The sequence below is a fragment of the Ovis aries genome, chromosome 18, assembly GCF_016772045.2.
Source record: "Ovis aries strain OAR_USU_Benz2616 breed Rambouillet chromosome 18, ARS-UI_Ramb_v3.0, whole genome shotgun sequence".
NCBI lineage: Eukaryota > Metazoa > Chordata > Mammalia > Artiodactyla > Bovidae > Ovis > Ovis aries.
This window is the reverse complement of record NC_056071.1, coordinates 66,183,763-66,466,353: the sequence shown is the minus strand read 5'-3', so window position 1 is coordinate 66,466,353 and position 282,591 is coordinate 66,183,763. Positions and strand designations below refer to the sequence as shown.

At 56.6% G+C, this 282,591-nt stretch overlaps 4 protein-coding genes and 1 long non-coding RNA gene across 12 annotated transcripts; 2 read left to right on the top strand and 3 right to left on the bottom strand.

Annotated features, from left to right (window-relative positions):
• The first annotated feature begins 35,290 nt into the window (after positions 1-35,290).
• Positions 35,291-36,454, top strand: LOC132658145 (uncharacterized). Its single transcript, XR_009597306.1, has 2 exons — positions 35,291-35,590; positions 36,235-36,454. It is a non-coding gene; the product is annotated as an uncharacterized LOC132658145 (long non-coding RNA).
• Positions 36,455-40,059: 3,605 nt separating this feature from the next.
• On the bottom strand, positions 40,060-78,274 carry KIF26A (kinesin family member 26A). The gene is made up of 16 exons (XM_042235601.1): positions 78,097-78,274; positions 77,488-77,733; positions 65,935-66,369; positions 59,445-59,611; positions 53,473-53,662; positions 49,584-49,796; positions 48,482-48,575; positions 48,000-48,262; positions 47,634-47,793; positions 47,375-47,516; positions 46,921-47,083; positions 43,527-46,368; positions 42,105-42,310; positions 41,993-42,013; positions 41,480-41,630; positions 40,060-41,325 (listed from the first exon to the last, which is right to left on the bottom strand). The coding sequence occupies exons 1-16, from the start codon at positions 78,136-78,138 to the stop codon at positions 41,144-41,146; spliced, it is 5,517 nt and encodes a 1,838-aa protein (XP_042091535.1). The 5' UTR covers positions 78,139-78,274; the 3' UTR covers positions 40,060-41,143.
• Positions 78,275-99,824: 21,550 nt separating this feature from the next.
• ASPG (asparaginase) lies at positions 99,825-122,452 on the bottom strand. Of its 6 annotated transcripts, none has more exons than XM_042235595.2 (16): positions 122,344-122,452; positions 117,037-117,145; positions 116,404-116,515; positions 114,453-114,578; positions 113,554-113,637; positions 112,853-112,979; positions 108,222-108,334; positions 107,039-107,221; positions 106,839-106,952; positions 106,231-106,347; positions 105,472-105,567; positions 105,153-105,316; positions 102,713-102,799; positions 101,011-101,110; positions 100,601-100,681; positions 99,825-100,175 (listed from the first exon to the last, which is right to left on the bottom strand). In XM_042235595.2, exons 1-16 carry the CDS (start codon positions 122,423-122,425, stop codon positions 99,855-99,857), a joined length of 2,016 nt encoding a protein of 671 aa, XP_042091529.1. In that variant the 5' UTR covers positions 122,426-122,452; the 3' UTR covers positions 99,825-99,854. The 6 variants fall into 6 exon arrangements, with proteins under 6 accessions (XP_042091529.1, XP_027813085.2, XP_042091534.1 ...); XM_027957284.3 differs by having other exon boundaries at positions 99,825-100,138; XM_042235600.2 differs by having other exon boundaries at positions 99,825-100,095.
• A 30,624-nt stretch (positions 122,453-153,076) lies between these two features.
• TDRD9 (tudor domain containing 9) lies at positions 153,077-265,647 on the bottom strand. 3 transcript variants are annotated; one of them, XM_042235592.2, is made up of 36 exons: positions 265,284-265,647; positions 248,048-248,163; positions 240,255-240,352; positions 238,555-238,776; positions 237,922-238,044; positions 233,261-233,341; positions 229,913-230,077; positions 218,818-218,921; positions 215,670-215,734; positions 212,773-212,827; positions 212,537-212,621; positions 211,115-211,172; positions 208,868-208,972; positions 206,574-206,671; positions 205,948-206,079; positions 204,974-205,139; positions 204,821-204,884; positions 204,684-204,747; positions 204,271-204,315; positions 201,683-201,736; positions 199,489-199,605; positions 198,231-198,338; positions 194,960-195,060; positions 193,157-193,330; positions 191,756-191,867; positions 190,466-190,678; positions 190,121-190,210; positions 189,414-189,674; positions 188,121-188,276; positions 187,128-187,198; positions 185,646-185,755; positions 185,057-185,153; positions 170,272-170,410; positions 166,138-166,256; positions 158,250-158,322; positions 153,077-153,718 (listed from the first exon to the last, which is right to left on the bottom strand). In XM_042235592.2, the coding sequence occupies exons 1-36, from the start codon at positions 265,589-265,591 to the stop codon at positions 153,617-153,619; spliced, it is 4,251 nt and encodes a 1,416-aa protein (XP_042091526.1). In that variant the 5' UTR covers positions 265,592-265,647; the 3' UTR covers positions 153,077-153,616. The 3 variants fall into 3 exon arrangements, with proteins under 3 accessions (XP_042091526.1, XP_042091527.1, XP_042091528.1); XM_042235593.2 differs by lacking the exon at positions 166,138-166,256 and having other exon boundaries at positions 153,608-153,718; XM_042235594.2 differs by lacking the exons at positions 153,077-153,718; positions 158,250-158,322; positions 166,138-166,256; positions 170,272-170,410 and adding an exon at positions 179,503-179,943.
• RD3L (RD3 like) lies at positions 254,450-256,695 on the top strand. Its single transcript, XM_027957460.3, has 3 exons — positions 254,450-254,924; positions 255,302-255,607; positions 255,977-256,695. Exons 2-3 carry the CDS (start codon positions 255,309-255,311, stop codon positions 256,272-256,274), a joined length of 597 nt encoding a protein of 198 aa, XP_027813261.1. The 5' UTR covers positions 254,450-254,924; positions 255,302-255,308; the 3' UTR covers positions 256,275-256,695.
• Positions 265,648-282,591: the final 16,944 nt, after the last annotated feature.

Genomic DNA, 282,591 nt, shown 5'->3' with positions numbered 1-282,591 from the left:
AAGGAGCCGGGGACCCGCTCACCAGCCAGCCCTTTCCTCATGGCAGGGTCGTGCCCGCGCCAGGCCCTCCAGGGGGCCATCTCATCAGATCACTGACCCCAGCAGCCAGGGCGGCCTGCCTGGGTCTGGCCTAAGGAACCCAAGCTAACAGCCCCTTCCCTGGCTCCTGAAGGAGCCGGGGACCCCCATCCCCTATCCCCGCGTCTCTGAACAAAAACATCATGCCCACCAGGGTTCCTGCCACTAAATCAAACACTAATACGCTCCCCCTAATTTCTCTAAGACAATATTAGCCACACAAAATGCAACGTAAATGTTAATAAGACACGGCTGTCTGGAAGCCGAGGGCCAGGCGGCCGGGGAAATGGTAATTTATCGCGTGTTTGCCGAGGCAGGCCAGGCGCACACACCAGGGACAAGTTGTTTCTTCAACTTAACGGGCTTCCTCTTAAAGGCACAGTGGCCTCTCCCTGGAAAAGCAGGCTCCTGGCGGGTGATGGGATCTGGGTGCCAGGCAGTCCTCTGCAGCTGGAGAGACGCATTCACGTGGAGGCTCAGCAGGCGGGTGAAACCTCAGCAGCAGGGCTGAGAGCAAACGTGGCTCGGGGAGTTTCCTTGTGGGCGCCCAGTTAATTATTGTGGGCACTCAGCCCATCCTTGTGGGCGGCCACCTTGTTATTTCAGCTAATAGCTCAGGATCCTAGAGGCAGACGAACCCCCTGTGTCACCCACGACAAGAGCAGCCACGAAGTGTGCAGGGCTTCACTGTGATCATGCCGCTCACCACCAATGCCTGGTGTCATGGGCCTTAGTAACCCAATCTGCAGATGAGAAAACTGAGGCTCCAGGGAGCATAAGCCACTCCCCAGGATGCAGGTCAAAGGTAGGATCTGAAGCAAGCCTGCCTGCCAGCCATATCGCCCATGGAGCCCAGGGCCCAGGAGGAAACACGGCTAGGGCAGGCAGCCAGACCCCCACCCTTAGTCCTGCTTGGTCTGGGAAGGTTGGGAGCCTCTCCCAAGGTCACGCAGCAAGGTCAAGCCACTCAAGCCCAGTGTCCTCTCCTCAACCCTAGGCAGGGGTGGAGATAGGGGGTTGAGGAAGGGTGAGTTCAGGCCGGCATCCGCTTTGCCATCTGCAGGGGCCCCCCACTTCCTGGAGCCCCCCTCCATTGTACGTCAACAGCTCTGTGGGGCCCAGCCCACCTCTGGTGTCCCCCCCGCCATGGTGCCCCTTGGCAGAGGGCTGCCCGGGACTCCTGGGCCCAGGGAGCCCACCTGGACCTGCTCCTTTCACCTGCCTGGCTCAAATCCTCAGCATCTCCAGGTGAAACCCGCATCCGGCAGGCCAGGGCCGAGTCATCCAAAGACCAGGGTGCCCACAAAAGAGGTGCCGCTGCCACCCACAGCTCTGGCTCCCCCAGCCATGGGGACCTCAGTGTCCTCTTTGGCCCAGGAGTCCACACACCACTGGTCAGAGCCACCTGTCCCCTGCCAGGGAAGCAGGGCTGGAGCCCCAGCCAGACCGTCTGAGGCCGTGGACTGAGCCTGTCCGGACTAAGTGGACTAAGCAGAGACTAAGCTCCTTCCCAGACCCTGGAGAACCCAGGCCAGATCTGGGGACCCCTGACTCGAGGCCGGCTGTCACAGCGTGGCCGGGTGGGTCTGAGACAGGGCAGTGCTCACCCACGAGATGGGGCTAAGAAGCCCACCTTGCCAGCCAGGCGGGCTCAGTTGAGGGAGCATGTGCCAGGCAAGTGGCCATGTCTGTGGCCAGAGCCAGGGCCAGCCTGACTGTCTTCAGAGCCCCTCCTGAGCATCTCGCCCCCTGGGGTCACCTCGGGCCACATGCTCTGGTAACCAGCAAGGTCACTTCGTCCAAAGTGACATCCAGCCTCTGGACCACAGCCCTCAGCCCAGATCTCCCTTCACCAAGCTCCTGGACCAAATCAGATCTAACTCCCACCAAGCTGCCTGCTGGGGTGAAGGAACAGCCAGGGAAGCCGAGGATCCATAAATCTTTTTGGAGGGATTCCCCAGATACCAGACGCCAGAGTCTCCTGGAAGATAAGAGTTCACAGAAAGAGGCTGAGACCCAAAGACAGGGGGCTCGTCCACCAGACAACACACACACACGTACACACATGTAGACACACATATATGCACACACACACAAACACATGCACACACATACGTGCAAAAACATAACAGAAACACATATACACGTGTGTACACATATGCTACACGCATGCACACACATACATACAAAAATACAAACCCATATACACACAGGTATAGCCAGACACACACGGACACACACACGCACACACACGCAAACACGTGCACATGTCTATTTGTATTCAGATGCACAGACATGTGCGTGCACACGTGCAAAAACACAACACATGCAACACGCATACACATGAGTGCACACACATGCATACGTGTGCACACATGTACGCATGCACACGCATGCACACGCATGCACACACACATGCACACAGAACCGTGCAGACACACATGCTTGCGCATGGAAGCACAGGCACGTGCACACATAGAACACACGTGCATGCACACGTGAGTGAGAGAAGTCGCTCAGTCATGTCCAACTCATATAAATACACACGCACATATAAACACGTGTGTGTTCATACATACAAACACACATACACACAGATAAACACATACACACACGTGCACACACATGCACACACAAAGTTGTCACCGCGGGGAGTTGGGGGTTTGTGTCTTGCTCTGACTACAGAGCGGCTATAAAGTGGCTCTTGGGGAGTCCTTCACTCATCAGAGGAGGAAGGGCCCGCGGGGTGGGGGCAGTGGCCGCCCGGGAAGTAAGGTGAGGTGCCAGGGCGGGGCTGCGGCCCAGAGCACAGGCAGCCCCCTCCAGTCAACGGAAATCCAGCTGGTTTAATGAAAACGTTAACCTCGATTTCACCCGACATCCCCCCTGTACCGCCGAGGCCTGAGGACAGGGAGCACTGCCCCCGCGGCCAGAGGACGCCCACAGCCCCTAGCTCACACAGGCACATCTGCGGCCGGCGGGGGGCGCCCCTGGAAGCCACCACAGGCCCTGCCTGTGCCCCCCGCCCCAGTCCCCCAAGCTCCCTAGCTTTCCAGGGGGGCTGCACCCCAGCTTAGCCCAGAGGCTGCCCAAAGTGGGGTGGGCTGGGCAGAGGCTGGGGGCAGGTCTGTAACCCGCTCGCTGAGGACAGCGGGAAGGGCTTTTTCCAATTACCTCAAACACGGGAGTCTGGTTTCCGTGTCAGAGAACACACATTTCATCATTTTTATCTCCTCCATCAGGACTCAGAGCCAGGGCTTCGCGGGCCTGGAGGCGGCTCTGTGTTCAGTAATCAGAGCCAGGCCCCCAGCCACCCGGCTGGCCCGACCAGGCGGGCCTGCAGAGCGCCTTGGCCCCGTCTGCAGGTGGGAGCACTGAGGCACGGAGCACTGTGTAGCCTGGCCTCTGCCACGTGGGCCCCGAGGAGAGCCCAGGACCCCGCTGTATCAGCCCTCGACTGGAACTGGCTTCAAAGGGCGGCGAACTCCCGGGCCGACAATCTCCCAGGCCGACGAACTCCCAGGCCGACATCCTGTCCTTGCCAGTCCCTCTGGAGGACCGCCCACAGAGAGGCCTCACCCTGTCCTCCCTGGGGAGGAGCCTGTGGCCCAGAGAGGGATGCGGAGCCCCAGCGGGCTCCCCCACCGCGTGGCCCAGGCCCCTGCCACAGAGGGTCCCACGCAGAGGCTCCCGCTGGCCTGAGCCGATGAGTGTGAAGTGGACTTCGTGTCACCAGCCCGGAGGCAGCGCCCGAGAAGGCCCGGAGGCTCAGGGCCACCGCCTGTGAGGGGACTCTCCCTCCCGAGGAATGGACCAGGCCTGTCCAGTCCACCTGGCCCCAAAGCCAAACACCACACGGGGCTGCGGCCACCGCCCCCTCCCGCTGCCCCCCCGGGGGCCGTAAACCCACAGCTAGGACCCTCCCTGAGCCGGGGCTTCCGTGTACTGGAGAAGCAGCAGCCGTCCACGCACACGGGTCTCCACGTCCCCGCCCGCCCGGGGGCTGAGTTATTTACAGCCGTGGAAACCAGGCCCAGGGACAGGTGTCAGCTACAGATTGCCCGCCCCTGGCCACTCGCCTTGTCACCCCCATTTATCCAGGCCTACAGGCCTGTCTTTGGCTCCTGTCCCCAGGCTGCCTTCTTTACCGACAGCCCAGGGTCTCCAGCCCCCGCCTCCAACTCGGGGATGTGGGCTGGGCCGGCCTCTCTCGCAGAGGCTGCAGTTCTGGGGGCATGGAGGGGCAGCGCCGTGATGCCCTTGCTGAGGGTGGTGCAGACAGTCGCCCAGTGGGTGACACCTGCAGGGGAACAGGTGAGCGGGGGCTGCTGGGCAGCTGCTGAGCCACGTGAAGTGGTCCTCCCTGCTGACTCTCTCCAAGAGACGCGCCCCATCCCTGCCCCGCCCCCACAGAGCCCCACACCAAGAGGAGGCCCTGCCCCGGCTTCCATCTGGAGCCCACCCAGACATCAGCAGGCCCCTAACCGTGAGGCCACCAGGCGCTTTGTTAAAATTCATCACCATGCTCCAGGCCCCCCACCACCCCCCGGCCACCACGGCGAAGAGATGACCTGTGAGCTCGGACACCTGCCAAGACCTCTGGCGCTGTCACGTTAGAAAGGGACGCGGGAGGCTCTGCCACCGACAGCGTCCCGCGGCCTGTCATTAAATATTGATGAAAGGAGAGAGGGGACAGCTATGCAAATCAGGCATTGATCTTCCCAGGCAGGACTGAGATAATGAGGGGACCGAGGCGGGCCGGGGTGCTGGGAGGAGACCCCCAGTGCCAGCCTGCCATGGACGGGGTCTTGGGCCCAGCAGGCCCAGGGGTCCCGGCACCAAAGGAAGGGATGGGGTGGGGAGGGACACAGACAGACCCCACCGTCCAGCCTCTGCTCCCGAGCTCAGAGACGCCGCTGCTTCCCCAAGCCAGCCCCCCAGGAGGGGCCTCAGCCCCACGGGTGAGAGGCCATCTCCCATCCTTGGATCTGCATTCCAGCTTTGCTGCCTAACGGTTTTTTTGATTTTTTTTTTAAATAGGAGCATCTGACTTTAAGACAATCCATATAGTAAACGTCTAAAAATAAGTGGCGACATGTATATTCTTGCAAATCTCCTTTGCAAAACACCTCAAAGAACTGAATTACATATCTACTTTAAAACCAGTGACGCTTATGTTTTCAAGAAGGATCAAAGTGTCTTCCTTCTGATTGACGAGGCGGCCCCAGCAGCATTCCCCTCTTCTTCCCCAGCGAAGGCTAGAACCTCCGAGCTGGGAAGGTGGGGACAGGTGGGGCTGGCACCCAATCGGGGAGGCGGCTGAGAGCCGCCCCTCCCCCGATTTCTGGAGCGAGGAGATTCTCCAGGAACTCCATTTGGCACGCGGCCTCGAGGCCACAAGGGGCACCCTGGTTTCCTTTGATTCACAGGTAGCCCCACACCTGGGCCAGCTGGCCCTTCCCCAGTTCTTCGATAGGCTAAGACAGGGCCAGTCTGCAAGCCCACGTCTGCTGGACCCCAGCCCCTCCCCGACGCCCCCACCCCACGAGGACCCGCAACCAGGCGCTGTGCCTTCTGGGTCCACCCCTCATTCCTGGGAGATTCTGATGCAAAACAGTTCTTTCCTAAGTGGTCTTTTTAAGAAGCGGCTGCTCAGCTAGCCGGAACCCTCTGTTTCCCAGAAACAGGGCTCCTGGTGGGAGTCTCCTGGCCCAGCACTGTCCGCTCAGCATCCCCTCCCGGGCTGTGGTGGCCGTGCTGGGCCTGGGAGGTGAGTCAGGGCAGGCCGCCATCGCGGGTCTTCAGCCAGCTCTTCCCAGCACCTCCCCTGCTACAGCCAGAGCCCCCACCCCCGGCGTTGCCTCTTAGTAGTTTTTGATCCACTGACTCACCTGCTCCTACAGGGATGAGGGTCCAGGCCAGCAGACCCCTCCACCCACCGGGCCCCCACCCTCTTCACATCTGGCCTGGCCTCTGCTCCCCCTCCTCCCTGCCCCCCACCACCGCTCAGGGTCAAAGTCGCCAGCTGCAGCCTCAGTCCCCACCGTGAGCGCGTGACCACTCCCGTGGGTCTCCTCCACCCGCCACAGCATCCTCCCCATCCCCAGCTCCAGGACTTTCTCCCACCTGCCTGGAAGCAAGAGAGGAAAAGCTTTCCTGCCCTGCCAAAACCGACGAGGGAGGGGGTTTAGTTGCTGGGAGGACTGAATTGCTAGGGTCTCCCTGGCCCCTCCGTTCCCGACAGAAGGGACAGCTGGAGCTATCAGTGACCCCCCCACCCCTGGCCCCACAGCCTGACGCTTCGCACAATTGAAAATCAAAATCCAATTGTCGGTCCTGCCGCTCACAGCGGGGGCTCGGGGCCTCCATGCCTGCGGATAGGAAGGGGTCACTCTGCAGACAGCCCTTTTCCCCAGTGGCCAGATGCGACAAGTGCCCTGGAGGGGGGCCCACACTCCTCCTCTCCACCCTCCCAGGCTGCTGCAGGCAGGGCTGTCCCCGGCTGACGGCAGCCCTCTCCCAAGTCATTACTGACCCAGCAGGTCCTAAAACCCAGTCTCAGGCCCTTCAGGCCCTTCTGCTGCCCAGCAGGCTCTGTTGCTGCGTGGGTTTGGCGGGGAGAAGGCTTTTAGGAAAGGGACTAGGATCCCTCAGGCCCCCACGAGCCCCGCCCCATACCTCACCCCTCTCCTCCACCTGCAGGAGGGGTCAGCTGCCCACTGGCCTTGCCAGCCACTACGTCCAGCTCATTCCAAGGTGTTAAGAGGCAGCTCATTCTAAGGTGTTAAGAGGCAGCGCTAACAGGACTGGGTGTGAAGGGCTGAAAAGCAAGGACGTTAACCCTCTCCACCCCTCCGGTGCCAGACACCAGCCCCCACAGCCGTTGTCCCGTTCACAGCAAAGCTCACTGTTAGGAATAATTAACACAAAATAAATTGACCGCAGCCAAAACTCTCCTGGAAAATGCTATGCTTGGACAAAGCTTGGCAGAAGTGCTGTCGACCCCCTGGGACTCCAGGTTGGAGCAGCCAGGCAGGGAAGGCGTGACCTCAGATCCGACGTGCGATGAAGGACGTGCCCAGAAAACCACCAAGGACAGAGGCTTCGGGGAATGGAGACGTTTACCAGGAAAACCAGAACCGTGAATCAACGCTCCTGCAGGGAACATCAATCAGGTAATTCGGTTGTCTCTGAGGTTGAATGTAGCCCCAAAGACGGGCGATCCCAACCTCCAAACTGAGATGTGACCTAATTTGGTAAGAGTCTTTGCCAATGTGGTTACGTCAAGGATCTTGAGATGGGGAGGCGGCCCTGGATTTTCTGGCAGGGGGGCCGGGGGGATCCCTAAATGCAGCACGTGTGTTTTGTCTGAGGGACGAGGCGGGAGATTTGCTCACACCCAGAGGAGGCCCCATGAAAGTAGCAGCAGAGACTGGAAGGAGCTCGGTCCAGCCAACACCTTGGTTTCAGCCTGGCCTGGCTCTGTGCTCAGGCTGGGCTGAGCTCTCACCTGAAAGCCCCTGGGAAGGCCCTCAGCCAGGCCCTTTCTTCCGGTCTGGGCAGAATTCAGTTCCTGGAGGCCTAGGACACAGAAGACCCTGCTCCTGCACTGGCTATTGGCCAGAGGCTGGGAGGGGCGCTCAGCAAGCAGAGGTCACTTGTCCCGTGGTCCTGACCACCTTGAGTGGCAGGGATGTGTGGACTTCTGCTTCCTGCCCCTGACCCATCTCTGCCACCCACCAGGGAGAACACTCTGCCTTTAAAGGCCACGTGACTCGGTAGATGCCCTCCCCACCGCACCCCCCACCCCAGAGAATGTCCCTGTGTTGAGGCCAGCGGATTCACAAGCCCCCAGGGCCACGTCACAGAGGGTGGGGCCACGGGGCTGTCCTGGAAACCCTGCGCTGTTGAAAACATGCGTAGAAATAAGGCCGAATAACTCAGGGTCAGATGTCGTCAGGCTAGAACCACGGGACCTCGGGACCCGTCCCAGCCTGCCTGGCGCACAGCCAGGCCGCCCGCCCGGGGCTGCGCCTCTGGCCCCCGCCCTGCCTCCCACTGTCCCCAGCCAGCCCCACTTGGGTCCACCCCAGGCCCGAGCTGACCGTCCGGTCCTTGGAGGGGCTGGGGTCCCGAGGGCCTGGCTTTGTCTCAGCCTTGTTGTGCAGGCCGCAGGCCTCAGGGCCTGTGCAGGCTGGTGGAGCATCCGCCCCATCCCATCCGGGGCTTGTGCTCAGGACACTACGGGGTGTGAGGGGGGACCCTGCACACGCCAGTCAATCCCTGGGTGTAGACGCTCATCCCAGCCACGAGCCCTCGAGCCCTTGGCCCTCAGAGCTCCTGCGACCCTCCCCCTCAGGGCTTCTCCAGCCCCACCCCCCTGTGTTGACTTGCTCCCCCCATATCTTGTCCCCTCTTATCTGCTGGTGACCCCAGAACCCTTCAAATGCACCACTCACCCTGAGTCTCCAGGCAGGCTTCTGGGGAAACTTCAACCCAGCGCTGAGAGCTTGGGTTCTGAGGGCGTGGCCCCCTTTGCTGATGGCACAGACCCGAAATCCCCCACCGGGACAGCCAAGCTGGTCGCTTGCAGGAGCAGTGACTGACCCCACCTGGGGGCCCGGCCTCTTACCCACCCGTCCCATGTTCTCGCCAAGGCCGCTCCTCCCTGGGCCCTGGCCCCGCCCGGAGAGTCAGGGGCTGACTCACGAGTGCGGCCCCCATAGAAGCGGCTCGTGGACGGCTCGGGCCCTGCTGCCCAGCAGGTGCGAGGCCCCGGCTGACCGGAGCATGGGCCGGGGGCTCAGGGCGTCCCCGCAACCCCGACCCCGCTCAACCTGGCGCCCCTGCGCCCTCCAGACAGATGGGCTGGGCTGATCTGCGAGGCGGGAGCGCGGGATTTATGTACTGAAGAGTCTGCTTCTGAAGCTGACGGCCGTTGAGGAGCAATCTCGCCCCAATAAATTCTGCCTTCAGCACCGGGCCCTCCTCTCTGCTGAGCTGTCACATCCTGAGCAACTCCCGGGAATCAGAAGTCCATCACGTGAGTGGGAGGCAGGCTCCTGCCTGGGGCGGTGGGCTTGGTGGGGGGTGGGGGTGGCACACAGGTGCCCCTGGCTCAGACGGGACCAGGGCCATGCAGTCAGCTCCTCGGGTGACGTCCGAGAGGCCCCAGGTCTCTTCACGTGGAGGAAGGAAAACTGTCTGAGTCCACAGACCCCTAACCCCTCCAGGCCGCACCCAGCTCCCCAGACCTGCACCTGCCAGCGTGGGGCTGGCCGCCGCCTTGGACACCCGGCTCTGACCCGTAGCCCAGACCTGCCCCTGCAGGGACTCCCCAGCCCTTTGGCGCTTGCAGGCCCCAGTGTGCCCTGCCCGGCTCCCCCCTCCTGCCCCGAATGGCTGGCCCTCTTGACCCCTCCTCAGCCCGTCCCCCATCACCCGCCACCTGCCCACTCACCCCTCCAATCCCGGGATTTCAGACTCCTCACCCTTCGAGACCAGGGCCCCCTCCACTGTTCCTCAAGCTCCAAATGCCGCTGCCCCGCCCTCCAGGCCAGGCTGGGCCCACCCCGAGTATCCTGAGGTCCTGCTGGATCCCAGGGCAAACTGATAGAGCGGAGAGGCCCTGACTTGGATCACGCACGTGGCAACTTACTCCTTGGTCTGACGTTTAGCTTGGCACCGCTGTAATTAACATGCATTTGGGAAGCGTTTACTTGTATCAGTTAGGCCTTGTTAGGTTTCTATGGAGACTAATCAGCTGTAACAGGAGGATCGGGGTCCCTGTCCTCCTTGGTGGCCGTGGACGGACAGGAGCTTGCAGACAGAGCTGGCTGCCACCAGCCGCTCCATTCCAGCCACCGACAGTCCAGCTAACAGACTCTCCACCCAGCTGGGCACAATGCCTGACACCTCTCCTGGGGCTGTCAAACCCCCTCGAGGGCATCAGGGGCCCCCCTGCCCCCCAGAGGGGATGGGACCAGGCTGGAAAGGGGCCAGGCCTCAGAGCCCCCTGCTCCAGCCTGGCAGGATGCCCCAGGCTCCCCCAGAATAGTTCTGCTGTGTACAGCCTCCCACCCTGCTCCCCGCAGAGAGGCGGGGTCACCACACGCTGGCCAGCCGCCGCATCAGACAGGCAGGCAGACGGAGGGGGAACGGCTGCAGAGGCAGGCTCTCCAGAGGAGCAAAGGGGAGCCTTTGGCGTCAGTGTCCTGGGGGTTCGGCACCCCTGCGGTGCCCTGTCAGGGACCTCACAAGAGCAGCCCCTGCCACACGGCCATGTGACCCCCACACACACTTTATAAGGGGCTCAGAGGCCACACAGGGAGGCGGGGACACAAGCAGAGAGGCCACTGGCGCCCAGAGGGGCCGACTCGGGGTGGTCACCCTTTTTGCCAATGAGGGAACTGGGGCAGAGCCCGGAGGAGGGAGGGCCTGTGTGGGATCCTGGCCGGTGAGTCTCTGAGCCCCCGTGTATCCAGGCCCAAGGGTCTGCTGGTCGGGGGAGGCAGGAGGGAAGACGGAGCCCTCTGGCCCACCGGTCTGAGGGCGAGAGCGGGTGCTGCCCAGGAGCCCCCAGAGCACGCCTGCGACACAGCTGCCCAGGCCCTGCCTCTCTCCTCCAGGCTGACCCCCGTCCAAGGGCCCCCCAGGGAGACGCCCACGGGGGGAAGCCCAGGAAGCACCCTCACCCTGCCCCAGGGTCGGCCCGGCTGCCTCCCCCTGGGGGCGGGTGGGGCCAAGCTCTCAGCGCCCCCCAGCACCCCCCAACAAGGAGGAGCAAAGCCCGCCCATCTCCGCATCGCCTGCACCTGCTGGTCTGGGGGGCTCGGCTGGCTGGGCGGACGCTATCCGTGGCCCTCATCACCGACGGCCCTCGTCCGCCAGACCGTCCCCTCCACGGGGCCAGGACGGGCCTGCCCGGTCAAGGCCTCTTCACCAGGGCCCAGAAGCGTGTCTGCACTGGCCTGCTGAAGGTTCACACTTGCATGGAAGGGGAAACTGAGGCCAGGAGCGAGGAGCCAGGCTTCAAGGCCACGGGCAGAGGGTCAGCGAGCCGGATGGAGGCCGTGGGGAGCATGCTGTGATGAGACAGCCCTGGGCGGCTGACACGGCCCTGCCTGCAGTCACCCCGTCCAGTCCCAGGACTGTTCCAGCCCAGCTGGGTGTCTGTCCTGACAACACCGCCCACGCCAGGCTCTGCCGCCTGAGAAGTGACCTGGAGGCCACAGCAATGGGGGCCTTGCTGTCATTTTGATCCAGGGCCCAGAGCTCGGGCTGTCCCACACCTGTCCCCAGCTCCCCGCAGGCCCACACTCTGAGACGGGCAAGGCCATCATCCACGCCAGGTGGGACCCCAGGACCCAGCTCTGCGGGCCCGGAGCAGAGAAATGGCCTGGCTGCGGCCTGCATGACCAGACCTGCCCACAGGCTGACCCGCCTCCCCAGTCCCTGCAGCCCCACCCCCTGACCCCTGACGCTCAGGAGCCCGGGGTGCAGCGGTGGGGGTGAGGGCATCTCTCCCTGCCCTGGCCCCTGGCCTAGCAGCAGCACCCCACCAGCCGGCCCTAAACATTCATATGCACCTCCCTCCTCCTCGCAGTGTGGACAGGGCATCCGTCTCCACCTGCCTCAGGCCCCAGCCCTGCTGGACAGCCGTGAGAGGGTCCACCCGCTGTCCTGAGGATGGGCAAGTGGCAGGACAAGACACAGAGAGGATCACTGGGGAGGGACTGGGTTCCGTGGGGCCCACACAGCCTGTCAGGCCCTGCCCGGAGACACCCCCCGGGAGAGGTGGTCCCCATGCCCGGGGGCTAGCCTTCCCCTATGAAGGGGACATCACCCCTGGGGACCCCTCGCTGCCCCACAGTGCCCTGGCCCGGCTCTCTGCCCCACACTCAGCCCAGGCACCACTGCCCTCCCAGGGGAGACCACCTCCCGGGCCCCACGATGCGCTGGGGTCTTCTCCGGTGTCCCCTCCAGACTGCAGCACTCTGGACCACAACAGCCTAACCGTGTGACCCCGCAGGCTAGGCCTGAGCTGAGCGGGATTGTGTTGGAAGGGATAAAGGTGGGAAGATGGATGGGAGTAGGGAGTAGGTGCTTGAGGCTCAGTGAGTGGGTCACCAGACACATGGAAGGAGGGTGAGCTGTGGACGGATGGATGAGGGAAGGAAGGATGGATGGAAAGAAGGAAGGTAGGACCCCCAGCAGGAGGGAAGAAGGGAGGACAGACTGGCCTCGACAGGCAGCCCGCCCCCACGCCCCGCCAGCCTCCTCGCTGTTCCGGCCCCCTGAGATGAGCGGCACAGCGACCCCACAGTGCCCTTCCATACTGAATGTCCCCTGAGGCCAGCTTCGTGTTCCTTCCCTTCTGTCCGCAGCCCCCTGGGCTGGGCCGAAGGGGACCAGGGGGCCGCCACCCACACTGGGTAGTGGGAATCCAGAGGACCCCAGACCGCTGCGCTTTCTGTAGCCGCCGCTTCCTCGAATGCCCGTAAACAGGAGCGCTCAGTTGGTGGGCCAGCAGGCACGGGGGCCGGTGGGTCGGGGCTGGAGGTGGGAGGGGCTGGGCAAGGGACAGAGAGCCCAAGGGCTCCCCCAGGGGGCAGTGGGACAGCCCAGGGTGGGGTGCAGGTCCGCCGCAGGCGCCTCCCCAGGCTCTCCCAGCTCAGGGGGGCCTCTCCAGAGCTCTTCCTGACCCCCGCTCTCTCCTCCCGCCAGCATCACCTGAGCCTGCGTCGTGTGCCCCTGGAGCCTTCCTGGCCTCACAGCCCCCAGGGTCCAGCCATGAGATGCACCGCAGGGCGCCTGTCAGCAGGGGGACAGTGTGGAATGTCCTGGAGGGGAGGGGACCCTGGGCACCGCTTGACTGTTGTCTGCCTGTGTGTGCTCACTCGGCACACACACACACAAGCACGTTCCATTAAGAGATTAGCCAGACCCGATGCCCCCTAGAAGCCCCAGGCTGGTTGGACCAACACAATAGCAGCAGAGCACCGAGCAACCTGCCTCCGTGGGGAGGGGGGAGGGGGCCCACCCAGCACCCCCAGGCCGGCGCCAGGCCCTGGAGGAGGCAAAGGAGACCCCTGACAGTTAGCACCGGGGGCCAGAGACAGCGGGGGCTTCCCGTAAATCCCACACCTGCCCGGCTGCTGCGGCCACCGCGCCCGCTCCCCACCTGCCCGGGCCAGCTGTGCCCCGACCCAGCACGGCGGCGGGTATGCGGGCATGCAGGGCAGGCGGGGCAGGCAGGTGTCTCTCCTCGGGGGTCCCGGGGAGGCTGCGTCCTCCCAGCCCTTCTGCCCAGAGCTCCCAGAGAGCAAGCTAGATGCCCCCGCGACGGCCGGAGAGCGGGGCTGAGTGGGACTCCGCAGCAGGGGCCAGGCTAGAGATTGAGCCTGGTTGGGGCTCCTCCTGGGAGACACCGAGCCGGCACCTCCGGGTGGAAGGGGGCGGCGGGCGCCGGGGAGAGCCGCGCACGCTGCAGCTGGGCCATGGGGGCCTCTGTCCAGTGAGACCACCACCCACCCAGTGAGCGGCCCCAGGCCCCTTCCCTCACAGCACCCCAGCCCCCCACCTCTCTCAACATCCAGGTCCAGGGAGCTCACGGTGCCCAGCTGCCCAGGAAAAGGGGCTCAGCCTCCTGTTTCTCTGAAGGCACCCCACCCCAGAAACACCATGTGTTTGGGTTGCAAGGGCAGGGCGCAGGGCCCTACGGCCAGAGCGGGCCTTCCTCCACGCCTGCCCGGCTGCCCTGGTCCCTGACTTCCCACCCTTGGTGACCATCTACACAGCGAGAGGGTGGGGGTTAGTGAGCCCAGACCTGCCCCTGAGGTCTGCCGGGGAGGGGGCCTAGCAGGGCTCAAAGAGCCCCTCCTGCCTTTAGCATCTGTAGCCACAGCCTCGGCCGGCCCCACTGGGCCACTCATATCCCCAGACTCCGTCGGAGAAAGCCCGGGCCTGGCACATCAGGCTGTGGTCCTTCGGGCCCCCAGCTCAGCAGAGGCGCCAACCCAGGGAAGGGCGGCTTCAGGCCAGGCTGCCTGGCTGCTGGGGATCCCCATCCCCAGGACAGACCACCAGGACAGGCCCTGGCCCTGGACCCCACACCAGGACAGACCACCAGCTCAGGCCCCAGGCCTGGGCCTCCACCAGGACAGACCACCAGCTCAGGCCCCGGCCCTGGACCCCCACACCAGGACAGACCACCAGCTCAGGCCCCAGGCCTGGGCCCCCATCAGGACAGACCACCAGGACAGGCCCCGGCCCTGGACCCCACACCAGGACAGACCACCAGCTCAGGCCCCGGGCCTGGACCCTCACCAGGACAGACCACCAGGACAGGCCTCAGGCCTGGACCTCCACCCCTAGACAGACCACCAGCTCAGGCCCGGGCCTTGGACCCCACACCAGGACAGACCACCAGCTCAGGCCCAGGCCCTGGACCCCACACCAGGACAGACCACCAGCTCAGGCCCAGGCCCTGGACCCCACACCAGGACAGACCACCAGCTCAGGCCCAGGCCCTGGACCCCACACCAGGACAGACCACCAGCTCAGGCCCAGGCCCTGGACCCCACACCAGGACAGACCACCAGCTCAGGCCCAGGCCCTGGACCCCACACCAGGACAGACCACCAGCTCAGGCCCCAGGCCTGGGCCCACACCAGGACAGACCACCAGCTCAGGCCCCGGCCTGGCCAGGATGCCTCTGCGCTCTGGTGGCTCCGCAGTGGGGCTCAGGCTGACTGCAGCCGGGGTTGCGGGCAAGGAGTCTGGGGGGCTCCTCCAAGGGCAGAGGGCCAGGACTGCACTGCACCCGCCACTGCCTTCCCGAGGGGGCTGTAATTGGAGTCTCAGGAGCAGACGGGCCCCACTGCCGGGACAAAGGGCCCACCGGCTGATCCCCCAGCAAAGACCAGGCTGAGCTGGGCCCCTAATCCTCGTCCTGTCCCTGGAGGGTGCCCAGGTGCCCGGGCCCGGCCAGGCCCCTACTAAGAGGCTCTAATTGGAGACCCAGCATGGGCCGGCCCCTGGGGGAACTCACCCAGAGCAGGTGGAGGGTGAGGGCCAGGGCCTCCAGTCCCCCACTGTGAAGCTGGAGCGTCTGTCATGGGCCCAGGGCTGGGGGTGAGGGTTGTGTATCCAGTCCCTGGCAGCCTCATCCATGTCCCGGAATTGGGGAGCAATTAGCACCCCATGGGGCCTCTTGACAAAGGGGGATGGGGACAGATTCATGCTCTGCCTGGTTCCCTAGGGCAGATGGGGCCTCTGGCGGCTCAGCAGGTGTCCTGGGCACCGGGCATCCACACCCTCCCCGTCCGTGGGGAGACCCAGGCCCCTGGGCACCAGGCGTCCACACCCTCCCCGTCCGTGGGGAGACCCAGGCCCCTGGGCACCGGGGGTCCACCCTGTCCCCGTCCGTGGGGAGACCGAGGCCCCTTCCTGAGCTGCAGTGTGTCTGACCCCGACACTGGAATGTGGGTTCAGCACAAGACCCCACTAGAATCCTGGTGCCAGACTCCACCTGGGAAGCCAGGAGAAGAAGGGGCGCCAGAAGAGCGCCCCGGCCCCTGCTCTGCCCCCAGGCTCCCCACAGCCTGTCCCTCAGCCTCATCCTCTGTCCAGGGGCCCTGCCATGCCTCCTGGCCACCTCCACCCCACACTGTGACCCCCAAGCCCTTCCTCCTGGAGGCTGAAGTTCACATTTTCAAAGGTGATCTGAGCCACCCCCAAATCTCTATCCCCACCGGGGTCCTGCTGAGGCCTCCCGCCTGGATGCACTGCTGCCCCGCTGGAGGGTGCGGCCGCCTCCCCAGTCCTGGGGACACACACCGCACCTCCTCCTCACAGCGCCACGCTACAGTCCCCAGCAGGACCACCCTCCCAGGTCAACAGAGAGCCTAACTTTTCACAGGCACACAGGCGCGTGCACACACACACACAGCCACACTCCCAGATGGAGTGCCCTGCCCACCGGCGTGCCCTAGAGACAGAGGCTGCACGGGTGCTCAGGGCCAGCCCTGACCCCATCCCTCAGTGTGACCTGCGTGAGTCCCCTCCCTCGAGCGTCTCCGCGCAGGGTGGAGGCTGACGGCTGGACACCCGCGGGTGCCCACCACCTCGGCCAACAGTTCATGGGCCGTATCACCGGCGCTGCTTTGAATAAGGGAGTTACCCCAGAGGTCCCTGGAAGCCTGGTGCAGACAGGGGTCAGGGGGGAGGGGGCGGGAAGAGCGTGAGGCCCCTGCCTCTGTTCCCCAGTCATCGTGCCCACCGCTAACCCCAGACAGAGGCGGCACACTCCCGGCCACACGCGTAACCATCCTGCATCAGTGCTGACGCCGACTTGACAGGTTAGACCTCTCAGTGTGATCTGTCTCCAACAGTCAGCACAAGGGGGAAGCCCCACCTGGTTTTGAGTATTTAAACCTCCACATAAAAAACGTAGACCCCAGGAGTGCAAGCGCGTTAAGGAACCTAATATTATCTTTAAGGGAGCGGGCAGCCCCCGCCCCCCCTCCCCAATGCAAATGTCCCGTTTTTATCTGTGGCTGACAGGCATGTCGCAAATAGGATTAGAAAGCCATTTTGTGAAATGGAAACGAACAGGATTTAATGGAAAAACCAAAAGATGGTCCAAGACCCATTTTTCCTTAATGGTCTTTCTGGCCAGGAGGCTCCCCTAAATCACCTGCCAGGCTGACCCCCAGGACACCTGCCCCCCCCCCCCACCCCAGGAGACCAAAAGGCAGGCAGAGCTATGGGACCCTGTAAGAAGGGGCATGGTGAGAGGAAAACCACCACAGGACAGATCCGCCAGCAAAATTCACTTAACGGCTTTGCTGGGGCTTGATTACCGTGAACAACTTAATCCTCGCCCTGGAAGTCCACCCTGGGCTCCTCTGGGGACCATCCTCCAAGCCCCAGGCCCAGGAATGACGCAGCTGGGCATGCTGATCTGCAGGCCAACCACACATCCGCAGGGGCTTCTGACACGGGGGCCACCTGGCCCGCCCAGCCCTTGGCCTGTTGCCATGGCACCCCACGGCCGATCACAGTTGACCGACGGTGCTCAGCCCGCTCGCCCCTCACCCCCTTCCTCCTGAAGGAGACAGGGAGTTCCAGACTTTCTGTGCAGCTGCACAGGGAGCCAGGGCCCCCGCCCACCCTCAGCCCAACCCCAGACCCCGCCCACAGGCCTGCTGCCCCTGGCCATCTGCCTCCGCAGGGACGGAGGTTAGAGCCCAAGGCGGGCTGGGGTGTGTCGCGTGCTTCAGGGGCTACTTGCCGGATCCGGCCAAACCAAGCGCCGTAGGCTGGAACGTGTGCCCAGAGCTGCGTGCTGAAGTTGTGACACTCACAGCCCGGAAGGGCTCAGGCTGAGACGCAAACGTCTGTTGTTTCAGCCCCCGGCCGCGTCCTCTGTTCTATGCAGCAGTCAAGCAAACTCCAGGCAGGGGAAGGGAGAGGAGGGATAATGGGAAACGGGGCCGGGCGGCCACGGCACTAGGGAGCCACGGATGGTGTGTGAGCAGGGCAGGGCCGCAATCAGAGCCGTGCAGACGAAACAGCCGTCTGTCTGCCCCTATCATACCCACAGCCCGTGGGCATCCGGGTCTGCCCAGATACGTGGCCCAAGGCCATCGTCTGGGAGCAAGTGGCCACCCCGCAGAACGCCCCCCTCCTGCCCACAGCCAGAGGGGCAGGACCAGGTGAGCCCCACTCTGGGCTGCCTCGGGGGGTGGGGTCAGGAAGCTTCTAAGCCCAAGGGGCCTTTTTACACCTGAAATAAAGCCCTCCTCAAAGTACTCGTCTCCCCCCAACAGATACTCAGAGGGAGGCAGGGGGTGGGCAAGTTGGGGCTTGCCCCCCACCCCAGGCCACCTTCTCTCTCAGGGAGACAGGACGTTTTCACCCATAGGATGAGGCGGGCCCTGCTGAACCCCAACCCGGAGTACTGAGGTTCCCCAAATGATTGAGTTAACAAGGAAGGGTCCAAGAGGCAGAGCACACCCCGCCCTGGCTCCTGCCGGCAACCTTGCCCAGACGCTCCCCAAGCACAAATGTTCCGTTGGATGCCCAGGCTCCACTGAAGGCCTCTAAGTCTCTTGGTTCGAAATTAGGACTGTTTGTGACTGTGCCCACTGCTCAGCTTAAACCCAGCCACTCTTGCGTCCCGTGCTTGCAGCGACCTTGAACGTCCTAGGAGCTCAGATACCCCTCCCCCCACCCCCACTCGGCTGACGAGCAGAGGCGCCGGCCACCGCAAGCTCCCGTCAGCTGTCCCCAACATGTCACCAAGCCCATCACCACTCGGGTGAAGCTGTGGGTCTGAGGGCCGACCTGGGAGCTGAGTTGGTCAGGCTGCCTATGCCCAGGCCTGCCCAGGATAAGTGAGATGTTACTGGGCATGAGAAAAGAAATCCTCTTTTTAAAATCAAATATTTAGATATAATCCCTTAAATTTCTTTTCATTTGTTTCATCTGTTTCAAAACAGCTCAAGCTGGGGCTTCCCTGGTGGTGCAGTGGTTGAGAATCCACCTTTCAATGCGGGGAAACAGGTTCGATTCCTGGTTGGACAAGTATTGATAAGGTCCCACATGCTGCGGGGTAACTCCACGGTTGACCCGGGGTCTGTCCCGGGGTGACTCCACAGCACCACTACAGAGCCCACAAGTGACGACTAAGATGCCACGGGCTGCGGCCAAGACCTGATGCAGCCGAAAACAAATAGACTTATTAAAAAAAAAACAACAACAACAGCTCAAGGTCATGGTAGGAAATCCAAACACACAGAAGAGGCAGCCGTGCAGTCCCAGGAGAAAACTGACATCCCAGGATGCTTACCCAGCATCTCCCCTCCCCCGTGGTCTTTGCACCCCCGGGAACCAGAGTTTGGGGCAGACAGAGACCCTCTCCTGGCGTCTTGCTCCTGGCCCCTTCCATCACTGTTCTGCATGTGAACAGCCCCGAGACCGCACCTCAAACAAAGGCAGGAAGAGGGGCTCCCCGGCAGCTCCGCGGTAAAGAATCTGCCTGCCAACGCAGGTTCGAGGTCTGGGAGGATCCCACGTGCAAGAGCAATTAGGCCCGTGAGCTACAGCTATTGAAGAGCCTGCAAGGGAAGCCACCGTGAGAGGAGCACACACGCCGCAACCAGAAAAAAGCTCACACAGCAACGAAGACCCGGCACAGCCAGAAATAAAGATAAATGAGATTCCAAAAACCAGAGCACAGAGGCAGGACTAGAGCTCCCTGCATCCGCCGTCCAGGCAGAGGCCGGCCCGGGTCTGTCCCGGGTAACTCCACACGTGACCCCAAGTCTGTCCCGGGTAACTCCACGGGTCACCCCGGGTCTGTCCCGGGTAACTCCACGGGTTAGCCACGGGTGACCCCGGGTCTGTCCCAGGTAACTCTACACGTGACCCCGGGTCTGTCCCGGGTAACTCCACGGGTTAGCCACGGGTGACCCCAGGTCTGTCCCGGGTAACTCCACAGGTCACCCCGGGTCTGTCCCTGGTAACTCTACATGTGACCCCAGGTCTGTCCCGGGTAACTCCACGGGTCACCCCGGGTCTGTCCCTGGTAACTCCACAGGCACCCGCAAAGGTGAGGCCGCAAGCAGGCAGTACCCCCTGCCCTGGGTGTGGGCGCTGAAGCCAGAGGTCCCAGAGACTGCCCACCTGGCAGGGAGGCTGGTGATACAAAGGACGGCAGCAGGGGGCGCCTCAGCGCTCCCACCGTGCTGGGCCGCCAGGCCGGGCCACACACATGGCCCGCACACCCCCAAAGCCCCCTGCACCCCTCCCCTCGGGTCGGCGTGACTGGTGGCTGGCATGTCCCAGCTCAGAGCTGAGTCCATCGAGGAATGAAGGCCGGCTGAGCCATCAGGGGTGCAGAGAACCAGGAGCCCCCAGCCCACCCCCACCCCCGGGCTCCACTCCAGCCCCCACCCCGCTGATCTGGAGAAGTGTGGCTCCAGAGGCCCGGTGTTTACGTAATTAGCGTTTCGCACACATTTCTCAGCCCGAGAGGCTTATGGTGTGCCACCTGCTGCCTACCGCACCCCGGGAAGCCCGCCCACTCCCCAGCCCCTCGGCAGCCGGAGCCCCCGCCCTGGCCCACCCTGCACCGGGGCGCTTCCCTCTCTCACCAGCAGCTTCCAAGGCTGGAAGGCCCCAGGCGCTAAGCTCCACCGTGAGTTCAGAGTCCAGGGTTCTCCGTGCCCGTGAGCTCGAGGTGGGCCCCAGGCAAAATCCAGAGACTGGAAAACCTGGGCCCCCCCCCCTCGGGAGCCTCCCTGTCCAAGCCAGCTTCTCTCACCCCGTCACTCGATCGGTCCCTCAGCCCGCAGCAGCAACAGGGCCCCCCAAGGGTGCGCCTCGTTTCTGAGGGCTCTGGGGTGAGCCCCAGCCTCCCCTCGGCCCCTGCCCCCCAGGGCCTACTCGTCAGGCCATCCCTGCCAGGGCCACGCTGGGGCCAGCAGGTGTGAGGGGGCCTGCCTGTGTGCAGAGGCGCAGAGGGGAGCCCCCCAGGAAAGATGGCAGCGAAAGAGCCCTGCCAACTGCAGCTCATTATCCCTGTGATTAGTGCTAACAGCTTTCCTGGGCAGCCTCTGCAGGGCCGGTTCCAGGAGCAATTAACTGTAATTATCCTCAATCCCCCAATTCCTCTCCCCCAGCCCCTCCCCAGCCCGCAGAGGAGACACGTCAGCGGTGCGTGAGGCCCCCCAGGTTGCAGCCCATGTTCTGCAGGGGCCCTCAGACCCCACTCAGCCATGGGTGGGAAAAGGGGGAGGGAAGAGGGTTCCAGAAAGGCTAGGCTGGCTCCCCCTGGCCAGCCCCACCCGCCACCCCCCTAAGGGTGCCAGCCCCCCAACGCCGCCCCTGCTCCTTGCCCACCAGCCCTTCCTGTGTCTCAGCGCCCTTCCACACCATCGCAGGCCTCAGATGAAGGGAGGGAGGAGGAGGCCTGGCCCCATCTCAGGAACCAGAGTCTGAGGTTGGGGGACAACTCCGGGGGGGGGGTGGAGCCGGGCACTGGACAGGGTGGCCTCACACCTGACCGGGGCTGACCGAGAGGTGGGTCTCTGCCTCCCGCCACCCTGGCACAGCCCTGGCCATGATGGTGGAGGGCCTCAGGAGGGCAGAGGGCATCACAAAGGGAGGCCCCTAGTGACCCCAGCTTCCCACCCTGGACAGTGGGTAAACAGTGACCCTCCACTGGCCCCGGGGCCCAGGCCAAGGGCAGGGCAGGCTGAGGGCTGCTATGGGACATGCTGCAACAGAGGGGTGTCCAGGGGACACGTGCAAGGGGCAGCTGGACACCTGGTCTGGAACTCAATCAGCAGGGCCGCTGGCAGTGCGGGTGTGGACACACGGCCCAGGTGAGGCTGCTGCGCCCCGAGGACCTGGACGCAGGGTGTGGGGGTCTGCGCGGCGGGGGGCAGGGCTGGGGGGGGCGGAGGGCAGCAGGGACAGCGAGGGGACAGTCTGGGGCCAGGGAAGGGGACAGTCTTGTTGTCCGGGGCCGAGGTGTGAGGAAGGGACAGTCGGGTTGGGGCGGGAGGGATAGTCCAGGGCTGGGTGTTAGGGGCCATGGATGCCGCTTCTCAGGAAGCCTGGGGCCCGTCTGCATGTCCTCCGCCGGGCAGAGCATCCATGGCTTGGACAGACCCCACCACACATGCTGCTTCCCTTCAGATGGCGGGGCAGAGGGCCGGGACACAGGAGATGCTGGGGGTGGGACACAGCCGATGGACAGGGGCAGCCAGGCCCCTAGGGACAAGCTGGGGCCTCCCTTCCATCTCCTCTGCTTCTGCGGCTGAGGAGGCTAGAGGCTGGAAGAAGCCAGGTGGACCCAGACACCTAGGGCGGTCACAAGGAGGCTGGCAAGAGCTGAGTGGTGTCCCCCCCAAGTTCGCTGAGTGTCCTAACTGAGCCCCAGCTCCTCAGAACAAGACTGCAAGAGGAGGCGGGCCTTGGAAAGGGGTGATTTGGCGGAAACAAGGTCCTGTGGGCCAGCCCCAAAACAACATTACTGGTTATAAGGGGCAAGGCTGACGCACAGGGGGATACCAGGGGCTTGGGGCACAGAGGAGAGGCCTTGTGAGGACACGGGGTGGGGAGACGGCCGTCTGCAGGCTGCAAGAGAGGCCTGGGAAAACCAGGCCTGCCGGCACCCTGACCTCAGACTTCCGGCCTGCAGGACTGCGGGAGAATGACCGTCTGACATCTGAGCTGCCTAGGCTGGGTGCGTGGCTCCCTGGGGGGTGGGGGGGACACGGGGAAGGTGGACACAGATGTTTCACACCGAGAAACAAGGCTGAAGCCAAGTCCCGGCAGAGGACAGCCAGGTGACGGTGCTCAGCCCCTCTCTGGGTTCTCCTCCGGGACCCCAGCCCCAGCCCCTGAATGCCCCGTCCCTTCCCTCACCTCCTGAAACCCACCCAGGTCCAGCCCTCCTCCGCGGAGCCTCCTGGGGCCCTCACTCTCGCCACTCTGGGTCCTGTCCACCCCACAGCCCCAGGCCCCTTGGGGAGCAGGGAGCCACCCCCAGACGCCTCCTACCCCAACCCCGCTCAGATGGGCCTCCAAGAGCTGGGGGACCTAATGCCCTCCCTTCCCTGGCCCACCCCAAAGCAGCCTTTTGCCAAACACAGTCAATAAATTATTCAGTTTGCAAAATGCCATTATGTGTGAGTTTACTTAATTGAATAGAATAATTTATGGTAAAACCCGGGGAAAGGAAGATCGATGAGGCACGGTACAGAAGAATGATTGAGTTTCAGGGAAGGCAATTTGATTTTTATCCCTCATTATAATAATGTTAAGGGGAAAACATCAACTTGGGTCAGAATCAATATTTGCCGAGTGGCCGGACCATGAATTTTAACTGGAGGTGGCGAGGAGGTGGGCAGGCGCGTCAATAATTAACGCCTGGTCCGCCGCCACAAATAACGGTGGGGTTCAGGCGCCGACACCTGCCGCCCGCGGACGCGCGGGTGATCATAAAAGATAATTTAGGAACAAGTCTGTCCACGATACGTGTGTAACACCCCCGACATGATTCAGGACGCAGCTCCTCGCCGGCTTCACAGCAAATCACCCGAACAGACAGATGGCACCAAGTTTCGCCTCCTCCTCCTCGGCGCCCCGCCTCGGTCATCACAGGGCCGGCAGCCAGGGCCCGGCCACGATCGCACGAACGCCCTGCAGCCCTGGTGTCCAGGATGGGCACATCTCCCGCCAGGAACCTCGGCGCCCTCCCCGGGAGAGTAGAAACGGGGGTCCTTGGGGGGTCGGCACAAATCCTGGCGCTGCTTCTCCCCGACTGGAAAGAGGCTCCTGATCGGACGTCTCCAGTGCAGACAACCTGCCCCATCCAAGTCCACAAGGCCTGCATGCACACACCTGCCGCCCACAGCCCCTGCAGGCAACTTTGGGCTTCAGGCCCTCGGGTCCAGGGAGCAGCAGAGGGTTCTGAACCCCCAGGAGTGGCTCCCTGAGCCACGCAGCCCCCAGGTTTCCTGAATCCTGGCTCTGGAGCCCCCTGAAACCCCAGGGGCCCTTCTGGGCCCCCCCACTCCCATACACACCCATGCAGTCAGTTCCAAGAAGCTCTAAGTGCCCTGAGCTCCTCGGTCACTGTCCCTAGTTTATAGATGAGAAAATGGAACCTCGTGAGTTCACGAGACTTGCCTGAGGCCACACGCCCGGGTGGCACAGCCCCACCTCTGCAGACTGTCTGGACACTTCTAGAGGCAGGGCTGGACAGCAGGGTCAGGGTGAGACAGACCCAGCAGCAGGTCCTGGAGGCCAGGCAGGGAGCCCAGGGCACAGGCACCGCCTTGGGCCCCTGCGGGGACCAGGGACATTGGCTCTGAATGGGAAGTGGCATCCGGCTATTTGCCTTTATGGGCAGAGGGTGGCACCAAGGCCTGGGCCCACCGTGTGACCTTAATCACAGCCCTCCCCTCTCTGGCCCGACTTCCGCTTTCTCAGGGGCCTCTCTGACCCTCTGTGTCCCCTGGGCTGGGTGGCAGGGAAGTGGGAAGCGGGCCATGACATACCCTCACAGGAACCCACGGAGTCAGTGCCTAGGGGACCCTTGCCCACCCACCTCCCCACAGAGGACCCTCCCCTGCCGGTGGTTGGCCAGAGCTCAGCCCCAGCTCCCTCAGGACCCACGTCGCCTGAACACCTTCAGAACTGCACAGACCCCACAGACACACCTCCCACAGGGGCTTCAGCAGGCTGAGGGGTCTCCAAGGACGGGGTGGTATCCAGCTCCTGCCTGTGCCCTCCTACCAGCGCTGAGGCCAGCACCAAGGAGCCCTAAATGCTGTTGGATAAGTGAATGGGGGGGGGGGCTTGGGAGGGCAGATGGGTGGACAGGTGGACAGAAGAAGGAATGGATGGATGGATGGATAATGGATAGATGGATGGGTGACGGGCGGGTGGGTGGATGATGGGTGGGTGGATGGATGATGGATGATGGACGGGTGGATGATGGGTGGATGGATGGATGACAGACGGGTGGGTGGATGATGGGTGGATGGATGGGTGATGGGCGGGTGGGTGGATGATGGGTGGATGGATGGGTGACGGGCGGGTGGGTGGATGATGGGTGGGTGGATGGATGATGGATGATGGACGGGTGGATGATGGGTGGATGGATGGATGATGGACGGGTGGGTGGATGGGTGATGGGCGGGTGGGTGGATGGATAATGGGTGGATGGGTGACGGACGGGTGGGTGGATGATGGGTGGATGGATGGGTGATGGGCGGGTGGGTGGATGATGGGTATGGATGGATGGGTATGGATACATGGATGATAGACGGATAAGTGGACTGTGGATGGATGGAAGGGTGATGGGTGGGCAAATGGGTGGCTGAATAGATAGGTGAGGATATGGCAAAGAGTAGGGAGCTGGACACACGGCTGGGTGCCAGGGAACTGGAGGACAAGGAACAGAGAGGTCAGAGTGTCCGTGAGTGCTGGACAGAACGAGAGGAAGAGAGGGTCGCTGGGTAGACGGGTAGGTGGGCACACGGGGAGCATGGTCCGTGGAGTCCTGGTGCTCAGTAGATGTTTATCAAATGAGCAAAAGTGGGCAGCAACTCCACCCCTCTCACCACACTGGAACGACAGAAGAGCCCATCGAAGGCTCTGGCCTTCGATCTTCCCCCAGTGGTGGAGGGCGAAGTTGGAGCAGACCTCAGGGCCAGCTCCCCAGGCTCCGCCACATCAGTGGATGGCTTGGCCCCCGGCCCAGCCCTGCCTCTCAGTCTACTGCCGCCCCTCCTGCGGCTCGGGTCTCAGCTGGTGCCGTGAGCTCCTGGGGGCCGCTGGAGGCAGAGACCCTGCACCCTCTGCTCACCCCCTGGGGACCCTGCTGCAGGCAAGAAGGCCGGGTAGACCCCTGGAGCCATCAGACGGCTGCCCCTTGGAGGGCACGGCTACACCCCTGACTGACAGGCACCCTGATGTCTCATCACAGCCTCGAGGCTCAGTCAGACGTCCCGCTCCTCACAGTGAGCCTGGCGGGGCGCCTGTCAGCGCGGGGGCAGGCCGAGGCGGCCGAGGGCGGGCAGGGCAGGCCACCCGTCTGGGGGCTGGGCTGATGTCTGTCACCACAAAGGCTGGGAGATTGAGACAGCCGGAAATGGTCTGCAGGGAAATTGGATGGCGCTTTGGGCATGAGCCACTTCGGTTTCAAAAAGGGAATGCAAGACAGTAGACCAGAAGCCCAGTGCCGTGAGCCTCTGCGGCCCCTGCCACCCGCCCACCCCTCCCCACCCGACCCCACCAAAGCCAGCCCCCCACCATGTCTGGGCCCCTCCCCTTAGCAAGGCCTGTCTCTGGTTTATCCCCACCAGCCTCCCCACGAGCCACGCTGGGAGCCTCCAAATACCTTCCAGGTGACTCGGTAAAGAACCCACCTGTAGTGCAGGAGACGTGGATTCCGTCACTAGCTTGGGACGATCCCCTGGAGAAGGGAATGGCAACCCACTCCAGTATTCTCACCTGGAGACTCCCATGGACAGAGGAGCCCGGTGGGCCCAGAGGGTAGCAAAGAGTTGGACACGACTGAGTGACAAGCACCCTGGGAAGCAGCTCCTCCCACCCGCCCTCACCTGTGCTGACAAATAGCCAACAACTGGCTCGCCAAGAAAACAGCTCGCCCAACACAGGCACACAGCTTCTCACCAATCTTACCTCTGTAAAGGACGGGTGTGTGCAATTTAAAGACAACAGGAAAGGACACCCCACCCTGCCCTCTGATTCCCACCGGGCCTCTGGACGACTCCCCACTCCTCGAGTTTCCAGGGCCAGCCCCGTGGCTGCCACAGTTCCACCAACAAGGCCACACCCCACACCAGACTCTCGCGACTCGAGAGACTCCCCTGACTCTCCCTCCTGCTTCTGGACCCAGCCACGGTCCCACAGTCTCTTGCCCTCCTGCAGGGGGCAGCCACTCAGCCCAAGCCTCTTTCCGCACCAGCACTAAGGCCTGCAGTTACCAGCTTTCCACACCGTGGCAGGGATTGGGACGTGACTCCGTTCCACATTATTCAATGACAAGTATGCTTCACAGATGGCTCACAAAAGCCCTGAAAATGTCGCAGCTCTCACTGGCCAAGAGGACCCAGCCCTCAGCTCGGCCTCTACCTCCACACCTGCCTGGCGTGAGCAAACCAATGAGTGAGCAAGTGAACGGGTGAGAATGAATGAGTGAGTGAATGAATGAGTGAGTGAATGAATGAGTGAATCAATGAATGAGTGAATGAATGAGTGAGTGAATGAATGAATGAGTGAATGAATGAGTGGATGAGTGAATGAATGAATGAATGAATGAGTGAATGAATGAATGAGTGGGTGAATGAGTGAGGAAATGAATGAATGAATGAGTGGGTGAATGAATGAATGAGTGGGTGAGTGGATGAATTAATGAAATGACGGATTTTGGTCTCGGCCCAAAGCTTCCTTCTGGAGCCTCCTGTGGGTTCCCCGGAATGTCTAAAACATTCCAGACTAAGTGAGAGCCGCTCATTCATGTCCGACCCTTTGTGCCCGCCAGGCTCCTGTATCCATGGAATTCTCCCGGCAAGAATACTGGAATGGGTAGCCGTTCCCTTCTCCAGGGGACCTGCCCGACCCAGGAATCAAACCCAGATCTCCTGCATCGCAGGCAAATTCTTTACCAGCTGAGCCACCAGGGAAACCGTATTCAGACTAAACACGTTCCCAAAACAGCCCGCTTGGCCGGGGCCGCCCACTTGGCCCGTCTCCTACCCCAGAATGGCTGAGGGCAAGGCCGTGCCCAGCGGCCCTGCATGCAGCAGGCTGGCTCCATGCTGGGTCCGTCCCATCCCTGTCCTCCGGTGGAGGGTCTCGGAGAGAGCTGGAGCCATGGGCAGGGGCGCTGCGAGGCCTGAATGAGGTCTCAGGGGCTCAGCAGACTGCACACTGCTGTCCTCCCAAGGCCCCTTCTCCGCCTGGCCACCCCCGATGGGCCCCCCTCCTCCTGCAGCCAAGCCAGGAGTGGGACAGAGCTTCCCGCCTCAGCAGGGACATCCCTGCTGTCAGGACCCTCACCCCGGCCGGTCTATCCTCTGCCTCCCCTAACTACCTCTGCCTCAGGCGGAAGGACTCCCTGCCCCTGAGTGCCCCACCTACGCTCTCTGCTTCTCTCCTAGCCTAGGTCACCTGGCAGATGGCAGGTCACCGGCTGGGCCGTACCTCCTGCTTCTGGACCCACAGGCGCTCAGCCTGGGCAGCAGTGAGACAGGCGGCAGGCACCTCTCCCCGTAACACAGCCTCACTCCCGCGTTGATCAGGCAAGTGGGGCAGAGGTGGGGTCTCTGTGGACGGTTCTCCCCGACTTGCCCCAGCCTTAGCCAGACCTTGACCACTCCCTGCACAGGGCGTGGCATCCCCCTTGTCCAGAGGCCCCCCAGGGGGCTGAGCTGATAACAGAGCAAGTGTCTGTTTCCTTGAAAGAGCAGGAGGCCCTCGGGGGCGTCCCCGAGGAAGTCATCAGACGGACCACGAAATCCACTCCAGGCCCGCCCGGCCGGTGCACCAGGAGCAGCCGACCAGCACACGCAGCCATGACCGAAAGGAGGCCGACAAGAGCCAGCCAGACTTCACGGGAAACATGTGTTCTCTCTCTGTAAGTGAGATGCTGAGCTGGGAGTCCAGGGACACCAGGGTCTCTCCACCCCACCCGCCGCCGTGTCTGGGGGCCAGGGGCAGGGCGGGTGTGGCTGTGGGCGGGGGCGGGGGCGGGGGCCTCAGGGGCAGAGGGAGCCCAGGCCACCCCAGATTCTGGGGGGAGGATGGAGTTGACACAGTGGTGGGGGCAGGGTAAGGGGTGGGGGCAGGCTGAGGGAAGAGGAAGCCCTGGATTTGATCCTGCAGGTCTGGGGCATCTGAGGGGCACGGGGCGGGGGTGGGAGAGTGTCAGAATCACAGATCGGGGGACGTGAAGTCACCAGGTGGGACAAGGTGGTCCAGGGGGAGGGGGAGAGGTAGGAGGGTCACTGCAAGGACTGGGAAGGACACCCACAGGGCCGGGAATCAGGAGCATCCAGGGGGAGGGGCCCAGACCTCAGGGGCAGGGGCCCCCTGTGGCACCTTCATCTGCAGCCTGTGACCTCGGTGGGGGGCAGGCCTGAAAGAGGCCCCCCACCTCAGTCTCACCCCCGCCACGAGCCCCTCTCCCCCGACCACCCCGCCCACCTGCCTTGCAATGGGCGCCGCCTCCTCGAGGACGACCAAGGTCGCCCTGGGCCCCGCTCCTGGGCCGTGGGCTCATTTGCAGGCCTAACCGCCTTGCTCCCTATTCACACCCCGTACACTGGCGCCCACAGCATAGATGCCGCCTGGGTGAGCCCACAAGCAAGGGCCTCCTCCTCACCTGATATACACGCAGGAGCCAGCCCCCACCCAGGGGCAGGCAGGAAGTTGTGGAGAGAGGACCCAGGCCATGCTGGGGCCTGGGGGCTTCCCGGAGCGGGGGGCCTGGAAGAAGCCAGGGTAGGGCTCTCTCCCCACCGTGCTTCCCCGCCTCCCACTGCTCACAGCGAGACCACCCCCTCCCCCATCACAGCCCTCATCCCAAGCCTCCTGCAGTATCGGCTGGGGCTCAAGTCCCCCAGCAAGCTTAGCTCCAGAGGCCGAGCTGCCCCGGGAATCACGGAACCGACGTGAACCCGGCCCCTGGGCCAGCCCCCCGGGACTGCCAGGTCTCAGGGGAGCAGGGGCAGGGCCCTGGCCAAACGGAGGAGACCCTCTGCTCCCCCACAGCGGCCTGAGGCTCCACCTGACACACGCCAGGGGCAGATACAGCCCAGCGTGCGGGCCCCAATCCAGGGGCCTCCCCACCCCACTGTCTCAGGGTCCCCGGGTCCTTGATGGGGAAACCAAGGCCTCAAGGGCTGAGGCCACAGACCAGAGCCCGCGCTGACTGAAGGGTCAGTGTCCTCATTTCTTCACAGAGGATGGTGACGAACAGAGAGGTCAGGGCACTTTCCTAGGCCACACAGCTGTGTTTGATGACGCGTCTGGAGCGCACCCTCTAGACGTCACAGCGTCTGCTGGGTCAGCTTCTAGGCCTGGCTCAGGGGCAGAGGACGGGGCAGGAGAGGAGGGACCGGGGTTCAGGCAGAAAACGGGCGGGGCCTCCCTCCCCCAGGACCAGGAGTGGAGAATTCCAAGGTGGCCGCAGCTGAGCATTACCACAGCGGGCCGAGCTGCCCCAGTCCTGACTCCGCCCCTCCCACCAGCTCCCCGGTTATAGCCTAGAAGTTTCCCTGCCCCTCCCCTGAGCCCCACGCCTGCTGCCTTCTTGCAGGCCCACTGTCACCGCCTTTCGGGGGCTCTGGGCCAGGCTGCCCAGGACTCTAGACTGGGAGGCCGGGGCCCTGGAGGCCACCGCCCTTGCACAGCCACCTGGGTGCCAGCCCACAGTCAGTGGTGGCCAATAGAAGCTTCTAAGAGAAAATCCTTGTTCTAAACTCAAGGTACAGGAAGACCAAAGAGCCCGAGGTCCTGAGCTACACCCTCGGACCCCAGACCCTGAGACACCTAGAGCCTCAGTGCCCCCTACCCCAGACCCCTACAACCCCAGACCCCCCTTCGCCCAGGCCCTCAGGCCCCAGACCCTGAGCTGCACGCCTCCAGACCATCACAGGCACAGGCTCCCAAGCCCAGAGGTAGAAGTTCTCATCCCTATAGGTCAGAGCTCGGGCCCCGCTGGGGAGCAGCTGGGATAGAGTCGGCGGTTTGAGCAGAGCTCAGGGTGGAGGCCTGGAGTAGATGAAAAGCTTCTAGAAGTTTCCATCACCCACCTAAAGGGATGACCCCCTCTCCTACACCTCCCTCCCTGCGAGGCAGGCTGTCCTAACCCCAGCACTGTGTCGGGGGACACAGGGGCCTGCCAGTCAGGGGTTCGAGACCCTCCCCTGCTGCCTGAGGGCCCGTTCCTGGAGGAGTTCTGCTGAGAAGGAGGCAGGGAGGCCAGACAGCAGGGCAAGAGGAGGCTGGCTCCGTGGGAGGCCAGGAGGGAAGCGGCCTGAGCCAGAGCCGTCCCCATCCCCCTCCCACGCCCCCTTCCTCCCCGGCCCCATTCCTGGGGCCCAGGGACAGACAGGGGGCCTCCCGGGGAGCAGGCACCCTATGCTCTAAGTGCCAGGACCCACCCTCACTCACGGCACCTGCAGAGGGCCAGCCAGGGGCTGGGCAGGTGGCCACCCCTCAGGAGGGTTCTAAACTGGCCGGCGACAGAGGAGAGGGGGGCAAGCGGCAGCGGGCGAGGGCTGGGGGCCAGGCAGGACGGACAAGGGAGGGGACAGAGATCCGGGGGCCTGGGAGCCAGTCCTGACGCCTCTAACTGCCTGGGCAACCCCGGCCCCCTACACCCCCACCCCTGGCTGCAGTTGCCCTCCCCTTGCTGAAGGAGGTGTCCAGACTCTGCCGTTCTGAGGTGACCCCCCACCCCCCCAGCCCCCACCAGACCCCAGGAAAGCAGCAGGAACTAGAGAAACCTGGGGAGGGTGGGTATCAGGGAGTCCTCCCTGGAGGCAGGCCCCTCTCTGCCCATGGAGCCACAGGAGCTCCAGAGACAAACGCTCCTGGAGAAACAAGCCTGGACAGAGGATGGAGGGATACTCATGCTTTAAAAGGAGCGTGCCTTCCAGACAGTACCGACTCAGCCAGAGGCTGGAGGGCCGTCTCCTACAGCCTCCCTGACCCCTGCTCCTCCCAGCCCCCGGGGCTCCAGGGAGGAAGGGTGCCAGGACTTGCCTGGCGATCCACTGGTCCCCCGGGAGAGGCGGGGCTGGGGGCTAGTGGGAAGGAAGGTTCCCCTGAAGAGCTTCCTCGCCTCGGCTTTGGCTGCCAGGAGCCTGGACCCCCGCCCACCCCCCTGCAGTGTGGAACCCCACCCCGGCCCCCTTCTCCCCCAGCAGCTCAGGGGCCTTCCTGCTACCTGCTTGCCCCAGACCCTGGATGGGCCCATCATCTCTACGGCCCCAGGCATCCAGCCATGCCAAGTTTGGGACCCTCAGCCCACCCACCCTCTGCCCCAGGGTCACACGCTCACTGATGGGAGGTCACCGTGGAGCCCCTGAGCCACCGGCCAGCTGTCCCACCAGGACCAGGGCAGGAGGGGAAAGAGGCCGGGGCTCCTGGTGGGGATTCCAAGAGCCCTGAGCACAGAGCTCAGGGGCGGAAACTCCACTCGTGCGCGTGTGTGCCCGCCACACCAAGTAATGCATCTGTCCTTCTGGGGGAGGCGTGCTTCCCAGCAGCTATTCCCTTTCCAGCTTATTAACAAATCGCATGGCCTGACACGCGTTTCCCCTGGGACTCAATCTCCCCATCAGATCAGCATAATGTGAACTAAGTAAACACCGGGATGCTCAGGCCACGCTCGGCCGGGCGGCCACCTCCCCGCCCAGCCTCCCCCCACCCCAGGACCCTCCTGCAGGACTGGCTGAGCCCCGGCCCTCCTCCCAGGGCTCACAGCCTTCCTGATTCCCAGCCCACACTGCCTGTCGAGGCCCATGGGGGCGGCCTGGGACCCCTGGAACTGTCCCCCGAACACCCCAGTTGCCCTCACACATCCACCAGCCCTGGTAACCTGCGGCCGCCCATCCCCCTGCATGAAGCTAACTGAGGGTCTTCAGAGCAGGCCCTTGGAGTCACTGTGGCATCTGGGGGGAGGCAGTAAAGTGCGTGCGGAAGGGCCCAGCCTCGGCTCTCGCAGGGGTCCTCAGGCTGGAGCATGAGGCCGGCCTTGCCCTCCCGGGCCTGGCAGGGGCACCAGCCCAGCGCCGCGGCCACTGCCTCCGGACCCCTGATTCCCTTCCGGATGGTGGAGGAGCGGGGGTGGGAGGAGCCCCAAGGCCATGGGAGCTTGCAGTGCTCCCGAGGACCTGGGGCTCGGAGGAAGCGCTCCTGGGCACTCAGGTCTCAGCCGGCTGCCCTGCTGCCCCGAAGCCCCGGGTCTAGGGACCAGGAGGCATGATTTCAGCGTCTCCCTCAGGCTGGGGTCTCCAGGGCCAAAGGGCCTGAGGACAGGAGCCCCCAGCTGACGCTCACGAGGCCCAGAGGGAACCTCAGCACCCCCCACCCACCCAGCCCATGACACAGCCCAGAACAGTCCAGACCCCAGGCCTCCCACTGCCCGGTGCCCCCCTCCAAGGGGACCTGCTCAGGGTTCAGATGTTTGCAAGACACATGAACATTTAGACACACGCTCCTGAAAGGGACAGTCCTGCCTGGCTTCCAGAGAGCCCAGAAGGCCCAGAAGGCCCCAGAGACTTCAACCCAGAAGGCCCCAGAAGGCCCCAGAAGGCCCCAGAAGCCCCAGAAGGCCCCAGAAGGCCCCAGAGACTTCAACCCAGAAGCAGGTGTGGGGAGGCCCGTGGCTGCCTGAGCTCCAACCCAAAGCCCTGGCAGGGCCCAGAGGTGTTGGCTGGGAAGGTCAGACCCTGGGGGGCTGAGTGCTCCCTGGGGTCCCTCGCTGCCATCCTGAGGACCAGCCTGTGTATCCTCTTTACTTCCCCAGTGAGCAGACTGAGGCTCAGAGAGGTGAAGTTGCCTCCAACAGCGTCACACGGCAGGAAGGACAGGAACCAGGCCAGCCTGGCTCTGTCCTGCTCCGGAGTCGGGGGCAGCACTGTGCTCCCTGGCGTGGGAGCGATGCCCGCCAGCGCACGCACAGACCAGCCTTCTGTGATGGGCTCGGAAGGTGAGCATGTTGTCTGAGCCTAGCTCCCTCCCAAGCAAAGTCTCAGGCTCAGCCAGAAAGAGACCCTGGCAGACCATCTCTCGCACAGGCAAGCGCGGGGTCCCCAGCCCCCCATCTGCAGGATCCCAGATATGGGCCACACTGAAGGCAGAGAGTGGTCTCACAGTCAGGAGTGGCCAGCAGGCCTGAGGATAGAGTGGGCGCTGGGCAGGGACCTTCCCTGCAGCCGGTCCAGGCAGATGGCCGGCCAGGTCCCCCGCAGGGCTGAGGTTGTATAGGGTGGATGCTAGAGGCTTGGTGGGAGCCCCAGGTGGGGCAGGTGTTATGGAGGCTCAGAGGATTCCAAACGTGTCCTGCTGGAATGTCACTGATGGGCGGTGACCACAAGGGCCAGTAAGTGACGTCACAGTTGGAAACTAGGCTGTCCTGGGGACAGTCCGCCGAGCAGGTCCCCGTCCCAGGCCTGGCACTCCTCGCCCGCTTGTCAGAAACGCGAGACCCACCTCCCCGCCTCTAGTCCCGCCCACAGGCGCCAGGCCCCGCCCACAGGCGCCAGGCCCCGCCCCGCCCCCATGACTACCCTGCCTCTGCGCATCCATGTGGGGCTGGCTCCCGGAGCTCAGCGCCTCGTTAGAACTGTGTCCACTTCTGGGCAAATCAAATCACCCAAAGGTGAGCCTCCAGAGACTGGAGCGGGCCCTTTGCTCTGGGAAGGAGGCAGAAGGTTCTCGGGGTCGGGGGGAGCGACACCCCAGCCCTACCTGGCGGGGGGCGGGGGGCATGCCCAACTTTCTAGGAGGCTGCACTCCCCGGGTGGCACGGTAGGGGGCAGGACCGTGAGTCCAGGACCCTCCCGGGCGCCGGTGCTTGCTGACACACGTGAAGAACTGGACATGTGGAGCCCCCGTGGCCACATCGCCGTTTTGGAGATGGTGAGACCCCAGGGGCAGAGCTGGGGTTCACACCCAGGCGCTGTGCCAGAGCACACCCGTGGCGTCGGCGCCCCTGGGAAGCACTGCTCAGGACACCCTCCTCAGGCCCCCAGGCTCCAGGCCACCCCCCGCCCCCACAGACCTCTGCTGCCGCCGCCCCCAGGAAGCCCGGTTCCCTGCTACCGGATCTGGGTCTTCAAACTGCTCCCCTGGGTTCAGCCCCAGACACACGGCTGGACACACGGAGCTGGACACAGGGCTCGGGAAGTCCCCGCCAAAGACTGTGTCCCATGAGAATTCCTTCCTGAAGCCAAATTTCAAGATCCCTGGAGCAAGCACCAGCCTCTTCTCACCCTCAGTCTGGGGCCCAGACGGCAACTGATCCGGGCTCGGCTCAGAGGACACAGTGGGGACGGTGAGCGGACTGGCGGGGCTGGCTCAGGCTGTAGATCACCCCCGTCCTGTCCCGAGTTCTCAGCTGAGGCTCATCCCGCCTCGTAAAGATGCCAGCGAGCCCCGGGCCAGCACAGGCAGGCCCACAAATCAGCAGCAGGCGCTGGATTTAGAGCATCACCCCTCTGCCAGGCGGATCAGCCTCGGCGGACGGCCACCGAGGCTGCAAGAAATACGGCTGCACATCTCGGCTGCTGGAGAAACGGGAGAGATTTATTCCAAACCAAGGAGCTGTGTGCACTGTCGGGACGGCTCAGACACAGCCCACAGCGGCTCCTCCTTCCATGGGAGGGGAAACCGAGGCAGAGGAGGGGGACCCACGTGCCGCGGGGGTCCAGTCCTGGGGTTGCTCAGGTGACTGGCAGCCCCCACATCGGGAGTTTTCTCTCAGTGGAGCACCTGGGCCGTCTTCTGAGGACAGCTGAACCAATTACTCACTTGGGCCATGCTTTCCCGGCTGAGAAAAGCGAGGGTCAGTAGAGATGGGGGAGGCTGCCCTCCTCTGGGTTGGGGGTGGGGGCAAATGGCTGCCCCTGGAGGTGACTGGGCAGGAACGGGGTGGGGACGTGCAGACCAGGTGGCTGATGGCTGCCCGGGGGAGGGCGGCTGACCTCACATTCCCCAGGTGACGACAGCATGCAGGCGGGTATAGGGTGACCTCACCCGGAGCCGCCCTGTGAGTTCTCAGGGACGTCACTGCCCCTTCACCAGCCCCAGGGCCAGGCCGGGCAGCCAGGTCACAGCAGCAATTAGACAGGCATCATCATGGACGTTGAGGATCCAGCCCCAAGCCCTCCAGCCGGCAGACAGCCTCCTGGGCACCCCTCCCCAGCAGGCAGCCACTGAGTTTCCGGTGAGACCCAGAACCTGGCATGGGCTGCAGCCACATAGGGGACGGACCCAGCCTCAGACAGACCCCCAGGGACCCCATCACTCCCAGGTCTCCGTGGCTGCACAGGGGGTGGGGGTGGGGGATGGCTGCCTCCCCGGCACAGCCCCTGACCCTGGAAGCTCCCCCCAACTGAGGGCCTATGTCAACTGCTTCCCCCACCTGGACACTCAGAGATCGCAGCCCCCCTTCCCCAGTGCCCCGGACCGGGCAGGCAGACAGATTGTTAAGTGTGGCCACCAACAGAGTCAGCAGAAAGCCCAGGCTGGGTGGAGGGGGGGCCCTGATTTGCCCCTAGATGGCTGGTGGGCCCCCCAGTCCAGACCGGACCAGCCGGGGGCGAGGCACAGGGGCCTCCAGGCAACCGTCGAGGACCTTAAACATGACTCCGGCCAAACGCAAGGGCTCCCAGGGGCCAGAGATGGAGGATTTTAGTCACAAAATTCAGTAGTATTGGGGTGCAGCCCAGCATATAAAACAAATATCCTCAAGTTCACTCCTATAGATGGGCGTGATGGTGTAAACCAGCGGGGGAGAGAGCCCGCCCCCTCATGCAGGACAGTAATTTATGGAGGCGCTCTCATCCTTCCACCCTGTATCCTGGGCAGGACCCTGGACCAGAAAAAGGACTTGTGGGGAAACCTGAACCAAGTATGGACTCCGGTCACCAGCGATTATAAGCCAGCACTCTAGCATGCGATGTCGACGCGAGAGGAGAAGTGTCGGGCATACGGGAAGTCTCTGCTCTAGCTTTCAAATTTTGCTGTAAACCAAAGATTACATTTTCGAAGATGATTCTGAAACAAATACAGAACTGAGGGAGGCTAAGATTGGGAGCAGCTGGGTGCTCGGCACATGATAAAGTTCTGTGCTTGCGTCTGTGGGGGTGTTCCTGGTGGTACAGAGATGGGGACAGGGAGGGTGTCCAGGGCCGGCTGCCAGGCCCCCTTTGTCTGGAAGGCTGAGCAGAGCGCTGACGGTGTTCGATCCCTGAGTCAGGACGATCCCCTGGAGGAGGGCATGGGAGCCCACTCCAGCATTCTTGCCTGGACAATCCCATGGACAGAGGGGCCTGGCGGGCTACGGTCCACGAGGTCACAGAGTCGGACACGACTGAGTGACTGAGCAGGCACACTCCTGCCCGCCCCAGGGGGAGAGGAGCGCAGAGGCGGTGGCCCTCAGGCAGGGCGGTGAGCCTGGAGGGAGGCGCCCCTGGGGCCCCACCTCACCCGGCAGGCCCTCCCCTGAGACCTCCCGAAGTCCCCGGAGCCCACCTGCCCCTGGGCCAGGCCGCGCTGGACTCTGGGAATGGGGAGACGCAATGCCCCTGGGCCTGATGGGGAAATAATAGTCCCTGGGCCTCAGGGTCCTGAAACACAAGGCCTCCTGGGCACCCCCCTCCCCCGCCCAGGGGCTCGGTGGGGAGGGCCTCTCTCAGCTCCCGGCTGACCCTCCCCCAGCCGGCACTCCGCAGCCCCACAGGAAGCCGGGCTTCTTGGCCAGCCCAGGGAGCTCCTTCCCAGCCCCCTCCCAGCTCCCCAGGTTTCCTGTGTGGAAACGGGTCTGGATCCCGCCTTGGTAAATACAATGTCGGGAGGGAGAGATTACCCTTTGAGCTTCCTGTTGGCCGGGAGCGGACTCCAGCCCTGGGAGCTTCCGGACACGCCCCCCCCAGCCGAGACAAGCCCTCCCCCACCCAGGGCTGCTGGACCCCCTGGGACCACACGGCCAGGGACCCCGTATGAGTGCCGTGCACCCCGAGGCTGGCCTGCACCCCTGGGTGGCCCTGCGCAGCGGGAGGCCAGCCAGGCGTCAGCGCTCGGGGGGGACCAGGGGAGGACTGACACCCAGGAACGCACAAATTGCACAGAGGCCCCCGCCCTCCCGCCCCAGACCTCAGGAGAGCACAAGGTGGGGAGCAGGCCGGTGGGCACTGGGCGGAGACCTCCTGCCGCCTATCTGGGGCCCCAGGTCCCCCAGACCACCGCCCTCAAGCCCAGCGGGAGCCACACGGAGGCTGCTGCTGTGACTTCACCCCCGTTTTCCGGGGGAGACAGGGGCCAGGAGGGGACAAGGCCTCACAGCTGGCCTCCCTGGGGCCGAAGCCCAGGAGACAGACGGCCCCACTGGCAGAGGAGGCCCCTGCAATCTGGGCTCCAGGAGGCCATCTGCAGGCACCCCACCTCTCACCCTGCCCCACCACCATCCCCGCCACTGGCCCCCCACCCCAGGGCCCCTGTGGGTGAGCACCAGGGAAGGGATGGGGCTCAGAGGCTCCCTCTCAAAGCTCCAGACTCTTCTCCCAACCCTTGACCCTGATCGGGGTTGCTGGGCCCCCTGGTCCAGACGAAGCCTAGGAAAGAGGCAGGATGCTCCTGGGGGCTCAAGCCTGAGTGCTCATTTCCTGCCCCCACCCACCTACCCTCCCTAGCTCCGGCCTGTTCCCAGCCACGCACTGGGCCCAGTGAGCCCCGTGCCCCCACCACCCAGCCCAGCGCGACCCCTGCCCAGCTCCTCCTCCCCTTGCGGGTAGGGCGGGTAGAACAGGCCCGGACTGGCGGGGTGAGTCAGGCAGGCACCTCACCCAGGGGAGCCAGCTGGTGGGGCGCCAGGCCGGCCTCAGAGGCCATGAGACGCCTCCCTTGGGGGCCTGGCTCCCAGGCCTGGCTGATCCCTGCCTCCACTGGGAATGGCCCTCTTCCCAGCCCTGCCTCCCTTCCCAGGAGAGGGGACACCTGGGCAACCCCGCCCGCCCTGGGTCTCGGCTTCCCTGGGTGTTGAACGAACAGGGTGCCCACAGCCTTCTGGGGGTGGCTGGGTCCAGGCGGCTCCGCCTGCCCATCCATAAAATGGGCGTCTTGTCCTCAGCTGCTCCCTGCCTGTAATGACAGGGCTGACGGCTTTGATGGCCAGATGAAAGGCTGCCCAGGCCCCCGGGCTGGCCCCAGGATGGGGGGCCCCCCTCCCCGGGAAAGGCAGGCACCGCCTCCCGAGCCTACCCCGGACTGTGGGAAGTGGGCTCCCCCAGCCCTGAAGGTCACCTGCCCCAGCCTCAGCCGGCTCCACAGAGGACCCCGCCCAGGACGGGTGCTGGGGTAAGGGCTGGGCGGGTCTTGGTGGAAAGCAGGCTCTGGGTCCCTCAGTGACTGAGGGCAGGGTAGGGGGGAGAAGGGGTTTGTGCACAAGGAAGGGCCCTACCCAGCAAGGCCCCCACATCACCCTGAGTTCCCCCATGACCCCCAAATTCAGTGATGGAGAAGCAGCTTGGGAGGTGCCTGCCTGGGTCCCTCTGGGAACCAGACCTGACCCCAGAACAGACAACTGCAGGGTCTGGAAGAGGGTGGGCATCCAGAGTCCCCCAACCTCCCGGCTAACGTGTGACCCCGATCCCAGGGGTCCCATTGCCATCGACAGCAGAGGGGGGAGGCAGCCTGGGGCAGGGGCTTGGTACGGGCACCCCTGCAGTGGACGGGGGGCCACAGGAAGGATGTGGCCCGCTTAAGGATGGGGAGGGGCCTGCAGACTCTGGAGAGCTCGGGGCCGCTGGACCCTCCTCAGGGAGAGGCCGTGATCACGGGGCTCACGCATCTGTTCAGCTTGTGCCCCGAGGCCCACGGGGCCCAGCCCTGCGCCCGATGAGGGGAGCAACAGTGAGTCACCAACCACGCCCCCGGGGGGCCCCCACGACACCAGGAGACAGGTGGAGAGTGCACACAGGATGCCCCAAGTGGGGGCTGCACCCCGGGACAGAGAGGCCACCAAGCAGTGGGCCCCACCCTGGCTGGCTGGGGGGGGCTCCCAGGCATAGCGTCTGTGAGAGGCCTGGCGGGCTGGGAGGGACCTCCAGGTGCCCGGTGGGTGCGTGGGGTGGGGACACCAAGACGGGACGAGCGCGGCCACCAGAGAGCACCCAGGGCCGTGGGGAGGGGAGGCCTGAGCACAGGAGAGAGACGCGGAGAGGGGAGGGTGACGGTGCTGGGTGAGGGGCTCCTGCCGGCTCAGGGGGCCCTGGACCCTGACCCCGTGGAGTGTCCGGGCGTCTGTATTTTGGAAAGGCAGGCAGGGTGCGGAGGCGGGGGGCCAAGGAAGGAGCTTGGGTGTCCCAGAGAGGCTCCTCCTTGCCACTGCCAGGGTTCCCAGCTAACACAGCCTCTGGGAAGAGGCCAGGGACCCACAAAAAGTGCTGTTTCCCATCAGCCCGGGGGCTGGGCTGGGCGACTGCAGACAAAGGGGCTGGGCGCAGGCGCAGAGCGAAGGTAGGGGCTGGAGCACCCCGGCTTGCAGCAGGGCCTCCTCCCCATCAGTGCCCTCTTGCCGACGGCTGGCCCCTGCTGTGGGGTTTGTGGGTGGGAGGTGCCCCCGGCAGCCTCCTTGCCCCGCCTCGCCCCAAACCCTCAGAGGACAGCCCGCCAGGTGGACTCAGGAGCCTCATGAACAAGGGACACATCTTTTATTCACAAATAAAAACCGTAGCAAGCTGTTATCTACATGTTTGTACAAAGGTTCGGATGACCCTAGAAAATCCACAACGGTCGGAAAAAAAGAACCCGTCGTGACGGGAACGTTCCGCTCCTGTTAGCAGGCTCATCCCGGTTTGCATTTGGCCTCCCAAGGACCCGCGCCCTGCCTGGGGGCCTCCCCACCGGAAAGAGCCCGGCCGCAGGGACACCTTCCATAGAAAAGCATAAAAACATAGATCATCTGTCTTCAAGTTCCCACTGCAAATACCGCATCTGTAGGCAAAATGATACAAAAATACGAACCTGACAGCACCTTTACAAAACCCTCACCCCCAACGTGTGTGTGTGTGTGTGTGTGTGTGTGTGTGTGTCTGTCTTGTTTTTTTGCTTGTGGTTTTGGTAAGAATTCCTGCCGTGGAAGAAGGCGCCAGGTGCCTTCGGTTCAGCCCTTGGGTGCTGCCCTCCTGGTGATGTCAGGACAGAGCAGGTCCCGGGGAGGGAGAGTCAGCCACCCACCGCCCAGAAGACCCACCCGCTCCAGGCTCGATCCGAGATCAGCAGAGAGAACACACAGGGGGTCTGCAGACCCCTACGGCCGGCTCTGTCGAGAGGAAACGGCTATGAAGTAACCCTGAACCTAAAGCAGACAGCCTGGTGAGCCCAGGGCCGCTCTGCAGCACGGACTCGCTTAGCTGTACACAAGGCGCAATCTGATCGGCCCCCGGACGGCCACAGGCACCGCCCAGGGGCCGCTGTGTGCCGGTGGCCCGAGTCCTTAGCACCAAACGCAGAAAGGAGAGAAACCCAGTCCAAGGTTAAAGGCACTTGCATCACAGTCCTCCGGAGTCCTGCACACTCGCTCCTCCGCCCGCGGGCTCGGCCAGCCCCTCCCGTCCCTCACGCTCCCACACCTCCAAGACCCCCGCCCCGCCCCGTCCCGCAAGGGACCCTGCACATCCTCATCCCTCCGACCCCCAGCACATCCTCGCTCCATCCCGCGTTCCATCTTCAAGCCCCCAGCGCCATGTCCCCTCCCCTGGGGGCCCTTGGCCCAGCCTCAGACGTCCACCTCCTGGGGCCCTGGGGCGGCGGCGGGGGCGGCCGCGCTGATGTCGAAGCAGGTGACCATCATGACGTGGGCCTTGCACAGGTTCACGCACTGCTCCAGGGCGGCGGTGGCACGCTCCAGGGCCGCCAGGTACTCGGCCGACTCGGGCTCCAGCCCCGGGTCCACCTCAACTGCGGGGGTCGGGGGGCGCGGAGAGCCGTTCAGGCCGGGGTCCCCAGGGCCGCGGCGTCGCCCCTCCCCCTCCCGACCTCCAGGTCTCCCCCCCGCCCTGGGGCGGGGGTGACGTGGCTGGACCGGGGTGCTGGGCGGGGCTGGGAGACTCACACTGCTCCAGCCAGCGGCCGGGCTCCAGCATCAGCCGGCCCTGGGTCTCGGCCAGCTCCCCGCGCAGCAGCTCCCGCCTCGCCCGCACCTCCTGTAGCCGCTGCAGCCTGCGCTCGGCCAGCCGCAGCCGGGCACTGACGCACACCGGGCCCTGAGCACGGGGGTGGGGGCGGTGGGGCGCTCAGGCACGGATGGCAGCCTGCTCCCCAGGGGTCTGGCACCCCAGCCTTGACCCAAGCCCCACTCCACCCTCCAGGCCTGGACAGGCGCACGGTGGGGCCTCCGAGGTGGGCAGGGGTCAGGCCCTGCCCCTTCCTCACCGCCCCGCTCCCCAGCCCCGTGGGGCTCAGACCACGGGCCCCCAAGGCCACCTGTGCCCACCTGGGACCCAGGCCCAGGGTGAGCGCCGTGGCTGTGGGAAGGCCCCCCACCCAGCGCAATTCCAGGGCACAAGGAGGTGGCCACAGGACCCCCTCCCCTGCCAGGAGCTCAGGACCAGTGGGGCCGTCCTACCTTCTCCAAGTTCTGGGAGGGCTGTGAACGAGAGGGGAAGGTGAGGTCAGCGGGCTGCCGGCCACACCAAGAAGCCCCCCTGCCCTCCCAGCCACACCCCCGCTGCCCCCACCTCCGCCGGGCCCTCCCTGGGGGGCAGACGGCGCCGCTGCAGCCGCTCCACGTCGTCAATCTCATACACCTTGATCTCGAAGGGCTCCTTCAGCGCGCCGGCCAGGGGCGGGGGCAGGTCCACCCACTGCCCCGGGAGGCTGGGCTTGCGGCCCAGGGCGGCGTTGTCGGGCAGGGGGGCCGGGATCAGCCGTCGCCGCTGCAGACCTAGAACAGACAGCCGGGCGCTGGGCATGCAGAGGCCAGACCCCCAGACCCCCAGCCTGGCCACGGCTCTGATGAGCAGAGCCCACAGGGGCACAATCCTGAAACGCTCAGCCTAGTGCTGCCCAGAAACCCTGACCAGCCCTGCCCCACGGAACAGACAGGACTCCAGCTGCCCCAGCACCTCCCGCCTCCCCGCGTGGCACAGCCTCAAGGCCACAACCCTTGACCTCTGTCGGTCACCCTTGAACACCCCTAAAGGGCCGCACGGCTTCCTAACTCATAGGCGTCTCTATTCCCACTGCCCCGGACAGACCCCGAAGCCAGGCCCACCACGTCCTCTGGGACGCCCCTCTCTACCTCCCCACCAGCCTCCAGCTTTCCCACGACCTCCGTTCAGATCATGCATGCCTCACTCACAATGCCCTGGAAAGCGTCCACCAGTGCCCAGATCCCCCAGCCACACTCGGCCTGTGAAACAGCCCACCCTAGCCAGTCCACAGAGATGGGGGTCCAAGGGACGGACACAGGGAGCTCCCAGGCGGCCAGCAGGCTTGGTAGCCCCCCGTCCTCCCCCAGCCCCGCACGCCTCGTCAGGGTGACCTCGGGGGGCCCACCCTCGCCAGTTCGCTCCGACAGGACGGGGACCAGCCTGGGGGCAGTGCAGGGGGGCAGAGAACACACATGGGGTGCGTTTACAAACCGCAGAGGGTGGGGCATGCCTATCCCCTCGGCCTACGTCTGAACCTGTCGAGGGTGCGGTGACCCATGGACGGAAGGGCAGATGAAACCCAGGAGGGTCTGGGAACGCAGGAACCAAAATACCAGACCCTCATCGCCCTTCCCTCCCCAACGGTGTCACTGTTAATGGAGCAGTATAGCCTGTCTCCCCTCCTGGCCCGTAGGGAGAAGGTACCTGCCCTACTCACACCTCATCCAATCAGCAAACGACCCGCAAGACCCCTATCCCACTCCCTGGATCCTGGGTATAAGAGCGGAGTAAGGACCCCTGTTCAGTGTCGGTTCGCCCTTGACCTGGCCTGCTGTTCTAACAGCGTCTCCCACTCTAATAAACTTAATTCTTCTTTCATTCCGTCTCACGTCTGGAAACTCTTTCCCAACCCACGCCCAGGCCACGAAAAGGGGCTGCCTGCACCTGGGATCCACCAAGGGGGTGCCCGGCAGTCCAGGGTGGCCCGCGGCCGAGCCGGACACCCACCTGTGGCCCTCCTCTTGGGGGACTTGAGGCTGCGGGAGCGGGCGCCCGGGGAGGCGGCCCCGCTGTCGCTCATGGAGTCGGGGGCCGAGGAGGTGCTGCCCGTGGCCTCGCTGTCCCGCAGGACGCTCTCGTAGCCGCTGCTGCCGCCGCTGTGGTAGAAGAGCGCGGTGCGGCCCATGGCGGGCGGCAGCTCCCCGCTCAGCACGCTGCTGTTGTCGCTGCCGTGGCCGCTGCTGTAGCGCTGCGGCCGCCGGGGCGCCGTCACCTTGCTGTACGGCGAGGGCAGCGCCGGGCTGGCAGGCGGCCGCTCCTCCGAAACGTTCACGCCGCTGTCGTTGCCGCTGTCCGAGTCGGCCGAGCCCCAGGAGGGGCCGCCCCGGCCGCGGGCGCCCCCGGCCGCCAGCTCATGCACGCGGCTGTGGGTGGCCCGGAACGCCTGCTTGGTGCCCATGATGGTGCCCCGGCTGGCCTTTGCCCCAACACCCGGCGCCGCCCGCGGGGCTGCCTTGGGGCCCGTCACGGGGCCGCAAGGGGCCCTCCCCACCGTGGGGGCCAGCGGCTTCGCCGAAGAGCCCAGAGCACGGGGCCCGCCAGCCGCTACACTGCGGCCCTTGCTCCCGCTGCTGGGGAGCTTGGGGGCCCCCACGCCCTTGGCGGGGCTGCTCCTACAGGCAGGTGCGGGCCCGGGCGTGGGACTGGTGGGCGGCACACCCAGCCGGGGCACAGCGCGGGCCAGCCGGCCGGGGGCTTCCCTGGCCTTACTGCTGCCGTGGGCCAGGCCCTCGCAGCGCTCCAGAGATCCGTGGGTGGCAGGTCGGCACCCTGTCTCCGCCTTGCCAGTCCGGGCCTTCAGGCTGGACGTGACCCTGGGGATGGGGTGGTCAGCCCGGCCACCAGGCCTGGCCTCCCCGTCCCCTCGAAGGAAGGCAGCAGCCCCGGGCCGAGCCGGGCTCCCAGCCTGCGGAGAGGACAGCCCAGGGCCAGGCTTGTGCTCCAGGCTAGACTTGCGCACGGGGGGCGCTGGGGGGGCCACACCTCCAGGCCTCGCACAGAAGCCCCCCTTGGGAGCTGCGCTCTTCTTGCTGATGGGGGTGGCCTTGGGGCTGCCCAGGCAGGCTGCTGCCTCCCCTGGGGCATCCCCAAAGGACGCAGAGGGCGTGCTCACCCCCAGCGTGGTTGCCCCCCTCCGCAGGGGTGGGATCGGGGTCACGACTTCCGGCCTGTGGGCCACCCGGCCCACCTCACAGCCATCCACCACCCTGCGGGCACAAGCCAGTGTTGGGGCTGGGCTGGGGGCCCTGCCACCTGAAGCCAGGGGTGGCGGGCCACAGTCGTCAGCCCGGAGCAGCCAAGGGTCCTCAAAGAGACCTCCCGGGCCAGGTGGGCCCGCAGCCAGGCGGGGGCCGCCCACACGACCAGCCGCGGAGGTAGTCCTGGGTGTGCGCGGCAGGCTGGAGTGGAGGGTCTGTGCAGGGGCCGGCCCCCGGGGAGACACGGCAGACTGCTCCCGGGCAGGTCGGCCGGGGGCTGCCACAGCCTCCTCCGCGGGACAAGGACCCCGGGCAGGCCCAAGACTGTCCAGTCTGCCACCCTCTGAGCGCTGAAGGCTGCTGTCCTCCAGGGACCCGCCATCCGGGACGGAGGAGCCCAGCAAGGGGAGCCCTGCCGGCACCTCAGAGCCGACAGGGTCCGGGGGACCCGCTGATGCGGGGCCAAGGCTGTCTGCGGTGCACACGCTGACCTCGCTGCGCCAGGAGCTGCCGGACGAGCTCCGGCTGCCATCTGCCCAGGCCGCCCCGTCCAGGGCCCCGCCAGGGGGTGGTGAGGTGTACGCATCGAACTCGTCATTGATGCTGCTGATGATGCTCACCGGCCTCGAACCCGAGGCCAGGGCCTGCAGGGAGCAGTCACTGCCGAAGCTGGCCAAGCTGGAGGGGCGCCCGGGGCCAGCGAGGCCCCCCAGGGACAGCTCCTCCACCAGCGTGAACACCAGCTCGTCCTCCCCATTCAGCTCCACCGGCTGCTGCAGGGTTACCGTGGTAGTCAGCAGGCCCCGCTCCAGCCGGTGGCCGCGTGCAGGCGGGCAGGGGTGCTCAGCCTGCCTGCTCCTGCCCACGGGGGGCGTCCGTATAGCACCTGCACTGTCGCCCCCGCCAGGCTCCTCAGAGGCCCCGCCAGCTTCCGGTTGCCAAGGCAGGGGTGGGGCCGGGCTGGGCAGCGGCCTCCCGCCTCCGCCCACCGTGGTGTTATCTGGCAGCGTGGGCAGCTCAGGCCTGGTGCTGCCCGCCTCTCTCTGGTCAGCACTGGCCTTGGGGGGCTCCGGGGCACCCTGCTGGGTGTTTGGACCGGGGCTGCCGCGAGGAGTGCTGGCGGCCAGCGGAGCGCCCACAGGCGTCCTGGGGGCCACGGCCTCGAGTGGCGAGGACTTCCTGCCCGTTCGGGCTGGGCCGGCCTGGGCCCCAGGGGGGCCCTCAGTGCCAGGAATGCAGCCCAGCCGCTCCTGCAGCTCAGCGAAGGTGCTGCAGCGGAAGTGGTCGGCCTCCCGCGGGCCCGGGGTGGGGCGGGGTCGGCTCAGCGCGGGGATGATGGGCACGAAGTCAGGTGGGCCCTCGCTGTCCGTGAGCTCGCGGTCTGATAGCGCCGTCCCGCCAGGCCCCACGTAGATGACTGTGTCGCAGGACTGCTCGCTGCTTGAGGAGTAGTCGGGGTCGCCAGGCGAGCTGGCGGCCAGGCGGTCGGAGTCCGAGGCTGCGCCACGTGGGTGGAAGGGGCGCAGGTGCGGGGGGCGGCGGGCACAGCCTTCCTCACAGGAGCTGTCCCCACCGGAGGAGCTGGACGCATACTGGGGACAGAGCAGGGCCCCCCTGAGCGGCGTCCCGCCTGGCCCTCTCCCTGGCACCCCCAGCCGCACACGCCACACTCAAGGGATAGAAGTGACCGCGCAGCCACCAGACTCATCCCTGCCCCGAGCAAGGTCTCAGGTCCCCAACACAACCGGACCTTCTCAGCAACATCCCAGAAAGCGGCAAGCCGAGTTGCAGGGAGGCGAGGATACGCCCTCAGCACACAGAACGTCAGCTGCAAACCCAGGATTCAGACCCAGGGCCCCGGGCCCCAGGGCACCCCAACTCCATTTTCCGGACCCAGTGAGGGCCCCAGGGCGTGCCCTGCAGGACCAGGCCTGGGAGGGTACAGGCCACAGGGGCCCAGTAGGTTGCCCTGGCCACACGCCTCCCCGGGGCTGGGTGGACAGAGACCAGGCCACCACAGCCCCCACCGTGAGCCGCTCCGGTTCTCCTGGGGGCGACCATGGGCGTGGACCCGGCCTCCTCCTGGGCAGGAGGGGCGCCAGCACCACCGCCATGCAGGAAGGGGCCCAGGAGGCGAAACCAACCTTGACCTTCTTCCTGCGCAGGCGGTGAACACGGGCAGCCAGCTGCATGGTGCTGAGCGTCTCGGCGTGGCGGGCCGGCGCGTCGGACACGTGGGCGATCATGGTGGTGCGGCAGCTGGCGGTGGCCAGGGTCTCCCGCAGCAGTGCAGTGAGCCTGTGCTCCCTGGGGGCCCGGGAGGCGGGGCTCAGAGGCTGAGGGCCTGGGAGGGGTGCTGGGGAACTACTGGGCTTGGGGGCTGCTATGGGGCTGGAGAGAGGAAGGAGGGCCTCTAGCTGGACATGGGCCGTGCCTGGGGCCCCTGGGTCAGGTCTGACACCCACCTCTGTCCCCCGGGCCCTGGGCACCAGGACTCCCTGCCAGCCCTTGGGTAGCAAAGCCGGTCACACAATGAGGAAGAAAGGACAGAGGGGTCAGGGACCAGTTCCCCAGGCCCACCCAGGAGCCCGCACTTACCTGTAGGGCACGTGCTTGGCTCCACTGACCACTGCCAAGATGACGCTGCCCAAGGCCGACAAGGACAGGGATGGGGGGCCCCCGGGGGCCTCTTCACAGCTGCCCAGGTCAATGAGGTGCAGGCGGCTGCGGCCTCCGGACACTGAAACCACAGGGCAGGAGGTGAAGGCTCAGCCTCACGGCCCCCAGACCCAGGACGCCCAAGGCTGCCCGGGCCGGAGGGCGCCCGACGCCGCGACTCAGGCACGCGGCCACCTACTTCCGCCTCTGCCGCACTTCTCCACGCGGTACTGGTACACGTGCAGCGTAAAGAGCACGTGGGAGCCTCCCCGGGAGTCCTCGCGGGCGGCCAGTGCAGCGTCCAGGTAGAGGGCTGCCTTCTCAGCCGTGGGCGCCCGCAGCTCACTCTGGTTCTGGAGCTGAGGACGGACGGATGGATGGACAGGGGGGTAGGCACCAGAGTGACTCGGGGCCGAGCTGTCCCCACAGCGCCAAAGTAACCAGCCCGCGGCCCCGCCCCCTCAACCCGCGGCCCCGCCCCCTCAACCCGCGGCCCCGCCCCCTCAACCCGCGGCCCCGCCTCCGCCCCAGCCCGCGGCCCCGACCCCCGGCGCGGTCAGGGTACCTGCGCCCCGCACGCCAGGTCCTCCCGCAGGTACACGCCCGGGGACTGCGTGTCCTGCAGGCTGCCGGAGGCCACCTCGGCCAGCAGGTCCCGCAGGCTCTGGCCCCGGCTGCACACCTCCACGGCTGACACGCGGACGGAGAAGCGGGCGCCCGTCCTCTCCCTGCGCTCGTCCATGAGCCTGAAGAGCCAAGAGATGGCGCAGGGCACAACGCCCAGGCTCTGCGGCGAGCTGTCCCTCCCGATCATGGTGTAGGACTTGCCTGCGGGCCGGCGGATGGGCCCTCAGAGCCAGCAGGGCGGGCAGCCGCGTCCCCAGCCCAGCCCAGCAGCCCTCTCTCACCCACTCCATGGGCGCCTGACGTCCAGGCCTGTCGCCTGGGCTTCCGCTCCCACTGCCCACAGGAGTCAGGCCCAGCCCCGGCACCCTGCCCCAGAAACGGCCTCCAGAGACTGCAGAGCGGGTGGTCAGGGGTACTTACCGAGGCTTGCGTGGCCAAAGGAGAAAATGCAGCCGTCAGCCCCTCCCACCACCGACTGGAGCACGTCAGCCACAGTCCCCGAGCAGACCTCGGCCTGCAGGAGGGGCACAGTCAGGCCGCCACCCCGCCTCCTGCCTCTTCTGTGCATCACACACGGACAGTGAGTCCATGAGGTGGCCGGGAGGACACCAGGACCAAGGACACAGAGGTCTCCACGTGGACACACAACACACACGGACCGGACACAGACACACATACACTCGCAGCAGGAGCCGGCAGACACAGCTGACAGGCACGGTGCACACACACAGAAGCCACAGTGCCACTGCGGCCACAAGGCACACACCACACCACACGCGTGATCACAGTGGGCACACACATCACACCACGCGTGGTCTCAGAGAGCACACACCACACCACACGCGTGATCACAGTGGGCACACACCACACTACACATGTGATCACAGTGGGCACACACACCACACCACACGCGTGATCACAGTGGGCACACACATCACACCACGCGTGATCTCAGAGAGCACATACCACACCACACGCGTGATCACAGTGGGCACACACATCACACCACGCGTGGTCTCAGAGAGCACACACCACACCACACGCGTGATCACAGTGGGCACACACCACACTACACATGTGATCACAGTGGGCACACACATCACACCACACGCGTGATCACAGTGGGCACACACCACACTGCACACGTGACCACAGCAGGCACATACCACAGCACACATGTGATCACAGCGGGCACACATCATACCACACGCGTGATCACGGCAGGCACAGGACACACAGAGGAGCATCCCGGGGAAAACAAGCTCTGCGTGGAAAGCTTCGGAGGGCGGACTCTGGGAACTGGGCCTGAGAAGCAGCCCAGGAGCTGGTGGACACGGGAGGGAGGGGAGGCCAGCAGGGAAGGGGAGACACAGCCAGCCTGCCCAGCCGCACCCAGCCCCCACGCCCGGGCCTCCTCTCATCATCTCCTGCCTGCCCTGCACGAGAAGGGGTGCAGGCCTGACCATCTCCTATTGTCCTGGGCTGCCAACCCACCCCGCCCAAGGCTGCCCCACCGCCTCACCTGCTCCGAGTCCTGGGGGAAGACCGCGTCAAAGGCGAACATCTTGGGGACGGCAGCCGTGGGGGCACGTCTGGGACCCGTGCTGCCCGGGGGCCCGGCGGCCGGGTCGTAGAGGGTCACCTGCTTCTTGCGAGTGTCCACCTTGAGGAAGGACGTGGACTCGGCCGAGCGCTGGGCCCCCTGCACAGGCCAGATCCGCAGCATGACCTTCACCTGGGGAGGCAGGCGGAGCGGGCCTCTGAGCAGTGCTAATTACAGGGCAGGGGCAGCCTTGAGCGAGTCGGGACAGCGGGCCCGGCCGGCATGGGGTCCCCACCGGAGGAATGCGGCATCCGCGCCCCAGCCTCAGGCAGGAGCACGTCCCACATGAGGTCAGCAAGGCAGGGAGGTGGTGAGGCCTGGCGGGAGGAGCACGCCAGCACGGATCAGGGAGCCCGCGAAGGGGGCCACAGGGCGGAGAGAGGAAGCAGACCCCAGCTGCCCCTGGGGCAGAGAGAGAAGACGAGGACGGGACCCTGAGGACACCCCCTCGGCTCGGGGGTCCCCACACCCCCTCGCTGGCCCCGATGCAGAGCCGGGTCCAGGGGAGCAAGCCCCGGGACCCGGGCCTTCGAGAGCAGAGCCACCTGCGCGGGCTCCCCCCCAGCTCTGCCAGCTCCCGGGCCTTGCCAGCCATTGTAGTGACCCCTCTCCCCCAGGCCCTCGCAGGCTTGAGAAGGGAGGAAACCCACTCAGAGAGGTCAACTGTCCCACCTGCCTCACATAGCCTGTGAGCGGGTCCCCTGAAACCCCGAACCGCAAATCTGAGGGTGGAGTGAGAAGGGGAGAGGGGGGAGTAGAAGCAAGACCTGGGCCCTCCTGCAGGGGCCCCACCAGAGCCTCAGGGGTGCTCCCGAGCGCGTGTCCTTCCCCAAGCCCCTGCCCCCGCACCATGGGTGGACAGAGGCTGCCCCTGAGCAAGGCCCTCCCCACACTCCCCGACTCGCGGCCTCGGCAGGCTCTGCACACAGCAAGGCGCAGCCCCAAGGAGACATGGCAGTGCACCAAGGCGGGGCAGACAGGGCGCGGGGCAGAGGGAGGGCGTGGGCCCCGCCCCATCCCCAGTCTCTGTCCAGCCTCACCTCCTCCAGGGAGCCCTTCCGGCCAGCTCCCAGCCCCAGGCCAGAGGCCTTCAGGGCCCTGAGCACATCCTCCCCGGCCTGGGGAATGAAGGAGGGACAAACCATGAAGCGGGACCGGCCGACGCCCGCGCTGCCCTTGGGAGAAACAGGCTCCAGTACTTCCGACCCCAGAGCCGCCGGAGGCCAGACTCACACCCAGGACCAGGCAGGACCCAGAGGCAAGCCCGTCGGCACAGGGACCGGGAGGAAGAGGGCAGGTTGATCCAGGAGGAGACAGGGATTCTGAGGTCAGGGGTCAGGGGAGATGGTGGGGAGACTGAGGCTGGGGTGACAGGGTGGGACAGTGGACAGAGTGAAACAGGCTCAGCTGAGCTCAGGGGCCAGCAGGCCACCCGGCAGCCTCTGCCACTGTGTGTCCCCCAAACCCTAAACAGATGCAGAGCTCGCCCGTGCTGCTCATCTGCCTTCACGCCCAGCTTCCAGAGCTGGACCCCAAGCCCCAAGGCCCCCAAGCGAACAGAAGCCTGGGGGCGGGGGGGGGGGGCCAGAAACTTAAGATGCAAGAGCCCAGAGTAAGCTGCACTGCAGACACCCCAAAACCTGCACGGAGAACACAGACCTCAGGCTGAGAGGGGCCCAGAGCTGCCGGGCGAGCCACCCCGGGTGAGCCCCCCACCCCCAGGAGAAAGCACTACATCCCGGCTTCCGCAGGGGGACACAGGCCTCCACTGAAACCTCTGATTTCCCCACCACAGTGTAAATCAAATTACCAGACTCATCTCAGAGCCAGTATTTTTCACGGATTTAATTGTAAGTGACAGATACATAACGCCGGCAAAATTGGTTTACCGTGGGTAGTTCGTGCGAGGCGCCACCGACACCCCTTCGGCACGTGGCAAATTGACATGCAAACCGCTCTGCTAAGGAGAGGCGGTCCTGGGGGAGACGCGGGCAGAAACACTCCTCTACTGAGCGCCTCCAACCCGGGCTCCATTAGGCGAGAATCGATTCTTTTATTCCCTGACGACACGAACAAAACTATTTCATTTCCAAACGCCGCTGCCAAGCAGACGAAAATGTGCACTTCCCAGTAATTTTTGGCAATTTTTTTTCAGTGTGAACTCCAGGCCACTTCAGGAGCCAAATGGGTTCTGCAGATTGGAGCGCGTTCCCGGCGGGGAAAAGCCTGACTGGGCTGCCCCGCTGGGGTTCCCACCCCCGTGCCAGCCCCAAGGCCAGGTCCTGGTCTGTGAGGGCCTTTCATTACCAGGGGAAATGACAGGGTCTCCCCGCCAGACAAGCACATCTCCCCCTAAACGTTCAGCTATTGCAAAGCACCCGCTGAGTAGCTGCCAGGTAGGGAACAAATACATTTTGCATAAAAACGGGCTTCCACTCCTAAGAGGGGGCCCTGGGCGGGCGTGGGGGGAGGGACCGTCTTCTGTAATTCCGCACGATGATGAATTATCTTAAGTGGCACATTAATGTCAAGAATCGAGCGTAATCTAACTTCTTTTCTCTGACAATATTAAATGCTTTTCAGGAGGCATTTCTGACTATGTGATACTCGTGCAAATAACATCATCCAGGGAGGCAGGGAGGGGGGCCTGGTGGGGGAGGGGAGTGGGGAGAGGGCTAGGACAGTGGCCACGGGCTTCCTGCCTCCGGGGGTGGGGGTCTGCCAGTGTGGGGGGTCCCTGCCCTGGAATACTTGGGGGGGCTGGTGCCCCCAGGGGAGTGGGAGGTCTGTGCATCCCAAGTAACACAGGGCAGCAGCGAGAAAGCCAGGTCTGTGCCTCCAGCCGCCCAGCCCCACCAGGATGGGCCCAGGGCCCAGGATCCAGTGACAGGCCCAGGTCAGAGCCAGGCCCAGAGTGTTCACAGCCCCTCGCCCACGGCCAGTCCCCTCTCCAGACCCAGAGCAGAAGCCCCCTGGGGTGCGACGTAGGCAGCAGGATGGACTGAGCCCAGGGGTGTGCGTCCAGGGGCTGTGGGCCTCTGGGGACTGCAGAGGCTGGGCCCAGGGCCTGGGTGGGAGGCTCAGAGGGGGCCGAAGGGGCCCATCCTCAGGGTCAGGGTCCCACCCTCCCCCCGCGGCCCTCCGCGGCTCGGGCTCCCCACCTGCAACGGCACAGAGCCCCCTGCACTGAGGATGGAGCCCTCACACAGCCTGAGCCAGGCCTGGGGGCAGTCATGAGCAGCCCAGGCAAGGCCCGGACGGAAACCGTCTCAGCAGAAGGGACAGGAGCTGAGAGCTGACCAGCTGTGACGGGCAGGGGCCTTCACGCTGCGGGCCTGGCTCCCGAACCCGGGAGTGTTCCCACTCAGCTGAGCACCCTGCAAACCACCCACAGTTGTCGTGTCAGGATACGGTGGGACTTTGCCCGGACTCTGGCGAGCCGAGGGGCCCCAGCTGTGCCCCCGCCCTGCCGGAGAGACAAGGCGCGGGGATTCCTGGAGTCGGACCCCACCCCTCAGTCCCAGGAAGCCCTGGTCACCCCACCCAACTCTGAGAGTGGCCGGTGCTCCGGGGACCCCCCACCCATTTCCCATATCCCCCCCATCCCCAGTCCCCCAGGCTCCCCACCACCGTCTGGAGTGTCCAGGCAGCCCCGGCTTCAGTCAGCCATCTGGACACAGAGCCCCCTGGTCCAGCCCCAGAGAAGGCAGCAGGGTCCCTCACCGCCTGCTCCCCCCACCCAGCTCATGCCCAGACACCCAAGCCTCATCCCACCCCTGGGTCACCGCCGACTCGGGGTAGGGCCTACCTTTCCAACACTGCTGGGGTTGTCCTTGGCCTTGGAGGTGGCCCTGAGCAGGCAAGGGGGTGCAGGGGGCGGCCACAATTGCAGGACCCCGCTGAAGTCCGTGGGGTAGGTGGAGGCCCGGCGCGGGGCGGGGGGCGGTGGCGGTGGGGGTTTCTTGCGCTTGGAGGCCAGGCTGAGCTTCTGGGCGGCCCTAGGGGGAACAAGGGGGCAGGGCGCTCAGCGCTGCCCTGACGCCTGCCCCGCCCTGCGAGCAGCTGCTCGGCCTGCACTTCATTTCCCACCAGCCACGCAGAGGCCCCCGGGGCTGCGGGCAGCCACGTGCAGCCCCTGGCAGCTCGGCCCATTCAGGCCGGGTGACCTGGCCCGGGCAGACACCGGACCCTGCACCCTGCACCAAGCGCATCCTTTTTTTTCCATCATCCTCCCCCAACACAGCCACTGGGCTCCATCACTCACAGGCCGTGTGACCGCACCTGGTACCTCAGTCTCCCCATCTCTAACATGGGAGGGCATGACCCCCACACAGGGGCCCTCATGAGCGGCCCTGATGATCTAATGCGTTCAAGGTGACACCAGGCAACAGAGGAAGCGTGCACCCCCGGCCTCCATCAGCCACCCGCCTCCCCAGCACTGCCCCTGCCTCCATCAGCCACCCCCACCTGCCTCCCCAGCACCCCCCACCTCCCACCGAAAGGGACGGGAGGCCAGGGCGCGTCCAGGCTCAGGGCTGAAGAACTCGCCCAGCCCGGCTCCCCGGCCTGCTCCTTCCACACACACCCTCCTCGTCCCACAGCCCCAGCCCCAGTGCCCCCGCCATCAGCCTCCAAAGGTCCCGACAGGAGGCCCCACACCGCGGGCAGCAGGCCCCTCAGTCAGCCTCCCAGTCGGTGGAGCTACTAGCGTTTTGCTTAATTCCTCTCATCTTTAATAGGAGTTGTCTTTTAAGAGACCCCAGGGACGGCTTTCCTCCTAGTGCTGTGTCATCCAGGAAAATAAAAGTAATCTACGGTGCGTGGCGGCTCCTTAATAGCGTGGTGGGGTGGCCGGTGCGCTCGGGGCAGGGAGGGCCCAGGGCGTGTGAGCGGGCCAGCATCCTCAGCCAGGGAGGGCCGAGGCTTCTCCAGGCACGAGCAGACGTAGCCCCGGTTTCCACTAGAGCCCGTGTGTCCTAAACCTGAAGCCTCCTCGACAGCGGAGTCCCGCATCCCCCTCCCACCGCCCCCGCCCCACACACGCATCACACCCAGGACAGGATGGAGGCTGAGTGTCCACAGGCTCAGGGCGTCCGCAGGCTCAAGGCGAGAAGCCAGAGGACTCAGAAGGCAGGACGGGGCTGCACGGAACTGCAGCACAACCGTCCGGGGAGGCGGCTGGACTGAGCCGGGTGGGGGCCGGAGGCACCGGGCAGGGAGCCCGTCCCGCTCAGCCCTCGGGGCTCCTCCCGCCCCACCCCCTCCCCAGCCCAGCCTGCTGCCCTGGACCCCGCCACCCTGAGTGAGGCCACAGCTCCCCACCCACTGCCCCGACGGGAAGATGCGACCCCCTGACCCAGAGGCGTGCAGTGCAGCGGGCATCCCTGCCCCAGGCCCTGCCCGGGCACAATCAGGGCAGGTGGGCTGGCCCCCAGCCTGCCTGGACAGGACACGGGGACACAGATGATCACCCGTGGGGTCGGCTCGCCTCTGCGTGGGCACCGGGGCCCCACGGCCTGGACGTCAGGGAAGGGCATCACGAGGACTGCCCAGAACCAGCCTGCCCGGGGGGCTCCGGGTCTGGTCATCTATCAGGGTGGCCAGATAGATCAGCAGATGGCCACGGCCAAGGCGAGTCCCCTGCCCCGCCACAGCTAGCTCTCTGCTCCTCCAAGAACAAGCTGGGCCCCCTCCTCCAAGGCCAGAGGGACATCCAGAACCCGCACCCCAGAGGTTCGAGGGCTCGTGGAGACCAGGAGGACGGGTGAGGTGCTGGGGGAGGCCGGACGCCATCTGGCAGTGGAGCTCATGAGCAGCGGGCAGGGCTCGGCCTGCCGGGGCACCTGCCTGACCCTCTCGGGAGCCCAGGTTCCGGCACGGGCCTCACTCAGCCCTGCCCCGACACCTCCACGGCTCCGGCAGTGCCCCGGGAGGTGTCCTTCCCCACTGGACACGCCCAGGTCTCACCACTGGACAGACACTGGGCCCTCAGCCGTCTATGGCCCCACCAGTCCCAGGAGGCTGGAACGTCCCTGGCCAGCGTCTCTGCCTTGTGGTCCGACCGAACTCAGGTGCCCCCTCCTCCCTGCCTGCCCTGGGTCAGCCCCCGCAGGGCAGGGAGCCAAGAGGCTGCGCCCCAGCCTGCCGGCCCTCCAGGTCTCCGCTCCTACAGGCTCAGCTCACCGGGGGTGACTCAGAGCGCCCCAGGACAGCACGCTCCCCTTTGATGAAATCTAGGGCCCTTCACACCCGGGACAAGCCTGTCAGCCACTGGGGACTGTGTCTCAGCTCACGAGACCCAGGGTGGGTGGGGGGGCATCTCTGCAGGGGCCAGCCTGCTAGGGATACAGACCTGGTTTCTGGGCAGGGGGGATGGGGGAGGATAATGCCACACTCAGGACCACAAACACCCACTGCCCTGCTGGGGAGCGGTGGGCAAGGGGGGCTCAAGGCGGGACCCACGGTGGCCGTGTGGGTACCTCCCCGAGGTCCAGTTGTGAAGGGAAGACTTCCTGCACCCACAGTTCTCATCCTCAGAGGACACCTCCCCCAGGAAGCCTGCCTTGATGCCCCCACACTTGGCTTCCCCGAACCCTGTGCCTCCTGCTACACGCTCTGCCCTGAGCTTACATGGCTGTGCCCCACCCCGAGGTGGCTCTGCAGGGCAGGTGTTGGCCCAGGCCTAGGACCCAGGGGAAGCTGAGGATGGAGCCATGAGGGCAGGGGTGAGAGAACGGGTGAGGGAGGGAGGGGGGAGGGGTGAGGGAGGGAGGGGGGGGGGGGAGGGGGAGGGAGGGTCCCACCCCTCCAAGCATCGCCCTGAGCCCCCAGCCCTCTCACTGAATCCCAGAGCCCTTTCCAAGGCTCGCAGGCCCTGCTCGCTGATTCTTGTGAACAGAAAGGAAAATATTTGCCTTTTTACAAAGAAAAATTGCCTCTTCCAAACAAGAAGGTAATTTCACAGGCAGTTGGCCTTGACAGTGAGGCCTTTACTCACCCCGAGGAGACACAGGGCCCGTTTGGATGTGAGTGGGGCTCAGTTACCAGCTTCCGACCTGGGCCGCCAGGAGGCGGGAGGACCGGGCCGCGCCCCGCACGCCTGGCCCGCTTCCACCCCCGGGAGCGGCCCATCCAGGTCCGCCAGTGCAGGGCGGCTAAGGGAGCGCTGGAGCCCCCGAGGCCGAGGCCCATGGCCCCAGCAGCCCTGACCCTTGCCCCGCCTGCCTGACTCTCCTGTCACCCGGGGCCTTCACCCCAAGGCTCCCAGGCTCCTCGCCAGCCCTGCGGGCGAGGGACACCTCTCCTCGGAGCCCTGCTGGCCGGGGGCCTCTCGGCAGCACCCATCCCACCCCGGGCCCCTGCCGGCTACCAACCTGACGTCCTGTGGCCTGGCCGTCCGGGCAGACATGGGGGAGGGGCGCCCCTAAGGCTGCAGTGGAGGGGGTGGGGGGTGCCTGGGAGTGCCGCTTGGAGGGAGCCCACCACTGCCCCGGCTGAGGGGGCTCAGAGCCGTCCTTCCCGTGCCGTTGAGCTTCAGGGGTCCAGGGGGTGACCCCACTGTATCCCACCTCTAGCTTCAGGGGTCTGGGAGGAGACCCCCCCGGTATCCCACCCCAGAAAGGCCCAGAGGAGGGTGTGGGGGAGGGGAGACTGCAGAGACAGGAAGGACATTACACAGCATTGTGGGGGCTCTAAAGGGGAGTCAAGGTCACCAGAGCCCCAGGGAAATGTAATCACAGAGGCGGCCTGTGCGGGGCCCTGGGGGTGCTGGCATGCGGGGCCCTGGGGGTGCTGGCATGCGGGGCCCTGGGGGTGCTGGCATGCGGGGCCCTGGGGGTGCTGGCATGCGGGGCCCTGGGGGTGCTGGCATGCGGGGCCCTGGGGGTGCTGGCATGCGGGGCCCTGGGGGTGCTGGCATGCGGAGCCCTCGGTCGCCACTGCAGCTGCGGTGCCCAAGTCATGACCAAGCTGCCCACCCGGGCCCAGCGGGGCGTGCAGGGTGCCAGGCCTCATCCGTGCCCCGTGTCCCACAGGCCTCGTCCCCAAGCCGCCCCCAGAATCACCCTCCACCGTGGCTCACCCACGGCGGGTAAGCGGCTCTCGGGAAGACCCAGGAAAGCCCGAGGCTAGTGTGCCGGCCCCCAGGAGGTGCTCAGGGACCCCTGACCCCTGAGCCCACCGTATTCTGCCTCCACTGGGCAGACACCAGGCTCCTACTCAACCCTCCAACCCCGCCTCTGTGCCCTCAGTGCGTGGGCGACACTGCATGGCTCCTTCAGAGACTGCACACTGCCACCCTGCCCCCGACCAACCGGAAACTTCCAAGGGGCAGGGTACGGGTTGGGGGTCAGCTTTGTCCCCCAGGGGCCCAGTGATGGGTCACAGAAGGTGCCTTCGGTTCGTTCCTGAGGCACCCCCTACCCGGGGGTCCAGGAGCTCCTCACCTCCGGGGGACTCCGGACAAGCACCTCCCCGACACAGAACAAAGAGGGGCACGTAAAACTGAGACCACCCCTCTCAGGCCAACGATGAAGCACCCACAGCCCCAACGGGCAGAGGGCCTCGGGACCAAATCAGGTGTGAGCCCGGGGCAGTGTTCCCAGCTGCAACACCCACCCCCAGACTGGGCCCACAACCCTCAGGAAGCTGCTGTGAGCAAGGGTGTCCCACAGGCTGGCAGTAAGGACAGCCGGCAGTGCCCCCAGCCCCAGCCCCCACGTTTGTTTCTATGGTAACTTCCCAAGGTCAGCGGAGGCAGCCTCGCTCGCTGGAGACAAAAGGAGTGCCCCATTCCACAGGCCCTGGGTCGCTAAGGAGCCAGGGCAGCTTTGGACTCCCAGGACTGGCCTTCCTCCCCAGGGGCCCTCAGGCTGGCAATCCTCCAGCAAGCGTGGCCTGGCAGGGCATGACCGCTGCCCCAAAGGCCGGGGCAGAGACTGCAGAGACCACCAGGGCCGGGACCCCCAGGCATCCAGATCGGCCTTCTGTCCCCTCCACGGGGCTCCTGGGCCCACGAGGCAGGCCCTACCTACCCCACAGCAGAAGGCCCAGCCCGGCGCCTGGTACCCACCTGGGGCTGTGGACCTGCACGTATGCCCACCGGCCCAGCGCCCTCACTGCGCCCCCCACTTCTCAGTCAGCCCCACAGCCCCAGGCCACGCTGATAAGACACCGGCTCCTATGATACAGGGACGAGCTTATCACACCCGCGGGGCTGCTGATGGGACAGTGACCTGCGGGGCCAGCCATCATGACTCACAGCCACCATCATGCCCTGGGACCCCCAACCGCAGGGGGCGCTTGGCACCCAAGGGCACCACCAGCGAGGCGATGTGCCGAGGGCCCCCAGGTGACAGGACTCCCCCCCAGGACACCCTCTCCAGCTCACCCCAACCTCCCCAGTGGCCCAGGGGTGCTCCCTCGGGCCAGTTCCGCCCTGTGTCCCCAGCTGCAGGGCCAGCTGCCCCGAGGCCTGCCTGCCCCTGCCTCCCGTCCATGCCACCCACCCCCTGCCGCCGGCACCGGCCCAGGACCGCCCGGGGACATCCACCGGCCGCGGCTGAGATCCTCCCGCCGTCAGCGCACGATGCCTCCCAGGAAGCGCCACCTGACGAACAAGGAAACCAAGGCACAGAGCACCAGAGGCCAGAGGCGACCTGCCCGAGACCAGCCTCCTGGGAGGGGTGGAGACTGCGTGGAGCCCTGCCCTTGGCTGCACCCCACACCGGGTGAGAGGCCTCTGGACGTGCAGTTGGCGCAGTGCCCCCCTGGAGGACGTACCTGAGGAAGAAGGAGGCTGCAGCTGATGGGCCCGTGGAGCCCCCCGGGGGGGCGCCCGGGGCAGGCGTGACCAGGCCCCACGTCTTCGACGCGCCATCAGAGCCCGCGGGAGGGGGCCCGTCCCGGACCGTGTCCGCCACCGCCACGGCGGCCACCGCTGCTTCAGCCTGGAGGGAAGGAGGAGCCGGCGTGAGGCTCGGGCACCCGCCCCGTGACAGGGAGCCAGGGGGCAGACCCCTGGCCCCCGGAGACCAGCATGCTCCCTGGACCCCACGTACACAGGACCGCTCGGGGCCCGGTGGAGGAGAGGTGGGCACAGGTGACCCCCACCCAGCCTGACTCCCCCCCAACTTCAAGCTCCAGAATCACAGGGGCCACGCGGTCAGGTAGATGGACAGGGACCCGCCGTCACCCCCGGGTCGGCCAGCTGGGGGCACCCAGAGGCACGCTTAGAGAAGAAAGCACAATAAATATTTGTCAGGGGCACTAATTGCCCCGTGTATGATAATGTATGATCTTCCCATCATCTGAAATACTACTCTGGCATTTCCAACTAATTAGCTAAAATAAATTCCAGAAAGGGAGACAGCCTCATAACACAGCACAAATGTAATTAACCGCTCCCCAGGACGGCGCTGGCCAACTGGAGACCCGGCCACCACATATTACATTTATGCACACGTGTCGGGCGCTGGACCCCCCGGCAGGACCTGGCCTCAGAGGGTGGTTGGACAGAGCCCCCTGGCAGGGGAGGGAAGCGGCCTGCCTCAGCCCGGCCACTCCAGCCCCAGCCCCTTCCCAAGGGCCCCAGCCTCCAGGGCACCCCAGGCACCAAGGCCGGGTCCCTGGGGCTCCTGGCTACACTTGGCCCGGAGTGCGATCACAACCGTCGTCCGAGGCGTCCTCTCTGCTCGGCCTGGCAGAGGCCGGGGTCTATCTGGTGACCCTGCGGGTGAGGCGCCCAGGTAGCAGCCACACTCTAGAGGGCCCAGCGTCCTCGGGGTCTCCCAAGTGACACGGCCACAGGTCAACGTGACATTTCAGCAGACTAAGCCTCCACAGGCCTCAGGAGGAACGGCCCAGCAGGAAGTCCAGCCGCCTCTCCGCAGGACACCCCTCACCACGGTGGAGGGTCTCACCACCACCCCCAGCCCACGGTCAGCACCAGCTCCCAACACATCCCCTGGGACACAGCAAAACCACTTCTGCAAAGGAAGTTCCAAGGGAGCCCCAGAGCTTGGGCTGGAAGGAAGCCCAGCACCCGACCCTCACCCCCACAGCACCAGCAGCTTCCCCAAGGCTGCAAGGACAGGTCCCAACCTGGAACGGCCCAGGCCCCGTGCTGGGGCACCGTGCCCTGCGTCTGCCTACAGGGCAGGAACTCCTATGCATCCCTCAGAACCCAACACAGCCAGCCCTCTCCTTCTCTAGGACACTCCCTGTGCTTGCCCTGGCCTCCCGCAGCCCTGAGACCTCCCCTGCTTCTCCCGGTCTACCCAGGGCTGCCCGCTCACAGAGAAATTGGGCCATGCTCAGCTACTCAGTACTGCACTCCCCTAGCACACCCCCAGCTTCCAAAAGCACCTGGTCCACGCCAGGAACCCAGAGGAGGCCTCTGCCTGCCTGGTCCCCTCCACGTCCCCGGTATCCTGCCCGGCACACAGGAGCTGTTCAATACTCCTGCCCTCCAGAAGCCCACAGCCTGGCATGAGGCACGCAGGGCCCACAGCCAGGAGGTGAGCCCTGTGCCCCAGGGGAGGAGGCTGCAGGCACAGAGGGGTACCTGCTCCTGGGGAACATTCCCAAGGAGGGGTCAGCCAGGCCCAAACCTGGGCCACTGGGTACTGTTTCTCCTCCTCCAAGCGATGCTGGGGCTCAAGGCAAATGAGTGACACGGGGCACCCGAGGCCTGGGCACAGCCCAGCGCCCTGCAGCCCCCCAGGGCCCCATGCAGCACGTCCTGCCTCAAATGCCAGTCTCCTTCAGGGGGGCTCTCTCTCTCGCTCTCTCCCTCGACCCCCAGGGCCCCATGCAGCACGTCCTGCCTCAAATGCCAGCCCCTTCTGCCACCTGACAGACGCGTTCCGCATGAGAGCCCTAAACTCTTCTGTCAAGCAGAGGGGCGGAGGACCGGACTAATGTTAAAAGCTGCGGCATCGCCAGGGCCTGGGCCGAGTCTGGCTGGGGGCCCCCTGCGAGCAGCACAGAGTGGGGGCTCCCGAGGCTCAGCCCCCACAGCACCCTGCTACCCGCTCCATCCAGCAGCCCAGGCCCACCCAGCCACGCTGCCCCGCACGGCCACCTGGACAGCAGCCACAGCCCCTAAGGGCCCCTCCACTCACCCCCGTGGGGCCCGAGCCAGCCCACCTCCCACGCCTGCATCGGTGCCTCCAGCCAGAACGTCGGGCCCCACGGGCAATGGTGCAGGCCACGCGGCATGCCTGCAGCCGGCTGGGCCCCACACTGACCTGTCGGGGGTCCCTCACGCGCCGCGGCTCCGCCGGCCGGTGAGCTGCCGACACCCGGCTCCGGCCACCGGGAGGCCGCTGCCAGTTCCTGCCGGAAGCAGAGCCCGGACGCGCCAAAAGAAGCCGGGAGGGCAGGGGAGGGCGGCGGGGAGGGCGGAGGGGAAGACCAACACACACACACGGGGACAGGAGACAGGGGGCCGGGGCGGGCGGGCGGCCGAACAGAAAGCGTGATGGAGGCGCCAGGGCAGCAACGAAAGAAAAGCGTGAAGAGAGGAGAGCGTGAGGGGGGCCCGCCGTCTCTGCGGGGTGCCCGCCACTGGGCACCGGGGTTCCACCAAGCACCGTTTGGGAAACACCAAGTTAACCCACTCCTCAGGAGCCCTCTGGGCCTGAACTCCACATCGGCGAGATCGGGGCCCAGGAAAGGCAGCGCTCCCCAGGGCCCTCAGGGGCTTTTTCGTGCCGAAAGGTGGGGAGAGCAGAGGAAGGGGCGGCCACGGGGCACAGAGCTGCACCTGGCCCTGCAGGGTGCAGGGGGCCTGCGCTGGGCACCGGGGCCCCCCTCAGAGCCCTGCCTGGTCTCCCCGGGGCCCCAGACTCAGACTGTCCCTCCCCCACATCACAGAAGCAGCCTTACATGGAAGTGCGGGGTTGTCTAGCCCAAACACTACTCCTCAGGTGGGTAAACTGAGGCTCAGGGGGCACCGGTGACATTGGCCAGGTCAAAGCTCCCCCCACCCCACACCGTCCCCACCACATTCCCAAGGACAGGTGGGTACCCCTCAGGGACCCGGCCAGGGCTCACGGGAAGTGGGGGCAGCAAGCCAGCTGGCACAGGGGCGGCAGGAGCCAGGTCCCCAAGCCAGGGCCAGCCTACCTCCACGGACAGAAGGAAATCCTCGCTCCACCAGCAATGACCTCACCTCCCACTCAGAGCAGCACCTCCTCCAGGAAGCCCTCCATCCTCCCTGTAGCGCCTGTACTGCTCCAGGCCCCGTGGCTGACTGCGAACCCTCTGCTCCAAGTCCTCTTCCCCGGGACCTGGGGTGGGGCCTGGCCCATGTCTACAGGACTACGGAGGGTTCACGAAGACTCCCTGGCAGGGAACGGAGGTGGCAGCACCTTTCACCGTGTTACTCAGCCGCACCCTCAGTGGCCCCAGGCTATGCTACCTCTAGCCGACTTGCGGGGTCAGGAGGCCAAAGCCACAATCTCCAGGCATCTGGCTGCAAAGGGACCGCAGGTGTCCTGTGAACACCTGACGGGACCCTGTGCTCCTCGGGGAGACCCCACGGTTCACAGCTGTGTCCCCATGCAGCCGGCCGGGGCAGAGCACCTGGGGGGGCGGGGTGGTCCATGAGCACCTCCAACCCCCAGGACGGCAAAGCTGCTGGAAGGTGACTGCCCGACTGTCCCCTACGGCAGCCCCTGCCACCAGGAATCATCACAGGACACTTTCCAGGAGGTGGATGACCTGGACCGGGCCGAGTTCTGCACTGCAGACGGGAGTGTGGGCTGCAGTCGCGATCACAGCGTGGCTGGCCAACACCAGGCCCTCTAGACGGCCACGTGCACAGAAGAACCCCCGGCAGTCCACAGGGCAGGCACCCAGAACACGCCAGACCCTCACTGCCCACCTGGCCAGCCCAGACCCACATCCTCCTGGAGACAGTCACGCCCGGGGTTGGGGTTGGGGGTTTGCGGCTGATGGGCCATGGCCGGGATTCACAGCACGTCCCTCCAGAAGTGTTTAATTCTACAGCCTAACACGCAGTGTTTTAACACTCCAGGGCCACCTCTAATGATCAATGCCCCGGTTCAGGGGAAATTACCTCATCTGAGTCCTAAAGTTCTATTTATGGTTCTAATAATCTCTCTATTGATCGCCAGGACTGTTGTCTAATTATAAATCCATTCCCACCCACCCTGAACGAATCAATGCACACACAAAGCCAAGAGCGAGCCTTAAACACTCACGTTTTACGACGCGCAGGCCGCCAGGAGGGCTGCCCAGCAAGAGCCCAGCGACCATCCCCCGCCCCTGGCACCAGGCACAGGGAGGCAAACAGACCGCCAACGGGGCTGTGCCAACCCGCCTTCTCCCACCACCAGCTCACACCTGCCTCTGCCTCCTGGGGGTCTCTCTCTACCTGCAAGACTGCGCTCAGCTCCCTCCCAAGATAAGGAGCCCCCTGGCTGCTCTCTCACACCTCTGGCGGGGCCCACCATCTCTGACACTTACCCCACGCCCAGCTCAATACCACCTCCTCCAGGAAGCCGCCCAGCTCTCTGGAGCTCTCGCGGCACATCCCTCCCGGGCAGCCCTGCTCTCGGCCTGGAGACACCACAGGGTGCACAGCAGAGGCTGCCTCCCTCTCCCTGGTCTCGCCCCAGGCCTCAGCGAATGGAGGAGTCAGACGCAGGGAGGCCACACCCCGTGTGCACCATTGCACCAGCCAAAGGCTAGTTCAGAACCAGAAGCTCCTCCTGGAAGCTCCCTGTGCCCCCAGCTACCAAGGGCCAGGGAGGGCCCCAGGACAGGGCAGCCTCGGACAGACTGGCCCCAGCAGCGAGTGCCCAGGGGCCTGCTCCCAGCTCGGGCAGGATCTTGTCAAAGGCCACAGTGAAGGCAGCAACGTCCAGTCAGCACAGCTCAGCGCCTTCAGAGGGGCCAGCCAGCCCAGAGGTGGGGCCAGCCGGGGTCTGCCCTGCAGCAGGCGCTGTGTGGGACTTGGTCCCAAGAGCTGGGGGCCTTTTCCAGGGCCTCCACCCCCCACAGCCCCTCGGGGGACACAGGGACCCCAGGAAGTGTCTATTTCAGAGACACCCACTGGCAAGACGGTGCAGCCCATTCGGGCAACTGGGAAGTTTCCCCGGCCACTTCCGATCTGACCTCCTATCTCCACAGGGTGGGGCAGAGACACAGCTGCAAACACCCGTGTGGGCCTGGCCTGACCACCCTCAGCGCTGTCTCCTGATGAGGCCTGCAGGCCTCCACATGGACCCTGCCCTCCGCTGGGAGGGCTCGTCCTACTTTGTCCGCTTTACAAGGGTCTATTGGGCCCTGGGTCTCAACCCCCAGCTGAGTAGCTGGCGCAGCTGAGGCACCTTCACCCCATCATGAAGCAGGGAGCCCTCTGGGGAAAGACCCTCCCAGCCCTCAGCTGGCCCCGTGTACCACCAAATCCAAACCAACCCCCCAGCATCCCAGGAAACCCCTGTCCTACAACCCATCCTCTCCTGCCCACCCCCCCGTCCTGGTACCCCCCCTCCTAGAGGGGAAACTGGGGGTCACGGAGACACTGGGGAAAGGCTCCCCCCAGCACAGCCCTGTGACCCATGGGGGTGAGGACCCAGCTCCACCCTCCAGAGTTGGGGTCTCCTCGGACTTTGGGGGCCCCCCTGAGCACACGCGGTCCCCCTGGTGCCCAGAGCTGGTTCCACGAGGCCATTCCACGGCTGTGGGTGACAATCAGGCGGCCCCAGGAGGGGGGCCCTGGAGAGTGAGGGGCAGGGGCGCATCCCAGAGTCAGGGGACACCAGGAAGAGAGAGGCCAGGCCCCAGGTCGGCCCCCCTGACACTCCTGGTCCTGGCCTCTGTCCACGGGGCAGGTGTGTCCCCAGGGAGGCCTGTGCTCCAAGCAGCAGAGGCCTGGATGGGGCAGGACCAGCGGAGATGTGGGATGGCAGCCTGACCTCCTCCCAGGAGCCTGCAGGCCCTTCCGCCAAGCCCAGCGCCACAGGGGGGTCTCAGAGTGACCGGACCACCTCAGCCGTGCGCTGTGCGGGGCAGGAGCGAGGCCCCAGGGGATGGGAGAGAGCCCTGCCCGCGTGAGCTTGCCTGCACACCTGACGAGCGCCGTGGGAAGGTCTGGGGCCTCCCCCAACACGCACAGCCCCCCTGCCCCCGCAGAAACCACACTGGGGGGCCCCACTCGCACCTGGGCACTCAGCCCGGCGGAGTCCAGCCCTGCCCGGTGTCCCGGGAGCCCCCAGCCCACTGGACGCAGGGCACTCACCAGGCACGTTGGCGGCAGGAAGCTGTTGACCCTGGAGACGCTCCACACACCCTCCAGGCACTGCTGGGCCTGGATGGTGACTGTGCTCAGGGCCCCACCCAGGCCGGCGGGCGCCACCGACACCTGGACACTGGGCCCGGACGGCCAGGCCGGCCCCTTCCTCCTGTCGGGCCCCGCCCGGCCCGACTGCCTCCCCGCGGGGCCCGCCGGCGCCGGTCCATCCCTCAGGCTGGGGGCAGTGTTGGGGCCGGGGGGCGCGAGGCTGGGGCCTCCGTTGGGGGCATCGGGGTCCTCGCGGCTGGCGGGCGCCTGGAGCAGCTGCAGGGCCTCCCGCGTGAGTTGGGTCAGGTGCGTGGCACAGACATCACAGCGGCGCTCAGCCTCCGGGCGACACGCAGGCAGCTTATCCAGAAGCAGAGCCGAGAGGCAGGGGTCCTGGGGGAACAAGAGACGGAGGCGGTCAGGGTCCGGGCGCCAGGACCCACCGCCCAGTGCCCACGCCCACAGCAGCCACCGCACCATCCGCAACTGACTGATAAGCCTCGCTTGAGCAGTACTGTCCCCCAAACCCACCAGAAAGCAATCATCGGGGCTTGAGACGCCCTCAGTGCCCGTGACAGCTGCCCACCTCCTCCCCGGTCACGACCGTCCCGCTCTCGGCTAACGAGGCATCCACCGGATCCCGGACGACCCACTTCCAACAGCCAAGGCTGCGTGCCTAAGCAGCAGCCACAGCGGGCTCGGGGCGGCCGGTGCCAGGCCCCCAGCTGGAAGCAAATCTACTCTGAAGCCCGTGGGCATGGGCTGTGGGCCGGGCGCCACTCCCTGCCCTTGCGCCTTCTCTGGCCCTGGTCTGCAGGACCAAGTGGGCAATTCCAGGCCCATAGGAGGACCGAGGCTGGGCGCGGCTGGCAGGAGGCCGACGAGACGGCCACCACGCTCCACCACAGGTGTGGACTTGGGCCCTGCAGCCCGCCCCCTGCCCTGCACTGAAGGGAACGCCTGGGTCTTCCCGTAACTGCAAGCCTGTATCAGGAGCCCAAGAACAGGAGCCGAGGAGCCCAGTGGAGGCCCTCACCAAGCCTGCAGGGTCAGGGAGGGATGCCTGCAGGAGGCGACATCTCTGGAAGAAAAAAGACGAGGAGGAGGGCGCCAGTTCTCAGGGGCCTCACTGGAGGGAAGCTAGTAAGAGCCCCACTCCTGGGGCCCAGGCCCAGCGCCTCAAGAGCCCAGCGGGCTCTGCCCCGGCCCCTCCCCGGGGCAGTCCCATAGGGCTCAGCGTCTGCACCAGGGCCAGCCCTTCGGCGTTCGTGCCCTTCCCCAGGGACAAGCCCCAACCACGTGCGGGGTCGGGACACTCCCCCCGCGACCACCCGGGATGTTCCCACCACCAGCTGACACTGCAAACCCACATGTGGGCCGGGGTCTCCACTCTGGCAGCTGGTGGGCTCAGCCCTCCCTGTCATCCCCAGTCTGCAGAACGGGGGGCCTCCCCTCCCTGATCACAGCTCCCCCCAGAGGTTGTGGCTGCAGTCCAGCTGCCCGGTTGGCCACAAAAGGGACTATGACCTCCTCAAACCCTCAGATGCAAAGGCCGACGGCACCGTGCAAATGGGGGTGTCTCAGTCACCCCAGCCGGGACGCCCCCGAGCCTGACCTGCGGCGGGCCAGGCCAGTGTCCACAGAGCCCCAGGAGGGCTTCACGGAGGTGACGGCTGAGGTCGGGTGGCCTCGCCTCGAGGGGACAGCCTCCGGTCCAGCATTAGCTGGCGATCGCCCTCCTCTGTGGCCCCAGGACAGGCAGACTCAGGAACAGCTCCGGCTCGGCCCACATCCCTGTGATAGGGTGAGGACGGGAACAAGTCGAATCAGGGGACGTTTTCAGTTTCCCAGTTTCAACAGCTTCCTGTTCACGCTCGACAGCAGGTTCCTCGGTGTGCAGCGGCACCGGGTCTTAAAAGACAATCCAAGACCGAAACCCACGTGAATTAGAAACCAGCGCTGTCAGGAAAGCTGCGCAGATAGACTTCCTCAATGCAGAGTGGCCACAAGTTTGTACAGAAACGCTGTATCCGCGAAGCTCGATGCAACAAGGTGAGCCTGTGCCAGCCACAGTCCCTGCAGGCTAGGCCGCAGAGCTGTCGGGACCAGGTCGCAGGAGGGCTGACCTGGCCAGGCCGGCCTCGCCAGCTGCCTGATCCACGGGCTGCTCCGGAAGGCCTGGCTTTGCTCTGGCCAGGCTGGCAGGCCCCAGAGCCTCTGAAGTGCCTGGCAGGCCTGGTCCCAATTAGCAGCCACCCCCGCCCCCCAGCTCCCCCGTGGGGCCCCGCAAACGCTTCGGGGACTTCGCTCAGGTTGTCCACAGGCCACAGATGGAAGCCAGACGCCCCATCCCCAAGCCACACGGGGCTCAGACAGGCCCCGGCTGTCACTGTCCCCCAACCACCCCCCTGCCCGATTTTTCCAGACCCGACTCTGATGACTCTGGTTTTTCCACTCAGCGGGAGGCTGCTAATGGTGGGCTGGTGAGGGGAAGGGAGGGCCGCCTGCTACAGCCATTAACCCGACTTGAAAGGCGCCCCGCCCGCCCCAGGCCCAGCTGCCCATTGTTCAGGGCCTCCGCCTGCCGTGGGGAGCCCGGCCCCCAGGGAGCACACCCTGGTGCCTCCGCCACAGTAGGCTGGCTCGGCAAGCCAACCGCAGGGGCTTCCGTGCTCATGGAACCCCCCCAGACCACAGATGGTCTCCCCGGAGTGCCCAGGAGGGCCAGCCGCAACTTACTCAGGCCCCATCCCCTGGCCAAAGCCCCCGTGAGGGGCCAAGCCCCTCTTCCAGCCCTGGCAGCCAAGCCCGCTCCCCTAGGGGACCCTCACCACCGTCACTGCATAGGGCCCCCTGAGCCCCCCAGTCCTTGGGGGCTCCCAGCGTAGGGCAGGCTCACCGCTCCGAGCCCTGTAACACGCACGACACCAGCAAGGAGGAGAGGCGCGTCTGGGGTGACCACACAGACAGCAGGGAGCCCTGAGCCCTTCACCGAGGCCAGGCAGCGTGGGCGGGGCCAGCACGGGGGCCAGAGGGCGGCTCAGGCGGAAGCTGGGCTGCTGAGCATCCCGGGACAGTCACTGCCCGCTGCTCGCTCGGACCCACAGCCCACCCCTGGAGACCACGCCTGCGGACCAGCGAGCCTCGGGTGGGATCGACCCAGAGCAGGCCCCCTGCCCCCAGAACCCTGGCCTGGGTCTCGGGGACTCCGTGAGGAGGCTTCTCCTGGGGACTGGCACTGGCCACTCCCAAGATGGGCCTCCTGGACACAGGAAGGCAAGGTGCTGACCCTGGGCAGCCCCCAGGGAGATAAAAGCCCTCGTCCTCAGCCACACCCCTGTCCCAGCAGAGCCCAGCACAGTGGGGAGCTGGGGGTGGACGGGAGGGGTGGCCCACCCTCCCGGGGGCCTGGTCTCCTCCCCCAGCCCTGGTGCAGCTCCAGGCAGCACCCTGGCCCAGGCCCCGGAGGAGTCACAGCCTCAGGTTGCAGAATTTTAACCCCCACCCATGATAGGCCCAGCCAAGGCACCCACCCCTTCCCTCAGGAGCCCCGCACCTTCAGAAAGACAGTAATTGCCCGCCACAAAATATTACTGTTAATTTCCTCCTTATGGTCTAATTAAACAGATATTTACTTGCATGTGGAAAATGTTTTTCTTCATTTGATTCAGTTTAGTGTAGTGTAACCCACCCTTGCACACTGCCTAGCTTTCGGGGAGTTCCCCCCACTTAAAACTGACGCCTCTCCATTCTTCATCTTGTTTCCAGGGTCTCCAAGCTGCTTTGAGTAATCCTTCCATTTTCTCCCGGGGGTGGTCACGCTGCCCCATCACAACTGCCAGGATGGGCTGCCCCCGCCCAGGCCGGCCAGGCCCACCCAGACGATGGATGGGAGTGACCAGCAACTGCCCCCCGCACCCATGAGCACCCCACGGGAGGGGGTAGGGGGTCAGGTCAGAAAAGCCCCCAGGCTCAGGGCTGTGAGACCACCCTGTTGAGCCCCCATCATGCTGGGTTTTAAAGGGGGCCCGGCCCCCACTGGCAGGGCAGCCAGGAGGCCCAGGGCCCAGAGGCCAGGTCTGGATGAACGCCTGAGGCTGCCACTCAGTCAGGCTCCGCGAGCGGGCACCAGGCACAGCCCATCGGCCACAGGCCCTCCTGCCCAACCCCCTTCCCTCCTCAAACAAAGCAGCTGGGCCGTGACCCTGTGCGGCCCCCGTTTCCCGAGTTGACAACAGGTCCAGGAAGGGATCCCGGGCCTCCGGGTGCTGCTCTCAAGGACGTGCCCAGGCCCCGTGCAGCCGGGCAGGCTGGGGCCACCAGTCGGGGGCTCAGCTTTCCAGCCACCTGCCTCAGCCATCCCGGGTCCTCCCACCACGGGGCGCCTCACCAGAGGCCCGCCCCCAGCCCCAGGCCCTGGCGCCTGCTGAGGCCCAGGGGAGACCTGAGCCTCCCTTTGCCACCCCGACCTGCAAACCTGCAGTTCTGAGGCCCCGAGTTGGCCCTGGAGGGGGGCCGAGGGGGGCACAGCCTGGCCCACCCAGCGCTGCCCGGCACCCATCCCCAAGGCCCTGTGCCAGGAGCCGGCCAGCTGGGCACACTAGCTCGGGGTACACACTGGCTCATTGAGACCTCCTCTCCTCAATGGCCTCCCTGTCCTCCACCCAGCGGGTGCCCCGGGGGGCAAGAGGCCAGACGGGCAGGAGGGTCTGGACAGGCAAGGGTGACGGAGAAGCAGCTCTGTCAGGACCCTGGCTGTTGGGGGCGGGGCGCGGTGGGCAGTGTGCCTGGAGCACAGCTGGACACGGCCTTCAGTCCAACCACCCACCCCGGGCTCGGGCACTGCACTGGACATCAGTCTCCTCATCCGGACCACCAGGCGATAGAGCGCCTCCGTGGGCTGCCCAGACCCACCCAGGGTGGGGTGTGCCGCCCCCCACAAGCCCAGCACCACCCGGGCCTCCCAACACCACTCGGGGGGTCTGAGAGCCACAGCTGGGCACCCGACCCTTCCCACCAGCAACCCCGCAGGGAGGACAGGTGCCCGGCAGGACGACTGGCATCACCTCAACGCCCAGCAGCCCAGGCCTCCCACAGGCCACCTGCCCTGGCTGGAGAGTGCCCTCGGAGCTCCAGGATGACTAGCCTCCCAGGCACCACCACCTGGGAAACACCCTACCCGAGACTGCTTTACAGACGGAGGCTTAGAGACCCTGAGACCCTGAGGCCAGGCCACACGCTTGGGGAGCAGACCTGGGGCCTAGAAGGTGGGCCACACGGGAAGGGACGGAGCCCAGGACAGGACCCCCAGGGAGGAGACCGGGGGGTCTGTGTCTGGGTCAAGGGCAGCCACCAAGCGGGTCGAGCTGAGAGGGCTTCCAGACAGTCCCTTGGGTTTCAAAAAGGCCAGGCGTGTGGGGCTGGCAGGAGGGTTCCAGGAGGCGAAGTCGGCGGCGGCGGCCTTGCACCAAGGCCTAGCGGGGTGAACGGGGCCAGGACGCCTAGGACGGGACCGTTAGGAAGGAGCAGGCCCGGGGCAGGCCCAGGGCCCGGCAGGCTCCACCCAGAGACAGAGCGCCAGCCCGCACCCATCACATAGGGTCAGAGGGGAGCGGGCACCGCGGGGCCGGGACAGCCCTGGAGGCGGGCACCATGGGGCCAGGACAGCCCCTTCCCAAGGCGGGCGTGGCGGGTGCTGGGCAGTGGGCACTGTGCTGTGGAGGACTCTAAGTCCGCCATCCCTGGGCCAGTCCAGCCCCGACGGCTGAAGCCAGGGAAGCTGCCCGGGACGGGACCAGACCAGACAAGGCCACGGAGGCCCCAGAGGGCCAGGAACCCCGCAGTCCATGCGGGTCCCTCGGCCACAAGACATGGCGCCAGAAACGAAATCGCCTCCTCACCCAGAGGGGCCAAGGACGCTGTCCCCTGACGGGGAGGGCCTGCCCGGGAGCGGCCACGCCACAGACCAGGAGAGTGTCTCGCCAGCCCCGTGTCCACCCAGCGGGAAGGGGAACCATGGAGGTCAAGGCTCCGGGGTGGACGCCGGGGGGCAGCTCCCGGAAGCCAGGCCTCCCAGCCTGGCTGCTTCCAGAAGCCTGACAGGAGTCCACCTGGCCCTGAGCACTACCACCCAGGATCCCCGGCCCCAGGGAGCAGAGGCGTGGACGCCTGGTGGGCATCCGCCAGCCCACTCCCGCCTGAGGGACAACAGGCCTGCTTCCCTCCTGTTTATTTATCACACCCTGCGTCTCCTTCCACACAAACTGCGGTGGCTTCCAGGAACTAGTCGGCATGAATTTTAGGCAAAACCACGTGGCTAACGACCATTCATGTTAGAACAAGCGGGAGCGACCAGTTCTGACAAGTAAGAAAGGGCCCGTGTGACGGTCAGGAGCTGAAGAGTACGTTTGCTGTGAGCTTCCTGGCAGGCAGAGGAAAAAGAAAACCAGAATTTGCTCACCATTTACGACAAGAACCAGCTCTTTTGACTTCCAGATTCAAGATTCCTTCAGGACACCTGACGGGGCCTTGCAGAGGCCCCAATGACAGTATTAGTCCCCAAGCCGTGCCCCAATCTTTGTGACCCCATGGACTGTAGCCTGCCTGGGCCCTCTGTCCACGGAATTCTGCAGGCAAGAATACACTCACCCCCTGACCCCATCTCAGACCAACACAAGCCCCCAGCAAGGCTCTGAGCAGCTGAGAGGCCGGGCTGACCCCTGGCTCCCCAGCTCAGGAGAGGGGCAGTGAGTCACCACCACGCACTCCCTTGCTGGGCCCCACCACTGACCACAGCTGGACTCCCCTCAGGAAGCTCCCTCCTACAAGACGCACAGCCCCCTCATCACCCCGGCCCCGAAGCCCCATCCCCGCTTCAGAAGGCAGGCGCTCATGACCCAAAGCTCAGTCCCGCCCCCTACAGCCTGATCTCACCCCCAAACCCCAGACCAGCAAGGACACAGGACGGACACACAGAGCCCGTCATTCCACCGCAGGGCCCAAGGAAGCCCCCAGAGACAGCAGGAGACAGCAGCCAGACCGCCATTCATCCAGGGAGCAGGGGCTGCACAGGCTGAGGCCCCAGAGCGGCCAGGAGCCTCCAGGCCCCACGGCCTGTGCCCTCCCCAGCTGAGTCACCAGGCTCATGCCAGCTGGGAGGGTGCCCGGCAGCCAGCCCCAGGGAGCACCGCCCCACTGCTCTGGGGCCTGCCAACCCCAGGCTCAGCTGGGGAACGCTGCTGACACCAGGCGCCCCGCCCCGGGGAGCCCCCAGGAGCTGGTGGGGCTCCGGCCAGGCTTCAGACAGTGCTGGGGCTGGATCCAGGGACCCGACTGCAGGCAGCAGGCACTCCGCGCCAGCTCGGCCTAGCCCTGGCCCGCCACGGAGCCCACCACTGCACACCAGCGTGGCCACAGCTGGGGGCCGTGGGCACAGGGCACACAGAGGCCCGCCACCCCCGAGCCAGCGGGGAACGCTGTCCAGGGTGGACGGGTGTTCCGGGACAGAGACGGAAGGGTCTCCCGGCCTCCAATTTTTTTGGCCTCCAATCTTAGAAACCTGGCCACATCACCCCGGGCCGTGCACGGGACAAGCCACAGCCTCCTGGGCAGCCTTCAGACTCGACGTCCAGCTCGGGGAAAACACGAAGCAGGGCTGGGCCCGCAGGGCTGGGCGGTGGCTCTGGAATTCGCATGGCCGGGGAGGACAAGAGCCCCCCTGCCCGGGTGAGCGAGAGAGTCACGAGCATGAAAGGAGGGTTGAGCCCTTTCCCCCATCGGGGCGATAGTCGATTCAGTGCCAACATTGACACAGGGAGGTCACAGTTCCCGAGTCGCCCCCTCGACGTGGTGCATCTGGGTGGCGGCTGGAGCGGACCCCCAAGAAGGAGCCCTGCCCCCTGGCAGCCAGGGCCCGCTGTCCTCCCTGGGGCACTCGTCGGGGCGGGGCTGGGCCCAAGGTCCAGCTCAGCAGCCCTCCAGACGAACCCAGCCCGCGTGGGACGGACAGTCGGGGCCCTCCATCATTCAGCAAACGTCTCTGGGGGACCCGGCCCCGTGCCTGCCCGGACACAGCGCCCAGCCTGGCAGAGGGACACTGGCCACAGGGACCACACAGCGGCCACGCGGAGGAAAGGGGGGCGGTGGGGAGCAGGGACGATGAGAGTGGTCTGCGGGAACCCGGGGACCAATTTGCCAGGGAGCACGGGGCCTCGGTTCTGACCCTGGACAGACTGGCCAGTGCTAAGCTGGAGGGCACTCGGCTGTGGCTGAGGAGGAAGGCCCGGCCTCGGGCCCTGGTCGCAGGGCAAGGGGCACTGGGAGCCCTCAGCAGGGGCTACTCAGAGGCAGGGGAAGGGGAGGTGCGGGCACTGGGGAGGAGCGGCCCGGGGAGACCACGGGACAGTCCAAACCACAGGCTCCGGGCCCTGCAGGGCCCCAGGGGTCACTCAGAAACGAGGTGCAGGACCTGTGAGAGGAGAGGCGCCTCTGTAGGGGCCCAGGGGCCCCAGCCTGGCCCCTTCCGGCCAGGCCCGCCTCCCGTCTGGGTTCAGAGTGGGCAGAGTGTGTTCCCTCCCCCGTGTCCTCAGGGGCAGCGGGGCTCAGAGGGGGCAGGGGACACATCCTATCCGCCCTGGGGAGGAGGTCCCTGGACGGCAACCTCAGTTACCCTCACTGCCCAGATGGAGAAACTGAGGCACGCACAGGAGAAGGGGGCACAGGCAGCCAGGGAGACGCGGGTTCTCCACCCAGGTCACCCAACGGCTGGGCAGGCCTCAACCGCCACCCACCTCCAGTGGGCACCAAAGACCCGGACACAGAATGAGCCTGAGCCCACGTCCCAGGAAGCACCCAGGCCCAAGGCGTGCAGGCACACGTATGCCAGATGCGGCCCCACACACCCAGGAAAGGGGAGTAAAGGCGGTGCTGGGTGCTGCTGCTCAGTCCTATCCAACTCTTTGTGACCCCATGCACTGCAGCACGCCAGGCCTCCCTGTCCCTCACCATCTCCCGGAGCTTGCTCAAACTCATGTGCTTTGAGTCGGTGATGTCATCCAACCATCTCATCCTCTGCCACCGCCTTCTCCTCCCTCCTATCTTTCCCAGCATCAGGGTCTTTCCCAATGAGTCAGGTCTTTGCACCAGGTGGCCTAAGTATTGGTCCCAGTACAGAGAGGGAAATCGAGGCCACAAGCTCTCAGTGAACCTGCCCAAGGTCCCACAGCAGGGAGCCGTCCGTCTGCTGGCAGGAGGGTGTTCTAGAAGCCAGCAAGGGGTCAAGCCCTGGCTGGGATTCCGAGGGCAGAGGATGGGGTGGCTGTGGGCTGATGGAAAGATCAGCCTCTGTCCACACCTGAGACCCAGCAGGGACCCCTGAGGAGAGGGCCTCTGGGCCAGGTGGGGGTCCCAGCTGCACCCTCACTCACCCCCTGCCCCGGGAGCCCAGCAAGCCACCTCCTGCCCTGGGCATCCCCAGATACCCCAAGTGTGAGACTGGGTGAGAGGACAGCCAACAAAGCTCTCTGTGACCTGCTGAGCGCCGTCCTCACAAAGCTCATCTCCTTAGGACCAGAAGCAAGAAAGGGCCCCCCAGGAAAATTCTAGGAACCACCTCTGCATTCCAGCGCCTCAGCTTCTGAGCAGAGCCCAGTGCCCTTGGACCTTGGGGCCAGACTCCTGGGAGGACCCGCAGGTGCTCAGCCAGAGCCGGTCACCCAACCCTCCAGCGGCCCGGCCATTACCCAGGGATGCCTCGCCATCCCTCCCATGCCGAAAGTGGACGCAGCCATCTGGGCAACACCTGCTCCACTGCCCCAAGGAAAGCTCTGGGGGGCCAGGAGAGGCCTGCTCTCCCAGGACAAAGACACCCGCCGAGACCCGACCACCCGTCCCAGCGCCCGGGAGGCTCCCCTGGAGAGCCTGCAGCCCCCTTGGGCCCACCTGCAAACCCTCCAGAGAAAGAGTGAACAACAGGGCCTTCCCTCCCTCCGGCACAGCACCCCCAGAAAGGCCGCTGGAGGCTACCCCCATCTGACAAAGGAGGAAACAGTGGGGGAGCGGGCCACAGAGAGAAAGCGCACTTAGGACCTCGGTCTGCTGGGTGCCAGGGACAGCTGGGGAAGTGGGTGAGCCCTCAGCTGGCACTGAGGGGTACCTGTCACCAAACTCAAACTTGGAGAGGCCACGGGAGGTGGAAGTAAGCACTCTGGGTGTTCGGGGCCTTTCCTGATGAGCTTGTCTGCAGGAAGAGACCGCTGAGACCTCCCAGGTGAGGGACCCTGAGTCCACCAGCGACTGGTGTGACCTGGAACTCTCGCCACCAGGATCAGCTGCCCACCTGCGACCCGCCAGCCGCACGTCCAGCACCGCCAGACACAGCCCGGCTCCGTCAATAAAGCCCCTCCTCTCTATGGCCTCGTCTGCCCCTAATGGGGGAGCAAGATGGCCCTGTGGCTCTGACAGGCCCCCAGCGTTTGTTCGCAAACATGCTCTCCTGGAGCCTGAAGGTGGCGCGTTTTTAAGCAAACTCAGGCCATCCGGGGAGGTTCCAGCCCCAACCCAGGCCAGGCCACAGGCCCCTCCCCTAACCGCCGAGAAAGGGTGCCCCGGGCACACACCAGACTCCGGTTCCCCTCCTGCCCCCTGCCCACGCCCACACTACAGGGAACACCGCTGGACTCCAGGAGGCCAGGGTCTTGCCCAAGACCGTGGGCCCTCCTTGGAGAACTATATTTAGATTCAATGGGGATTATTCGGTCTTACTTCCCAGGACAGCTTTCAGAAAGGCTGCAGGTCCGGCGGGAAGGGCTTCCTCTGGAGACCCCACCCCCCCCACCTTCCCGGGCTGTGCAGACTTCCAGGGTGCATTGTTCCTGGAACAATGGCCCCCGCTCCTTCCAAGACCAGGGCGAGCCCATTGGCTGCAGACCTCAGCAGGGCCCAGGCCCCTGGCAAACACCTTGGCAGCTGGACCGGAGCCTGGGGGAGCACACGGATGACCATGTCTCCAGTGGCAGTGCCCCAGAGTGTGCCCCTCACACGACTCACCCACGAAGCAGGAGGGGCCAGCAAGTGAACGCCTCACAGCGGGGGCCCACCCCTGGCCCTCCAAGCCCTCCTGCCCCAGGTGTGCAGTTTCCAGACACTTGGCTGGGGACCCAGGTGCCCCAAGGGCAACAACGCACGGGGTGACCTCTTCTGCAGGCAGGGCAGGAGCTGTCCCGCCCAGGGTGGAGGCCTTGCCACCTCCCTCCCTCCCCTCCCCCTCCCACACACAGACTGGATTCCAGCTGCCGCCTGTCTGCAGCGGGAACCCGGCCCAAGCCCCCTCCGATCAGACCGTGGGACCCTCTGAGGATGAAGCCCCCCAGGGATGTTAGAGAGGGAAACCGAGGAGGCAGGAGACGGGCCAAAAATCCACGGTGGAGCTTTGTGCCTGCCTCCAGCACCCGAGTCTCCCAAGTTCCAGCATGGGCCCTGCCCTGGGGACCGGCCCGAAGAAGAGTCACTTACCCGGAGAGGTGTCCCAGGCCCGCTGACCAGCTTCCAGGCCTGTCGCTTGAGCTCGGAGAGCTTCGTGTGGCAGTGACGGCACCATCCGCCTCCACCGGCCGAGTGGCCTTGCTCTGCGCCCGGCCCGGCGCCCTCGGGCGCAGGGCGGCTGCCACATGGGTCCTGCTCCGGCCCGGCGGTCAGCCTCTTGCGGGGGGACACTTCCAGCAGCTGCAGCGGCTCCCGGGCCGGGCCGCCCTCGGCCACCTGCGGGGGGGAAGGGGACAGTGAGCCTGAGCCGCTGGGCGGGGCCACCCCCAAGGACCCAGGCCCGGTGACTAGACCTCAGTGCGCCCCAGCCCGAGAGTGACGCGCTCGACAAAAGTTAGGAGCGCTGGGCGCCGACCTGCAGCCCACCGCGTTCTTCCATCCCAGGAGGTCCTGATGGGGCTTCCCCGACCCCAGCAGGAGGCCCGGCGCCATCCGCGCGGTGCTCCAGGCCCCGCCCCCAGGGGACGCCGCGCGACCCCCGCCCGCCCGCCCGCCAGCATCCTCGGGGTCCCGGGATCGGTCCCGCACCGCCTGGCGGCCCGCAGTCGCCCGCCTTCCTCTCGGGCCCTCAGCGCGTACCGCGGGTTGCGCCGCGCACAGGGGGCCGCCGCGGCTGCCCATGGCCCGGACGCAGGAAGGGCTGGGCGGGCGCTTCGGGGCCACCCGGGCTCTCCAGGGGCGCCGCGGCTACGTGATCCGACCCAGGGACGCCCCCATGGCCCGTCCGGTCGCTCCGAAGTTCGCGGCGCGGGCGAGTGGATAACAGAGCTCCGCGGCGGCGGCGGCGGCGGGCGCGCACGGAGGCGAGGGCGGGGCCGGGGCGGGGCCGGGGACTCCGGGGCGGGCCGGGGCGGGGCTCCGGGAGCGCGCCCCCCCATCCGCCCCCGCCGCGCGGGCCTTCGCTCCGCAGCGCGTGGGGGAAGGGGTTCCGCATTACAGCGCGGCCCCACCCGCTCCGAGGCCCCCCAGCCTGTTAGGCGAGTCTCAGTCCCAGGGAGGGGCGCTGGGGGCCCGCGGTGAGATACCCCGTACACGCGCGCGCGCGCGCCTGGCGGCTCGGCTCCCGGGACACTGGGGTCTCCTGGGAGGCACCAACCCACTCGTCACTTTACAAGCTGGGAAACTGAGACCGCCGTGGGGAAGGTCTTGCCCAAGGTCACACATCGAAGTGGAAGGGGATGAGCCCCGGCTCCCGGACTCCCGATCGCTTTCCCCCGAAATCCAGGGCACTCCGCGTGCCGCTGAGACCACCGTCTGTCTGTCGCGCGTGGGTGAGGGTCGCCGCGGTCTGCGCCCCGGAACGTGCGCCGCTCACGCCGCTGCATCTGCTGTGTCTAGGCGTGTCGGCAGACAGCACACGGGGCTTCGCAGCCGCGCGCGTGCAAGAAGGCGAGTGTGCGCGCCGTGCGCCGGGGAAGCGGGAGGAGGTGGCCCCGGGGGTGCGCGCGGGACCTGTTGTCAGCCGGCCTGGCAGATGGGAACTTAGCTGCGGAATTAATTGCCTGTTTGTCTCCGGCTGGGAGGTCGCCCCCCCAACCACCGCCCCCCGCCCCGATCCGGCGACCAGTTGCTCCGGCTCCGGCTCGGGCCTCGGGGTCGCCGCTCTCCGAGACGGCGGGCTGCGCGGCGTCCGGGCTCTGGATCCGCCCGAGGCCCGGGGTCCGGGTCGGCGGGCGCGGCCGCCCGGCTGCTCGTGACGCGGGCGCCCCCTGCTGGTCGCCGCGTCCCCGCCGCCGCCGGGCTCCGGAGAGACCGCGCGCCACGCGTCCCAGGCGGAGAGGCGCGCCTAGGAAAACCGTGGTCCTGGTGGAGACCCCAGCCGCTGCGCGCTCCCCGGCACGCAGGGAGACCCTCACACAGATTCCGCCCGCTCCTCGCCTCTCCTGAGCCTCTCAAAGCGACTCCTCCTTTATGTTCTGCCCCCACCCTCCCTGTCTCTTGAACGGGCCTCACTCCCCAAAAATAGAGAGGAGCGCGGTGATCATGCCCCTCCCTCCTCTCCGAGTCTTTAATGGCCTGCAACGCGGCGGGGGGGGAGGGGCGCACAAAGTGGACAGAGGCTACCCACTCTCACTCCACGGTCCCACGCCGTCCAGCCCGTTTCCACCCGGCCCAGCGGCCGAAGATCCCCTCTTTCCCACCTCCTCTGAGCCTCGTAAAGGACAAGGGGCGTCAGCACCCCGGCCGCATCCCCCGCCCCGCAACTGCTCCGGGACACGGACACACACACACACACACACACACACACGCAGGCCCGGGAAGCGCGGCTGTCCGTAGCACACCCACGGCCACACTCCCCACCTGCACCCCCAGAAACACGTTGGCGCAGGAGCCCCGGTCCTGTGTCTGGGACCGGCCACGCCCGCAACTTTGTCCGCACGGTTGCGACGCTTCCAGAAGCACACGCTCGCACCCTGCACGCGGGTTCCCAGGAGTGATCAGACTCAGCCGCGCGGAACCTGGACCACTTCGGGACTCAGGATCAGCCACGAGACCCCCCGCCCTCTGCCTCGCCCTCCCCAGCAAGGCGCGCGGTGGGACGCCGACGGTCCCGCTGAGAGGAGACAGGTCAGCACTAACGCGGGAAAGTGCGGCCCGGCCTGCTGGACGCTGCTCGGGACCTGCCGCCTCTTTCCCTCACCGCGAGCCGCGGGAGCCCCGCCGCAAAGTCGCGGGACGGCGCCGCTGCCGCCAGCGGGGGTCCGCCGCCTGGCCCTCACCTTGGTTCGGCGCCGCAGGAGGTGGCTGGTGAACCCCAGGATAATCTCCGAGTCCAGGCAGAGGGCCCCCATCTCCAGCAGGCTGGGCACCTTGCGGGGCGCGCCACGGGGCGGCTCGGGCGGCCCCGGCAGCGCCATGGAGGAGCCGAGCGCGGGGAGCGCAGCGCGGGGAGCTGGCCCGAGCTCCTCCCGCCGCTGCAACCGCCGCCTCCTCCCCGCCCGCGCGCTCACTGGCCGCGCTCCCGCCGCCGCCGCGCTCCGCACGGGACCGCCCGCCGGGTCCCCAGTCCTCGGAGGCCCGCGCCCGCCGCCCCTGCGCTTGCTCCGTGCCGCGCGCCCCCGCGCTCCGGCCCCTCCCGCCCGCGCCGACAGCGCCCCCTTCGCCCGCGCGACGAGCTAGACTCCCAGACACGCAGACTCGAGGAGCCGGGCGGGGGGCGAAAACCCTGCAGGCCATGGGGCGGAGGAGGGGGCCAGGACCTGGCCTGGGTCTGCACCCCTCTGCTTCGCGCGCCTCCTAGCCGCTGCTCTGACTGCGAAGCACAACGACCCGGAGGCAGCGCCAAGCGGGATTTCGCCAAACCGACCTCCAGTCTTCCCAGGGGACCCTGGCCACATGTAGGGAGCCCAGTGACCTTGCGATCCCCCCTCTGCACGCAGCTACCCTATCCGGGGTCCCTCCTCGGAAGCCCTCCATCCCACACCGCAGCCTGAGCCTACGGACTCCTAAGGCCCGCCCCGCCAGGACCCCAGAGTGCCCCCACTCCAAGGACCCCGATTCCGCACCCATCTGCAGCCTTCTCTGCCCTTGACCTGGCCCCCTCCGGCCGATCCTGGGACTCATCACTGGCTGGAGGATCCCTGCTCTTCGCCGGGCGCGACCAAGGGTCAGAGTCAGTAGCAGGACCCTCGGGGAGCAGGGGGTGGATTCCACCGGGATACAACTTGGGTCGAATCCCGCGCTCCTACTATGCGCAGCCCCCAGCCTCGCAGGCTGGCGGGGCAGCCCCTAGGGGCTCAGACGGGGCGGCGGGACGCCTGCCTGGGGAGGATGGCGCCCCAGGACAGGGTAGACTAAATATGTTAGGCCCACGGGGAGGTCTTTGGGAGTCAAAGCAGGGGAGGGGGTATTCGGGACCCCGCCAGGGGGAGATGAACCTGAACAGGACCTGGAAGGTAAGCAGGCGCAGAGGGACGACCGAAGCGCCGAGGGCCTGGAGGTCTCAGCGCCGGGACCTTCCAGAGGCGCAGGCGCGCTGTCGGCCTGAAGTGACGCCGGGCCAGCCTCGCAGCCACCTCTGCGCCCTGGGAAGGACCATGAATCTCTCGCCCCCAACTCTTCATCTGCCGGGAGACCCTCCTGCTTCCCGGAGTTCCACCACTGACATTCCTAGTGGTAGACGGAAGGCTTTATCTCCACCTGACTACACGGATGGGCTCGCCATAAACGCCTTATCTGCCGGGCACAGGACTGCGGGACCACTGCTCTGCCCCACCGGGGCCTCGGGTCAGGCGAGACACCCCAGGGAGAGCTGCCCGCCCCCCTGTCCTTGAGGCCAGCCCTGGCCTGGGGCAGAAATCGGGACAAGCCCTAAAGGGGGCCAGAGTCCCCCCTCAGCCCCCTCCTCTCTGCTCCAGAAGGCCACCCCAGGGACCTCCCAGCCTCCTCCCTCCCGCTCGGACAGGCTCTGCAGAGGACTGTCCAGCCTCCCCTGTCCTCCCAGCACCCTGAGCCTGAGGGGGCTTCCTCCAGTGAGCCCTGCTCTTCTGAGAGGCGGCCACCACCACCTCGGTGGATTGATTAAAGCCATCATGGGGATTTTTTTAACATTTAATTTACCAAGCACACCGCGGCCAGTCAGAGCTGTCCCCAGGGAAATCTAGGCCAAGGGAGCAAAAGAGAAAAACCCCTGCAACTGAGCAGAGCTCTGACAGGATTAATTGCGGGACTCAGCTTCCAATCAGACCCCACGTGGCAATATTTCAGGAAGGCGGGAGGACACCAGGCTGCAGCGGTCAGATTCCTGAACTGGATATGGGGAACTCAAGCTCACCACACCACTGCCACCATGATCTGCTGGGGACACTGGAAACCACCCACCCACACACACACACACACACACACACACACACAGAGCCGCATGACACCCAAGTTCCTGCCAGGGGTTTCCAGCCCACCCCCAGCCAGCCTTTCAAAGAGGGGCCAAGCCCTTCCAGCCAGCAGTCTGATCTTCAGAAGATGAACACCTGCAGCCGTTTCTCCGTGATGGTGGGAAACTGGACGAGTCGGGGAGTGGGCAACAAACCCTAACAGTTGGTCCTTGGTGAGAGTAGACACAGGTCAAAGGCCGGGGCTCCTGGAAAGATGCCCAGTGTGCGCTGCATGGCCAAGTGTGTGCTTCTGGAGAGCGTTTATGCCCATCAAAGCCTGGGCCTTTCCTGGGGGAGATGCTGCAGGCAGGCAGGAGTTGCTGCTTCAGTGCAGAGGAGAGGGTGGGCCAGGGAGAGACCGTGTGGTCTTAACTCTCATCCAGTTTTTAGCCATGAGTTTCAGTATTTAATCAAGAGGTCAGGAAGGGCTGGAGTGCCTACGCTGCCAGACACAAAATTCTCTGAGGTCTGAGACCTAGAACCACACTCAGCATGGAGCAGCCCCTCCTGCCCCTTCCACGGGCAGCGTGGGGGAGGAAAAGGGGGCCTGCAACCTTCCCAGCCTCCCCACGTCTGGTCAGCTCCCCCGGCTCCCCGTCAGCCCCCATCCAGAAGGCTGGGTTCATGCCTGGAGCAGGAATTTTGCCTCCAGAGGGCAGCCCATGATGACAGCCTCACTGTGTCCATGAGAGAAGCCCACCTCAGCTCAGGGCCTGGGCCCCTGGCCAGGCTTTGTCCCTCCTCCTCCTACTCAGCTCCCAGGCTGGGGTGGGGCAGGCTTCGGGCTGGGAGCAGGTCAGCCTTTTTGCCAGTTCTCCTGGGGAGGCTGAGTGTGTGACGGGGTTTGGGGAGGGGGGGGGAGGCACTCATCTTATTCTCACAACAACCCTAGAAGCGGGTGCTGTTTCAGCCCCTGCCACACAGGATAGAAAGCAGGCAGAGCACGAAGTCGCCAGAATGCCTCCCAGTTAGTCTGGATCGAGGATGTGTGCAGGGAACCCCTCCTCCCGGGGCCTCAGTAGCGCCTCTGTGCGGGGCAGGATGGGACCTTGGCCTGGGGGCTCCCCTCCTGTGGTCAGAAGAGGAGGTAAGGATAGTCAGCTCCCCTGCCCCAGCCACACCCCACCAGAGTGGAAGGCAGGCTAAGGTAGTCAAATCGTAGGAGAGTGAGAACAGCAGGGTGGGGCTGGCCCCCGAAGAACAAGGACCTCACAGGGGCCAGCCACTGCCCCCTGCCCACCCTCCGCCCTACACCCCCGCCCAGCATCCCAGGCCAGGAGGAGCCCCAGGCCCAGAGCGAAGGATCCCCCTCCTGCACAGTGGTTTCAGCACCTCGGCCAGCGCCAGCAGAGCGGCTCCAGCTGGCCCAGAACCGCCCCTCCACTCTCTCTACAAGTCGGGTGGGGTGGGCTCAGGGAAGGCCAGCGGACAAGGCTGGAGCGGGGGGGGGGGGGGGGGGGCGGGGGGCGGGTCTTGGGTGTTGGGTTTGTTGGGTTTCCATCACCACCTGCTCATTCATTCACTCAGTTCAATCACCCTGGAGCCGTCCTTGACTCCTGCTGGCTCTCACCACCCTTGGGTCCTATCCATCAGCATTTCCTCTTCCTGCTCCCTTGACAGAATGTCCAGAGGCAGACTGGTCTCCCAGCCTGCGCTGCCCAGGCCCCGTCTCAGCCACTCTCACGCTTACTGCAGAGGCCTCTCTCTGGATGGCTCTCTGCCATCCCCTTGGATCTGGTCTCAACTCAGCAGCCAGGCAAGGCTCTCAGCAGGGGAGTGAGCTCACACTGCTTCTGCTCACAGTCCCTGGAGCCCCCGCTTCCCACAGACTCCTCGCTGTCGCTGGGCACACCCCTTCTGGGGCTCACTCTGCTGTTCCCGCTACAGGGGACGCTGGTCCCCAGACATCCACTCTGCTCTCTTCTCTTTTCTGGAAGGTTGTCTTCACAGCAAAGCCCTCCTTACCCACCTTACCTAAATCCCCAACCCCTCCCAACTTCCCCCAGCACTCCAGTGCTCTAGGCTTCCTCCTCAGCACCTACCGTGCTTACTGTGGATGTCTCCTATTTGTCTTGTTTATGGTCTATAATCCCCATCAGATTCATTGGAAGGACTGACACTGGAGCGCCAACTCTTGGGCCACCTGATGCAAAGAGCCAACTCATTGGAAAAGACCCTGATGCTGGGAAAGAGGAGGGCAGGGGGAGAAGGGGACGGCAGAGGATGAGATGGTTGGATGGTACCACCAACTCAGTGGACATGAGTTTGAGCAAGCTCCAGGAGATAGGGAAGGACAGGGAAGCCTGGCGTGCCACAGTTCATGGGGTCACAAAGAGTCAGACATGACTGAGCCACTGAACAACAATCCTTATTAGAATATCCGCTGTTCCTCCCACACCTGGCACAGAACGGGTACACACTGATAGCTGCTGAAGAAACAAAGGCCTGAGCGATTCCCGGGCATGCTTTTTGTTGCCAACTCCGGGTGATTTCCTAATGCAGAGGGTCCCTGCCCTCCACCCCAACCTAGCTGCAGCCCCTGCCAGCCCCCTGCCTGCATGCCTGCTCTGGCCTCCTCACTGGCTCCTCCCCACCTCCCACGCCATCCAGAACAAGGCCACAGGGCCAGACACTGACCCTGGGATGACTTGACCAGACCCACCCAGCCCAGCCCTGAGTTGACCAGCCTGAGGACACTTCCTGGTGCAGATGGAAGCCTTTCTGATCTGTCTGCACCTCCCCAGCTCCTGAGAGGGGATGTGCGTGACACTGAGTGGTCCCTAAGCCCTATAACCAGTGGCCTCACTGTGACAGGTACACTCTGGCCCACCATCCCAGCCAGCCAGGGCTCCCAGCCCTGCCAGAAATCCTGAGAGACCTTCCATGGTGCCCCCCTTAAAGTGGCAGCCCCTCAGCCAGTCAACCCACAAGGTGCCCAGCCAGGATCTCCTCCTCCTTTTCGGAGCTCAGCTCCTTTGCTTCTTTTGTCCTCTTTGCCTGGATTTCCCCTTCACAGCTGGCCAACTCCAGCTTCGGATCACAATCAGGTGCCACCTCTTCCAGGAAGGCTTCCAGCCCAGGCAGAACCAGTCCTGGCACTCCTGCCACATGGGGCACAGATATCACCGACTCCCCGGTATCAGAGAATGTTTAAGGGAGACGGGAAATTAGCCCGAAAGGTCACCAGGTAGCAGGAGCAGAGCCCCGCCTCCCGGGCTGCCTGGGTTGGTGGGGCCAGACAGGAGAAAGCAGGACTCTGGGAAACCAATCCCCTGCAAACACACGGCCACGGACGCAACAGGGACACTGCCACTCATGGCCAGCAGAGGGCGCCCCTTGGCCGCAGTCTCTGATGAAAAAGACTTCAATTAAGAAACTTGTTTCCCTCTTACACAGAGGGGAAAGCTGAGGCCCCACGAGGGGCTGCAGCATCCCAGAGTGAGAGGTGAGAGGTGAGAGGTGAGAGGTGCCAGTCCTGAGGCCTCCCCTCCGTGTGCCTTCTGGTGTCCCCTGCCCACCTGCCCACTAAGCCCTGCTAATCCCTCGGGCCTCCCCCAACCCCCAACTCTCTCGTCCCCCTCCCCCAGGTCTTGCTCCCTCTCCTGCTAACTCTCAGAGACCTGGGCTCAGCCTCTAGCTCCAGGGCAGGCAGTGACCGAGGCAGAGGGACCCGGGGGTCAGGGGTGAAAGCTGGGAAGCTCTGGGAACCCCCTAGGGCAGGCACATCACCGCTGCGCCAACGTGCCAGAAAAGGCCTTGCTGCTTCCTGAGGACCCCATCTGGGTGACTGTCCCACACAGAGCCCTGGGACACCGCCCGGGCAGAGTCCAGCTCTGCCCTGGACCTGCAGAAACCAGGGCTGGACACACAGGTGGGGGCCTTGTAAGCACAGGCGCTGTGTGTGTGTGTGTGTGTGTGTGTGTGAGAACAGTGTGGTGCATCACATACACTGAGAATGAGCACATCACAAGCTGGTTGCTGAATGAATAAAGACAGGGACACTGAAGGAGCCATACCCCCCAGACCCTGGGGTCCAGGCAGCACCACTGACCACGTTAAGTGCCTGCCTCAGGAACCCCATCCCCACAGCCCACGTGGGTATGGCATGCGGGTTCCTCAAAGAAAGCAGAAAAGACGCTGAGCTCCATGAACTAAAGTACAGAGGAAATTCAGATAACATAAAATGAAGCACTTGGAAAATAAAAATATGAGACAAATAAAATTCAAAAGAAAGACTGAAAGAAAAAGTCAAGGAAATAGCCCAGAAAGTAGAGGGAAAAGAAACAGAAAAATAAGAGGGTGGGGGGAAATTTCAGGGAAAAGAAATAGAAAAATAAAAGTGGGGAAAAGAAAAAAATTTCAGGGAAAAGAAATAGAAAAATAAGAGTGGGGAAAAGAAAAAAATTTCAGGGTTGAGGTGAGAAGTTCAATGTCTGAATGATAGTAACTGCAGGGAAAAAAGAACGGGGAAAGTATGGGTAAGGAAATAATGAGAAACAAAAGCAGAACTAAGGACTGAGGATTCGATGGCTTCCACAACAGAAAGAAAGATCAACATCTTTGTGAAATTTCAAAACAACACGAGGAAAACCCACAAGACACTAAAAGCTTGTGGGAGGGACCCACATGGCAAACGAGCTGCAGGTTGGCCTCCAACTTCTCAGCAGCAGCAGTGGAAAGGAAGCGAGATCGGAGCAAAGTGTCCGAAATACTGAGGAGAGAGAACTCCGGCCTCGGATTTCTATACCCAGCCAAACTATCGACTGAGTGCAAAAGTAGAATAAAGACCCCAAAAAAATAGAGTAAAAACAAAAAAACTTGATTTTCCCCTTTCTCCAAGTTCCCGGAAGATGGGCTCCCCCACAAATCAGGAACTAAACTAAGGATAAAGGGAACATGGGATCAGGGACATGGGGCCCCAACCCAGGAAAGAGGTAAAAGGCATTTCCAGGATGGTGAACAGACGTTCACAGGTGTAAGGTGAGTCACGAGGATCCAGACTGAAGCAGGCGTTCAGGGCGATCTACAAGAACGCCTTAAAGAAAAGGGAGGGAGGGAGGGAGACAAGTTATGTAATGTATTTGGACACATTTAGGAAAGATTTAAACTTTCATCACAGAGGATGGAGTTAGTCACTATTACATAGAAAACTATGCAAATTTTAAAAATGAGGAAATAATAATAAAATGAGGCAATTATTTTTTAATTAAAAGCTGTAGCGGAAAGGAATGGTGACATTGTATGCTAGCTTGGGGACTTCCCAGGTGGTTCAGTGGTAAAGAACCCACCTGCCAAGTAGAAGACAAGGGTTTGATCCCTGGGTTAGGACGATCCCCTGGAGAAGGAAGTGGTAACCCACCGCCATATTCTTGCTGGGAAATCCCACAGGCAGAGGAGCCTAGCACGGTACACACCATGGGGTCACAGCGAGTCAGACACGAATGAGTGGGCCAGGCAACAACATGCTAACTTGGGGAGAGGATACGTAGGGCAGGAGGCTCCTGTTTTTTCCTAACAAGCTTTATATTGATAATTGTTATTTGACTTTTTAAATTATATAAACGCTCGAGGTTCATTTTTAATTTAGAAAGGTGAATGAAAACACCCTTCTGAACAACTCTAGAGAAAACCCCGATGGAAACTACGCCAAAAGCAATGGAGGGCTTTCTATCACCACCCGTGGGCTGAGGCCAAAGGGACGGCAAAGAAACGTGAATCCTCATCTGAATGTGTCCAAAACAAGGAAGGGGCTTGCCTGGTGGTCCCGCGGTTAAGGCTCCATGTTCTCAATGCAGGCGGCACGGGTTTGATCCCTGGTCGGGTAACTTAGATTCTGCCTGCTGCGCTGCATGGCCAAATAAACAAAGGAAAGCTTTCGCAAAATGGCCCAAGTGTCACCTTGCCCGTGGCGTGTCACTTGGGCCTGTATGCTGGGGTGTCCTCCCCAGGCACTCTTCAGGCATGGTGGAGATTTAGCCCAGAGCTAAAGAAAGGCTGAATCTTGGAGGGAGGAAGACCAAGTGCCTGGGGGGTCCTCTCTCCCAGGACTGGGCTGGCTCTGCTCCTTAGACAACCCCACCCCCAAGAAGCTACTCCTGGGGGCGGCCGTCTCACACTTCTGCTGAGGTCAGGCCCTCGGGGAAGTTGTGTGTGTGTGTGTGTGTGTGATGACCTACACAAGCACTTAGGTTGTCTGTGATGGAGTCCTCCAGGCTCCAGCCTGAGCCGGCAAAATCCAGCCTCGGGGGTGGTCAGCAGGAGGAGCCCAGAAGAGATGGAGCTCCAGGTGAGGGCAGGCTGGAGACCGCTGGGGTGTGTCTGAAATAACCTGTCATCCCTCAGGGACAGCCAGAAGCATTTCCGGGAAAGGACCGTGGCAGAGTGTCAGCAGCTGCAGGGGGAGATTTGAGCTGGTGTTCTTGGGGTAACCGGAGGAGGGGGTGATTTTGAGTCAAGATAAAGCATCAGGGACCAGATTCACACCTCCACAAAAAACATCCTAAATGGGAGAAAATAAAGAAACAACAGTTCAGGGGACATCTAGTCTCAGGCCCACCAGGGCAGGGATCCCTGGGCCTGCGCTGGCCCCGCCCACTGCCCAGCGAGGGCTGCCTGGCATCCGCACAGGAAGAAGGCACAGGAGGAGCTCCCGGGCATCGCTGGAAAGAGGGGTCCTGTCAGAAGCCTGGGGAAGTCAAGGCTACAGGGCGGAGTCTCGAAGAGGAGAGCTGCCAGACCTCCACGGCCCTGGCGGGCAACGGAGACCCCTGAGCCTCTAGCCAAGAGCCCGTCATTGTGCGCAAGAAAGGACGCCCCAAAGCCTGGGATGCAGCCACCGGAAAGGAGGGGGAGGAAAGGCACCCTCGCTCCTAACCATAGTGGGGGCTGAAACAGACATGTGCGGATCTTGTCCGCAGCAGCACCGCTCACAGCGGCCAGGAGGAACGGATCAGCAGGCTGTGGTCCAGTCACACAGTGGAACCTTGTGTGTGTGTGCGTGTGTGTGTGTGCGCACACACAGGCACGTGCGCCCAGTTGCTCAGTCATGTTGGGCTCTTTGCAACCCTTGGACTGTCGCCCGCCAGTCCATGGAATTTTCCAGGCGAGAATATTGGAGTGGGTTGCCACACCCTCCTCCAGGAGGTCTTCCAGACCCAGGGGTCGAACCCATGTCTCTTGTGTCTTCTGCACTGGCAGGCGGATTCTCTACCACTTCGCCACATGGGGAGCCCCAGAGGAACATTGTTCAGCCTTAAAAAAATGAAGGACATTCTGGCACCTGCTACAATACGGATGAACCTCAAGGACTTCTGTTCAGTGAAATAAGCCAGTCACAGAAGACGGAAATACCGCGCAGCTCTGGTAGTCTGGGGCCACTGTCTTAGTTCTTACAGACAGAAAGAAGAATGGTGGGGCTGCGGGCTGGGAGAATGGGAGAGAGGACACTGTTGTTTGACGGAGACAGAGTTTCAGCTTTCCAAGATGAGAAGTTCTGGAGATGGATGACAGTAATGGTTCCACAGTCGCGTGAGTGTGCTTAATCCCACAGAACTGTATGTTTAAAAAATGGTTAAAAGAGTAAACTTTACTTATTGTATATTTTCCCATATTTTTTTTAAAAAGTCTTTAAAATACGCTGGGAATGGTGTGTGTTCCCACCAAGCAGAAGGAACGGCCTCAGTCATTTGCCAGACGTGCAGCTTGGACTCACAAGGGGGCTGCTTCACTGCCGGGAGACAGAGTAAATGCTTAACGGACCCTGCCTACAAAGCTAAAAGCAACACGTGGAAGAATCAAAACTCTCTGCTGGTAGCTCAACTGCGTCCCAAAACAAGGCTCACAATGTTCGCAAGTTACAAATCTACCCAGCACCCAACCATGAAAGCCACAATGTTTGGCAGCCAATCAAAAATGACCAGGCACGAAAAGAAATGGAAAACTGTAAAATGGGGAGAAAAATCAGTCAGTAGGAACAGGCCCAGAGAACCCTCCTGCACGATGGAATGTGAACGGATGCAGCCGCTGTGGAGTTTCTTTAAAAAGCTAAAGCTAAAGCTATTGGATTGGCCAAAAAGCTCATTTGGGTTTTCCTGTAACATCTTACAAACGAACTTTTGGCCAATCCAATATCATATGATCCCGCAATCCCACGCCTGGGCATATATCCAGAAAAGGTGGAAACTCTAATTTGAAAAGATATACCCACCCCAATGTTCACAGAAGCCTATTCACAGTAGCCAAGACATGGAGGCAATGTGCCTATCGACAAATGACTGGATTAAGAAAGTGCGTCTGTGTGTGTGTGCGTGCGTGTGTGTGCGTGTGTGTGCGTGCGCGTGTGTGTGTGTGCGTGTGTGTGTGTTCGTGTGTGTGTGTGATACATAATATATATAAAGGGACACACAAAGGGGCGTATAAAGAGTGACGTTTGCAGCAACAGAGACGGGCCTAGAGATTATCACACCAAGTGAAGTAAGTCAGACAAAGATAAATGTTACCTATCACGTAAATGTGGTATCCAAAATCTTAAATCTGAAAAAAAATAATACTAATTAACTTATTTAGAAAGCAGAAACAGACTCAGAGACATAGAAAACAAACTCATGGTCATCAAAGGAGAAAGTGGGGGTAAGCTGGAAGTGTGGGATTGACAGATACATCCTGTATAGAACAGATAAACAACAAGGATTTGCTGTATGATGCAGGGCACTATGTTTAATATCTCTTGTAATGACCTACGCATAGTGCAAAAGAATCTGGAGAAGAGCATGCACACACATATAAACTGAATCACGCCACTGCACACGGGAAACCAGCACCGTACTGCACGGCGACCACACTCCAATAAGGACCCTCCAGCGCTGCAGGCAGATTCTTCACCATCTGAGCAACCAGGAAAGCCCGATAAATGCCACACAAACACAGAAAGACAGACTCAGAGACGAGGCAGACGGCCAAATCAGCTGACAGGAACTTCAAAGCTAGTTTTGTAACTTTATTTCAATATGTTCAAGAAGATCTAGGAATGCTTGAATGCATCAAGCAGCAATATGGACACTATTAAACAGACCCTGTCAAACTTCACGGATGGAAAATCTAACGTCCAGGGTGACAAACATTGAAAAGCAGAGACATTACTTTGCCGACAAAGGTCCGTCCTATCAAAGCTATGGCTTTTCCAGCGGTCGTGTACGGATGTGAGGTTGGACTATAAAGAAAGCTGAGGCCTGAAGAATTGATGCTTTTGAACTGTGGTGCTGGAGAAGACTCTTGAGAGTCTCTTGGACTGCAAGGGATATCAAACCAGTCCATCAAAGGAAATCAGTCCTGAATATTCATTGGAAGGACTGATGCTGAAGCTGAAACTCCAATACTTTGGCCACCTGATGCCAAGACCTGGCTCATTGGAAAAGACCCTGATGTTGGGAAAGACTGAAGGCAGGAGGAGAAGGGGATGACAGAGGATGAGATGGCTGGATGGCATCACCAACTCAATGGACATGAGTCTGAGCAAGCTCCGGGAGACGGTGATGGACAGGGAGGCCTGGCATGCTGCAGTCCATGGGGTCGCAGAGTCGGACACGACTGAGCGACTGAACTAACTAACTGACTAAGATGCCAATCACACTGATGAAATTACTGGCTAATTGGACGCTGCAGAAGAAACAGCTATTTAGCTAGAAGTAGAAACTATCCAAAATGAGACAGAGAAAATGAGCCTGAACAATGAACAGAGCTTCAGGTGGCTTTGGATCATCCTAAACGTGGCCTAATAGATGCCACCTTAAGAGGCTAGAAAAGCAGAGCAAACAAAGCCTAGAGCAAACAGAAGATGGGACAAAACGGCTTCTTGATTTGATCAGTAAAAACAGCAAACCTCTAGCAGACTGAGAGGACACAAACCGTCAATATTAAGCAGTGAGGGGGGCGCCTCCCTGCTGTTCTGGTGGTTAAGACTCTGAACTTCCCCTGCAGAGGGCTGGGGTTCCATCCCTGGTCAGAGAACTAAGATCTCACATGCCACGAGGCATGGCCCAAAAATAAACTTTCTAAAAAAATTGAAAAGAAGGGAAGATGGAACTTTGCTACAGATTTCTACAGATGCCAAAAGAATGATAATGAAGCGTCACACCTAACTTTACACCAAAAAATCTGACAACTTAAACCAGCAGATTTCTTGAAAGATACAAACTGATAAAACTCACTCCAGAAGAAACAGATAACCTGAATAGTCTTACGTCTGTTAAAGATACTGCATTTGCATTTGAAAACCTTCAAAGAAAGAAAACGTCAGAGCAGGGCAGGGGTGAGGGAGGGGGTTTAGGGCTGTTGGGGAAGGGAGGAAGGAATTGCCAGGGGCCAGGCTAACCCCGTTGGGTGGTGGGTCTGCTCCTTATCTTGATGAGGGTGAGGGTTTCACAGATGTAGGCATTTGCCAGAAGTCATCAGATCGTGCACTTTAAACACCTGTTGCACTTTTTACTATACCTTAAGTATACCTCTAAAAACTGGAAAAGTGAAGGAGAGGGTGATTCCCAACTGGAGGGCTCGAAGAAAGCTTACTTGGACATGTGCCCCATCCGTGGCCCCTGCAGCCGCTACGGACTCCAGCAGGTGCTCTGACAGCCTGTCACAGCGGCCCCCGAGTCCTCCCAGAGTGGACATTCACCAAGTTACCGAGCGTGTGAAGAGTGTCCCTCCCCCTCTATGAAGGTTCTCAACCTCAGAGGCACTTGGAGTTAGACTCTTGCAGTCTGGTGGGGGCCCCTCAGCAGGTTGCCAGTGCAGTAGGGATGCTGCGGACAGAGGCGCTGATGGGCTGTGCCTGTTCTGGGCTCTTGCTGCCCTGGGGATTAGAGGCTCTGGACATCACCAAAAGCCACAGGTCACGGGGTCTGTCTCCGCTCACTTCTTTTCTCTTGCTGAGATCTACCACTTACCCCAGTGATCCTCAGCCTTGGGCCGGGATCAGGATCAGCCAGGGGCTTGGCCAGGGTGACACGAGGTGCCCACCCCACCCCTCTGAGCCTGGTTTGGGGGTCTTCGCCAGCCCTCCTGGCAACAGCCACACGGCAACCTGGAGAACCACTCACTCAGAAGACCAGTTTAGCTACTTTAATAGAGACCAAAAGAACTGCAGCTTTAAAAAGACAAAAGGTTAATTTTTCTGTGGGAAAGAAAAGTTGATACATGGTCCAAGGACCCAGGGTGGAGGGTCCCCTGTGCCGGTCCAGGGTAGGGTGATTAGGTCCCAGTTTGCCCAGGACAAATAGGGTTCCCAGAACATGAGATTTCTAGTGTTAAAACTGGACAGTCTCAGGCAAACCTTGACAGGTTGGCCAGCCTCGTCCAGGATGCTCTGCTCTGGCTCAGGGTGGTCCTGCCTGCAAGGCCCAGGTGGGCTCAGCACCATGGAGGGCTGGTTCCACTGCAAGTGGGAAATAGTAGGGGCAGGCCAGAGCGCCCCACTAGCAGCTCAGGGGGCCACGTGTGCAGCCAGGGGTTTCCACTGCTAAAGAGAATGGGTCCTGGGGACCCTGAGCACCGCCAGCCAGAGACAGCAGCCAGAGAGGAGAGGCCTGACCCAGGAGTCGGGTGGGGAACCTGTCTGTCAGCAAGGACAGGCTTGTCATGGAGGAGGAGCTGCCTGTCCTCAGGAAGCCCAGGGGCTGAGGGGGCCTGTGATGAGACCCACCCCACTGCCACCTGCATCCTCCCCAGCGCCACCCCCCAACCAGTCCTGGGATGAGGCCAGCATCAGCGCTCGGGGCACGGCCCCTCCAGCGAGCCCCTGCGAGGTGGGCACCAGCACTCCCCTCTGCAAGAGGAAGGAATGGGCTCCCGAGGGGAGGAGGGCGTGCCAGGGTCCCTGGCTCATGGGCAGCAGGGCTGAGACTTGCTGTCCAGCTACAGGCTGCACATGGCCGACTCTCAGTCTGGGCTGGGATGCAGGGGACAGCAGAGGAGGGGCCTCCATCACTTTAGCCCCTAAGCCCCCCGAGCTTGCCCCTCCCCGGAACAGGAGCCCGGGCAGGCTGGGCATGGCAGCCTCCGGCCAGGAGGCCAGGATGGGGTAAGCTGGAAGCACCCGAAACTGGGGCCCCAAGACCAAGTCCTCTCCCCAGCCTGCTCCTGAGGCGGCAGAAGGTGGAGCAGGGGGGCAGGGGAAGGTTTCAGGAGGTGGCCCTTCTCCCCGCCCCTGCAAGAGAGGGGCTGGATGAGAGACCACAGTCTCTGAGGCAAGGGGAGGCTGGCAGCCAGGCCCAGGGGGACTGTCCCCCTTCCTCCTCCTCGGGTTGGAAGGATGAGTGAGCAGCGCGGGAGAGAGGACGGCCAGACACCGGGAAGCTTTAGGACAAAAGTTTATTGTCATCAATCTGCGATGCATACATGTTCACATTGTACAGAATGATGCCAAGCCACAGACTGGGGAAGCCTGGGGACCCCTCACCTGAGCCCCACGGAGGGGGCCTGTCCCTGGGCTGCTGGGGGGTGGCGTGGACCGCCCAGGAGCATGGTGGAAGGAAACCACCCCAGAGCAGCGCTGGCGGCCCAAACCCTCTGGGCCCCTCGGAGCCAGGGGCACCCGGCCCGGCCCTGCGGCGGCTGCAACGGGGGGTCTGCTGGGCAAAAGGGGGTGCCCTCTGGCAGGTGGACAAGCCTCCAGGGAAAACGGCCCCCTCCCCAAGGGCTCCGAGGGGTCCACCGCCCGGGCTGGGGCCGCATCCTTCGCAGTCCACTCTCTCCCTCCAAACCGCCTCTCTGGTCGACCACCCCCCAGCCACCACCAGACTCATGAGCCGTGACTGGCCCGCAAGCTACCTGGCAGCTCGATGCGCCGCTGGCCTCAAACCCAGGCCTGTGGGACCCAGCAGCCAGGCCGCCCTGCGGCGTTTCCCCTCCAAGGGGGCCGGGCGGCAAGAACCTTTCCTCCCCAGAAGGTGTGGCCAGACCCGAGCCAGGCAGGCTCCGGAGCAGGTCAGTCATCCTGGGGAGGAGCGGCGTCGCCCTTGGTGCGAGGTGGGAACGGACGGCACTTCCCTGAGCCCCTCCCGGCGCCCCCGCCCCCGGGGATCACAGGCGGCGCTCCCGGGCCCCACTGCAGAGCGGGGCCTGAGGCCTCGGGGGCGGGGGTGGGCGGTGAGGCTCTTGCCCGGGCGGGCCGGCCCACCGAGTCCGCGGGCCTGACCTCTACCTGGAGCGCGGGCTCCCAGCTTCCCCCCAACCCCAGCGCGTCCGAGTTCTTCGGCGGGGTCCTTCATTCATTCCCCACGCTCTCATCGGCCCCTGCGCTCGCCCCCCACGGCCCCCCGAGACGCGCAGGCTCCAGCTCTCCCCTTGCGAGCCCACGACCCTCTGTCCCCAGCCCGAGGGCGCCGCATCGCCAGCTCCCGGGAGGCCCGAGGCGAGGAGCGCGCCCCCCTCCCGCAGGGCCACCGCCAGGGCCGGGCTGGGACGCCGGCGGAGTTTCGAGAGGGTGGGAGCCCCCGGGGCACTGGCGGGCGGAGGTGGCGTCTCTGCGCCGGCAACGCGCCAGGAGCGTGGGCCTGGCGCCCTGCACCCGAGCCCATCCCGGCCGTCCCCTGCGCTCGGCGCCGCGGCGCCCGGCCGCCTCCTGCGGCTGTCGGCCCGGGGCCCGGCCTCGGGGTGTGCGGGGCGCGGCGCGCAGGGAACGGCCGGCCCGAGGTGCGCGGCGCCGGGCCCGCGGGCTCCTCCTCGGCGGTCCCGGCGCGGCCCTGCCCAAGCCGGCGCTCCCGGGCCGCGCGTGGGGCGCCCCGTCGTTGTCGCCGGCGCCAGGCCCGCCGGGTCTAGTGGTCCTAAACATTTCACAATTGCGCTACAGAACTGTTGAACTGTTAAGAACCACTGGACCCAGCGCGCGATCCTCGTCCGCCGCGCTCTGTGGAGAGGAGCCCCGCCGCCCTGGAGCTCGGCCCCGAGCCACGACCTGCCGGGCGGGCGCGGCCGCCGGACCCAGCCCCCCGCCCGCCCGCGGCCGCCGAGCCCCGCGAGCCCAGCCGTCCCGGCGGCGCGCCCCCTCCACGAAGCCCGGCGGTGCGTCCGTGTGGCGGCGGCCAGCGCCGCGGCGCCTTTTAAGCGGGGCAGCCGCCCTCCCCCGCCGCCGGAATGCGTTCGCGCCGCGCCGGCCCGACCGGTTTTTCCGGGCGGGGCGGCTCCTGGGCCCGCAGGTCGCGCGGCTGGTCGTCTGCGGCGCGGGTCCCTGCTCGGCGCGCCCGCGCGGGGGTGGCCCTGACTCACCGGCCTCCCGGCCCCGCCCGGCGCCCCCGCCTCCCGGCCTGGCGCCCCCGGCGCTCCTGGGGCCCGCTCTCCGCCCGGGCCGGTGGGGCGCGGCGGTGGCCCACAGCGGCACCGTCCTGCCAGGGCCGCGGGGCGCCCGGCTCACGGCGGGGAGGGTGGAGAGACCCTGGCCCGAGCGGGCCCCCAGGTGAGGACCGGAGCCCCAGAAGTCCGGCCGGTTCGGCTCACGGGCGGCGGGAGGGCCGGGCTGGACACGCCCATCAGTGTCCCTCTCACTTCAAAGGGAGCGTCGTGGGAGGGGGAGGAGGGGAACGAAAGGAAAGTGGAACCAGAGGGCGGCGAGGACGCGCAGGCAGGTTTCTGGTTCTCAGACCCGTGGGTCTCCTCCCAGAGGGCAGGGAGGGCAGCCTGGAGCCCCGCCCTCCTCCGAGCTCACGTGGGGGGGGGCCTCATCCTGACGCCACACACCCCACCCTGTGCGGGGGATGGGGGTGCACAGTCCTCCCTCTGCTCTGCTCCCCCCCCACAAGAGCCTGGGCCCCTCCCGGCACACCGCCCCCTCCCCCCATCGCCCCCCTCCCCGCTCCGCCCCGGCCTGGCCACTTGAGTCCCCTGGGGAGGTTGGGGGGCCCACCAGCCGGCCTCCAGAGACTTCTTTACAGCAGAGCTGTCTAACGCTAACCCTAATTGGGGGCTAGTGGGGGAGCTCAAGCTTTAGGAAGGAGAAAATCGAGAGGTGACCCCTGAAGTTCTCAGGGTGGGTGGGAGGCAGGCGGTGGTCATCCTCTTTGGGCTGAGTCCAGGGCAGCCCCCATGACCACGCTACCAGCTGGACACTGTCCTCTGGGCTCGGGAGCCCGGGCTAGCCCCAGGCCAGGACACAGACACCAAGCTAGGCCTGGCCCTCTAGGCGTTCTCACAGGCTGTGTGTGTGTCTTCCTACCCCCTGCCCTGTGAAGGGAGCAGCAGAGGTTTCACCGTTCCCATTCGCAGTTGGGGAAACTGAGGCTCAGAGAGAGGCCGTGACTTCTCAGAGGCCAAACAGCAGAGCTGGAACTCCACATCTGGCGTCTCTGCTGAGTCCACAGGCCTGAGTGTCATTACTGGGGTGGGGTGTGCGGAACCTGGGGGCAGGGGGCACAGACGTGCGTGTGACCCAGACTAGGAGCTTGGGACCAGCCCGGTCCAGGGCGGACCCCTCTGTCCACCTGCCTCAGCGCCAGAGGGGGCCGGTACGAGTGCGGAGGAAGCGGTGACAAGCGGCAGCCTGAGGCCCCCATGTGCAGCAGGAGGTGTTGAGGTGTGAGCCGCAAAGGGGAGGGGGCACTTCCCTGCCTGCTGAGCCTGATTTTAGGATGGCAGACGCCGGGTATATGTGGATAATGGCCTAAATGAGAGCGAGATGTTGGCCAGCGATAACGCTGAGATCACGGTGGCTGGGGAAGCGCTGTCAGGAGCTGGAGCCCCACCCAGTGAAATCACCGACGTGAGCCATGCGGCTCTCAGACCGAGGGGCTCCAGGAGCCTCCCACGGGTACCCCGCCCTCCCGCACCTCCCACCACCCACAAGAGGTGCCAGGCAAGCTCACAGCCCAGCTCTGCCACGTGCTAGCCTGGGATCCTGAGCACAGGCCTGGGCCTTGCTTTCTTGCTGTAAATCGGGAAGGTGGGCCGGTACCCCCAGGCAGGTGACCCTCAGGGCAACCCCCTCGTCCCACAGGACTGGGAGTGCAGATGGCAGCGGGCGGCTTCCAGCAGGCAGAAGCCTCTCCCCGACCCTCAGTGACCCACCTGGCGAGAGGCCCGCACAGCGGCTCCCCCTGGGACCCCAGGCTCTGGGGGCAGTTCTAGGGGGCAGGGCGGCTCCTGCTCGGGGATGGAGGAACCATGCAGGTCCAACCACAGCTCTCACAGCCCAGCTCCGCAGGGCCTGGGAGAAGCAAAGGCTCTGAGCCATCCTCGTCCCCTCGGAAGCGGTCAAAGCTGCGGCTGCTTCAAACAAGCGGCTGAGTGCCGAGCGCCACCAGCCCTGGGACGTGGAAGGGGGCCTCCAGCAGTCCAAGCTTTTGTGCAGTGGTCCTGCCGCCCACCCCCCAGCCTTCTGAGGGTCCCAGCCGACAGGGCACTGCAGGGCCCCCAAGCCCTCCAAAGCCCCGCCCTGGCCTTCGTCAGGGTGTGGGGCAGAGGCTCCTCGGGCCCCACCACACTCCTCGTGTGGTGTCACGTCGTTGTGCAAGGCTCAGGCACACCCGTGTCTGGGCGAGATCTGGAATGGTGCCAGCCGCGGTGCCAGCCTGGGCCTGGGAACCAGGCTGAGAAGCCTGGGGGTGCGGGTGGAGCCGCCCCCGGCCCAGCCCTGATGGGAGAAGGCTGCGTGGTGGGTGCCAAGGGAGAGAGCGCCCTTTGGGGTCACACTTTTACCCCAAATCTACAGAGCACGTGCCCACGGCTGGGCCCAGCAGCTTCCTGAGCCCCTAGCCCAGGGCCCACACAGACCATGTGGGTGCTTAGAGCGGGCCAGGGAGGCCTCCACGGTTCCTCAGGCTCAGCAGGAGGGACTTGGGGGCTAGAGTGGGGAAGTGAGGCCTCAGGCCAGCCCAGGATCGAGGGTGCGTCCTTGTCCCACCAGACAGAGGGCCAGAGGAGGCCTGAGGTCCAGACACCTGACTTCGGCCCCGGCCAGGCCTCAGAGAGCCGCACTCCACCACGGCCTGCCCCGCCTGGCCCACAGGCTGTCATGGCGAGGACCAGCCCAGGCTGCCCTCTCTGCCTCCCTGGGGTGGGCCTGGAGTGAGCGCGGCCATGGGGCCCACGGGCGGCAGAAGCCCCGTGAGAGCCAGGCGGGAGGGCCCGGGAGGACCAGAGAGAGAGCCTCCGCGAGGAGCGCCTGGCAGAGCGATGCGGGTGGGCTGTGCCCGCAGGGGTAACCCCACGCTTCCAGATGAGGACTGGGAGGGGAGGGCCCGGGGCACAGGCTGTGTGGGGCAGAGGGCCCGGTCTGCCCACCCCCAGCGGGGCGCATACTCGCTCACCCTGCCACCTCCTCAGGCAGGATCGGCAGTGCCTCCCTCGCCCCCAGGGTGCTGAAAACACTGCCCTTTGACGCAGAGCCGGAGGCCTGACACCCCACACACCTCCCCTCCGTCCCAGGACCAGACAGACCCACTGGAGCCAGGCTGGGGGTGGAGAACGGTCCTCAGAGGGACTTTATGGCCACTCTCCCCAACGACGTCCTTCAGGCTGCGTCCTGGACACAGAATGGGAAGCGGCTTCCGCAGCAGGGTTGGGGGCGGGGGACAGAGGCCGGGAGTGCACAGCACGGTCAGGGCCGGCGGCGGGGGGGGGGGGTGGGGGCCTGGGCAGCACCGTCTCTCCAGCAGGTCTCAACAGGAAGGAACAGCTCACGCCGCAGCAGGAGAGCTTCAGGTTAGACAGCAGGCAGCACTTCCTGGAAAAGGGAGGTCTCTGGAGAAGGAGTGGAGGCCCAGGTACTGCATGGGGGCAGGGCAGACGGACAAGCCCAGGCACCTGTCAGTGGGGCCCAGCCTTTCATGAGGGAGGGACCCAAGGACCTGAGCAAAGCCAACCAGAGGGAGAGACTTCCAGAAGGCCAGCTGACAGGGTGGGGGTGGGGAGCCAGCTGGGAGCCCAGTCCACCCGGCCCAGTGGGTGCTGGGGTCCGGGCAGGTGCAGGTTGAGCGGGGCGGGCCCAGCAGGGCCCCTCCAGGCTCGGGAGCTTCCTGGTCTTGGCCAGGCCTCCGGGGCTGCCGCCGGCTGCCCTGTGGGGTGGCCTGGCCGGACGGAGTGTAGGTCTGAGCTCGGCCATCCCTCTCCGTCCAGAAACTGCAGCTCCCCTCACAGGATGAGCCCCGCCCACAGGAGGGGCTTTGACCTGCCCTGCCCGCAGGACACCGTCCCCACCAGCGCCTGACCACAGCGGGTAGGGGACTTACTGGGCCCAGGGCCTGGTCACCAGCCCCACCCCGAAGGTTCTGTAGGAGGGCCACCACTTCCAGGTTCCCAGCTGCGTCTGCCTGTGGGGGGTGTTGAGGGCGCTGCCTCAGGCCATCAGACCAGCAGGCTGGCCCTGAACCCCACCCCCCCACCAGGGTGTGCTCCCACCCATGCATCGAGGACCCCGTGTCTCCTCCATGCCCCCCTTGTTCCCACAGCTCTGGACCGTGGTGCGGGGGGGACCTGGGACAGGAGAAGGGATAGCCCCCTCCCCAACCCACGGTTCCCACATATGGAGTGCCTCCACAAGGAGGGCAGGGGTTGGGCATTTGGGAAGAGGGGAGCCAGTGGCAGTCAGGGAGGGCTTCCTGGAGGAGGTGGTCCCAGAGAGGGCACCAGGGGCACTCACGACGTGCAGCGCGCTGTGCCCATCATACCCGGGCTGCCTCAGATCGGCCCCCGCCTGCCCCCATGCCCGCAGGCCCTCGCAGTCCGCCCTGGATGCCAGCCTGGGAGGGGGAGGGGAAGAGGGGGAGCTGTCGGGGACTCCTGGGTGCCCGGCCAACTGCCCACAGGCTCTCTTGCAAAGCCAGCCCTGAACAGCTGACCCAGCAGCAACCAGGGTCCCCGGGTCCGGCCAGCAGCCTGGCCTCTGGTGTCTGTCACCCGTGGGGGTGGCTGTGACTCAGGTCAAGGACACACACACACACACACACACACACACACACACACGTGCACGTGCACACCCCCCACCGGCTGAGCACCGCCTGCCAGTTTCATCTTTCACAAGATAGCTCTCCCCGGGCGGGGCCCACAGGGGTGGGAGGACAGTCAGAGGCAGCCCAGTAGTGGAAAGAGGGACACGCAGGGGCCCGGGTGGGGGGCTCTGGACCAGCGGGCTGGCCAGGAGTGGGTCTGGGCCAGCCCACTCTGGAGAGGTGGGGGCACCGAGGGGCGGCCCTCTCTCTTCCCCCTGCTCTCAGAGGCGCCCCCCGAGCCTGGGACCAGGAGCCACGGGCAGGGTCCATACCAGGGGTGCCAGCTGGCTGCGGGGAGGGCAGGGCCGACCCCCAGGACTTCCTCTGAGTCAGGACCCCGCAGCAGCAGCCCCCACAGGGCACGGGGTCATCTCTAAGGTGAATCACGCTGACGTACCGCCAGCAGCCCTCGGACCTGGCCCCAGGCCTCTCGCGCTGGTTCCCACACACACTCGCTTCTCGGGGAGCTTGTCAAGGGCCCCCTCAGGCCAACCAAGCAGCTCAGGTTGGATGACCTGCTCCCGTGGGACCTGTCACTGCCCTGAGGAGCCGTCGAGGCCCACCCAGGGTGCAGCCCTGAGCCGGGTCACCCCAGGAGTCCTCCGGAGCCAAGCCCTTCCTGCCTGGGTCCCGTCACCATGGGTCACACTCCCCCCCAAGCCCTGTCACCGTTGAAAAGTCAGCAGGATATGTCCATCGGGGACACTGAACTCCAGGGGGGAGGGGCTGAGACTGGGGACCCGTGGGGTCTGTGAGCCCCACTCTGTACAGGATGGGGATCCCCCAGGCTGGGTGAGACCTCGCTAGAGCCAAGGCAGGGGGCGGGGGAGAGGCTGGCCGGCAGGGACCCGGGGGCTGGAGCTTCAGGCCCTCGTCGTGGTGAGCAGACAGCCACCCCCCGCCACCGCCTACTCAGCCTGAGATGCAACCCCGGGCACCCACCCTGGGGGCTCTGACTTCAGTGCCGCTCCCAGCCGCCCAGCCTGGCTTCTGCCAGTGCCCCGGCCTTGCCTGCCTTCACCTCCCCTTCCCCACGACCCTCCTCGCTTCCAACCTAAAGGCCTTGGGCCTGGCCTGCCACGCCCCAGGCTGGACACGAGAGGAGCTGGGGGGCACCAGGGAAGCCACCCCACAGGGAGGGCTTGGGGGATAGAAGACCCTGGGCTGCCGCCTGCCCACCCCCCACCCCCAAGGGCTCCAAGGGCCCAGCTAGTGCAGACGAAGGGCAGGGCGGGCTCTCCCCGTGTGAAGCTCCCCCCACAGCCCACCATCCCTCCCTAGCGCTTGGTTTCCCCCTCGGAGCCCCAGGCCCCCCCATGTCCCAGGAAGCACAGGCGCGCCTGCAAGCCTCACCGGCACAGCTCCGTCCCTGAGTCCTCCAGCTCCTGGGCAGACAGGCAGGCCCCAGCTGCCCGCAGCAGCCCAATGACACCCCGATGCCTGCCGTGAGAAATGGGGTGACCACCTGCCAGAGGCAGCATCCGCCAGATGCCAGCAGGCCAGGACCAGGAACCCACCCATGCCAGACACGCCCAGACCCACGCTGGGGCTCAGCCCGGGCCAAGCAGCTCAAGGCCCAGGCCCACCCGAGGGCACAGCTGTGGGCACCAGGAAGGCCCAGCCTGGGGGACTGCCCTTGTGGAGCTCACACACACTCAGGCAAAGACTGAGTCCATTGGGCCCGCGCTCTGCCCTTGAGGGTGGGGTGGCGAGGAGATACCAACAGAGGACGCGGGGACAGGCTGGCCCGCAGCAGGGCCCAGATGACCGCAGGCGTCCAGGGGCACCTGGACTGGGCCCCGCATGCAGAGTGAGCCTCCATGGGCTCACGGGGTGGGGGTGAGGCTCTGCGAGGCGGGGGAAGAGAGCGGGGCGGGGGGAAGACCATCAGCTGCAGTCACCCCACTCCTGGGGAGCCTGGGGAGGAGGGAGAGTCCCACAGGCTTGGCCCCCGCCGCCGCTGCCAGCCCAGAGCCTTCCAGGGTGGGGCCGCCCCCCTCGGGGTACAGCAGGGCCCTCTGAGGGGTGAGACCGGTTTGGGAGGTGGGGGAGGTGTTGCGACAGCGGCCGGGGCGAGGGGGTGGGGCCGGGATGGGGTGAGCTCACGGTGCTACCCACCCACGCCCCAGGACGAGCAGCCTGGAGTCTGCAGCCAAATCAGCCTGGCCTGGGTGCCGCGGGCACACCCCAAAGGCACCCCACCCCTCTGCCCACTGCCAGGCCTGTTCTGAAAACCTTTGATGCCCCCAGGAAGGAGGGGGTGCTACGAGGCGCCCCAGCCCAGGGCCAACCTGAAGAGGTTGGTGGCTTGGACTCTCCGTGAGACTCAGAAAATCCCCAGCAACGAGCCAGGTTCCCACAGGCTGAGAGCCCCTGGGGAGGGGTGCCGGGCCTGCTGCAGACACCACACGGAGCTCAGCTCTCAGAAGGGGGAGACGAAGCAGGACAGGCATGAAGGACAGGGAAGGTGGGCGTGCAGTCCACGGGGTCACCAAGAGTTGGACACAACTGAGCGACTCACCAACAGCAAAGACACTGGGAAGGAAAGTTCCCAGACACACACTCACACAGGCGTCCAGCAGCATGTGCGCGCGCGCACATGCGTGCGTGACCCGGCTCTGGGCGGCTGGACAGGGGGAGGGGAGGGCATGGCAGCGCCACCCGGCTCGCCGGTCTTCCCAGCAAGTCCCCAGCCTCCGAGGGACCTAAGCCCCTAGAGGGAGGGGCCAGGTGGCCTCCAGGCCCCCCACGTGCCGGCCGCTGCAAGTCCCCACGGACCAGCAGAGCAGGCGAGGCTGACCCTCGGAGAGAGGCCAGGCGGGCCTGGGTGGAGGCAAGGGGACCCCCACCCAGCAGAGGACACGGGGTGCGTGTTCACCCGCCAGATGCCCACACCTCTCCCCTCATGCTGGCCCGCTGCCTGCCCCAGGGGCCGGGCTCAGCGCTTGAGGCCCTGGCTCCTGGGGGTGACCCCCAGCTCTTGTTGATCCCCACACAGCCAGCCCTGCCACGGGCCACCCCGCAGCACAGGTGACCTCTCCGGGTGGCCCCAGCCTCTGGCCTTGGCTGTAGAGGGGCCAGTGCCCTCCGACCCTCAGAAGGAACTGGGCATCAGGTGTCCAAACCCACTGCCCAGGGCGCCAGGTCCTCAGTAAGGACTCGGCTTTGCAAGTCTCTACCTGTGGAGCGGAGGTGGGAACCTCCCCAGAAACACTCAGGTTGGGGACCTGCCTTAAAAAGCCAGGGTTTGTCAGACAGGGCCAGCTTGGGGGACCAGCCCCGAGTATCAGGCTTGCTGACTCCACTCCCTAGGGCGCCTGCGCCCACCCTGCCCACCTGGCACTATGCAAGCTGCCTGCAACCTGCTCCACCCCAGTGCTGGGCGGGGGCTTCCCCCTCCGCCCTCGCCCCAGCCCCTCAGGCAGAGGGTGCGGGGAACACATGAGGCCTCTTATGCTTTTCTTGTCAGAAATTCCCTGCCAGGGTCTTGCTGGACCTGGCGTGCTCAGCTCGGAGGTCACCTCCAGGAAGCTCTCCCTAACCACCCTGCCCCGAGCAGTCCTCCCAGTCTGGGCCCTGCCCACGACCGGCAGGGTCACTGCTGGTACCAAGGGCCCAGGCCGGAGGGGGCAAGGCTCCAGGAAGCAGGTGTCTTCAGTGCCCCCTGGCTCTGCCCGGGGAAGGCATGTGACCACAGGCACACCGAAGGCCCCCCGGGAGGCAGCTCCGTCCAGGCCTGGCCCCGGGAAGTGCCCGTGCCTGCACCCCCACCACAGTGCCCGCCGCCGAATACCTGCCCCCCACGGCCAGCAGCAGGGGGCTGAGGCCGCCCTTGTCCCGGGCGTTCACGTCCAGCCCTCTCTGTAGCAGCATGGTGACAGCCCCAGCCTGGCCAGCCCGGGCGGCTGCGTGCAGTGGGGTTTGGCCACTGAAGTCCTCCAGGCTCCGGTCACTGCCCTGGGGGGACATAGGGGCCCATCACCCACCGAAGCCGGCAGAGTCACGAGGCCCCATCGACTGCAGTAAGGGAGCAGTCCCCGGAAAAGGAGATCCAGCCCACCCCCGGGCCCTGTGTGGCCAGGCTGGTCCCCAAGGGTGGACGAGAGACTCACCAGCTCTACCAGCACCTGCAGGGCCTCCAGGTCACCCGTGTAGGCCGCGGCACAGGCCAGGCTGGGCACCAGGGCGTCCCACATCTCATCAGCCTCCTGCAGAGGTGGCAGCAACACCCTGGACCCCTGCCCCCTCCCCGAGGCCTCTACCGCACACACGTGGCTGCTGCCCATTCCCCCACCGCTCTCCTGGACAGGCCTGTCCCCACGCTCACTCCACAGGGGGGACACTGAGGCACATGGTGGGCCCCAGGGGCAGCAACCAGACGGGGTGCCCCCGTACCGGGTCTGGACACTTTGCCCAGAAGCAGGGCGGTGAGAGGGGTCACCAAGAGGTCCCAGTCACTGCTGGGAGCCTGGTTCAGCTTGAATCCCACAACCCAGGCCCAAAGGCCAGCCCTCAGCCCCTTCCCGGGCCTAGGCACCCTGGCCAAGAAGGGAAGGAGCCCCGGTCTGGCCCCTCCTCCAGGGAGTATTTGGAGCAGACTGCCCTCTTGCCCCAGCTGACCCTGCCGGTCCTGGGCTGCCCCACCAGGCGAGGGCCATGGTCTGCACGCTGCGTACACACTGCAAGAACCCCTCTGGACCGCCCAGCCCCTTCCAGCCCCCTCTGGATGCCCGCCCGCGAGTCCCTGCCAGCCCTCTCGGCTGCCGCCCTGAGCCCTGCCTGCACCCGCCTCCCCCCCCCGCCGGCCCAGAAGCAGGCTATGCCTGGGAGTGTTCCGCTCCCATCCCCCTGGGCCCCTACCCACGCTGCACCTGTCTCAGACTGAGGAGCTGGGCAATCCCGCGCCCCAGCACACTGCCCTGCAGAGAGGGCCGGGGCTCGTCCGCAGCAGGTGGTGTCATCTCCCCACGCAGGTCCCTGGCCAGCAGCTGGGGTGCACGGGGCGGGGGAGAGGAGGTACACACAGAGAGAGACGGGCAGCTCACCAGGGCCTGGACCCAGCAGTCCAGACCCACCAGGCAGGCCAGGCACCCCCAACCCCCAGGAGAGGGTGAAATGCCTCCATCAGGCTCCATCCTGAGGCCCAGAGCCTGACCCAGCCAGGTCCCCACAGCAGCTCAGCCCACCCTCCAGCCTCCAGCTCAGGGTCTCCCTGGGCCCTGGTGGCCTCTGCCCAGCGCAAGGGGCCAGCCGGGGAAGCACCGGGGTGATGATACCCTGAGAGCAGGGCGGACCTGGGGCTCCCTGAGAAAGTGTGGGGCTCCCTAAGAGAGTGTGGGGTTGTGGGGCGGTGTGGGGTTTGGGGGAGGTGACGGGTCGTGGGGGCCACTTCTAGCCTCCCCGCAAAGCCCAGGCACACGCCTCCCCGGGCTGGGCCCACCCACCGCACTCGAGCCGAGGGGCGTGGCGGCACACGAACCTCCTTCCTGCCGTCCAGGCTCAGCCCCGGCAGGCCCAGCACGTAGGACAGCTTGGCCAGCGCTGCCTCGGACGTCATGTCGAAGCCCGGCACGGTGCCGGCACCACTCAAGGCCTGGGGGGCGCAGGTGGACCGTGAAGGAGGCTGGCGACCAGGGCTCGCCCCTGCCCCCGCCCCAGGCGCCCCCCCACCGCGCCCACCACGCCGGCTCCGTAATCGGAGGTGACGGCACCCTGGAGGCAGTGGGTGCAGTTGACGATGACCAGGCCACGCTCAGCCGCCGCCCGCAGCTCCTGAAGCAGGTCGGGCTTGGTGGGCCCGTTCCCGGAGCCGAAGGTCTCCATGACCACACCCTTCATGGGGGGCTGCAGGAAGGCCCGGACCTGTGGGGGTGGGAGGCGGGGACTCGCTTCCACCAAACACAGGGACCAACAGGCTGGCCCCGGGGCAGCGGGGACTGTCCACCTTGCTCCCCTCCACATCCTCCCTGAGTGACCCCCGTCCCCTTCTGAGCGTTAGGGCCATGAACACTGTGGAGACAGGTCAGAGGTCACAGGGAGCCAGCCGGACATGAGAAAGGGCTGTCGGGGCCTCACTGAGGGCAGGGGCCCCACCCCAGCTGGGCTGCCCACCACCCTCCTGGCCCCTCCATCCAGCCCGAAGCTCTGACACATGACAGGTGATGCTCCCAGCAAGCCAGCGGGAGGAGATGGGCCCTGCAGCTGGACACACTGAGCTCAGGGCACCGCTGAGGCTGAGCTGTTGGCCTGTGCTAAGGGTCCACCCCCCTGGCTGTGTCCCCATCAGAACCTTCAGTTCAGCCCAGTGGCTCAACTGTGTCCAATTCTTTGTGACCTCAGGGACTGCAGCACGCCAGGCCCCCCTGTCCTTCATCAACTCCCGGAGCTTGTTCAAACTCATGTCCACTGAGTCAGCGATGCCATTCAGCTATCTCATCCTCTATCGTCCCCTTCTCCTCCCGCCTTCAGTCTTTCCCAGCATCAGGGCCTTTTCCAAGGAGTCAGTTCTTTGCATCAAGTGGCCAAGATATTGGAGTTTCAGCTTCAGCATCAGTCCTTCCAATGAATATTCAGGACTGATTTCCTTGAAGATGTACTGGTTGGATCTCCTTGCTGTCCAAGAGACTCTGAAGAGTCTTCCCAGAGCCTTCAGCCCTCAGAACCGCCATCAGCTCTCTCCATCTCTCCAGGCAGAAGCCAAAGGTGAAAGCTCACCTGTTCCTGGCAGCTACCCAGGAACCAGCAGCCTGGAGTCTGGGACCCATTGCTGGATGACGCCGGACGATGCAGGTCCTGCCCTGATGGCCCAATAGCCCCCATGGAGTGAAGCCCTGGGGTGTCACCAGGGAGGTGGGGGTCCTACCAGGGAGGCGGGGATCCCAGGGTAGAGGCGCAACAGGCCCACGTTCCGCTCCATGCTGCTGTGCACCACCAGCCGGCCCTGCCCGCGGACTCTGCACACCAGCTCCCGGTTGACTGTGGGGACAGATGGACCAAGAGCAGACTTCAGGCCGTCTGGGGCCACGGCCGGGCCCCGCCTCCCCCTGGAACCTCTGAAGCCCCCTCCCCTACCCTCCCTCAGCTCACTCAGGCAATGGGTGCGACCCAGCCCGAGCCAGCCAAGTGGTGGGATGGGATCCAGGGGGCAGGAGGACCCTGCAGGGGAGGCGGGGTGTAGCTCGGAGGTAGGGCCTCCCAGGCAAGGGCACGGCTGCTCTAACGGTGAGAGGACAGGGCGAGGGGCCCCAGGAGCAGTCTGGGCAGCAGCCAGACTCACAGGCCCCTGGCGGGGCGCCCGCCGGGCCCCAAGCCCAGCAGGTCCATGAATGAGCGAGTGAATGAGTCTTCAGGATCCCGCCCCTCTGGGAAAACCTCCATCTCATTCACCCCAAAGTCTTACGGGTAACGTGAGCCCGGCCCGCTCCCCACACCCAGGGCAGGTTTCTGGCTCCTGAGCCCCAAGGAGAGTGGAGCGCCAGCACCTGGGGGGTCAGTGCCCGCCGCTAGAGAACCCCCAGGCCTTCAGGCTGTCCGTGGGCCTAGAGGCCACGGCTCTGCAGGGACTGCACGCCAGACTCCCAGCCCTCCTGCTGCACCCACGGGCGGGTGACAGAGGCGGGGGTCTGGGCGGCAGGCCTGGCCTTTGACCCTCAGGAGCATGGCATTGAGCCTGAGTCCCATCCTCTTGGCCCCTCAAGCGGGCAGAGGGTGGGTGCCAAGACCCCTCAGGAGGCTGTTGAGGAAGCAGGTGCCAAGGAGACCCCTTCATCCAGCCCAGGTAAACCAGGCCCAGAGGGGGGAAGGGGCTTGAGAGGCTGCCCAGAGTTAGGTGCAGAACTCAGAGGGGAATGGGGGCTCCTCCAACAGCCTGTCCTGTGGCGGGTGTGAGCCTGCCTGCCTCCTGCTTGTTTCCACCAGAGGAATGCTCAGTCAGTTCAGTCGCTCAGTTGTGTCTGACTCTTTGCGACCCCAGAGACCGCAGCACTCCAGGCCTCCCTGTCCATCACCAACTACTCCCGGAGCTTGCTCAAACTCATGTCCATTGAGTCAGTGATGCCAACCAAACATCTCATCCTCTGTCGTCCCCTTCTCCCGCCTTCAGTCTTTCCCAGCATCAGGGTCTTTTCCAATGAGTCAGCTCTTCGCATCAGGTAGCCAAAGTATTGGAGCTTCAGCTTCACTATCAGTGCTTCCAATGAATACTCAGGACTGATTTCCTTTAGGACTAACTGGTTGGATCTCCTTGAAGTCCAAGGGACCCTCAAGAGTCTTCTCCCAACATCACAGCTCGAAAGCATCAATTCTTCAGTGCTCAGCTTTCTTTATGGTCCAACTCTCCAATCCATAGATGACTACTGGAAAAACCATAGCTTTGACTAGATGGACCTTTGTTGGCAAAGTAATATCTCTGCTTTTTAATATGCTGTCTAGGTAGGTCATAACTTTCCTTCTAAGGAGCAAGCATCTTTTAATTTCATGGCTGCAGTCACCATCCGCAGTGATCTTGGAGCCCCCCAAATAAAGTTTGACACTGTTTCCATTGTTTCTCCATCTATTTGCCATGCAGGGATGGGACTGGATGCCATGATCCTTGCTTTTGAATGTTGAGTTTTAAGCCAGCTTTTTCACTCTCCTCTTTCACTTTCTTCAAGAGGCTCTTTAGTTCCTCTTCAATCTCTGCCATAAGGGTAGAGTCATCTGCATATTTGAGGTTACTGATATTTCTCCTGGCAATCTTGATTTCAGCTTATGCTTCAATCAGCCTGGCGTTTCGCATGATGTACTCTGCATAGAAGTTAAATAAGCAGGGTGACAATATGCAGCCTTGACGGACTCCTTTTCCTATTTGGAACCAGTCTGTTGTTCCACGTCCAGTTCTAACTGTTGCTTCCTGACCTGCATACAGATTTCTCAAGAGGCAGGTCAGGTGGTCTGGTAATATATCTCTTTCAGAATTTTCCAGTTTCTTGTGGTCCACACAGCTAAAGGCTTTGGCATAGTCAATAAAGCAGAAATAGATGTTTTTCTGGAACTCTCTTGCTTTTCCATGATCCAGCGGATGTTGGCAATTGGATCTCTGGTTCCTCTGCCTTTTCTAAAACCAGCTTGAACATCAGGAATTTCACGGTTCACGTATTGCTGAAGCCTGGCCTGGAGAATTTTGAGCATCACTTTACTAGCGTGTGAGATGAGTGCAATTGTGTGGTAGTTTGAGCATTCTTTGGCATTGCCTTTCTTTGGGATTGGAAGGAAAACTGACCTTTTCCAGTCCTGTGGCCACTGCTGAATTTTCCAAAATTGCTGGCATATTGAGTGCAGACTTTCACAGCACCATCTTTCAGGATTTGAAACAGCTCAACTGGAATTCCATCACCTCCACTAGCTTTGTTGATAGTGATGCTACCTAAGGCACTTGACTTCACATTCCAGGATGTCTGGCTCTAGTGATTATCTGGGTCATGAAGGTCTTTTTGTAGAGTTCTTCTGTGTATTCTTGCCACCTCTTAATATCTTCTGCTTCTGTTAGGGCCATACCATTTCTGTCCTTTATTGTGCCCATCTTTGCAAATGAAAAGTAACTGTCATGTGATAATAAACCAAGGAACATTCCAGAGACACGCTGCCCTTTCACAGAGAGCTGGGAGGAGGGGGCAGCTGGGGGTGGGAGAGGAGGGAGCTGAGTGTTGCGGGGAGCTGGGGGTGGGCTCAGAAGGAGTGTGGCTGCAGCAGCAGCAAGGAGCGGTGTCCTTTATTTTAGGGCCAGGCAGCCAGGAGTTCTGGCTGCAGAGGAGGGTTTGCGGAGACAAAGAGGGCCCACACCCACCACGTGACTAGCCCATCCCCTGAGAGCCCACGGGACCCCGAGTCCGTCCACTTGGGCCTGCTGGGCACGTGCAGAGGGGCCGAGGGGGAGGGAGGCTGTGTGAGGCCCACCGAGGCCAGGTGGGCTCCCGCTCAGTCCTGACCGTGGCCTCAGGCTGACGCGGCCAAGCCCGGTGCACTGGGGGATGGTGGTTCCGAGTCCCCTGCAGCCACTAGGGGCCCACTGGCCAGAGCCTGGAGGCCTGACTCCCCCTCCCCAGGGCCCGGGTTTCTTCCCGAGGAGGACCTGGGGCTCCTGGAGACCCAGGTGACCACATGTGCCGTGGCCACTTGGCAGGGGTGTCGGGACCCACGTGGGGGGCAGCACCCTGTGTTCCCCTCCCGGCACAGCTCAGCCCCTCCCGAGCCCCGGCCTCACAGAGGGCCAGGAAATGCAGCAGGAAGCAGTGAGGGGCTCTGCCAGGCATGCCCCGGGCAAAGCCTGGCGTTTCTCAGCTCCTATACCGGGACTTGCCTGGGGCCCTTGCTCCCACATGGGCACCCTCGCCCCGGGCTGGAGGACACGCTGCTCCCGGGTTCACAGGCGTGGGGTGTCCACGTCTCGCCCCTCAGGGCCAGCATCAGCCATGCACCCGCCCAGCCACTGCACCAGCACGCCCTGTGCTTCGAGGCCAGCATGGGCTTGGTGTGGCCCCAGCCGCGGCCTGGGAGCCAGGGTGGACTCCTCTGCACCCTTTAGCGGGCCGTGTCCTGGAAGCTCCCCTCTGAGCCTCAGACCAGGAGGGGCCAGCCCCAGCCTCAGCCTCAGCCCCACGGGGCAGGCAGGCCTGCACAGCAGCCGCCCCACCTTCGTGCCCATTCTTCTTTCCTCAGCTGGTTGGCACCAAGGCAGGAAGGTCTGTGCGCCACCACTCAGCACAGCCGGGAGGCGGATCCATCCACCAGCACCAGCCCATGTGCCACCTCCTCCAGGAAGCCTTCCTGACTCTCACCCTCAGCAAGCACGTGCCCTCTGCCTGACCCCCAGACCCCAGCCATGCTACACACATCTCAGACACACGGACGTGTTCTGGGCCTCCCCAACCTCCAGGGCATGTGGACAAGCAGGGTGGGTGGGCAGGGGGAGGGAAGTGCAGGCTAAGGCCCCGGAATGGACTCAGGACTCGGGCCGCGACACCACCCTGCATGTCCCTTCCCTCTCGGTGTGCAGTTCTGACACAGTGTCAAGCGTCCCCCGCCCCTGCCCACTGTGGCCCACAGCCACCTGGCAGAGATCCTCTCCTCCCCAGGGCAAGCGAGGGGGCCTCAGGGGGAGATCTCAGGACCCACCCGCAGCTGGAGGCATCAGACAGCTCCAGGAGGGGGGCTGGGGCAAAGGGTCCCCTGAAAGTCCCCAGGATGCGGTCACCCCACTGGAGCCATGTCCCCACGAGGCCACTGAGGGTCTCCTGGGCCTGGGGCCCCGTGGCTGGGGCGGGGCGCCCGCGAGGCTGGCCCCCACATGGCCTGGCTCTGAGCCGGGGTGACCTGGGGGCGTCCGCACTCTGAGCGGCCTCCCCCCCCCTCCCGCCCCCCGGGGTCTCCGCAGAGCTGAGGGCCGCGCTCCCCCGCCCAGGGCCGCCCACAGGCCCCGCAGCAGCCGCGCCCCCGCTGCAGGCCCTGCGCGCTTACTCGAGACGTCAGCGCCCACGGCGGCCAGAGGCGGCAGGTTGGGGGAGCAGAAGGCTGCGAACCTGCGCGCGTCCACCTTGGTCACCCGGTTGCCCCGAAACAGCTGATTCTGGAAGAACAGGCAGACCTGCGGGGCGGGAGGGGGCCGCGGCTCAGCGCCGGGGAGCCCGGACGGCCCCCGGCCTCCCCTCACCCACCAGGCACCCCCACCCCACTCCGGAGCCGTTCCCGGGGCGGGGGCGCTGAATGGCGCTCGCGAAGCTCCTCTCCACGGCGGGCCCGCCCCGCAGGCCTCCTCCCCTCCCGAGATGTGCCGACACGCGACAGGGCAAGGTGCAGAGGAGCAGAGGGGGTCCCGAAACCACGCCCCGAAGGGCCTGCTTCTATGAAACTCAGGCGCGTTCACGTGTGTGTGATGGAGATGGACATACACGCCGCGTCCTCGGCTGGGGCAAGTCAGACGTGTGTACATCACACACGCAGAGCCCGGGAAAGCCTCCCGCGCCGCCAGCCGCAGGTGTCTGGGGTGGGGCGCGGGCACAGCCTCCCGCTGCATGCTGCTTTCCCACTTTCTCACGTTCAAGGGGAAAGACGGAGCTTTAGCCCTGCCGGCCCCCTCACCTGCGTCCCCCAGGGCAGGCGCCCGCCCGCACCACGCGCTGCACCCCAGACCCCGCCCCGCCCGCAGGGGGAGGCGGTACCTCGGGGATCACGTACTGGCCGGCCAGCAGCAGGGCGCCCAGCAGGTTCTCCCGGCCGTCATTCCACAGGGCGTGGATGGGCACCTGGGGAGAAGCCGGGGCAGGCGCGGGCCGCTGGGCGCTGCCGCTACGGGGCAGCACCTGCTGACCGCGCTCCTCCCACGGGCCTGGCCCCCTGTGCCCCCCTAGACCCCACTGCCCCCTGCCGGGTGCTAGCCAGTCCTCACGCTTCAGGGAGCACAATGCCCTGGGACCCGTCGCTGCCCAGCCCAGCTCCCTGGCCCCCAGGGCACCAAGGCCCAGCTCTCACACTGCCCAAGCCAGTGCCTGGGCCAGGCAGGCAGAGGGGAGCCGGAGGCTGACCGCAGGTGCAGGCGAGGGCAAGCAGCTTCAGGTGGGGCCTCCGAGCACCAGGTCACAGACCTTCCCCGTATCTGCTGTGGGGCCGATGCCCCAGGGGTGACTGATCTGTACCCAGCTCCCCACTCCTACCCAGGAAGGCGGAAAAGGGCTGGACTGCCATGGCGTGGGCAGAGGGGTCGGCTGGGGAGGGGTCCCCCTGGGCCTCCAATGGAACCGCCCTGGGCTGAGCCGCTGTCCTCGGTGCTCAGAAGGCCCGTGGACGTGGGCCGGCTGCCCGGCCTCTGCGCCTCATCTGCCCTGGTTATAGCAGGAGTGTCCCATCGGGGCCAACGCGGGGGGAGGAAGGGACAAAGCAGGGCCGCAGGCTGGCAGCGGGCAGGATCCGGGCGCTGATCGGGCACTGGCCAAGCGGAACCACCAGGACCCGCAGGACCAGGCATGGAGCCGGGGACTCGCCTGCCCTCGCAGCGGCCCTGTGGCCTGGGAAAAGGCCCTGATCCATGCAGCCTCTGCCCAGCGGGCGCCCGGGGAGGTACCTGGGCCCCGGTGAGGATGACGGTTTTCTGCAGGTTCTCCAGCACAAAGGAGAGCACGGAGGCGGCGAAGGCCATGGTGTCGGTGCCGTGGATGACCACAAAGCCGTCGTACCGCGCGTAGTGGCTCTGCAGGGGCGGCGGCCAGCTCAGGCGGCCCAGCTCCTGGGAGCAAGGGCTGGTGCCCCCACACACGGCTGGCAGAACTCAGGGACACGCGGGCGGGCCCTGGTCACTGCCAGCCGGGGAGGCCCGCAGGGAACGGAGCCCCTGCCCCTGTGCTCTGCTCTCTTCCAGAACAGCCTCCTCCCCTGAACCCCCAGGGGTCTCCCAGTGACACCCCTTGGCCCCGAGAGATCTTGGCAGGGGTCTCCAGGCACTTTGATCCCGAGGTGGGCAGATTCCTCCCGCAATGCCCAACCTGGGCTCCTGAGCACACTGTCAGCTGGACGACAGCACCAGGCCCAGCTCAGTGCTCTGGAGGGCCCCTTACTGAATGACCACTGCCCCTGAGGGCAGCAGGGGCTGCAGGGCGAGGAAGCCTACCCGCCTCTCATCCAGGGGGAAGGCCAGGCATGCACACCAGCAACAGGCACGAGGCATAGCCCGCGCTGGAAGACGAGATGTCAGAGGTGGGCAGGATGCGGACGGCAGGCACGGGGACGGCCCCTCCAGGGAGTCAGAAGGCCCCCTGGCACGCAGGCCAGCTCTGCAGGGACAGCCCCCAGCCACCGCCTCCGTGGGAGCAGCCAAGGCCTCAGGGGGCAGTTGGCCTGGGCTGTGGTTGTGGGGAACCATAGGGCCCAGGACCTCTTGGTCTCTCATCAAGAGACCAAGCCAGGCGCGGCTGGGAGCTGCGTGGGAGCAGACACGTGGTGGACTGGGCCGCCCTCTGCCGGCCACACCTGGAAATTGCACATGGCTGGATAGCAGGACGAAGAATCGATGCTTTTGAACTGTGGTTGGAGAAGACTCTTGAGAGTCCCTTGGACTGCAAGGAGATCCAACCAGTCCCTCCTAAAGGAAATCAGTCCTGAACATTCACTGGAGGGACTGATGCTGAAGCTGAAGCTCTAACACTTTGCCCACCTGATGCGAAGAACTGACTCATTGGAAAAGACCCTGATGCTGGGAAAGATTGAAGGCGGGAGGAGAAGGGGATGACAGAGGATGAGATTGGCTGGATGGCATCACCGACTCAATGGACATGGGTTTGAGTAAACTCCAGGAGTTGGTGAAGGACAGGGAGGCCTGGCATGCTGCGGTTCATGGGGTCACAAAGAGTCGGACACGACTGAGCGACTGAACTGAACTGAACTGAACTGAACAGCAGTCCTAGGTGCTCAGAAAAGCCGTCAGGCCCCAACTGTGGGTGCCGCTGGCTGGAGACCAGGGAGACTGCCCCGGACACAGCTGCAGACAGCCAGAGGCAGGGCCAGCCCCTGGCTGCCAAGAAGGGTGCCTCAGGGACAAGCTTCTCTCTGGGCAGTGGGGTTTCCTTAAGAGGGGAAGGTGAGAAACGAGCCGGGAGGGCTGCCACCCCGGGAGGCAGTAGCTGGGGCCAGTGCTGGTGGGGTGGGGGGATGGAGAGGAGAGCTGATGAGGACGGGGCTCTCTGGCTGCAGGTAAGACATCCGCTCGGGGCTCTAAACCACGAGCCCTAAACCCACTAGGACTGCACTCCAGGGTGGGCTTGGGGCAGACAGAGCGGGGTGGGCCAGGCATGGAGTTGTCAGTCTGCAGAAGTGTCTCGCGTTTCCGCCCAGGACACGGACTGGGACAAGCTAAGTTTTCAAAGCAAGACAGCCACCTGTGCCATTTCCTCACTGGACAGGTGGGTGTGGGCCTCGCTGCGCCCCCTCCAGGGTGCAGGAGAGAGGGTCGCGGGAGCCGTGCTGCTGAGGTGGGCGCCCCCCACACCGCTCCCCCTGCCCTCCCCGTACTCCCTGGGCACCTCGATGATCTGGGCAATCTGCACCCACTCGGTGATGGTCATGTCACTGGAGTCAAAGAGGGGCTGGCACTCCAGCACTGTGTAGAAAACCCTCTGGTCGGGGCTGGCCGGCCTGCAGGAGGGCGGATGGCAGGCTCGCACTCAGCACCCCCTCCGTCAGCGGCCCCGTCCCCTCCACCTAGTCGGGCACCCTCGGGCCCTGCACCTCCACAGCACCCCCTTCCGCCTGAGGCTGCAGGAACAAGGACCGTGGTCCCCCGGAAGGGCTGCTCCATGGCAGGAAGTGAACCAGGACGCCCCCAGGAGCAGGGCCACTGGCAGGAGGGGTCGACGGCCAGCAGGGATGAGCACTGGGCAGCCTGGGCCCCGACCTGGGAAGCAGGACCTTTCTGGGGGCAGCGTGGGGGGGGACCCCGGGGCCAGCCCCTGCCTCCCCTGAGGGACTTTAAAGGGGACTATGGTCAGTTCTAAAGCCACCAAAGTGGGGCTGGCGCCCTCCAGCAACTCACTGCAGACACCCCGAGAAGCCACAGCCCGATAAGCCAGCCTGGCAGGTGCCAGGCTCAGGGTGGCCCCCACCCCATGACAGCTGGCTGTCGTCTGTGCCCAGGACCCAGGGGAGCGCCCACTCACGGCAGCACCAGGGTGTCCTCAGGGAGGCCGAGGGCCCGAGCGTGCTCCTCGTCGTGGAACATGGGCAGCATCCTCAGAACTGCGGCCAGGCCCTTCCCGGGGACGAGCACTGTGGGTGGGGCGGGCTGGGGGCTCAGGGGCTGGCAGCCAACACCAGGGCCCCCTCACCCCTGCTCCTTGCTGGGGGCTGGGCCCCGAGCAGGACGGGGGCTGGGCGCTGCGGGTGAGCTCCAGCCCTTGAGGGAGTCAGGCTGGGTGCTCAGGCCTGCAGCAGTCCCAGGGCCCTGGCAAGTGTGGACCACTGCCCGGAGCCTGGGCCACCCCTCTCCCCCAGACAGCCCAGGGGTCCGCCAGGGGCTCCGGCCACGTCCTGGCTAACACCTCCACCTCCAGACGAGCCCACGGCCCCAGCGAGGCTCACAACACACACACACAGCACCCCTCTCCCCAGCTTCCCAGAACATCCGCACTATTCTGATCAGGACACACTGTTGCCTCTGCCTGACGCCCTCCACTCTGTACCCCTTCTAACCCAGCAGATGCTCCCCCTCCAGGCACAGGGCACCACCTCCAGGAAGCCCTCCTTGATGTCCAGGTCCTGGTACCCTTGCCACACACATCCAAGTTACCCCTTCTCCTTCCCTGGCCAGAAGCACGCATCTAAGGAGGCACCAGGCAGAAACGGCACATGTCCTAAGAAAAGCCTAAGAAGCCCCAGTGTCTCCTGGAAACAACTTCCTCAGCAGAGGCTCCCAGAAGAATCTCTGCATCCAGGCCCTGGCCTCTTGTCCCATCCTGCTCCCTGTGAGCTCGGTGACCTGGGGCAGGTGGGCTGACTCCTCCTCACTGAGGTTCTGCTGGGCATCGCCCACGAGCCTGGCCGTGCCGGACACCCGGACGCAGCAGCAAGGACAACACGCACCCCACCTCCCCCCATTCCAGAAGAGCTTCTTTGGCTGAAACACATAAGACCTCCAGGACCAGGGGCAATGGGCACCTGGGCGGAGATCTTGCTCCCAGTCTTTGCCCTCTGCCAGGTGTATCAGCCTCCTGCTGCTGTGTAACAAGCTGCCCCAAGCTCAGCAGCTTAGACAGCAGCCTTCATTATCTCAGCCTAGAGGTGGGGCATGAGGTGAATTCGGGTGACGGGGGTACTTCCTGGAGGTGCTAGAGCAGGTCTGGTCCAGGCTCACCCAGCGGCTGGCAGAACTCAGGTTCATGCCAATAACAACCAGGAGTCTTCCCAGCCCACACCCCCGGCTGGGGGGCCCTGCAATGGCCGGTGGGTCCTGACACTGAATCTCTCTGACCTCGCCTGTGCCTCTTCCCCTCTGCGGGGCCCACCAGCTGCCCCGCCCGCGCCCCCCCCCTCACCCCCCCCCCGCCCACCCCAGCCCTTCTTAGGCATGTGTCTCGTCCTCAGGCTGGCGGCCAGGACCTCTCCCCAGACGTGAATTCGGCCATGCACTCCTTTCCTCGGGGTCGTGGGCCCAGCATCAGACCCTCCTCCCCACCCCCGCCCCCAGCTCACCGATGCCCCTGTCCCCACCCTGCAGCTCGGAGCAGGGCTCAGCTTCCCTGTGCCTCCCCCTCCGAGGAACAAATCGTCACAAACCCAGGGAACCAAAGCAGCAATGTTTGCGGGCCAGAAGCCGAAGACTCTGGGCGGCAGGCTGGGCTTCCTGCCCCAGCACCCCCTCCACACGTCCACCTGCTAAACCCCAGGCCCAGCTCCCGCCAGCCCCGCAGGAAGTACAGCCTCAGAGGTCAGGCTGCCGTCTCCCCAGCCAGAGAAGGATACCTCGGGGAAGGGGCACCTTGAATAGCCACCCCCTCTTCTACCCAGGAAGCTCCCGTGGGTGCTCCATATGCTTTGTTGCAGAAGCAACATGGCTCAGGGAACATCAGTGCGAGACCGCCAGCCGGCCACCCTTCCCAAGATGCTGGAGGATGGTCGGGACACGTGGCTGCTGCACAAAGCTCTGGACTCTAGCCCTGCTGCAGGGGGGAGGCCCCGACTTCAGACCTGGGCGTTGAGGGAGGCCCAGGGCCGCCCACCCACCTGCAGGGACCAGACAGCCCGCAGATGGCCCCACCTGAGCCCCAGGACCAAGAGGCAATGTCTCTATGGGCATGCATTCAGGAGATGATGCTGGCTCCTGGCCTCCACCAGTGTCCTTGTGAGAAGGCTCAACGCCCAGAGGGGAGGGCGGAGGAAGGACAGAGCAGAGCCGGAGGGGTGGGGGAGGTCTCCAGAGGGCCCTCCTGCTGCCCAAGGCCCTGGTTTGGGGTCCCAGGTCAGGGCAGGCGCAGGAGGCTCCCACACCACTGTCTGCGCCAGCTCCCCTGCAGTGGGTGGCCTTGGGGGAAGGCTGTAGAAATCAGGATCCACAGACAGGGCGGGTGGTGCGCACGGTCACTGCCACAGGACCAGGCCACTGCTGGTGGACTCAAGGGGGTGGGCTCGGGAGGCCCTGACTTCCGGGAACATCCCTCCCCAGGGCCAGGCCACTGCTGGTGGACTCAGGTGGGGCGCAGGGGGGCCCTGACTTCCGGGAACATCCCACCCCAGGGCCAGCAGGGTAGCCCAAGAGGAGGCCACACTGCTTCCATTCTATTCTCCCGGGGCAAAACTCTGCCGACGCATCATACAAAGCAGCCAAAAATGTGGGGAAAACGGTGGTGAGAGTGTCAGGAAATCAACAAATAAAAAATATTGTTGCGGATTTTGTAATACTATTGGCTTTTAAGAACGGGAAGTTTGTTATTTCCTTCATCAATCTAAGTAAACACTTGTTACCAAAAAAAAAAAAAAAAAAAGGCGGGGAGGGGTTTGGGAAACTTCCCTGGCTGTCCAAAGGTTAAGACGTCCCCTGCAGGGGCGCAGGTTCGGTTCCTGGTCAGGGCACTAAGACACCGCCTGCCACACCGAGCAGCAAAAACAAAGCAACTAATAAGCAAACACCTGCTTTTACATCTAATTCTGATTTTGTAAACCAGATTCTTTTTCTTAACGAGGCCCCCAAGCTTCAGGCCCTCCGCAAGCGGCCGCGGCCGCACAGGGCCTTGTCTCCCGCTGTGCAAGCGGGGAACTGGTCACGGGCAGCGGCCCCACAGACACGTTCTCCCGTAACGGCCAGTCTGCCCCCAGGACAGGGAGTGCGTGCAGCCTGTTCAGTGAAGGGCGTCCAGGCCAAGGGCAGGAGAAGCCATGGGCATCGCCTCTCAGGACGAGGCTGGGCTGCCAGGCCCTCCTGTGGCCTCCTGGGAGGTCCTGGCCCCTGCGGACCCCGAGGCTCCGCCCGCCGGGAGCCGGGCCCACAGGGGGCACACGGGGCATCGGGGTCTCCGGCTGGGGTGCTGCTGACCCTGGGCTTGCTGTCATCGACTGATTTCATGTTCCCGATGTCCCTTGACCAGTGACATCATCTCTGATCTCAGAGAGGGGACGGGCAAGGGCCGTCCCCAGCCGCCGCGGCCTTGCCCTCCCCTCAGCATCCTGACCTTTGGCAGGGCTCGCGTGCCTGACAGGCCACTGTTGACCAGCAGGCGCAGAAATGCTCCCAACAGTGAGAATCCAAACAGCCACGGGAGCTGGCGGCCCCTCACCGCCCATACCCGCAGAGCCAGCCCGGTTAATTATTGACCCCATGACCGGAATCCCCAGACAGACAGGGCCTGAAGCGGCTCGGCGGCCCAGCCTCCATCGGGGCTTGGAGCAGGGTCCCCACGCCCCAGGCCTGCGTCCTCCACACCCCTCCTTTGCCCTTCTTCCCCCGCCCACTCCTTCCTGGCCTGGGAGCGCTGCCCTGAGGGATCTTGGGAGACCGGCCTGCCTGGAGGTCACTGCCCACCACACTCCATCTTTCTAGAGCCCCTTCCAGACAAAGGGATTTGCAAGCTCTTTGGCAAATGCAGGGCCTGTGGGAGTCAGCCGGGGGCGTCCGGGTGGCGGGGGCAGTGATGGGGGGCACACAGCGCAGTACAGATGGGGTCACGGTCAGAGTCCCCCTAGTCCCTTCAGCCCGGACCCTCGATACCCATGAGCTGAGCTCAATGGGATCACAGGCATCACAGCTGGCCAAGTGCCAAGCCTGGGGGGCTGGGCAGTGACCTGGGTGGGTCAGGGCCATCTGAGGACACCGGCAGAGCCTGCCTGCTCCCCTCTCTCTGCCCCAGTCCTGCAGTCCAGGAGGAGTGACCCCCCCAGGGTACAGAAGGATGTGGAAAATCCCCCTGGACAGGGCTCTCTGGGAGTCTGAGCCCCGGGGCCCAGCATAGACGGTGCCTGGAACCATCTGTGAACTGGCGGGGCCGGGGGAGGCAGGCATTAACAGGGACAGAGGACGGGAGGCAGTCACTGGTGACAAAGGGCTCGTGGCATCTGAGTAGCTGCTTCAGGGGAACCGCGTGGTGGGGGGTGGGCGTGGAGGATGCTCTGTTGGCCCTGGGGGTTGTTGGGGGGCACAGCTGGTTCTGAGGGAGGTGGAGGGCCCTGGGAAGCTGGGAGAGCTCCCAGTAGGAGGACACCCCAGGGCAGGGTGGGGCGGCCCCAGGAGTGAGGCCCGCGGGGGACCTGGGGGCGCAGGGAGCAGCCGAGGGCTGGGGAGCGGGCCGGGGGGACACAGGCGGAGGAGGGCCAGCACCCCTGCTCCAGAGTGCAGGGCAAGGCTCCAGACAGGCTGAGGGGCTGTCTGGGCCCCTCCTGGAGGGCGAGCACCCCCACACCCAGGACCCGGGGCCCACGTGGAGGCCACACTGCAACACTCCAGGGGTGCGTGCGGTGCCCTGCCCACCCCTGCACGCTCCCCGGACCAGGCTCCTGCTTGAGGCGCTCTGCCCTGCCTGGGGACACCCCTGCCCCAGGCGCTGCGGCCCAGCGCCCCCCCACACCAGGCCCTCCCCCGCCCAGCAGTCACCCCTCCCTGACCCAAATCCCGTCAGAGCCCCAGGGCAGAGAGCGAATGCCGGGTCTCCTGGTGCCAGTGAGCACTGCCCAGAGCCGGCGGGCCGGCCAGGGACAGCGGGGAGTGGCCGGGGTCGCCCCGCAGCTCCTGGTGTCCGGAGCGTGAGGCCCGGACAGCCCTTGAGCACCTGCCCACCAGCCCGTCTGTGCAGGGACGGGGGTCCGACGGGAGCCACGTCCCCGGGCTCGGGCAGAGAGGAGCCGGCGGCAGCGCCGGGGGGCCGGGAAGGGGGGGCCGGGGCGCCCACCGGAGCAGGGGTCAGGACGGGTCAAAGGCCGGCCGGCGGGAGCACGACCCCCACGCCGCCCCCCACCCCGAGCCGGGCGCCCGCCCCACTCACCGCCGCCCTCGCTCCGCATGCCGATGGTGCCGCCGGTGTAGACGGCCAGGAGCCGCCGCTCCGGCCCCGCCGCGCGCGCCATGCCCGCCGCCCAGGGCTCCGAGGGGACGGGCGGGCCGGCGGGGCGGGGCCGGCGGGGCGGGCACTCGCGCAGGGTCGGGCTGTACCCGCCCCCGCCGGGGAGTGTCGGGGCAAGGGGGACGTACTAGGGACAGGTCCCAGCGGCCCCAGTGGCCCGGGGCGTTTTGAGTCGCTGTGACTTGTGGCACAAAGGCCGTGGACGGTGGCACCCAAGGACCCCCAAGCAGAGAGCGGGTGGCCCTCCCCACAGGCCCTGGCGCTCCCCCTGACCCAGCACTGTAGACCATGCTGTTGGGGTCTTCTGCCCTGGAAGGCGGGGCAGGCAGAGACCCCAGCCGGTCCACTCACACTGTCCAGAGGCCCCAGGGGACCCCTTCCAGGCCTAGATAGAGCCCGTCCTTCGCAGTCCCGGCTTCCCAGGGGCGCTAGTGGTAAAGAACCTGCCTGCCAAGGCTGGAATCTCCAGAGACACAGGTTTCATCCCTGGGTTGGGAAGATCCCCTGGAGAAGGAAATGGCAACCTGCTCCAGTATTCTTGCCTAGGAAATCCTGCGGACAGAGGGACACGACAGAGCGTGAACACACACACACACGCACACACACGCCTTTCACTCCAGGAGATGGAGGAGGAGGATGGGGAGTACCAGGAAGAACCAAGTGAAGTCAGTCTGGGGGCAGCACACCAAGGCCCGGTAGGGGAACCACACAGGGGCGGGGAACCACAACGTGGTCTGGTGGAAAACTGATTCCTCTCCAGAGAGAGCCCTCTGGACTTGATTCTGATTCCTGGAAGTGATGAAATAAATTTCTATTTTATGGCCAGAGTGAGAAAAAAAAGGGGGGCCTTAAGTGATCAAAGTCTTCTTGGGAGAGACTTGCTTTTCTCCTCTTCTGTCTTTCAGATGTAAATGTTCTACTTGGTCCTTTCTAGGCACTATCTAGTCCCTCTTTTAAAAATGCAAATTCCACCATTCCCTTCTCCAGGGGATCTTCTGATCCAGGGATTGAACTCTGGTCTCCTGGATTGCAGGCAGATTCTGAGTCACCAGGGAAGCCCAACTCCTATCCTAAGACAAAACAAAAGGTTGGGGAATTTAGAACTCGACTTGTCAGCATTAGTTGCTCAGGCCTGATTCTTTGCAACCCATAGGACTAGAGACCTCCAGGCTCCTCTGTCCGTGGAATTCTCCAGGCAAGAACCCACTGGAGTGGGTTGCCATTCCCTTCTCCAGGGGATCTTCCCAACCCAGGGACTGAGCCCCGTCTCCTGCGTTAGAGGCAGATTCTTTACCATCTGAACCACTGCTACTGCTAAGTCGCTTCAGTTGTGTCCGACTCTGTGCGGCCGCATAGACGGCAGCCCACCAGGCTCCGCCATCCCTGGGGTTCTCCGGGCAAGAACACTGGAGTGGGCTGCCATTCCTTCTCCAATGCATGAAAGTGAAAGTGAAGTCGCTCAGTGGTGTCTGACTCTTCGCGACCCCATGGACTGCAGCCCACCAGGCTCCTCCACCCATGGGATTTTCCAGGCGAGAGGACTGGAGTGGGTGCCATCGCCTTCTCCATCTATGCATACACCACCCTTATGGCAAAAATTGAAGGGGAACTAAAGAGCCTCTTGATGAGGGTAAAACAGGAGGGTGAAAAAGCCGTCTTAAAACTCAACATTAAGAAAACATGGCATCCTATCCTAGGACACCACTTCATGGCAAATAGAAGGGGAAAAAGTGGAAGCAGTGACAGATTTTATTTTCTTGAACTCCAAAATGAACTTCCAATAGAACAGCAAACTCATTGGAAAAGACCCTGATGCTGAGAAAGACTGAGGGCAAGAGGAGAAGGGGGCAACAGAGGATGAGATGGTTGGATGGCATCACTGATGCAATGGACATGAGTTTGAACCAACTCCGGGAGATGCTGAAGGACAGGGAATCCTAGACTGCTGCAGCCCATGAGATCGCAGAGAGTCGGACACGATTGACCAACTGAACAAAAACAACAAGACCACCGCACACAGTGGCTGTAGCCAGGAAATTAAAAGATGCCCGCCCCTTGGAAGAAAGGCTATGACAAACCCAGACAGCATACTAAAAAGCAGCGCCATCACTTTGCTGACAAAGGTCCCTACAGTCAGTCAAAACTATGGTTTTTCTGGTAGTCATGTATGGATGTGAGTTGGACCATAAAGAAGGCCAAGTGCTGAAGAATTGATGTTTTCAAGTTGTGGTGCTGGAGAAGACTCTTCAGAGTCCCTTGGACAGCAAGAAGATCAAACCAGTCTATCCTAAAGGCAATCAACTCTGAATATTCATTGGAAGGACTGATGCTGAAGCTGAAACTCCAATACTTTGGCCACCCGATGCAAAGAACGACTCATTGGAAAAGACCCTGATGCTGGGAGGGACTGGGGGCAGGAGGAAAAGGGGACGACAGAGGATGAGGTGGCTGGATGGCATCACCGGCTCTATGAACATGAGGTGAGCAAACCCATGCAGACAGTGAAGGCCAGGGCAGCCTGGAAGGCCAGAGTCCAGAGGGTTGCGAGGAGTCTAACAGGACACAGCATTTAACAGCGACAACAAAGGGGTATGTGATAAGGATCAGGGCAGTAACAGTCTTGCATTCTTCCTTCCGCAAAGTTTCAGAAGGGTGGGGTTGCTGACAAGGTGTGCGCAGGGTCTCAGCTGGTGAGTCTCCTAGTCTGAATGAGCCTCTCTGGCCCTTTAATCTTGCCTCAGGTGGCTCCTTCCCTGATTAGCAACTATTAGAACCTGCTGTTTGGAACAAAGGGAAGGTCAAGGAGGCTGGAGTCTTGCCTACAAGAAATGGGGGAGAAAAAGGCCTCTGTGCCTGGGAGCCCCACAGGGCCCTGCTGGGCATCAAGACTTCTGCCATAGCAGGAATACCTACTCAACCATAAAGACCAGTGTCCTCCCAGCATCAACAAGTTCAGTTCAATCGTTCAGTCATGTCCGACTCTTTGCGACCCCATGGACTGCAGCACGCCAGGCCTTCCTGTCCATCACCAACTCCCGGAGTCCACCCAAACTCTTGTCCATTGAGTCGGTGATGCCATCCAACCATCTCATCCTGGGTTGTCCCCTTCTCCTGCCCTCAACCTTTCCCAGCATCAGGGTCTTCTCAAATGAGTCAGCTCTTCGTGTCAGGTGGCCAAAGTATTGGGGTTTCAGCTTCAACATCAGTCCTTCCAATGAACACCCAGGACTGAGCTCCTTTAGGATGGACTGGTTGGATCTCCTTGCAGTCCAAGCGACTCTCAAGAGTCTTCTCCAACACCACAGTTCAAAAGCATCAATTCTTCAGTGCTCAGCTTTCTTTATAGTCCAACTCTCACATCCATACATGACCACTGGAAAGACCATGGCCTTGACTAGAAGGACCTTTTTTGGTGAAGAGCCTAAGCTACTCCATTTTGTAAAGGTTCCGGGCAAACAGATTTAGACTTTGGATATTACCTAACCTTGCCCCACTGTTCACGAGCCAATCGGCCCTTAGGTTAAACCTCCTAACTTTACGTTCAGGAACTTGTGATTTACCTTAAAAGTAAAAACCAATCAAGAATCCACACACAAACCCTATAGAAGAAAGTAACCGATCAGTTACCCTTCAGCCTGAACACCCCCTAAAGTAACCAATCAGTTGTCCTTAAGCCTGAACACCCACTTTTTACCCTTTTACCTGAATATTCCCTATAAAAGCAGTGTAACCCAAAACTCGGGGCTCCCTCCCTATAGCCGCTGCGTTGGTGTTGGTGGGAGCCCCAGCTCGAGCTTGGTTATAAAAACTCTCTTGCTTTTGTATCAGATATTGGCTCCCTGGTGGTCATTGGGAGATTTCGCGACTTGGGCATAACGTTAGCAAAGTAATGTCTCTGCTTTTTAATATGCTGTCTAGGTTGGTCATAACTTTCCTTCCAAGGAGTTAGCGTTTTTTAATTTCATGGCTGCAATCACCATCTGCAGTGATTTTGGAGTCCCCCTCCCTCCAGAAAAGTCAGCCACTGTTTCCCCACTTATTTGCCATGAAGTGATGGGACCAGATGCCATGATCTTCGTTTTCCGAATGTTGAGCTTTAAGCCAACTTTTTCACTCTCCTCTTTCACTTTCATCAAGAGGCTTTTTAGTTCCTCTTCACTTTCTGCCATAAGGGTGGTGTCATCTGCATATCTGAGGTTATTGATATTTCTCCCGGCAATCTTGATTCCAGCTTGTGCTTCTTCCAGCCCAGCATTTCTCATGATGTACTCTGCATATAAGTTAAATAAGCAGGGTGACAATATACAGCCTTGACGTACTCCTTTTCCTATTTCGAACCAGTCGGTTGTTCCATGTCCAGTTCTAACTGTTGCTTCCTGACCTGCATATAGGTTTCTCAAGAGGCAGGTCAGGTGGCCTGGTATTCCCATCTCTTTCAGAATTTTCCACAGTTTATTGTGATCCACACAGTCAAAGGCTTTGGCATAGTCAATAAAGCAGAAATAGATGTTTTTCTGGAACTCTCTTGCTTTTTCCATGATCCAGTGGATGTTGGCAATTGGATCTCTGGTTCCTCTGCCTTTTCTAAAACCAGCTTGAACATCTGGAAATTCACGGTTCACGTATTGCTGAAGCCTGGCTTGGAGAATTTTGAGCATTACTTTACTAGCATGTGAGATGAGTGCAACTGTGCGGTAGTTTGAGCATTCTCTGGCATTGCCTTTCTTTGGGATTGGAATGAAAATTGACCTTTTCCAGTCCTGTGGCCACTGCTGAGTTTTCCAAATTTGCTGGCATGTTGAGTGCAGCACTTTCACAGCATCATCTTTCAGGAGTTGAAATAGCTCAACTGGAACTCCATCACCTCCACTAGCTTTGTTCATAGTGATGCTTTCTAAGGCCCACTTGACTTCATATTCCAGGATGTCTGGCTCTAGGTGAGTGATCACACCATCATGATTATCTGGGTCATGAAGATCTTTTTTGTACAGTTCTTCTATGTATTCTTGCCATGTCTTCTTAATATCTTCTGCTTCTGTTAGGTCCAGACCATTTCTGTCCTTTATCGAGCCCATCTTTGCATGAAATGTTCCCTTGGTATCTCTAGTTTTCTGGAAGAAGTCTCTAGTCTTTCCCATTCTGTTGTTTTCCTTTATTTCTTTACATTGATCACTGAGGAAGGCTTTCTTACTTCTCCTTGCTATTCTTTGGAACTCTGTATTCAAACGGGTATATCTTCCCTTTTCTCCTTTGCTTTTCGCCTCTCTTCTTTTCACAGCTATTTGTAAGTCCTCCTCAGACAGCCATTTTGCCTTTGTGCATTTCTTTTCCATGGGGATGGTCTTGATCCCTGTCTCCTGTACAATGTCACGAACCTCTGTCCATAGTTCATCAGGCACTCTATCTATCAGATCTAGTCCCTTAAATCTATTTCTCACTTCCACTGTATAATCTTAAGGGATTTGATTTAGGTCATACCTGAATGGTCTAGTGGTTTTCCCTACTTTCTTCAGTTTAAGTCTGAATTTTGCAACAAGGAGTCCATGATCTGAGCCATAGTCAGTTCCCAGTCTTGTTTTTGTTGACTGTATAGAGCTTCTCCATCTTCAGCTGCAAAGAATATAATCAGTCTGGTTTCTGTATTGACCATCTGGTGATGTCCATGTGTAGTCTCTCTTGTGTTGTTGGAAGAGGGTGTTTGCTATGACCAGTGCGTTCTCTTGGCAAAACTCTATTAGCCCTTGCCCTGCTTCATTCTGTACTCCAAGGCCAAATTTGCCTGTTACCCCAGGGGTTTCTCGACTTCTACTTTTGCATTCCAGTCCCCTATATTGAAAAGGACATCTTCTTGGGGTGTTAGTTCTAAAAGGTCTTGTAGGTCTTCATAGAGCCGTTCAACTTCAGCTTCTTCTGTGTTACTGGCCGGGGCGTAGACTTGGATTACCGTGATATGGCATCAAGACAGCTTCTTAAATGACAACATTCCTTCTTGATCTTGTAAGGGGGGCTCACGCCACCCATCAGGATGATGCCCAGATTGGATAATGTAAACTGTTTCAATAATACGTCACTTGATGTACAGCCTTCTGGTGAAGGACCGGGAAGCCTGGAGTGTTGCAGTCTGTGAAGGACAGGGAAGCCTGGCGTGCCTGGTGTCCATGGGATGGATCGCAAAGACTCAGACAACAACGCCTGAGCGACTGAACAACAACTTCTGTCCCAAACAGTTTCTGTAACATGCCTTGGCTTCTAACCGGGAGGAACAGTTCTGAGAGCTGTCTGAAATGCTCTTCCTGAGTTATAATCCTTAAATTTGGCTTGAAGAAAAGTTTCCATTTTTTTCTTAGATCAACTGATCATTTTTTAACTGACAGTCATTATCAAATATCGGCTGTATCCCCCGTACTGTCGTGCTGGCTGGGTCTTGTACTGTTGCGCATGCTCGTGGCTGCCGCTGGAACCCGGACTGTGGGGTCTGTGCGCGTGCGTGCTGTCGGTGGGCGGTACTGGAAGAGAGCTGTATTTAAGTGCCTTCCAGGGAATCGAGCCGCTCTGTAAGTGCTCAGAAATATAAAACAAGCTCAAATGAATGGCAGGATCACACGTGGTGCTGTTCGGCCACTGAGCTGTGTCCGACTCTCTGCGACCCCATGGAGTGCTGCACACCAGGCTTCCCTGTCCCTCACCATCTCCGGAGTTTGCTCAGACTCATGGGCACTGAGCCGGTGATGCCATCCAACCGTCGCAGTTATCCAGGATTAATTTTTAATGAATGAAACCAAGTTTAAGCTTGTTGGTATAATTAATACAGGCATATCTTTAGGGTCATCAGCATTGAGTATAATGCTTTTATTATACCTAAAAATCAATTAAGATTTTATTCCTGTTGCAAAATTTGACAGCAAGAAAAATAACATAACAGGGACCATCAAAAATAGTTCCTCCAGACTGTTGGTAACTGGAAACTGCTAAATTAAGATAAATGGTGGGAATTCATTGAATATAATTTCTAAACAAGATACTGGAACATTCATTGCTAAGTAAGTCTAAGTTTACCTACTCTTATCTTCTGACTACAGAAAAGCTGAAGATATTTTTGTTCATTGGACTGGTCATGTGTCCTATTGAGGAAAGAAAGTAGGTTCTAGATGACGTTCTTAAATTTGCCCATCAGGGGACTTTCCTGGTGGTCCAGTGGCTAAGACTCCACACGCCCAATGCAGGGGGCCCAGGTTTGATCCCTGATCAAGGAATTAGATCCTTCATGCCACGACCAAGAGCCCCGTGCTGCGAGTAAAGATCCCACGAGCTGCAGCTGAGATCCAGTGCAGCCAAGTAAGTAAATAAGAATACATGAAGCATCCACAGTAATCTATCTTTGGATGAAGACTAGAAGCCCTATGACCTGCAATCAGGAGGTGATGCTTACTGGAAAAGGCATCAGATAAGGGCACCAGGCTGGAAGGAATCTATCAGTCTTCTTCTCTTGAATGAACTGCAACTCCTATTTCTGACACCCCACTTCAACTAACCAGGACCAGCGCCACCAGACCAGGACGAGAAGACAGCAACATCTGAAGTAGAGAGCTGACCCAAGACGCTCAACCAGGCTTGTGTACCGGTTATTTTGATTATTGTTCACTCTTTTGCTTAGGAACCAAATGTATTTCTCCCTCGGGTTCAGGGTCACCGATGGGTAGTTTTGGAATCAGTCCCTGCCAATCTGTCTTTCACGTGAGCACACTGGGCTTAATCAGTTTCCCACGGGATGACCATTTGGTGGCAGTTTTTGTTCCTTCACTTGGAATTTTGCTCAGTCGCTCAGTCGTGTCTGACTCTTTGCGACTCCATGAACTGCAGCACGCCAGGCTTCCTTGTCCTTCACTATCTCCTGGAGCTTGCTCAGACTCATGTCCATTGAGTCGGTGATGCCATCCAACCATCTCATCCTCTGTCTGCCCCGTCTCCTCCCACCTTCAGTCTTTCCCAGCATCATGGTCTTTTCCAATGAGTCAGCTTTCCATATCAGGTGGCCAAAGTACTGGAGCTTCAGATTCAACATCAGTCCTTCCACTGAATATTCAAGGTCGATTAACCAGGGGGGCTGTAACAAAATTTACTCAGCAAGCTTTGAATGACAGTAATCACACCATTAGCTTGTCTGGTTCAGAAGTCTTCATGATGAGAAAATCCATTGTATAGAAGCAAGTGGCCCTAAATGCGCTCTAACAGCTTCCCACGGGCGTACTGGTATTATGATATGATGTCATGATACTGAATGTTGGGTTTTTATACCTGATTCCTCTTCTAACAGAATTCATCTTATGATACATGTAAGAATCAAACCTCGGCTCTGAATGGCCCTCTCCGCGGCGTAGGGGAGATGTGAGGGGCGGTGGTGCACTTCAGGAGGGTGTCTGTGCACGTGTATCTCTTTTTTCCCTTCTGTGTGAATATATTTTCTCTTCTTAAAGCAGGGGTTTCCCTGGTGGCTCGCTGATCAAGAATCCACCAGTCGAGGCAGGAAGCGTGGGTTTGATCCTGATTTGGGAGGATCCTACCTGCCACAGAGCAACTAGGTGCAAGCACTGGGACTACTGGGCCTGTGCTCTGGAGACCGGGAGCGCCAGCTGCCAGAGCCCACGTGCCCAGACCAGCGCTCTGCGAGAAGAGCCGCCACTGCGACGATGCCTGTGCTCTGAAACCAGCCCGAGCAGCAGTGAAGACCACGCACAGCCCCAGGTGAACAAATCACATTAAAAAACACACAGACTGCATTAGGACCCATCCTCAGCTCAGTCCAGTCGCTCCGGCATGTCTGACTCTGTGCGACCCCAGGGACTGCAGCACGCCAGGCCTCCCTGTCCGTCACCAACTCCCGGAGCTTGCTCAAACCCATGTCCACTGAGTCGGTGATGCCATCCAGCCATCTCATCCTCTGTCGTCCCCTTCTCCCCCCACCTTCAGTCTTTCCCAGCATCAGGGTCTTCTCCAGTGAGTCAGTTCTTCACATCAGGGGGCCAAAGTGCTGGAGTTTCAGCTTCAGCCACAGTCCTTCCGGTGAACATTCAGGACTGGTTTCCTTTAGGGTCTTTCCTTTTTTTCTGGCTGCATGGCCTGTCCATCCCACCAGACACCTATCCCTTCACCCTACCCAGCCTTGCCACACGCTTATCTGTCTGTCTTGCCCCACGGTGACTCATCAGATGCCCACACGGCTCCCCCTAGACACACCCCACAACACAAGAACCCCGCTCACCCTTCACTCACAGGAGCTCACCCCTTACATGCCCGCCCACTCGCCCAGCATGCCAGCTCGGGGAGGGTGCGGTGGGACCTGAAAGCCCTGCGTGCCCCCCCAGGGCCTCCACCACCCGGTTGACCTGCTCCCGCCCCCTCCGCGCTCGGGTACATCTTCCAGAGCATTCTCCCAGCGCAGTCCAGGCGTAGAACCTCTCCTGGACCCCGGGAATGCAAGCTTCCCAGATGCCTGGCTCAGAAATCCCAGGAAGGGGCCCTGACAGTGCGCACACCGACTGTAGGGGGCGTTGGGAATGCCGCACAAGTCTGTGGACCACCGGCCCAAACCAGGGGTCAGCAAACCAGGACGCAGCTGTTCCCCTAAATGAACGTGACCGGGCCATCTCACCTGCACACTGATGTCCGCTGAGGGGTGGGGAGAGGCTGGGAGAGAGCCGTGGCCCCTGGGCAGCTGGCCTTCCGGGGGCAGATGGCACCCACCCCTCAGCCCACCCCGGGGCAGGCGTCTGGTCCCGGCTCAGCCTCGCCTCTCTGAATGCCGGCTCTGCACCCCAGCGCGTCCCTGCTCCCTGCTGAGCCCAGTGACTAGGGGAGCAGGTGCTGGCCACCAGGGACTCGCCCAGCAGGGAGGCTGCAGGCTCCAGGGCAGGGCCAGTAGGGCACACTGGGCACCAGATGCTGGCTTTACCTCGCCAGGGCGCTCTGAGCTGTGGCCAGCCCAGCCCCTGTCCATGGACAAAGGGCAGCCTGGAGGGCTCAGGACTGCACAGAAAGGACCCAGGGCCCGGGCATGAGGCCAGCCTCTCTGAGTCCTGAGAGGGGGGCGTGTCCACCCTCAGGGCAGGCCTCAGGAGGATGTGGGGTGTGGGGCGCTCCGTCAGCCTTGCAGGGACAGGGGACTCCTCCCCTCGAGTGAGCACTCAGAGGCCCAAGTTGGACCGGTTTCCTGCTGCTGCGTCGCAGGGGATGGGGAGGCCTGCGGCGTGGGGGTGGGGGCCAGCCGGCCAGGGGGCAGTCAGAACACACGCTCGTGTGCCCATCAAGGTGCTGGCTTTGTTCGGGCAGCTCGAGGTGCTCCCAGTCAATGAGAATGTAACTTCTGAGATGGCGGGGCGCCGTGAGCATCACCGTGGGGACAGTGATACAGCTTGAAGGTCGAGAGAGGGTCCCCAGGACGTGACAGGGTGCTCACGCTGTCGGAACCTCAGTTCAGACTGACGTCAACGCTGGGGCTCATGGGCCTTCCATCTGTGAAAAACGCACGCCTGCAAAGGGCAGCGAGGCAGGGTGCCCTTCCGGCCCCGCATGGGGCAGCCGTGAGCCGAGCGGCTGAGACGAGGACTCCCCTGGCCCCTTGGCTCCAGGTCAGTGAGGTTCCCCCGTTGTTTCCTCACCCCTTCCGTACTGACCTGCACATCCCAGAAGTACAGAGTTTCCCAGAGTTCTGTGGGCCACGTCAGCAAATTCAGTGACCCCGAGGAGGGGGTCGTGGACCCTCTGACCTACAGATGGTCAGAGGCCCAGGTGACAACCTGGCCTTGCAACTGGGGTCTGAGGTGCAGGTGGCTGGAAGGATCCCCCCAGGTACCTGCTGGGGCTGGGGCCCAGGATCACTTTTGAGGGAGAGGGGGAGCTTGAACTGGGTCAGGGACCCAAGAGAGGGCAGAGAAAGAGCAGATGGCTCTCACACACGACTATGCCACCTGTGTGACCAGGGGCTCCAGACAGAGCAGGACGCCGTCCCCCCCGCCCCAGGGGTCAGGCCCCTGCAGGTGCCTCCACACCTGGAAGAGACATGGGATAGAGCCTGGCCCTCAGAGGCCACCAGGCAGCTGGCTGGGGGCTGGGAGGCAGCAGGGGGGGCAGTCCTCTGGGGACGCCACCCTACAGGGAGGTGGCCTAACCCTGTGAGACTGCGGCCGCCAGGACTCCAGGGCCTCGGGGCAGCGGGCACCGCTGTCCAGAGTCAGAGGGAGGTGCCCTTAAGCCTGTGTGGACTGGTCAACTGCACGCACACTGCCTCTGGAGGGAAGCCCGATCTTGGGGTGGGGGTGGTGGGTGGGCAGGGAGGGCAGTGCTTTTTCAGCAAAAGAAAACAATACCCAAGGAGGACTGAGGGCCGAGGCCCTGCCGGTTGGAGGGGACGTGTGTCCTCTGGAGAGGAAGCCAGGGCAGCCTCATGGCGTCCTCAGCACTGCCCAGCAGGACAGTGGACCCTGTGGCTTGCTGTATCGGACGCTCACCAGGGCAAACATCCCCCGCGCCGGAAGACATCCCCCCTCCCCAATCTCACCACGCTTCGGAAGTCACCCTTATGTGGGTCATTCGAACACTCCACCTGTAACCTTTCCAGAAGGAAACACAGACGGGGTTTCTTTGTGACTTGGGGTTAGACAAAGGTTTCTTAGGAAACTCAAAGGAACTAACCATAACATAAAAATCTTAAATTATAAAATAAACATCAAAATCCCAAACTGCTGTTCATCTCAAGACACTGTTTAAAAAAAATGAATTAGATCACATACAAAGAATAACTTAAAATGGGTTCATAGGACCTAAAATTACAGAATTCCTAGAAGAACGTCCCTGGTGGTTCAGTGGCTAAAACTCTTGTGTTCCCAGTTCAAGGGGCTCAGGTCTGGCCCTTGGTCAGGGAACTAGACCCCACTTGCAGCACCTAAGAGTTCAGGGGCCACAACGAGCATGAGCCCGCCTGGAGCAAGGAAGGCCGGTGACCGCGGGGGCTGCAGCTGAGACCTGGCACAGCCGAGCGAACAAATACACATACTTTTAAAAGCTCTCCTAGAAGAGAACATGAGGGGAAGCTTCATGACGCTGGACTTGCCGATGGTTTCTTGGACATAACACCAAAGTACAGGTAACCAAGGAAAAAGCAGAGAAATAGGACAACATCAAAGGTAACTTCTAAAAAAAATAATAATACAATAAAAAAAATAAAGCTAACTTCTGCGCATCACAGGAAACTGTCGACAGCGGAAAAGCACCCTACGAAAACAAAGAGAATACCTGCGAATTGTGTATCTGATAAGGGGTAATAGTCACACTATGTAGAAGACTCCTACAACGCAACAAAAATCAAGTAACTCGATTACAAAACACACAAAGGACTTGGATAGACATTCTTCCAGGTTATACACAAGTGACCTGAAACGATGCTCAACCTCACTAACCATGAGAGAAACGTAAATAAAACCACAATGAAATATCCCACCACACCTTTGTGGGGAAAAAAAAAGACATCCTAGCGGTCCAGCGATTAAGAATCTGTCTTCCAGCACAGGGGACCCAGGTTCGATCCCTGATCGGGGAACTAAGATCCCACATGCTGTAGGGCAGCTCACCCCACAGGCCGCAACAACCTAGCCCAGGCTTGCTCTGGAGCCCAAGGGCCACAACCAGAGAGAAACCCACACCCCACAGCAAAAGACTGGACACAGCCAAATTAAAAATAAAAACAGAAAACAACAAACATTGGTGAGACAGTAAAGAAGCTGGACGCTTTGTGCGCGGCTGGTAGGATTTTAAGATGGGGCAGCCACTACAGAAACCAGAGTGGAGGGCCCTCAAAAAATTAAAACTTGAGCTGAAGCCATTTGGTGGGGTTTTGTGGGGCCCCTGGGTCAGGAAGATCCCCTGGGGGAGGGCATGGCCGCCCACTCCAGCCTTCTTGCCTGGAGAATTCCAGGGATAGAGGAGCCTGGAGGGCTGCAGTCCACGGGGTCGAGAAGAGTCGGACACAACTGAGCGACTGAGTGCGCGCGTGAGGAAGGCTCCAATCCTCTATGTCTCAGCGTATAAAAAATTCATCAAGAGGCAAAGCGGTAGACAAGAAGTGATTTGTCAGAACAGGATGCTTGTGAGGCTGACAAGCAGGCAGGCAAGAGGATGCTGTGCTCGGAGAACCTAGCAGGTACAGGTTTATAATCAGAGGAAATGTGGGGAGGGAGAAAAGACTGCTTTCTTCCTCATCACTGAGGGACGCCACGCTTCCATCACCAGCCCCTCCTCCAGCTGGGCAGAGGCGCTTTCTTGTCCCTACACGGTCAAGTTAAGGCGACCAAGTATTGTTTTCACATATGCAGAGAGCGCGTCCTACCTCACTCGGCTCACGGGCAGGATGTGCGTCTCACACCACCATTGTGTTATTGTCTGGGGGCATGTCCCGTTCTTCTGGGGAATGGTTTTGTTGCTAAGCCAGCCTGCTGATTTTGTGGCTAAGCACACCTGCCTTCTTGAGTAATCATTGACTCACAGGGTCCCCCGTAGTTTTCCTGGTTTCAATCTCCTAGTGGGATTAACTATTTAATCACCTCCATCGTCCCTTTACTCTGTCCGTATCAGAACTACCCTATGATCCATCAGTCCCACTTCTGGGCATTCGTCCAGAAGAATTTATAGCGGTGTCCTAAGGACGTCCTTGCACACCCATGCCCAGAGCAGCACTAGTCACAAGAGCCAAGAGGTGACAGATGAGTGGATAAGCTTAATGACCATCCACACAATGGATGGGCTATTATCCAGCCTTAAGAAAGTAAGTTCTGACACAGGCTGCAACACAGATAACCCTTGAGAAGGTTATGCCTAACGGAACAGGCCAGGCGCAAACAGACAGACCCTGCATAGCCTACTCATGAAGATGTTTAAAGAGGCCAAGCTTAGGGACTGAAGGCGGCATGGCAGGTGGCAGGGGCAGGTGGCAGGGGCTGGGGGCAGGAGGAAGGCGGAGGGGCTGTTGCGTCAGATTTGCAAGGTGAAAAAATTCTAAAGATCTGCTTCACAACCAGGTCAGTAAAATTCACATTTTAAATGGTTAAGACGGCGATGTGTTTGTGTTTTTACCACAATCCAATGAATAGGCAGGGTTACACTGAGATAAAATTTTCATGAAACGTATACGTGGCAAAGCACTTATGCCCTAAACAAAGAACTGCTACGACTCAGTGAGAGAAATACAGACAGCCCCCGAGACGGGGCCTAAGACTTCAGCAAACACTTCACAAAAGAAGATACGGGTAAAGTGTAATACAAAGAATGACTAATACAGGCAGGTTAACTACTGAGTGGGGGTAAACAGAATCCTAAAGCTACGGGAAACGGACCTCACCAGCAGTTCCGTGGCTGAGACTCAGCGCTCCCAGGGCAGGCCCCGGGCTTGATCTCTGCTCAGGGAGCCTGATCCCACAGGCCGCAACTGCGTCTACAAGCCACGACCATCTCTTGCTCCCTGTAAAAAAGGCCCCTCGTTTAGTAAGCCAAATAAGTGAGCAAATTCCTTTTAAAGACTATAGGAAGAGAAGGTCAAAGCAGCCAGCACTTTGAAAGACTCGGCCGTTCCTTATAAGGTTCAAGCACTATCTGCTCAGTAATCCCACCACTTCATCTCAGTTCAGTTCAGTCACTCAGTCGTGTCCGACTCTTTGCAACCCCATGGACTGCAGCACACCAGGACTCCCTGTCCATCACCAAATCCCCGAGTTTACCCAACCTCATGTCCATGGAGTCGGTGATGCCATCCAACCATCTCATCCTCTGTCGTCCCCTTCTCCTCCTGCCTTCAATCAAAGAATGCTCAAACCCCACCTCTGCTAGGTGTTTATCCTGTTTATCTAAGGGACAAGAAATCACGTATCTATAAAGACTTGTTCACAGCAGCTTTCTTCGGCCCAAAGTGAAAGCAATCCACATCAGTAGGAAAACGGATAAATAAATTGGTCGTTTTTATACAATGGGTAATAAGAGAACAAATCATTCATTTATACAACATCATGAATGAACCTCAAAAAATGTTATGCAAAAAGTAGCCTGTCCAGAGGAGTACATGCTGTAGGATTCCACTTATATGACCTTCTACAACTGTCAGAAACAAATCTACAGTGCAAAAAACTAACATGCAGCGGAAGAGATCGGAAGGGTGCTTGCTCTGTGGGGAGCCTTCGGTGCTGATGGGAACAGCCCGCTCTCCCGGGCAGGGCGTGGCTGCGTGTGTCCATCAGCCCTGTCAGGACTGAAATTCACACCCATGTCTTCCCTGTGTGTGAGTGCGAGCGCTCGAGGTATCCCTCAGTCGTGTCTGACTCTCTGCAACCCCATGGATTGTGGCCCTCCAGCCTCCTCTGTCCATGGGATTCTCCAGGCAAGAATACTGGAGTGGGCAGCCATCCCCTTCTCCAGGGGATCTCCCCGATCCGGGAATGAAACCCAGGTCTCCTGCATCGCAGGCAGAGTCTTTATCATCTGAGCCTCCGGGGAAGCCCATGTGTAAACTAACCTCAAATATTCTTTCAAAAAAGAAAAAAAACAATCACCTCTGATTTAGAGCTCTATATGAAAAAAGGAGGGGACATTTTATCATTTTAAGTGTTTTATTTAGGTGTGCTGGGCCTCAGTCGAGTAGCATGTGGCATCTAGTTCCCTGACCGGGGATTGAACCCAGGTCACCTGTGTTGGGCGCTCAGTCTTAGCCCCTGGACCACCAGGGAAGTTCTCGAGGAAACCTTTTTAAAAGACCTGGTAACATCTTTTCACTTTATCCTCTTCCCAAATGAGGTTATTTTGTAATAACTCTAAACAACCAATAATATACAAATAATAAACTTATATAACTCTCCAAATTGTTTATAAAAATGCTTTCACAAACTTGGAAGAAGTTCTGCTTCCTTGTCATAACTGCTCATCAATATTTCCAATTTTTCTTTTCATTTATGAGGTGCTCCCTCCCATTACCAGGTTGCAAGCCAAAATTTAGAAGAGCCTTGTCTACAGACCATGAAATTAAAAGACGCTTCCTCCTTGGAAGGAAAGTCATGACCAACCTAGATAGCATATTCAAAACCAGAGACATTACTTTGCCGACTAAGGTCCGTCTAGTCAAGGCGATGGTTTTTCCAGTGGTCACGTATGGATGTGAGAGTTGGACCATAAAGGCTGAGCATCGAAGAATTGATGCTTTTGAACTGTGGTGTTGGAGAAGACTCTTGAGAGTCCCTTGGACTGCAAGGAGATACAACCAGTCCATCCTAAAGGAGATCAGTCCTGGGTGTTCATTGGAAGGACTGATTCTGAAGCTGAAGCTCCAGTACTTTGGCCACCTCATGCGAAGAGTTGCCTCATTGGAAAAGACCCTGATGCTGGGAGGGATTGCGGGCAGGAGGAGAAGGGGACGACAGAGGATGGGATGGCTGGATGGCATCACCAACTCCATGGACATGAGTTTGAGTGAACTCCAGGAGTTGGTGATGGACAGGGAAGCCTGGCATGCTGTGATTCATGGGGTTGCAAAGAGTCAGACACGTCTGAGCGACTGAACTGAGCTGCCTACAGACCGACAGCCGCTGAAACAAAACCTGGAGTTCTGAGAGAGAGTCGCTAGATGGCAGTGCTGCTGCCCTGACGGCTCTCAAATTAGGAGGAAAAAAACACGTCCCCCTCCCTTGAATAGGTTTGTTGAAACCCAAGTATAAGTAGCGCATTATGAAATGCAATTTAAGCAAGAAAACATTATGTAAGAGATAATGCGCCTCTCTCTAATTACAGGTCTTCAAAAGCGCAGCCTAATTTAAGATTCCTCTAAAATCTTTGCCTGTCGTCTTTCAACATTATACTACTTCTCTGAGGTTATAATGCCACATTTTTCTCTCTTGCTTAAAAAAAAAAAAATCTTTTCAAGTTAATGTTCTAAGGCCATTGTTCCAATTCAAAAGCAAATCCAGGGATTAATCCAGAACATGCCAGAAAACAGAGCAGTATTTTCTGCAGCACTTCCGCGCGTGGTGTTTGGTCACTCACACAGCCGCTCCGCTCTGGTTTCCAGGGAGTCCCAACTTGCAGTCGGGGACCGGGTCAGATCCCTGCTTGTGTTCCTTAACATTCGGGAAACCTCATGGTGCAGAGAGAAGACGCTCAGGGGACGTTTAGTCACTTGAATTCTGTGACTTGGATACTGTCTGTGCTTCTAAAAGGAAGCCTGGGCTTTTCAGAGTGGGAAGCAGTGGTCAACTGTTACTTTGAATTCAGACAAGTCAGAATGTATAGCCTGGAAGCAAAGCTCCACGGCCACACTGAATCTAGACCATATCAATTTGCCTTGGTCTCTTCTTGTGATTTTTAATACTTCTACCAGATCAGTTCAGTCACTCAGTCGTGTCCGACTCTGCAACCCCATAGACTGCAGCACGTCAGGCCTCCCTGTCCATCATCAACTCCTGGAGCTTGCTCAAACTCACGTCCATCAAGTCAGTGATGCCATCCAACCATCTCATCCTCTGTCATCCCCTTCTCCTCCCGCCTTCAATCTTTCCCAGCATCAGGGTCTTTTCCAACGAGTCAGCTCTTCGTATCAGGTGGCCAAAGTATTGGAGTTTCAGCTTCAGCATCAGTCCTTCCAGTGAATATTCAGGACTGTTTTCCTTTAGAATGGATTGGTTGGATCTCTTTGCAATCCAAGGGAGTCTCAAGAGTCTTCTCCAACACCATAGTTCAAAAGCATCAATCCTTCAGTGCTCAGCTTTCTTTATAGTCCAACTCTCACATCCATACATGACCACTAGAAAAACCATGACTTTGACTAGATGGACCTTTGTTGACAAAGTAACGTCTCTGCTTTTTAAAATGCTGTCTAGGTTTGTCATAGCTTTTCTTCCAAGGAGCAAGCATCTTTTAATTTCATGGCTGCAGTCACCATCTGCAGTGACTTTAGAACCCAAAAGATACAGTCTCTGTTTCCGTTGTTTCCCCATCTATTTGCCATGAAGTGTTGGGACTGGATGCCATGATCTGAGTTTTCTGAATGACAAGACCCCTTCTCCCCCTCAATCAGTCTCTCCCATCAGGAAGCTCCCATCAGCCTCTTATCCTTCTCCATCAGAGGGCAGACAGACTGAAAACCACAATCACAGAAAACCAACCAGGCTGATCACATGGACCAGCCTTGTCTAACTCAACGAAACTATGAGCCATGCCGTGTGGGGCCACCCAAGACAGACGGGTCATGGGGTAGAGTTCTGACAGAATGTGGTCCACTGGAGAACAGAATGGCAAGCCACTCCAGTATTCTTGCCTTGAGAACCCCACGAAGATAGGACACTGCAAGATGAACTCCCCAGGTCAGCAGGTGCCCAACATGCTACTGGAGATCAGTGGAGAAATAACTCCAGAAATAATGAAGGGACGGAGCCAAAGCAAAAACAACACCCAGTTGTGGATGTGACTGTTGATGGAAGTAAAGTCTGATGCTGTAAAGGGCAATGTTGCATAGGAACCTGGAATGTCAGGTCCATGAATCAAGGTAAGTCGGAAGTGGTCAAACAGGAGATGGCAAGAGTGAATGTTGACATTTTAGGAATCAGTGAACTAAAATGGACTGGAATGGGTGATTTTAACTCAGATGACCATTATATCTACTACTGTGGACAAGAATCCTTTAGAAGAAATGGAGTAACCATCATAGTCAACAAGAGAGTCCAAAATACAGTATTTGGATGCAGTCTCAAAAATGACAGAATGATCTCTGTTCATTTCCAAGGCAAATCAATCAATATCATGGTAATTGCTGCCCCAACCAGTAACGCTAAAGAATGAACAGTTCTATGAAGACCTACAAGACCTTCTAGAACTAGACCCAAAAAAGATGTCCTTTTCATCATAGGGGACTGGAATGCAAAAGTAGGAAAGCAAAAGATACCTGGAGTAAGGCAAATTTGGCCTTGGAGTACAGAATGAAGCAGGGCAAAGGCTAATGGAGATTTGCCAAGAGAACGCACTGGTCATAGCAAACATCCTCTTCCAACAACACAAGAGAAGACTCTATACATCACCAGAAGGTCAATACTGAAATCAGACTGATTATATTCTTTGCAGCTGAAAATGGAGCAGCTCTATACAGTTGGCAAAAACAAGACTGGCAGCTGACTGTGGCTCAGATCATGAACTCCTTATTGCAAAACTCAAGACTTAAACTGAAGAAAGTAGGGAAAACCACTAGACCATTCAGGCATGACCTAAATCAAATCCCTTATGATTATACAGTGGAAGTGAGAAATAGATTTAAGGGACTAGATCTGATAGATAGAGTGCCTGATGAACTATGGATGGAGGTTCATGACATTGTACAGGAGACAGGGATCAAGACCATCCCCATGGAAAAGAAATGCACAAAGGCAAAATGGCTGTCTGAGGAGGCCTTACAAATAGCTGTGAAAAGAAGTGAAAAGCAAAGGAGAAAAGGAAAAATATAAGCATCTGAATGCAGAGTTGCAAAGAATAGCAAGGAGAGATAAGAAAGCCTTCCTAAGTAAACAATGCAAAGAAATAGAGGAAAACAACAGAATGGGAAAGACTAGAGATCTCTTCAAAAAATTAGAGATACCAAGGGAACATTTCATGCAAAGATGGGCTCGATAAAGGACAGAAATGGTATGGACCTAACAGAAGCAGAAGATATTAAGAAGACGTAGCAAGAATACACAGAAGAACTGTACAAAAAAAGATCTTCACAACCCAGATAATCACAATGGTGTGATCACTCATCTAGAGCCAGACATCCTGGAATGTGAAGTCAAGTGGGCCTTAGAAAGCATCACTATGAACAAAGCTAGTGGAGGTGATGGAATTCCAGCTGAGCTATTTCGAATCCTGAAAGATGATGCTGTGAAAGTGCTGCACTCAATATGCCACCAAATTTGGAAAACTCAGCAGTGGCCACAGGACTGGAAAAGGTCAGTTTTCATTCCAATCCCAAAGAAAGGCAATGCCAAAGAATGCTCAAACTACCCCACAATTGCACTCATCTCACATGCTAGTAAAGTAATGCTCAAAATTCTCCAAGCCAGGCTTCAGCGATACGTGAACTGCGAACTTCCAAATGGTTCAAGCTTGTTTTAGAAAAGGCAGAGGAACCAGAGATCAAATTGCCAACATCCGCTGGATCATTGAAAAGCAAGAGAGTTCCAGAAAAACATCTATTTCTGCTTTATTGACTACACCAAAGCCTTTGACTGTGTGGATCACAATAAACTGTGGAAAATTCTGAGAGAGATGGGAATACCAGACCACCTGACCTGCCTCTTGAGAAATCTGTATGCAGGTGAGGAAGCAACAGTTAGAACTGGACATGGAACAACAGACTGGTTCCAAAGAGGAAAAGGAGTATGTCAAGGCTGTATATTGTCACCCTGCTTATTTAACTTCTATGCAGAGTACATCATGAGAAATGCTGGGCTGGAAGAAGCACAAGCTGGAATCAAGACTGCCGGGAGAAATATCAATAACCTCAGACATGCAGATGACACCACCCTTATGGAAGAAAGTGAAGAACTAAAAAGCCTCTTGATGAAAGTGAAAGAGGAGAGTGAAAAAGATGGCTTAAAGCTCAACATTCAGTAAACAAAGATCATGGCATCCGGTCCCATCACTTCATGGCAAACAGATGGGGAAACAATGGAAACAGTGGCTGACTTTATTTTTGGGGGCTCCAAAATCACTGCAGATGGTGATTGTAGCCATGAAATTAAAAGACACTGCTTGGAAGGAAAATTATGACCAACCTAGATAGCATATGAAAAGGCAGAGACATTACTTTGCTAACAAAGGTCCGTCTAGTCAAGGCTATGGTTTTTCCAGTGGTCATGTATGGATGTGAGAGTTGGACTATAAAGAAAGCTGAGCACTGAAGAATTGATGCTTTTGAACTGTGGTGTTGGAGAAGACTCTTGAGAGTCCCTTGGACTGCAAGGAGATCCAACTAGTCCATCCTAAAGGAAAACAGTCCTGGATATTCATTGGAAGGACTGATGCTGAAGCTGAAACTCCAGTACTTTGGCCAGCTGATGCAAAGAGCCAACTCATGGAAAAGACCCTGATGCTGGGAAAGATGGAAGGCAAAAGGAGAAGAAGGTGGCAGAGGATGAGATGGTTGGATGGCATCACCGACTCAATGGACATGAATTTGATCAAACTCTAGAGATAGTGGAGGACAGAGGACCTTGGTGTGTTTCAGTCTGTGGAGTCACCAACAGTTAGACGCGACATAGCAACTGGCCAACAGCAACAACCCCCAAAGTGTGACTCTTAAAATTCTTGCATTGGAAAAAAGTATTCCTTTGTGGTCACAGACAGGATCTGTTTTTGCAAACATTTCACAAACCTAAGGGAAAGGACACTTTAAGTGTGAGGGATCCTAGATTCTACATAGATATAGTATCAGCTTTCCTGACACTATTATTTAATTCCTGTGTCCTATCTGGTGAATTAGAACGCTGAAGAGTGAACACAGGAGTGCCAAGGTCGCCCACCACTGTTGTCTTTGCATGAAATTCTCCCAGTATTTATTATTGCTTCAGTGTGTTGCTTGGAGCCCACATCTTCCTAGCACAGCATCGATTCTGCCTTCACATTACATCACACCTGACCTTAAACATCGCCTGGTCTGAGGTCAGCTGCAGATTCCGCTCTTTGCTCTCCTTTCTCTGTTACCCGGGCCCTCACCTTCAGGTCCACCTCTCATCACTCCGTGTTCTTGTAGACAGCGTGCAGCTGGGTTTAGCGTATTCCTCAGCCCTACTTAGCTGCCTGTCCTTTGGTGGGAAAGCTCAGTCCGCATGGTGACATACTTGGTTCCACTCCCTTTAGCTTCACGTTCGTCCCTCATCACGCATGGACCGCTTCTGCCCACCCGACCCCCAGGTCCTGGTCTGCTCAGAGGGTAGCACCTGCACCCCCCGACCGCCCCCCCCAGCTTGTCTGAAGTCCTCAGTCAGGGATCCCTCCCTTCCACGGTCCCTGCGACCATGGGCATCCCTTGAAGACTTGTGTCCGAGTACTTCCCACACCGCGAGGTTTCCTCCCCTGGGTCCCTGACACAGCAACCATGCCCCAGGAGACGGGTGGAACGCTGGCTCTGATGGTCGGATCCCTGCTTCTAAACGGAATAACGCTGTACACAGAGCGGGCCGAAGGGGAGACAGCACAGAAGACACAGAGACGGGGCCAGGAAGTCACTGGGTCAGAGATGCTGGCGGCCACTGAGATGGTGACACACGACAGAATCAGAGATGTGTTTTGGAAATCAAATTCTAACTGAAAAAAATAAAATAGTTCAGCCACCACCTGTAAACTGCTCCATCCCAGGCTCTTCCGTCCACCCAAAACCTCTCCTGACGTCCAGACACCTCATGGCTTTTTTCTTTTTAGGTTTCATTTCCTTATTTTGGGTTGTGCTGGGTCTTCATGACTGTGCGTGCGCTCTCTCTGGTTGTCGCGAGCAGGTCTCCTCTCTATTGCGGAGCACGAGCTCGAGCGTGTGTGGGCTTCAGGAGCTGCGGCGCGAAGGCTTGGTTGCCTCATGGCATGCGGGATCTTCCCAGCCCAGGCATCGAACCTGTGACCCCTTCATTAGCAGACTCTTAGCCAATGGGCTACCAGGGGAGCCCCTCACAGCTTCTTACACGCCTTTGTTCAACGACCCACGGATGCTTTAAGTGCAAATCCAGATTCTCCCCCACTGCACCAAATCTGTTATTTTCCTGGCAAAGGGCGTCACCATGGACCCAGCTCTGTAACCTGACCCTGACGGTCACTGCAGGACACTCCTCATCACTCACACGTCAAGCCTACCTCCCCCAGGTTGGGAAAATCCATTCTCTGTCTCCCCAGCTCCACTGTCGGCCTCCCACCTGGACGGCCTCCTCCGCGGGCCCGAGCAGCCGTTCTCATCCTCAGTCACTTCATCTCCTGCTCCTACCCACCCCCATCTACTCATCACCCTGCAGCTAGGAGAGGCTGGCGAGCTCAAAGGGCTTACCAGCCCGGGGCGGCAGGCAGCGTCTCCAGTATAACACCCCACGCTCCACTGTCTGCCGGCATTATCTCAGACAGACCCCGACCAAAACCAGCCTACCCCGCAAGCAGAGCCCGTGAGACTCCTGGACGGTGTCACGGAGCCCAGAGGCAGGACCGAGGCCAGAACCAAGCACTCAGATGTCCACCAAGCCCCCAGCCCCCTCCCAGCCCTGCTTCTCTGGACACGGTGACTTCAGCCACCACTCCAGCCTCCCGGGCTCTGCGTGGCCTGACACCGTGGTCTCCAGTGTAGAACCCCACAGGACCCCGGGGTCCGGTGACGGCAGGGCCCCACCTCTGGACCAGAGGGGCCGCCCTCACGGCTGGCCTGGGAGGAGCAGCGATGCTCGGAAGCGGGTGTTTTGGTATCGAGGGCTCTCTGAACAGGGTCGGTCGGGGCGGGGGAGGCGGAGCGGCAGGGCAGACAGGCTGTGAACCGCTCTCTGCCAGTCAGAGCCCCCCGAGCGTCCTCTGCCTGCTCTCCCTGGCCTGAGCCCTCCTGAGCCATCTGCCTCCCACCGTGCAGGCATCGTGACCGTCTTCACGCAGGGCCTCAAAACGGCTGCCGCTGCCCCCCGAGTCCACTGTCCTCTGCCGCCCACGTCCCCCACACCAGGGCCCCGGCGGCCCCACGAGAGGGCGGAGCACGCTCCTTCTGAGCTGGGTCTCCGCGCTGTCGCAGGAGATCCGGGCAGAAAGCCCCCTGACCGCACTCCCCAGCGCCTGGGCCTGCCACCAGGAGGCTGTCAACGGTTGAGAAGTTTGCCGTTTTCTGAGGGGGTTTCCCTTCACAGCAATTTCTTTCTGTGCTTCTAAGAGCTGCAGCGGTTCACTGCTCCGTTTTATATTTAACCAATCGCTCTTACATGTGAGCACAGCACTTGGACATCTCCATGGCAACACGCCCTGGGACAGAGGTGGCCTTACGGCAGCCTCAAGACCCCGCACGGGTCCGGCCAGCGGGTCTCCCTGCCACGGAGCCTGGACGGGAGAGGAGGCCGGCCGGTGTGCACCTGTGACTTCCACCTCCCCGACCTCAACGGGCCTCCTGGTCCTCTACACCCAAGAGCCGCCCCTTAGCCTCCAGCCTCCTGACCGCCCTCCCCTACTGTGATGCTGCTGCTGCTGCTAAGTTGCTTCAGTCGTGTCCAACTCTGTGCAACCCCACAGACAGCAGCCCACCCGGCTCCCCTGTCCCTGGGATTCTCCAGGCAAGAACACTGGAGTGGGTTGCCATTTCCTTCTCCAATGCATGAAAGTGAAAAGTGAAAGTCAAGTCACTCAGTCGTGTCTGACTCTTTGCGACCCCATGGACTACAGCCCGCCAGGCTCCTCCGCCCATGGGACTTTCCAGGCAGGAGGACTGGAGTGGGGTGCCATCGCCTTCTCCACCTACTGTGATGGGTTCTATTCAAATCGCATTTGAATACCAAGTAGGTGCCAGGTCTTTAGAAATTAATAAAATACAGATTCTACTCTTAAGAGACCTGTAATACAGAGTGAAAAGCCCTCTCTTAGCATTCACTACAGGGCTAGGTCATTCGACCCTAAACCCCCAAAAGGCAATCCAAAAATGCTTGTGGAGTAAGTGAACTATTTAATTCTGGGAGCAAAACCAGATGCCCGGAGGGACAGGGCAACAGGGCACTTCCTTCTGTCCAGAGACCTGTGGACGGCATCGCAGCACAAGGGATGCCTGGGGGGCGTTTACCAAGGGGCAGCAGTCTGTCCAAGCGGAGGGAACGGCGTGTGCAGAGAATGTCCAGGGAGATGAAATGTCCAGGACACGATGAGAAATAGCCCCACAGGACAGGGACCCAGGCCACAAGGCTGCAGGGTGACATCACAGCCAAAGGTGTGTCCAGGCTGGACCGGAGGCGGCTGAGCAGCCGTGACGCGGCCACAGGGTGGAAACGTCCCCAAGACGCCCCCCGCCACCGTCCTGACAGCATGTGAATCTAAATACATTTGCATTATGTCAACAGTGGAATTTTTCACTGAAAAAGCATTTTCGGGAATGAATTTCACTAAACCTATGTAACTCCGTGCTGAGTTTTCTAAACAAAGTTTTGTTTTCATTTCCGCTTTTCCCCCTCTTCAAGGGGGTGAATTCTCTTGCAGAGAGTGTTTGGGGAGGTGTGTCTGTCCACAGCTTTATCAGAGCTTCCGTCACTGGGGGGTTTCCTCTGGAGCCATTTTTCCCACATTAAATTTTGTGCTCGTTGCTCAATCATGCCTGACTCTTTGGGACCCTATAGACGGTAGCCCACCAGGCTCCTCAGTCCATGGGATTTCCCAGACAAGAAGACTGGAGTGGGTTGCCATTCCTACTCCAGGGGATCTCAGCAACCCAGGGATCGATCCGTCTGAGTCACCAGGGAAGCCCAAAAGTGTATAGAGATGACTCCGTTCTCATGCCCTTTAATATTTCATTATTACGATCATTACTACTACTGGGCCGCTCTGGGTCTTCGCTGAGGTGCGGGGGCTCCTTGCTGGAGCACAGTCTCTTGTTGCCCCGCTCAGACTTGGCTGTCATCCCGTGACCTGTGGGACCTGAGTTCCCTGACCAGGGATCGAACTAATAACCTCTGCACCGGAAGACAGATTCTTAAGCACTGGACCACCAGGGAGGTCCCTATCCACTTTTAGATAGTAATAACTGCCATTCTCGAGAGTTTTTCTTTGACTAATAGTGCTATTTAGAAACGTGTTGTTTAATCTCCAAATATTGTGGGATTTTCTAAACTACCTTTCTGTTAGTGACTTCTAGTTCACGGTTCTGACAGCATACGTATATGGGTTCTATTAAATGGATTAAAGGGTGTTTTATGTCTCATAGTCTGCACAGCTATTGCAGTAAGCCAAGAGTAAAGCTTGCTGCTGCTGCTGCTGCTGCTAGGTTGCTTCAGTCGTGACCGACTCTGTGCGACTCCAGAGATGGCAGCCCACCAGGCTGCCCCGTCCCTGGGAGTCTCCAGGCAAGAACACTGGAGAGGGTTGCCATTTCCTTCTCCAGAGCAAAGCTTGGGAAGAAACAAATAAAACTCCATTTGTTCACAGACGACATGATTATCAATGAAGAAAATCCCAAAGGATCAATTAAAACACTGAAACTAGTGATTACAGCGAGGCTGCAGGATTCAAGATCAACATATAGAAGTCAGCTGCTTTTGGGGCTCTCCCAGCCCCATGACTAAGCCTTTGCCTTCCCACGAAGGGGGTGCAGGTTCGGTCCCCAGTTGGGGAACTAATATCGCATATGCCTTGGGGCCAAAAAACAAAGCATGAAACAGAAAAAACAGTGTTCTAACAAACTCGATGAAGACTTTTAAAAAATGGGTCAGATTAAAAAAAACAACTTTAAAAAGTCCAGTGGTTTCCAATATTCCAACACTGAACAATAGGAATTGGATATTTAAAACACAGTATCTTTTACATTAGCACCAAAGAAAAGCAGAAAAAGTATTTGGTAACAAACCGAACAAAACACGTACATGACCCATACACAGAAAAGTACAAAACTCTTACGTAAGAAACCGGAGAAGATCTAAATGGATGGAGAGATATTCCCTGTTCATGGATTTGTTGTTCAGTTGCTCAGTCGTGTCTGACTCTTTGTGACCCCATGGACTGCAGCACGCCAGGCCTCCCTGTCCTTCACCATCTCCTGGAGCTTGCTCAAACTCATGTCCATTGAATACATGATGCCATCCAACCATCTCGTCCTCTGTCCTCCCCTTCTCCTCCTGCCTTAAACCTTTCCCAGCATCAGGGTCTTTTCTAATAAGTTAGCTCTTTGCATTAGGTGGCCAAAGTAGTGGAGCTTCAGCTTCAGCATCAATCCTTCCAATGAATATTCAGGACTGATTTCCTTTAGGATGAACTGGCTGGCTCTCCTTGCAGTCCAAGGGACTCTCAAGTTTTCTCCAATACCACAGTTCAAAAGCATCAATTCTTCGACGCTCAGCCTTCCTTATGGTCCAACTCTCACAACCATACACGACTACTGGGAAAACCACAGCCTTGACTAGATGGACCTTTGTCAGCAAAGTGATGTCTCTAACCTTGTTCGTGGATGGGAAGACTTAATATTGTTAAGACGTCAGCTATCTCCAACACGATCTACAGATTCAACACAATCCCAACCAAAATCCCAGCAAGTCATTATATGGAAAACTGACTTTAAAGTTCGTATTATTCTGTATGATACAGGTGTATGAGGATATTCACTGCAATGCTGAATATTAGTGAGACTACTATTTTAGTGTCTGGTGTGAAAAGGTAGTCAATTATGAAAAAATCCATAAAATTCTATACCACAAAGTAGTTAAGAAGAATGAGGTAACTCTTTCTGTAGTGATCTAGGAATACAATCCACAATAAAAATTCAGTGAATAAATTAAGGCATAGATCAGAGTGTACAGCACACAGCCAGGTGTGAGAACAAACCGACCCGGGGCCTGCATGCACGGAGAGACAGCCTCTGGAAGGGGGCAGACGGTGTGTCTGGATTAGCTTTCTGTGGCTGCTACAAGTTACCGCAAACAGGGGGGTTCAGGGGCGGGGCTGGGGGGAGCTTGACACGGCAGAAACAGACGGTCTCCGGTTCTGGAGGCCGGGAGTCTGGGATCAAGGGGCCGGCAGGGCTTCACTCCTCCTAAAGCTCCCGGGGAGGGTCCCCCGCCGCCTCCAGTCTCTGGGGGCTCTGGGTGTGCCTTGTCTGCAGTCTGCCTCTCCATCTTCACGGCCTCTTTCTTCTGTGTCCTCTGTGCATCTCTTAAAAGGATGCTGGTTACTGGCTCCAGAGCCTACCCTAAATCCAGGCCAGTCTTCTCATCTCGAGATCTTTAATCAGACCTGCAAAGACTCTCTCCAGATAGTCACCTGACAGAGGCCCCAGGGGTTAAGACGTGGACACAGAGTCTGCAGCCACCATCCACCCCACACGATGGTGTCCCGAGAACGCTCCTCCTCTGATTTTTCGAATCCAATCGCCTTCCCTGTGACCGCTGCGCTCTGGCACACATGCCCCACTGGCCACCTGCTCTCAGCACCAGTGTTCCCCTGGGTGAGAGTCCTTACCCGCAGCGGCCTGCCCCATGCCCCGTGCAGCAGCCAGGGTGGTCGTTCTCAGCAAGCTCAGGTGTGACACCACTGCCCAAGCCCCCCTGAGAGCCCCCACCGCACTCAGAATGAAAGGCAAACTTGCCCTGTGGCCTCAGCTCCTGTCTAAGCATCTTTGCCCCGCCTCCTGGCTTGCTCTCCAAATACTCCAAGCGTTTGATCCCTTCTCATCTCCTCTGCCCAGAATTCCTCCTCCCCACGTGCCCTCAGGTCAGATCTCTATCCGCTCCCCGCTCACCAGGAAGCTTTCCCTGACACTCATTTCGCTGCACCTGCCCTCCATCGCCAGGTCAGAAAACCAAAACCCACGGTCTGACCCTGGTTCATATAAATAAAGCTTTGCTGGAACTCAGCCTTGCTGATTCATCGAAGCATCACCTGTGATTACTTCTAGGCGATGGCTGCAGAGCTGACGGGCAGCACAGACACCTCACGGCCCCAGCGCCCAGGACTCTGACCACCGGGCCAGCCCCTTCCCAGGAGAGCGGCCTGCTGCGGCCCCCTCCGCTCCCGTCACCCACTCTCTGGGCGCTCACTGCTGCCGGCCTGGCTGTCCTTCCTGTCTCTACTCCCCAGGGTCAGCTTCATGAGGTCGTCAGAGTCCCTGAGCAACAGCACGGGCCTGACAAACCCCCACGGGAGGACTGTGCAGACAGAGACCACGCTGCCTCTGGGGACAGCTCGGTGCTGGTGGGGAGAAGGCAGACTCTTCCTACCTACCCTCTAATACCCCTTCATCCCACACCACGGACATACGTGACTAAGAACATAAAGAACTGTTCATGGATACGTCAGCAGAGAATTATGCGCGTGAAGAGCATGGCAATTACCCTCTAAATCACAGTTAGATGGAAAGACACGCTATCTATCACACTCCCTGTTTTCTTGTTCTTTCCAGAAAACACCATGTACAAAGTCAATGTGATGAGGACCAATGACTGCTTTAACCAGCAACACAGACGCCCAGGTTGGGGCAGGAAAACGAGGTGCAGAAGGGTGGAAAGAGCCCCACCTCCACCTGTTAGCACAGCAAGCAGTTAGCCACTGAGGAGGAATGATGAAAAGCATAACTTACTCAATAAAATACTTACTAAGATGGAGGCAATTCCGGAAAAAAAAAAAAAAAAAGGTAAGAGTTAGAATTGTCTCGAGGGCCATTACCACAAAAATCTAAAAACTGGATTTTTTATTAATTTATTTGCTGCACTGGGTCTCGGTTGTGGATTGCAGGATCTTAGTTCCCTGCCCGGGGATCAAAGGCAGGCCCCTGCACTGAGGGCACAGTCTTCACTGGACCGCAGGGAAGTCTCCCCCACTTTTGTTTTTAACAGAAGCCTTTTGGTACTACTACATTTTTCAACCACTCACGGAACGGCTGCTCAAATGCTAACAAGCAGGAAGCACGCCAGCAGCCCAGGCCAGCTAGGCTGTCCTGCACGCCTGCTCCGGTCACTCCCACCCAGCGGCAGGCAGACAGCAGGCAGCACTTCTGCTCCTCGCGGAGGCGAGACCTGACCCTTACAGCTGAGGAAGCGCTCTCCCCAGAAACCTGCAGGAGGTGCTTTTGCTCAGAGCTGAGCAAGACTGCACCGCCAGGGACACGGGACTGACGTGCTCAGGCGGTCGAGACACAGCCACGCGGCCCGGCACACGCGCATCTGCAGGCTTCCCGGCTGCTGGCCCGGCTGACCCGCGGAGGCCCAGGGCAGTGCCAGCCAGGCCCCAGTTTACAGAAGCCCTCCCCGCGCCGAGCTCCTGGTCACGAGCCCACCGTCGGACCAAACCCGAGAGCTTCTCATGTTTTCTCACCGGCCGCAAGCAGTCTCCCTGGAAACCCCGCTCAGGAGGACTGTCTCTCCTACCCGGCCCCTGGCTGGTCCAGATCTTCCCTCCAGCGGGTCACACCCGTGCGAGAACTCACTCAGATCCTGCTGGCTGCTGCGCTTACAGTGGCTCTGCTTTGCTGCTGAAACCCTGTCTTGTAAAAGTTATGGCAAACAGATGGGGAAACAATGGAAACAGGGACAGACTTTATTTCTGGGGCTCTAAAATCACTGCAGATGGTGACTGTAGCCATGAAATTAAAAGACACTTGCTCCTTGGAAGGAAAGCTATGACCAACCTAGACAGCATATTAAAGAGTAGAGACATTGTCAACAAAGGTACCTCTAGTCAAAGCTGTGGTTTTTCCAGTAGTCATGTATGGATGTGAGACATGGACTGTGAACAAAGCTGAGCTCCGGGAGTTGGTGATGGACAGGGAGGCCTGGAGCGCTGCAGTCCACAGGGTCGCGAAGAGTCAGACACGACTGAGCGACTGAACACTCCTTTATCAGCTTTAGAAATCTGGATTATTTTTTTTAAGAACAAAATATATTTTAATCTCCTCTGACTAAAAACTGCCAGAAACAAACTCGGTCTAATACTTTTATTAGATACACTAGTGACTGGGTGATCTCTCTCATTTCCAAAACGTGGACTAAGAATTGCAACTTAAGGAAAAACCTGATATACACAAAACGGAAGTATTTTTTCCAAAAGTAGATATTTCCCCTCGAGGAAAAAACTTAGTAAAGATCACATGGTTTTGGAAAAGAACACCCAGCTTTCCTCTTGTGATCAGCTGGGAGCACTGGTCTCCCTGGGCCCAGGCATTTAAACCACGGCAACAAGGCAGAACGCACGCTGGACCCAGAACCTCACACCGAACACTACCTACGGATATTCACTTTAATAACAGAGCAAAAGAGAACCTTTTTCCAGATGAAGTCTTCCTTCAGAACAATTTTTCCCAAAATGTTTAATACAGTGATTTTCTGTTTCTAGAGAAGACCAGCCTTTTCCCAGTTCTGGGAACAGAAACACCTCCCTCCAGCCCCCACTGAGGAGGCGAGCGCCCGGCCGGAGCGGCCCGCAGCGCAGCGCGCGGCTCGCAGGGGCGGGCGCCGGCCCTCTAGGAGCTGAGCACGATCAGCCTGTGGAGCTGGTACAGGAAGGTGTTCTTGCCCCTGCTGCTCTCCCGGTCCGCCTGCTCCATCACCAGCTTCGGATCGACCTGTCGGGGCAAAAGGGCCAGTCAGGCTCCGACACGGCGCTTTTCTAGACATAAAGTAAAACAAAGTCACACACACACACAGACTTCTTGTGTGTGTGTGTGTACAGAGAGGGCAGGAAGCACTCCTCCTATGTCCCAAGAATATTTACAGAATGCTTCTCTACTCTCACAGCACCAAATACCAGACATCTGCTATGCCATCTGTCAATTCGTCTTAACAATACAGTAACCTTTACTCAGAAATCTCCCATGCGTTCTTTTACGTAAATATGAACAGTAACTTCACAGAGGCATTAGAGCCTGTGTAAGTTTTCTGAAACCCATCAACCCCAGAATGGAACTCGGCTTCCTAAGTCTTGCTATTAGCTTCACACCCCCCATGGAGGCTGCGGGAGAGGCGGCCAGCACACGCTCCGTGTCCCTCCCCAAGGGCAGACCTCGTGCGTGTGGCGGAGCAGCTCCAGTGATTGGTGCCCAGCGCATTAACAGGGGACCCCGTCACGGAGCACGTGGGCAGCAGGGGCGCTGCAGCAGAAGTGACTGTCAGACGCGGAGCAGAAAACACCATCTCCAGGGTCAGCGTCTCGCTTCCCCTGCCACAGGGGTAAGGACACTGTGCCCCAGCTGGCTTATTTATAAAGACAGCCTTGGCTCTAGGACTGCTGCTGTTCAACCGCTAAGTCGTGTCCGACTCTTTGCGACCCCATGGACTGCAGCATGCAGGCTCCTCTGTCCTCCACCATCTCCCGGAGTTGGCTCAAAGTCACACCCGTTAAGTCAGCGACGCCATCCAACCATCTCCTCCTCTGCTGTCCCCTTCTCCCCCTGCCCTCCATCTTTCCCAGCATCAGGGTCTTTTCCAATGAGCCAGTTCTTCAAATCAGGTGGCCAAAGTCTCAGAGAGAGGTTCAGCATCAGTACTTCCAATAAACATTCAGGGTTGACTTCCTTCAAACCAGGATGGACTGGTTTGACCTCCTTGCAGTCCAACTACCTTCTCCAGCACAATTCAAAAGCAGCAATTCTTCAGCACTCAGACTTAAGTCTCACATCCATACATGACTTCTGGAAAAACCATAGCTTTGACTAGATGGACCTTTGCTGTCAAAGTGTTATCTCTGCTTTTTAATAAGCTGTCTAGGTTTGTCATAGCTTTTCTTCCAAGGAGCAAGTGTCTTTTAATTTCATGGGTACAGTCACCATCTGCAGTGATTTGGGAGCCCAGGAAAATAAAGTCTCTCCCTGTTTTCATTTTTCCTCCATCTATTGGCCATGAAGTGTTGGGACCAGATACCACGATCTTAGTTTTCTGAATGTTGAGTTTTAAATCAGACTTTTCACCCTCCTCTTTCACTTTCATCAAAAGGATCTTTAGTTCTTCTTTGCTTTCTGCCATAAGGGTAGTGTCACTTGCATTTCTGAAGTTGTTATTTCTCTCGGCAATCTTGATTCCAGCTTGTGCTTTACCCATCCTAGCATTTCACATGATGGACTCTGCATATAAGTTAAATAAGCAAGGTGACAGTATACAGCCTTGACGTACTCCCTACCCAATCTGGAACAAGTCCGTTGTTCATGTCCACTTCTAACTGTTGCTTCTTGACCTGCACACAGGTTTCTCAGGAGACAGATAAAGTGGTATGGTATTCCCATCTCTTTAAGAATTTTCCATAGTTTGTTGTGATCCACACAGTCAAAGGGCTTCCCTTGTGGCTCAGCTAGTAAAGAATGCACCTACAATGTGGGAGACCTGGGTTCGATTCCTGGGTCGGGAAGATCCCCTGGAGAAGGAAATGGCAACCCACTCCAGTATTCTGGCCTAGAGAATCCCATGGACGGAGGAGCCTGGTAGGCTACAGTCCACGGGTCGCAAAGAGTCGGACACGACTGAGCGACTTCACCTTCACCTTCACATAGTCAAAGGCTTTAGTGTAGTCAATGAAGCAGCAGATGTTTTCTGGAATTCCCTTGCTTTTTCTACGATCCAACAGATGTTGGCAATTTAATCTCTGGTTCCTCTGCCTTTTCTAAATCTAGCTTGTGAATCTGGAAGTTCTCGGTTCACATACTGTTGAAGCCTGGTTTGGAGAATTTTGAACATTACTTTGCTAGCATGTGAGATGAGTGCAATTGTGCGGGAGTTCGAACATTCTTTGGCATTGCCTTTCTTTGGGACTGGAATGAAAATTGACCTTTTCCAGTCCTGTGGCCACTGCTGAGTTTTCCTAATTTGCTGGCATGTTGAGTGCAGCACTTTCACAGCATCATCTTTCAGGATTTGAAATAATTCAGCTGGAATTCCATCACTTCCACTAGCTTTGTTCATAGTGATGCTTCCTAAGGCCCACATTCCAGGATGTCTGGCTCTAGGTGAGTGATCACACCATCCTGGTTATCTGGGTCACTGAGATCTTTCTTGTACAGCTCTTCTGTGTCTTCCTGCCACCTCTTCTTAACGTCTTCTGCTTCTGTTAGGTCCGTACCACTTCTGTCCATTTATGTGCCCATCTTTGCATGAAGTGTTCCCTTCATATCTCTGATTTTCCTGACGAGATCTCTAGTCCTGCCCACTCTATGTTTTCCTCTATTTCTTTGCACTGTTCGCTTAAGAAGGCCTTCTTAGGTCTCCCTGCTATTCTCTGGAACCCTGCAGTCCGTTGGGTATATCTTCCCCTTTCTCCTTTGCCTTTGCCTTTGATGTCTCTTCTTTTCTCCTGGCTCTGGGATTAGAGCTTAAGATTCCTCCCTGGGCTCCTTTCCTGCAAGCACATTCTACTGTCTTCTCTAAATCTCATGGGTAGGAAATGTCACGGTGCCCAGCGTGGGCCCTGCCACACTTCACAAGCGCTGTGGGCCGATCCGTGTCATCCAGACCCCCAGTGTGACAGTATTAGGAGGCGGGCCTTTGGGCAGTAGTCGGGTTAGACGGAGGTGAGGAGGAGGCTCTCACAATGGATTAGTGCCCTTACAGGAAGAGACCCAGAGAGCGTGCCACCCACTCTCTGTCACGCAAGGGCACCGTGAGAAGGTGGATGTCTCCAAGCAGGAGGAGAGCCCTTGGCAGAGCCCCACAGTGCTGGCGCCCGCAGCACCCACATCCAGCCCCTCCCACTGCCACAAAGCAAGCTGCTGCTGCTTTTGCCACCCAGTGGATGGCACATCGTCATGACAACCAAAGAAAACGAAAACAAGCGTGCACCAAGTGCTCGGCCAGATGCCCCCGCCTGTGCCCGGAGCCTGTGCCCTGAGCACCTGCCCAGACGTCCACGCCTGTGCCCTGAGCCTGTGCCGAGCGCCCGCCCAGACGCCCACGCCTGTGCCCGGAGCACCCGCCCAGATGCCCACGCCTGTGCCCGGAGCGCCCGCCCAGACGCCCACGCCTGTGCCCGGAGCGCCCGCCCAGACGTCCACGCCTGTGCCCTGAGCCTGTACCCTGAGCACCCGCCCAGACGCCCACGCCTGTGCCCTGAGCGCCCGCCCAGACGCCCACGCCTGTGCCCTGAGCCTGTGCCCTGAGCGCCCGCCCAGACGCCCACGCCTGTGCCCTGAGCGCCCGCCCAGATGCCCACGCCTGTGCCCTGAGCGCCCGCCCAGACGTCCACGCCTGTGCCCTGAGCCTGTGCCGAGCGCTCGCCCAGACACCCTCGCCTGTGCCCGGAACGCTCGCCCAGACGCCCACGCCTGTGCCCTGAGCCTGTGCCCTGAGCCTGTGCCCTGAGCCCCCGCCCAGACATCCACGCCTGTGCCCTGAGCCTGTGCCCTGAGCCCCCGCCCAGACATCCACGCCTGTGCCCTGAGCCTGTGCCCTGAGCCCCCGCCCAGACATCCACGCCTGTGCCCTGAGCCTGTGCCCTGAGCCCCCGCCCAGACATCCACGCCTGTGCCCTGAGCCTGTGCCCTGAGCGCCCGCCCAGACGCCCACGCCTGTGCCCGGAGCCTGTGCCCGGAGCGCCCGCCCAGACGCCCACGCCTGTGCCCTGAGCCTGTGCCCTGAGCGCCCGCCCAGACACCCACGCCTGTGCCCTGAGTGCTCGCCCAGCCATCCGCACCTGTTGTATCTGGAAGTAAAGGATGATTAGCCTGGCATCTAACTTTTCACATACAGTATACTATCCAGAGGGCTTCCGGGGGCTCAGGGGTGAAGAATCCACCCGCCAATGCAGGAGACTCGCGTTCAATCCCTGGGTCAGGAAGACCCCTGGGAGAGAAACGGCAACCCACCCCAGTATTGTTTTTTGGAAAATTCCCTGGCCAGAGGAGCCTGGAGGGCTACAGCTCATGGGGTAGCAGAGAGTCGGACACGACGGAGCAACCGAGCAGCGCACCATCCGGAAGCAGCAGGCTGCCCACGGCCGCGCCACACGCCGCACCGGCTGACGGCGCCGCACCGGCTGACCGGCTGACGGCGCCGCCCGCTCTGCCGTCCGTCCCCCTCTGCTCTCGCACATCCTCCACCCGGAGCCCCTCCAGAGGGCCCTCCCTGTCCGTCCTGGGGGCAGGCGGCCCACATCCCCTCAGGTTTCTCGCTTACCTGATTCCACTCGTACGGCTTCTCATGCCACTTAGGAACAACCTTCTCTCTTGGTTTCAATTGACAGAACAAACTAAAATTTTAAAAAAGAGAGTTTAAGTCATCTTAATTATATGTTAGTAACTGAAAACACTAGTATGATAGTTAAAGAGATTTAAACTCTATGTACTTTTGCTCAGAATTATAACTCCAGTAAGTTTTTTAAAGGTCAAAATTTATGTAATTGTGATCAGAGAATATTTTAATCCACTATACATTCAAAAGAGCTTCCCTGATAATTCAGTTGGTAAAGAATCTGCCTGCAATGCAGGAGACCGGGGTTCAATTCCTGGGTCAGGAAGATCCACTGGCAAAGGGCTAGGCTACCCACTCCCGTATTCTTGGGCTTCCCTTGTGGCTCAGCTGGTAAAGAATCTGCTCACAATGCGGGAGACCTGGGTTCGCTCCCTGGGTTGGGAAGATCCCCTGGAGAAGGGAAAGGCTACCCACACCAGTATTCTGGCCTGGAGAATTTCATGGACTATATAGTCCATGGGATCACAAACTGTCACAACTGAGTGACTGAGTTTCACTTTCATACATTCAAAAGCAGGAAAAGAATGGAGAGGCGCGGCCTCTAAGGTGACCGCTGCGCTCCGTGTGCCCCTGGTAACCAGTGGAGGCAGCTCCATTACCGAGCATCTCGGCGTCACTGAGGCAAGTTCTGGGAAACGTAGCAGGAACTGTTACACCATTTACTCTCAAGCAGCTGTGACAAGCTAGAAATGTCAAAAGGCTGAGAGAGAGAATTCTAGCAATAAGAGAATAAAGAAGTTTGCAAATCTTCTTGCACCTCCTTCCTCCCCAACAACTATAAAACTAGACACGATTGTCCAAGGAACACATCTGAAGGCTCTGGATGTTAACCAAAAGCAAACAAGTTCAGAAGCATTCATTCAAGAGAAACTGCTGAACTCTAGGCAGCAAGAGTAGTCTGCGGAGTTCAAGCCTGGGGCTGCTCCCCGCCACACTCACACCCATCCTAGCAGCTCGACCTGGCACTCCAGAGCTTCAGGGGAGCTGGCTGTGCCCCAGCAGCTCGGCCTGGCACTCCAGAGCCCCAGGAGAACGGGCTGTGAGCACAGATGCTCATGGTGCTCATGGCCAGACTGAGCTCACTTGGTCTGCAGCAGAAGGTGAAGCCTCACGCCTGGCAGCACAGTCAGACGAGCGCAGGAGGAAACGAAGAGAGAAAGCCCCCAGCTCTGCGAGCCTTTGGCCTTGGTCCTGCTTGGGGCCAGTGCAGACCAGCAGACTCCCCAGAAATGCCCGAGGGAGACCTTGCGGCCAAGAGCGGCAGAGGCCAGTGGGGCTCCCAGATGACCCCAGGGTGATGGAGAAGCTACACACACAGGTGCAGAGAGCCCTATGAAGGCCCCCAGCCTGCCACCACAGGGCCCTGGCAAAAAATACAAGCCAGAAAAGAGCTTAACACTGCCTGAATTCTAGAGGTACTGCCAACTCACACATAGACCCACCAGCACAGGGCGGAAACCTTAATGATTCAGGGGTCCAAGCACAACTTCTGATTTATCAATGGGCGAGCACTAAGCAATGCAGACACAAGGACAACCCCTAACAAGCCAGGTTGAAAAATAAAAGAATTTTTAAAAAAGCAAACAGGTATTAGTGGCCTTACAACATGGTAGGGAAACCCATTCTGAAAAATTCTGCAGGGAAGAATCAAAACCCTACATTAATATACTGCATTACCTAAAATACTCAATCTTTAGCAAAATATATGAGAAACAGGGATGTGTGACCCATACTCAGGAATAAAAAGGAGAGCAGGCAACAGACGCGGACTGAGTGGGCTCGGATATGGGTTTAGCAGGTAAGACTTCAAAGAGGTCACTGCAAGCGGATACAAAGAATTAAAGCAAACCATGTTTAAAGAAATAGAGGAAAATATGATGATAATAACTCAAAGGTAATCTCACTGAAAGTTTAAAACTATACACAAGAACCAAAGAGAAACTTTAGAATTGAAAGGTACAATAACTAAAATGAAGACGTCCTTATAGGAATCTGTAGGTGTGAGATGGACGAACAGAGTCAGTGAACTTAAGGACAGAGCAATGGACGTTACCTAACTGAACGACAGGCAGGAGGAGGAGGAGGAAAAAGTGCTCAGAGCCTCCGAGACGAGCGGGACAACATCAGTTGTACACAAACACCATACAACGGGAGTCCGGAAGGAGGAGACAGCAGGAGTGGGGCACAAAGAAGGTTTGCAAAGAAGCAGACAGGCCCTTTCAATTAAAAGGACAGGAAAAGATATGTCATGGAAACAGCAACCAAACAGTAACCAAACCCAGCAGAACAGCTATATCAGACAAAACAGACTTTTAAACAAGAAATATTATCAGAGTAGAGATTTCATAATGATCAAAGGGCTAATACCTCAGGAAGATACAACAATTATAGATGTAAACATGTCTAATAGAGCCCCAAAAGACATAAAAGGGAAACTGACAAGAGTTGAGAAGAGAAATACTTCTATTTCGATAATTAGAAATTTTAATATCCCAGTTTCGGTTTTCATAGGACTAGACAGAAAATCAGCAAGCATAGTGAATCCCGGACCACCATCCACCACAGACCCACCCAGCATCTATAGAGCACCCCACCCAACAACACATATATTCTTCTCTCGTGAGCAAGGAACACTTTCCAGGAAAGTCTGTGTGCCAGGCCATAAAGCAAGTCTCAATACATTTTAAAAGAAAATTATGAAAGACTGAAGTCATTCATTTCAGTATAATGCCTACAACGGAAATACATTATATATTAACAACACAAAATATTTGGAAAATCTCAAAAAAAATATTTGACAATTAAACAATATGCTCCTAAATAATGCATCAAAGAAGAAGTCACAAGGGAAACTAGAGACCACTTTTAAAAGAGTTCCAATCAGAACACCACTGATCAAACAGTATGGGATGCAGCAAGAACAGTAACGGAGGGGACCTTACAGGTTTAAATGTCTGCAACAGAAAAGGAGTCCTCAAAGTAATGATCAAAGCTCCTAAGTTGCGAAATTAGAAAAGGAGCAAGTTAGGCCCAAAGCAACCAGAAGTAAGGGAATAATTACGATGACAGTAAACATCAGCAAAACAGAAAAGATGAACACTAGGGGGGAAAATCAACAAAACCAAACGCTAGTTCTTTGAAGAGATCAATAGAATTGATACACTTTGGCTAAGCTAACCAAGAAAAAAGAGAGGCAATACACAAAAATCCAAAGCAAGAAAGGGGGACGTGACTGCCGACTGTAGAGAGAAAAGGGCTCCTGGAGAAGATTCTGAACAACTGTATGCCAACTAGTTCATTTACACGAACTGAGCAAAATTCTTAGAAAGACACGAATTATTAAAACTGACTTGAAATAGAAAATCTGAATTGACCTAAAACACAAGAAATTGAAGTAGTAATTTCAAATCTTCGCACAAAGAGACGTCCAAGTTCAGATGATTTCATTTAAAGAGATAATTCGATCCTATACAAACTCTTTCTGAAAACAGCGGCAGGAAACACTTCCTAAACTCTTTCTGTGAAGCCAGTGCCACTCTGATACCAAATCTGACAAAGAAATCACAGGAAACTTCAGACCAGTGAGTGAGCCTCATAAACACAGAGGGAAAACCCTAACAACAGAAATAGCAAACGAGTTTATCAAAAGAATTACACACTAAGTAGAATTCATCCGAAGAATGCAAAGCTAGTTATAACATCCAAAAAGCAATTAATATAATACACTACATAAATTTTAAAAAACACAACTTTCTCACAGACACAAAAAAGACGTGGGTAAAATGTCACATCCTTCCCCAATAAAAGCTGCCAGCACACAAGGGACAGAAAGGAATTCCTTGAACCTGATGGAGAGCGGCTACAGACCGCCTACAGTTACCACACTCAGCGAGCGGCAAGGCTTCTCGCTGAAACTGGGACCGAGGCAGGGACAAGCGCTCTCATCACCTTTGTTTAACAACATATTGAGGGTTCTAACCAGCAGAATAAAACGGGGGAAAAATTACGAGCATACAGACTGGAAAGAGGAAGTAAAACTGTCTTTACTCACAGACAGAATCCCGTGTGTAGGAGATCCTAAAGAATCTACAAGAACTGCCAGCACTGACCATTTACTAAGGTCACGGGATAAAAGACCAGGATATAAAAATCAATCGTTCACTTGTAGCAATTAACAAGGCAAAAACAAAGAAAATTATTTAAACTCACAATAGCATCAACAAGACAAAAATATTTAGAAATAATTTAACAAAAGTGCAAGCACTGCACACTGAAAACCATAGAAAGTGTTAAGGGAAACTGAAGGATATCTAACAGGTGCTCCATCCTGGGGGGCCCAACAAGCCAATGCTGCTCAGACAGCAATTCTCCTCAAACTGATCTGCAGATTCAACACAATCCCCATCGCGACTCCTACTAGGTCACTGCAGACATCGGCAAGCTGAACCTGACCTGCATGTGGAAAGGAAGAGGACCGAGAAAAGCAGAAGCAACGCTGGAAAAGAAGAACGGAACACAAGGACTAACACTGCTCAGTTTCAAGAATCACTATTAAAACACACACCAGCCAACAGAACAGGAGGGAGTTCACAAATAAGCCTTCGCACTCGTGGCCAAGTTATTTTTGACAGGTGCCACTGTAATTCAAGGAGGGAAAAGAAAGCTCTCCAGCAAATTATGTTATAACATATAACAAGTGGATGTTCATATGTGAAGAAACAAACTTCTAAGACACTTACATGTCATCCACCATATCATCTCAAAATGGATCAGAGACCTAAACGCAAGGAGGAGGTGCAGTGGTAAAGACTCGCCTGCTGACGCAGGAGACACACGGGGCTCAGGCGCAATCCCTGGGTCAGGAAGATGCCCTGGAGAAGGAGATGGCAACCCACTCCCGTTTCCTTGCCTGGAAACTCCCACGGACAGAGGAGCCCGTCCACGAGGTCACAAAGAGTCGGACACCACTGAGCAACTGAGCACAAGTATGAGAGAGGGGAACAGAGGAGAAAACTCGTGTGACGTTGGACAGAACACCAAAGGCACGCGCCACACCAGAGACGAAGCGACAGCACCAACATCCAGTCTGCGCGCTCTTCAGAACGTGAAAACAGAAGTGAAAATGAAAAGGCAAACTACACGACGGGGCAAGCATCTGCAAATCTCAGACTCATGAGAGACTTTCGCAAGCATTCAGAACGTCAACAACTCAGTAATCAGACGACAATCAACCCAATCAAAAAACAGGTGAAAGATCTGAAATATCAGTAACCTCAGCTGTGCAGATGATAACCACCCTTATGGCAGAAAGCAAAGAGGAACTAAAGAGCCTCCTGACGAAGGTGAAAACGACGACTGAAAAAGCTGGCTCAAAACTCAACATTCAAAAAACGAAGAGCATGGCGTCGGGTCCCATCACTTCATGGCAAATAGATGGGAAACAATGGAAACTGTGACAGACTGTATTTTCTTGGCTCCAAAATCACTGCAGATGGGGACTGCAGCCACGAAATTAAAAGATGTTTGCTCCTTGGAAGAAAAGCTACGACCAACTTAGCATATTAAAAAGCAGAGACGCTGCCGACAAAGGTCCATCTTGTCAGGGCTATGGTCTTCCAGTGGTCATGAATGGATGTGAGTTGGACCATAAAGAAAGCTGAGTGCCAAAGAATTGATGTTTTTGAATTGTGGCGTTGGAGGAGACTCCTAAGAATCCCTTGGACTGCAAGGAGATCCAACCAGTCTATCCTAAAGGGGATCAGCCCTGAATGTTCACTGGAAGGACTGATGGGGAAGCTGAAGCTCCGTACTTTGGCCACCTGATGCAAAGAACCGACTCACCGGAAAAGACCCTGATGCTGGGCAAGACTGAAGGTAGGAGAAGGGGACAACAGAGGATGAGAATGTTGGATGGCATCACCCACTCGATGGACGTGAGTTTGAGCACGCTCTGGGAGTCGGTGATGGACAGGGAGGCCTCGTGTGCTGCAGTCCCTGGGGTCGCAGAGAGTTAGACACGACTGAGAGACTGAACTGCACTGTAAGGCCGCCAGATTAACTGCAATAGAAAACTCACAACCGAGCCCAGGCAAGGCTGCGGAGAAAAGGAAGCGGTCACACCTTGCTGGCGGGAACGCGATATGGGAGCCACCTTGAAAACCAGTCTGTCCATCTCTTAAAAAACTAACAAATTTACCATACAACCCACCACTTCCACTCCTAGATATCTACCCAAGAGAGAAGATACATATCCATTCAAAGACTGCGTGCCTTTCCAGAGGTGCATTACTCAAAACAGCCCAACACTGCAAACAGCCCAAGCGTCTCAACGCCTGGTGAATGGGCGGACGCAGCATGGCACACACACACACACGGGGGAGCGTCAGTCGTTAAAAAGAGCACACACATTGAACACGGGTGAACCGCAAACACACTCGGCTAAACAGATGAAGCCAGAGCTTTAAGATCATTCGGTCAGTTATAAAAAATTTTCAGAGAAGACAAATCTATGGAGACCATAAGAGGCCAGAGGTTGCCTGGAGTTTGGGTGGGGACAGGAGATGCTGACAAATGAACAGAACTGGTGCTTCTAAAAACAGCTTTTTGAGGTCATTACATACCATAAACTAATTATTTCTAAGTATGCAATTTAATTATTTTAGTAGATTTACAGTGTTGTGTGACTATCCCCACAACTCTGTTCTAAGGTTATTTGTAAGTAAGCTTGGGGATGACAGAAACATTGTAATAAGTTGTGTGGCGCTTAGCACAACTCCACACACTTACTAACAACCACTGACCTGCAGCCAACCTCCCTCTCCCCATGCGGAGCCCAGCAAGGCAGGACGGCCGCCCGCCCTGGGGGTGGGGGGTGCCCTCAGGACACGCAGGGCAGAGCAGGGTCCCTCCAGATGAGCCGCGGCCTTGCTGCTGCCAGCACAGCTGCACCGGGACAGGGGCCTCTGACACCATGGAGACTCGCCGCTCCTCCCATGTGGATCTTGCTGGGGGTCTCCCAGTTTTATGAGCACCTCCAGTGTTTTACAGCACAGCGTCGCTCGGGTGCTGGCCACGTGGCGCATCCGCCGGGGCACACACACTGAGAAGGGCTCTGTGCTGCGTGTGTGTGACCTTCGACGTAAAGCACAGCTCAGCCTCTGCTGCGGTCGCAAAGGCAGCGCTGTGCCTGTCACCCTGCAGCCCGCTGTCCTCAGCTGGCTCCCAGCGGCCCAGGCCACCATCCCAGGCCTGGCAGGGGGTGCAGCCAGCCTGGGAGAGAGGCTGAGAGCAGCTCGCAGGGCCCCACGTGCTGTGGGCCTCCGTGGGCTCCTCCCCACCGTGTCCTCCGCACCCTCCAGGCTGGCCTGACCTCACAGGCTGCCCCAGTGAGGGCCCCGGTCACAAGGCTTCTGGCTGGCCTCGGTCAATGGGGAGTCCAGCAAGCGGCAAGCTAGAGCCAGCTGGGAAACTCATGAGAGGGGCCCAACTCCTATGAGGTGGTCCTCGAGCCTGGGGCCCCTCATCTCTCTGCCCTCAAGGTGCCTACCGTGGACTCCATGGACTCCCTCTGCCCTGCCGGTGCCGTTTGGAGGGCTTTCTTTATCATACTGTTTTCACACCACCCTGCTTCCTGCCCGGCTCCCAGCGGACACAGCCCGCTGCTCCCAGGAAGCCGAGGCCTCTGTCCCGGCACCTCGGAGACATGTCCCCACTTCAGAGCCTTAACCCAGCACAATGCATTGTGTCACAGACAATGCAAGACACTCACAGTCCAGACGGCTAAGAAAGAAGCCCGCGTGGCCACACAGCTCACCCTAAAAGTTTCTGGCGACTGTTATCCTGTAACTGGGCGATCCTCTCCGGCCCAAGACACTTCGATCCATTCGGCCCATCGCACACAAGCTTGTTGACAGCAGCTCTGAGAATATTAATCTGTGAACAGATGGCAATGTACATGCTCACTTGGTTCTACTATGACTGAATCTCAACCCACATTTAAATAGTTCATAAACATTCGACTTAATATCTTCACAATTATCGTCAGCATGGTTTCTGGAACAAATTATCACAGCAAAAATGACACCAGCAAAGTGAAAGTGCAGTCTCTCAGTCGTGTCAGACTCCTGACAACCCCAAGGACCGAAGCCCTGGACCAGGCTCCTCTGTCCATGGGATTTCCAGGCAAGAACACTGGAGTGGGTTGCTGTTTCCTTCAGGGGATTTTCCCAACCCAGGGACTGAACCTGGGTCTCCGGCACTGCAGGAAGATTCTTGCTGTCTGAGCCACCAGCTATCATAATTTAAGAAACAACAACAAAGGAGAAAAAAAAACCCCCCAGTAAGGAGGGTTCAGACTTTTCAGTGTAAGCACACTCTCTAAACTTCTGTTCTGGAATGCAATGGTTTAGCCACCGGGCTACACTGGTCAAAGCCTACTTGTATCTTATACACAGGAAGCCTCTGTATCTGTGGATTCAACAAATCTTGGATCAAAAACATTCAGGAAAAAAAAAGAAAAAACCTCCATGAAGTTCCAAAAAGCAGCCCTTGAATTTGCTGCACACTGGCAACTATTTCCAGGGCGCTGACACTGGTGGGTGTTACAGGCAACCTAGAGACAACTTGAAGCGCTGGGCTGCTGAGGGCTCCTTAGGCTGTTTGCGGGTCCACTCACTCACGGCGGCGCTGGGCCTCCACTGCTGCCGCGGGCTCTCTCTGGCCGTGCCGCGGGGCGCCTCTTCGTTGGGATGCCCAGACTTCCCGCCGAGCTTCTCTCGCTGTGGTGCACAGGCCCCAGCAGCTGCGGCACGCGGGCTCAGGGGCTCCGAGGCGGGCGGGATCTTCCCAGGTCAGGGACTGAACCCGAGTCCCCTGCCCTGGCAGAGTGATTCTTACCCACTGCGCCACCAGTAAGTCCCTTTGTTTTCTGAGTAAAAATAAAAGACACCTTTTTCATTTTCACCAAGGACTTTGTTCAATGTATTCACTGTTTTGTTCTACTACCTTCTGTGATTTTTCAGGCAACTGCATACCTCCGTCTTTCCAAAAACTTATCTTTTTGAGAAAAGAACTGTCCCAGGCGTCTTTTACAGTCGTAGAGGGAACTGAAATTTTTCCCACTAAGAGAATTCTGTAAAGACCAAAGGAGACAGACATCCAACGGTGCACTGTCTGCCGGATACGGCGGATGGACTGGAACTTCCCAGCCAAGCTGCAAGAGCTTCTGCCCGGCCACCAAGGAAGCATACTGTCTGTGTTATCCTGATGGAAGATTAAAGGTTTTCTGTTGACTAATTCCGGATGCTCTCGTCAAGTGTCGCCTTCCACTGGTCTAACTGGAACCAGTACTTGCTGGAATTAATCGTTTGGTTTTCCAGAGGGAGCTCATGATAGAGGACGCCCTTCCAATCCCACCATAAACACAACGTCGCCTTCTTTGGATGAAGACCGGCCTTTGGTGTGGTTGGTGACAGTTCATTTCACTTGCCCCATAATCCTTTCTGTTCCACATTAATGCACAGGATTCACTTTTCAGAGCCCACCACAATGTGTTTTAAAGACAGAATGGTTTTGTTATATCTACGTAAAGAATCACATGCAGGAATGCAATCAAGAAGGTCTTCTTCAGCTACATGGAACCCAAATATCGTAGTCATTAACATAACCAGGCTGGGGCAAGTGACTTTCAAAGCTCGATTTGGATATTTTGAGTATGTCGGCTCTCTCCTGCATCGTATTACGTTGATTTTTCTCCATTAAGGTCTCAGTTTGGTCACTGTCAACTTCAACGGATCTACCTGACCACGGAGCATCACCCAGAGACAAATCTCCAGCACTGAACTTCGCAGACCACTTTTGCCACGCTCGCTCGGCCACAGCACCTCCTCCACGTGCTGCACAAGCTGTGTCTGCATTTCAGTGGCATTTACCTTTCTCTAAATAAAGCGTAACGCACCAAAAACGTTGCTTTCTTTTCCATCTTCAGTATTAAAACGGCTACACAAAAATTCACCAACTTTGGTAAGCTTTTTTTAAAGATGAATGCTGATACTGACAGCTGTCACAACACAATCCAGCAAAACTGTCCCGGATAAAGTTAAAGACAGAGAACTGCTACTGGGGCCACCCTACAGAAAACCCTGAATGCGCTGCGCCCCTCACCATTCCCGCACCACGCCCCCACGGCCCAGCAGTCACAGCCAAGGATCGACCTGGGCACCACGCTCGTAACCAGACACCAGGCTCTGACCAGCTTTTCCACTGGCGTCCTCTTCCCATTCCTGGACCCAATCCATGGCACCTGCAGTCACATCTCCCCAGCCTCCTCTTGCTCCTGGGCAGATCCTCAGGCTTTTCCTGTCTTTTGAGACCTTGACAGTTCTGAGGAGTCAGGTATCTTCGGAGACGCCCCCTAGTTTGGGCTTACGTGATGTTTCTCGCATGACTAGGTTGGGTGGTGAATTTGGGGGAGAAGCCCACAGACACGAGGGCCCTTCTCACTCCATCACATCAGGATGTGTGTGCCATCACCACGACGGGTCACTGGTGATGCTGGCCTTGGCCACTGAGCCCAGGCAGTGTCTGCCAGGCTTAGTGAAAGCCGTTCACTAAGTCTAGTCTGCTCCTAAAGCAGGGGGAGGGGGAAGGGGAAGTTCCAGCTTCACCTCTAGAGTGCTGCTGGGAATTCCCCAGGACAGAAGATTGCTCTCTTCTCCTCATTTGTTTATTCAATCACCGGTTTATATCCCCGTTCACTCTTGGGTTATCATCCAACACAACACCATTTATCCTGTGGCTCTAACTGCTCCGGCCCTGGCACAGGTGTGCCCTTGTTTCCTGAGGCCATCTTCACTCCCCGGCACTATGAGGAGCCCCGGACTCACGTACTTCCTCTGCCCATTTCTCCAGGGAGCCCCAGATCTTCTTATCGGAAAATCCTACCAGAAACTACCATCAGGGCCCTGGGTTTGTTCGTGGCTGACTACTGGCTGCCTTTGTTTCTGGCTCTCAGAGCGCTGGGGAATCCAGGCACGTGTTTGAGATCACGTACTGTGGCTCAGCTGGTAAAGAATCTGCCTGCAATCTCTGGGTTGGGAAGGTCCCCTGGAGAAGGGAAAGGCTACCCACTCCAGTACTCTGGCCTGGAGAATTCCATGGACTGTATAGTCCATGGGGTTGCAAAGAGCTGGACACGGCTGAGCGACTTTCACTTTCCATGAACATGTGACTCGCCTGCGTGCAGTCAGACACGAAGACCCCGAGCCCTGCCTCTCGGCCACCCTGCTTCACAGCGTGTGCCCGCCCTTCCTCTCCTGCCTGCCCCAGGCCCTGTCCCACAGTAAGAAACTGGCGCCCACATCCCTCACTCACCCGTTCAACTCCAGCAACATGCTGAGCCATTTCAGAGCTTGCACTCCTTGAGAATAACTTTACCAAGGAGAACAGTGTTTATGCGCCTTTTCTTTTCATCTATAGCCTTACTGTTACCAGTTAAGCACTGTTTTCCAAAATTCCTTTTCCCTCACCTGCTTCAATGCAATTATCCCCCAAACCCTACTTGGTGTGTGTACGGGCACATGTGCTCACTTGCTCAGTCATGTCTAACTCTTTGCGACCCCATGAACTGTGGCCCACCAGGCTCCTCTGCCCATGGGATTCTCCAGGCAAGAATACTGGAGTGGGTTGCCATGCCCTCCTCCAGGGAACCTTCCCGACCCTGGGATGGGGCCCACAACACTTATGTCTCCTGCACCGGCAGGCGGGTTCTTTACCACTCAGCCACCTTTCTGATCCTCATGGAGCTCAATACAGGTCTGTGAAAAGGTTCTCATCACAGAGAGACCGTATAAGCCTGTGTTAACAGCACCACGTCAGACACAGCGTGTTGAATGGCTGTACAAGCAAAACAGGAGAAGGAGCTCCCACGCCATGATACCCGCAGCCTTACCTCCACAATATCCTCCACGCTGAACTGCACGTCAAACGCAAGCTCCATGTCATGTTCCGGTAGGACGGGGGCGCCTGTGGTCGGATTGCACCCCAAGCCACACAGGACGCCCGTATAGCATTTGCCATCTTGATCGACTCTACACGAAAAGGTTTGAGAGAAGTTACTTGTTAAGCTACTCGGTTCTTTGTTTTCAATAGGTAACTTGAGCTCATTTTACATACATGTGCACATATATAGAATATTCATTTATTGAAGTACAGTTGGTTCATAATGTCATGTTAGCTTTAGGGGTATGGCACAGTGATTCAGGTACACACACAGCTTTAGGGGTATGGCACAGTGACTCAGGCACACACACACACACATACACCTGAATATATGGATATACAGGATATCCACATTCCTCTTCAGGCTCTCTTCCCTTACAGAGGTTACTGAAGCACTCTACTGAGCTGAGTCCCCTGTGCTGTCTACTTCCCTGCTGCTCATCTGTTTATATCTAGGAGGGCAATACATTATTCCCACCCCCACCCCCCAATTTACTGCTCTCCCTCCCTTCCCCTTGACCATGTTCATTTTCTGAATCTGTGAGTCTGTTTCTGTTTTGTGAATAAGCGGCATATTTCCCCATCTATTTGCGTCCTCTGATTTCTTTCATCAGTGTTTTATAGCTTTCTATACATAGGTCTCTTGTTTCTTTAGGTAGATTTATTCCTAAGTATTTTATTCTTTTCCTCGCAATGGTGAATGGAACTGTTTCCTTAATTTCTCTGTTTTCTCACTGTTAGTGCATAGGAATGCAAGGGATTTCTGTGTGTTAGTTTTATATCCAGCAACTTTACTATATTCATTAGCTCTAGTGATTTCCTGGTGGTGTCTTTAGGCTTCTCTATGTAGAGGATCATGTCATCTGCAAACAGTGGGAGTTTTACTTCTTGTCCAATATGGCTTCCTTTTCTTTTTCTTCTCTGATTGCTGTGGCTAAAACTTCCAAAACCATGTTAACAGTAGCAGTGAGAGTGGGCACCCTTGTCTTGTTCCTGACTTTAGGGCAGATGTTTTCACCACTGAGGATAATGTTTGCTGTGGGTTTATCATACATGGCTTTTATTATGTTGAAGTATGTTCCTTCTATGCCTGCTTTCCGGAGAGTTATCATAAACGGATGTTGAATTTTGTCAAAGGCTTTCTCTGCATCTATTGAGATAATCATATGGTTTTTATCTTTCAATTTGTTAATGTGGTGTATCACACTGATTGATTTGCGGATACCGGAGAACCCTTGCATCCCTGTTGTGAAGCCCACTTGGTCCTGGTGTATAATCTTTTTCATGTGTTGTTGGGTTCTGCTTGCTAGAATTTTGTCAATGATTTATGCATCTATGTTCATCAGTGATACTGGCCCGTATACTTTTCTTTTTTCATGGCCTCTGTCTGATTTTGGTATTAGGGTGATGGTGGCCTCAGAAAATGAGTTTGGCAGTTTACCTTGCTCTGCAACTGTCTGAAAGAGTTTTGACAGGTGTTAGGATAGTTAGGATAAATGTTAGCTCTTCTCTAAATTTTTGGTAGAATTCAGCTGTGAAGCCATCTAGTCCTGGGCTTTTGTCTGTCGGAAGATTTTTTAGTACAGTTTCCGTTTCCGTGCTTGTGATGGGTCTGCTAAGATTTTCTGCTTCTTCCTGGTTCAGTTTTGGAAGGCTATACTTTTCTAAGAATTGGTCCATTTCTTCCAGGTTGTCCCTTTCATTGGCATATAGTTGCTGATAGTAGTCTCTTATGATCCTTTGTATTTCCGTGTTGTCCGTTGTGATTTTTCCATTTTCATTTCTAATTTTGCTGATTTCATTCTTCTCCCTCTCCTTCTTGATGAGTCTGGCTGATGGTTTGTCTATTTATCTTCTCAAAGAACCAGCTTTTACTTTTGTTGATTTTTGCTACAGTCTCCTTTGTTTCTTTTTCACTTATTTCTGCCCTAATTTTTATGCTTTCTTTCCTTCTACTAACCCTGGGGTTCTTCCTCTTTTTCTAGTTGCTTTAGCTGTTAAGTTAGGTTACTTGATTTTTTTTCTTGTTTTTTGAGGTAAGCTTGTATTGCTATGAACCTTCCCCTTAGCACGGCTGTCACTGAATCCCATAGGTTTGGGGTTGCTGTGTTTCCATTTTCATTCATTTCTATGCATATTTTGATTTTTTATTTCTTCTGCGATTTGTTGGTTATTCAGAAGCATGTTATTTAGCCTCCGTACGTTCAGATTTTTAATAGTTTTTTTCCTGTAGTTGACATCTAATCTTACCACATTGTGATCAGAAAAGATGCTTGGAATGATTTCAATTTTTTTGAGTTTATCAAGGCTAGATTTATGGCCCAGGATGTGATCTATCCTGGACAATGTTCCATGTGCACTTGAGGAAGAAGGTGAACTCCACTGTTTGGTGGTGAAATCTCCTGTAGACATCAATTAGGTCTAACTGGTACACTGCATCATTTAGAGTTCGCGTTCCTTGCCAATTCTCTGTTTGGCGGATCTGTCCACGGTGTGGGGGCATTAGGCCTCCCACTACTGTTGAGTCACTGTTGGGCCCCCTCATGCTTGTTGGCATCTGCCTCGCTCACTGCGGCGCCGCCATCCGGGTGCCTATGTAGGTGTGCCTGTCACGTCTTCTTGGATGGATCGCTCGATCATCATGTAGTGTCCTGTCTCTTTTCATGGCCTTTATTTCAAGTCTATTTTATCTGACATGAGTATTGCTATTCCTGCTTTCTTTTGATCTCCACTTGTATGAAATATCTTTTCTCCAGCCCTTCACTTTCAGTCTGTATGTGTCCTTGGTCTGACATGGGTCTCTCGTAGACAGCATACGTAGGAGTCTTGTATCCATTCAGCCAGTCTTTGTCTTTTAGTTCGGGCATTCAACCCATTTACATTTAAGGTAATTAGTGTTAAGTATGATCCACTGCCATTTACCTTGTCATTTGGGGTTCAAGTTTATAAACGTTTCCTGTGTTTCCCGTCTAGAGAAGATCCTTCAGCATTTGTTGGAGAGCTGGTTTGGTGGTGCTGGAGTCTCTCAGCTTTTGCTTCTCTGTAGAGCTTCTGATTTCTCCTTCGTGTCTGAATGAGCTCCTTGCTGGGCACAGTCATCTGGGCTGCAGGTTTTCCTCTTTCATCACTCTAAGCATATCCTGCCATTCCCTTCTGGCCGGAAGAGTTTCTATCGAAAGATCAGCTGTTGTCCTTACGGATACGTATGGATCCGCTTGTGTGTCATCTGTTGCTTTTTCCTTGCTGCTTTTAATATTCCCTCTTTGTACTTGATCTTTGTTAATTTGTTTAATACGTGTCTTGGGGTGTTTCGCCTCAGTTCAGTTCAATTGCTCAGTCATGTCTGATTCCGTGACCCCATGAATCACAGCACACCAGGCCTCCCTGTCCATCACGAACCCCTGGAGTTCACTCAGACTCACGCCCATCGAGTTGGTGATACCATTCAGCCATCCTCTGTCATCCCCTTCTCCTCCTGCCCCCAATCCCTCCCAGCATCAGGGTCTTTTCCAGTGAGTCAGCTCTTCGCATGAGGTGGCTAAAGTACTGGAGTTTCAGCTTTAGCATCATTCCCTCCAAAGAACACCCAGGGTTGATCTCCTTCAGAATGGACTGGTTGGGTCTCCTTGCAGTCCAAGGGACTCTCAAGAGTCTTCTTCAACACCACAGTTCAAAAGCATCAATTCTTCGCCGCTCAGCCTTCTTCAAAGTCCAACTCTCACATCCATACAAGACTACGGGAAAAACCATAGCCTTGACTAGACGGACCTTAGTCGGCAAAGTAATGTCTCTGCTTTTCAATATGCTATCTACGTTGGTCATAACTTTTCTTCCCAGGAGTAAGCGTCTTTTAATTTCATGGCTGCAGTCACCATCTGCAGTGATTTTGGAGCCCAGAAAAATAAAGTCTGACACTGTTTCCACTGTTTCCCCATCTATTTCCCATGAAGTGATGGGACCGGATGCCATGATCTTCGTTTTCTGAATGCTGAGCTTTAAGCCAACTTTTTCACTCTCCTCTTTCACTTTCATCAAGAGGCTTTTTAGTTCCTCTTCACTTTCTGCCATAAGGGTGGTGTCATCTGCATATCTGAGGTTATTGATATTTCTCCCGGCAATCTTGATTCCAGCTTGTGCTTCTTCCAGTCCAGCGTTTCTCATGATGTACTCTGCATAGAAGTTAAATAAGTAGGGTGACAATATACAGCCTTGACACACTCCTTTTCCTATTCTGAACCAGGCTGTTGTTCCATGTCCAGTTCTAACTGTTGCTTCCTGACCTGCATATAGGTTTCTCAGGAGGCAAGTCAGGTGGTCTGGTATTCCCATCTCTTTCAGAATTTTCCACAGTTTATTGTCATCCACACAGTCAAAGGCTTTGGCATAGTCAATAAAGCAGAAATGGATGTTTTCTGGAACTCTCTTGCTTTTCCATGATCCAGCGGATGTTGGCAATTTGATCTCTGGTTCCCCTGCCTTTTCTAAAACCAGCTTGAACATCTGGAAGTTCATGGTTCACGTATTGCTGAAGCCTGGCTTGGAGAATTTTGAGCATTACTTTACTAGCATGTGAGATGAGTGCAATTGTGCAGTAGCCTGAGCATTCTTTGGCATTGCCTTTCTTTGGGATTGGAATGAAAACTGACCTTTTCCAGTCCTGTGGCCACTGCTGAGTTTTCCAAATTTGCTGGCATATTGAGTGCAGCACTTTCACAGCATCATCTTTCAGGATTTGAAATAGCTCAACTGGAATTCCATCACCTCCGCTAGCTTTGTTCATAGTGATGCTTCCTAAGGCCCACTTGACTTCACCTTCCAGGATGTCTGGCTCTAGGTGAGTGAGCACACCATCGTGATTATCTGGGTTATGAAGATCTTTTTTGTACAGTTCTTCTGTGTATTCTTGCCACTGCTTCTTAATGTCTTCTGCTTTTGTTAGGTCCATACCATTTCTGTCCTTTATTGAGCCCATCTTTGTATGAAATGTTCCCCTGGTATCTCTAATTTTCTTGAAGAGATCTCTAGTCTTCCCCCTTCTGCTGTTTTCCTCTATTTCTTTGCACTGATTGCCGACGAAGGCTTTCTTATCTCTCCTTTCTATTCTTTGGAACTCTGAATTCAGATGGGTATATCTTTCCTTTCCTCCTTTGCTTTTTGCTTCTTTTCACAGCTATTTGTAATACCTCCTCAGACAGCCATTTTGCTTTCTTGCATTTCTTTTCCATGGGGATGGTCTTGATCCCTGTCCCCTGTACAATGTCACGAACCTCATTCCATAGTTCATCAGGCACTCTATCTATCAGATCTAGGCCCTTAAATTTATTTCTCACTTCCACTGTATAATCATAAGGGATTTTATTTAGGTCATACCTGAATGGTCTAGCAGTTTTCCCTACTTTCTTCAATTTGAGTCTGAATTTGGGAATAAGGAGTTCATGATCTGAGCCACAGTCAGCTCCTGGTCTTGTTTTTGTTGACTGTATAGAGCTTCTCCATCTTTGGCTGCAAAGAATATAATCAATCTGATTTCAGTGTTGACCATCTGGTGATGGTTTATCCTCAGGTTTATCCTAGTTGGGACTCTCTGGGTTTCTTGGACTTGGGTGGCTATTTCCTTCCCCACTTTAGGGAAGTTTTCAACTATTATCTCCTCAAGTATTTTCTCATGCCCTTTCTTTTTGTCTTCTTCTTCTGGGACTCCTATGATTCCAATGTTGGGGCGTTTAATGTTGTCCCAGAGGTCTGTGAGGTTGTCCTCATGTATCTTTTTTCCTCTCTGCCTTATTTACTTCCACCATTCTGTCTTCCAGCTCACTCTCCCTCTCTCCTGCCTCAGTTGCTCTGTCGGTTCCCTGCAGGGTGCTCTTGGTCTTGGTTACCGCATTGCCATCACTGACTTCTCTTCTTCCAAGTCCTGGTGAAACATCTCTCGCATCTCCTCAGCCCTTGCTGCTAGTCTACTTATCTGCATCTCCATTTTGTTTTCAAGATTTTAGATCATTGTTACTATCATTATTCTGAATTCTTTTTCAGGTAGGCTCCCTATCTCCTCTTTGGTTTGGTTTGGTGGCGTTTGCTGCTGGTGCTAAGTTGCTCCAGTCGTGTCCGACTCCGTGCGACCCCATAGACGGCAGCCCGCCAGGCTCCCCCGTCCCTGGGATTCTCCAGGCAAGAACAGTGGAGTGGGCTGCCATTTCCTTCTCCAATGCAGGAAAGTGAAAAGTGAAAGTGAAGTCATTCAGTCGTGTCTGACTCTTAGCGACCCCATGGACTGCAGCCCACCAGGCTCCTCTGTCCATGGGATTTTCCAGGCAAGAGTACTGGAGTGGGTTCCACTGCCTTCTCCGTTGGTGGCCTTTACCTGCTGAATATTTCTCTGCCTTTTCATTTTATTTAAATTGCTGTGTTTGGGGTGGCCTTTCTGCAGGCTGGAAGTTTGTGGTTCCTCTTTATTGTGGAGCTTGCTCCCTGTGGATGGAGTTGGACTAGGGGCTTGTGACGGTTTCCTGATTAGGGGAGCTTGTATCTATGTTCTGGTGGATGGAGCTGGATCTCCTCTCTCTGGAGTGCAATGAAGTATCCAGTAGTGAGCGTTGGGGTGTCTATGGGTTTGGCATGACTTTGGGCAGCCTGTCTTTCAATGCTAGGGCTGTGTTCCGGCATTGCTGGAGAATTAGTGTGGTATGTCTTGCTCTGGAACTTGTTAGCTCTTGGGTGGAGCTTGGTTTCAGTGCAAGTATGGAGGCTTTTGGATGAGCTCGTCTATTAATGTTCCCTGGAATCAGGAGTTCTCTGGTGTTCTCAAGTTTTGGATTTAAGCCTTCTGCCTCTGGCTTTCAGTCTTATTCTTACAGTAGCCTCAAGACTTCTCCACCCATACAGCATCGATGATAAAACACCCAGGTTAATGGTGAAAAAATTTTCCACAGTGACAGACACCCAGAGAGGTTCACAGTTACGTGGAGAAGAGGGAGGAGGGACATAGAGGTGACCAGGGAGGAGAAGACAGAGGGTCCAAAGTGCAAAGACCAGTCCAGCCAGTAATCAGCTCCCTAGGTGCTCTCCACAGCGTGGAACACCCAGAGAGGTTCACAGAGATACGCAGAGAAGAGGTGGTGGAGGGGGAAACAGAGGTGACCTGGGGGAGGAAAGGGAGAGTCAGAAGGGGAGAGAGCAGTCAAGCCATTAATCACACCCGAGTGAAAATGGATATTAAAGATTTTACTCTTAAAGGTACAAAGTGTGTTAGTCGCTCAGTCGTGTCTGACTCTTTGCAATCCCATCAACCATACAGTCCATGGAATTTTCTAGGCCAGAATACTGGAGTGGGTAGCTTTTCCTTTCTCCAGAGGATCTTCCTAACCAAGGGGTTGAACCCAGGTCTCCCGCATTGCAGGCGGATTCTTTACCAGCTGAGCCACAAGGAAGCCCAAAAATACTGGAGTGGGTAGCCTATCCCTTCTCCAGGGGATCTTCCCAACCCAGGAATTGAACTAGAGTCATCTCCTGCATTGCAAGTGGATTCTTTACCAACTGAGCTATCACAAAATTGATAACAAATATCAAAAAGCAAAGATTAAAAATCTAGAGTAGAGGTTAGACTCTCAAAAATACAATATTAAAAATACAGAAGAAAACCACAAAAATTATAAAATATATATATGAAATTTGCTTTTAAAATTGGGTCTTTTTTTGCAAGGTAATAGTAGGTTATAAAAATGAAAACTAAAGGAGTAATAAAGAACTTAATCTTTTTTTAATTTAAAAATGGTAATAGTAAAAATATTTTTAGGAATTTCCCTGGGGCTGTTGTGCCAGCCCAGTATTTTGGATGATGTACTCTGCAGAGAAGTTGAATAACCAGGGTGACAATATACAGCAATGATGTTCTCCTTTCCCAGTTGGGAACCAGTCCATTGTTCCCTGTCCAGTTCTAACTGTTGCTTCTTGACCTGCGTACAGATTCTCAGGAGGCAGGTAAAGCAGTCTGGTTTTCCCATCTCTTTAAGAATTTTCCACAAAGATCTTATTGACTCAGGGATTGAACCCTGGTCTCCTACATTGGAGGCAGATTCTTTACCATCTGAGCCACATGGAAGCCCATGTAAGTCTGTAAGCCCTGCTTGAATGTTAAAGGAAGTGACCAATAAAATCCTAAATTCTGCCAACCCCTAAGGCAGCAACTAATTTCATTTTTGCATTTTCTCGTCCTGTTTTTATATTAAAAACAATAGAGTATACATAGTTATAAAAAGAGTGAAGTATTGTTACTAATCCATTATTTAGGTTTCTGATTCTCACTGCACTAGACAAGAAAATGTGAAGAATATTTTATCACATACAGTCTTCCCCCTACTTTTGGAATTCCCTCCCCAGTGAAGTCTTATAAGTGATATTTCTGGAGAAAGGGTTATAAACTCATGTGTGACCTGTGAAAGAAGTCTAGCACCCAGTAAAAGCTTCAAGATGTCTGTCCCACCTTCCTACCGCAAAACAATCACACACACCAAGAATGCAGAACACTAGATCCCCTTTGCACAAAGCCTGCTGCTTCCCGCCGCCACCACCAGCTCCTGCCACCTCCATCTCCGAGAGCTTTCCTAAATCCACTCATCCTCTGCATCCCAACAGCCACTGGCCCCGTCCAAAGCACTGCCATCGCCCACCGGGCAGTCAGCCGATTCACCCCACATCTACTGCTGCTTCCTCTCGTCTGGCTTTGCTGGCTTTTCACAACACGTCCGCTCATCTTGCATCGTGGCTCAAGGGCTCCCAGCGGGGTCCATGGCATCCTGACGACCACCTCTGCGGGGCTCCGTCGCATAGCACACTCCCAGCCAGGCCCCTGCTTCTCTGGCTTCCCGGCAGGAGGGGCTCAGGCCCCTCCTGAACCCTGTTGCCACACACATACACAGCCAGGCCCCTCGACCCCAAGCTCCCTCGCATGTTACAGGCATTAGTTTAAAACACCACTGTCTCAGCCCATGACAGGCTCAACAGATTATCAAATGAATGAACATTTTGAAATACTGATACTATCAAATGAATAAAATATTTTTTGACATTTCATTTTTAGTTGGGGAATAACTGCTTTATAATACCGTGTTGCGTGCTGCCACATACCGACATGAATCAGTCATAGGTATACACACATCCCTCCGTCTTAAACCTCCCACCCGTCCCACCCTCTCCACGTTGTCACAGAGCGCCAGGTTTGACTCCATGCATCATACAGCGAACGCCCACCGGCTCTCTGTTCTACGTGTGGTGGCATGCGCGCTCCCAGGCTGCTCTCCCCGCCCTCTCCTTCCCTGCCACCCTGCACCCACAAGGCTGTTCTGTCTGCGCCTCCACCGCTGCCCTGCAAGCAGGTGGGCCACTGCTATGTTTCCAGATTCCATGTGCATGCACGCGTGCTAAGTCACTTCAGTTGCGTCCAACTCTGTGCGACCCTCTGGACTGCAGCAGCCCGCCAGGCTCTTCTGCCCAGGAGATTCTCCAGCAAGAATCCTGGACTGGTCTGCCACTTCCTCCTCCAAGGGACCTTCCCACTCCAGGGACTGGACCAGCGTCTCTTCCGTCTGCCTGCATTGGCAGGCGGGTTCTTCACCACTGGCGCCACCTGGGAAGCCCATATGTATGTGAGGATAAACTTAGTTTTTCTCTTTCTCACTTACTCCACTATGCGTAACAGGTCCTAGATTCATCCACTTCATTAGAACTGACTCAAATGCATTCCTCCCTATGGTTGAGTTATATACAAGTACCACAGTCTCTTTATCCATTCATTTGTTGGTGGACATCAAGGCTGCTTCCATGTCCTAGCTACTGGAAATGGTGCTGCAGTGAACACTGGGGTACGTGTGTCTTTTTCAATTACGGTTTCCTCAGGGTATATGCCCAGTAGAGGAATCGCTGGGTTATGTGGTAGTTTTATTCTTAGTTTATTAAGGAAGCTCTATGCTGTTCTCCATGGTGGCTGTATCAATTTACATTCCCACCAACAATGCAAGAGGGTTCCCTTTTAACACACCCTCTCCAACATTTATTGTTTGTAGATTTTTTTATGATAGCCACTCTGACTCGTGTGAGGTGATATTTCATGGCAGTTTTGATTTGCATTTCTCTAATAATAAGCAACGTTGAGCATCTTTTCCTGTGTTTATGAGCCACCTGTATGTCGTTTTTGGAGAGATGTCTGTTTAGATCTTCTCACTTTTTACAAATATTGATATTAAATACCTTTAAAAATATTTTGGTAATTTTATTTGACTCAATCAATGCAGACCTTTTCCCATCATCTAGATCAGTAAAACTCTGAGGAAAGTACTCTAGGTAAGCAGCTTTCTTCTTGGTCCTGAACATATACACACACACACACATTTTCCCCCTCACTTTAATGAAAATGAAAGAGAATCACATTCTAAGTGAACTCAGAGAGACTCAGACTCACTTACACGTCAGATACTGAGTATGTGCTTTACACAACAGTCACCAAAATGTTTCCTTAAATGGCAAGCTCACCCACATTTGTTTTTAATGAATGTAATTAATTATTTCAATTTATACAAAACCTTTCCAAAACAGAATAACCAGGGCTCAGCAGAGTGAAGGACGACAGCTTCATCACGGCTGTCAATGAGGCATCGCGTCACCTCCACGTTACTGCAGCCGCGATGAGACTTAAACTGACCGCTCACCTGTGAGAGCACCCGCTCTGCAACAGGGACGGCCCTACACGCTCAGCCTTGAACTAACCCCCACTGGGGCAGCGATTCCATGCTCATCGACTCTAAAGCTTGAATTAATAAAGGAAATCAAAGCACTGGGTTTAATTCTCTTCTGCTGCTGCTGCTGCTAAGTCGCTTCAATCGTGTCCGACTCTGTGCGACCCCATAGACGGCAGCCCGCCAGGCTCCCCCATCCCTGGGATTCTCCAGGCAAGAATACCGGAGTGGGTTGCCATTTCCTTCTCCAATGCAGGCAAGTGAAAAGTGAAAGGGAAGTCGCTCAGTCGTGTCCGACTCTTAGCAACCCCATGGACTGTAGCCTACCAGGCTCCTCCGTCCATGGGACTTTCCAGGCAAGAGTACTGGAGTGGGGTGCCATAGCCTTCTCCGAATTCTGTTCTAGGGATCCTAAACACCCTATGTGCACCTAAGAAACAGTGATTAAGACCATAAAAATACTTTTACTTCCTTTATGAAGCATGTTTTATATTCAAACTGAAAACTGCAAAAATCATGACAGGAACAAAAGAAAGTGCACTCCTCACAGCAGGCAGCAAGGGCGCACTATGGAGTCCCCAGCCTGAACCACACACAGGAGGAGCTTCAGTGTAGATAAGCGCACCACAGCCGTCTTTGCAAGGGCCAACTTCTCTAAACAAGGAGCTTTAAACTTACGTTGCAATATGTTAAAATTATGTTGAAACAGAGACCCTGGAACTTTTATTGCAAGCTAATATCCTAGAACTCCCCATATGAACCAAATAAGGAAATCAGTTCATTTCAGTTGCTCAGCCATGTCCAACTCTTTGAGACCTCCATGGACTGCAGCACGCCAGGCCTCCCTGTCCATCACCAACTCCTGGAGTTTACTGAAACTCATGTCCATTGAGTCAGTGATGCCATCCAACCATCTCATCCTCTGTCGTCCTCTTCTCCTGCCTTCAATCTTTCCCAGCATCAGGGTCTTTTCAAATGAGTCACTTTCACATCAGGGGGCCAAAGTATTGGAGTTTCAGCTTCAGCATCAGTCCTTCCAATGAATATTCAGGACTGATTTCCTTTAGGATGGACTGGTTGGATCTCCTTGCAGTCCAAGGGACTCTCAAGAGTCTTCTCCAACAGCACAGTTCAAAAGCATCAATTCTTCAGGGCTCAGCTTTCTCTTTATAATCCAATTCTCACATCCATACATGACTACTGGAAAAGTCATAGCTTTGACTAGATGGACCTTTGTTGGGAAAGTAATGTCTCTGCTTTTTAATATGCTGTCTAGGTTGGTCATAACTTTTCTTCCAAGGGAAAAGCGTCTTTGAATTTCATGCTGCAGTCACCATCTGCAGTGATTTTGGAGCCCAGGAAAATACCCCACTGTTACCCCAACTATTTGCTATGAAGTGATGGGACCGGATGCCACAATCTTAGTTTTCTGAATGATGAGTTTTAAGCCAACTTTTTCACTCTCCTCTATCACTGTCTTCAAGAGGCTCTTCAGTTCTTCACTTTCTGCCATAAGGGTGGTGCCATCTGCATATCTGAGGTTACTGATATTTCTACAGGCAATCTTGATTCTAGACTGTGCTTCCTCCAACCCAGAGTTCTCATGATGTACTCTGCATAGAAGTTAAATAAGCAGGGTGACAATATACAGCCTTGACGTACTCCTTTCCCAATTTGTACCCTGTCTGTTGTTCCATGTCCAGTTCTAACTGTTGCTTCCTGACCTGCATACAGATTTCTCAAGAGGCAGGTCAAGTGGTCTGGTATTCTCATCTCTTTAAGAATTTTCCAGAGCTTGTTGAATAAGGAAATATATTTCCTCAAAAGGCAAATGTTCAATCAATCTGAAGCCTCCATAAAAAAGAAAAACACGCTGTTAAGTTCTCTGTAATGCGTACTGTATTAACCTTCAAAGTGTTAAGAGCCTAACAGCATCTCCAAATGCTGCTCAGGCTGTCCTCTGAGGCTCTGCCACCTCCCCGCTCTGCCGCCAGACGCGAACAGCCAGGCCCTGAGTCACGGTGGGGGCTGCAGCATCTGCGAGTCTCCTCCACCGTCCTGTGAGCCCAGGAGGGCCGCTCTGACAGCTGGGGAAGCCCAGACTTCAGGGAGCGCCAGGCACGGCCAGAGAGCAAGCCCAGGTCCCTTTCTTGATGTATGTTCTCAGCACCCCACCCGCTTCCAGTACTTGACAGGTCCCTGCTCCGGCCTCCTGTTTCCTAAGGCTTTTTTAAAATATAGGAATGGAGCAAGGTTTTTTAAAATTACAAAAACAGCCCATGAATACACTGGTCAACAACTGAGACAGTCTGTGAGCACACAGGGTGGAGATGTGAGCCGCTCTCCGCTCCCGCGCTGGCCATCCAGGGCAAGCGGCAAGGCTCGGGGAGTCTGGAGCGCTGGAGGTGATGGGGAGAGCTCTTACACGGGAGGACAGGCCACAGTGCGGCAAGACGGCGCGTGCCAGAGCGCCTCCTGCTCAGGCTCTGAGTGCCTCCAAATACCTCACTGTCCAGAATTCTTAAAGAGGTATTCATCTTGGGTAAAAAAAAAAAAAAAATACACTGCATTACTCAAGTCCTCAAGAGTTTATATTGAAAAAAGAGCTCAGGCAGGAGCCTGGACAGATGTGGTGATGCATCCACCGAGTCAGAGCCCCCAGCCCTGCCCTACGTGGAGCTTTCTGACTGTGGCATCGCACCTGGCGTGTTGATTTCACATCTGTCTCCCCTACAAAGACCCCAGAGATGCCTTTATTCTAAAGATGTTTATCACACCATTACTACAAAACTAGAGAGAAACCAAATTCCAACATACAAAGGCATATTAAATTCCTTCAGGGTCAGAGCAGGTCAGAAACAAACCCAAATCCAAACAAGACAGGGAAAAGCTGGTAAAAGCCCCCATGTGTCCACTCAGCAGTGTCTGGTGCAATGCTCACAATGAATCTTTACAGAGACGCCGCCGCACTACGGAAACGCTTACGTGCACGGAGACCTTGAAGCAAAACGGAGCGTGTGCATAGCCCTGCGAGCCAACTCGACTCCAGTTTCTCTGAGTGAGTATATTCGTCCAGGTGACCACCGAGTAAATACACTGATAATGCTCGTTTTCCTCCCATACAGTATTTTTCTTTTTAAGTAGCATATGTTTTTATAGTAGGGAGAAAAGACATATATAATTATTATCATTATTTTTTAAAAGCCCTGTATACCTGAGACGTGACAGCAGATTCTAAGCAGCCCTCACAGGAGGAGGGCTGAGTCACGGCACAGGGCTACCTCCCCTGCACTCAGTGAGGCTGGTCAATGGACCTGTGTGTGGTCCAAGGAGAGGCGGACGGGGCACGAGCCACGGGCAGGAGCCCTCCTCCAGCACGTAGGCCTGCCTCAGTGTCTGGGGAGGCCGTCCGTCTCACCCACCAGAACGTGGGCTCCCAAAGGCCCAGCAGCATTCCTTCCTTGGGTTCCCCCCACCCCGCAACCCGACGAAGCCCCACAAGGCTGCCTCCTCGGCCATGCCCTCCTATTCCAACGCAAGCCCCCTGCTATTCCAACGCATGCCGTGCAAAGGGCGGGGTCTTGGGGCTGCCTGCTGTCTGGCTCGTCCTCACGCCACTCCAGGGGCTCCAGCTGCCTTCTCTGCTCACAGCCCGCAACGAGCGGGACCCACCAGCATCCACTGACGCCACTGCCAGGGAGCCTGGCATCGCCCCCGGGCCGCTGGCTACGGACACGCACCACCTTGAGCCTCTGCTCTCCCTCCCGAGTGCTTTCGCGGCACTGTCACCGGGGCGCCCGTAGGAGGCTGTGTGTCCGCTCAGTGTCTTTCTGAACAGGATCCAAGCGCAGCCCCACAAACCACCGTAAACACGGAAGCCAGGGGTCTTGCTGGCAGGCAGACCCCAGGGCGCGTTTCGATCAGAGCTCTGTCCCAAGAGAACACCCGCTTCTCCTGCTGGTTCAGGTCTCACCGCAGCCTGGGGTCCAGGCTGCAAGCACTCCCTACCTGAGCTCCATGACGGGGGCGAACAGCATGCTGAGGAGTGCAGGGAGGCCTGGGATGTGCGGCATCAGGGAGGTCTCCCGCAGCAGCATGGTGGACCCTGCGGACAGGCCCGGCGGGGGGCAGGCAGTCACCGCGGGCGCCACGCCTCCGCTGCCCGCGGCCACGCCCGCCCCATGCTCAGGCCTCCCGCCCTGCGTGCAGCTGTCCCACAGACGCCAGGCAGGGCAGAGCTCCCCGGTGCGGGTCCCCAGGCCCCCCAAGGGAAACCCACCGCCTAAGGCCCTGGCTTTGACCCTGTCCTGTTTGGTTACTCCTCCTCTCCTTCCTCCTCAGGCCAAGACCTGGGATTCACCCTCCTGTCCGGCCAAGATAACGGAAAGCATGGACGGCCAAGAAGTCCATCCCTGCGCCCCCGCGCAGGGAACAGGAAGGCTGGGACACTCCAGCTCACAAGCTCACACCCGCCGATGCACTCAGAAGAGAGTCCAAGAGCTGGGCCGCAGGCGTGAGGCTGCTCCCGACCTCAGGACAGACATCCTGCCCTGGAGTCTGGCAGGGAGCAGGGAGGGTGGCGTGGCCCCCCACTCACCGGTGGTGTTCACAGAGAGTGACGCGGCGACCAGCAGCCGCTGGTGTGCGTCCTCGGGGCTGTCGCTGATGATGACCGAGTTGATGCTTTCCTTCTCAATCCAGACGCACCTGAAAGGAGAGCTGCCAGGAGAGGCGGCCCCTCCACGAGGCAGCGCCTGACGCCAGACCAGGAGGAGCCACTTCAGAGACAGGCCGACTCGCAAACACAGCGCCCGACCGACTGCTGGGAGGCCGCGGCCCATCTCCATGGAGTCTCCTCGCCCTGCTGTCCCAGCCACGCCCGGACCCACGTGCTGCCCTGGCACAAACCTCCACCTCCAGCCAGACAGCCGCCCGCGCTGCCCACCTGCAGCGGCTGCTGCCTGCCTCCCGGCAGGCTGTCCCTGGACACCCGCCTGCGGGAAGCCCAGCCCGGCCCACCTGCCCCCTGCTCACAGCAGCCCAACATGGCCCCCTCCACGCCTGCTCCTCCCGAACCTTTGACTCTAATCACGGGCCAGGCTGTCGAGTCCACACTGAAAGCTCTCATGAGCTTTCTGCTCCTCCTGCGGTGGACACAGTCCACAGTGACCCGCCTGGAGCGCGGAGGGAACAGCCTCCGGAGTCTCTCCTCCGTGTGGGCCCGCACCCTCTCAAGTGCTCACTGGGCACCTGCAGACCCTGGGACTCTTGCTGCAAACCGGGGGCTGAGCTCTGCGTTTCTAACAGGCTCTTGAGGACACATCTGCTGCTAGTTCTGGAGGGGACTCTGGCAAACCAGGGTTTTCCCCTGCAGCACAAGCGACTGTTTAAGATGCACAAAATGAGGCTTCTCATGCTTCTCAGGAGGAACAGACTCGTGAGGCTTGGCGCCCCGCACCTCCCAGCAGTCCTCTGCTCTCACTCCCCGTCCTCAGGGGAGCACTCGCTCCAGATCCGGCCTGCACCCTCTGCTGCCAGGACCCTCCCACAGCCTTCGCCCTGCCAGCATGATGCTCCTGGTCTTCACTCCTCCGCACACTCCAGGTCTCAGACTTCTGAAACCCGATGGCCTTCCGAGTGTGGTCAGGGCGCTCTGAGACACCTCCAAGATGTTCCATGAGCCCATCAAGAGCCACACCAGCCCACCGTGAAGTCAGAGGTTTCCTCTGTCCTGCCGCTGTGCCCGCTGGATCCATAACGTGGGAGGCACACCACCTGTGAGGTGGTCACTAGTGCCCTCCCTAAACTCCTCCAGGACACAGCAGGCACGACAGACCTGCTGGACGAATGACGACGACGCTGAGAACAGAAATGACGAGGGCCCTGACGAAGCCCAGGCCTCAGCAGAACGGCTTTCACCTAAGAGAATGTGAGAACCTCAGGTCTGCAGCGAGCGCAGGCCAGAGGCCTTAGCAAAGGCAGCACGTTCCGAGAGGCTAGACATAGAAAAGCTTAGTTTCTGGTAAGCCCTGTGAACAGAGGAGCAGAGAAAGACGCTTCGTGGGAATCTTAATCATACCTGAACTTGGATATTCTGGTCAGACTATGACACTTCAGCTCGTAAGGGTTAAAAGGCCCGTGAAGTACTGCCTGTACACACAAAACATATTAGATGTTACCGGTAAGTAAAATGCCACTTCACTTTCATTTTAAAAATCCAAAAGTCAGCTCTCAGTTTAAAAGAAAGGAAAAAAGCTACATCTTAGTCATAAGGTCTTGAAGATCTAATGGGGGAAAAATGCCTTAAAAGAGGTATTCTCCTGGGATGCACCTGTTTCCATCAATGGTTTGCTAACCTTCATATTCTGCATATAAAATACATCTATACACACACACACATACAAGATTAAAAGGAAACACAGGCAGACACTTCTGTGAAAGGACCCTCTTCACTGCAACAGCAGGCCTGAGATCACACAGCCAACAGCCAGGGCGACAAGAGCAGAGCCCCTGACTGGGCCGAGGGGACATGTCCCAGCCAGCCCGCCCGCCAGACGCCTCCCTGGGACGAAGCTGAGCCCTGATGCTGGTTCTCCGGAGCCCACAGCTGTGCTCCCCTCCATCTGACGAGCAAGCACTGGTCACTGTGACTGGAAACGCAGCCTGCCACCCAACTGCCCAGCTTTGTTACAAAGCTCCCGTCTATCCTGCCTCCTCAGAACTGTCAGAGAGGCTGCCTCCCAGGCTTGAGTCCTCAGAAAGTCCGCCAAATATAATAAACATAATCCTCAGCTTTTAGGCTGTGTAATTTTTTTCACATGGCATTGCCTCTGGAAAGGTTGGCTTAAAAAAGAACCACTCAAAAAAAAAAAAAAAAAGAACTAGTCAAAAGCCCGTCTCTACAGTAAACTCTAGGTTTTTCTCACATTAATACAGGCTCCACAGTGAGAGAAGCAACAGCACTAAAAACCAAGCACAAAAAGCCGCCATGACTTCCAGCTGCAACTCAGCTTATAGCTGCAGAGTGACTCAGAGTTCCTAACTGCACTTTGGAATAACTCCTGTAAGTTACCTTGCAGTTCGGGTTACCCAGCTTATTGGAAGAAAAGCTCTCTAACAAAATCCGGATCAGGCGCTTTTCGTCATCTTTCACAGGAGACGCTGTGGACACGTCTGTCAGGCCTTCTACTGATTTGGAAAAGAGACCCTTGAGAACTTCGTGGCTTTGCTAAACAAAATAAGAAAAATCCATTTTGCTGAAAGGAAAACCAGTATTGAAAACATCTTATTCCAAATTAGTCAAAGCATCTCACAGGCACGACCTTGTCATCAGGGTGGATAATTAAGAGACCACTAAGACACCCTGATGGTGTCAGATCATTGAGACGCCAAAAGGCAATTTATCGATTCAAACAAAAGAAGACAGAGCTCACTGAAGGCTCAGCTCATTAGCCTTTACTAACTTTCTGCCAAAGTGAAAGTCACTCAGTCGTGTCTGACTCTGCAACCCTGGACATATACAGTCCATGGAATTCTCCAGGCCAGAAGACTGGAGTGGGTAGCCTTTCCCTTCTCCAGGGAATCTTCCCAACCCAGGGATCAAACCCAGGACACCAGCGTTGCAGGAGGATTCTTCACCAGCTGAGCCACCAGGGAAGCTTTCAGCCATCAGAGAACCGAAGAGTGACTCAGCGTTTTTGTGCAAAATGTCAGCTGCATCCTGGGACTGTGACCAGGACCCCCAGTGCGTTTTCTCAAGTGGAAGCACAAACCCAGCTGGCTCTATGGTGACGTTTTCCTGCTGGTTTGCCCCCTGCCCAACCCAGTACCTCATCCCCACCAGAAATTATAGAAGGAACCACCTTCAACATGAGCCTCAAAGTGGCATCTCAAACTTTCAGATCAAGAAAGGCAGCTTCAGAAATGGTTTTGAAATAAACAGATGAAAAACATTTTGAAATGTTTCAAATGCTTGAAACAAATATTTTATAAAGGAATTATAAAATTCATTAGCGAGATAAATCTTGGAATCCATTTTTTTAAAACTCCCCAAAGAGAGAACATTTTAACATCTAAGTTTCGTTCCAAGAAGAAAAAGAAAAAAAAAAAAAAAAAAAACACAGCTTCATAACCGGAAACCAACAGGAACAGTACCTGGCCACCAAATCACCTGGCCACCAAGATTTGGTCTCAAAGAAACTAGAAGACATTTAGGAAGGAACCACAGGTCTCAACACACTGATCGCTGTCCAGCTCTGCAGCGCTTGGGATCCTGAGAGCGGGAGAGGCCCCCTCTGCCTCACTCCCCACCCCGCCCACGGGCGCGCACACGCACACACGCACTCCATCCACGGGCAGCACGCACCTTGGACTCATAGGGCTCCTCGGCCGGCTCGGCGTAGCCCTGGCTGATGAGGATGCTCCGTACGCTGACCGTGTCCTGCAGCCCTGAGGGGAGGTAGGCGTCCACGTGCAGGACGCTGTGCACCATGGAAAAGACCCTCACCAGGAGGGTGCGGCCGCTGACCAGAGCGGAGAAGCGCCGGCCGGCCGCGGCGCTCCAGCGCTCGCCGCACACCAGGCACCTCGCCGACGGCCGCATCTTGCAGATCTTGAACTCCAGGGCCTGCAGGACGGACGGCAGGGCCTGACCCTCAGCCCAGACGCCACCCAAAGCAGGCCTGGGCGGGGTCTGCACCAGGGACCGTCCCGGGTCCTACTGGAAGCATGTCAGGGTGACCGAGGATGTCACAGGTAAAATCACACGGTTTCGTCAGTCAATGACAAAAAAGCTTAGAATGACTTTTACAAAGCACAGGTGGAAAAGCATTATAAACTTCACTAAGTTTGAAACCCTCCATGTACTTTTAACTTGCTCCAGAAGTACTATCAGCAAAAACATCTACAGCAATATATCTTGGGGAAGAAGCAGAAACCAGACTAGGGGAGTATAACATACTGAGTGCCTTCCTACTCTGGGTCTTGGCCCAACTGCACGCTGAGAGGCGAGCCCTGACCTCCAAGACCCCTCCAGCTTCACACGCTCAGGCCACAGGAGTGTGTCCCCCTCACCTGAAAGGGCAGCTCAAGGAACCGGCAGGGCATCTCCCTGAGGACGCCCAGCGCCACGCGCGCTCTGTTCCCGTAGTCCACAAAGAACACCTAGAGGAGGCGGGTGTGTGTCAGCGCAGGCCCGGCCAGGAGCCCAGACGCGGCCGCCCCAGCCCAGCCCGCTTCTCGGGACTCCCAGGACGGGGCGAGGCCTCAGGCCACTGAGGGAAGGCGCTTTCCGTCTGCACCACTTCTCTGATTGTAACTATTTTATATTTAGTTTCCACGTGAAAAGACAAAGGCTTTCTGTCAACTGTGTGACTCTGCCTCATTTCCGTCTGCGAGACTTATTACAGAGAAACATACCTCGGCAGAATTTCCAGAAACATAGAGGACCTGAGCTCTGAAGTAGCTTTCTTTATCACTGTCGGCAAAGGGAGCCAGGCAGACTTGGTCGGGGTGGGGGTGGACAGGCAGGGGCACCAGCGTGAGGCGGTTTATCTCGGCAGTCAGACTCTTCAGGAACTCCCAGCTCTTCTCATCGGTCCTATACCCCCAGAAGTGTCCCACTTCAACCACCTAGAGCGGAGGAGGAGACGGGCCCTGCAGAGGATCTCCATCTAGAGGGACAGGCGCGCCTGCTGCAGGCCTGACGTGCCCCCCCTCCCCGACCGCAGGTCACAAGCTATACCCCCTGGTCCCTAAGGTTCTCTAGGCTCTGAGTCGGTGCTCGTGAGAAAACGGGGGTCCCGGTCAAGCGAGGTGAGTGACTGTGACGCACGCCAGCACTGCAGGCTCTGGGGCCACGTGAGGTCAGGGCTATTCCATCTAACCAGCCCCCAGGACCCGCCGAGCCCCCAGAGCCCCCACGGGTTCTCTGGGCAAACCCCGGCCCCCAGCGTGGCGTGGGGCAGAGTGCGGACGGCCTCGCCTGCTGCTGCCCCCACACGGCCCAGGCTGCGCTGCTGCAGCCCTCCAGGCGGCAGGAGGCCAGGCTGCTATGGGGAGTCTCCCAGGGAAGGGGACCACGCATTTGCCAGGAAGCCTGCGGCATTTTAACTGAAATTTTATTTTGAAGAAGTAAAAACTACACTCCAGTGAATAATGCTGCCGATGCTGGCTTTGCTGATACAACTGAATTACAGAGGTAAACAGCACCACGCCAGTAACATTCCACCTGCACCTTACTGCTAAAACTGGTGCTTTTCAGCATTTCAAATGTACTGACATTTTAAAAATCAAACTTTGATTCTAGGATGAATATTTGTTTCTTTTTCTGTTACAGCCACGTTTCAATTCACCAAGTGAGAGTAAGTCAAGCTCACCTAGACCGACTCCAGGCGGCCTTTAACAATGCCCTTAGATGATGCTAGTGTGAGCTGTGAGGGCCCCTCACAGGGAGGTTTCTCCACAGTGAGACACAGGACCACACAGTCCATGGCTGGTCAAATCTGAGGATGAGAGGAGCCACGGACAGGGGGCCAACCTAAGTTATCCGAGGACTGACCCCTTGCTGCTCACAGGCCCAGTGTGGGTGACCAGGGTACACAGGCTGCCTGTGGCCACATCTCCACGTCCACTGCCCCGTGTGTTCAACGAGACGATTCTAGACAAAGACGACAGAAGAGCTCTAAGGCTGGGTCGCACCGCTCTCACCTCTGTGACTTCGACTTCGAGGAGGAGGTCTGTGATGGTCTGCGACTTGTCCAGCGTGCTAAAGGAGACGTGAGTGGGATCGACTGTCTGCTTCCGGAAGTCCACGCTCACCCTGTTAAACAGCACTCATCTTAAAAGGCAGCAGAGGTGTTACAAAGAACACGTGTATGCTTACATACGTGAAGTTATTATTTGGACCAGTCCACAGTTACTACAAGAACAGAAGATTTTAATGAAATACAGCTGGTGGTGACGAATCGCATCTCATCTCACACAAGAGACTCTGCCGGTGTCCTACGCTGCCCTGGGGCAGGGGGTGCACCCCGCAGGCACACACCACCCTCTACAAACGTATGCTAACGCTCAAGACCGCCATGGAATTCTGCTTCCAAGGATAGAAATTCTAAATCTGGGAACTGCAAGGTCTCCTGACTTGTGGGTTCGGAGGTGAGTGACCCTGACCTTTAGAAAACCACAAGAATCCACAGCTGTGTCGTGTCACTAGAAAGTCCACGCCTAGGTCATGAGGTCATGTCATTAGAAAACACATACATGGTTTCTTAAACACCCAGTTATCATTCACCCCTTAAAGCAGTAACACAGCAAATGCTAAAATGTGAGGAGATAAAACTCAAGTTTGGGAAAAGGCTTCCTTTCCTTCCTAGTAATTTTATTCTTCCGTAAAGAGGAAGGATGAGAGACCCTGAGCCGCCTCTGCCCCACCCGCAGACCCGTCTGTTAAGTAAGGTGCCTAGGCAGCCCGGCCGCGGGACAGGTGTGCTGCACACGGCCCCAGACTCAGCGCACCCAGCTGCCACCCTCAGAGCCAGGTCATCCCACACCAGCCACACTCTGGGCCACACCTCCCCTCCTCCCACTCCTCGGCTTCCGGTCGGTGCCTCGGGGGCTTACAAGATGACACAGGGCTGCAGCTCTGCGGGCTCACCCTAAAGCAGTCCCCATCAGCAGAGCCGCCAACTGCGGAGCAGCGCCCCGGGCCACGCAGAGCCCCTGCGCTGCCCACCAGGAGCTCCCAAGGGCACTGCCATTCGGTGCCGGGTCAGCCCCGCTGAGGGCAAGGAAGAGCCTCTTACACTTGAGAAAAGGAGTGACGGGAAGGAGCAAGACAGGGCTGGCACCAGGCTCGGTCCCCGGACTCGACTGAAAATGACACAGTGGTTCCGCCTACTCCCCCGGCAGCCTTGACGACAGGCGCCACAGCTGCCGCACAGAGGCAAGCGCTGAGGCTCGAGAGGTCGAGTGGTGTGTTCAGGCGCACGCAGCAGCCCCAGGCCAGTGCTGAGTGGGCACCTGAGCACAGCTAAGCAGTTGTTCTAAAGCGGTATTTGAGGGTGTGTAGGCAGCAGGACAGAGTCGTGCCCACTGGCCTCCTGAGCCTACCTCGTGTTCCGGAGCTTGGACACAGCCCCTCCTTGTACCTTGGCTTCAATCTCCTCTGCAGAGTGAACACTGAGTTCGAGGGATACTTTGAGCTGAGACATCTTGATGGCCATGTACACGGCAGGGAGCGTTTTAAACCTCTCTGTTGGATTGCGTGAAAACTCCACAAAGGCTCTGCTCCACAAATACAGATAAAAAGAAAGCTTATGAGGCGTCTGAAACAGAGGTAAGTGTATATTAATTTTTCTCAAGTTCAGATAAAAGATTTTCAGCTACACCTCTCCTCAGAACTACCTAGTAACTAACTTCTCATCACAGGATCAATCAAGAAGATGTATTCAAGAGGAAACTACTCACTTAAGAGCAATAAAAATTACAATGCTGCTGCTCTGCTCAGTTACTTCAGTTGTGTCCAACTCTATGCGATCCCATAGACGGCAGCCCACCAGGCTCCCCTGTCCCTGGGATTCTCCAGGCAAGAACACTGGAGTGGGTTGCCAGTTCCTTCTCCAATGCATGAAAGTGAAAAGTGAAAGTGAAGTCGCTCAGTCGCGTCCGACTCTTAGCGACCCCACAGACTGCAGCCTCCCAGGCTCCTCCGTCCATGGGATTTTCCAGGCAGGAGTACTGGAGTGGGGTGCCATTGATGACATACCATTAAATTAAAAGCCAGTATCATCCTCACGTATCATGCAGTATAATGTGAAATAAAAACCGACTTCATGTGGAATGTCCAGCTAAGAAATCTTAATTGTCATCATTGGAACAAAGTGATAGGTCTGTGTTTTTTCTATTTTATTGTAGAATAAAATGCAAAGAGAAAACCACACAGCTGAGCAGCTCAGTCATCTCTCTGGTGCCCCTCAAACACCCGGTTTATCACAGTGACGCTGAGGCATGGCCTCCACCCGCCCCGCTCTGCAGGTAAGAATCAAACGCGCAGTGTGGGTGCCCGCCAGGCACGCCCTGGTATAAACGGGAAAACCCTCTCGTTCACACTTGTTGGTGAATGTCAGAACCGCCCAGGTCAAACACCACACTCAGACACAGACTCGTGACCCTCCAGCTGCTGTCCTGGCGAGCGCAAGCCTGGGGGAGCCGGAGCCCTGGGGTGCTAAGAGCAGCCTACTCAGTCCTTCCACCCCAGCCTCCTCCCCACTGCCCTGTCCCACCTCAGCTCCATTTCCGGCCCCTCTGCTGACCCTCACCTGCCCGGGGCTCCCTTCACACATGTCCATTCCACTCCCACCAGCTGTCTCTAGAAGGCGCCAGGTCTCTTCTTACAGACCACTTCTTTCAAAGACTCTAGACCACCATGATTCTCCCCTTCCCTGAGCGTTCCCAACGCAAGAGGTGGAGCAAGCCGAGCCCGCGACATCCCTCCCCTGCCTCCCTGCCTCCTCCCGCTCCCTCCCCTCGTTGGCTCCCGCTCCCTGTCCCCCAGGTTCTAAATGAAGCAGACAAAGTCTCCTGGGGGCATCTCTGGCGGCCGGCCCACACGTGAAATCTCAGCCAGATACACTCCAGTGCAGAGCACCCCCCGAGCACCAGCCCACACCCCTCACGCTACTGAACACCTTGGGCATCAGACCCGGGACCACACAGCTCGGCTCCTTTAGGAGGAACTCGGCTGAGAGCAGACACACAGCTACATGAACCACAGCTGCGCTTCGAGAGCTGTCCACAGTGGCCCTCTGATGACCCCTTCTCCCACACACCCAGTTTCAAGAACCAGCCCCTGTTAAAATGAACACCTCACGGCTCTTTCGCAACTGCAGTGGATTACAAACGTACACTACTTACTTTGCACCATCAAACACGATGGACTTGACTTGGCCACACTGTCTGAAGAGAGACTGCAGTTGTTGGTGGTAGAGAAATCCGTAGGGAGGGATATGCTTCAGCTGCAAAACACGGCAGGCATTAGCAGGGGCAGACCCAGAGCCCCCGAGAGTCACCGCGTTCCCAGAGCAGGGCGCGCCGTCTCTAACCAGAGAGGTGGGCCCCGCAGCAGGACACTGAGGGATTAACGACTGCTGTGGGGAGTAATAACTCCGCTCTAATAATACACACTAAACAGAGGCTAGTTCTTCCACATGTTCAGTCGCTCAGTCGTGCCCGACTCTCTGTGACCCCTCAGACTACAGCACACCAGGCTTTCCTGGTCCTTCACACCTCCTCCCGGAGCTCGCTCAAACTCATGTCCGTCAAGCAGGTGATGCCATCCAACCTTCTCGTCCTCTGTTGTCCCCTTCTCCTCCTGACTTCAATCTCTGCCAGCATCAGGCTCTTTTCTAAGGAGTCAGTTCTTTGCATCAGGAGGCCAAAGTATTGGAGCTTCAGTTTCATCATCAATCCCTCTAATGAATATTCAGGGTTGATTTCCTTTACGATTGACTGGTTGGATCTCCTTGCAGTCCAAGGGACTCTCAAGAGTCTTCTCCAACACCACAGTTCAAAAGCATCAATACTCTGATGCTCAGCCTTCATTATGGTCCAACTCTCACATCCATACACGACTACTGTGAAAAACCAAAGCTTTGACTAGACAGACCTTTGTGGGTAAAGTAACGTCTCTGCTTTTTAATATGCTGTCTAGGTTGGTCACAGCTTTTCTTCCAAGGAGCAAGCGTGTTTTAATTTCATGGCTGCAGTCACCACCTGCAGTGATTTTGGAGTCCCCCAAAATGAAGTCGGACACTGTTTCCACTGTTTCCCCATCTATTTGCCATGAACTTCAGTTTCTGAATGCTGGGTTTTAAGCCAGCTTTTTCACTCTCCTCTTTCACTTTCATCAAGAGGCTCGTTACTTCCTCTTCAATCTCTGCCATAAGGGTGGTGTCATCTGCATATATGAGATTATTGATATTTCTCCTGGCAATCTTGATTCCAGCTTGTGCTTCTTCCATCCCAGCGTTTCTCATGTACTCTGCATATAAGCTAAATAAGCAGGGTGACAATATACAGCCTTGATGTACTCCTTTCCCAATTGGGAACCAGTCAACAGACTGGTTCCATGCCCAGTTCTAACAGTTGCTTCTTGACTTGCATACAGACTTCTCGAGAGGCAGGTAAGGTGGTCTGGTATTCTCATTAAGAATTTTCAAGTTTGTTGTGATCCACACAGTCAAAGGCTTTAGCGTAGTCAATGAAGCAGATGTTTTTTTCTGGAATTCTCTTGCTCTTGCTTTTTCTGTGATCCAATGGATGCTGGCAATTTTGATCTCTGGTTCCTCTGCCTTTTCTAAATCCAGCTTGTACATCTGGAAGTTCTCGGTTCACATACTGTTGAAGCCTAGCTTGGAGAATTTTGAGCATTATCTTGCTAGCATGTGAAACGAGTGCAATTGTGCAGCAGTTTAAACATTCTTTGGCATTGCCCTTAATTTGGGATTGGAATGAAAACTGATTCTCTCCCATTAAAATAGTCCAGAAGTCCAATATACAAGTTAAGACTTTATTTCACCTTAAAACAACAGAGTAGCCTATATATCTTTGTCAAACATGGCATGTCTACAAAGGCAGTGGTGGGAATGCAGACACCCCTGGGAGGCAGGAGCGGGTCCTCACCCCGCAGGCAGCACCCAATCAGGAGGCGCTCGACAACCCCTCCTTTTCCTCTCCCCCCTCCGCCCCTCCCCACACCCACCCTGCCCTCTCCGCAGGGCCCTCTGGGTTCTGAGCTCTGGCTGTGCACGAAACCCGGAGCCCCTGCCCCACGCCCAGCACAGCTCCACAAGAGGCAGCAGGCAGTGAACAGCGAGGGCTGAGGGCTTGGGTCTGAGTTCAAGTCCTGCCTTGTTCAGTCTCTTTAGGCGAGTCACAGAGCCGCCCTCGGACCCCCAGCCACACCACGAATTAAGGGCGATGATCAATCTCTCACTCAAAGGGTGAAATGCAATGAAAAATGAGTAAAAAGCAGCTAGCAAAGGCGCTCTCAGAGGACAAGCAATACATCCATACTAGCACGAACTCAGCTGTTACAAAGCACACGGGAGGGAATTTTGGCCCGCAGAGTGCATGGCGAACAGGCTGCCTGGTGGCTGCAGGAGGCAAGCACAGTTCCACATCCAAAGAAGTGCGCCCTGGGGTCCTCCCCCAGTGCACAGGGGAGGAGAGGCCGCCGCCGAGCGTGCTTGGCCCACCACGGCCATCAGGAAGAGCAGAGGCCCAGCCAGGCTTCCCCACCATGAGGCAGAGCTGACGAGCACCTCTGCAGGACAAAGTGCGGTGCTCCTCTGAGACAGCTCCCCCCCGCCACCCCCACAGTGTAAACTCCGCTTCTTCACTACCGGAGCAACAGCGCCCCAGCAGGGGGAGGAGAAGCCACGGTGCTGTGGGCTCACCACCCGCCGGGAGCCCTGCCGGGTCTCCAAGCCCCCTTAGTAGATGCAGGCTGATGACACAGCAAAAGCCCACGAAAGCCTGACTCTCACATGCTTTATTTCAGCTGCCGACCCTGAAGTCACCCTGGGCTCAGGTTTGATTAAACACAGAGTCCACCTACGTTGATCCGGTGGTGAGTGCTGTGACTGACCATGAGATTCGCCCAAAGCTCATGTTATTCAAACACTAATTTTCAGGCCGCACTTCTAGTTCAGCTTCTGTGGCACGGGGCCTCAAGTCTGAATTTCAAAACAAACAAACACTCTCTAGGCGACTCTGTTACGTGTGAACGGGGATCAGAGTTTAAACCGCAGTACAAAGTTGCGTACCAAATAACCCTTTACACTTTGCGTAAAATGAAGTTATTAACCGCCTGCTCTTAAATTTATGGAGAAGTATCTTAAATCCTTCAAAACGAGATGGGGCAGGCAAGGTTGGCCTTGAACACTTCACTCCACCAGGCTTCCTTCCTTCAGGCCAGGTCTGCGAGACAGGAACCAGCGGAGGCGAGGGAAAAGGCCAGACAAGCCCTGAACTTCACTTTAGGGGAAGAAAGTCCGCTAAGCATTTACACAAACAGAGACAAAGGGGACATAAGATGCTCCGTAGCAGCCGCACTGCAGTGACGCCTGTCTGAAAACCGAGCGCCCAGTCTCCGCCCAGGGAAGGTCACCATCTCTCCACCTACCACGACGGTCGTCTTTGGGTCTTTGCCTGCCAGCTCCCTCATGGCTATCTCTTCGTCAGGCTGCCCGAAAGTAAAGTAATTTGGATAAAAAGCACCTGCCAACACAACCTGGAAGACAGACGTATTTTCATGAAGTAACAGCATGATTTTATCACGGTGTCTCATTAATATACTAATCTCATCCCGCAATGACACCCATAATATAAAAGGTGAGTTAGTATTTTCTAAAACCTGGACCTTTAATCAATCAGCAGAAAGTCACGATTCTGGTTACTTCCCTGTAACAGAAACACATTCTACAAGATCATTCCTCCAAGGAGCCTGACTATTTCTCAGAATGAGGTTTAGGGACTTCCCCAGCAGTCCAGTAGTTAAGACTCCACTCTCCCAATCCAGGGGACACAGGTTCGATCCCTGGTTGGGTAACTAAGATCCCACAAGCCACACCGTGCAGCTAGGAAAAAAGAATGAGGTTTAGAAAACAGTGATGAGTTGAACAAGGACACAAATGATTGCACACACAGGGCCCTGGGGGCTAGCCAGCATTTTCTACCTTCTCCTCACCGTACTGCCTTCCATGGGTCAGGCCTTCTCCAAAATGTTCAGGTAAAGTGACAGTTGGGGCACACAGACTCAGAGCAGCAGGCCTGCCCTCAACGTTCACCTCTAAAAAGCACTCTGCAAAGAGCCGCTTCTTCAGTCGAAAACATGCCATTTGAAACCAACATCCAAGGAAGACTGTCCCAACCTTAATTTGACATTGGTTTCCCAGATGCCTCCAGGTTACAGGATCCCAAATCTGTATGCGTCAGCCAACACACGGGCGCAGGACAAGACCTCCTCCTCGGAGCCCTGAGTTAGAAGCACTGGCTGCCTTTCCAGGATACACTTCCCTCTACACATGCCTAGAAGGCTCCATCCAACAAGGGAATCTGATCGTGGCCTCCAAAGTTAAAATAACTTTTTGATGCAGGATAAAAGCAACGTAATATTAACAGCAATTTTACTTTCTTAAAAGCCAAAATAAAAGGATCTCTCTAGAAGCAGTAAAGATAGCAGTCTTCAGAAACATTCCTTCAGAGATCAGAACTGGGTTTGGATCATCAACTTCTGTTCTCCAACACAGTGTTAACACTGGGCATCTAGGATCTCCTGTGAGATACAATTTGTATCAGAAAAGGGGAGCAAGCGCTTTCACAGCCGTGAGACCAAAGGTGCAGAAGAAACCAGGAAAAGACATCCGGGCACTCCCAGGTACCTGCAGGATGAATCTCTGCTTGTACGTGTACTCCTGGTCCATGACAGGCCGCCGGGAATCAACATACATGTTGAACTGTGAGATCCTAGTCTTCAGTTCTTCGTATAACTCAGCCACCTAAGAAAAACACGTTGACAGATGGTGTCTCCAGGTGACGTCTCCAGGTGGCCACGCTATTCAGGGTAGTGGCAGCACTTGGAAAGCAGCCCACACTGGGGAATGCTGCTACGCCTATGGGTGAGACACTGCAGCCACTGAGAGCCACAGTAACGAAGACGGATTAACAAAGGATGGGAAAGACACAGAGCGCAGTGTCACGAACAACAGGACACAACCCCAGCTTATAAACACACACAGGAAACCGCTGCAGACACACACACAGGCACCAACGGTGTCAGAGGAGCCGGACACCATGACCACAGCCCTCGCTTCAAGTCCTTGGCACACTTCCACAATCTCTCGCTGTAAGCATGTACTGCTGCTTCGTGATTAAACACCGGCGGCTACACAGTCACCCTGAACAAAGCAAACCTCTCCAGTTTAAACAGAATCGTCTGACGTAAAGTGATTCCATCACACTTCAAATGTAGACACACAAGAATACACAAATCCAAACACCTACGAATGCACCATAAATCAACTTTCCACAAAATTCTCTCAGTAAGTGACAATAAGGAAAAAACTATACAAGCTACAGTTGCAAAGGTAACTGGAAAAAGACCACAAAAAGGAACGGTAAGGACAGAAACGCTTAGGAACCCTGCCCTATGAGGAGAGGAGGAGAGCCTGGGGACACAGGAAGGGCCCAGCCCGGCCACTTCCACACTCACTACTGAAATCACCCAGAAGGCTGCAGGAAATACAGCTTGTCTAATTAAAACCAATTTAAAATTATGCAAGTCACCTTTTCTGACCAAAATGCAATAAAAATCAAAATATTAACAATAAAGCAAGATACCTAAAGATATTTCTTTCTACCTAGAAACTCAAAGACTCTTCTAAAGACCCTGAGTCAAGGAGAAAGCCAACAGTGAAATGAGCCTCAGATAGGGATAGCAGTGAGCTCCCTACAGCTGGGAGCGAGTGCGCATCCCTACATGGGATGTCAAAGACCAACGGACCCAAACCGCTCACAGGAAAACTCGCAGCTTCAACTGCTTTTAACTAGAAAGACTGAAAGTGCATCCCACTCCAATATTCTTGCCTGGGAAATCCCACGGACAGAGGAGCCTGGCAGGCTACAGTCCACGGGATCTCAAAAGAGTCAGACCTGATGTAGAAAGACTGAAAGTGATAATAAGTTAAATTCTCACCTCCGTAACACTAAAAAAGTAAACCAGAGAAAAACTACATTAATGGAACAAAAGCCAAAGTCAATCCATTGAAATCTTTTACCTTTCCTCTCTCCCAAAACACCTGCACAGCAAAACTGTCAAATCGAACCAAGAGTAAGTTCTCTGAAAATACAAGAAAGCAGACACAGCATCTTGCAAACTGGTGCAGTAGAGGACCTAAGTCAGCAGGCCCAGCTGTCCACGTCCTGGCCATTCCAAAGGAAGGTTTGGCTCCCGGCAGGTCACCTCTGGGTCCCTGGCATATCCTGCCTCTAAGAGCGTCTTTGTTCAGCTGAGGCCTTTGCTCAGCATGAACGCAACAAGCAGTTCATGGAGCAACGTGACATCGTGGGGGTGGGGGGCAAGGGGCCTGGGCCACATGGTATCAATGTGACCTTCAGAGGTGCTGCAAACTAAGTCAGTAAGGTCAACCAGGTGAGCACCCCTGACCACGTAACCAACCCTCAACACAAGCTCGCACGCCAAGGCCCAGAGAGCCTCCCCGGCCTGCAGAGTCTCCTGCAGGCTGTTGGCACCCACGCTGCCCAGCAGGCCCTGCCACAAGAGGCCAACTGTGGGCCGACACCTGGTCTCTCCTGGTCCCTCCACACCCGCCTTGCACCTTTGCTGGTCTTCATCTGTGTTCATTCACTGTAACAAACTGTAACTGTGACCGTAACACATCAGTTCTACTAACGCTGGACACAGGATGTACTTCCTGGAAGGCTCACTGCTACCCATGGGGTCGCGAAGAGGCCCACACGACTGAGCAACTAAGCACAGCACAGTACAGCACCCTGTGTAGTGCTGGTACTTGATAAACGCCACCTTTACTTTCATTCAAAGAATATACAACTTACCTCTCTAATTCTCTTGATCTGAATGTAATTTAACCGTCCCCAGTCAAGTTCATCCTTTAAATACACAAAAGCATAATATTCACTATTAATGTAACAAACTAGAACTGATACACCTACTATAACACACACGTCTCACGAGGAAGAGTGTACACCGGCAGGAGAAGCGCTGGCCGGCTCTCTTTCCGGTCAGTCACACAGGCGCGTCCGCCTCCTTGCAGCCCCACGGACTGCAGCACCCCCGGCCTCCCTGTCCAGCACCAACCCCTGGACTGTGCGTAAACCCATGTCCATCAAGTCGGTGATGCCATCCAACCATCTCATCCTCTGTCATCCCCTCCTCCTCCTGCCTTCAATCTTTCCCAGCATCAGGGTCTTTTTCAATGAGTCAGCTGTTTGCATCAGGTGGCAAAAGTACTGGAGTTTCATCTTTAGCATCAGTCCTTCCAATGAATATTCAGAACTGATTTCCTTTAGGATGGACTGGTTGGATCGCCATGCTGTCCAAGGGACTCTCAAGAGTCTTCTCCAACACCACAGTTCAAAAGCATCAATTCTTTAGTGCTCAGCTTTTTCTGTGGTCCAACTCTCACATCCATATATGACCACTGGAAAAATCACAGCTTTGATGATACAGACCTTTCTTGGTAATGTCTCTGCTTTCTAATACGCTGTCTAGGTTGGTCATAGCTTTTCTTCCAAGGAGTAAGCATCTTTTAATTTCATGGCTGCAGTCACCACCTGCAATGATTTTGGAGCCCAAAAAAATAAAGTCTGTCACTGTTTCCATTGTTTCCCTATCTGTTTGCCATGAAGTGATGAGACCAGATGCCCTGATTTTCATTTTTTGAATGCTGAGCTTTAAGCCAGCTATTTCACTCTCCTCTTTCACCTTCATCAAAAGGCTCTTTAGTTCTTCTTCACTTTCTGCTATAAGGGTGGTGTCATCTGCATATCTGAGGTGACTGGTATTTCTCCTGGCAATCTTGATTCCAGCTTGTGATTCATCCAGCCTGGCATTTCGCATGATGTACTCTGCATAGAAGTTAAATAAGCAGGGTGACGATATACACCCTTGACGTACTCTTTTCCCGATTTGGAACCAGTCCAGGGTTCCATGTCCAGTTCTAACTGTTGCTTCTTGATCTGCATACAGATTTCTCAGGAGATAAGTAAGGTGGTCTGGTATTCTCATCTCTAAGAATTTTCAAGTTTGTTGTGATCCACTCTGTCAAAGGCTTTAGTGTAGTCAATGAAACAGATGATTTTCTGAAATGCTCTTGCTTTTTCTACGATCCAGCAGATGTTGGCAATTTGATTTCTGGTTCCTCTGCCTTGTCTAAATATAGGTTGTGCATCTGGAAGTTCTCAGTTCGTGTACTGTTGAAGCCTAGCTTGGAGAATTTTGAGCATTACTTTGCTAGCATGTGAGATGAGTGCAACTGTGCGATAGTTTTAGCATTCTTTGGCATTGCCTTTCTTTGGGATTGGAATGAAAACTGACCTTTTCTAGTCCTGTGTCCACCACCAAGTTTCCCAAACTTGCTGGCATATTGAGTGCAGCACTTTCACAGCATCATCTTTTAGGATTTGAAACAGCTCAGCTGGAATTCCATGACCTCCACTAGCTTTGTTCGTAGTGATGCTTCCTAAGGCCCACTTGACATCGCATTGCAGGATGCCTGGCTCTAGGTGAGTGGTCACAGCATCGTGGTTATCTGGATCATTAACATCTTTTTTGTACACTTCTTCTGTGTATTCTTGCCATCTCTTCTCAATCTCTTGCTTCTGTTAGGTCCATACTGTTTCTGGCCTTTACTGTGCCCACCTTTGCATGAAAAGTTCCCTTGGTGTCTCTAATTTTCTTGAAGAGATCTCTAGTCTTTCCCATTCTATTGTTTTCCTCTATTTCTTTGCACTGATCACTTAGGAGAGCTTTCTTATCTCTCCTTGCTGTTCTTCGCAACTCTGCATTCAGATGGATTTATCTTTCCTTTTGTCCTTTGCCTTTCACTTCTCCTCGTCCCTCAGCCACTTCTAAGGCATCCTCAGACAACCATTTTGCCTTTTTGCATTTATTCTTCTTGGGCTGACTGTCTACCCAATGGCTTTCATGAGTAACTCAGGCAGTTGCTCTAAGGATGCATCTGGGCAAAGCAAATTTACACACACATACCTATTAGCAACCTTTCAAACACACTCAGTTTAAAAGGAGAACAAAACCTGACTGCACCCACCCCAGAAAACAAAGGCTTTGAGGCTGGTTTTTCCAAGCCCACTATGGAACACACGGCTGAAGCAGCAGACGGAAAGCCTCGAGCCCCTCCACTCTAAGCAGCAGCCCAGGCGTGGCCCCCAGGCCTGTGGTCCCGGCAGGTGCCAGGGCTCCTGACATGGAAGGGTCCCCATTCTTGGAGGCGGGCGGCAGGCAGCATGGCTACACACAGTCCGCGCCACCTCTAGGAGCTGGCCGCTCCAACAAGCCGGGCACTGCTGGTTCACACGTGGCAGTGAGGCTGAGCGAGGGGGACCCAGGAAGCTCCCGGGGCGCCAGCAGTCACAGCCGAGAAACTCAGGGAACAGCCACTGACCTTCGGGTGCCGCAGCTCCCCTCTCTGCCTGCAGGTCTGCCACGCCTACAAAGAAACCATCAGGTTCAAAATTCTTTCCCGACCATAGACAATTTACAGATTTGTTCTTTCTTTTTGAAAATTATCAAAGTATGATAACACATTTATAGGAGACTGGGAAAACAGAGAGCAAAATTAACATATAGCTCCACTATATACTAAAATTATTCTTTTAAGTGGGTGAATTAGGATTTTTAGGTGGGAGGTTTTTTTTCAGTAAACTTCATAGACTCAGACTCCCATCCTGACATACTTCTCCCAAAAGTTTGTTTAGTCTCAGGGGTCAGTCACACTAAAAACACTTGTGACGGAGACAGGCCCAGGGCGTGAAGTGTCCTGACACCTGCAGTCGCTGCTTTCGGAGCTGGACTTACTCTAAAGGCTTCAACAAGTGCGATACAGTCGCTCCTGCTACTGCCAGCGAAATTCACTTTGTTCCTATAAACAGAAACAAAAGGTGTCACTTGCTCCCATTAAAGCACAGTGGCTTAAAAGTATGAGAGTTAAATACCTGTATCCATCAAGATGCTGCCTAAAAGGCATCGCAAAAAAATTCTTCAAGGAAAGAGATGCCGCTATCAAGAGAATAAACAAAGACAACGTGAGATTCTCAGAAGGGCCTCTCCTTACACCCTCCGTCACCACCTGGCCACTGCACACTCACCGATGATAAGACATTCGTCCAGACACCCGAACACGTGTCCGAGGACTATGAGTTTGCCAAGCTGCTGACTGACAGGAAGCTGGGCTAGAACCCTTCCTAGGAAGGTCAGCTCACCATCGTGGGGGTTGTCGTCTTCTCTCTGCCCGCTCACCGCAAGCGCGCCTACCTTCAGGAAACAAAGCAGGGCCGTCAACACGCGTGGCTTTGCTCACGCCCTTCTTCCCTCAGGCCCAGAGTTTAAGACAGTGACCAACTATGGATGAGCAAGGTTCCCAACAGCCTCTGAGTCAGCTTACCAAAGACTGAGACTAAAGGTTTTTTTTGAAACCGTGAACGCCATTTCATTATTTCCACGCAACTCACAGGCTAACGAATGTGGCAGGCCCAATCCCAAATATCCAGCTGCCGCATCATTCACAGCCAGATGGAGCAGACCCCGCGCAGAGAAAGATGTCCTCAGCTGGATGGAGCGTGTTTTACGGACACCCAAGCAAGTACGAGAGGCACCCCAAGGCCAAGGGCTGGAGGCAGACACACATAGCCGGCAGATAGGGGTGCCCAGTTGGGCTGCCCGCGGCAGGGGCAGAGCCAGAGCTCACAGCAAGAGCAGAGCCTCCAGCGCCAGGAAGGAGAAGGCTGGTGGGGGGTACTCGAGGGCGGGGAAGAAGGCTCCTGTGGCTCGAGCCGGGGAACAGGCACACCCTGCGCCCAGCGGCCCTACCAGGGCTTCTCAGCAAACAGCAAGCCCGGCGGGGGGTGCGTGACGGGTGGTGAGAGAGCCGGAGCTTCTAACAAAGCTGGTCTGAACTATATAAATCTGGAATCAACTGTTAGTCATGAATGCCTAGCCAAGCAAACACTGACTATTTACAACCATCAAAATACCTTAAAGATAATCCACATTACGGAACCTATAAAATTCGCCCAAAAAATCTTAGCTCTTCCCAGCACGAGCAAGTGTGAGAGGGTCCTACCTCCTTGAGCAGAAGGATGGTGCGTTCAATGTCACTCAGACTAGGTGGAGAAAGGGCCGTGGCCAGCAGGGCCCTGGGCTCACCCATGTCAAGCAACTTCACCTTCAATATTGTGCTTCCTAATGGACAACGCTGAAAAGAACAGAACTTGAGTTTAGAAACAGAAAAATCAGTAAATCCACTCAGAGGAAGCAGTGCACGAGAGGAGGTAAAGAGAATTAAGAAAGGAAAACAGCAAGAGGCAGAGGGCTGGGAGGAGGAGAGAGAGACCGGGGATGGAGAGACGTGGGAGAGGAGGAGCGGGGGACAGACGGGAGGACGGGCGACGGAGGGGTCAGAGCGCGAGGAGGGGAGGGCAGGAGCAGCGAAGCGGCAGCGGCGACGGCACAGACGGAAGGCGCGCACGGGGCGGCTGGGCACAGCACTCCTCAGGCCAGCCCCTGGCACGGCGCGACCCCCTCAGGGGCCTGGGGCCCAAGCGATGAAGGCAATACTGGCATTAAATGACCCTGGTCACAAGTGACGTTTCCGGAGTCAAAATTATATGACATTCAAAATACACTCCTTAGACTGTTGGGTAAAACTGTCCATAAAAACCAACTATGAAGATGACCAAAGTTCGTTACCAACATCTCAGGGATGACGTGGTTGGGGATGGAGTTGTCCCAGAAATCCTTGTGCACGAGTCTGTAACAGTATCCTTTAGACACCCGTCCAGCGCGGCCTTCAAAGGGGGAACATTCGAAAGCTGGCATTAGTTACTTTAACATAAGCATAAAGACATGTTTCAGAATAACCATTAAATACTAAGGAAAACTCTGTTATCCTCTACCAAACCAGGTCAGTAAAAACTTCAGAACAGGGCAGTGTTAGAAGCAACTTTACACACAGAAATTAAGTGCTGACTTGTACTCAGTACAGCATCAAATGCACATTTCCAAAGACTGCCACATTGGCCCCAGAATGCGGCGGCAATCAGAACACGATGAACACCACAGCTCTCCTGCAAGCACATAGTTCACACTGATAATCAAGCCGGCAGAGAAGCCTCGCCACGCCCAGTGGATGGGCTGGCTGTGCCCTGTCCCCACAGCCGTGCGGAAGCGTCCGCCCTTCACGACGACTTCACATGACTTGAGTGTGCAGAGCTCAGAAGCAGGCCTGGCCCGTGGAGACTGGCCGATCAACGGCTCTTCTCTTGCGATGGGATCGCTTGCGCAATGAAAACTGCTTTATCCAAAAACAGGATAAAATCTCAGAGCGCGGAAGGCGGGGAGGGGGCTTCTTCATGAATACTCGCTTTTAAAAAGTGGGGCAGCAAGGGAGGTGCCTGTGGAGCCTGGACCCCTGCCCTTTATGCTCCCCCCACCCTGGGAATCCGCCCCCCTTGCCACCAGGAGACTGAGTGGAGAGTCCAGGCGTCTGCTCCCACCCCCATCCCACCCCTGTATCTTCAGGCAGGACTGCACGTGGAAAACCCCAAGGTAATGACGAAACCAAATGCACGACTCCTAGAACCAACAAGCGAAATCAGCAAGTCATAGGACTCAACAGCAGCACAGAAAGCCAGCCACGTCTATACACCAGAAACGAACACGTGGAAACCGGACTGAACAACGCCGTCACAATCACTGCAGTCCCGCCAGTTAAACTGAATACTTAAGACACAGAGCTAGCAAAACGGCTCCCGGGCGGCTCTGAAGGTAAAAAACCTGCCTGCAATGCAAGAGGCCCGGGAGCAATCCCTGGGTCGGGAAGATCCCTGGGGAAGGAAATGGCAACCCACTCCAGTATTCTTGCCTAGAGAATTCCATGGACAGACAAGCCTGGCAGGCTGCACGAGATCACAAAGAGCTGACGTGACTGAGTGATAACACTTCCTAGGGAAACATCCAGCATCTGTGTGCTGAAAATGACGCAATGCGGCTGAAGACGTCACAGGCAACCTGAATGAAGGGGGACACACAGCGTTCAGGCACAGGCAGACGCAGATCCCCACACACTCACGCTCAGGCTTAGCACAGGTCCCAACAGCGCCACGGGCAGCTCCTGCGTATGCGCACATCACTCTCAAGTCTGCACAGATAAGGCAAAGCGTAACACAACAGCTCGAACAGCCTGGAGAAGGGAGAATGGAGGGGCAGGAGCCCATCTGCTCCACGTTAAGTCTCACTATGCAGTGACCGAGACAGTGTGTTCTTGGTGGAGGAAAAAGAGACACGAGAGCATAATGAAGACGCAAAAACAGCCCCAGACAAGTGCAGCCCGCGGTGCTCACAGAGGTGCGCACGCCCTTCACCACGAGGACGACGGTGGCACTGGGACACTCTGCATCCAGACAAACCGTGCATCGTCGATGAACACTGACTAAACGGATCACAGACACACAGACAAAAACCCACCTGTGAAACTTCTACAAGAAAACAAGCAGAAACACCTTTGCAATCTAGGCTAGGTGAATTGTTCTTATATGACATCTTAAGCATGATCCATAAAAAAAAAAAACTGATATCAATAAACCAAACCACACCAAAATGCAACTTCTTCTCTATGAAATACCCTGTTAAGAGCAAAAGACAAAATACACACTGGGGGAAATACAGGAAGCCCTCTACAGACGACCCTTCAAGCTGCAAACTTTCAAAGGTGAGAATGTGAGTGCCAGCGTTCGCACCCTGGCCCTGTGCAAGGTGGCCACACGCTCCCGGTGGGCATGCCAATGTGCTCAGCTGTTCAGTGGAGGGGAGGCTCGGGCATGTCAACAGAGTCAGACGGTGTGAGAGGCTGTTGCTTATACATAAAACTGGTTCCAATAAAGGTGATCTCTGATTAAGACCAAACATACAAACAGCAAAAACCTTAAAAGGACACCCAGTGTGTCACCAGGCCCCGGGGCTGTGCTGGAACGCAAGCGCCTTACCTTTCCTCTGCTCACAGCTGGTCTTAGAGGCCCAGCTCAACCGCAGACTCTGGTAATTCGTGTCTTCATCACAAACCAGAGTTCTGGTCAAACAGAAATCTATAACTGTCGTAAGAAAGGGAATGTGAATACCAGGCTAGCAAGAAGCAACCGTAACGATTGGTGCAGAGTAGTAAGTCAGCTTACAGAGCACACAGCCTTAGATCTGGCGCACACAGTAGCCTCTGGAGAAGACCGGCCACTCCCGACTGCCCAGGGCAGGGCGGCGGTGCGCACACAGCAGCCTCTGGAAAAGACCAGCCACTCCCCACTGCCCAGGGCAGGGCCGCGGTGGCCACGCGCTCCTCCTACGGACCAGGCGTCCGGACAGAAGGAAGACTGCCGCTCCGAGCCCCTGCAGCACAGGGAGCCGGTGCGGGCTGCGCCCCAGCCTCCCAGGACTCGAGGCCGCGCAGCACAGCTAAAGCGGGGACAGTCAGGTCTCAGCCGTGTGTGTGTGTGTACAGTCAGGTCTCAGCCGTGTGTGTGTGTGTGTACAGTCAGGTCTCAGCCGTGTGTGTGTGTGTGTGTGTGTACAATCAGGTCTCAGCCGTGTGTGTGTGTGTGTGTGTGTACAGTCAGGTCTCAGCCGTGTGTGTGTGTGTGTACAGTCAGGTCTCAGCCGTGTGTGTGTGTGTACAGTCAGGTCTCAGCCATGTGTGTGTGTGTGTGTGTGTGTGTGTGTGTACAGTCAGGTCTCAGCCGTGTGTGTGTGTGTGTGTGTGTGTGTGCGTGTAGGGGGAGCACGGCTGCTCCATGTCAGTGTCAGGGTCCTCCCCTCTAACACCCGGGACAGGGCCCGTGCTGCTCTCCCCATGCCCCAGGCCCAGCACAGAGCAGGCAGGCTCCGCGTGGGAAGGGGGTCTGTCCCCGCCGCATGTGCGCACCCCTCCTCAGTGGCCCCCGCCTCAGGGAGAGCCTCCTGTGCGTCCATGACACCACGCGCCCCCAGCCCATCCCGATGGCTCCACCGGGCTCCGGACACTCCTCCCACCATACACGCGGGGACCTCCACTCGCAGACACGAGGTGGGCAGCATCCAGGACCCCTGTCCTGTGCCTGTCCTCCACCCACCTCGCCTTCCGCGCCCCCCCTGACACCCCCTCAGGCTCAATCTCCAGCCTCTTCTCTGGAACTGGAGCTCCCCCCACCACTGTCTTGCAACCCTCCCCAGCAGCTCTTAATCCCTACACAGACCCACGGTCTGTCCATCTGAGGAGCAGCTCCCTCCCGGCCCTCATCTAACGACCTGCCCTCCCTCCTGACCAAGCCCAGGCCCCCAGCCCCTCTGCCCGCTCCTCACCCCCCGGACACCTGCAGCCCACCGGGCGGCAGGCGGTTACTCATCTCACCACCCGTCAGGGCCCGCCCGCCCCCGCGTCGGCTCTGTCTCCCAGTCCCGCGACGGCCCGCTGGCCTGGCCCCACGCCGGCGCCCTGCGGCTCCTCCACACTCGGGCCCCCCAAGTCAAGCCCCCCTCAGCTGTCGCCTCCACACAGAGGGGACCCCCATGGCCCCAACCAAAAGGTCATTCCTCCCAACTAACGGTAACCCCTTTCTCTGAATGATTTTCCTACGTAACATCCACCTTGACCTGGAACCACACACACTTTTTTACCTACTGTCTCTCACCAGACAACATGTCTTGCCCATCCTGCAGGCCTCCCACCGAGAACACTCTCCGACACGTGTTAGGCTCCCAAACTTTTTCTTGGCTGTGACGTCCCGCGTGCAGGATCTGGTTCCCTGACCAGGGACACACCTCACGCCCCCCGCACTGGGAGCAATCTGAACCACTGGACCGCCAGGGAAGTCCCTCTGGCTCACAAACATGAACCCAAAGCCTCACAGAGTCATCAAGGACAAACACGTGGGCGCCCAGCCTCAGTGCCCTCACCCCTGCACTGACTCGGGGTCCTTCTCAACCACCCTCAGCAACAGGGAGGACTCAGGGTCCTCCCTCCAGTCACGATGTCCGGCAGGGCAGCCCCAACGCTCTACTGCCCACAGACCCTGGCACGCCCCGGATCACTTCCTGTGTTAGTAACTGTGCCCAGAGGCTGCCCGCGTGAAAGGACGCACATGCTCGGAGGACAGCACGGAGCTTGCACCTCCAGAACAGGGAAGAGACAGTGACAGGGAGGGGCCTCCCGAGGGACACACAGGCCACAACTGCCCCGGCCACGCGGGGGGAGACGGGGGTCTCACCGTACTTGACGTCTGGAACTGTGACAGAGCTCTCTGCGATGTTGGTGGACAGAATGATCTGCAAGCAAACAGAAGGGAGCAATCGGACGCGCTCACACATACGGGAGGCAGCAGGCACAGCGACAGCAAAGCAGCTCCAAGTCACTGAAAGGCAAAGCACTGGACTCACGTTTTAAAACCAGCCATTTTCCTACTTTACACAAACGTCCACAGCTGGTCAAGGGTCTCGGGGGTGAGGCGAGAGGAGCCAGTGCGGGGGCTCTGCTCCACACCAGTGTGGGACCCTGGGCCACTCACCTCAGTCTCCTCATCTGCAAAATGGAGACTGCAGCAAAACCCACCCTATTATTTGAGCTAATAAATTTAGAATGCTCAGAACTGCTCCTGGCCTGAACCGAGCGCTCAGTAAACAGCAGCTCGCCCTGCAGCACTGGCGTGTGGGTACTGAACACCCCCAGTGTCGGCCTGGCAGCACCACCGAAATTCAAGGACAGACAAATGCTATCATAATCAACCTTCCTAACAGCTCTGCAAGGTGATTTTATTGCCTCTCCTTTCAAACAGTAAAATTGAGCCTTGGAGGAGGTGCTCAAAGCACACACCTATAAGGGACAGAGCCTCGAGTCATCGTCCGAGTCCACACGCGTGCTCTCAACCCTCCCCTCCATGTGAAGCTGCAGCTTTTCCTGGTGGACTCGCTCTCGGGGGTCCAGCGGAGCCCTCAATGCACAGAAAGCCAGGCTCTGCACACAGCAGGCAAGAAACCGGGGCAAAACCAGCTCCCCCGACCCCGGATTCGGCAGCTGCAGGGGACCTCGGAATTACCCAGGGGCGCAGAGCGTGACAGACTAGAGGCAGAGGCCCTGGAGGGCCACAGCGCCTAAGAGCCCTGAGCTGCCGGCAAGGCCTAGGCTGCCCCAGAGACGCACAACCTTCTCCTGGTATCAAAGGGGCTGGGCTGCACGCTCGGGGCCCCTGATGATCTGAAGCCACACTGGAAGGGCTGTGATAGGATAATCCCATCACTCACCCATAAAGGATTAAAGAAATGCTCTTAAGCAGGACCAAGAGTGTGGGCTCTGACGCAACCTCCAGGGCAGTGCCAGGGACAAGAGGCCCCGAGCCCAAGAAGCAGCGCCCTGAGGCTGGGGAAATAGCAGACCTTAGCAAATGGACTTGCAAAACAAAGGCAAAGTGAACCTGTACACCCGGCTCATCAGCACACACGCCTGTGGGCGACTGGCCGCCAGCTCCAGAGCCCGCCACCCGCGGGGCCTCCCGCTCTCATCAGCAGGGTGGACAACTAACCACCAGCTCCAGAGCCCGCCACCCGCGGCCCCCCCCCCCCCCCCCGGCTCTCATCAGCAGGGCCTCCAAGGGGAAGGCACTCAGAGTGCAGAACGGGTGCCCCGGCTGTCCCACCTTTCTGTACCCGGGCACGGGACTTAAAAACACGTTGTTCTGTTCCTCCAAAGTCACACTTGAATGGAGTGGATAGACCTGCAACCTAAAAAAGAAGTGAAAGAAAGAAAACGTCCACAAATGGAAAATATAAACGAAAATGAGTAACTACTCGCTAAGATAATCAAAATGATTTAGGGCAGAAACAACACAATGCTGTACAAGTAAAACTACGCAGGCTACCATTTTAAACGCACCTTTTATGCACCATGTTTATGAGAAGTTCGTGCATGTAGTTTATTTCACCCAGACCTAGGGAAGAAAGACAGCAGGGGAGGAAAAAAGAGATTTGTATTCATTTCTAGAAAACAACCTTTAAGACGACGTCTTTTTTAAAGACGGTACTGCCGATTCATCTCAGTGGACTTCCTTACCCTCCTCACCCAAACACGTCAGCATCACCAGTGACAAGTGGGGAACATTGTTTTCGTTGTTGTTCAGTCACGAAGTCGAGTCCAACTCTTTGCAGCCCCATGAGCTGCAGCACACCAGGCTCCCCTGTCCTTCACCATCTCCTGGAGCTTGCTCAACCTCATGTCCATTGAGCTGGTGATGCCAGCCAACCGTCTCATCCTCTGCTGCCCTCTTCTCCTCCTGCCCTCAATCTTTCTCAGCATCAGGGTCTTTTCCAATGACTTGGTATGGATTAGTTTTGTATTTGGTACTGATTAGTTTTGTATCCAGAATGAGTCGGCTCTACCAGTAACTCAAAAATATGACAAGAACCGTATTCTTCCAACGTTTTCCTCTCCGCAGCAGGGGCTGCCTGTGCGTGCTGGCCCTATGGGTAATTTTACATTTCCTGGGCCCCCCACTAGTTTTCCAAACGCCTCACATTAATTATGCGAAACTCTTACAATCGGAAACTGATAATTACAGAGTATCGGTCACAAAGATGTACTGCCTGTTTACTAGGTCCACAAATGCTCGCTGATATACATGAAGTTTGCATGTGATTTTGCCACATTCTGAATTGTCAATATTTGAACCTCTATGGGTTGACCTGTGGGCCCCCCAAAAGATGCGGAAGCCCCAACTCCAGTCCCTCAGAACGTGACTTTATTTGCAAGTAAAGCATCACTGCAGATCTAATTAGTCAAGAGGAGGTCACACTGGACAAGACCGGGCCTTTGTTTCAATAGGACTGCTGTCCTTGTGAGAAGACACACACACAGAAAACACCGTGTAACCATCGAGGCAGGAGGACAAGCCTCGAGCCGCGGGGGCGAAGACTGCCTGCGGGAGGAGCCCGGCCAGAGCCCCAGGGAGCAGGGCCCGGAGACTCTTTCATTTTCACTTCCGGTCTCCACAGCAGCCAGGGAATTAATGTCTGCCGGGCTTTGTTACAGCACCCCTAAGAACCCTAACACAGAACCATTCCCAAAGATCAGTCACTGAAGTGAGCACACTATCGAACCTCAACTCACATAAGCGTGTAACAGAAAGACAACAGACCAAACTGTAAGGTGTCACTGGCAGACGCCTTGTGCCGGTGACGTTTAGCGGCGAGAAAGCCCGCGCCTCGCGCCAGGCGTTCCCAGGCGTGCACTGCCCTGCCCCACTCGGAAATCGCTGACAAGTACCTACACGGGCACAGGCAGCTGCACAGAGCCGCCAGCGGACGGCGGTCCTCTGGATACGAAACTGATCAGATCAAATACAAAACTAATCCACACCAACTCAAGCAGCACACGGGCAGAGCTTTCAGCTCACATGCTGCGTTCAAAGTAAAAGAAGCTCCCTTTATTCATGATGCTTGTTCTCCACCAAAACTAGCACAAATACCCACGTGTTCTATACATTACTTTCCACGACAAAAAATACATGAACTGTCATAGTTTCATCAAGCTATATCACTTGATTAAAAAATCATTAAAAAAACATCATTTTGAAAAAGTACAATTTAACATGAATTAATATTGTCAAATTAATAAAAGATGCTTGCTCCTTGGAAGAAAGGCTAAGAAAAACCTAGACAGCATATTAAAAAGCAAAGACGTTACTTCACTGACAAAGGTCCATCTAGTCAAAGCTATGGTTTTTCTAGAAGTCATGTATGGATGTGAGAGTTGGACCATAAAGAAAGCTGAGCACTGAAGGACTGATGCTTTTGAACTGTGGAGAAGTTGAAAACTGCTGGAGAAGACTCTTGACAGTCCCTTGGACACCAAGGAGATCAAATCAGTCAACCCTAAAGGTTATCAACCCTGAATATTCATTGGAAGGATTGATGCTGAAGCTGAAGCTCCAATACTTTGGCCACCTGATGCCAAAGAGCTGATTCACTGGAAAAGACCCTGATGCTGGGAAAGATTGAAGGCAGCAGAAGGGAACGACAGAGGATGAGACGGTTGGATGGCATCCCCGACTCAATGGACATGAGTTTGAGCAAGCTCCAGGAGACGGTGTGAAGGACAGGCAAGTCTGGTGTGCTGTAGTCCATGGGGTTGCAAAGAGTCAGACGCAACCGAGGGACTGAACTGAACTGCATAATGTCAAGTATCTTAAGCAGATTATTTTGTCAAATACTGAAGACAAAAGAACTCGAGGACTACCTTGATTATTTTCATGGTATTACAATAATGGTATTATTATTAAATAAATTTTAAATGCAGATGGATGACAGTTCAGTCGCTCAGTCGTGTCCGATTCTCCATGACCCCATGAACCACAGCACGCCAGGCCTCCTTGTCCATCACCAACTCCCGGAGTTCACTCAGACTCACGTCCATCGAGTCAGTGATGCCATCCAGCCATCTCATCCTTGGTCGTCCCCTTCTTCTCCTGCCCCCAATCCCTCCCAGCAGAGTCTTTTCCGATGACAATTACATCAAAAATAGCAAACTTAACATAGCCGATTTTTTCCCGAAGGGGGTCAGACTGCCCTCAAACATAACATTAAACTCTTCATTATCAACGTTTTTAGCAACATAAAGCTTATAGTAAGAGGTCAAACTAAGAACGCCATCCATTCCCATTCCCAGAGTCCAAAAATAAACCCACTCTACAAATAACCACATTTCACCATATGTGCTAGACACAAACCAGCCTCCATCCCGAGCACAATGCCGCAGCGTGGAAGGACAGCACTCACCCGGCAGAAACACCAGTACACTGCTCCGCTCCGACACAAACGGGGTGCCCGGCCGGGTCTTGGCCCTGTTAACAGGTAAGGTGCACAAACATTAGTCAAGGTGAAGTAGCCGTGCTTTTTTAGAGTCCTGGTAGTACAGGCTTCTAACCGTCAGAGGCTCTTACCTCCAAGTCACCCACTGCAACATTCTGTCCTTTACATAAAACAACACAGGGGCCCCAGGACGGGAGACACAGCCCAAAGCCCCACAGGAAACCAAGAGGCCTCCAGCCTCCTGACTACTTTGTCCCATTAAAACTCATCATCAGCAAAAGTCTTTGATGTTTAGTTACTGTAATCTAGACCCTCAAAATACGAAAGATTTAGAATAACTATTACAAACAAAACTTAAACTCACAAGGAACAGAAACGATTATCAGAAAAGCACCTTCACAGACCGAGGCCTCAAACCATCCCCTCGAATCCTGCTTCCATCGGCCCGTCTACTCCACGGGAGCTCAGACGCCTGAGTCCTCCACAACCCCGCGGCCCGCCCAGGTGCCAGGCTTCCGCCATGCGGGCCCGCACAGCACTGAGACAGTCCGCTGCCTGCCCTACTGACATCCCAGCTGGAGAGACCGACAAGAACAAGGAAGTGGGAACCTTCAGCTCAGCAATGAGAGCGTGATGGGAACAGGCAGGGCCACAGAGCTGCAGCCACTGGGCTACCCCCTCACCCCGCCTCTTTCTCTGTGGTTACTATTCCCAGGAATGGTGGGGACTATTGTTTCTTGGCTTTTGCAAGAATTAAGAAAAAAAAAAGATTAGAGTGGAAATTAATGAAATAGAGAAAGAAAAGCAACAGAAAATCACAAACCTAGCTCTTTGGAAAGACAAGCTGACAAATCTACCTACTTTGACCAAAGAAAAACAGAGTCCAGTGACTCCAGTCAGCAATAGAGGGGCTTCCTGGTGGCACGGTGGGTAAGAACCCATCTGCCAGTGCAGGGGACGCAGGTTCGCCCTCTGGTCTTGGAGGGGTCCACACGCCACAGGGTAGCTGAGCCCAGGTGCCACGACGACTGAGCCCCGTGCGGCCACCACTGAAGCCCGTGCGCCTGGAGCCTGCGCCCCAGAGCAAGAGCAGCCACACTCGCAGGGGAGCCCCGCCCTCCCCAGCTAGAGGCGGCCCCAGCACAGCCACGGAGAGCCCGCGGCCAAACGGCCAGTCAGACCGCTTTCTGTCAAACAATAAACACCACAAGGTCCTGCTATTAAAAAAAGAGATGGAAGAGAAGACATCACTGCTGACTTTACAGAAAGGAAAAGGACTGTAATGGAGTGCCATAAACAACCGAAAGCCAACACATTAGAAACAGACATTGAGTGGGCACAGTCCTAAAAGACACAAACCACTGGAGCTGATTGAAGGAAAACAGAATCTGAACAGATGACTCCACGGGAGGGAAAGCTGCTGGGCAGCACCACGAAGACTCCCCGAGTCCACAGAGCCTCACACAGGTTCATGGAAAGGCAGCCTCTCCACGGCAACCGCACCACCGGGTCTCAGAGACCAGGAATGCAACTGAAGGGTACCCAGGCAAAGATACATTTACCTACAAGAACAGCCGACTCAAAAGGTTCTCACCATAATAAGAGAAGCCAGATTATGGGAAAACATCATAAAATATTTGAGAGAACAATAAAAATGGGTGCCTTTGGTATATGTAAATTACATATCAATGAAGTTATTTAAACTAAAAAATTAGAAAAAGTACAAGTAAGGAGAGAAATAGCAACCAAATTTTACACTTAACAAAACTGTGTTTCTCAAATGAGAGTGAGACATTTTTAGCCACAAAAAAACTGAGAAGATTTACCAGCCGACTCAGACTTCTGAAGGACATGCTTTGGGAGAATGGAAACAATCTAAGAAAGTCTGAGATGAAAGGATGATGCGTAAAATGACACATATTTGAGTGAATGTAAACACACTGATCATATAAAAATAACAAAAAGCTGTGGGAGCTTAAAAACAGTTAAAACAGTCCTCATTTGCACATAAGCTGTAGTTTCCAGCTTGGGTGTCAAGCACTGTTCAAGGCCCAACCCACACAGGTCCTGGCACATCCCTGGCCCTGCCGCTGGATCAGCGGAGGAGTCAGGGTCCAGAGAGACGCACGTGCAGAGTCAGCAGGAAACCTGTTCTAAAGGCTCGGAACGCAGCTGCCTCCCTCCACGGCATCCTTCGGCAAAGAAGGCAGGACAACACCCTGATACTTACTGCACATTCACATCACACAACCAACAACTGAAAGAAGAGAAGTCCCGTGTCTGGGCGTGCCTAGAGGCGACAGAGAACAGCCTTCCCAGAAGTCGAGGGCTGGTTACCACGAGAAGGCAGAATCTATATTCTGCTTGCTGTTCCAGTATGTAAACGGTAAAAGTTTTTAACGCAGTGTAATATCGTGAAAGACTCTAACCACAGCTGTAACCTAAAACTGCCCTTAAGGGAAAATACCTTCTAGGTTTCAAAGAGCCAGTCAACGAACACGCATCTCGATGACAATGAAGTGAAGTGAGCTCGTGTCGACTCTTTGCAACCCCATGGACTGCAGGCCACCAGGCTCTTCCGTCCGTGGGATTCTCCAGGCAAGGATACTGGAGTGGGTTGCCATCTCCTTCTCCAGGGGAACTTCCCGACCCAGGGATTGAACCCAGGTCTCCCGCATTGCGGGCAGGCGCTTTACCCTCTGAGCCACAAAGGTAACGCCCTGGATGACAATGAGCAACTGCTTAGAATCAGGAATAGAGCTTTAGGATAAATGGAATCAAAGGCAGAGAAAGCATTCAACAGTCTCCCACAGCGGCCCCCGGCAAGTTCCACCTGGGGCCGTGCGGGGCGTGACTTCTGCGTGTCTCTCTTCAGGCTGCGGTTTCCAGCTTAAACCCTGTCAGCCCTAAAACTGCACTTAGTATGGCTTTAGCTACTTTAAAATAGAAATTTCCAGTAAAACATTTGTTAGAGACTAACTTTAATTTTAAAATACCTAGAGTGACCACTGAATAGATATCTATAGTGAATATTATAAAAACACTAAAATGCTTCAAAATGAACAAAGACTTCCCAATCCCATTGAAGTTCACTGCCCACTGGAGGATCTCTTACCCACTCTCCTTCATGTCCAAGTCATCAAACATCTGAATCAGGGAGATGGCCACCTCATAGACAGCCCTGGTTATCACTGGCTCCTCCAGGAGCTGAGGAGAAAGCTAGAAAGAGGAAGAAGGGAAGCTGGAACAGAGGCTCACCAAGGGAACTCGTAACAAGTACCCCAAGTGAGCATGGTATCGCTGGCAGCCAGGATCCGGGCGCCTGCTGAACAGTAAGCCCCCGACACACAGCCCCCACCAGCGCCGCCCTGACCCGTCGCTGGGGCAGCGGGGCAGTCAGGGTGCACGCAGGCGGGGGTCAAACGTCAGGCAGGACATCTGTTTTGCAGACATGGAAAAGGTGCTCCAAATGCCTGTGTAGCCAGGAGGAGCTTCCCCTCCTGTCAACCCTGCCCTCGAGACCCGAGGACTGAGCCCCCCGGGAAGACCACCAGAGAGCCAGGGAAGGGCAGCAGCCCGTCTGCACGCGCGACAGCAGCCACTGTACCACAGCCGCCAAGGCTCTGCGGGGCGACCAGCCTGCTTTCAGCCGGGTCAGCACCAGCCAGGGAGCCCAGGCACCGTAACACTGCCCTTCGGGTGGCCCCTCCGGAACACTGAGGTTCAGCCACCCCCACCACCCCCTGGTAAGGTCAGGACCTCCAGTCCGAGCTGGCAGCATTCACATGGCAGAGGCCGTCTCTGGGAGTGCACGTCCCCAGAATACCCACCATGACATCATATCACAGTCTTCATAAGATCTATTTTATAGCCATACTGCAGTTCCTCACCAAGAATAGGAAGGCTTTTTTAATAATTTTACTTATCAAGTACTGTATAAAAGAAACAGCATTTGTTAGTGTGCAGAACACATCAGAAAAAGACCAGGAGAAGTTAGCTACAAATGCAACCTTTCTTCCAATTTTTACAGTAAATTAACTCAGTTACTACTTAAATAATCTGTTTCATTATTACAGTTCTACTAATGTAAGCATGACAAATTATCCTCTGTTTAATCAATTAACTCTGAATAAACATTCTTGATGTTTAACCTTTACCTTAAGCGATCTTCTACTTTACGCAGCCACCAGAACTTACCACACTACAGCCATACAAAGAAGGTGCAGAGAAAACGCACTCTTCAAACCTCCAACAGTAACATCCACATCGGACTAGAGCTGCTTCCCTACAAACAAGCTGCGGGAGAAGCACAGTGCTGGCTCACAAGGTCTCCCGGAGCTCTAGAATCCAAGCCCGCAGAGCCCCCGGTGAGCACCTGCTGAGACAGCAAACAGAGCCCTGCCTTCTCCAAGCCCATGCGACGCAGGGGACAGGACGTCCAAGGCCACAGCCCTGGCCCCGCTGCTGAACCGCGGTCCCCATGTGCACAAAGGAGACCCGGAGAAGACACGGGCGCCAGGCCTCCCGCTGCTGGCGAGCCTGCGGCGGGCAGGCAGGCAGGCAGGGCGCCCCACAGAGGGCGGGTCCCCCCCGCACCAGACCCCGCACCAGAGTCGACACTGCGGGAAGCGGCGGGCAGGAGCACGGCGGGAAGCGCGGATGCCCACACAGGCACGGCTGGGGCAACTCCATCTGCCCCCCACCACCGTCTTCCTGGACCACGACCCTCAGCAGAGTGGGGCAGAAGCGCCCGAGTCTCTGCTCCCAGCTGAAGCTCAGGACCCCGAGTGTCTGCCTCCATCTGAGACAGCCTCGCCCAGGCTGAGGCAGCTCCTCAAGGAGAGCAGGGCTCCTGTGAGCGAGAGACTGAGCAGGTAGGGGAATATGGATGGACGGGGGAGCAGAATATGGACAGGGGAGGGTCCAATATTATCCTGTCTCATGCCATGCTGCCAAAACGACAGAAACAACAGAACCATCTCTGTCCATTTCCAAGGCAAACCATTCAGTATCACAGTGAACCAAATCTATGCCCCAACCAGTAATGGTGAAGAAGCTGAACGATTCCATGAGGGGCTACAAGACCGTCTAGAACTAACACCAAAAAAAAAGAGTGTCCTTTTCATCATAGGGGACTGGAATGGAAAAGAAGGAACTCAAGAGATACCCAGAGTGACAGGCAAGTTTGAGCTTGGAGTACAAAATGAAGCAGGGCAAAGGCGAACAGAGTTTTGCCAAGAGAACACACTGGTCATAGCAAACACCATCTTCCAACAACACAAGAGATGACTCTATACATGGACATGAACAGATGGTCAATATGGAAGTCACACTGATTATATTCTTTGAGCCAAAGATGGAGACGCTCTATACAGTCAGCAAAAACAAGACTGTAACTTGACTGTGGCTCAGACCAGTTCAGTTCAGTTGCTCAGTCGTGTCTGACTCTTTGCGATCCCATGAACCGCAGCACACCAGGCCTCCCTGTCCATCACCAACTCCCGGAGTCCACCCAAACCCATGTCCATCGAGTTGGTGATGCCATCCAACCATCTCATCCTCTGTCATCCCCTTCTCCTCCTGCCCTCAATCTTTCCCAGTATCAGGGTCTTTCCAAATGAGTCAGCTCTTCACATCAGGTGGCCAAAGTATTAGAGTTTTAGCTTCAACATCAGTCCTTCCAATGAACACCCAGGACTGATCTCCTTGCAGTCCAAGGGACTCTCAAGAGTCCTCTCCAACACCACAGTTCAAAAGCATCAATTCTTCGGCACTCAGCTTTCTTCACAGTCCAACTCTCACATCCATATATGACCACTGGAAAAACCACAGCCTTGACTACACAGACCTTTGTTGGCAAAGTAATGTCTCTGCTTTTTCATATGCTGTCTAGGTTGGTCATAACTTTCCTTCCAAGGAGTAAGCGTCTTTGAATTTCACGGCTGCAGTCACCATCTGCAGTGATTTTGGAGCCCAGAAAAATAAAGTCAGCCATTGCTTCCACTGTTCCCCCATCTATTTGCCATGAAGTGACGGGACCACATGCCATGATCTTCGTTTTCTGAATGCTGAGCTTTAAGCCAACCTTTTCACTCTCCTCTTGCACTTTCATCAAGAGGCTCTTAGTTCCTCTTCACTTTCTGCCATAAGGGTGGCATCATCTGCATAGGCCATGGACTCCTTATTGCCAAATTCAGACTTAAACTGAAGAAAGCAGGGAAAACTACTAGACCACTCAGGTATGACCTAAATCAAATCCCTTACGACTATACAGTGGACATGATAAATAGATTCAAGGTATCAGATCTGATAGACAGACTGCCTGAAGAATTATGGGAAAAGGTTCGCCAATATTGTACAGGAAGCGTTGATCAAAACCATCCTTAAGAAAAAGAAACGCTAAAAGGCAAAATGGTCGTCTGAGGAGGGCTTACAAACAACTGAGAAAAGAAAAGAAGCCAAAGGCAAAGGAGAAAAGGAAAGATGTGCCATCTGAGCGCAGAGCTCCAGAGAACAGCCAGGAGAGGTAAGAAGGCCTTCCTCAGCAATCAGTGCAGAGAAATGCAGGAAAACAATAAAATGGGAAAGACTAGAGATCTCTTCAAGAAAATCAGAGACATCAAGGGAACATTTCATGCAAAGATGGGCACAGTAAAGGACAGAAATGGTATGGACCTAACAGAAGCAGAAGATATTAAAGAGGAGGTGGCAAGAATACACGGAAGAACTGTACAAAAATGATCTTCACGACCCAGATAACCACCATAGTGTGATCACTCACCTAGAGCCAGACATCCAGGAGTGTGAAGGCAAGTGGGCCTTAGGAAGCATCACTACAAACAAAGCTAGTGGAGGTGATGGAATTCCAGCTGAGCTATTTCAAATCCTGAAAGATGATGCTGTCAAAGTGCTGCACTCAATATGCCAGCAAATTTGGAAAACTCAGCCGTGGCCACACGACTGGAAAAGGTCAGTTTTCATTCCAATCCCAAAGAAAGGCAATGCCAAAGAATGCTCAAACTACCACACAATTGCACTCATCTCACATGCTAGTAAAGTAATGCTCAAAATTCTCCAAGCCAGGCTTCAGCAATACATGAACCGTGAACTTCCTGATGTTCAAGCTGGTTTTAGAAAAGGCAGAGGAACCAGAGATCAAATTGCCAACATCCATTATATCACAGAAAAAAACAGGAGAATTCCAGGAAAATATCTACTTCTGCTTCATCGACTACACTAAAGCCTTTGACTGTGTGGATCACAACAAACTGTGGAAAATTCTGAAAGAGATGGGAACATGACACCACCTGACCTGCCTCCTGAGAAACCTGTGTGCAGGTCAAGAAGCAACAGTCAGAACTAAACACGGAACAACGGATGGGTACCAGATTGGGAAGGGAGCACGTCAAGGCTGTATACTGTCACCCTGCTTATCTAATCTATATGCAGACAACATCATGGCAAACGCTGGGCTGGAAGGAGCACAAGCTGGAATCCAGATTGCCGGGAGAAATGTCAATAACCTCAGTTATGCAGATGACACCACCCTTATGGCAGAGAGTGAAGAACTAAAAAGCCTCTTGTCGAAGGTGAAAGAGGAGAGTCAAAAAGCTGGCTTAAAATTCAACATTCCAAAAATGAAGATCATGGCATCTGGTCCCATCACTTCACGGCAAACAGATGTGGAAATACTGACAGTCTTTATTTTCCTGGGCTCCAATATCACTGCAGATGGTGACTGCAGCCATGAAATTAAAAGACGCTTGATCCTCAGAAGAAAAGCTCTGACCAACCTAGACAGCGTATTAAAAAGCAGAGACATTACTTTGCCGACAAAGGTCTGTATAGTCAAAGCTGTGGTTTTTCCAGGAGTCATGTGTGGACTTGAGAGTTTGGCCATAAAGAAAACTGAACGCCGAAGAATTGATGCTTTTGAGCTGTGGTGTCGGAGAAGACTCCTGAGAGTCTCTTGGACTGCAAGGAGATCCAACCAGTCCATCCTAAAGGAAATCAATCCTGAATATTCACTGGAAGAACTGATGCTGAAGCTCCAGTACTTTGGCCACCTGATACAAGAGCTGATGCATTGGAAAAGACCCTGACGCTGGGAGGGACTGGGGGCAGGAGGAGAAGGGGAATGGTTGGATGGCATCACCGACTCCATGGCCATGAGTGTGAGGAAGCCCGGGAGAAGGCGAAGCAGGTGACGCCTGGCGTGCCACAGTCCACGAGGCTGCAAAGAGTCGGACACGACTGAGCGACAGAAGAAGAAACACCCTCCTCCCAAATCCCCTCAACGGACTACGCTGTGTTCCCGGGCGGTGGGCGTCCTCCAGGAGGAACCCACGGGCAGGCCCGGGGAGCGGGACCCACCCTGCTTCTGGCCCAGCTGCAGGCCATGCTGGCCACAGCTGAGGGCACGGCTGCATTCGAGAACTTCCTGGGGAGTGGCTGTAAGTGCTCTTGGCAAGTAAAACAAGCTGAAAATCAAGCACGATAAAGACTCTTCAAAGGACCCTGGAGGGAACTGCAGCGTTCGTAACAGAGCGACCGGGAGGGCGCCACGGGCCACGGGAAGGGCACATTTCCAGACACGTGGTGCCAACAGCACCAAGAATCAGAGGGCGGCAGGCGATGCAGGCCCAGGTGCCCCGGACCTCGCTAGGCAGTCACTAGAGATGCTGGCGAATCGGGCATGGTGCCAAGTAAGCAATGCGAGTTGGGTCTGGCTAAAGCTGTGAGCAGCAGGGCACTGAATCAGGGGTTTCTAAGGTGAGAGACTCGGGGCTCTTTAAATGTGGACAAGACGCTAGGAAAGGTGTGGGAAGCAGGGCTGTGGATACCCTGAGGCCTCGAGGAGGTGGGAAGGGACGGGACTCACACGTGGTGAAGCTGCCATCAGGGAGGGTCTCAGCTAGATCGCACAGCGAGGGACCACGACAGCACCGGGCATCTCGATGAGAAGACGGGGTTAACGCAGGCCCTCTGACTCCAAGGGTTAGAAGAGGAGCGACATGAAGCACGTAAAAATTAATCCCGAGTTCCGCCTTGCGTGTCCGTTCACTGAAACAGTGACTGACAGCGGCGAGCAGAGGGAGACACAGCCGGGCCCGGCGCCCTCCCACCAGGAGCGCCACCCACCAGCCCACCGGAGCTCACACCCGCGCCCAGCCTGACCCTCCGCAGCACGACCAGGCGCGATCGACGGGAGCCAGCGAGACTGTGGTCAGCTGAAGAGACGGTAACGCACGTCTACTCGTACTCCAGAACGGGTCAGACAAGGCACAGTGTTCTAAAGTTATAAACATGGGCGTTTTCCCTCCATCCTGAACGCGGGCTGCTTTAAAAGACTCGTTTCCAACCACGGACCAGTAAGGAGGGGGGAGAATGTCCCCCGACTCTGTTCTACCTTGGGGTGGGTGGCGACACACAGTAGGCAAACCTAATGTGCATGTACACACACACACACACACACACACACACACACACGCACACACATGCACACGCACACACACGCACACACGCACACCCACACGCACACCCACACACACACACCCGGAAAAGTAAAAGCACAAAGGAAAGGAGGGGAGCGGAACCTTACGGGGAGCAGCCCGGTAAGCCTCCTCGGCCAGGAGGTCCGGGCCCCATCACCAGGGATGAGCCGCGCCTGCCACCGCGAGACAGAGCCGCTCTTCTCCCTGCGGCCCTCTGCCCCGAGGCCCACAGTGAAGCCCAGTCTGACGGGAAAATCACCTGAAAACCTCCAGCAGCGGGGCACGCTGTCAGATACCCGGCTGCTCCTCCCACAACCGTCAAGCTCATCAGAAACAAGAGAAGTCTGAGAAGCTGCCACAGCCCAGTGGAGCCTACGGAGACACGACAGCTACATCAACCCAGTGTGGGATCCTGGAGCAGAAAGAGAGCCTTGGGGAAACGAGTGAGCTCCAAACAAGCCAAGTTCGGCTCACAGTGATCCACCACATCAGTTGTTTGCTCTGACAGGTTCAGGGTTTTTTTTTCAAGTGCTACAAAGCAAATGTTATCTGTGCACTCTAGGTGATGGATACACAGGTGCTCACTACAAAATTCTTTCAACTTTTCTGTTTTGAGATACTGTTGTTTTAAAAGTTGGAAAAAAAAGTGCTACATTTTAATGTTCATCACTGGCCTCCCTTTGACATAATCAGATTTGACAAAATACATCTTCTAACAGTAGGTGAACCCTAGTCTGCCAACTCACTGTAGTAGAGACTGCTTACTTTCTAACATTACAGATGTTTTTAACAGAAGTCAAAACTCCTCTAGAGAGCGACTTGGCAGCATCCATCAAAATTCCAAACGCACACACATCCTTTGAGCCACTTCCAGGAACTTACACTGCAGGAGGGCTTGTCCCACACAGGGCTCCTCAGACGCAGTGTTTCACCCGCACCCCAGGGGTGTCTGGGTCCACAAAGAGGGTGGGGGGGGAGGAGCCCTGGTGGGCCCACCTTCGTCCAGTGGGTCAAGGCCAGCACACATCCTGCGATGCAGCGGACAGCCCTCACCACACAGAATTACCTGGCCCAAAACGTCACTTGTGCTGAGGCTAAGAAACCCTGGTCTACACTTTCAGACGTGCAAAGATGTTCCCTTTGGCACTGGTTTTAATAAGAAAAGATCAGAAGCACTGGGAATTACTTAAACGAAGATCATCTTTAATAAATGCACCTCAATGTTCACAGCAGCACAACTCACACCAGCCAAGACATGGAAGCGGCCCACGTGTCCACCCGCAGACAAAGAGCCCGGGGAGGTGCGGCGTGTACACGCGACAGGCTGCTGCTCGGGCCAGGGAGGAGGGAGACGGTGCTGTTCTCAGCTGCAGAGCTGAACCCAGAGATTATCACATTGAGAAGCCAATGGCACCCCACTCCAGTACTCTTGCCTGGAAAATCCCATGGACGGAGGAGCCTGGTAGGCTGCAGTCCATGGGGTCGTGAAGAATTGGACACGACTGAGCGACTTCACTTTGACTTTTCACATTCATGCATTGGAGAAGGAAATGGCAACCTACTCCAGTATTCTTGCCTAGAGAATCCCAGGGATGGGGGAGCCTGGTGGGCTGCCATCTATGGGGTCGCACAGAGTGGGACACGACTGAAGCAACTTAGCAGCAGCAGCAGCAAAGAAGGGAGTCACAGAGAAGAAGACACGTATCGTGATATCACTCGTAGGAACCTAAAGCATGGCATCAATGAGTTCAGTTCAGTCGCTCAGTCGTGTCCGACTCTTTGCGACCCCATGAATCGCAGCACACCAGGCCTCCCTGTCCATCACGAACCCCTGGAGTTCACTCAGACTCAAGTCCATCGAGTCGGTGATGCCATCCAGCCATTTCATCCTCGGTCGTCCCCTTCTCCTCCTGCCCCCAATCCCTCCCAGCATCAGAGTCTTTTCCAATGAGTCAACTCTTCTCATGAGGTGGCCAAAGTACTGGAGCTTCAGCTTTAGCATCAGTCCTTCCAAAGAAACCCCAGGGTTGATCTCCTTCAGAATGGACTGGTTGGATCTCCTCACAGTCCAAGGGACTTTCAAGAGTCTTCTCCAACACCACAGTTCAAACGCATCAATTCTTCAGTGCTCAGCCTTCTTCACAGTCCAACTCTCACATCCATACATGACCACAGGAAAAACCATAGCCTTGACTAGACGGACCTTAGTCGGCAAAGTAATGTCTCTCCTTTTGAATATACTATCTAGGTTGGTCATAACTTTTCTTCCCAGGAGTAACCGTCTTTTAATTTCATGGCTGCAGTCACCATCTGCAGTGATTTTGGAGCCCCAAAAAATAAAGTCTGACACTGTTTCCCCATCTATTTCCCATAAAGTGATGGGACCGGATGCCATGATCTTTGTTTTCTGAATGCTGAACTTTAAGCCAACTTTTTCGCTCTCCTCTTTCACTTTCATCAAGAGGCTTTTTAGCTCCTCTTCACTTTCTGCCATAAGGGTGGTATCATCTGCATATCTGAGGTTCTTGATATTTCTCCCGGCAATCTTGATTCCCTCTTGTGTTTCTTCCAGCCCAGCGTTTCTCATGATGTACTCTGCATATAAGGTAAATAAGCAGGGTGACAATATACAGCCTTGATGTACTCCTTTTCCTATTTCGAACCAGTCTGTTGTTCCACATCCAGTTCTAACTGTTACTTCCTGACCTGCATATAGGTTTCTCAAGAGGCAAGTCAGGTGGTCTGGTATTCCCATCTCTTTCAGAATTTTCCACAGTTTGTTGTGATCCACACAAAGGCTTTGGCATAGTCAATAAAGCAGAAATAGATGTTTTTCTGGAACTTTCTTGCTTTTTCCATGATCCAGCGGATGCTGGCAATTGGATCTCTGGTTCCTCTGCCTTTTCTAAAACCAGCTTGAACATCAGGAAGTTCACGGTTCACATATTGCTGAAGCCTGGCTTGGAGAATTTTGAGCATTACTTTACTAGCGTGTGAGATGAGTGCAATTGTGCGATAGTTTGAGCATTCTTTGGCATTGCCTTTCTTTGGGATTGGAATGAAAACTGACCTTTTCCAGTCCTGTGCCCACTGCTGAGTTTTCCAAATTTGCTGGCATATTGAGTGCAGCACTTTGACAGCATCATCTTTCAGGATTTGAAACAGCTCAACTGGGATTCCGTCACCTCCACTAGCTTTGTTTGTAGTGATGCTTTCTAAGGCCCACTTGACTTCATATTCCAGGATGTCTGGCTCTAGATTAGTGATTACATCATCATGATTATCTGGGTTGTGAAGATCTTTTTTGTACAGTTCTTCCGTGTATTCTTGCCACCTCTTCTTAATATCTTCTGCTTCTGTTCGGTCCAGACCATTTCTGTCCTTTATGGAGCCCATCTTTGCATGAAATGTTCCCTTGATATCTCTAATTTTCTTGAAGAGATCTCTAGTCTTTCCCGTTCTGTTGTTTTCCTCTATTTCTTTGCATTGATCGATGAAAAAGGCTTTCTTCTCTCTTCTTGCTATTCTCTGGAACTCTGTATTCAGACGCTGATATCTTTCCTTTCCTCCTTTGCTTTTCGCCTCTCTTCTTTCACAGCTGTCTGTAAGGCCGTATCAATGAAGGTATCTACAAACCAGAAACCAACTCGCAGGCACAGAAAACCAATGTATGGTTACCAAAGGGGAAGGTGAGCGGTGGGGCGGGGGGTCAGCAGACGCAGACCACCACACACAAAGTGAAGCGCGGAGTCCCAGGGCGGAGCACAGGGACCTGCACTCAACATCCCGCGATGAACCGCAATGGAAAAGGATGTGAAGAAGACACACACACACACACACACGGATGTGCTGTGTGCATTCACGTGCACACATCTTCGCACGTGTGGAAGTGTATGTTATAGGCCAGGGTTTCTTTACAATATTGTAAATCAACTATACTTCAGTGAATAAAAAAAATTATACTCACATAAAAGAATGTTATATAGCTCTGAAAAGGGAATGAAGGAATCATATAATGATATGTAAAAAATGTGCAAAGTTAAGTGAAAAACAGCAAGATGCACACAGAAAGAAATCATTCTATAAAAAAGAGAAACAGCACGTCCATATTTGCTTCTACAGGCATCAAAGTCTAGCGCAAGGACCCAAAGAAACTGCTGAGAATCGTGTCCTCTCGTTGGCAGGGGAGCTGGGCAGTCAGAAGACAGGAGCAGGAAGGAGCTACTTTACACCTGCAAGTACTGGCCGACCTTCCGACCCTGTGAATGGATAACCCACGTGAAAAGGAGCGTGGAACGCCTGCAGCTTCTCACAGGAACGGATCACCGTGCTCAGTCCCCACAGGGCTCTTCCTTTAGGTTTCAGCAACACAACTGACACTAGAAACTTTACCTAAAATAAAGTTACCACCCACCCCCAGCTGAATCTACAGTTTTGCAGTGAATCAAATGGCTACATTTTAGTCTTCAACGAAGTGTAAAACCAGTCTGAATAATTTTCACCAGGACATACAGTGTGAGGGTTTATTACACTCACAGTTTCTGACAACAAACCCAGCGGTTTCCTTCCTCTCAGTCTTCTCCAGGCCCGTTCCACACCGTCGCCCTGCTCCAATTTTAAGCTCCAACAGAGGTTTGCAATTGTAGCTAATGAATGCAGATGTGATCAAATACAAAAGTACATTCACTGTAAAACAAACAATGCATTCCAACATACCCTGCTGTGATGAACGTGCTCCAAATCGTTGAGATAATACTCCTCAATTGAAAAGGGCTTTCCTTCCACTTCAAAGACATAAGCTGGGTTCATCTTGTTCTGAACAGGAACAGCAAAGTAATCTGCAAACTCTCTGCAGTTGATGGTGGCTGACATGAGGACAACCTGGAGGAGAGATCGTCGAGGAAACGAAGTGGCGCCACCGGCGGTGGAGACCAAGAGGCTCGTTAGGAGGCCAGGCTTCTCCTCTTCCGGAATTGCCACAGCTTTAGCTGCACGCTGACTCGATCTCAGTGTAATACAAATTATTACAATCCAGGACTGCTCAGAGATGTCAACTTTACAATTTCTCTTCAGTTACTTTTTCAAGTGAGAAACTACCCTTCTCCAGTAAAGCTCAATTACAACCATTTACCTAAAAGGACACTTTGCATCAGAAAACTAGTTTAGGACAGAATAAGCTCTAGACGGTGTGTTCCAGAAAGTTGAGGGAGCAGAGCAGCAAAGGGGAAGAGGACAAAGGAGCCAGGAAACCTTGACCCTACGCGGAGAAATGGGAGGTGCCCAGTAACCAGTCCCAACCGAGTGGGATGGCAGAGGCTCGGGGACTCCCTGCAGGTTCCAGTTTTGCCAGAAAGCAAATCTGGGATGACATCCTGAAGAACTCAGCCATGAACGCCAGCAGCAGCAGCATCCGCAGCCCGCCAGCTGTGCCCTGGAGATGGCGGCAGCACTACGCGGGGTCTCCACTGTCCGCCAGGCTCCAAAGTGCTAAGCCGGAGGCAGACACAGCTGTCTGCTGACTACATTTCTGAAGTCTAAGTCTTTGCACAGAAGTAAAACCTTTACACAGACATTATTAATACATTTATTGGGCAGACAAAAAGTCTGTATTTGCCCTCTGATGTCAGATACCAAAGGTCAAAACCCCACTGACCCAGGTCACTCAGAAGCCAGGCTCTGTGAGGACCTGCGGGTGCTATGGGTGGCCCGCAGGGCACGGCCATCCCAGCAGAGGACCTCTAACGTGTCTGCCAGAGCTGCCAGGCGAGGGCGCTTCTGGGCTTCTGTCCGCCTGAGCGCGGATGTGCACTGCGCACAGCCGCAGCCAGCCCAGGCTGCCCCGCCTCCCCCGCCTCCCCGCCTCCCCGCCTCCCCGCCTCCCCCGCCTCCCCCGCCTCCCCGCCTCCCCGCCTCCCCCGCCTCCCCCGCCTCCCCCGCCTCCCCGCCTCCCCCGCCTCCCCCGCCTCCCCCGCCTCCCCGCCTCCCCCGCCTCCCCGCCTCCCCCGCCTCCCCCGCCTCCCCCGCCTCCCCGCCTCCCCCGCCTCCCCCGCCTCCCCCGCCTCCTCGCCCTGCACCCTCCCCGCGGCTCTTCGCTCGTCCGCAGACGCTCAGCAGCCTGCCCTGACACCTGCTTGTCTGGGGGCCCGGGGCTGAGTCTGGGCAGCCAGCGGCGACAGCACAAAGCCGGGGCCCTCTGGAGGGCTGGGTGCGGAGCAGAAGGGGGCCCGGAAGGCCCATCTGCCCAGGCTCCTGCTGCATCTTAAGGCCCCCACGGCAGCTCTCTTTTTAAAAAGGAGTAAGGGAGGAAGTTTCGAGAGTTTCAAAACACTTAACTACAAAGCCATACAGAACCTGACTTCTAGTTTCTTAGCCCAACTACGTACACCATTACAAGGTTCTATATTCAGGAGGCATTATGCTTTCTGTATTTTTTTAATAAATCATGAAAACACTGAAACTGACAAGGCATTTCCTACTACGCATATGATCAGCACCAAATTCCTGAGCATCATTTTCAAGAGTGTGGTAGCCTTTTTTAAATTTACCAACACTCTTAACTCCTAAAAAGCAAAAAAAAAAAAAAAAACCCACTGCAATCAAGTTATTACCTTACAGCAAAAATTAGTCTTAAAATGACAATCACGGGTTTCCGTGGTGGCTCAGTCATGAAGAAGCTGCCTGCTAATGCAGGCGACACGGGTCCAATCCCGGATCGAGGAAGATCCCACATGCCGTGGAGCCACCAAGCCTGTGGGCCCAACTACTGAGCCTGTGCTAAGCCCAGAACTGCAACCACCGAAGCCTGGGTACCCCAGAGCCCGCGCGCCCCAACAAGAGAGGCCATCACAGTGAGAGGCCCGCACGCCGCAACTGGAGAGCAGCCCCTTCTCGTGGCAACTAGACAAAGCCCACACGCCATGGAGACCCAGCGCAGCCAAAAGTAAATAGATAAATAATTTTTTTTTTTTTAAGTGACCGTCAAGAAAGGTCTGGTTCTGTTGATTCTCTCCATCATGTGATGGTCCTCTTAAGCAGTGAAAGTGAGAGTCTCTTTGCAACCCCATGGACTGTATGTACAGTCCATGGAATTCTCCAGGCCAGAATACTGGAGTGGGTAGCCTTTCCCTTCTCCAGGGGATCTTCCCAACCCAGGGATCGAACCCAGGTCTCCCGCATTCCAGGCGGATTCTTTACCAGCTGAGCCACCAGGGAAGCCCCAGAATACTGGAGTGGGTAGCCGACCCCTTCTCCAGGGGATCTTCCCGACCCAGGAATCGAGCCAGGGTCTCCCGCATTGCAGGCGGATTCTTTACCAGCTGAGCTATCAGGGAAGCCTGTCTTAAGCACTAGGTCAGCCCACTGCAAACCTTGGGTTCTACTTCCTCAGCGCCCACCAGGTGAGACTGTGGCCCTGCATGGAGCACGTGCAGACAAGACACTGTGTGGTCTAGTGGGCACCTGCTTTCCCGAGACAGCAAGTCCTCCCACAGCCCTTCCCAAGGTGAATGACCGCGCCAGTCGCCACCGCTCTGGGAGACTCCTGCAGAGCAGGGTTGGGCTGACCTGTGTCTAGCCTGCGTAATAATTACAAACCCTCCACTACTCTGGTCACGTTCACGTCCCCATCCTTCCTGTTCAGATAAAATGTAAACAATGTTGGCCATTCCCACAGACTTTCAGTTAGCTCCTATTGTAAGTCTCCTATAAAAGCAGGGCACGTAACCACTAACTTCAGTGCGATTCGGTGCTGCTTATAAAAGAGATGACAGAGTCACATTCCCTCAACCTCTGGTTTCTGTTCAGCCCAGCTGTGCTCTAATACCCAGCATTTCATTATTCTCCGTAGCCTGGAGAATATTTTACAATTTAATGCAAGATAATAACCAAAAACTCTTCCACTGTCTGATCCTAAGGGAAGGTCCTCCAAGCCAGCTTCTTGGCAAGGTCTGGAGGACGGTGGAGACAATGATTTGAAGAGTCACTGCTTCCAGCCGTTTCTACTAAACAAAACTACATCATAAACCTAACCCTGAATGTTTCAGTTACTCATGAAATCGACTTTACCTTCACAAAACGTGAATTTGTTCTTAAGAGTCTGCGGACAACTAGCAACAGGAAATCCATCTCTTCAGTTCGCTCATGCACCTACAAAATAAGAACGGAGGCCCCCACGGGGGAAGGCATGTCAGTGTGGAGTGACTGGGGGGAGGGCTCACCACCGTGCCCAGGGCTGGGGTCAAGGCTCCGCGATGGAGGCCGCCACTCAGCCCCCAAACCAGGACGCTCAGGAGAGGCATGTGGGTCACTGTCCCCCCTCCACCCCCGGGGTCCCAGTAGGACCCAACTGGCATCCGGGCAGGGGCACGTCTAGCATTCTCAGCCCCGACCGCTCAATGCCAACAGCACCCCCGGTCCCTGAGACAAGACAGAAAAGCACAGAGCAGCCTCCCGCGGCCACCCCCGGCCCACGGTCCCTGCCCTGGGCCCATCTGCACTGTGACCGCAGCAGGGGTGCGGGGCAGCAGTCCACCTGCCCAGCAGGGCAGGAATTGCCGGGAGGCCTGGGAAGAGCTGGCTTGGCAGGAGCAGGCAGGGCAGGGCTGGGGAGGAGCAGAGGGCAGCAGGGAGCCTTGCAGGAGCGTCTGGGACACAGGGCTGCGGGGCCCCAGGGGAAACTGCCCCAGGCAGCCCCGCTCAGACATCGGCCTTCCAGCAGGAAACCACCCCCCACCCCCCGGGGCCTGCCCACCCCAGCCCTGCCCACGCCCACCAACTAACGCCAAGGGCTGAGTCACTCAGCGTGGGGCATCTCACACTGACCCGGGCTGCCCCAGGCACAGGGCACAGGGGATTCCTCCCTGGGCCACGTCTCTGCTGACGCGGAGAGACGAGCTCCTGAGTCTCAAAGAGGGAGCCCCTTCTCCGCAGGGCGAGAGGCTGGCTCCACTGCTGTGTCTCTGGCCGGACATCTTAGAAACCTAACTCTCCTTCTCTTACCAAGCTCAGTGTAGAGAGCAGCGCCTCAACACCAACGTGCTGCCTTGGACTTGAGAAGCAGAAACAAAGGCTGTCCTCAGTGAAGAGCCCCAGGTGGGCCTCCTCGGCACCGAGGCCCCGGCCCCCACGCCATCCTGACGAGCCCCACAGCTCAGACTTCACACAGCTGCGTCTCCTGCTGCTGGAGGCTGGGCTGCCCCTCCTGCCTGAGGACCCACTCGGCCCTCCACCCCAAGGTCCTCTCCCCAATGCTGGCATTCCTCCGTCCACATAACCACACCTGAGCAGACATCTGTCCCCCCAGCAGAGAGGCTGACAGTGGAAACTACAGCTTCTCCAACTTTATGACCTCAGCACCTAATGAGGTAGGTACTCTGCCGATGTTTACTGAATGAATGATCCACCTGAAGTGAGCTATTCTCTTTCCAGAGCTAAGAAGTTAAGGACATGACCATTCCGTTCCCTGCTCATTTAACTTATATGCAGAGCATATCGTGAAATGCCGGGCTGGATGAAGCGCAAGCTTGCATCAAGACTGCCAGGAGAAACATCAGTAACTCCAGATATGCAAATGATACGACCTTACGACAGAAAGCAAGACTAAAGAGTCTCTTGATGACGGTGAAAGGGGGCAGTAAGAGAGCTCAACACTCAACATTCGGAAAATGAAGGTCATGACGTCCAGGCCCATCACATCATGGCAAACAGATCAGGAAAAACGGCAGCAGTGACAGGCCTTCTTTCCTTGGGCTCCAGAATCACTGCAGATGGTGACGGCAGCCATGAAATTAAAAGACGCTTGGTCCTTGAAAGAAAAGCTAGGACAAACCTAGACAGGATTAAAAAGCAGAGACATCACTTTGCCAACAAAGGCCCATCTAGTCAAAGCTATGGTTTTTCCAATAATCATGTAGAGATGTGAGAGTTGGACCATAAAGAAGGCTGAGCACCACATAATCGATGCCTTCTAACTACGGTGCTGGAGAAGACTCTTGGGAGTCTCTTGGACTGCAAGCAGATCAAACCAGTCAATCATAAAGGAAATCAACCCTGAATATTCACTGGAAGGACTGATGATGAAGCTCCAATACTTTGGCCACCTAATGCAAAGAGCCAACTCACTGGAAAAGATCCTGATGCTGGCAAAGACTGAAGGCAGAAGAAGGGGATAACAGAGGATGAGATGGTTGGATGGCATCATCGACTCAATGGCCATGAGTTTGAGCCAACTCTGGGAGATACTGAAGGACAGGGAAGCCTGCCGTGCTGCACTCTATGGAGCTGCAAAGAGTCGGACACACTGAACAACGGCATTCCATTTTCAACTGCCTGGCTGTCTTCAACTTTTGCTCTTATCTTTGTTTTGAAATTCAAATCATCCCACACAACAGGAACAATATTCTTTGTAAACGTAAAACTTCAGGCCTATCCAAACCTGTTCATTCTTTAAGCAAAGTTATCACAGTGCCAAGTGACAAGACGCTCCCGTGGGGGGCAAGTTCCCGCAGAGTGCAGCTGACGTGTTCAGCTACCACCACGCAGCTTCGGGAAAGAATGAGGCCAGGACCACAGCGCACACAGGCTTGTCCGCGTCACTCAGGTGTGCGTGTGCAGAAACACCTCCTTCCACAGTCAGAAAGATGCTGGATCTACAGAAACAACCAGAAGCTTGGGCAGCAGAAACTCGGGAGTAGGTTACCCAGGGTGAGCCTTGCCATGCTACCTGGAGGCCTGAGTGAAAGGCTCAGTGACTAACAGTGACTCCTGCGAACTTTATCATACTGACACCAGCTTTGGGCATACTGCCGAAGTTTGATTTCATCACCAGCTAAAGTTACTCAAAACTGCCAAAAGTCGTGAAGAAAACATGAACCACACTGCACGTCCCACTGTACTGCGAAGAGCAACAGAGCATGTTCCGCATTTCCTGTCCCGGACACCCAAGAGCGCCGCAGAACAGGTGCGCACACGACCTGGTAAACGCGCCCACTCCGCTTCACCTGCAGCACCGACGGAGGGAATTCTCACACAGAGGTGCGGGCAAGTCATTCTGCTTACACATGGCATGGCTTGGACTTCACACTAATTAGAGCAGCCTTGCTTTGTAGCCTGTCACACAGGCATTAAGTATCTTCTCTGTCCACTGAAGAAGAGGATGCATTCGAGTCAAAATGGAGTAACTGCGGTTCAGTCATCCAGGGTGGAGCAGGGTGGCCACTGCGGACATGAATCCAGACTGCCCCTGACGCCCCAAGGATCTGCATGTCCTCAACTGTCCCAGACTCCAGGCCTCCACCCGCATTCTCAGACGGTTTCTGCCAGCAGCAACCCCTGGCCTCAGGTCTCCCTAACTCTGCAGCCGTCTAACCCCAAGCAGCCCTCTAGCGGCCTTCCTTCTCCCCAGCTCCAATCCCAACTCTGGACAACAGCTGATGTTACGTTTCTGGTTTTGCCTTTCCAGGCCCCCACCTTGTAGCCCAGAACACAACTCAAGTGCCTCATGAATCTGGGTCTCCCAGGCAATTGGCGGCAGTTTGGCTCAAATGGCACCCTTCTCTATTCCTGTTACAGACTCATGATTCCTGCTGACAGCACATTTCGGTTCCATGCTGATCACACACGCACCAGGAGGGTGGGGAGACCTACCCAAGAGGGCCACGCAGGGGGCCTCACTCCAGCCTCCGTCAGACGCTCCAGCGCCACCTCACAGCCTCCCACAGATCCCACTTATCTGCTGTTTCCAAGGCCTCAAGAAACCAGTGAAGCTTCTCGAGGCATAACTACTGCTGAGGTTTAAAACTCCAGAGTCTAGGGGGAGTTACTTCCAGAACTCGTGGGACAACTGTTTGAACACAACATCACTTCACCTCAAAAAACCCTTGTTTAACATAGAATCGAAATCGGAATAGAATCCAATAGAACCCCCGGAGGTCCAGTGGACAGGACTCGACGCTCAGTGCGGAGAGCACAGGTTCAACCCCTGGCTGGGGAATTAAGATTCCACAAGCCCCACAGCACGGCTAAGAGAAGACAGAATGAAGTCAAATCAAATTAAAATCAATTAAAACATTCTATCCTTACGGAGGAACGTTGAGACAGCTAAGACCGGCGCAAAGAAAGGGTTCACAGTACATTATTGGTTTTTTTTTTTTTTAGAAAAGTGAATAGATTAATATCTATTCATTTTCTTAGAAGATGTTTTTATTGTTCTCGTTTTATTTTTCTTATTGTTCTTGTTTACTAGATGGAAAGTATCTGAAAGGTGCTGGAAACACCTACAGACAATTAAAGTTCTTTTAATTGTCCGATGTGGCTAATACTCCAAACCAGGGCCAGCAGGCGGTCGCTGTGAAAGGCCAGAGAGCAAGCGCGTCCAGCTTCACGGCACGTACGGCCCTGACCCAAGCGCCCATCTCTCGCGCAGTAGCCTCACAGCGCTCATAAACACAGCAAAGCTGTGTGCCAACGAAACCGCATTTACAGAAGGGGCCAAATTCGGCATGAGGGCTGCAGTCTGCCAACCCCCGGTCTCAACAAGGAATCTCTGCATTCTCCTCAACCTCCTCACCCGTGTTTTCCAAGTAAGAGCAAAGGATAAAAAGAGCAAATCAACTTTCATGAGTAGAACAAGCCGATACAGGCTCAAAGAACTTTCTGACACTTTACAAGTAACTTGGACTGTGTTCTCTCATCAAATCAAAACAGAGCGTTAAGAGCGGAGCACTCACTTCGTCAATGAAGATGTGTGTGAATTCCACCAAGCTCTTGGCACTGACTATCTTCTGGAGCAGGACCCCCGTTGTCATATAAATTAACTTGGTGTCTTCTGTCGCTATTTTCTCCAACCCTACCTAAAATTGGGGAAGGAAAAAGGAGAGAGTTTTCTATTTAAATGGTTTACATTTAACTGCAAAGAAAGCAATGTTAATTTCATAATGAAGGTAAGAGAGGGAACAAAAAATTATCATAAACCACAAAAACATAATAGGGTCTAAACTAGCAAATTCTCAAATTGATTCTTCTTCTTCTTTGGTGATGTGGGGAGAGACTGGTTTATCTAGCCACACTGCCTGCATCATTTTGACGCTGAGGTGACTACATATGAAGACCTCTTCAACACAAAGATATGATTAAAGATAAAATCATAAAAGCCATGAGCCTGAGAATTCTCACTTCTTTTACATTCAACTGAGAAAGAAATTAAGCTATTTTCAGGAACTTCTGATTTTCACTATTTTTTGAAATTATGCCGTAATTCTGCTCCATAAGCAACTGATTGCATTTTCTCTCCCAGCAGAAAATAAATCACATCCTATCATCGACTTATGTAAAAGACAAAACGAACAAGGGGAGAAGCTCACCTGGTAGCCCACCAACCCGCCCAAAACCCAGCCGCGCTCTCTGCTGATCCAGCGGGCGATGCTGCTGGCCCCGATCTTGCGCGGCTGCGTGACCACGATGTTGCAGTAGGCGGAGCGCTGCAGATGGTGGTCGAGGATGTACTGCGGGAGCTGCGTGCTCTTGCCACTGCCTGTGGCACCGTGGATGATCACTACGGAACTGCTTTCTATCAAAGAGACGACCTAGAATGGTGAAAGAGAGCTCCTTCAAACTCGCCACAGATTTAACAATGATGTAAAGTGTTACCTATGAACCAAAAGCTTCATCTCAGGAAGACTTTCAGGATTTCCTTTCTCTTCACCCTTACAAGTTAAACACTTAACCTAGCCACCTAAACATCACAAAAGGGACACAGGTTACTAGTGGTGACTGCACTGGAGACAATCTGACCACTGTGAGCAGTAACGAATGGCTACAGAAATCCAGGCCACGTTCACCGCCCCCTGGGTCTCAGCTTCTCCATCTGTAAAAATGAAAACACCAAACTGAACTTCTATAGCTCTTGTTAAGTCTAAATTTCTATTATTTTTAAATTGTGTGCTGAGCCTCCATCTAATTCTACTAAGAAACAGGAAAACACAGCTGTTGTTACACACAGCAAGTGTACACTCAATTCTCATTTGAAATTCTTCAGACACACTTTCAAACAAGCAGCTTCCACTGCTCCACAGACTGACGGCAAGGGCGGCGCTACAGCGCTGATCCGGCCACCCCCCCCACCTCCACCCAAAACACCGTTCAGCGTCACTCTAGTCATCAAAACGGTCAGGGAACACAAGCTGATTTTAATGCTGGCCTCTTAAAATTAATAAGCATGCCTACTCTACACAAGATGCACGATCCAATCTAAGACAAAGTGAAACCGAACGCAGAACATTCACAGTTTACTGTCTTCTGTGACCGTTTCTTCCATTAGCACAGGTAACTGCAACTTCAATGCATACACTTTTAACCAGGTTTATGCAGTGCTAGGTCACTTCAGTTGTGTCTGACTCTTTGCAACCCCATGGACTGTAGCCCGCCAGGCTCCTCTGTCCATGGGATTCTCCAGGCAAGAACACTGCAGTGGGTTGCCAGGCCCTCCTCCAGGGGGTCATCCAGGCCCAGAGATCACACAGGCGTTTCTTTCATCTCCTGCACTGGCAGGCAGATTCTTTAACACTAGCGCCACCTGGGAAGCCCAACCAGGTCTAGCAACACGTAACTAATTAGAGATGCAATCACCTTGCCGCTGTATTGCCTGACATTGCTCATAAAATGATATACCAAGGACTGATCGATGACCAGGCAACACGAACAGCCAGCGTATAAGGGATCCCACTGGGATGCTAGAGGTGGCTGCGGCCAGGGGCAGGCAGTATCCACTTCCTGAAAGGTCTGGGCAGCGGGACTTGAAGGCAGCAGCTCCCTGGGCCCGCAGGTGTCCACTCACATCTACTTCAGAGCAGGGGAGACAGGACGAAGGATTAAACAGGAAAAGGTGAGCTCGGGGGAAGCAGAACGAGTGACGCACGGCGGGAGAAAGGCCCTCTGCGTGGTCACTGCACAGAGCCACCTCCCGGCGCCCGCCCGGCCCCTCGTCACTTTCAGACTAGAAACCAAGGGCTGGATCACTGGCATGAAAAACAACCAAACTACATCATGAGAAAAATCACGTTACCTCTTCCTTACACCGGCTTATAGGCAAATCAGGATATTTGTAGGTTGTCTCTGGGATGCATATCACATTGCTTGATTTAGCTACAGGTGGCCTCGGACCTGGATTCAGACAAAACAGACAAATACAATGCTATTTCCTATGTGAAAAAAGGCAAGATAAACAATCCCATGCTTATCTAGTTTATATATGCAGCAAATACACAGCAGGCTGTACACACACACACACACACTCTCTCTCACACACACACACACTCACACTCACACACACACACACACTCACACACACACTCAGCGCTAACACCGTGAGCAGAGTCTTCAGCAAGCTCCCGGCGCGCCCACCCCCAGCAGTGCACAGGAGCTGAGCGCCACATCCCCGTCCATCACAGCCACCAGCGCTGCGGGCTCGGGCCACCTCTGAGACAAGAGACCTGCACAGCGCAAAGCCCATCACCCTCAAACAGCACAAAGATGACTGGCTGAAAGAACTGACTCTGACTTGAAAAGTCACATCAATTTGTTAAGGGTTCGCTCCTCGCTACTGGAACAAATCGGCAGTAGACCACCACACACCACCTTGGGAACAGAGATCCTGAGAGGGACCGTCCTTGCTCCGACAAAGACTGACCAGGGGAGCTCTGCCCAGTCCTACGAGTGAATAAAAGTGTTAGCTGCTCAGTCGTGTCTGACTCTTCGTGATCCCATGGACTGTAGCCTGCCAGGCTCCTCTGTCCTTGGGATTCTCCAGGCAAGAATATTGGAGTGGGTTGCCATGCCCTCCTCCAGGGGATCTTCTCCACCCAGGGATGGAACCGGGGTCTCCTGCATGGCAGGTGGATTCTTTACCCCTGAGGCACCACGGAAGCCTGGTGAATGTTCTCTTGTAAATATACACGCTCCTCTCCGGCAATGCCACAAATTCTTGACAAACTGACAATCATCAAAAGTCTCAGCACACAAACTTTTATTGGGAAATAATTTTACTTCCAAAGTAAACTCTGGAGCGTCCCTGTCTCTCCCAGCCTCAGCACGGGGCTGGCGCTCCTGGGTCCTTCTCCGGAGCTGCTCTTCCCGCTCCTCCCGGCCCTGTGCCGCTCCGCGCCGTCTCTCCCTCTGCCCCGCCGCCGCCGCCGCCCCCACCCGACACACACGTGTCCCTGCCTCTCTTCTGCTGTCCTACGTGTTCCCTACACATGCCCTCAGTTTCAGAGCTGGCCTAGCTACATAATTACAACATGGCTATTTTCCTGCAGCTGAACCAACAACTTGTTCGGAACCTGGAGAGGAGAGGAGCCAGCGCCGTTCTCCCTCCTTGGGGAAACAGAGCTCCTCCCTGGGCGCCGCGCACTGACTTCAGGAGGCTGTTCTCCAAGTCCCGCCCCCGACAGCCTTCCAACCGTGTAGCCACCTCACTGCTGTCTAGCCACCTCACTGCTGACCGCTGCTCTCGGAAGCCTGCGCTTCTGTCCGCCCTCATCTCTCTCCTCCCCTTCCCCGTCGGAGCTTTCACAAGTCACAGTCTGCCTCTGTCCCAAGCTCCCGCCGTTGCACTTCCTCCCAGTCTCACCCCTTCTAGAAGCCTTGGCTAAAAAGCCCTTAAATGAACCACGCTATCTTCAAAACACTGAGCATAACTCAGAGTGTGAACAGCTCCTAATTTACAAATGGTTCCAACATTGTATTAAATTGTTTGTAATTCTAAATGATGGCTGGGTACTCAGACCGCTCTACAAATGTAAGAACTGAGATAATGCAAGCCTAAATAGGGAAAAAATCTGGCCCTTCCCTCTCTTAGGGCCGGCAGGCTTATCCATCAAGAATCGGCCTTTCCAGCACAAACGGAAGGGCTGAGGCTCCAAAGCCGAGGGAGCCCCGAGAGACGGGGTATGGACGTGGTGACAGAGGGAGGGACACCGGGAGCACCCGGGCCTGCCGGGGCCACAAGGTGACACGGATTCTCCAGAGACCAAAGGCTGGCAGCCGCGCTTCCCGCTCAGAGACCTGCAGCCGTGGCTCCCGGAGCTGCTGAACGAGCCATCACGTTAACCACACTAACGTGACTCACACGCCTTGATGACATGCATCTTGAAGGCTGCTACTTGAAGACAGAAATGCTACAAGAAAAATTCCGAAAGGCCTAACTGTATTGTCTAAACCGCAGCCCTTCCTCTGCTTAACATGCAACACGGGCTGACGTTTTCAGGTCACTGGCTGGAGCCGACCCAGCACGAGTCGAGTCCAGCCTCCGCACCGCCAGAGGGAGGCCCGCGAACCAGAGAGAGGCCAGGCTGCGCACCTCGGGCGCCTGCGCATGCGCAGCCAGGCCAGCAGCGCGGCCCGGGCGGCCCCCGCGAGCAGCGCGGAGAAAGGCCGCGGCCGCCCAGGGCAGAGCAACGCGCTGCGCAGAGCCGAGCCGCCACTCAGAAGCGACACAGGCCACACCCCTCAAAATTCGCTGTGTTTGTTTCCCTGTTACCTCTTTATTCTAGGTTATTAGCATGAAAGTATTTCACTCGAACTGGAAAAATACAGGAAACCATGAAAATTGCTAGTTTCTCTTTACTAAGTCACCCCGTTATTTTGGCATCAACCAAATCTAAAATCTAACCCCAAAATTCAGCGGTTCAGGGCTCCAAATATTATACAGTGGACATGACGGATTTTAACTGAAGAACATAACACTGCTTATCAAAATATCTATTACTACACAGTACAGAAAAGGAGCTTAATTGCCACATTACTGACATAACCATAAAATTAAATCTTCAAAATAAATAATTACACATCACTTTCTCCAAGTAAGGGCTGGTATTCCAAATACAAAATTAAACTTAATTTGACTGTTTCCTTCTTCAGTTATTAGGAACTCCATTAAGGCCATTCTTTTAAACCCAGAAGAAAAGTTCCGAGAGGAATGGAAATCACCAACAGAAATATCGCCGAACAAAAGGGAGGCCGTGCTACGGCCTTTCATCACAACTACAGACACATCCCAGGACGAGCTCAAAACCGCTGTGTGAAAACAGCAGAAACCCGGCAGGGGCTCACAGTCTGGAACCAAGCTGGTCAGAAATGCTATTAAATCTCAACTTTGGGAAAATGATTTACCTTTAATTATGCAAAATAATTCTAATGTTCCTCATAGAAATTTACTGAATGTGTGTTCTTGGATTTCTACTTGGAAATAATTTTTAAGAAGAGTTATATAGATGAAATACCACCCGCATCACACCAAAAGCAGAGGTACTGTGTATCCAGACATGAGAAAATGCTCACTCTGAAACCTTGGTGCTGGACCAGAATTAGGGGCACTGACGTGACCTCACGATTTCAATGCAGACAGACAGAGCAGGGAGAGAAGCTGCTGTGCGCTCTGTGTGTGCTGTGCACACAGGCACGCACACACACACACACACACAAGAGAACCGCCTCCCTGCCCTCACGGGCACCGCCACGGAAGCCGGAGCATGAGCCCAGCCACTCGCCACGGCCCCTCTGCCCCCACGTCCCCGTCCCCACGCCCCGAGTCCTGCCCGGCTGGCCCCAGACCCGCTCCCCGCTCCCTGCCATCACCAGCCAGTGCTGCCTGGACTTCATGAGCCCACACCGGCCCCTCCGATCCAGTCCCTCCGGTATGAGCAGAGCGGTCTCCTCAAAACACTCCTCACTCGACACTCCTCCCCTCAGACTCACCAGGATGAACCTGAACCTCCAGCCCACCGCTGCCCTGAGCACTAGGACCAGAGCGCTCCGCCCTGGGCCGGCCCCGCCAGCAGCTGCGCCTGCATCTCCCCGTCGAGCGCGCTCAGCTTCCCCGCTCCCGCGACAAGGACCCTGAGCCTCATGCTCACACCGCACACCTTGTCTCTGCCACAGCTCTGAGCATCCGAGGCCCACAGCAGTCTGGCTGGCTCCTTCTGCAGGCTCTGGGGAGGACCGAGCCTACACCTCTTCAGCTTCAGGAGGGCCTGCGTCCCCTGGCTTCCTGACCCCTACTCGAATCACGCAGCCCGTGGCGCCTGTCATCACATCCACTACTGACTCTGGGAAGAGCCCTGTGCTTACCCCGGGCCCACCCGGCAGCACCCCCACCTCAAGCTCCGAAATGTCATCAGAGCTGCGAAGCTCCTTCTACTGCGGGCGCAGCACAGGCGCCACCGCCCTGAAGATGAAGGTGTGGGCCTCTCGGGAGGGCTGTGACTCGGTCCCCCACTGCCCCCGCTCAGGCCCCCCACACCCAGCAATGCCGGCCCTCTCCCAGGGCTGGGGGCTTCCCTGGGCCTCACCTGGGAAACAATCCACCTGCAATGCGGGAGGCCTGGGCTCAATCCCTGGGTCGGGAAGATCCCCTGGAGAAGGGAAAGGCTACCCACTCCAGTCTTTTGACCTGGAGAACTCCATGGACTGTACAGTCCACGGGGGCGCAAAGAGTCGGACACGACTGAGCGCCTTGCACTCTCCCAAGGCTGGAGCCTCAGACTCTCCCCCGTTACAGCCCTTGGCACACATTCCCCGCCCCCCGATCCCCACGCTGCCTAGGTGACTTCTAAAACTTCTACTTATCCTTCAGCTCCAGTCCCGATTACGACTCTCCTGAACCCCAGCTCAAGTCACAGTCCTTGTCCCAGGTCCGCAGAGAGCTCCGCCCCAGAGCATTCTCCTCTAAACGCCCCCTTCGTGTAACTGTGTGCTCCCACGACGGCCTCCCTGAGAGGAGAGGCCAGCCCCTTTCAGCTTCTGTTCCCACTGCTCCCCACGGTCCCTGGCTCACACCCTGATGAACACTGGCCTTGGAGTGAATCTTCCAAGTGCAGCCAAAGCTGTATGACTCCTTAGTGAAAATTCCAAATACAGGTGCCACGCACAGAGACTGCAAACAGCTTCAACTATGAACCCAAAGCAAAGGTTCCGAGAGCAGACACCGGGACTCGCAGGCATCCCTCTGCAGTCCAGTGGCTTCCACGCGGGGGCCAGCAGGGGCGCGCCGGGCGCTGCGTACGCAGGGGCAACGGGAAGGGCCCCGGCACCGAGTGCCGTCTTAAAACTAACACACCTCCCCATGAGACGGCAACGACGGCCGTCTGTCCACAGTAACACGCAGCTGTGGCAGGCTTCTAGCAACGTCTGCAGACTCCCTTACACAGGTCAAATCACCAGTCCTCACCTACGGCTGATTCATGCTGATGTCTGACAGAAAACAAAATTCTGTAAAGCAACTATCCTTCAATTAGAAAAATAAATAAATATTTTTAAAATCACCAGACTCCTGTTGATTCGAAAGGCGCCCCATCCATAAGCAGAGACGCAATGAATGTTCCTACAAGTACTGCGTTGTACTTTCCTTAGCGTAAGTAAACATCGGATCAAAGGACACACATGATCACTCTGAACAGTCACTTCTGGTGATAAGGTACTGCGCTGCTCAGACAAACACGCCCCCTGAGGACAACTAAAGATGCCAGATTAAATACACAAACATCATCTTTAAAAAGCCAAAAGTTTGGTGAGAGAGAGGAAAAACACCAGGGCAAAGTCTCTAACAAGGCTGGGACACAGAGAGGGAAACCAAGAACTCAAAGCTGCTTCTGCCTCAGGAGAAAGAACAACAAGGGGAAAGGAACCAGGAGACAGCAGAGTGTCCAAACATGAGAAATACAGGCTGAGTGAGGGTGGGGGTCTCCGGGATGACGGCTCGGAACGTTTCGGAATGGATGAAAGACATCAGTATTCTATACTGTCAGCAAGTCCAAGTGAAGACCATTAAAAGGATTAACGTATTTTTATATAGGGGCTGTATGTTGAAATTTTCAGAAAGGCTGAAAAGGAAAATATTACTCAAATCCCAGCTTCTATCTCTACATCAGAGCGTGAGCACACAGGGTAAAGGGGACAGAACTTGCTGACTGGCTGGTAGGAAGTTTGTGATGCGTAAGCTTTTGCAAACCAAAAAAATAAAAACTTACTTCTACCATATGAATCAGGCCTAATGCTAACAAGAAAACCCACACAGAAAAACGGTGCGCGCTCACAGGACTTCTATCTTTTATTTTACACATTTATGTATTATTTTAAATTTTGTTTTAATGCAGTTATTCTTAAAACTATAATAATTTTTTTCATTAACTTTAATGATACAGATGATTTTTAAAAATAAAACAGAAAACTCACATTTCTAGGCTAATGAACATCATTAAACTGCTACATGTGAGTAGATAAATTCGTTTCTCTTTTATGCACCTGAAATACTCTTCCACTTTCATTTTTGAAAACTACTTTTGCTGGGTTCAGTGTTCAAGCCTGTTACTATTTTACAGATTTCACTCCATTCTATTCTTGCCCGCGTTGTTTCAATGAGAAATCTGTGATCATGTTCGTTCCTCTGTGCGTAATATGACTTTTCTTCTTGGCTACTTCCAAGAATTCTCTCTTTACCTTCGCTTTTGAGTTATTTGGTTATGCCATGTGTTAGTTCAGTTTTGTTCCTGTTTCTTGCGCTTACGGTTCGTTGAGATTCATTGATTAGTATGTTTATAGTTTTCACCAAATTCGAAAAAAATCCAGCCACTATTTCTTCAAATAGTTTCTTTGTTCCTTCTTCCAATTTTGCCTCCCCTTTTGGGATAACAAGTAAACACATACTTGAGACTTAAAGCTTTTCCACAACTCATCGGTGCCCTTAACTATTCACTTTTCACTTTCATTCTGTCTTCTCTCTGCATTTCATTTTCAGTTCAGTTCAGTCGCTCAGTCGTGTCCGACTCTTTGCGACCCCATGAATCACAGCACGCCAGGCCTCCCTGTCCATCACCAACTCCCGGAGTTCACTCAGACTCACGTCCATCGAGTTGGTGATGCCATCCAGCCATCTCATCCTCGGTCATCCCCTTCTCCTCCTGCCCCCAATCCCTCCCAGCATCAAAGTTTTTTACAATGAGTCAAATCTTCGCATGAGGTGGCCAAAGTATTGAGTTTCAGCTTTAGCATCAGTCCTTCCAAAGAACACCCAGGACTGATCTCCTTTAGGATGGACTGGTTGGATCTCCTTGCAGTCCAAGGGACTCTCAAGAGTCTTCTCCAACACCATAGTTCAAAAGCATCAATTCTTCGGCGCTCAGCTTTCTTCACAGTCCAGCTTTTCTCACAGTCCAGCTCTCACACCCATACATGACCACTGGAAAAACCATAGCCTTGACTAGACGGACCTTTGTTGGCAAAGTAATGTCTCTCGCTTTTGAATATGCTATCTAGGTTGGTCATAACTTTCCTTCCAAGGAGTAAGCGTCTTAATTTCATGGCTGCAATCACCATCTGCAGTGATTTTGGAGCCCCAAAAAGTAGTCTGACACTGTTTCCACTGTTTCCCCATCTATTTCCCGTGAAGTGATGGGACCAGATGTCATGATCTTCATTTTCTGAATGTTGAGCTTTAAGCCTGGCTCCTCTGTCCATGGGATTTCCCAGACAAGAAGACTGGAGTGGGCTGCCATTTCCTTCTCCATATAATAACTTTAATAACAATTTTAAGTATTTCAAATTAACAGTAAGGTAAGGGACCATCAGTAGTCTTCCAAAAGCCACAGTATTCAGATACTATACTTAAAAGAGAAAAAAATGAGCAACTTACAACCCATCACACACTCACAATTTATAATCTATCATACACTCACTCCCCTAAAAATCCTGAATTAACAAACAACATGGATTCTTCATTGATCAAAATATTAATATATTTTTAAAGACTTTTAAGAATTTAATGTTGTGAACAACTCAAATATATTTTATGATATTTAAAGATACCTGTTTTATCTGACCCACTGATTAAGTGATCAAGGAAATACAGATAAAATTCTTGTGCTTCAAGTTGTCTGTATTTGTCAATGTACTCCGTTTCCGCGCTCTTTTCACCCAGGAGCCTGCAAAGAATATTAAAAGTTACTATACTGTTTACAAAAGGCCTATAAAAAGTCTACTGTTTATAAAAAGCCAAGAAATTTCCATATGCTAAGAGAATTCTTGAATAGCTAACTTTTACATTAAGCCCTACAAGAAAAATTGCAAATCATCCATAAACAAATGAAAATACAATCAAATTCTCAGTCACCAAAGAGATGCAAATTAAAGCAATGAGGTTTTTCATCCTTCAAATTGGCGAAAAGAACGAGTGGCCTCAGATTCTGAGGAGAGGGTGGGAACCGGACGCAGCCACTTACTCTGCAGGGCAATCTACCAGTGCCTGCTGCGCTCCCCCCGTGCCTTCCCCGAGAGCAGGGCTGAGAGCAGGGCTGCGCCTGCAGATGGGAGTCTGAGCCCAGATGCGCACGGAGGCTGCAGGGTCTCAGAACGAGCCTCCGCAACACGGCTCACTTTTCTATGAGGATTCTTTTGAACTAAAGGCAGTCAAGACGCTACAGGTTCAGAGAGAACAAAGGCAACACATTCTCTGACGTAAATCATAGCAATGTTTTCTTAGGTCAGTCTCCCAAGGCAACAGAAATAAAAGCAAAAATCAACAAATGGGACCTAATCAAACTTACAAGCTTTTGCAAAGGAGATGAAACCAAGAAAAGACAATTTACAGAATGGGAGAAAATATTTGCAAATAATTCAACCAACAAGGGCTTAATTGCCAAACTATACAAACAGTTCACACAGCTCAATTTAAAAGAAAAACAGTAAAAAAAAAAAAAAAAAAGGCAAAAGACCTGAATAAATATTTCTCCAAAGACAACATCCAGATGGCCAACAGGCACATGAAAGGGTGCTCAACACTGATAGCTGGGAGAGAAATGGAAGTCAAAACAGCAGTGAGCACCACCCCACACCAGTCGGAAGGGCCATCATCAAAAAGTCCACATGTAACAGGGAGAGCTCTGGCAGTCCAGCGGCTCAGAACCCGCCTTCCAGTGCAGGGGACACGGTTCAGTGCCACAGCTACTGAGCCTGCGGGCCACACCTAAGACCTGACACAGCCAAATCGTTTCCTCCTAAAGTCCACGCGCAACAAACACGGGAGAGGGTGTGGAAGAAGGGGACCCTCCTACCCCGTCGGTGGGAATGCAAAATGGTGCGGCCACTGCAGACAACAGTCTGAGGCTTCTCTAAAAACAGGAGTTACTGCACGATCCTGCAATCCCACTCCTGGGCACATACCCGGAAAAGAACTGTAATCTGAAAAAAGACACGCACCCCAGTGTTCAAAGCGGCAGTATTTGCAATAACCAAGACACGACTTTGCTGACAAAAGTCCAGCTAGTCAAAGCTACAGCTTTTCCAGTAGTCACATCTGGATGTGAGAGTTGGACCATAAAGTAGGCTGAGGGTCAAAGTACTGATGCTTTTGAACTCTGGTGTGGGAAAAGACTCTTGAGAGTCCCTTGGAGACTGCAAGGAGATCCAACCAGTCAATCGTAAAGGAAATCAGTCCTGATATTCACTGGAAGGACTGATGCTGAAGCTGAAACTCCAATACTTTGGCCACCTGATGCAAAGAGCCGACTCACGGGAGAAGATCCTGATGCCGGGAAATAATGAAGGCAAAAGGATACAGGGATGACGGAGCGAAGAGACGGTTAGCTGGCATCACCGACTCAACAGACACGAGCCTGAGCAAGTTGGTGATGAACAGGGAAGCCTGGCATGCTGCAGTCCCTGGGGTTGCAGAGAGTCGGGCACGACTGAGCGACTGAACGGAAGACATGAAAGCAACCCAAACGACCATCCGTAGAGGAACGGATAAAGAAAACGTGGCTGGGGGGGGGTAAATTACACAGGGGACACTCAGGCAAAGACCGGACAGAGACGAAGGCTGGGCAGCTCGGGAAAGCAGGAGCCCTGAGGCCAAAGCCCCAGGAAGGTGGGCAGGAGGCCCACGTGGCTCCGGCAGAGAAAGCCCGGTGGGGGTGGAGGGCTGGAGGTGCAGAAGGGCCAGGGATCCGGGCGGAGGGGAACCAGGGGACTGGCAGGGGCTAAGCCTAAAGATTTTGGCCTTTGCTCTGAGTGAGATGAGTCTGGCGCATAGACAGAGAAACAACAATACCTGACTCCTGTTCTAACAGGATGGCTCTGACCGGGTGAAGTGGGGCGGAATGATGGGTGCTCAGACACAGCAGAAAAGCAGGGAGACCACCTAATGACCATATGACCAAGGCCAGAGCTGACAGCGCTCCGACCAGAGGGGCAGCGGCAAAAGTGGAGCCCACAGGACATGCTGTCAGTGTTAGACCCGGCGTACGCAAAATGACCGGCTTCCCTGGCAGCTCAGGTGGGAAAGAATCCGCCTGCAATGCAGGAGACCTGGGCTGGGAAGACCCCTGGAGGAGGGCAGGGCAACCCACTCCAGTCTTCTTGCCTGGAGAATCCCATGGACAGAGGAGCCTGGTGGGCCACAGTCCATGGGGTCACAGAGTCAGACAGGACTGAGTGACGGAGGAATCAACAATGAGTTCAAGGCTCCAGCTCCCAGCTGGACGGGTAAGCATCCGCACCCGCACAGGAGGCAGCTGCGAGTTCCGGCAGAATGCCTCAGCAGCCGCTGCGGGACGCTGACCAGCAAGCGGAACCGGGCAGACTGGGGAGAGACGAGTGCCGAGCGCGCACCAGGCGCGTGCGTCGTGCTTAGCTCTGGCAGCCCCTGGCCTGAACTCCCCACGCTGCAAAACGCACGTGGGCCCTGGCACAGGGTGTGGGGGGACTGATTTCCTTTAGGATGGACTGGTTTGCAGTCCAAGGGACTCTCAGGTCTTCTCCAGGAACACAATTCGAAATCAATTCTTTAGCACTCAGCTTTCTTTATGGTCCAGCTCTCACATCCGCACATGACTACAGGAAAAACACCACTTTGACTACGTGGACCCTTGTCGGCAGCACAAACTCTCACGGCCCTTTTTCTTGGTCTATCCACTGCTCGGCCTAGAGGACAGAGGCTGCTGCAGGAAGTGCTTGGCAGAACAGGACAAGAAAGCCCCCGCTTCTGGCCAGAGGACTGGGAGAGGGAGGCCCTGGGCGGGACAGCGCCCCTGGGACACTGCAGACCCCCAGGAACCTCTAGGAACCGCTGTGCTCACCCGGGCTGGGCGCGGCACCAAGCCCAGACAGCCTGGCAAGGACTTGGAGAACTGAAGACAGATCCAGACAGCCCTGCCGAGGCTCGGAGGCCCCGATGGGCCTCGGATCGCTGCCCACAGGAGGCCGGGTGGAACCTGCAGCCCCACAGGGTGTGACGAGACCCAGGGCCCATGATACGATGATACTCCAAGCGCCCAGGGCACGCCCACAGGGACCGCGCTGGGAGCCGTCAGGAGCGCTCCTGGGCGAAGCGACGACCACTGACTTTGGATAATGGCTATCCAACCTGGGGACCCCCCACCTCACACCAACTGCAAATCAACTCCAAACCAACTCTACAGCCAGGAGGTACTTATTTTTTAAGCCTAAAACGCTGATCTTCCGCTATGTCATAACTATGGAGTAAAGAAGGCTTTAAACAAGAACAGAAAAAAGGGAAATATGAATGAACAAGTTATAAAGCCTGGGACGATGTCTACAGAGGCAAAGGGCACGGACAGAGGTCACGTGAGAGCGGTGACCCAGGCGCACTGCGAGTCCCCACCCGTCAGGAAGACCCGAGCACAGCCCAGCAGGGACGCGGCTTTTAACGTGGCCTGCCGTATGGAGGGAGTAATTAATACAGGGAAAAGAAATCCAACATCAGCTTCTCAAATGCTGACTGCATCTTTAATAGTCAAAAAAAAAAAAAAACCAATAATCCAGAACTTTGAGATCCGTAGCAAAGGAATTAAAAACCGGAAGACAGTAGTCTCTTTACAATGAAAAACCTTCCTTTAATTGCAATACAAAGCTGCTGAGAACTGTATGAGGCGGCCGGGTCGTAAATACATAAAATCTGCATATATACAATCTGGCTCCTTAGCCTGCCCTTCAGGATTCCAAAACTTTGTCTTTTTAGACTTAAATTTACTTCCTTATGCATCTTACACTTTTACACACATGCACACTAGGGATGACACGACCCTCTCTCACCGTCTTATAAAGCTTTCTACAGCTCAGCCAAGAGGCCTGAAAGCCATGGCAGGGACCAGAACGGAGCCACCTTCACACTCAAGTCTCACGTCTTCCACACAAACCAGCCTCACGGGGTTGCAGTCAATTAGAAAAACTCACTCATTCAACTCACTAAAATGTTTGATGAATAAAATCCAACATTATTCTGATTATACTCTGATGAACAGGCAGGATTAACGCAAAGGTACTTCCTTACCCAGATCTACAAATACTTCTGTTCTCTGTCTACATCACAGTAGGGGAACTGCTGTAATCAGAGAATGACATTTGGGCTCTATTTCAATCTAATAACCTCAGGAGCTAGGACAGAAAAAACAAAATTTATAATACTACCGGTGGCACACCCTAAGTATTAGAAAAACTGGCTTACCCGAGGAAGATCAAAGGAAAATGTACTGAGTGTGAGTCAGGGAGGTAGGAAACGTTCTGTGAAGGTCAGACTTGGGCAAGCCTCGATGGCCAGTTAGGTGCTAACAGGTCAAGGGGAGGCGGGAGACCGCCCCTCGAGAAGTTCTCTGTGTGGCTTGTTCAGTGACCCTTAGGTCTCTGCTCCGAGGACAGCCCGTCCCCAGGAAGGCCTTCCCCGACCCCTGCAGCCAACCAGGGAGGGCTCGAGTGTGCCAGGACCACCACACCGACCCCTCGGGGACTCGGGTTCGTCTGCCCACGGGGCCCACAGGTCAGGGCACGATCAGTCGGTCCACCGCTGCCCCCCACGCCCCCCCAGTCCCCGACATGCACCGGGGCTGGCACAGTCGGGCACAGTCAAGGGTACCTGCTGAGAGGAGAGCCGCAACCCCAGCGGGGGCAGAACGGACCTGGTCTCAAAGGACAGGAGTATAGCAGTGGGGAGAAACGCGACCAGAGCCAAGCAAACAGGCGTCAAGGGGAAAATGGTGTTTTTCCCTCAGACCGAAGAAAAAGTTAGTTGGTATTTAAACCAGGCCCTGAAAAAGAGAGTTACAGTATAGGTACACGGAAAAGAAAGACAAGCCCCGCAGCAGAGCCAGCGTGAGCGCAGCTGAAGGGTCAGAGCCGGGCACGCGCGGGACAGACACCGGTGTGCAAACAAGCAAGCCCAGGACAGAAACGCAGGTCATCTTCCACACCCAACACAGCTCTGACGCTGCAGAGGCAAACGTGAAGAACAAAAGCGCCGACGAGGAGGTTATTCAAAGGGAGAAGCCGCGTGGTTCACGGTGCCGTCAGGAGGAAATCCGAGAGGACAGTTCTGTCACGAGAAACTTTCCTCCCGTCCTTCACATAGCGCTATACACAATGCAATGTGAAAACCTGCTCGTTGCAGATAATGAATCCTGACATCTGGGTTTTCTAACATGTGAGCAACAGGAGCTGCAGGGTGACCACACGCATCCCTCTCTATCGTGTGTGCCATGCAGGTCTGATGTGGACGAGCGAGGTCTACTCGTCACAGTTCAGTTGAAGGAAAGAGCAACACAAGAAACACATAGAAAAGAGAAGCGCTGTGCAGTCATTTAACACAGACCTAGAGAGTCAAGAACCTGTTCACACCTGAGGGAAAGACACACAGGCGCTCGGACAGAAAATCCTCACGAGGACCTTACACGCCAGCTCACCCGAAGAGGACGTGCAGGTCTCACTTTCAGCTCCAGAAGAACACAGAAATCCTTTTCTATAATGAACTGTAAGATTTTATTTACAACTTCATATGTTCTTATGTCTCTATTTTTTTTTCTGACCTTAATCAACAGACTCACTTATCACCATGCTTCTAGAGATTACTAAGTATTAAGTTATCTGCTTCAGTGTATGTAATATTATATGTAATGCACTGCAACTTGTTTAAATATACGAATTTAAATACTATTTAGAAAGAAAACCGAACCTGTACAGAATGTAACATTTGCTAATATCTATCATTCTCTGCCTACTTTGCACAATTGTAACGCGTTTCCTCAGAGTGTAGATTGTGTGTATCTTGTGCAAAGAGTCAAGCCCGATCCCTTCCCCATGCTTTCATTAGCGGGGACAGTGACCTGGCTTCTAAATGGCCTGAAAGTTAAGCTGAAGAATAAAAGCAACATGGTTATTTTTAGAGCTCTCCAGGCATAAAAATGCAGCACTAAACTGTGGCCCGCAGCTCCGCACAGCAGAGCGTCACATCACGCGGCAGTCTTCACTTTGGCTGGGAGCGCATCTGCGGTGCTTCAGACGACCTTTCTTCATCTCTTCACCAGGGATATGTCTAAACGCATTTAGGACCAGAATCCGTAGCTGCCGGCATCTTTTTCAAAGAGACTGAGCTACATTCAAAAGGCAAAGCGTTATATAATTTGTAAAGATTAAATAGTAAGTTATTTTTGTCATTTCTTCTAGGCTACTTACAAGGTGAATTAAGGAGCATTCTCTCCAAATGAAGACATCACAGCCTCATTCCTGACACAGAAAGTTATTTATTTTGAAGACGGCTTCAGTGGGGAAAGGAGGCGGCTCATTCTCTCAACAGGGGCCCATCCAGGAGGAGGAGACGTGCCTGTGTGAAGCACAGCTCCATCACCAATTCAAGTGAACTCTTTAGCAACAGGCCACGTTGGACCCAGCAACTTCACAGGTAACCTTTAAACCTTTTCTGTATAAAACCTGAGTCAGAAGTATGTTTGCAGACAGCACTTTCCTATATGTTAATATTATAGAGCCCCCTAAGAACCTTTAAAAGCAAGTGTTGGTGTTATTTTCAGAAAGCGTTCAGTCTGTACATTATCTCTGGCTGTGTTTCATTCCTGCTTAGCGACATAAAAGTATTTCGAAAGCCTGGTGTTTGGCACTGACCTAGTTAGAAATAATCCGTTCTAATCTTATTCTGACCTGTATATCTAACCAGTGAAAAATCCATGCACTTTTCTGGCAAATTTACTGTAAAGAAACAAATATTTGCTGATCAGAGCCGTAACATTTTATGCAAGTAAACAAGTGAAAGCTTTTCCACAGGCTTAAAATGCCATTTTTTGGCTGGATGAAATGGCCAAAATATGATTCCTACAAATCCACACACTACCCTGACTCAGACGTAGTGACCAAGACTCTGCTCCGGGAATTAAAGTGGCATCTGAAGGAACGGGAGAGGCTGATACAAGAGATCGAAAACGAGCAGAAAGTGAAAAAAACAGGTGTGGATTACAACTGGCTGAGAAGCTGCCAGAATCCCCACACAGCCATTCCAGCTACGGAACAAAGACAACTCGAGGTTCTCTGCTCACAGGTTCAACCTTGTCAAACGGGAACTGTTCTCAGCAGGTAAAATACTATATTCTCTTCTCGTGATGTCTGCTGTCAACTCTTAAGCTCCTCTTATATTTAGAGTGGAAATCGTTATTTATCATATAAATCCTTTAACCATGTGTATCAAATACTCAGCAACCAAAATCCCTAAGAATGGGCTGGACAAGAAAAAAAAAAATCTGTTGATATCTCACTGGCTAGGAAATGTTTTAAAGTCACTTTCAAAATTTCTTCACTAGAAGCATAATTTTAAAGCAATGTGCAGTTTATGCTAAAGATGGATAACTACTATATGAGCACATCATTTAAGCTGAATTTTTGAGACAAAGGGCTATGACAAAAGAGATTTTCTGAACTGAATACTCATAAGTGCTTTGCCTCTAGATTTCGAGAAGTTCTGGCAGAAAACGATGTACTGCCATGGGAAATCGTCTACATCTTCAAGCAAGTTCTGAGAGACTTCCTGAGCAGCGCTGACGGGAGCAGTCAGCAGGAGGGCCTGGAAGGGTCCCCGAGCGCAGCCTGCGCTGTACGCTCCGTGACCCCTGGGGGCAGCTCCGTGGGTCCTGAGAAAGATGAAATCCCCACCATCTCAAGCTATGTAGACAGGAACACAAAAAACAGGTTCCCGACATTCTCACACCGAATATGGAACCTACCGTACTACTACCCATCAAGTTAAGTTACCTATACCCAGAGAGGAGTTTTTTGCTGACCATCTTAGCATCAGAACTCTTAACATTAAGAGAAAGTGATGTGACTTAATGCTCCTTTGTTGCAAGATCAGAAGCTAAAATTTCTGTGACGTAGTCGATATCTGAAATAGTGTTCCTTTTCTAGCCACTTTTAAAATGCAATGTTTTCACTGAACAGGATGCTTTTAACTAAAATATTTCCTAAATATTTTGAAAAACTGTTTGAAGTATTTTCTTATACCTCAAACACAACTCACAGGAACTAAGTTTTATTCTGAAATTTGAAATATGAAATTTATATGAAAGTATGAAGTTTAACATTTGACAAATTAACTTTGACATTAACTTTGACTTTTCTTGTAAAAGGAAGCTATGTATGAATAAAATAAATGACTGATGTGAATCTTATCTTTACGATATAAGACTGGATCAATCAAGCTCGGTGGGGGAGGCGGCAGGAAGGAGGAGCCGACGGGCGCTCTGCAAGCAAAGCAGCGCTGCAGCTCAACGCTCGGAGTCACCTTTAATCTCAGCCAACGTTGACAGACACGACTGGGCGACTTCCCTTTCACTTTTCACTTTCATGCACTGGAGAAGGAAAGGGCAACCCACTCCAGTGTTCTTGCCTGGAGAATCCCAGGGACAGGGGAGCCTGGTGGGCCGCCGTCTGTGGGGTCGCACAGAGTCGGACACGACTGGAGCGACGCAGCAGCAGCAGCAGCAGCAACATTAAGAGAAGCATAAAAAACACAGATCTGTATTGTGAATAAAAAGAAATGAACTGGTTTAACAACACTGGTAACTGCTACTCTCAAAGAAAAACAATCAATGCTGATCTATACTTTAAACCAATACTGTGTTAGTCGCTCAGTCGTGTCCGACTCTTTGCAACCCCACGGGCTGTAGCCCGCCAGGCTCCTCTGTCCGTGGAATTCTCCAGGCAAGAATACTGGAGTGGGCAGCCGTTCCCATATCCAGGCCATCCTGGTGTCAACATGACCAGGGTTTAATAAGACAAGGCAAATGGAAATTCACCCCAAGCAGATTTAAAATAAAGACACCTTTCACTCCTGATCCCTTTCTGTTCAGTTTTCAGAACATAACTATGGCTTCTTCCATCACTGTAAGAGTTCACAGAGTGAGAACTATTTGTAGGAAAGAGGAATGTTCCCCAAAGCGCACAGCTGCTCACTGAGCAGTGAATGTAGGAAGCAGAAAACAAGAGGTTCGATGCTGCATCAACGATGCAGACAGGACTTGCATCTAATTCCTATGGGAGTCTAGCTGGCTTACGACGTTGCGCTGGTTTCTGCTATACAGCAAACTGAATCAATTGCACATAAGCACAGATCCACTCTGTTTAGATTATTTTCCCATGAAGACCATTACAGAGTATTGAGTACATTTCCCTATGCTATATGGGAGGTCCTCACAGAATTTTTGTTTTAAATGGAATTTGGAGTTCGTCTATGAAACTCCGTACTAGAACTGGCAGCCTCACCGTATCAGAAAATACACACCATGAAGAGGTTTAAAGCATCTTCCTCCCACAAAGGCACCTCAAACAGTCACCGCACAAAAGAAATGACCAAGTCTACAGCACTTTCAAGAAAAGGCAATCCTCTCTGTCCAGAAGGGAAGAAAATACAATTTTAAATATGGTTCCTATCAAAAAGCTCACAGTGACTGAAGAGGCTGTAGATGGTAGGTCATCCCAGTAGCGCAGGAAGAAGACGGACCCACCCCACTGAGTCACCCACAAGGCGTGAGCCATCCGCACCCCAGACTGTCAGCGAGTGGGAAAACGCACTGACCTGGGCATTCTCAGTTTCCACCTCCCACTTTCGTCTTTGGCAGTAAGCTAATAACCATGGTTCCCGTGTCAGTATCAGTGTATATAACTTAAAACTAGAGTTGTTTCTTAAAAACCGACAAATCAAGCAGAAATTATAACACCAATAACTCCCTGAAATATTACCAGATCCACACATTTATACACTGGGCTACTTATAGAACTTAAAATCAGCAAAAGAATGAGGATTGAAAATATAAGTGGGGTACAAATGGGGGAGAGGAAAGCCTCAGGTATGGTTTACAAAGATGAAGTGTCGGCATGGCAGCCAAGTTTGAGCTTGGGAACAGTAAGGAATACACACACTAAGCCACTAACAGGGCTCTGGTAGCCTGACACACAGCGGCATTGCTCCCCAGCTCGGTCCACCCAAGAGCAGGCAGCCATGCCTCTCCACGCAGGCGCTGTGCTGAGCACCGCCTGTGTGTCTCTCTCAATCCTGGATTCGAAAGCAGGTGACGCTGTTCCCGTCCGACAGATGAGCAGACGGCCTCAGGCCTGCTCAACGGCTCCCCAACAGCGCAGAGACGCTGACTGGCAGAGCGGGGATGCACGTCAGCCTGGCAGGCCCCTCCAGCCCCAAATGCACACAGCCGGTTGCCTACCCGACACCTCCTCTTGGAGGCCCACAGGCAACTTAAAATCAACATGCTCTAAACCGAAATCACAGAGGTTCGCTAACAGGATAAATAAAATGCAAGAAAGGAACAGAGGAATCCAAACAGCACATTTACAGACTAAAAGCACCACTCAACCCTTCACCCAGTGCTTTCCAGTCACGTCTCAGGAAAGGACACCACTACCCGTCCATCCAATTTTATAAGCCAGACATCTCAGAATCATTCTGATCCCCTTGCTTTGGTGGAGGAGCCAAAAAACACATCACAAACAAGCCTGTGTGTGACAGTGTACACCGTGAAACACACTTACTCTGGAACTACTTCGTGGTACAGTTGCCAGGGTATTACACACACACACACCCCCGCCCCAACCTGAGGGAAATCAGCTCTGGTCAGAGGAGTAAAGACAGATTTCAGGCTTTATTCAAGATAGGAGCAAATGAGGAAGCAACCCTCATCATTTTTAGAATAAAAATAACTGGGACCCACAAAGACAATTCATCCCCTCAGACACCTGAGTTCCTGCTACATGCCAAGTACTGTGCTGGGGTGGAGACTCATTGAAAATCTCCACCCTCAAGAGTTATGTGGGGAAAACAACACAAAATAATTCCTTGAGAGCACTAAGAGACACACTCAGTACACTAAGCACGCGCGACGTGAAACAGGCTCTCCCACTTGCCTTTCCTCGGACCCTGCCCGTGCTTCTTGCCAGCCGCCTTTGCACACTTTATCTTACAACCTCTAAATGAGCGCGTGCTCCCGGCTTGGGGCTCCATCACCCAGAGCCTTAAACTCCCACTGGTCCAGCCCCACAGCGAGGCTTCTCTCCTCGACTCCAGACTACCTGCACTTCCCGTTATCTAATAGGGATTTCAAAGTGAGCATGTTCGCGGTCAAGCTCCTGGTACTCCCCCCACGCCCGTTCTTCCTGCAGGCCAGCCTTCCTCAGCGGATGGCAACAGCTTGCAAGGGCTCGGCCAGAAACCAGATGTCACCCGTGCCTGCTTCCCACTCCCGTTCTGTATCTGATCCGGCTAGAGCTCCAGCCTCTTAATAACACATCCTGAATCCCACCGTCGCTCACCACCTCCATTGCCACTGTCCTGGTCTATATGCCTGTCCTCCCTCCTGCTTGGATGATGTGTTACTGAGGACTCTTCAGAGAAACAGAGCCAACAGGATATGCGTTGATAAAGTTGATAGCCGACTGCCCTGTTTCTGCCCTGGGCCCCATTCAGTTCATTCAACTGGCAGCCACCCTGCTGGAGTGGGAACCACAAGGGGTGGCCACGCACAGAGCCTCCAGGTGCCCTCCAGTGACCCCGGACAGCTCGGTGGGGCAGCTTCTCACTGAGACCACAGACGGAACTTGTGACCTGGCGCCTGCTCCCACCGGACCCCCCTCCTCTCCATCAGCCAACCCCAGCTGCTCATGGAAGACACAGACACTCAAGTACTTTCCCAACGAATGGGGAAATTACCTAACAATTTACATTCGTTAAACAGAAGGTTTTTAAAAAACAGGGACTTTGTAGGTGAAGAGAAAACAGAACTCCTTGGACGGTAACACAAGCCAACACTAACATCTATGCAAGGCCTAGACACGGAAAGGCAGGGCCAAAAGGAAAAGGTCACATGCTGTGGAGTCAAACACACCCACTGTCCAGGCTATCAGATACCGCGCTGGGAGCAGCTTCTCAACACGGCTGAGGAAGCCAAGGGGCAGCTCTAAGACAGGACCAGCCTCGTCTGTCACAGGGACGGACTGCTTGTGCGGCCTGTCACGTGCAAAATGCCCAACACAGCAGGCACTCAATCGAGAGTACTGCACACCAGGAAGGAAGCGGGAAATTAAGAAACAGGAAACTGGATAAAGGCGCCAGACGACGGCAATCTGAAAGCTTCTGCAGCAGCGCCTCCGGGATCAAGAACACCTTAAGGTGCTGGAGAGTCAAGAGATGTAAGAGTGGGAGCTAAGCAAGATCGCAGTGAGCCACGAGTCTGGGAGCTTTGCAGACAGAGGCCAGGCCACACACAGACCAGCCCTGGGGGGGGGGTGGAGTGGCCAGCTCCCAGCCTCGGGCTGAGGGCCAGGCCCTGAGTTCCAAAGGGAAGCCCGCAGACAACCGTGGAGGGAAACGCTCAGATGCCTATCACAGTCACAAAGTATTTCCTTTTTCACATGCCAAGGTGAAGAAAGGGAATGTAAAAATAAAAGAAAACATCCCACAATCAGCACAAAGGAGCAAAAACACAATACCACGTGGAAAACAAGACAGGAGGAAATCCATATCACTGACACATCATCTGCCAACCATTCACCCACCCACCCGGCTTTGCCACCCCTCCCAGCTCGGGGCCATCTCTGACCACTCACCACAGGGCCTCAGGCATGGCTTCCTTCCAGAAGGAAACGCACACCGTGACCGTACTCACCACCCAGACATGCATCCATCTCACAGAGCAACTCTTATCTCAACTATTGTGATCCATACTGGAACCTTTTCTAAATGCTAGGGGTCACGCCTCCTGCGGCTCACTGAACTGACTTAGCACCACCCACAGACGAAACTCCAATGACGCATGTGCACTACTCTTCCCACCTGAGGGATGGATCCCCTCTAGTATGGTTTCACTGTGTGATATCCTGCACTGATAAAGCCTGTCTTCCTCTGCATCGAATGTTTTCTCCCAACATCGAAACTCTCCTGCACAGAGAAGACATCAGTCGGAAGCTTCTGAGCGGCCGCCGTACCAGGTGACAGCTTCTCATGTCTGAATCCCAGCTCCACCGCTGCCACAGTCAGCTCGAACTCAGCAGTCGAGAACAGCACACACGTGTTGCTTCACAGTTTCTGCGAGTCACGCGTCCAGGTGGCCCCAACCGGGCCCTCTGCTTTGTGTGGTTGTTCAGTCATCAGGTCGTGTCCGGCTCTTTGCAAGCCCATGACTGACGCACACCAGGCCTCCCTGTCCTTCACCACCTCCTGAAGCTTGCTCAAACTCATGTCCACTGGGCCAGTGATGCCATCCAACCATCTCATCCTCTGTCTCCCCCTTCTCCTCCTGTCCTCAAACTTTTCCAGCGTCAGGGTCTTTTCCAATGAGTTGGCTCTTCGCATCAGATGGCCAAAGTACTGGAGCTTCAGCTTCAGCAGCAGTCCTTCCAATGAATATTCAGGGTTGATTCCCTTTAGGATTGACTGGTCTGATCTCCTTGCTGTCCAAAGGACTCTCAAAAGTGTTCTCCAACACAATTCAAAGGTATCAAGTCTCTGGCGCTCCAGCTATGACAAACTTAAGATAGTGTACTGAAAAGCAGAGACATCACTTTGCCAACAAAGAGGTCCGTTTAGTCAAAACTACAGTTTTGCCAGTAGTCATGTGCAGATGTGAGAATATCATTGTCCTATGGTTTGCCTTGGAAATGAACTGAGATCATTCTGTCATTTTTAAGATTGCATCCAAGTACTGCATTTCAAACTCTTTTGTTGACTACGAGGGCTACTCCATTTCTTCTAAGGGATTCTTGCCCATAGTAGTAGATATTATGGTCATGTGAATTAAATTCACCCATTCCCATCCATTTTTAGTTCACTGATTCCTAAAATGTCAATGTTCACTGTTGCCATCTCCTGTTTGACCACTTCCAATTTACTCTGATTCACAGACCTAACATTCCGGGTTCCTATGCAGTACTGTTCTTCACAGCATCAGACTTTAGTTTCACCACCAGCCACAGCCACAGCGGGGCACAGTTTCCACTCTGGCTCAGCTTGTTCATTCTTTCTGGAGCTACGTCACTCTTGAGCATACTGAACACCTACTGACCTGGGGAGGGGGGCTCATCTTTCAGTGTCGTAATTTTTCGCCTTCTCACTGGTGGTAGGCAAACATCTGGAGAAGGCAATGACAGCCCACTCCAGCACTCTTGCCTGGAAAATCCCACGGACGGAGGAGCCTGGTGGGCTGCAGCCCATGGGGTCACACAGAGTCAGACACGACTGAGCGACTGAGCAGCAGCAGCAGGCAAACATCTACTGCATTTACCAAGTAATCTTACATGCCGATTGTAATAATCCTAAAAATGGGGCTTATATTTTATCTTTTTTCATTTTATTACTCTGAAAATTCATTTTTTATTGACTTTACAATAGTCTTAGCCCATGAAGAATTGAGAATTTTTAAAACTCTCAGACGGTAAAGCGTCTGCCTGCAATGCAGGAGACCCAGGTTCAATTCCTGGGTCAGGAAGGTCCCCTGGAGAAGGAAATGGCAATCCACTCCAGCACTCTTGCCTGGAAAATCCCATGGATGGAAGAGCCTGATAGGCCACAGTCCATGGGGTCACAAAGAGTCGGACACGACTGAGTGACCTGTTTCACTTCAGCAGTTAAAAGGACATTTAAATCCGTGCTTGTCATTTCTGACAAAGTCAATAATAATTTACTTCAACAACGAGTTATTTGAAAGCAATACCATTCTGTCCATTAAGTCTAGGAAGCACAGGGCGGAGCAGGGTGGCGGGTGGGCCGGGGGTGGGGGTAGGTGCTAAGGGATCATTTGCCAGAGCAATTCAGGGAAACAACCTGTGTGAAAATGAAGCAAAAGAGCAACTCCAAAGCTGTATCAGAGTTTCTTTGTCCCCTCCCTGCCCCCAAGAAACAAATTTACCAAAGATCCCAAGTCCCACTTGGCTTTACAAAGGCTTGAAGTGTGTCTACCAAGGTTGGAAACAGCCCATGAGACCTTGACTCAGGCTCGAGTCCATCCATTAGATCAAAGGGTAGGGGTGAGGGGCAGTGCACAAGAGTGACTTTCAGGAGTTACCAAGACAAAACCACCATCTCAACTGTAAAGGGGGCCGAACTTGAGGGGACGGGGCCAAGCAGTGATACACAGTCCCCAGGTGGGAAGAGGTACTTCCACTCTGACCTTCTTTAAAGAGTAAGCGGGTGTTTCTACTGACCAGATCTAGGTCTCCTCAAAACGCAGGCATCTTCTTGCTTTATTTCCACCAAGATCACGTGAACAGATTACCCGATCACGTGAACAGACTTCACTGCACTCCAGTGGAAGAGGAGTGGGAGGAGGAGCACCGGTGAAACCGCACAGAGGTCCAGCACTGGGTACTTAGCCAGGCGAGCGGCAACTTCTGAGCCCACAAAACCTGCCCAAGAATGTTTACAGCAGCATTATTCACGACTGCCAAAACTTGGGATCCACCAAGATCCTGTTCAGTGGTGATCCGATAGACCATGGTGCATCCAGACAATGGAATATTATTCAGCACTTAAAAAGAAATGAGTAAGCAAGCCCTGGAAAGACATGTAGGAACCTCAGGTGCATAATACTACGTGAAAGAAGCCAACCTGAAAAGGTCACATACAGAAGGATAACACATACTGTTTAGTTGCTCGGTCGTACCTGACTCTTTCGCGACCCCATGGACTGTAGCCCGCCAGACTCTGTCCATGGGATTTCCCAGGCAAGAATACTGGAGTGGGTTGCCAATTCCTTCTCCAGGGGAATCTTCCCCATCCAGGGATCAAACCTATGTCTCCTGCATTGGCAGGCAGATTCTTTACCACTGAGCCACCACAGGGAAGCAACTATAAGGCACTGTGAAAAGTGCAAAACTAGAGATAACAAAAAGATTAGCGGCTGCCTACCCACTGGGGCTGGGGAGTGGGGCCAAGAGGGATGAACAGGCAGAACACAGGATGTTTTCAGCAGGGGAACTACTCTTTTTGATACTAATGGTGGATACATATCGTCATGCTTTGTCCAAACCCACAGACTGTACACCACCAAGAATGAACCCTCTGTCTTATCTATGGATCTAGTTAATGATGATGTATCTATTGGTTTGCCAGCAAATAGATGAGGAAAACGGGGAAACTGTGAGATTTCATTTTCTTGGGCTCCAAAATAAATTCCAATTGTAACAAACACACAAATATACCACACTAGAGCAAATTACTAACACTGGAGGAAACTGCTGGAGCAGCAGGAGATGCCTGGGACTCTGCTTTCTGTTCAATTTTCCTGCAACCTTGAAGTGAAGTCGCTCAGTCGTGTCCGACTCTTTGCGACCCCATGGGCTATAGCCTACCAGGCTCCTCTGTCCATGGCATTTTCCAGGCAACAGTCCTGGAGTGGATTGCCATTTCCTTCTCCAGGGGATCTTCCCAACCCAGGGATTGAACCCAGGTCTCCCGCATTGTAGACAGATGCTTTACCATCTGAGCCACCAGGGAAATCCTAAACTGCTCTAAAAAATAATAGTAAAGCCTATCAATAAAAAGATTTTTCACTGACCCAAACTCTGGAGAGGATGCACTCCTGGTGGAGAAGGTTAACCTGGTCCAGGCCACAGACTAGGGCTTGTCTGATGCCCAGCTACCTCACCAGAGAGGCCAAGGCCAGGGACGCGGTCTCACGGGGTGGGGGCGGCCCAGGTCCTCGGAGCCCAGGCCCACAACTGCGCCCACCCGTCTCTCTCTTCCCCAGCCTCCTACCTCCAGGGTAGTGCCAGCATGGCCTGGGCCTGGGCTGGAGCCTGCTCCTGGTCTTGGTGCTGGCCCTCAGCCTGGGCCTGGGCCTCAGCCTGGGCCTGGGCCTGAGCCAGGACCGGAGCCTCAGCTGGAGCCTCAGCCCGGCCCTCAGCCTCAGGGTCAGAGCTGGGGGCCGCATCCCTGCGCGGTGCCTCGTCCCGGGCAGCCTCGGCTGGGAAGGCAGGTGGTGAGCCGAGGAGCTCCACGTTGGTCACCATCTTGCCGATGGTAAACCAATCATCGATTTGGTCGAGGGTGAGCTTGCGCAGCATGTTCGCAGCCCGGCCTGCGCGCCGCTCAACCGCCGGTCAGAGAAGCGTGAACTGGCGAGGCGGGAACACCTGGCTGCACCACCAAGAGACTGCGAGCCCGCGGCCCCGCCCCGCCCCGCCCCGCCCCGCTACAAGCCCTCCAATCAGAGCCCTCCACAAGGCGCATTGCCTCAACCTCAGGCCGCTGGCCCCACCCCCCTCAAGCCCTCCAATCACAGCCCTCCACGCGCCGGGCTGCTGGGAGCTTGTGGCGCCAACGGACCCCGTGGCACCGACGCGCTGTGCTAGGCGTGTTGGGAGCGCTGGTCTTCCGCCCGCACAGAGGCTGGGTGACTTGGGGCTCGGCCGTACATTACCAAAATTGGGGAAATGAGGCCTTCAGGGTCCCTCAGCCATGTGGAGGTGGGCCCAGCATCAGGGGACTGTAGATGTGCAAGACCAGCGCCCCCAGTGTCTCTCCAGCCTCCCCCTCGGGGCTGCTCCGTCTGAGGCCTGGCGATCTGGGCCGAGGGGGAACAGACGTTTATTGCGTACTTCCTGTGCGCCTGGCCCAGCGCAGGGTCGCGGTGATAGACCTCAGGTGAGGAAGATGAAAGGCGAACCAGAGCCTGCTAACCTCAGACACCTTGCACCTAATTTGGGGAATGGAGCGAGAAAGTTAGGGAAGGCTTCTTGGAGAAAATGACACCTAGGTGGACACTTGCGGGAGAACCGGTTACAAGCCGGGCGAAGGAGGACTTGGAGGGGAGGTAATCCGCTGATGAAGCCAGGGGCTCTGGTAGCTGAGAGGATCTGGACGGAATTTAGTGGGGCCAGAACTTGACTGGCCGCAACTTGAGTTCGTCTTCCTTCCTAAATCCATTTCTCGGGGGCAGTGTCCCCACAGCTGCACAGAAACAGGTGGTAAGAGGTTCACATTTGGAGATTATCCGCAAATGGATGGTGATTAAAGCCCTCAGAGCAGCTGAAAAGGTCCAGGCCAGAGCGAGTGGAGGTGGACAGAAGCTAGGAAACAGCCTGAAAGAAGAGGCAGAGAAGACAAAGATACTGACGTTACTGCCTGCCCAGCTTAGTATCATCAGCGCCCAGTGCAGTGTCTGGCACCATGTGGGCTCCTGGGAGCGGTGTGAAAGAGTGCGTGAGCAGCATGAAGAGCATGGTACTGATCAACAATGTGAGAGCCAATCAGGTCAGGACTGGGAAATACCCAATGAGTGGCAGGTAAGAGGTCAGCCTGAGAGCAGTGCAGGCAGAAGTCAGACTAGACACAGTTGAACTACTGGTTTCTTACAAAAAATGAACCCAGCGTGGCACTGACCTAGCAGTTCCAGGTCCTAACTTGGCCACACCACCACCGTGTTATGAGATCTGGGCCTTGGGTTTTTGGCCAGTCCAAGTACTGAACCGTCAGAAGTATGCCTCACACATACACATTTGTGGGCAAGGGAAAGACAAGAAAATGTGATCATAAAGTCATTGAGACTCTTTGTACGTCGTTCAGCATTGATTGAAAAACACTACAACTTCATCCGTTTAGTGAAGGCTAACACGTGTCCGAATTTTGCAAGATAGGCTGTTGTTCAGTTGCTCAGTCATGCGCAACTGTTTGTGACCCCATAGACTGCAGCACACCAGGCTTCCCTGTCCTTCACTGTCTCCCAGAGTTTGCTCAAACTCCTGTCCATTGAGTCGGTGATGCCGTCCAACCGTGTCGTCCTCTGTCCACTTCAGTAACTGCAAATCCTATTTGTGTTTCCTGGTATGTTATCAGTATATGACTAGTACAAGGAGAAAGAAGGCAATGGCAGCCCACTCCAGTGTTCTCGCCTGGAAAATCCCACGGATGGCGGAGCCTGGTGGGCTGCCGTCTATGGGGTCGCACAGAGTCGGACACAACTGAAGCGACTCAGCAGCAGCAGCAGTACAAGGAGATCAGCCCTGAAGATTCACTGAAAGGACTGATGTTGAAGCTGACACTCCAATACTTTGGCCACCTGATGCGAAGAACTAACTCATTTGAAAAGACCCTGGTGCTGGGAAAGATTGAAGGCAAGAGGAGAAGGGGACTATAGAGGATGAGATGGTTGGATGGCATCATTGACTCAATGGGCATGAGTTTGAGTAAACTCCAGGAGTTTACTGGAGACCAGAAGTCTCCAGGCTTCTCTGTCCATGGGATTTCTGAGGCAAGAAAACTGGAGCGTGTTGCCATTTCCTTCTCCAGGGGATCTTCCCGACCCAGGGATCAAAACTGTGTCTCCTGCATTGGCAGGTAGGTTCTTTAACACTGAGCCACCAGGGAAGTCCAAAAAGCGGATTAAGCACTACAGTATTTTACAACAGAAGGTAGCTGAAGATACTGCATGCTAACAGACAATATGATACATAAGCCCTGGGCGAGGAGTCAGCAGGGCATGTGGCCGAGGTCACCTGTTTAGACTGAGAGCCTTTCAATGGACTGCTGGATAAATTGGCTCTGCCGATTCAGCTGTGAGCCTTCGAGGATGACAGAACAAGTGATGACAGGTCTGGAGATGCCACGGGCCTGCCCCAGGGCCTGCTTTGAGCCCCTTCCTTTCACGAGTAGTTCTTGGCCCTCTTTAGTCACTTGGCCCAGCTCATCCAGCATTCCTGCCCAAAGTCCAGAGTTCACAAGAGGCAGCTTGATAGTTCTGCATAGGCACGTGGACACCTAGGTCAGGGCACCTGGGAAGGCCCCAGAGTGGGCGTTGGTGGAGGTTTCACAGATTTGCATTCCCAGAGCTGGTGGGGCTGCAGACCCAAAGGGGAAACAGAAGACGATTACAAATGATGTTGATGCCATGAGCAGGAGAAGCTTTGCCCAAAATACTTTCATATCTTCACTGACCCTCCTCAGGCACAAAATACAGCATTTTGTACTCTGAATAAATCTGCTGGGATGGCCCATTCTTTAAACATTGTTTTCTTTAAACATGGGCCATGTTTCTTGCAGGCCATGTTGGATAAGCAACTAAGGACATTGAAATTCTGTTGATCTCAAGTGGAGTTTTAAGTTGAAATGATTTGTCTTGAAATAACTCCTTGAGGTTTTTCCTAAGTGTTTTTTGTCCTCTGCAGTTTTCTACCTCTTTTTCTAAGAGTGTTTTTCAAACTTTGTTTCAGGATTCCTTTACATGCTTAAAAATTGTTGAAGACCCACCCTAGAGAGCTTTTGTTTATGTGGGTTCTATCTACTTTTTTAGGGGTTACGACTGAGGTTTATTTATTTTTACATTAATTTTATAATATTAAACTATTTTGTGTTAAAGCGAATAATTAAGAAAAGTCACTGTATTTGCCCCTCAATTTTTGTGTTCCAGAAGAGTGACGTGTCTGCGTTTCCACAGGCCTCTCAATGCCTGCCTTAATGGCTGATAGCTGGGTTCTCCTTCTGTTGTGACAGCACAAGTCATTCAGCCTCTGGAGAGCTCCACCACAGACCTGTGAGAGAATTCTAATGAAAAAGACAAATAACATCTTCCTGTTGTTATGAATAACAGTTTTGACCCCTAAGGAGTCTTGAAAACCCCCAGACCACGTTTTGAGCATCAATACTGTAAGGTGACAAGTTGTCTGAGTTTGATGCACAGCTTCTTCTAATTCTAAACTTTCTTCCCTTTGAAGTGGGGCCCAGTTCATTGCTGTTTCTCCTTCACACCCTTCCATCTGAACTCACTTTTCTTTTGCCTGAATAATGAACACCAATTTTTTTTTTTAATCTGCAGATCTACTACTGATTATTCCCTCAGTCTTAGTTGGTCCAAAATGTCATTTCGCTTTCTTTATTGAATGCATAGTTCCTCACGCATAGAATTCTAAATCGGTGGTTATATTACGGTAGACTTGCTGTTCCTCTTTTTGTCTGTGTTCCTCCAGAATGGTTTTTTCTAACCCAGCCTCCAATTCAGTGATTCTTCAACTAATATGTTGCTATAAATCTATCAAATTTCTTTTTGGCTCTTTTTCAGTCAGTTAAGTGGCTTTCTTTGTTTCTTTTTCTTATTTTTTTTTTACAATTTCCAGTTTTCTGCTTAATTTTTCAGCCTTGTGTTTCCTTGTGCATACAAAGCATGGGTCTTTTTAAAACCTGCGTTTATTAGGTCCAGTGTCTGGAGTCCCTGTAGAGGTCTTTATTTATATTGTCTATTGTGTAGAATTACTGTGCACGGAACTGATGCATAAAAACATGCAGAGCAAGAATGTTGATAACACAAAGAGAAACGGCAAGAAACCCAGAGGTGGGAGACTCGGCTTCTCGGCCATTAACACGGCAAGCAGAGGCTCCCGTTATCAGGTAGACCAACTCGTCCTCTTTGTCCAAGACCTTCCCTGTTGCAGCACAGGAAGTCCCACTCCCGGGCAAATCCGGACGGTCGGTCACCTTATTGTGACACAAAACCCCGCCACGTCCCCTCCCCCAGCGCTCGTGCTGAGGCCTCCACCCTGTCGAACCGCTGGGGGCGCTGTGGTGCGCAGGCGCGGCCAGGTAGGCGCGCTGGCCGGAGGACTGTCGCTCCTTCCGCCTTCCCGGCAGGCCCCGCGCGGCGCCTGCGCGCTGAGTGACCTTTCCGAGTCGGCGGTTCTGAGTTGGGGCTTCCTGAGCCTCTGGTCCTTGGCCGAGGTGAGTATGTGGCCGAGTTCGGCGCTCGGCGTGGGGCCACCGTGATGGTGAGGGCTGGACCGCGGGCGGCGGAGACCGGGGGCCCCGTAAGGCCCCCACGGCCGCGGGCAGGAGCTTCCCCGGCCCTTCCACAACCGCACCTGGACCCCCGCTGACCTTGGGGCCCAACCGCTGCCCACGCGAGTGTTCCCCCGCGGGCCCCCCGCTGTAAAGGGAGGTCGTCTCGGGGTTCGCTGTGCTTGGCGAGTAACGCCGAGGACGCGCTGCGCCTTTTCCTTCGGCCTTGAAAGTCAGCCACCTCCTCCGAGGTTACGGGGCTAGTAAGTGATGGAGTCAGGATCCAAGCCGAGCACTTCGGCGCCACGTCAGGTGGCCTCGCCTTTACCCCTCAGGTTTCCTCGCTCCTTACTGTTCTCGGAGCTACCCTGTACGTATGACAAGGCCATGGGAGGGGCGAGACGGGGACCAGAAGGGGATCCGAGGTGGTGACTACAGTTGCAGGGACATTCAACCTGTGAAGCCTGGTCCGGGCTCAACGGGTCAGACGTTTCTGGTCCTCAGTGTAGGCTCAGGTGACGTTTGCTTAACATAGCGCGCCAGAAACTGCAGACTGACACGGACACAGTGGACGCCCATCTGGCCTTTGACTAGGAGGGGCCTTTGAAGGAATGGGCGTTAATAAAACCCACCCAGAGCTGGGAAACGTGGCCGGACAGAGTGGACTCAGGCAAAAGTAGGAGGCCTCGGGGACACTCACTTGTCCGACCAAGCTTGGAACCCTTGAGCCAAAGGCAGGTGGGAGGCGGGCATTTGCAGCGTACCTGCCCTGTAGCGGCCTCGGGTCGTTTTAGGTGAGGAGAGAACGCCAGGGGCCTGGGCCTTGAGCAAAAGATCCAGATAACAGAAGGTTATTTTGGTCTGTTCTTAGGGCCTTTAACCTTCCTGGTTTGCTTTGCTCTTTTCCTTCTAGGTCTTCATCTGGCCTTGCTCCAAGCCCTCTAATGGGCCTGGGCCTTGCCCTCATCATAAGCTTAAGTCCTCTGTAGAATCCCAGGAGCTTAGTACTATTGCAACCAGCTAGCCTTTTGGAGAGATTCCTTCTGACCTTGTTGTGATCATTTTCTGAGTTTTTATTCCTCATCAGGCAGTAGGCCGGGCTTCCCTGGTGGGCTCAAACGGCAAAGAATGCGCCTGCAGTGCTGGAGACTGGGGTTCAATCCCTGGGTGGGGAAGATCCCCTGGAGGAGCCCCCCTGGAGGAGGGCATGGCAACCCACTCTAGTATTATTGCCTGGAGAAGCCCCATGGACAGAGGAGCCTGGCGGGCTACGGTCCATGGGGTCGAAAGAGTCAAACATGACTGAGCGAATGCACAGGCAGGCCAGGGTCCCTTATGTTTCCTCCTGAAATTCCATTGAGAGCCCAGGGGGGCAGGTAGAGCTGTCTGTGCTTCACAGAAAGGGAAACCTCTGAAGTGACATCTTTCAGACTGGCCCAAGGTAGAGGGCAAAGCAGGCAGAACTCATGTAGGAACCCAAGATTGACAGGCTTCCAACCCCACTGGTCTTCCTTCCCAGTCAGTGCTGGGCGCAGGGAGGAGAGGAGCACGCTCAGCGCCTCCGAGCTCTTCCCATCTGGGGCCCCAGAGGTTCCTCCGCGCCCTGTGGCGTCTTCTCAGGTGCCTCTCGAGGTGGCACCCTTGCCCTCCTGGAGCCGTGTGTTCTGACAGAGCATCCCAGTACTGCCTGGGGACAGGACGCGTGAGGGCACCGCTGTGTCAGCCCAGCCTGCGTCTGTGCTCTCCTGGGAAGAGCTGGGAGCCAGGCCTCAGAGCAGATCCTCAGTCATGAAGCGCAGATCCAGCTGGGTGAGCTCGGGCAGCTTCCTCCTGGGGGTGCAGGCGATAAGCGTGTAAAGTGCTTCGCGAGTGTGCTAGGTCTGTGTGACAGTCTCAGGATGAGAACCGCGCTCTGCTGCAGCCCCCAAGGCCCTCCGTGCCCTGGCCGTCCGCCGCCCCGAGTGCAGCTGCGATTCCATGTGTATGAATGCTCGCTGTAGCACAGCAGGTGCTGTGACAGCAGCGCCTCTGTCTTCACGACAGGTGGGGGTGGTGGTTTTATCCCTGCTTTAGAGATGAAGAAACCGGGACAGTTCAAGTTAGCTGGCAAGAGGGACGGTCCAGGTGCGAGCCCCGCAGCCGACATGGCCTTCCCGAGGGCCCTCCCACTCCGGGCACGTCCTGACCGCGGGGTCTTGGCCCGTGTGCTGCCTCTGCTGACGACACTGTTCCCCCAGGAGCTCCTGGCTCTTTAGGAGCCCGTGCTTCAGCTCTGGAAACAGTGCCTGCCACCTCTTACATGCACACTTCACATCTGCTGAGTGAATAATGGCCACACGATACAGATTTCATTCACGGAAAACCAGAGGAAACTGAAGTGAAATTTTGTGTAGCCAAGTAGAGATTCGGAAGGAACAGGGGTGACTCTCAGTCAGCCTGGGGCTGGGACCGGGCCTGCTCTCGAAACCAGAGCAGTGTTTCCTAGTAAGATGAGAAGTACTTTGATGTCGGTGTTCCTCACAATGATTTAAGTGGCAATAGTTTAATAGATCACCTTGGATGCTGCAAAGCTTATTAAAATGAAAATGGGGGCACCTGAGCAAAAGCATTGCTTTGAGAACTGCACATAAAGGTGAGCTCTGTCAGTTCAGAATGTGATGGCTTTTCCTAATCAAATCCAATAATTATTGTGTTGATTAAATAAGTTATTACTGCATCTCTCAGGAAGTGAGTGTTCTCTCATGCTCAAGACTGGGATACATGTAACACTCTGTAGGTCATAACGCTGAATTGCATAGTTGAATAGAACTGAAAGTTCTCTTTAAAAGAAAAGTGAGGTGACAGGCATGTTAATTAACTGGACGGGGGAAGTTCACCCGCAAGGTGCCCATCTGTCGGTCACCACTGTGGCGTGCACCATAAGTACCGCACAGTTTTGTAAGTCAGTTATGTCTCAGTACTGCTGAACTTAAAACATAAAAGGCCTGAGATTCACTGGATGAACGTGAGCCCGAGCCTGGGTGTTATTGTCACAGGGAAACCACCATGCTGTTTTTCAGCATCGAATGCCCACAACTCTTAACACGGTGATGTAAATGTACTAGTTTTAAAGTTTTAGAAGCGTGTGATTTGGGGCATAATTTGGGGACACGGGTGGAGGGTAGCCTTCAGAGGCGGGCTGTCAATGACAGTGCAGGCTGAGAGAGCTCTGGGCCTGGAGGAATGGGAAGTGACGGAGTGCCTGGATGGCCAGGGTTGGGGGTATTGCCGGTGTGTGGAGCTCGGAAAGCTGTTGAGATCAGAGCCCCAGTGTAGATGTTGGAATGGCTTTGGGGAGCAGGTCTGGCATAGAGGCTGCTGCCCATTGAATAGTTTGAGAAATAGGGTCAAACTTAATAAAGGGAAACTTCTTGGCAGTTAGGTTTATTAAAACAGCGGTCATGGTAATACTTAACCACTGTGCTCCTTTTCAGATGCTTCAGAGTCTTATTAAGAAAGTTTGGATCCCCATGAAACCCTACTATACCCAAGCTTACCAGGAGATTTGGGTAGGAACGGGGTTGATGGCCTACATCGTTTATAAAATCAGGAGTGCTGGTAAGTTTCTTTGTTTGATTCATTAGAGGTCAGGAAGAAAATTCCTTTCAAAAGGAATCACAGTTCATATTGTAAAGAAACTATGGCCCTTAACCAGCAGGGCACACCAGAAACCCTGGTGGTCCTTTATTGAAACATGGGGAGTATAAGAGCTGTGTCAGCAATAAGAGAGATTTGAATAAGACTTTGCTATCAGGGAATTGTGAATTTTCTTAGGTGTGGCCGTGTCCAGAGTGCAGAGGCGACGTCCTTAGTTTTGAGAGACGCAGGTTAAAATATTCAGGGGTGAAGTGACGTGGTAAACAGTATTCCACTGCACCTTTCCCACTGATCTGAATGAATATGTTCATAGTAAAACTTGAGGCAGAGCATCCACTTGGTTCTCAGTAGAGCAGAGATGAGGCCCAATTGTGTATGAATAAGAGAGAGTGAAGAAAGGAGAAAACTTTAAACTGCAGGGCTGGAGTTTGGGATGTGGTGGGGAGTGAAGGGTCCTGCAGATCATGAAGGGCTGTTTAACTGTTTAGAGATCATCTGTGGTAAAACTTTTACCACTTTTTGGCTTTGAAGCACTATAGGATTACTACTGTCTGAAAGCTTCACTTAACAGTTTTACCTAAGGTATGAACTTTTCAGCCAGATGATGATTTTGACAATAAATTGGCTAAAGGTATTTTTGGAAAGAATTGATATGACCAACTTTTCTTTCCATTTATTTTAGATAAAAGAAGTAAAGCCTTGAAAGGTAAGATTTCTGCTTAAAATGGGTGGGGAATGAAAAACACCATCATACCTTTTCAAGACAAGGTGCCTCCTTATTGGGAATTGAAGCCAAAAGCTGTTCCAGTGAGCGTTCAGGCCCAGAGGGGACATATCAGAACATAGAGTGCTGGTCTGCTGAAGCAGAGGAGCCTGCTGTTCTGCTTCCTATAGACTGAGCTTAAAAACCATTGCTCAGCCCGTGGGCTGAGTGTAGCTCCCAGGAGAGCAGTGAGTTGATCAGAGCTAGCTGGTGCCACCAGTGGGGACGCAGGAGTTACCTGGGCGGGCAGGCTGCCCTGGAAACGCACAGCGGCACTCTGGTGCTAGGTATTTCTTCACTTCACTTCCTCCCGACAGTGAGACTCTAGCCGTCTGAGTCCTAGACAGACGCAGGGCTGGCCCGTGAGCTTGGGAGGAGACATTTCCCTGCCCTCGCTCTTAGTGTCCAGGTGGGGTCCACAGGCCCTCCGTGTACATTGCCGTAGAAATAGCCCTCTCTCTGCCTCCGGGTATTGAAAGTCGTCCTTTGTGCCTCCGGCTTGTCAGTGCGGGCTTGCGTGATGACTGCAGTCCGCTCTTCCCCCCCCTAAACTGTCTCTGCATCGTGCTTCTCTTTGGAAAGCTTCCAGCGCCGCTCCGGCTCATGGTCATCATTAACCAGCTTTCCACGGACGGGACACCGGCCTGGCTCTGCTGTGGGAACGTGGGATCCCGTGTTGACGTGCTGCGGTGCCGCTGCCCTCGGGCCTGAATAAACATACCTGTGAGACTCACGCTGTCTGCACCCGTGTCCCTCCCTGCGCCCCTCGCCCGCCCTGTGCCCGTCCCACCCCGAGCAGGTCTGCGCGACAGGTGCAGCCATCCTCAGGGGCCCTGAGGGGCTGAGGAGTATGCATCCCAGTTAGCGCAGGAGTCGGGGGTCACATCTAGGCACTCACGCTCCCATGGTCTGTAAATGTTTGCTAAACAGATGATTCTGCCGCTTAGGACTGTGACCTCCCTAAGGCTCCCTTTTCTCATCTGGAAAATGAACAGGGAAGTTCTAACAGGGTTACTGTGGAGCTCAGGAAGAGGAGGTGTGGGAAAGCGTGTGTTATTCAAACTATAAAAGGCTTTAGAGGTAAGGCAGTGTTAAATCACATACTAGGTGGAATGAGAGACTCATTCCACCAGGAGAAGGTTTTGTCCAGAAGTCACTTATAAGGCAAGATACATAATAAAAAAAATCTCTTTTAGCTTGACTGATACAAATGAACGCTGCATGGTGTTTTTCTCCGTCTAAGACAGTTACCAATACCCCTAGAGTTGCATTCAAAAAGTAGGTCCTGCCGCAGTCGGCGCAGGGTAGCAGTGCGGTGGCCGTGTCTCCCTGTGGAGTAGACTGGGGCCCGGGGCTCGGGCTGGTCTCCGGGCGCCTTCCCTTCTCCGAAGGGCAGTGGCCGTCCCTGCTTGTCATTGGTTCTCCAGCACTGGTGTCAACTCAGGCCCATGGATGGTGCCTGAGAAACGGCTGCCGCTTCCAAATGGGGTCTCTGAGCCTTGGTTTCTGTTGTAAAACGGGGATAAAACCCACTTTTCAGCCTTGCTGGCTCTGACAGGGCACTGGCGTGAAAGTGTTGTACAGTCCCAGAGGGCCTTGGCGTTGAAGCTGGGTGCAGGGTTCCATTCTCTTGCCAGAATAGCATTTTCTCCGATAACTGCCTCCAGAGGATGAGTCAGCTCTGCAGTTCAGAAGGACCTCATTTTAAAATTTGCTCATCTGGGCCATCTGTTCCGAGATGGCATCCCCTGGAGGGCTGTCAGCAGGGATGAGCAGGCCCAGCATTTCCAGCTTCCTTCAATGTAAGAAGAAGCCTGAGAACTTGTGTTTCTCACAGGTTCCCAGGACCACACTTTGAGAACTGCGGATCATACAAAAAACGCACCCACCCAGAGCCCCTAAGGCCCAGTCCACCAGTGTTCACCCACGTTCCCACGGTGCTGCCCGTGAGCACAGTCAGTCCTGAGACCCGAGCAAGGTGGGGCTGTAGTCCCGTGTTACAGAGGAGCCTGAGGCTGAGAGATGGGCAGTGATGTGCCAGGGGTTGGGTAGCCAGGGCTGGGACCAGGACTTGGACTCCGAGAAGCCGAGCTCTGTCCGGAGAAGGAGAAGGTGAGGCCCGGGAACAGGCCCTGGCGTCCGCAGAGGTGTTGCTGTGGGGACCCTGGGGGCAGGCCCCCTCTGCCGCGAGCCGGTCCCCGTGGTGACAGTCATGGGGGAGCAGTCTGCAACAGATGCTCGCTGCTCACCTAGGGCCTGTGCAGAAAATGAGGCGAGGGGCTGCTGGGACCGTGGGAGCGGGCCCTGTGGCTCGTGAGTGCTGTGCAGAGGAGCGGCCCACCCCGGGGTACACCAGCCGGTCTCTGTTCTGTTTACTTCCTGAGTTCGTTACAGTGACCAGGAATTGAACCCTCAGCCCCTGCATCGGAAGGTGCAGTCTACCCGCTGGACCAGCAGGGAAGTGCCGCCGGCTGGTTTCCTGGCCCTGCCTCCTGAGTGGGGTAGGTGGCCGAGGGAAGCGCTTGTGTTGCCCTCTTGCTGTTTCGCCCATGGCAGCCTGTAGGGGGAGCTGGTGTTCGCTGCCAGCCCGGCATCGCCAGGCTTCCTGTGGGCGCTGAGCACGGAGCTGGGCCGGCCGGGGGCGGTGCTGGGGGCGGGGAGGGGCCCTCCACCGGGGAGGGGCGCGTTCAGAGCAGCCCTCAGGAGGTGCCGACCAGAGAGGCCTGGAGCCAGCTGGGAGCGAGAGCAGCCAGTTTCTTTTTCAGACGGTGCCACAAGGGGGCCCTTTACCCTGAAGTCTGCCTGCCGCCCGTCCTGGCCTAGTACTCTGCTCCTCACCCTGAACCGGTTGGGGGGGAGGGGGGATCCTGAGACAGGTGGGGGAGAACACAGCTCCAGCATCTAAAGGGCTACCTTTGAACAATGTGTTTCAGCCTCAAAGAAGCTTCTGGGAGGAGGCACATGTCTCCTGTCATTGTATATCGCAGGGGTACCTGCACCCCAGTCAAGCTGTAAAGCAGCTGTAAGGTGACTGATCCTAAATTCCAGATTATGTGAAGGGCGCTAACTCAACCTCTTTCCACCTGGTATCTCATGGAGGACCAGGTGTTAGCATCAGGCACTCAATGAAAGCAAAAGCTTGTACTTTGAGAAGATAAAATGGACAAACCGTTTAGGTGGACTGGTGAAGAGAAAAAAGAAATAGTGTCAAGAAAGAGGGAGATGCCGTTACTATAGATTCTAAGACCCTGAAGGGATGAGGACTTCCCTGGTGGCCCAGTGGATAGGAGCCACCCCTGGCCCAGGAAGGTCCTGTGCGCTGCTGGGCAATGGAGCCCTTGGGACGCCACAGCGGGGCCTGTGCCCTAGAGCCCGCGCCGCAACTGCTGAAGCCAGCACAGCGAACAGCCCAGCATCCCAACAAAAGCAGCCCCACTCGGCCACAACTCCAGGGACCCCACGCACAGCAACGAAGACCCAGCCTAGCCGATAAGCAAGCAAGGGAACATCACAAAAGACCAGAAGATTCTACAGGGTGCATGAAGTAGACAAGTTCCTTGTAAGATACAAACCACTAAAGCTCACTCCAGAAGAAATGGGAATATGAATAGCACTCTCTCTCTCTTTTTTTTTTTTTAGCACTCTCTCTCTTAAAGAAGTTTAATCTGTAGCTGAAAACTCTGGAAACTCCAGGCTCAGATGGCATCCCTGGTGAGTCACACCAAATTTTGAAGAATGATGTAATAACCAATTGTACACAAATTCTTGCTTAACAGAACAGGGGGAAGCACTCCCCGCTCATTCTGTGAGATCAGCACCAGCTGCTCTCAAGGGATGAGAAGCAGAGAGACGTTAAAAACTGCAGACCAGTGTTCCCGCTTGAATGTAGATGCCGAAGTCTTCCGACAAAATTGTAGCAAATTAAATCCCATCAAAAGTAAAAAGAATAATCATGACCAATGTTTGAAATTTTAAGAGGTTTAAGATTCAAAACTAAACAGGACATGTAGGAATTCCCAGGTAGCTCAGCTGGTAAAGAATCTACGTGCAATGCAGGAGACCCTGATTCGATTCCTAGGCTGGGAAGTTCCAAGAAACCCTGACTAGGATTAGGCTTAAGGTTATGCTAGCAGATCCCCCAAGAGAAGAATCTGGCAAACAGCAGAGAACCTACTGATTCTTAAGAACAAAGACAGCACGACCTTCAGCTGACTGCTAGCCTGGCTCCAACACTTTTCTCGAGGGAGTAGGAATCACTGGCATGCTCCTTAATAGGCACGCTGACCTATATATTTTAATACATGTTACAACGCCAAAACTAAAATAGTAGTAGTGAGGGAGTGGTGGAGTGGGAGGTTGAGGTCTGCAGATGTAATTAGACTGTATATGGAAATTAACATTGTAAATCATCTATACATCAATTGAATTAGTAGTTGTTTCTTAGGGCAGTATGCTGTTATGTGTAGGAGAAATAAGGTGTTCTTTGCTTAACTAAGGAAAAAACATAGCTCGTCGTATTACAATGACAAGGAAAAACAATATGATCATCTCAAGAGATGACAAGAGAATTAGGGTTAAGCGTCCATTCATGTGAAGTTTCTCATCTAAGCAAGGGTAGAGAGTGACATCCACCACGTAAGTGCGTGTGTGAGCACTTCCAGCGAAGGCCATCCTCAGTGGAGAGGCTGACTGCTTCCCCTTTATGACTCTGGGAAGATGGGGTTGTCCGCCCTCACCACTCCTGCGCAGTGTCGTGCTGAAAGTACAGGCCCTTCCAGCCGAGCAAGATAGAGACGTGAAAACGCATGGAGAGTGGGATACAGTAAAGCTGCGCACAGACAGCATGATGGCACGGAGAAGCCCTTCCGTCCTCTTCCGCAAAGCCGCCAGCCCTGTGAGACTGTTCAGCAAGTCTGCAGGACCAAATGTCAAAATACAAAAATCAGTTGTATCTCTCTGACAAACCTAGACAGCGTATTAAAAAGCAGAGACATCACCTTGCCAACAAAGGTCCATCTGGAGAAAGCTACGATTTTCCCAGCAGTCACGCACTGCTAGGCAGCTCCCTGAAGCCCCAGCCACCGCCCCACCCCTTTGAGTGACCCAGCAGGTCCGCGGGGCCCGGGGACCTGCATTTCCCTCAGGTTCCCAGGCGCTGCCACCACTGCGGGAGCCCCAGGACGCCATCCTGAGAGCTGCCGCTGTGGCCTAGCCACTGCAGAGCGGACTCGTTTGCCGTCACTCCTCAGCTGCTCGCCTTCGGGAGGACCTGCAGCCCCGTCCAGGGCCAGTGCACCGTCTCACCTGGACGGCGGGCTCCACGCTGCGGAGCTTGAGGGCGGGGGTCTGCAGAGGGAGGGCGGGGGTCTGCAGAGGGAGGGCGGGGCCTGCAGAGGGAGGGCGGGGCCTGCAGAGGGAGGGCGGGGGTCTGCAGAGGGAGGGCGGGGCCTGCAGAGGGAGGGCGGGGGTCTGCAGAGGGAGGGCGGGGGTCTGCAGAGGGAGGGCGGGGGCCTGCAGAGGGAGGGCGGGGGTCTGCAGAGGGAGGGCGGGGCCTGCAGAGGGAGGGCGGGGCGCACCTTCCTTCCTGAAGGTGGGTGGGGCCTCGAGGCAGTGCCCGGGGCTCAGGGCGCCGCTGGCCTGTGGCAAGGGGGTCTGTAGGGATGGAGGCCCAGTGACGGAGGACCCCACCTCCACGGCCAGTGGCACCTCGGCTCATGGGGTGGACTTCGGAGCCACTGCGGCTGTCCGAGGGGCGGCACAGGAGGCCTCAGTGCTGGTTTCACTGGAAATGTCACTGGGTTTAAGGCTGCTGGGTTTCTGCCCTTTTCAAAAGGCAGAGCGGCCGCACCTGACGGCAGCGTCTGCTCTGAGCCCGGCGTTGTCCACAGCAGGCAGACGCCAGCCGGAGGCCAGGCTGCTCCTCTGTGCCCCCGTGGTCCCTGAGGAAGCCCCTCTGCAGGCCTCCGCCAGGCCCCTGGACGCCTGAGGACGCTGGCAGGTCGTCACAACATCCCCGAGTCTTGGCCTGGGCTGTCAGATCCCTTGAAGGAAGGTATTGTGAAGGTCGGGGAAAGCGTGGTGGCCAGGCTGAGGTCCCTGTGTGCGGGGCCTTGTCCTTGGCACCCCTGTGATTCCTGTCACATTCTCCCGAAAGGTGTCAGGAGGCTCAGGCCGGCTTGTCAGAGGCCGACCCCAGGCAGGGACGCAGGTGCAGGTGGCTTCTTGGGGAGGTGTCCCAGGAGAGCCCGGGAGGTGGGAAGGAGCAGGCCTGGTACACAGTCTGGGGAGGAAGAAGCCAACCCGGGGCGCCGCAGCGGAGCGGCCACTCGGCGGGTCACACGCCCAGCGCTCCTGGCCCTCCTGGGACTGGCCCCCAGAAGCAGCGTTGTGGGGGCTGCCCTGAGGTGGACCGGCAAAGCCGGGAGGGCACTCAGGCCCGTGAGCGGACAGGGATCTGGGAACAGTAGCAACAGGCTCCACCTCATCTGGGTCCTCCCCAGACCCTTCCAGCTAGGAAGGAAAATGTCCTTGCAGTTATTTCAAGAAATCTTGTCATCTACCAACGAAGATGTGTAATGATTGAAAGAGTGTAGTGATAATAATAATGGAAAAGAATCTGAAAAAAATATGTCTGTGTATGTATAACTGAATCACTGTCTATATTCTTGAAAGCAACCCAACATTGTAACTTAATTATACTTCAATTTAAAAAAACAAAAGAGCTTAGTGACACCAGAAGGGCGTATGCAAAAGAGCTTAGTGAGGCCAATGAAGAAAAGAGAGAAGACCCAAGTAAACAAAATAAGAAATGAAAGAGGAGAAATCACAATTGATACCAAAGAAACACACACAAAAAATAATACTACGAACAATCGTATGCCAACACCAGTTCGACAACCTAGAAGAAACAGACAACGTTCTAGAAATGTGTGGTGGGTTTAGTTGCCAAGTCATGTCTGACTCTTACGACCCCATGGCTGCTCTGCCCATGGGATTCCCCAGGCAAGAATGCTGGAGTGGGTGGCCATCTCCTCCTCAAGAGCATCTTCCCATCTCAGGGATCGAACCCTCATCTCCTGCATTGCAGGCAGATTCGTTACCACTGAGCCACCAGGGAATCCTGTCAGAGTCCACCAAAACTGAATATAGAAGAAACAGACAACTTGAACAGGCCAATCACTAGAAGTGACATGGACTCCAAACAAACTCCCTACAAACGAAAGTCCAGGACCAGGTGGCTTCACAGGTGAATTTTACCAAACATACAAATAAGAACTCATCCTGATTCTTCCCAAACTCTTTCAGGAAATTAAAAAGGAGGAAACACTCCTAAAGACGTTCTGTGAAGCCACAATCACCCTGATAACAAAAGCAGGTAGAATTACAGGCCAAAATCTTTGATGAATACAGATGCAAAAGTTCTTGACAAAACGTTAGCAAACTGAATCCACCATATAAAAAAGATACACCACGACCAAGCTGAACGCATCCCAGGGTGACAAGGATAATTCACATACCCAAACCAATCAATGTGATACACCACCTCAGAAAAAAAGATAAAACTACATGATCGTTACTACAAACAAAGCCAGTGGAGGTGACGGAATTCCAGCAGAACCATTTCAAATCCTGTAAGATGATGCTGTTAGACTGCTGCACTCAATATGCCAGCAAATTTGGAAAACTCAACAGTGGCCACGGGACTGGAAAAGCTTCATTCCAATCCCAAAGAAGGGCAATGCCAAAGAATGTTCAAACTACCATACAATTCTGCTCATTTCACATGCTAGTAAGGTAATGCTCAAAATCCTTCAAGCTTGGCTTCAGTAGTACTTCCAAGAACTTCCAAGAACTTCCAGATAGAAAAGCTGGGTTTAGAAAAGGCAGAGGAACCAGAGATAA

Coding starts and splice junctions, on each gene's coding strand:
- TDRD9 (XM_042235592.2), bottom strand. CDS start 265,591: ATGCTGCGCAAGCTCACCCTCGACCAAATCGATGATTGGTTTACCATC. Junction 190,679..191,755: donor TCGAAGTCGAAGTCACAGAG/GTGAGAGCGGTG, acceptor CCTCCGCTCTAG/GTGGTTGAAGTGGGACACTT. Junction 158,323..166,137: donor AGTCGCCAGAAACTTTTAGG/GTGAGCTGTGTG, acceptor TTAAAATTTTAG/TTTGTTCTGTCAATTGAAAC.
- ASPG (XM_042235595.2), bottom strand. CDS start 122,425: ATGGCGCGCGCGGCGGGGCCGGAGCGGCGGCTCCTGGCCGTCTACACC. Junction 116,516..117,036: donor GAGGACACCCTGGTGCTGCC/GTGAGTGGGCGC, acceptor GCCCTCCTGCAG/GCCGGCCAGCCCCGACCAGA. Junction 106,348..106,838: donor GCCTGGACGGCAGGAAGGAG/GTTCGTGTGCCG, acceptor CGTGCACCCCAG/CTGCTGGCCAGGGACCTGCG.
- RD3L (XM_027957460.3), top strand. CDS start 255,309: ATGCCATTTTTTGGCTGGATGAAATGGCCAAAATATGATTCCTACAAA. Junction 255,608..255,976: donor ACGGGAACTGTTCTCAGCAG/GTAAAATACTAT, acceptor CTTTGCCTCTAG/ATTTCGAGAAGTTCTGGCAG.
- KIF26A (XM_042235601.1), bottom strand. CDS start 78,138: ATGGGCAGCCGCGGCGGCCCCCTGTGCGCGGCGCAACCCGCG. Junction 48,576..49,583: donor TCCCCCAGGACTCGGAGCAG/GTGAGGCGGTGG, acceptor CCCCTCCTGCAG/GCCGAGGTCTGCTCGGGGAC. Junction 42,311..43,526: donor CCCCAAGAGGAGGGCCACAG/GTGGGTGTCCGG, acceptor TGTCTGTTCTAG/GTCTGCAGCGGCGACGGCTG.